Raw genomic sequence first — 243,793 nt, 5'->3', positions numbered from 1 at the left:
GTCCATGGAGTTTTCTTGGGAGGGATACTGGAGTGGCTTGCCGGTTCCTGCTCCAGGTGGATCACGTTTGGTCAAAACTCTCCACTATGATCTGTCCATCTTGGGTGGCCCAGCACGGCATAGCTCATAGCTTCTCTGAGTTATTCAAGCCGCTTCACCACGGCAAGGCAGTGGTCCATGAAGGGGTGACAGCAGTCACGAAATTAAAAGACGCCTGCTCCTTGGGAGAAAGGCGATGGCAATCCTAGACAGCATCTTAAAAAGCAGAGACATCACCTTACCAACAAAGGTCCGTATAGTTAAAGCTATGGTTTTCCCAGTAGTGATGTATGGAAGTGAGAGCTGGACCATAAAGAAGGCTGATTGCCGAAGAATTTATGCTTTTGAATTATGGTGCTGGAGGAGACTCTTGAGAGAAGATCAAACGTATCCTTTCTTAAGGAAATCAGCCCTGAGTGCTCACTGGAAGCACAGATTGTGAAGCTGAGGCTCCAAGACTTTGGCCATCTCATGAGAAGAGAAGAGAAGACTCCCTGGAAAAGACCCTGATGTTGGGAAAGATTGGGGGCACAAGGAGAAGGGGACGACAGAGGACAAGATGGTTGGACAGTGTTCTCGAAGCTACAAACATGAGTCTGACAAACTGCGGGAGGCAGTGGAAGATAGGAGTGCCTGGCGTGCTCTGGTCCATGGGGTCACGAAGAGTCGGACACGACTAAACGACTAAACAACAACACCTCTGTGTGAGACTCTGTTTATGCACACTGAAGCACAGAAGCTGATTTCTCTGAACTCTGCTATTGCTCAGAGCTTTGGAATGCAGACTGCGATGCAGAGGCCTGGCGCAGCTTTGGAAGCGGGCTGGATGCCAGGCTTATCTGGGCAAGAAATCACTCAACAGTTGTGCCATCCAGTCAAAGCCGTTTCCAGAGGTGTGGCTGCTGACAGCTTCTAGGAGCTTCTAGGAGCTACAGGTGAGAGCATGTGTGTTCCCCACCAAAGGTAATAACCCCCCCCCACACACACACCTCATACACCTTAAAGGTACAGATGCAATTATTTAGGACTATGGGGCTGTGCTACAGAGACTGAAATGGAGTGAAGGAAGATTATCAGGGCCTGACCAAGTTGTCTTTAGGTGACCCCACATTTGAACTCTTCCCTGGTCTCCTTGCTGGCCCTGGTAGGACCAACTTGGCCAGTTAGCCCTGGTATCATTTGATATTTACTGACTGGGGTTTTTTTCTCTCCCCAAAATGACCCCTGAATTTTTGAATTTTATTGACATTGATGCTGCATTTATGTTGCATTTTATGCTGTTTTTAAGTTGCATTTTAATCAATGTTTTATATTTGCTGTTAGCCGCCCTGAGCCTGGTTTTTAAACCGTGAAGGGCAGGGTATAAATAAAAATTTATTATTTTTATTATCTATATTCATCAGCCAGGGACCGCTCTTTAGCGCTCGGTCAGAAGAAATGTCAATTTAGGATCTCTGCAGATTGCCGTTCACTCTGGTTGAGCTTTAAAGAGTGGATTTTGATAGGGAAAGCTACAGAGCACTGGCTGTGCCTGGAAGGAACAGAGGAAAGGTAAGTGTGGATAAGCCCTGACTCTGAAACCTGGCAAGACTGAGGCTCTGTGAGCAGGTGCTTCCTGAAAGTAGGTGGTGCAGATAATTGCTCCATTGCTTTCTTTGCATGGTGTTGTACTACCCTTGAAATAGCAGGTTCATAGAGGTGAAGAACTTTGCTTCAGGATGAGAACAGAAATTGTGCAGCGGCGGCGCAGTGGCAGCAGGAGGACCCATTAGCTAAAGTGGTGCTTCAGGTTAAGAACAGACCTCCAAAACAAATTAAGTTCTTAACCCGAGGTACCACTGTATACTGTAGTTACTCATCTCCTTGACATCTGAAGGCAGGGCATTCCACAGGGTGGACGCCACTACCGAGAAGACCCTCTGCCTGTTTCCTGTAGCTTTACTTCCAACAGTGAGGAACCACCAGAAGGCCCTTGGAGTTGGACCTCAGTGTCCAGGCTGAACAATGTGGGTGGATATGCTCCTTCAGTGGCTAGGAGTGCTTTTTACCAGCTGGACCAGGACAGCCTGACCACTGTAATGGGGTGGGGGGAGCTGGCTGAAAAAGGGCGGGGTGGTTTGTTTTGTTGTTCTGTGTCCTGTTTAAGACACACCCAATTAGGCTGCAATCCTACACATTTATCAGGAACAAAATAAAAAAAATCATTCTAGTAGCACCTTAGAGACCAACTAAGTTTGTTATTGGTATGAGCTTTCATGTGCATGCACACTCCTGGTGTATCTGAAGAAGTGTGCATGCACACAAAAGCTCATACCAATAACAAACTTAGTTGGTCTCTCAGGTGCTACTGGAAGGAATTTTTTTATTTTGTTTCAACTATGGCAGACCAACACAGCTACCTACCTGTATCTAGACTTATCAGGAAGTAAACCTACCTACTGGGGAACCATCCAACTCTACAATACTACAGTATGATTATAAGTCGACTTGTGTAAGAACATGCAGTTACTGTGGGATAAAATCACTCCTGCCCACATAACCTTATGCAATGGTGGCACACGTATGATGGTGGTGCAGTGGCGTAGCGTGGGTTGTCAGCACCCGGGGCAAGGCAAGTAATTTGCGCCCCCTAACCCATGGATTTTAGTAGGGGCAGAGAGCTGCGAGTGCGAGCGCGCGCCCCCAGGTGTTGCGCCCGGTGCGGACGGCCCCCCCTGCACCCCCCACGCTACGCCACTGGGGTGGTGAGGATGGCAATTACAAATTAGAAGCACATCCTTAATGCGGCTGGTCTCCAAATGAGTTTACATGGGATTAAATCTTTACCCTGTTAGGAATTGTGTTTAGCACTGGGGCTCAGTTAAGTAACCGAGTTTCAACCCTAGATGGCAGAAGCAATCTAGCCTGTAGAATTCCCTTTAAAACCGTTTACAGGTGGTGAAAGAGCATATAGTAACTAACAGCACCATCCTAAGCATAATCCAAAATGGACAGATTTGCCTATTTCTACTCATGTTGATAGTGGGGCATGGGCTCGCTGTGCGTGTGTGTGTGTGTGTGTGTGTGTGTGTGTGAGAGAGAGAGAGAGAGAGAGAGAGAGAGAGAGAGAGAGAGAGAGAGAGAGAGAGATGCAGCACTCCCCCTCTTTGCTGGCCTTGACGTGGACTCCACTGAGGCAAAAGCCCAGCTTCCATCCATGTGAGTGGTAAGCAATCACTGACAGCCCTCCATCATACTTGTCATTATGTGATTGAAAAACAAAATGCAATGTAATGTTTCACCCTGAAGAAACAAAGGGAGACACACATTCTGTTCAAACTTGTCAGCAGGCAGAAGTTGATAGCAACCCATTCTCTCATAGATCCAGCAATTAAACTGGAGATAATTTATTCCACCTGAACAAATCCCCTGTGGGACAGTTTTACAGTCGTACCTTGGTCCTCGAATGCCTTGCTACTCGTATATTTTGACTCCTCAACGCTGCAAACCCGAAAGTAAGTGTTCTGGTTTGCGAACGTTTTTCGGAAGCCACTTCCGCTTAAGTACAGAAATCTCCTGCAGCCAATCGGAAGCCACGCCTTGGTTTCGGTAATCGAACAGACTACCGGAACAGATTAAGTTCAAGAACCAAGGCACCACTGTAATTAAGTTCTTCAGTAAATTGGGGGGGGGGGGGACAGCAGAGGTTGATGCATGTAAGTCCAAGTGCTATAGCATACAACTAGATAAGAGTTCTGTGCTGAGGAAAGTTCTGAAGTGCAGCATTCAAGTTGTCGCTGTTATTTATTACAATCTTTTACCCGCCCTTCACCCTGAGTTCCAAGGTTGGGTTACAACAATTAAAACTCAATATTTAGGTTAAAATGCAATATTACACAAAGTTGTTGTTGTTAATATTAATATTAATATTAATTATTATTATTATTCACCCCACCCATCAGGCTGGGTATCCCCAGAAAAACAACTTTACATTATAAAAATAAGGTGGGTTCTAAAAATATACACATCTCACGTATCAAAAACTAGGGTAAAGAGGTGGGGGGGAGTTCTACAACTTAGGGGCCACTACAATTAATGTCTTTCCTGGGCTGCCACCACCCCAAGCTTCTGAGGGCAGTGGAACAACCCATTTTTGTGGTTAGTAAACCCAGTTTTGTACTTTGTATACACCAGATGGCAGCTTGCCTTCTTCAATATTCATCGAGTAAATTATTTGCTCCTTCTTGCTACTCCTGCTATTTTCAAAAAGACTATTTCCAGAAGGAAATAGAAAATTGTGAAGAAGATTTTATGTGTAGGCTAGTACAGGACACCTGTGGTGACCTCATTACGGCCAGCTTGATCAGTTTTTTAGTTTCTTATCTGATCCATAGGAGCAGGTCAGGTCATCTGTAACATCAACAGCTTTTCCATCAACAGGAAATGAACAAGTTTAAAACCACAGTGGCTATGAGTTGTATAGGGACATAAATGATTAGAACTAGTGATGTAGCTCTAATTGCACATCAGGCTGCTAGGTGGCCACACTAGAGATGAGTTCTGGAGATCTTCCAGAGAAGAACATCTGCTTATTCAGGGGGTGGTTAGCAGAGACAAAAGCAGAGTTAAGTTTCAGGAATGGTGTTGGCCTGATGTGGGCAAAAGGAAAACCCCTCTGGGTCTGTTTGCAGCTACAAGCAAGGGAAGGGGAAGTCCCTGGTGGGCAGTGATATAAGCTAAAGGAAAATAGTTGCATTTTGCAAGCAGTTTGGCAAGCAGGCGGGGAGGGGGGGCAAAGCTACCAATGGCTGCTACCAATTTGGGATCCAACATGACAGCCAATAGGAAAGCAGGAGATTGGCTGCTGCACCTATGAGAGAAGCAAACGATCCTCTTTTAGTGTGTAATGCTGGGAACCTATCCACCGTTGGCTCAGGTTGTACATACATGAAAATAAACCATCTATCATAAAGACACCACAGTTTCTATTGTGTCTCGTTGTCTCGAAAGGGAACACAGACTCTGATAAGTGTGCCTGTAACCATCGGAATCTTGTAGTGCTCACAGAGTTTGGGGTGGCAGGTAACAGCTCATCCTTTATCAAATAATACACTCGCAGCTCAGAACACAGATCTGACCAAATAGTTTATTCAGCTAACCCCTTGCCGTCTCTAAAACACACAGGAGAACTGCAAGAAATCGGTCCCAGATACTTGTGCACAAGCAATGAATGAGGAACAATGAATATTTGCTAGGCTGGTGGTAATTCTTTTATCAACCAGTGGCATCAGAGACTGGAGAAGCACAACTGAGCAAGCCAAGAAAGAATGTGAGGATGGCGATTAAAGGAGGAGATTGCAGTAGTTGATCAGCCCCCCTAATTATTTATGTGGCTTCAGCGGGGAACAGCGCAGAGTTTGTAGGGGCGAGGACGGACCGTCAGCCCTACTATAGGCTTCCTATGGACTCCTCTCACTCCTTTTGGCAGCTGGAACCTGAATGCTCTCAGCAGGCTTGTGAAAAAGATGAAGAGCTCAATCTTTGCCATTTGCTCCCCTGGACACACCCGAGCACCTGCAGGAAAACAAAGAAGGAGGAAAGCAGGAACTGAATTATCTGCTATTCCACCTATACTCCATAGTATTTACCCAGGGCACCAATTGGCTTTGACTCTGAGAAAAGAATCTGGGTGTCTGGGCCTCATTCCACCTATGAAAGCGTCCTGCAGCAACTCCTCTTTCTACGATTCCCGAGTCCCCCGTGCCTCCCTTTCAACTTTGGGGTGTGGGGATGTCACTGAGAAAGTGGGCTTCATTCCAGGGGCTGCCAAGACCTGGCTCAGCATGAGATCAGGACTGGTTACTTATTTTATTTCAGTAATGTGTTTATTTAAATCTCCCTTTTAAGTATTGCTATGGGTTTGCGGGAGGCCAGATCTCCCCTAATTCCTGAGTCTAGTAAAAGTTGCTTTAGTTGCTTCCTCAAACTAGAGACCTCTAAGCGGCTTACAAAAGACAATCTAAAGTGTTCATTAAAAATACCAGTAAAAACAAACACGGAAAACAAGGTTCATATTGAAGGCAATATAAAGAATCAAACCAGTAATTTAAAAAGAATTATACGTACTAAAATTACATGTTTACATGTTTAAACTGTATGCTAAAATCTCTATCATTAGCTAGTAGTACTAATAGTAGTATTTAATACTTACCATTGTTTTTACGAATGATACTAGTTATTACTAATAACAATACTTATTATAACTATTTTTATTGGGTTGTATCCAATGCTAGTCCTTAGGGCGCATGTGCGCTTCTGTTCTGCCATGATGCACCAATGAAAATGGTGGGAGGGAACTGTATGTTGGAATAGCACCCCAAATTTTGCGGCTCTATTTTCCGTGCTAACAGAGCTGAGAACAGGTTGCTTTCTGGAAACAAATTGAAACAAGCACTAAACTTCCACTAGATTCCGCTACATCTCCAGAAGTGGCATTTATGTTGTGTGGAAGATCACACAGAATGTGAAAATCATCTGGTAAGAAAACATCAAGAAAATGGAATAAAGTGTTCTCTGAATGCGACAGCTGGGGCTTCTTGCACATACCTGCACCAAATGGCAGAAATGCTTCTCTGTCCACAAACTGCCCGTCCTCGTCCAAAAAATGGTTTGGGTTGAACTTTTCAGGTGTTGCCCATTCCTTAGGATCAAGAAGAACAGAGCGGAGATCTGGAACAATCACAGCCCCCTGCAGGGAAAGAAGACTTGTCTCAGGATGCATCTAAACAGAACATTGCACTTTTGCCCTTCAGTTCCTCCATTTTCCACCCGCATCGCTCAGTGAGGTCCACCTCTGAGGGCCTTCTGGCAGTTCCCTCACTGCAAGAAGTGAGGTTACAGGGAACCAGGCAGAGGGCATTCTTGGTGGTGACATCTGTCCTGTGGCATACCCTCCCACCAGATGTCAATCAAATAAACAACTATCTGACTATTAGAAGACATCTGAAGGCAACCCTGTTTAGGGAAGTTTTTAATGTTAGATGTTTTATTCTGTTTTTAATCTGTTGGGAGCCACCCAGAGTGGCTAGGGAAACCCAGCCAGATGGGCGGGGCATAAACATTATTATTATTATTATTATTATTATTATTATTATTATTATATCCACTAATCTTTACATACAAGCGTCATTCTCCTGGAACTGAAGAATTGCATTTTCTTTCTTTAATAAATTATGAATTTTCAGATTTGCACTTTCATGAATTTAAAAGTCTTGAGTGCTGATGGAAGGAGGCAAATTGTGAAGAAGCTCCGCAGAAGCGATCCTGTGCATTTCTGGGGCACTCCCACCAATGTGCCTGCGCAGATGCTATCTCCCCTGTCATCTCATCCCTCTTCCTCCCAGGAAGCAGGAGCAACTCTGCTGCTAGGAGGCTAGGTGTGCAGCTGCACCTCTGCTCACCAACCGCTCCTGCTGCGGATTACAACTCCCAACAGCCCCTGCCAACATAGATCAATGATGGGGGGTCAGAGATAATGTGAGTTGTGGTCCACATCTGGAGGACACAGCACAAGATGTCCCTGCATGAACTCCCCTCCTTTTTTTGGAAATGGAAGGAGCTACAGTTACTTTCTTCAGAATTTGCACCACAAGGGAATCTGCCTTCCCCCTGGGCTATAGAAACTGTTACAATCGTCTGTACCTTTGGAATGTGAAAACCGTGCAAGTTCACGTCCTTCACGGTTTGCCTTGGAACCCCAAATAACAAAATATATATTGAACGCTGGATCTCGTGAATCACAGCATTGGTGTAGGGCAGCTTCTTCCGATCTTGATAGCGGATTGAGTGAGACGAACCGAAAACATCTTCCATCTCCTGGTAGACTTTCTCTGAGGAAAATGGTGGAGAATTAAGCTTTGTTTCGGATGAAGCATCTCAAGTTAAACAAGTTGAGCAATCATTAAGGGGTATTTGTTCGACAGGAAAGTATTCCACCTAGACCTCCTGTGGGGGGGGGGACCTGAATAACGATTTTCAGAGGGATAGCCTCTTGCAGCAAGATCTGCAGGGATCTTCCACAGATCTGGAGCATGGTGCCGTCAGTATGCTGGTGACACACAGCTCTGTATCTCCATTCCATCTGAATCTGAGGCATCTGATCAAGATCTATATCTTAAAATAAGCTTAAAAATATATTTGCGAATGCTTGCTTCATGCCAGACATAAAGCAGCTGGCAGTTGTTTTGTTTTCCTGCACAGGGGCCCCATAGATTTGTAGCACCAGCTGGGGGCAGGTTTCTCGGAGTTATAGAAGGGAAATTACAGGCTGGGAGCAAAGGTCATACTAATTAAGAGTTGGTAAATAGTTTATCTATGGGCCTCCCATCAGCCACATTTTCCTAAGGTTAAAGGGCAAGAGCTAATAAAAATAGCAGCTGGCTGGGAAAACCGAAGAGCCTGCTCTGAAGTTGCTTTTAGAAATTACTTTTGAAACTGTTTTTACTAAGTTCTTCTCTTCTAAAAATCTATCTATGTTATATATGAAATATATTGACTTTAATGTAAGTATACAAAGGATTTAGAAAGTAAGAAATGTTAGATTCTTATATTAGATTGTTATTTCATTGATGGTGTGTGAGAAGGTGAACCCAAGATCTCTGTTTATGACAAAATTTAAAACCATGAGCCATCTGTTTTAGCCATTTGCTCCTGTTGCCAGGGGCAGAAGGGCAAAAGAGCAAAAGGGCAATAGGGCAAGGATGATCTGGTAATTAAGATGCCTTGTCGAGGCAAATGTAAGATATATGATAGAAGGAAATATAGCTCTTTGTCTCCCATAAAAGGTAATAGGAAATGGGTGTATCTTTTATTATTGGTTCTAGCAAACAGCCAATAGGAATTTCAACCAGGCTGATTGGACAGAGGCAGCCAAAGGAGGAGTAAGGAGGCTGGGCTGAGGGAATATAAGTGCTGGCCACCAGGGCTGGAGTGTGCAGAGCTTTTGGTAACCATATACCACTGTGCCAATCATTTATTTGTCTGACAAATAAATTATTATTTTAATTTCTCTATTGCTGCGTTGAATATTTCATTCCAGCTAAGTGTTAACCACAAGCAGGGTGCTACAAATCAAGTGAGGCTTTGAAGGTGTTTGCCTGGAAGTAGTAATGGGCTGGATGGGGGCCAACCTGAGAGAAATTCAGGTCCAGGATCAAGAGGTCAAAATGGCCTCTTGCTGCCATTGCACAGTTCCTTCTCACCTTGAATATCTGGATGTGTCGCCATGAGGAGCAGTGCCCATTGCAGAGAGGTAGCAGTTGTCTCTGTTCCAGCGATAAAGAGGTCAAAAATACACTGAGCCAGGTTGTCCTCATTGTAGGTAGAGTAGGGGTCATCCTTGTTCTGTTGTAAGCAATAGCGGAGGTTAGATTCGGTTCACTCACAGGCCCCAGTCGGCTAAACTAAGACCAATGGATCTTACACCAGTATAAGCCCTGGAAAATGGGCCTTCCATATAATATAACAAGTATTAATAAAAATTGCTTGGAGCGAAGTGCCTCTTTAAATGAGGGGGTGCCTTTCCTGAGATTATGCCTGCTGTGACACAGATGTGCTAAATCAGAAAAGTATACTTTTTGCCTCAAAACTATTGCTTTTTGCATTTACGTATGTAAATTTTATTGATTAATGAACATAAGTGCATACAGTTAATCAACTAAGACTTACCTCCATCAGTTTCCAGGTGACCTGCTCCTTGAGCATTCATCCTGATTTGTTTGTGAGGAGGTTAGATGCTGTTGCATCCAAGCAATTGTTACCCCACACTTCCAAATGCAATTCCCTGTCACTTTATGTATCTTGGGGGGGGGGGGAGTAGGTCATTGTTCAAAACCTCCAACAATCCTCTATAATCGTGCACCCTAAATTTGCTTGTATGCAATTGAATCCCATCCAAAAAAACAACAACAATGACAGTCTGGAAGGAAAACCCCATTCTTATTGTGAGAATCTAGTCCAACCCCCTGCAATGCAGGAATCTCAACGAGATCATGCATGGCAGGTGGCCTTCCAGTCTCTGCACATGGGTAAGCTATGGCACTCCCTCCCATGAGAGAGAGCAATTGCTACTAACCTAGATGGCTTTAAAAGAGCACTATGAACAGCTGCTAAGGGACGCGGGTGGCGCTGTGGGTTAAACCACAGAGCCTAGGACTTGCCAATCAGAAGGTCAGCGGTTCGAATCCCCATGACGGGGTGAGCTCCTGTTGCTCGGTCCCTGCTCCTGCCAACCTAGCAGCTCAAAAGCACTCAAAGGGCAAGTAGATAAATAGGTACCGCTCCGGCGGGAAGGTAAACGGCATTTCTGTGCGCTGCTCTGGTTCGCCAGAAGCAGCTTAGTCATGCTGGCCACATGACCTGGAAGCTGTACGCTGGCTCCCTCGGCCAGTAAAGCAAGATGAGCGCCGCAACCCCAGAGTCGGTCATGACTGGACCTAACGGTCAGGGTTCCCTTTACCTTTTTATGAATAGCTGCTAGCCAGGATGTCTATGCTGTGCCTCCATGGTCGGAGGCAGCAACGCTTCTGAATCCTAGTTGCTGGAAATCGCAGGAGGGGAGAGTTTCTCTTGTGCTTGAATCCTGCTTGCTAGTTTCCCACAGGCATCCTGTTGGCCACTGTGAAAGCAGGATGTCGGACTAGATACAGCAGCCATGGGCCTGATCCAGCAGCTCTTATTATGTTCCTATACCAGGCTTCCTCTACCTCGGCCCTCCAGGTGTTTTGGGCCTACAACTCCCATGATCCCTAGCTAGCAGGAATTGTAGGTCAGGGATGATGATGATGATTATTATTATTATTAATCATTATTATTATTATTATTATTATTATTAATACCTCGCCCTCCCCAGCCAGAGCCAGGCTCAGGGCGGATAACACCAGTAGAATTACAGTAAAATCATAATAGGGGGAAAAAACAATTTAAAATACAGGTTCAAATGCAATTTAAAATGCAGCCTCATTTTAAAAGGATCCCATAGATCAAAACCGTAAGGGGAGGGAAACATAAGGGTCAGACTGATTCCAAACCAAAGGCCAGGCGGAACGGCTCTGTCTTGCAGGCCCTGCGGAGAGATGTCAAGTCCCACAGGGCCCTAGTCTCTTGTGACAGAGCGTTCCACCAAGTCAGGGCCAGTACTGAAAAGACCCTGGCCCTAGTTGAGACCAACCTAACCACCTTGCGACTTGGGACCTCCGAAATGTTCTCATTTGTGGACCTTAAGGTCCTCCGCGGGGCACAGCAGGAGAGGCGGTCCCATAGGTACGTGGGTCCTCGGCCGCTTAGGGCTTTAAAGGTCAAAACCAGCTCCTTAAACCTGACCCTGTACTTCACCGGGAGTCAGTGCAGTTGGTAAAGCACCGGGTGAATGTGACCCCGCGGCAAGGACCCCGTAATGGAGCCTCCCCGCGGCATTCTGCTGCCGCTGGAGTTTCAGGGTCAGCTTCAAGGGAAGCCCCGTGCAGAGCGAGTTACAATAATCAAGCCTGGAGGTGACCGTCGCATGGATCACTGTGGCCAGATCAGGGCGAGAAAGGTAAGGTAAGGTAAGGATGATGGGAATTGTAGTCTCAAAACATCTGGAGGGTCGAGGTTGAGGAAGCCTGTCCTAGACTGTCAAGGATATGAAAATATCTACTTTCCCCAACCATTTCACTGCACGGCGGCTGACTAATAAGGGCAGGGGGGATTCCCAGTGGTCCCGCAGATGTTACTGTTCGATCGTAACAGAGAATGCAACGATTCCTTGAAGAAGAAGCATTCGCCCACAAAGCAGTTCCTTACCCTCTCCATATGAGATAGATAGAAATCAATGAAGTCTATTGGTTCATGCACGGTCTGGTCTTCCTTGTGCTTTGCTATCTCGTTCTTCACAAATGAAGAGACCACCTCCATGGAGGACAATGCGGTCTTGTGAGGCCCTGGGAGAAAATTCATGACAGATGGGAGAATTTCGTAGAGCTACAAGGAAAGAAAAGGCACATCCTATCAGCAACACAACCCACAAGTCAACTCCAACCTCATGCTTTGGCTTGTTCTTTAGGGCTAGAAATTTCACCCTGAGTGTCTGAAGGGTGAGATGGAGGAGAAATTCAGTATTGTTCACATTTATAACAATTCAGTTACAATTCAGAAATTCAGTATTGTTCACATTTATAAGTGAACTTTCTGGCCTGAACTTTCTGGAACAATACAGGAACAATACAGGAACTCACAGTGGCCAACTAATTTGAGCACAAGAACTCCTGTGGTTTCTAGCAACTGGCCTTCAGAAGTATTTGATGCCTCTGACCATGTCTGTGTGGTGAGGCTTCCTTATCAATATGTGCCACTTCCTTCCAAAATGTCCCTTCGTGGAATCTATTTTATTATGGCATTTGCAAGTGTACTGAACCTTTATTTGTTTTATTCTGACTGCAATAATGTGCTCCACACAGTTCTTGTCCTTTGCTCCCATTTTGTTTTTCTTGTTTGCAGGTTGCTGCTTTTGAAAACTCAATAAACATATATATTTTTAAAGAGAGAGAGAGAGTATACCATGGGTAGGCAAACTAAGGTCAGGGGGCCAGATCCAGCCCAATTGCCTTCTAAATCCGGCACACGGACGGTCCAGGAATCAGCGTGTTTTTACATGAGTAGAATGTGTGCTTTTATTTAAAATGCATCTCTGGGTTATTTGTGGGGCCTGCCTGGTGTTTTTACATGAGGAGAATGTGTCATTTTATTTAAAATGCGTCTCTGGGTTATTTGTGGTGCATAGGAATTCATTCATTTCCCCTCAAAAAATATAGTCTGGCCCGCCACAAGGTCTGACGGACAGTGGACTGGCCCACTGCTGGAAAAGTTTGCTGACCCCTGGTGTATACTGGCATATCCCTTGCAGCAGGGGTAACCCATGTGGTGTTGCCCAGATGATTTAGACTACAGCTCCCATCATTCCTGATCATTGGCCATGCTGCCTGGGGCCGATGGGAGTGGTAGTCCACAGCATCTGGAGTTGACATTGCTGGCTATCCCAGTTTGAACTGATGTCTACTGTAGGCAACCACAGTTCACGGGCCTCCCATCTCATGCTCTCCTCCACCCGCCCACCACCAAGCCTAACCTTCAACCTACTCACGCCATGAAAGAAGCTGGCTCCAAACTGTATGCTAATCCGAATGGCTTCCATCAGCCTCAGGAATTCTTTATCTTCAACAGAAAATCGGTATCCAAAGGACATGGCACATATCACGTTGCAGACTGAATTGATGATGTGTAAGGATGGGTCAAATGGCTGCCCTGCAGATGAAATCCTAATGAGATCCAATGCTCATATATACCCGTATTTTTCACTCTATAACACGCACCCGACCATAACACGCACGTAGTTTTTAGAGGAGGAAAATCCGTAGGCATGCCACCCGTAGGCATTCCCTCCATAAAACGCACAGACATTTCCCCTTACTTTCTAGGAGGAAAAAAGTGAGTGTTATGGTGAAAAAAAATACTGTGTGTTATACACACACACACACACACACACATCTACATATACACACACATACATACATACACACATACACAAACACACTTATTATTCTTTTGCATGCGAAATTGTGATTGGTTAACAGCTTTTCAAAATCAGTCTTTCTTGCTCCTTATCTCCATTATTATTCCAATATATGTTCTTGTTTGTTTGTTTCCAAATTGGAATCAATTAGGCATCCATTTTACAGAAGAATGGGACAGAAGAAAGAGGAGATAACTGGGCTTAGTGAGCTGGTAGGGTCTGTGGCACAGAGAAGTCCAGAATCAGAGGCAGAAGCTGAAGCAGGAGGGTGGGAAGAAAGAGACAGAGATGAGTCAGGCTGGTGAAGAGTCACTGGTGTCTGCCCCTCCCCGCTGCTCTCCCAGAACCAGAAGAGGCATGAAAAGGGCAGAGGAGAGATTGGCTGCATGTAGGCATAGTCTCCGATTGCTTGGGGGGAAACCCTGGAGAGGAGGGGACTTAGGCAGCAGTGGGAACGCAGCGACCTTCAGTCTCAGGAACTGCTCCATGCAGACAAGATCTGCCGGGGATGGGTGGCTGTGCTCATTAAACCTGACACTCCGTCAAGTCCATGCAGATCATGTTTTTGCTAATAAAGAGCTAACTCCAATTTTCACTGTGTGATTTACTGCTAGTTCACTCCACACACACACACACATACTCCAGTGCATTTCTTGCTTTCTCAACAATTTGCTCTTCAGGATCAGGGAACTCTCCTTAATGGTGAGTGATGGAGCATGGCCAGGTTGCAGCAGCAGAGAGAATCTGCAGAATCTGGGGATGAGAGCACCAAGCTCAAGTACAAGCGCCTTTCTGCTCATACAAGTCACTCCTGGATCCAGCTGAAAGTTCATTGTATGCATCACTCTAATTAGTTGCTGTCAACTGCAAATTATTGCCAGAGCCTGAGAATATATTGTATAGTGACCCAAGCCCAACCATGTTCATTAATTTCAACTTCCTTTCATTATAAACTAAATTAACACTCAATTAAACATTTTGAATTTACTGTGCTAATTGCAGCCTTCCCTGGCCATTGTCATTATAAACCATTAAGAAAGTTCCTTAGTTTAAAAAACAGTTTAACACACTTTGCCTATTTAATAAAATCAGGGTGAGACAATTGCACAATTCACAGGCAATGTAATGGTCTCAAACAACAGCAAGTCCTGTCACCTCTGCAATCCATCATTTTCCATCAATTATTATTTATTTATTTATTTATTACACCAGCAGGATGCAAACTAGGCACTGACTCTGTGCACTGCGGCTGCTAAATATTTGTATTCCCAAGCAATCCCTACCCAGTTTACACGATGCCAGTGGGCTCTTCTCTCTCAGCTTCCAAAACTGAACCCACTCTTCTGCTGTGAGTCCCAGGAAGTTGCCCCAAACCGCAGATTGTCTCAGGCAGAGTTAGCCTCATTTTCTTCTATCACATACCCTTTGCACGTGCAAAGATCTCCACAAGCTCAATGGCCTCCTCTTCTATTTGGTGCTCCATGCCTTTCTTCCCCAGCCCCAGCTTCCGCATAGTAACCACGCTGAACCGTCTCTGCTGCTTCCAGGTGTGACCGTTTGAAAGTACAATACCTAAAACCATCACAGACCAGTGAGAAATTATTGCTTACAAAATTCATATAAAAGCTATTACATCAGCAGCCTAGAAAACACCAGTGCAGTCCATGACTAGGCATTAAAGAACCTAAGAACAGGAAGACTGGTGCAGAATCAATTTTTTCGCTGTGGAGTGTTATATCTCTGATGTGGGACACCAGTGAATGTTTCAGAAAATGCATATGAGAAACAAGACCTTCATCATCACTCCCTCTATTACCAAACTCAAGCGCTGAGTGCCAACAGGATTGGAGCCAAAATGAGGCCAACAGCAGGGAGGTATCAGCATGCCCAGTGGGGTCCTAAGCTTGGCAGAATACCTGGGGCCATCAAGATTCAGAGAAAATTAGTGCATGTGAAAACTACTGTTAAAAGAATTCTTTACATTAGTTTTACTGGTTAGTACTTCTAGCTTCTTCTCTTTTTTACACTGCAGTACCAGTTCCAATATGGAACTGCGGCTCTTTAATCAATATGTACAGACTGGGAGGGAGTCACTGCCCCAAAACTTTGCAGGTACAAACAACACTGAAAGAAGAGCTTCTTTGTGGCCACTCCAAAAGCATCAAGAGCGCAAACCATCATTGAATGCACAAAGAAAGGATGTTTAAAGGGGCCCAAGCTGCTCCCTTTCCCATCAGTGCATGTCCTGTTACTTCCTGTTGAAATCCTGTAATTTCCATTATGCAAATGTTCCGGGTGGAGGGTTGTCCAGCTTTGGTTGGATAATGCAGCAACACTGGGAAAGCAGAACAACTCATAAAGCGGTGTGGATTGTCCACTATAAATCCACCACTATTCTTGCATCAATGACATGTTGCAGAAGAAGACGCCCATGGGGAAATGGTACGTCCCATATGGAAGGGTCCTTTGTTTCCTTCACTGGAGAAAAGGCTAAGAGAAAACCTCCTACTCAAACCAAGAACTTACCCCTATTTTTTGCTGTCCTTTTCACGAACGGAGTTTCTGGGCGGTCAGCAAAATCATCCGAATGATTGATTAGGGCTTCCTTGACTGCTTTGTAGCCGGACAGTATGACTGCAGGCATAGGCCCAATCCATACCGTGCAAATGTTCCCATATTGCTTTGCCACCTGCCATTCAGATAAAAAAAGAGAGAGAAGAGATTAGTTATATTCAGGTTATTTTGGAAGCTTCAAGTACTGGCTCGTAGGGGCATTTAGATTTGAATCATCCCTCAGGAAATGTTGGAGCCATAAGGTGTGTGAGAGAGATGAATGCTGCAGCCCAGGGAAGTCTTAGAACTTATAATGTAAGGCCACCCAGCTGGATGTTACCGGGAATGGACAGAACATGATCTACTATGCCATCTGCAGGTTGTGTTTCTTCTGAATCTTTTGTGGTTTCAGTTTTGCAGTGTAAACCGTCTGGGCTGGGCAAGTGTCACTCGCAATTCAGGGCTCGAGCCAGTCAGCCAGGACCACTATCAGGGTGCTTCATAACATTCCACCTCCTAACTGGTTGTCCACCTCCTCCCACCAGCAGGCTGTGTCCCAAAAAAACTTCTCAGCCCTCAATGTGACATTTTGGGGTGTGTCCTCCACACAGCCTAATGCATTTTCTAAAGGGTTTGTTGTGCACTTCTGCAAACCCTAGGGTTTTCTTGAGCCGCAGAACCACTGTCCGGTTCATGGGTGGTGCCATTTTTGGATATATAAGAAGCCATACTTGGGGGGGGGGGTGCTGCAGGGTTAGCTGAAGCTTTTGAAGTAATAATAATAATAATAATAATAATAATAATAATAATAATAATAATTTATTATTTATACCCCGCCCATCTGGCTGAGTTTACCCAGCCACTCTGGGCAACTTCCAACCGAATATTAAAAACAATACAGCATCAGACATTAAAAACTTCCCTAAACAGGGCTGCCTTCAGTTGTCTTCTGAAAAGTAAAATAGTTGTTTATTGCCTTGACATCTGGTGGGAGGGCGTTCCACAGGGTGGGTGCCACTACCGAGAAGGCCCTCTGCCTGGGACTTCCGGGTTGGCGCCTCCGGTAATGGTGGATTTCCTCTGATCTGGAGGAATCCGCTCCTTGGAATTAAGGGTCTGGACCGCCACGGCGAGGCGGAGATCCATGAAAAACCACAGGCGGGAGAAGCCTGTGGACTTGGGATTCGGTTGGCACCCTTCCTACTCGCGGGGAAACCCGGTTTTAGGGATCCGGAGCGACGTGGGGTGAGCAGCGCGGTGCTTCGAATCGATCACTTTTTTCAAGGAGCGAAGCCGCATTGCTGTTGCCGGAGAGCGTTGACTTTTTCCTGTGGACATTTGGTCTTTAAACAACTACTTGTAAGTAGAACGGAAAATTGGATTTTTAAACATCGTAATTTGGCATTGAAACGGGAAGGTTCTAAACAGGAAGTCCGCCTTCCGTTTTGTAAATAGATCAAAGCAAAGACGTCACAAGCTAAAGCCTGGGAAAAGTATTTTGTAAAGGATTAAATTTTCATCATTTAAAATATCAAACCCCCCTTGGAAGCAGGAGAAGAGGGGGAAATTCTTTTCGGACTATCTAAGCCTGCAGGAGAGAGAGCAAGGAGAAATAAATTACCACTGTTTCGAGCCTGGGATCGGGGTGTCAGTAAGATCGACGGTTGGAGAAAACTTACTGACTGTGAATAGAACACATGCTGACAGACAGCTAAATAAGAGATATACATTGTTTCCACTGTTTCCTCTGCATTTAAAAAGGAGAAAAAGTAACTTAAAATTGAAAAGCAACTTTGTTATTGGTTTTGGACTTAAAAGGACAATACAAATAGAAACTGTTTCCTCTAGAGGGAGCCTATGAAACTGTTGTAACAGTGAAGTGGAGCCAGGGAATTTTCCACTAAGAACTAAGGACCGTGTGAAATAAAAGTGACCTTGGATAAGAATGGCAAAACAAGAAGCCCTAGTGAATGTATTTTGCAAAATAAGTGCTTTGCTGGAACAACTTCATGAGAAGACAGATGTGACGGTTAATAAAATTGACAACTTGGGACAAAAAATAACTGATTTTGGACAAAAAATAACTGATTTTGGACAAAAAGTGAACATTTATACAGGAAATATTCAGGATTTGACTCAGGAACCCATCTCGAAATGGCAAGCTGTGGAGAAGACGATGGAAAAAACTGCTTTTGCATCTCAAGAAATACAAGTGGAGGTTTCGTCCCCGCAGAAACAATTTGATGGATATAAGCTGATGCCAGGGGTGATGGAGCTTGAAAGTCAGACTTGGAGAGATAGTGCCCTGCTCGGTTCGGAGAAGGAAAGTTGGACAGACTCCCCTATGAAGGGAAGCTCTGGACTTCGTGATTCGGATTTGGGCCAGGGGGAGATCGGAGATGTGGAGGCCTTCAGCCTCAAAGGGACTTTGGAGCATGTCCTGAAACATTTTTTGGACTTCAGTCCTGAATATGGAGCATGGGCTGACTCGTTGAGAAGGAATAAAGGAATTGTTAGGATGGAAACCCTTCGAGACCTACTCTTCGGCACCAAAGGAAGGAAACCAAGAACAAGCTCAGCAGAAGATAAAGGAAAGTGTAAGCATAATTTTGAAGAAGATCTGCAGAAGGGACAGGGAGAATAGTTAAGAGCCTCGGATAGAAGATCACCAGGTTGATGAGTCATATAGAACTGATAGAAAGAACTGACAGAATCTGAGACCAGGGAGAAGAGACGGTGGAAGAAGATTGGAAAAAATATATAGAAAAATCTATTTAGAAAAATATTGTATAATTAATGAATGTTAGGAAATGGTGGAAGGAAATTACATGACTTTAGTAGAAATATTATAAGGAGTTAAGTATAAATAAATTTTAAGATTTTGATGGTAAGATAAGGTTAAAATAAACTAAGATAACTAAATGATAGAAAGCAGTGAAAGACGGAAAGGATTTGCTGATATAATTAATAACTGGAATACAAAAATGAGAGGTGTGAGGAGGTCGAGAAAATAAGTTAATGAAAGATAAGGATAAAGATTGGAGGTATTTTTAATTGTTTTTGTGGTTTTTTGTGTTTTGATGTATTGTGCTTTTGTTTTTGCTTTTTTACTATGTAATTTTGTATTTTTCTCTTTTTTCTTTTTCTCTTTTTTCTTTTCTTTTTTCTTTTTTGTGTAACTTCTAAACTTTTAATAAATATTTTTTAAAAAAAAAAAAAAGGAAGGCCCTCTGCCTGGTTCCCTGTAACCTCACTTCTCACAGTGAGGGAACCGCCAGAAGGCCCTCGGCGCTGGACCTCAGTGTCCAGGCTGGATAATGGGGGCGGAGACGCTCCTTCAGGGATACAGGGCTGTTTAGGGCTTTAAAGGTCAGCACAAACACTTTGAAAAGCGCCTGGAAATGTACTGGGAGCCAATGAAGATCTTTCAGGACTGGTGTTATATGGTGTCTGCAGCCACTGCCAGTCACCAGTCTAGCTGCAGTCTCACGTAAAGCACATTGCAGTTGTCACTCCTTGAGGACAGAACACTATAGATCTCTGCCTTAGAATCATAGAGTTGGAATAGACCACAAGGGCCATTGAGTCCAACCCCCTGCCAAGCAGGAAACTGCCTTGAGACAGTAGCTTTCTAAGAAGGTGACATATCAAATTAAGATGATAAAAGGTATTTCTGCAATTAGCACATGGCCTTAAATAACTTTTTTGCACCTGCTCAGACAGGCTTCCCTTCAACCACAAGAATCTCACCTACTCCCAAAGAGTCAGGTCTCTCTCTCAAAGGCAAAAGGTTAGTATTTCTTCCACTGAGGTCTCTTTATTTGTTTCCACATCCATCGATGGGTAGAATATCACAAACTTTTATATGAGATAATGAATATGGCCATTCACCCAGTTATTTCACAATCGGTTAATTTTTATAAAAAAAGAAAGATATTTTTTGTTGGCAATGTGACCAAGCAGAAGAGAATTCTTGACTAATTGGCTGGAATTACTGGGAAAAAACCCTGAAAAACTAATTGGATTGAGAACTGCGTAACTAAATTTCTGATAGGATACACACTAACCTTTAATACGATCAGTAGTTTTGTTGGAGAGAATACCAAAAATATATTGTTTCAAGGATTTCTTCTGCACATAAATTCTTAAAAGACCCATAGATCAAGCATTCCCAGATATGGTCCATGGCCACCAAGAGTCCACAAGCTGCATTAATATGCTCCACAGCATGTCTGTGGATTTGAATATTCATTTTGATTTCTTATTGTATTTGTATTCCTTCTTTTATTTCTTACACTGTGCATTTTTTTGCATTACAATTTTAATCTTATGGAATTACATTAAAATTCAATATGTAAGAAATAAAAGAAGCAACAACAATTAAACAATTTAAACAATGCAGCACCTAACACAGCACATTGCAATTGCCACAGCAGGCAGAAAAATCTGCCAAGACGCTCAAGCCGTAGATTTCACAGGTGAATCATTATCCACAGTTCTCAAATAAAGTAAATAATTTGCAATGCCTTTTCACTCTTCCTGTTTTTCAGCTGACAAAGTATTTTGAAAGAAGTACCTTCATTAACGTATCCAGGGAGAGCATGACCCCAAACCGCCACAAGCCTCCAATGATGGGAAGTCGAAGGGGTCCAGGAGGGTTGCGCTTGCGGGACCAGGGCAGTTTCATCAAGCGCAGAATCTTACGCAGAACCAGAGTAATCAGAGATTCTGATGCTCGCAACATGGTCCGGTCTTCCTTTATTCCAGGCAGAGCCGAGTGAGAGGAATCCCCTTTTTCTGAGGGCATTTTGCGTTCATCAGAGACATCGCCACCTTTCTCATTTTCCTGGCTAGCACCTTTTTATGTACTCCACTTTTGAAAGACAAACTGGACTCATCTGACTCTCTAACTAACTAGCATTTATTATAATTATCTATTTATAGCACACCCTCATGACTGTAACTGTTATCAAGATGGCTAATTGTTTTATCCCCATTATATTATAGTCTGGGTTTCCATTGCAGTGAATCAAATGTTTCTGTCCTGTGACAGCCTTTGGGTCTTGGTTTTGTTTTCTAGTCATTCTTGCTCGCCTCCTTTCCTCTACTGTTCTGTTACAGATTCTGTTACGTCAATAGTTATTTTTATAGTATTTGTTCATTTTATACAAATTTTGTTTTTGCGCCACTTCTTGTAAACAGAAAACTGAGATATCAGAGTTAGTTTAACTAACTCTTAAGTGGGGTGAGCTGCTTGTCCCATATTAAACTAGGTCTTGCATTTTTTGTTATTATTATTGTTGTTGTTTCTGCAACATTTATTAGATTAACTTCAATATAAGAGAACCAAAACAATTCCTGGGGTTTTTCTCCTCCTGTCAACTTCCCTGTCTCCAATAGTTCTATAGCTCAGGCAAGTTTATCCCAGCATAAACATGCTGTCACAAAGATGAGCAAATTACAGTGGTACCTCGCAAGACGAATGCCTCGCAAGACGAATGCCTCGCAAGACGAAAGAGTTTTTTGTTTTTTGAGTTGCTTCGCAAGACGAATTTCCCTATGGGCTCGCTTCACAAGACGAAAACGTCTTGTGCCTTTTTCTTAAAACCGTCAATGCATTCCTATGGGAAACCGTCAATGCATTTCCTATGGGAAACCGTGCTTCGCAAGACGAAAAATTCACAAGACAAAAAAAAACTCGTGGAACAAATTAATTTCGTCTTGCGAGGCACCACTGTATCCATTTCATTTTCTCATTTTTCCATTCTTCAGTTCATTCCCCCCAGATTTCTGCCTCTGTTCTTTCTTGAAAAAAATTAAATCCTCATGAAAATTCACCAGCACTTTCCTGCAAATTTCTCCCAATATACCACACCTTTGTAATTTTGCATGCAATTTTGCACACGCTGTTAGTTAGTTACTTTGACTAATATATGCATGCTTATGCATGCATCACCCTAGCATATGCATCTTTCGGAAACATCCTCATCCCTTATCGCAACATATATATCGTTTGACATGTATCCAGTTTTGCCATTTGATTAACGAATTTCCTGTTTTGGAAGTGCCTTGGGTCACATGCAGCATTTGCTAATTTTGGAATTGCTGGTATATATCCAAACACTGAGTTACGACTCAAGTATTTGCCTGAGTTTTCTTCCAACTCTGAGCCACCTACAGTTTTGCTGCAAGTAACAGACTAACGATATTATCTTTATAGCTAAACTGTCCTACCTGTTTCCATCCACTGTTGAGCAATACGAAACAGGGGTTCAGCAGCATGTCATGATCCTTTAAGTGCTGTGTTGTTATTTCATTTTGCAGGCTACCTTCCTATTTCCAAAACTTTTTAATGGCGCCATAAGAGCCCTGCTGGCAGGACCACACCTAGGGGTTGGCCAGGTGGGCAGTTGGGCGCTCACTCCAACTTGCTTGTCTCATGCACAACTAAACATGGTAGGTACTTAGGAAGTTGAGGCCACCCTCCCCTTCATAGCTGGCTGATTGATGCTCCAGGATAGCCAATAGTGGAGCAGCAGCCTTTTCAAAGGGCAGAGAGAGAAACAGCAGGGTCCCACCACTGAGTTTGAGTAATGAGTGTGTTTTGTTTTGTTTTGTTTTGTTTTGTTTTGTTTTGTTTTGTTTGTAAGATGAAACACGTGGCAAGGCATTTGGGGAAAGGGGCTTTCTTTGTTTTGGTCCACTGCCTTTTATTTTTTTATTTACTTACTTAATTAATTAAGTTATATACCACGTTATACCCGGAGGTCTAAGAGCGGTTCATAGGACAAAATCAAAGTATAAAACCACAAAACCAATAACCCTGCCCCCCAAAAATAAAACCAAATTTTAAAAGGACATAAGATGTCAATCAAATCAACCAAAGGCCTGGTTAAAAAGGAATGTTTTTGCTTGGCGCCTAAAGGTGCATTATGAAGGCACCAGGCGAACTTCTGTTATTAGCATTTTGTCCCAGAAGCAGCAGCTCTGGTGCCTGTGAATACGAGGTGTCCTCTATTAATCCTGTCAATTAATAGTTTTTGGAAAGATGCTTCCCCCACCCCCTTGTCACACACAACTAAATGCATATTTTATGATGGCACATGCCACCTACAATTGTTAGAATTGGTTGTGTTTTTTAAAAAAAATAAAATTAGTATTTTCTTCCCCAGCACTTCTTATATCCCTCTACTGCAGACCAGCCTTGTTACCCCTTATATCACAAATGCAGGGGGAGGAAGCAGAGACTGGCAGAATCGCTAGGACTTCGTGACTTTCTTCTAGGCAAAGGCTGAAACTCCAAATGGTGACCTGCTCAGGGAAGCCATTCTGGTCTGTTTAAAGAGGCAGGACTGGCCTGGCCCAAGAATCCGGGGATTATATCTCTAGGAGAAGACTAGGGGGTCTCCAAACAAACTTGGATTCTTTGAGGGACTCCGTGACTGTTAAAGTGGTATAAGAGTGCTTTAAATGATGCTTTAATTAAGATTCCTGCGTTGCAGGGGGTTGGACTAGATGACCCCTGGGATCCCTTCCAACTCTACAATTCTGTGATTCTATGAATGCTATAGATAACAAATGGCTTTTTAAAAAAAGCCTCAAATCTGTGACAAGAAAAGATGTAACCCTAGTTGCTGGATGAACTTGTCTGACTATGGTGTGTGTGTGTGTGTGTGTGTGTGTGAATGAATTAGCATTAGCAGCTATATGGAAAGGGATGTTGGAGGCAAAGCTCTGTTAGGGAGAGAAACAGAAGTTGTTGCTATCTCCAGCTCTTTCTTTCTTTGGCCAGGTTTCTACATTTACCATCCTTTTGATAGGCAGAAATTCAGCAGGTGGGGAGGATGTGAGTCATTGCAATTAATGTGCATTGCTAGCTTACTTCCATAAATTTCATTGGGTCTACTCTATGAGCAGGGGTGCGTGTGGCGCTGTGGGTTAAACCACAGAGCCTAGGGCTTGCCGATCAGAAGGTCGGCGGTTCGAATCCCCGTCACGGGGTGAGCTCCCGTTGCTCTGTCCCTGCTCCTGCCAACCTAGCAGTTCGAAAGCACATCAAAGTGCAAGTAGATAAATAGGTACTGCTCTGGCGGGAAGGTAAACGGTGTTTCCGTGCCCTGCTCTGGTTTGCCAGAAGCGGCTTAGTCATGCTGGCCACATGACCCGGAAGCTGTACGCCGGCTCCCTCAGCCAATAAAGCGAGATGAGCGCCGCAACCCCAGAGTCAGTCACGACTGGACCTAGTGGTCAGGGGTCCCTTTACCTTTACTCTATGAGTATGACCAGCATTGGAATTGCTTTGGATTGCTTTGAAGTCATTTCATTCTGCACCAGTTAAAGTAATTTTTAGCCCTCCCCCCCCCCCCCATTTCACCACCACGCCTGGACTTCTCCCATATTTTGCCCGACCAAAGGTGTCGACCCTACTTGCATCAGATATCTGGACAGGTTTTTTAGCCTGCTAAGGGGCTTCAAATGTCAAATGGAAATGCGGGTTTATGAGAGGCTTCTTGATTCAACAAAATAATTACAGGAAAAAGCTGTGGGAAAAGAAAAAAGAAGATATCTTGGCTCAATTAGAAGAGTGTGAAAGGAAATTAATTATAAAACCTAAAGATGAACAGACTAAACAAGTAATGAAAATGCTACAAACACAATTTTCAATATTGGTAAATCTGGAAGTGGAATGGAAAATTAAATACATGAAGCAGAGATTTTTTGAATCGGCTGATAAAGTAGGGAAACTTCTCACTTGGCAATTAAGAAAAAAAACAAAAGCAGAATGTGATAAGTAAAATTAAAGTTGGAGAACATCAAAGAGAAGATCAAAGAGAAATAAAGAAGGCCTTACAGGAATCTTATAAAGACTTATATAAGAAAGAGAATAAGGAAGTAAGTAAAATGGAAAAATATCGAGAAGATTATAAAGGGAAACAAATAACAGTGGAAGAAAGAGAACAATTAAATAAACCAATAACAACAGAAGAGTTACAAAATGCGATAAAAAAAGATGAAAATAGGCAAAGCTCCGGGTCCGGATGGCCTTTCTACTAAATACTACAAAATTCTTGAAGAACAATTAACTCCGGTACTCTATAAGGTCATGAATAATATTTTACAAGGAGGGAATACACCAAACACATGGAAGGAAGCATATATAACTTTAATCCCTAAACAAGATACAGATAGACTAAACGTTAAGAATTACAGGCGAATTTCATTGTTAAATAACGACTATAAAATTTTCCCGCAACTCCCGCCGAGCTCCCAAGGCTTGCGGATATCTGCCCGAAGCCCAGGGCGTGCTGTGCAGTGCTCCCTGGGCTTCGGGCTGCAGGCTGCTATCCGCAAGCCTTCAGAGCGCGGCAGGCACTCCTGCCGTGCTCTTAAGGCTTGCGGATAGCTTCCTGAAGCCTGGAGAGCGAGAGGCGAAAGCCTGCACTGACCCCTCTCGCTCTCCAGGCTTCAGCGAAAGCCTGCATTCGCCCCATAGGACGCACACACATTTCCCCTTCATTTTTGGAGGGGGAAAAGTGCATCCTATAGAGCGAAAAATACGGTATATTATGAGGCATCTTGTTTGTGCTGGATAAAAGAAGGGATAATTTTAAAAATCATTGACTTGCTGGATCTAGAAGGATATAATAATAGATACGGATGGCACTCCTATCTGTCGCAAAACACATAAGGTTTTACCAATCATATTTTCAGGGGCGCCCTATATGATGTATGGGACAAGAATAAAAACCTGTTAGAAAGAACCACACCCTGGTGGCTATCTCCAACAGATATGTTAATAACAAAAAAATTAAATATGGAGGGAAAGAGAATAACTTATGAAGATATATTAGTGAAAACAGAGTATGGGTGGAGAATTAAACCATATGAGGAAATAAAAGATGGGCTTACAGGATGGTTACAATATCATCAGGTGAATGGTTTATTAAAAGAAGGTAAAACACTAAGGACACTAAGGATGAGATGGTCAAAGAAGTTATGATAAAGTGGGCAGTTGATTTTGGCTACAACATCGATTGTGACAAATGGGTCAAATTATGGAACGAAGGGGTGAAATTTACAGCATGCTCCACCTTAAGAGAAAATTTAGGGGAAATGATGTACCGGTGGTATATTACCCCGGTCAAATTGGCCAAAATGTATAAATTGAACAATAGAGCCTGTTGGAAATGCAAATTAAAAGATGGGGATCTCTAATACATGTGGTGGGAGTGCGAAAAGATGAAAAAGTTTTAGGACTTAATATATAATGAATTGAAAAAACTTTTTAAGTATACATTTCCAAAAAAACCTGAAATCTTTTTATTAGGGATAATAGGGAAGGAAGTAAAAAAAGATCATAAATTACTTCAATATGCTACTGCAGCAGCTAGAATACTTGTGGCCCAAAAATGGAAATTACAGGAGGCCCCAACATTAATAGAATGGCAAACCAAATTTTTTGAATATACAGAATTAGCTAAAATGACATACAGAATTCAAGACCAAAAAGGGACAAAGTTCGAAGAAGAATGGGGTAAATTTGTGTATATAAGATCTAACTGTAGAAGCTTAAAAACTACGGCAGGGTTAACATAAATCCTGTGATGTGTATCCTGTGAATAAGAAACTACAAGAGAAGACATATATTAAGAAAACCAAAACAGGGAAGGAAGGAAGTTGGGGAGTGAATATACGCAGTGTAAATAAGATGACACAAAATGTTGATTGTAAAGATTGTTTTATATGTTGTTTGTGGGAAACTTAATAAGAAGCATTAAAAAAAAAAAGGAAATGCGGGCTTATGTGGAGGTGTACAGTATTTCAAAGTGCACCAACAGTTTCTAACAAAGCAATGTCAAATCCAAAGCTCATATGTAGAAAAATACACTTTTAAATCAATATGCAAAGCTGTGTCATGCGACATCCACATTTTTCCATTTAAGAATAAATTGCTTGGCAGTGTATAGGTTCCCATTACATCCAGGTACTCTCTGTAAACAATTGTTGCAAGCCTAGTCATTTGCAGATTAAGCCAGCAGTCCTTTCTGAAGCTAGCAATTAGCATACGACTAGGTCCCTGGGTAGTGACAGAGCAAATTCTGAGGCCCCTTGAGTCAGTTTTAGATTCCTCCTGGAAGACGTCATTTTCTTAGAGTCATCATTAACATCATAAAACAACTTGGGTGTTCTGCTGAATAACAATTAGGTACAATTAGCATCAAATCCAGAGACACTGGCATAACATACAGGAATGACATACTTCCTTTTCAAACATTGTAATCAATGTGCAAGATCTTCTGCAGGAGGTGCTCCACTTTTCCAGGCCCATTGCGCAAGGACAGCATAAGAAAATCATTTGAGCTGTACAGCAAACACCGATGAGCAGGCGAAAGGACAGTGCCTTGATTGCATGCTGACATTTTAACATATGCACAGTACTGCTAAATATCGGGGAGATTCCAGCTCTCTCTCCAATTATTCGTCCAAACATAAGAAGAGAATGTTTTAGCAAAAGAGACTTAAGGCACAATTTCATAGTCCTTTGTGCAACAAGAGGTAGCTCCTTAGATAAAGGCTCCCTCGCTGTGTAGACAGTTTGCTCTGAGTAACTTCTAGGTTAGATTAACAGAAAGCAAACTGAAAAGTGTATTTCATAAGCATAACCAACTTTGGCATAACTTGTGTTCTAAACAAAATTAAGCAAAATCTGCCCTTTTTCCCTTATGGGGTATCCAAGAGACCATATAGAGTCCTTACGTAGGTTCCCTATTGGTAGGAGAAAATAACAGAGGCCAACCAGAGAATATTGAGAAGCAAAGCAGCTAGTAAGCCTGATCTTTATTGATCTGTTGCAACAGGGTGCTCCCCTCACATGCAGGAAAGGAGGAGGAACCCAGAACCAAGGTGTGCCCCTCCTTATATAGACATTTTAAATTGCCCACCCTGGAGTCCAAGACCAGCCCCAGAAGCATCATACATACATCACAGAAGGGGTGTAGCTCAAGACCACCCCCCAGACACATCATACCTACATCACAAAAAGGGCAGCAGAAATCTGAGTGTGTTGTTTATCTCCTGTCATTGTTTATCTCCTGCCTGGCGGGTTGCCTGTTAATGCTCACTTGATTGGATACCCTGGGGAGCCTGGCCAGTCACAAAAACTATCCTAGTCTTTGCTAGCTATGCTCTCCCCATCCCCTGTATGTTTTTCACCTACTCCCACTTTAGACTTCACCCCAAATGGTTGATGCAAATGTTGCACTGAACGACTAAGGCTGCTGGGGAAAGTCTTTTTGGTCTCAGAAATCTCACCAAACGTCCTGTCCAATACAAATTGCAACAAAGCCAGCACCTCCTCTCCTTCACACACACACACACACACACACACCTTCTGGCTATAAACCAACACCAGCACCCCAATGGGTTGGGCCAGCTGCCCTACTGAGAAATAAGTGGGTAAGGAAACTGCCCTGTAGGGTTGACCTGTAAATTTTAAAAAGCCACCTCCACCCGTATCTACACTATTCTACCCATCCACACACTCTTCCCTAACCTACGGCCAAATTGTGTACTGTGTACTGTGTCACAAACGGCTCACAGGACATGGCAGTAGAGGTGGCAGACAGAAATGTTCATTGTGTGTCTCACACAAGAACAGAAGAGCAACGGAAACGTAACCCAGATACAACTAAGTCCAGTGCCACCTTGTGGCTAAACTATATAATTATATTACCCACACACTATAGACCTTCTTTTAGCAACTGCACCAGGAGACAAAACTGCCCATAAGGCTAATTCATAAATTAAAATAAGCCGCCGTCTCTCAAATCTAGGTCCATTATTCCAACTGGCCACTTACTCCTCCCCGGCCCAGGGCTGACTGTAGCTCTTGCACACTCCAAACCTCCACCTCGCAGCCAGGCCAAGGTTTGTTTTGCAGGACAAAAAGTCTCAGGTCTTGTGGTCAGCTCAGGTTTTGTGCACTGCCTAGAGGTTTTATTGACAGATAAGCAGTATACAAATAAAATAGGGCTAGGAAAAGGCCTCCATAGCTCTGTTTCTCAGCAGCCTGCAAACACAGAGTCTGCAAACGCCCCCTAGAGGAATGAAATTAAACATTGTTTTTGATGTATTAAGCACACCTTTCTGAGACAGCCTGCACCATTGATATTTCACATTATGTATGCATGAGTTTTTTTAATCTATAAAATAATTTATGCACTGCCATTTATATACTGTGATATCAGAGTAAAGCAGAAAAAGCAGACCATTAAAAACAGTACAAACCTCTAAAATGACTAGCCAGTCAAGCAAGCCTCATACAGCTGCAGTGGCACAGTGTGGATTGCCAGTGCCTGGGGGCATGTGGAGGCAGGGGGTGGCCAACAATCTCCCAGTCTCAAATTTACCATTCAAAAAACATGGGGGAGAGGACGGAACCCTGAGGCACCCCACAAGTGAGAGCCTAGGGGTCTGAACACTCAATCCCCAACACCACTTTCTGGACAGGGCCCAGGAGAAAGGAGTGGAACCACTGTATAACAATGCCCCCAGCTCCCAGCCCCCCTGGACGGTCCAGAAGGATGTTATGGTCGATGGTGTCAAAGTGAGGCATCTGATCAAGGCATGTATTTTAAAATGAGCTTAAAAATATGTTTGTATGTTTCATGCCAGGCAGAAACCAGCTGGCTAAGTACTTTGGCGGTTGTTTATCCTCTTGAACAGGGCCCCCTGATTTATAATAGTACCTCAAAGTTGTAAAAGGAAATTACAGGCTAGGGAGCAAAGGTTAGATTGACCCCTACATATTACAGAATACAATCAAGCTGCAAAAACACTAATTAAGACTTGGTAAATAGTTTAACAGAAAATAGTTTACCATGTGCCTCCCATCAGCCACATTTTCCTAAGGTTAAAGGGCAAGAGCTAATAGGAACAGCAGCTGGCTGGGAAAGGGGGGTGTAAAATGAAGAGGTTTTTCTCTTTACTGAGCTTCTCAGGCAAAGGCCTTTCTTCCAAAAAATCTATCTATGTTATGTATGAAATATATTGGCTTTAATGATGCAAAGGATGTAGAATGTAAGAAATGTTAGATTCTTATGTTAGATTCTTATTTCATTGATGGTGTGTGAGAAGGTGAACTCATGATCTCTGTTTAAGATAGAATTTAAAAACCATGAGCCATCTGTTTTAGCCATTTGTCCCTGTTGCCAAAAGGGCAATAGGGCAATAGGGCAAAAGGTGATCTAGTAATTAAGGTGCCTTGTCGAGGCAAATGTAAGATATATGGCTACTTCTCTGCCATTTATGAATAGAAGGAAATATAGCTCTTTGTCTCCCATAAAAGGTAATAGGAAATGGGTGTATCTTTTATGATTGGTTCTAGCAAACAGCCAATAGGAATTTCAACCAGGCTGATTGGATAGAGGCAGCCAAAGGAGGAGCAAGGGGGCTGGGCTGAGGAAATATAAGTGCTGGCCATCAGGGCTGGGGTGTGCAGAGCTTTGGTAACCATATACCACTGTGCCTATCATTTATTTGTCTGACAAATAAATTATTATTTTAATTTCTCTATTGCTGCGTTGAATATTTCATTCCAGCTAAGCGTTAACCACAAGCAGGGTGCTACAAAAGGCCACTGAGAGATCCAGCAGAACTAGTAAACAGCTCTCACCTTTGTCCCTAGCCCGCTGGAGATCATCAACCAGCGAGACCAAGGCAGTTTCAGTCCCATGGTGAGGCCTGAATCCCAATTGGAAGGGATCCAAATGGTCTGCTTTCTCCAGGCGTGCTTGGAGTTGTTCAGCAACCACCCGCTCAATCACCTTGCCCAAGAATGGTAGATTTGAGACTGGGCGATAGTTGGCCAAAATGGCTGGGTCTAAAGATGTTTTTTTAAGAAGCGGTTTAATGACCGCCTCTTTCAGCAGGTCTGGGAAGGCTCCCTCACAGAGGGAAGCATTCACCACCCCACGGATCCCATTGCCCAGCCCTTCCCAGCTTGCTATTATCAGCCAGGATGAACAAGGATCAAGAAGACAGGTGGTTGGTTTCATTCAACCAAGCAGCCTGTCCACATCCTTGGAGGTAACAGATTGAAACTGATCCCATATAACATGACTAGACAGGACTCTAGCACTCTCCCGCCCTGGCTCTGCTCCCATGGTGGAGTCTACCTCCTTCCGAATCTGAGCGACTTTATCTGCAAAAAAAATTTGCAAAAGAATTGCAGGCAATCTTGGGGTCCTTACCGGGCCCCGATGACGAAGGTGGTTCCAATAGATTACGAACCACCTGAAAGAGTCTCCTGCTGCTGTTTTCTGTAGCTGCAATTGAAGCGGCGAATCACCCTGTGCCACCCTGGGAGCCACCCAGCCCAAATCCACCACCAAAGCAATTTGGAGGCAGGGTTAAGGGGTTTAAAAGCTGTATTTTAACATTGTAAACATATGTTCTCTGATGTGATTCCTCTTGATCTTGTGGAAGTTAGCTTTCAAGTAAAACATACTTAAAATAGTAGCCTCATTTTCATTTTCTAGTTTAGGATTCAGTTATGATTTGTACACGGAAAGTACAGTTCCTTCAAGAAATCACAAGGGACTTCTGGAACTAGCAGGTCTACGAAATACGAATGCATTTGTGTGTCTCTGGGGCATCTACTGAGGGCTCATTTTAGTTCATTTAGAAATGGGTGTCTATGTATTTTTACCAAAAAAAAAAATTGTAAGCCTTTTGCTCTTCAGGCATCCTGAGTTAGCTTTAGTACAGCCTCCTTAGTTCAATGGGCACCAAGGGCTCCAGGTTGGGAAAGGATACTCTGAAATGTTTCCACAGTGCACTCAGCTCAAATGCGGAACCCACAAGTTGTATTCCATGAGCACACCCAGCAGAATTAATATTATTGATTAATTAATTTATTTATTTATTAATGACTGGACAGATGACCATGCAATAATATTAATAATAATAATAAATTTTATTTATACCCCGCCCTCCCCAGCCAAAGCTGGGCTCAGGGCGGCTAACAACAGTCAAAACAATCCAACATTCTAAAAACTTTTCACCATAAAATCAATCAAAAACAAATTGATGGCAACCAGCAAGCAAGACCCTGTGCAGATTGCCAGAGGAGGGGGTCAGGCTGCACCCTGACCAAAGGCCTGGTGGAACAGCTCTGTCTTACAGGCCCTGCGGAAAGATGTCAAGTCCCGCAGGGCCCTAGTCTCTTGTGACAGAGCGTTCCACCAGATTGGTGCCACAGCCGAGAAAGCTCTGGCTCTAGTTGAGGCCAGCCTAACCTCTCTGAGGCCTGGGACCTTCAGGATGTTTTTATTTGCAGACCGTAGGTTTCTCTGTGGGGCATACCAGGAGAGGCGGTCCCGCAGGTACAAGGGTCCTAGGCCGTATAGGGCTTTAAAGGTTAAAACCAGCACCTTTAACCTGATCCTGTACTCCACCGGGAGCCAGTGCAGCTGGTATAGTACTGGATGAATGTGATCTCGCAGTGACGACCCCATAAGGAGTCTCGCTGCGGCATTCTGCACCCGCTGGAGTTTCTGGGTCAGTCTCAAGGGCAGCCCCACGTAGAGCGAGTTACAATAATCCAGTCTGGAGGTGACCGTCGCGTGGATCACAGTGGCTAGATCAGGGCGAGAGAGGTAAGGAGCCAACTGCTTAGCTTGGCAGAGATGAAAAAATGCCGCCTTTGTTATAGCTGTAATCTGCGCCTCCATAGAGAGGGAGGTATCGAAGATTACACCCAAACTCTTAACGGACGATGCTGGCACTAGTTGCACCCCCGCAAGAGATGGGAGTTGCCCCCTCAATCCCATATCGCCCCATCCCAGCCAGAGGACCTCTGTCTTCGAAGGATTTAACTTCAACCGGCTCCCACGTAACCATCCAGCCACAGCTTCCAGGCATCTGGTCAGTGTGTCCGGGGCCGAGTCAGGATGGCCATCCATCAACAGATAGAGTTGGGTGTCATCGGCATACTGATGGCAACCCAGCGCAAAACTCCGGACAAGCTGGGCGAGGGGGCGCATAAAGATGTTAAAAAGCATCGGAGAGAGAATCGCACCCTGAGGCACTCCACACACCAGGGAGTGGCGTGATGACAATTCCCCTCCAAGCGCCACCAAAGAACATCAGCTGTGCAACACAGTTTAATCACCTGCTGAAAAGGCTTATGCAGACAATTAAGAACACATCTTTCCACAATAGTTGCCTGATTTCTAGTTTTAACATTTTTAAAACTTTTTTATTATATGATTTTTTATACAATCTTTGTAAACTGCTCTGGTTTTTCATTTTGTTTTTAACTGACAAACGGTATATAAATGTTTTTTAGAAATAAATAAAAGAAATTGGTTTTGATGACAGCTTATTCAGACGATAAACAGTTTTAAAAGATGTACCTTCATGAAAGTATATTCTGAAAGCATGACCCCCCCCCCAACTGTCATATGCCTCCAATGATAGGAAGCCAGAAAGGCCCAGCAGGGTAAAATTCATGTGAAAAGAGCCATTTCTGAAAGTGCAAAATCAGAGTAATCAAAGATCCCATTTCGCACAACATTTCTCCGGCCTTCTCTTTCTCTCTCTTAGAATATTTCTTGAATGTTCTCTCCCTAATGCTGTTTTGCTTTCTTCAAAGAAGCTGCCACCTGCCACCTGCTGGTTTTCCTGCCACTTATGAAGGCCATATCTTTAGAGATGCCTTCTGACACTTTATTCAAGTAGCCTAGAAGTGTGGTCCTCCAGGCATGGATTACTATACAGCGGTCAGCATGGTTGATCCTGATATGTGTCCCTCAAATAATTGAGAGAAATTTGAAATCAAAGTTCACCATAGGCAAACTCTGAGGTTACCTCTCCGGGGCGCAAGCCTGGGCATTGTGTATGGAGGTCCTGGGCTGCCCAGATGACAGCCTCACTGGTGTGGTCCAAAGGAAAGCAGAACCATACATTTGGCACCAGCTTGGCTGCAGGAGTTGCCAGAGATAGGAGTTCAAGGTGCCATCCAACCATCTTAGGGACTCCACTCTGGATTTGTGTAGGTTTTATTCCTTAGCCTTAGAGGAAGGCACCCTTGGCAAATCCGCACCGTGATCAGCTCCTGCCCGGAAACCAATGTCCCCACTGTGGAAGGACATGTGGATCCAGAATTGGCCTACACAGTCACTTACGGACTCATTGTTAAAACCGTGTGTATGGAAGACAATCTTACTCAGCGACGAGTGATCGCCAAAGAAGAAGATTCCTTAGCCTTTTCTTCTGAAGATATCCCGCAAGGCAGTGGAGGTTTAGCGTCAGAGTTCTTTCTCCCAGGTGGGCTACCTTCCCTGGTTGACAAGCCCCAACTGCCTCTCACTTCCCTCTACAGCATCTGCAGAAACTGCCTTCAGGACCATTGGACCCACTCTTGGTCTCATACGCTCAATCTGCCAGAGTTTGCCTTCGCATGCTGGGGAAGTCCCTAACTCACTGAGAATTTGAGACTCATCAGCTCCCTCACTTGTGAGGAGAACCTGAGCTTACAGGGTTAAGCAGCTCATCAGCTCCCTCACCTGGTTGTGCCATCCAGTCAAAGCCGTTTCCAGAGGTGTTGCTGCTGACAGCTTCTAGGAGCTTCTAGGAGCTACAGGTGAGAGCATGTGTGTTCCCCACCAAAGGTAATAACCCCCCCCCCCACACACACACACCTCATACACCTTAAATGTACAGATGCAATTATTTGGAACTATGGGGCGGTGATACAGAGACTGAAATGGAGTGAAGGAAGATTATCAGGGCCTGACCAAGTTGCCTTTAGGTGACCCGACATTTAAACTCTTCCCTGGTCTCCTTGCTGGCCCTAGTAGGACCAACTTGACCAGTTAGCCCTGGTATCATTTGATATTTACTGACTGGGGTTTTTTTCCCTCCCCAGAATGACCCCTGAATTTTTGAATTTTATTGACACTGATGCTGCATTTATGTTGTATTTTATGCTGTTTTTAAGTCACATTTTAATCAATGTTTTATATTTGCTGTTAGCCGCCCTGAGCCCAGTTTTTAAACCGGGAAGGGCAGGGTATAAATAAAATTTTATTATTATTATTATTATCTAAATTCACCAGCCAGGGACCTCTCTTTAGCACACTCGGTCAGAGCAAATGTCAATTTAGGTTCTCTGCAGATTGCCGTTCACTCTGGTTGAGCTTTAAAGAGTGGATTTTGATAGGGAAAGCTACAGAGTACTGGCTGTGCCTGGAAGGAACAGAGGAAAGGTAAGTGTGGATAAGCCCTGACTCTGAAACCTGGCAAGACTGAGGCTCTGTGAGTAGGTGCTTCCTGAAAGTAGGTGGTCCAGATACAGTGGTACCCCGCAAGACGAATGCCTCGGAAGATGATAAACCCGCTAGACAAAAGGGTTTTTCGTTTTCTGAGGTGCTTCGCAAGACGGATTTTTCTAAGGGCTTGCTTCGCTAGACGAAACAGCCCTGCCTCTCCTGTCATGGCGACGGTCGCACGTTCGCTTCCCTGCCCTCCGGCTCCCTCCCACCTTTCTGCTGACGGCTCCTCCGGCTCCCTCCCACCTTCCGGCCGACCTTCCGACCTTTCGGCTGCCTCGCGCTGCTGCCCACCACCCTCGCGCGCTCCCCTCAGGAGCTGTTGCCACCAGCAGCCAGCGTTGCAGCCGGAGTCGCGCTCCTGAGCCCCGCCGCCCTCCAGCAGCCGCGTCGCGCGGTGTCCACAAGGCACGGGTGAGTCCAAGGACTGGCTGCGGCAGCTGCCCTGCTTCTCCCCACCCCTCCGCGCCGTGGTGCTTCGCAAGACGAAAAAACTCGCTCTACGAAAAAACTCGCAGAGCGAATTAATTTTGTCTTGCGAGGCACCACTGTAATTGCTCCATTGCCTTCTTTGCATGGTGTTGTACTACCCTTGAAATAGCAGGTTCATAGTCTACAGGTGCTCCTCGATCCATCTTCATTGCTAAATGCACAGGTTACATCTATTGTTGTTGTTGTTGTTGCTGTTGTTGTTATACCCTGCCCATATGACTGGGTTGCCCCATCCACTCTGGGCAGCTTCCAACATATATAAAAGCACAATAAAACATTACAGATTAAAAAACGGCCCATACAGGACTGCCTTCAGATGTCTTCTAAAGGTTACACAGTGGTATCTCAGGTTACATACGCTTCAGGTTACAGATTCCGCTAACCCAGAAATCTTACCTCGGGTTAAGAACTTTGCTTCAGGATGAGAACAGAAATCGTGCAGCAGTGGTGCAGTGGCAGCAGGAGGACCCATTAGCTAAAGTGGTGCTTCAGGTTAAGAACAGACCTCCAGAACGAATTAAGTTCTTAACCCGAGGTACCACTTTAGCTAATGGGTCCTCCTGCTGCCACTGCGCCGCTGCTGCACGATTTCTGTTCTCATCCTGAAGCAAATCATCTCCTTGACATCTGAAGGCAGGGCATTTCACAGGGCGGACACCACTACCGAGAAGACCCTCTGCCTGTTTCCTGTAGCTTTACTTCCAACAGCGAGGAACCACCAGAAGGCCCTTGGAGCTGGACCTCAGTGTCCAGGCTGAACAATGTGGGTGGATATGCTCCTTCAGTGGCTAGGAGTGCTTTTTACCAGCTGGTCCAGGACAGCCTGACCACTGTAATGGGGTGGGGGGAGCTGGCTGAAAAAGGGATGGGTGGTTTGTTTTGTTGTTCTGTGTCCTGTTTAAGACACACCCAATTAGGCTGCAATCCTACAAACGTATCAGGAACAAAATTAAAAATTCCTTCTAGTAGCACCTTAGAGACCAGCTAACTTTTTTATTGGTATGAGCTTTCGTGCGCATGCACACTCCTGGTGTATCTGAAGAAGTGTGCATGCACACGAAAGCTCATACCAATAACAAACTTAGTTGGTCTCTCAGGTGCTACTGGAAGGAAGTTTTTTATTTTGTTTCGACTACGGCAGTCCAACACAGCTACCTACCTGTATCTAGACTTATCAGGAAGTAAACCTACTCTACAATACTATGATTATAGGTAGACTTGTGTAAAAACATGCAGTTACTGTGGGATAAAATCACTCCTGCACACATAACCTTATGCAATGGTGGCACACGTATGAGGGTGGTGCAGTGGCGTAGCGTGGGTTGTCAGCACCCGGGGCAAGGCAAGTAATTTGCACCCCCTAACCCATGGATTTTAGTAGGGGCAGAGAGCTGTGAGTGTGAGCGTGCCCTGGTGCGGCCGGGCCCCCCTGCACCCCCCACGCTACGCCACTGGGGTGGTGAGGATGGCAATTACAAATTAGAAGCACATCCTTAATGCATCTGGTGTCCAAATGAGTTTACATGGGATTAAACCTTCACCCTGTTAGGAATTGTGTTTAGCACTGGGGCTCAGTTAAGTAACCGAGTTTCAACCCTAGATGGCAGAAGCAATCTAGCCTGTAGAATTCCCTTTAAAACCGTTTACAGGTGGTGAAAGAGCATATAGTAACTAACAGCACCATCCTAAGCATAATCCAAAATGGACAGATTTGCCTATTTCTACTCATGTTGATAGTTGGGCATGGGCGCTCTCTCTCTCTCTCTCTCTCTCTCTCTCTCTCTCTCTCTCTCTGTGTGTGTGTGTGTGTGTGTGTGTGTGTGTAAGATGCAGCACTCCCCCTCTTTGCTGGCCTTGACGTGGACACCACTGAGGCAGAAGCCCAGCTTCCATCCATGTGAGTGGTAAGCAATCACTGACAGCCCTCCATCATACTTGTCATTATGTGATTGAAAAACAAAATGCAATGTAATGTTTCACCCTGAAGAAACAAAAGGAGACACACACTCTGTTCAAACTTGTCAGCAGGCAGAAGTTGATAGCAACCCATTCTCTCATAGATCCATCAATTAAACTGGAGATAATTTATTCCACCTGAACAAATCCCCTGTGGGACAGTTTTACAGTCGTACCTTGGTTCTCGAACGCCTTGGTACTTGTATATTTCGACTCCTGAACGCCACAAACCCAGAAGTAAGTGTTCTGGTTCGCGAATGTTTTTCAGAAGCCGAACGTCCGATGTGGCTTCCGCTTGACTGCAGGAATCTCCTGCAGCCAATCGGAAGCCACGCCTTGGTTTCGGGAATCAAACGAACTATCGGAACAGATTAAGTTCAGGAACCAAGGTACCACTGTAATAAGGTTCTTCAGTAAATGGGGGGGACAGCAGAGGTTGATGCATGTAAGTCCAAGTGCTATAGCATACAACTAGATAAGAGTTCTGTGCTGAGGAAAGTTCTGAATTGCAGCATTCAAGTTGTCACTGTTATTTATTACAATCTTTTACCTGCCCTTCATCCTGCGTTCCAAAGTTGGGTTACAACAATTAAAACTCAATATTAAGGTTAAAATGCAATATTACACAATGATGATAATGATGATGATGATGATGATGATGATGATGATTTATACCCCACCCATCTGGCTGGGTTTCCCCAGAAAAACAACTTTACATCATAAAAATAAGGTGGGTTCTATAAATATACGCATCTCACGTATCAAAAACCAGGGTAAAGAGGTGGGAGGGAGTTCTACAACTTAGGGGCCGCTACAAATAATGTCTTTCCTGGGCTGCCACCACCCCAAGCTTCTGAGGGCAGTGGAACAACCCATTTTTGTGGTTAGTAAACCCAGTTTTGTACTTTGTTTACACCAGGTGGCAGCTTGCCTTCTTCAATATTCATCGAGTAAATTATTTGCTCCTTCTTGCTACTCCTGCTATTTTCAAAAGGACTATTTCCAGAAGGAAATAGAAAATTATGAAGAAGATTTTATGTGTAGGCTAGTACAGGACACCTGCGGTGACCTCATTACGGCCAGCTTGATCAGTTTTTTAGTTTCTTATCTGATCCATAGGAGCAGGTCAGGTCATCCGTAACATCAACAGCTTTTCCATCAACAGGAAATGAACGACTTTAAAACCACAGTGGCTATGTGTTCATTTCCTGTTTATAGTGTGCCTGCAACCCTTAGAATCTTGTAGCACTCACAGAGACTGGGGTGGCAGGTAACAGCTCATCCTTTATCAAATAATACACTCACAGCTCGGAACATAGATCTGACCAAATAGTTTATTCAGCTAACCCCTTGCCGTCTCTGAAACACACAGGAGAACTGCAAGAAATCGGTCCCGGATATTTGTGCACAAGCAATGAACAAGGAACAATGAATATTTGCCAGGCTGGTGGTAACTCAATAATAATAATAATAATAATAATAATAATAATAATAATAATAATAATAATACTTTATTATTATTAAAACCCCGCCCATCTGGCTGAGTTTCCCCAGCCACTCTGAGTGGCTCCCAATCAAGTATTAAAAACAATACAGCATTAAATATTAAACACTTCCCTGAACAGGGCTGCCTTCAGATGTCTTTTAAAGATAGGATAGCTACTTATTTCCTTCACATCTGAAGGGAAGGTGTTCCACAATGTGGGCGCCACTACCAAGAAGGCCCTCTGGTTCCCTGTAACCTTACTTCTCGCAATGAGGGAACCGCCAGAAGGCCCTCGGCGCTGGATCTCAGTGTCCAGGCTGAACGATGGGGGTGGAGACGCTCCTTCAGGTATACAGGACCGAGGCCGTTTAGGGCTTTAAAGGTCAGCACCAACACTTTGAATTGTGCTCGGAAATGTACTGGGAGCCAATGCAGATCTCTCAGAACCGGTGTTATGTGGTCCCGGCAGCCACTCCCAGTCACCAGTCTAGCTGCCACATTCTGGATTAATTGCAGTTTCCGGGTCACCTTCAAAGGTAGCCCCACATAGAGAGCATTGCAGTAGTCCAAGCGGAAGATAACTAGAGCATGCACCACTTTGGTGAGACAGTCCGTGGGCAGGTAGGGTCTCAGCCTGCGTACCAGGTGGAGCTGGTAGACAGCTGCCCTGGACACAGAATTAACCTGCACCTCCATGGACAGCTGTGAGTCCAGAATGACTCCCAGGCTGCGCACCTGGTCCTTCAGGGGCACAGTTACCCCAATCAGGACCATGGAGTCCCCCACACCAGCCCGCCCCCTGTCTCCCAAAAACAGTACTTCTGTCTTGTCAGGATTCAACCTCAATCTGTTAGCCCCCATGCATTCTCCAATCGCCTCCAGGCACTTACCCAGGACCTTCACCACCTTCACTGGTTCTGATTTAAAGGAGAGGTAGAGCTGGGTGTCATCTGCAACACCCATTGATCCCATGTAACATGACTAGACAGGACTCTAGCACTCTCCCGCCCCGGCCCTGCTCCCACGGTGGAGTCTACCTCCTTCTTTTTTTATATATATAATATTTTATTAGGATTTTCACCATGTAATACAAACAGAAAAAGAAAAAAGAAAAAACAATACCAGAAAAAAATAACAACAATTAAAAACAATTCCATCTTTCAAAACATATCTTGCCTTAGCTTGTTTCTTGGACTTCCCCACACCTCCCTCCTTTGTATTCCAATGCAGTTGTTTGTTCAGCAAATCCTTTCCCTCTTTATCTTTATCTTAATTTTTATCTTAATATTTTAACTTTACCTTTCCCTCTGTTTAACATTCCATTTTTCCCTAATACTTCAAACCTTGTTGCTATAAACCCCTTAACTTCAATCCAACATCATTCCATCATTCATTAATTTTACATTGTTTCTGTAAATAGTCTTTAAATTTCTTCCAATCTTCTTCCACCAGCTCTTCTCCCTGGTCTCGGATTCTGCCGGTCATTTCTGCTAATTCCATATAGTCCATCACCTTCATCTGCCATTCTTCCAGAGTGGGTAGTTCTTGTGTCTTCCAATACTTCGCGATGAGTATTCTTGCTGCTGTTGTTGCATACATAAAAAAAGTTCTGTCTTTCTTTAACACCAATTGGCCAACCATGCCCAGGAGAAAGGCCTCTGGTTTCTTCTGGAAGGTATATTTAAATACCTTTTTCATTTCATTATAGATCATCTCCCAGAAAGCCTTAATCCTTGGGCACGTCCACCGAAGGTGAAAGAATGTACCTTCAGTTTCCTTACATTTCCAACATTTATTATCGGGCAAATGATAGATTTTTGCAAGCTTGACTGGTGTCATGTACCACCTGTATATCATTTTCATAATATTCTCTCTTAAGGCATTACATGCCGTAAACTTCATACCTGTGGTCCATAACTGTTCCCAGTCAGCCATCATAATATTATGACCAACATCTTGTGCCCATTTAATCATAGCAGATTTTACCGTTTCATCCTGAGTGTTCCATTTCAACAGCAAATTATACATTGAGTCTACCTCCTTCTGAATCTGAGCGACTTTATCTGCAAAAAACTTTGCAAAAGCAGTGCAGGATATCTTGGGGTCCCTACCAGGCCCCAGTGGTATAGGTGGTTCCGATAGATTGCGAATCACCTGAAAAAGTCTCCTGCTGCTGTTTTCTGCAGATGCAATGGCGGCGGCAAAGAAGGCCCTCTCCGCCGTCGCCATTGCCACTTGGTAGGCTCGACATAGATCTCTAGCCCGTGTCCGGTCTGATTCAGAGTGAGTTTTCCGCCACCGGCGCTCTAGCCATCTCAAAGATTGTTTCATCGCCCTCAGCTCCGGGGAAAACCACGGGGCTGTCTGGGCTCCATGCAATCAGAGAGGACGCTTCGGAGCCAGTCAGTCAATAGCCCTGGTTAACTCCGCATTCCAGCGGGCCACCAGGGAATCAGCTGAGAGGCCATCAACTCGGGATAAAACATCCCCTACCGCTCTCTGGAAACCAATTGGATCCATCCGAATCGGTCCCACCTCCCTGCAGAGGGGAAGGGTCGTGGAGAAGTCCAGTTGCACCAGGAAGTGATCTGAGCATGGCACTTCTTTTGTTTCGCTTTTAGTTAGCGTCAGATCACCAACATCCGTAGAGGTAAACACCAGGTCTAAGGAATGTCTGTGGCTATGAGTTGGGCCAAACTTATTCAGGGACAGCCCCATGGAGGCCATGCTTTCCACGAAGTCCCAAGCGGCCCCTTGTAAGGTTGTGTCAGCATGGATGTTAAAATCCACCAGGACAACCAAGCTAGGTGTCTCCAGGAGCATATCCGCCACGACCTGAAGCAGCTCGGGCAGGGAATCCTTGGTGCAGCAGGGAGGTCGGTACACCAGTAGGAATCCTGTACTGCCCCTATTGCCCAACTTCCAGAACATGCACTCAGAAAACTGGGTCTTCCTAACAGGACGCCTGCTGCAGACTAATGACTTCCTAAAAATCACTGCAACCCCCCTCCCCGCCCACATGACCTGGGTTGCTGTGCTTAAGAGATACCTGGTGAGCAAGCAGCGGCAGGGACAGGCCCATCTGCTTCATCCAACCAGGTCTCTGTCACACATGCCAGATCAAATCCTCCATCCACAATCAGGTCATGGATGGCAGTGGTTTAATTCATCATTGACCTGGCATTGCACAGCAACAATTTCAGGTCATGTGGGTTTCCCTTGCTGATTCCAGTATCCTTCCTGTCAGGACCAGACCTGGAGGCAGGGATAGTCCTCAAACAAAGACTAACCCTGCCTCCTCGGTAATTACATGGTCTGGTCTTAGCATAACTCCTCCTCCGGCCCGTGATCACTGAGATCGGGTGTCCCAATACATTCCCCCCTGTGGAACCTGCCCCAGCCATTCTGTTGGCTGAGGCCTACTCCCAGGCAGCCCTGACCCTTCCCCTTAAAAAGCAAAATACAAACTGTATAATAACTTAACAGAATAATAAAAATAGAAGCAAAGCAAGAAACAATAGTGCTAAAATTAAACTACTCCCCACCCTGACTAAATACTTATCCAACCCCAAGCAGAAATAAAATTATAAAATTATAAAATATTATAAAAAACAACAACCACCATTTAAGGTGCAGCAAATTAAAAGCACTTAAAACATTTTAAACCATTTTGTCACTTGCTGCAGGGAGCTGCTCAGGCCTCTAAACTGGGGGTGAGTGCAGGCCCCTCCCCCTAGGCCAGATGGAGTTGGCAGGAAAGGGAGCGCTCTACCCAGCACTCACCAGAGAAGCAGCAGCATCACAGTGGCATCACAGATTGGAGAATCACAACTGAGCAAGCCAAGAAAGAATGTGAGGATGGCGGGAAGTGATTAAAGGAGGAGATTGCAGTAGTTGATCAGCCCCCCCTAATTGTTTATATGGCTGCAGCGGGGAACAGCACAGATTTTGAAGGGGCGAGGACGGACCGTCAGCCCTATTATAGGCTTCTTATGGACTTCTCTCACGCCTTTTGGCAGCTGAAACCTGAATGCTCTCAGTAGGCTTGTGAAAAAGATGAAGAGCTCAATCTTTGCCATTTGCTCCCCTGGACACACCCGAGCACCTGCAGGAAAATAAAGAAGGAGGAAAGCAGGAACTCAATTATCTGCTATTCCACCTATACTCCAGAGTGTGTACCCAGGGCACCGATTTGCTTTGACTCAAAGAAAAGAATCTGGGTGTCTGGGCCAAGGCCTCATTCAGTCTATGAAAGCATCCTGCAGCAACTCCTCTTTCTACGATTCCCGAGTCCCCCATGCCTCCCTTTCAACTTTGGGGTGTGGGGATGTCACTGAGAGAGTGGGCTTTATTCCAGGGGCTGCCAAGACCTGGCTCAGCATGAGATCAGGGCTGGTTACTTATTTTATTTCAGTAATGTGTTTATTTAAATCTCCCTTTTAAGTATTGTTATGGGTTTGCGGGAGGCCAGATCTCCCCTAATTCCTGAGTCTAGTAAAAGTTGCTTTAATTGCTTCCTCAAACTAAAGACCTCTAAGCGGCTTAAAAAAGATAATCTAAAGTGTTCATTAAAAATACCAGTAAAAGCAAACACGGAAAACAAGGTTCATAATGAAGGCAATATAAAGAATCAAACCAGTAATTTAAAAAGAATTATACGTACTAAAATTACATGTTTACATGTTTAAACTGTATGCTAAAATCTCTATCATTAGCTAGTAGTGCTAATTGTAGTATTTAATACTTACCATTGTTTTTATGAATGATACTAGTTATTACTAATAATAATACTTATTATAACTATTTTTATTGGGTTGTATCCAATGCTAGTCCTTAGTGCGCATGTGCGCTTCTGTTCTACCATGATGCACCAATGAAAATGGTGGGAGGGAACTGTATGTTGGAATAGCACCCCAAATTTTGCAGCTCTATTTTCCGTGCTAACAGAGCTGAGAACAGGTTGCTTCCTGGAAACAAATTGAAACGAGCACTAAACTTCCACTAGATTCCGCTACATCTCCAGAAGTGGCATTTATGTTGTGTGGAAGATCACACAGAATGTGAAAATCATCTGGTAAGAAAACATCAAGAAAATGGAGTAAAGTGTTGTCTGAATGCGACAGCTGGGGCTTCTTGCACATACCTGCACCAAATGGCAGAAATGCTTCTCTGTCCACAAACTGCCCGTCCTCGTCCAAAAAATGGTTTGGGTTGAACTTTTCAGGTGTTGCCCATTGCTTAGGATCAAGAAGAACAGAGCGGAGATCTGGAGCAATCACAGCCCCCTGCAGGGAAAGAAGACTTGTCTCAGGATGCATCTAAACAGAACATTGCACTTTTGCCCTTCCGTTCCCCCATTTTCCACCCGCATCGCTCAGTGAGGTCCACCTCTGAGGGCCTTCTAGCAGTTCCCTCACTGCAAGAAGTGAGGTTACAGGGAACCAGGCAGAGGGCATTCTCAGTGGTGACACCTGTCCTGTGGCACGCCCTCCCACCAGATGTCAATCAAATAAACAACTATCTGACTTTTAGAAGACATCTGAAGGCAACCCTGTTTAGGGAAGTTTTTAATGTTAGATGTTTTATTCTGTTTTTAATCTGTTGGGAGCCACCCAGAGTGGTTGGGGAAACCCAGCTAGATGGGCGGGGTATAAACATCATCTTTTTTTAAAAAAAATAATTATTAACAGGCCAATCACATCACATTATCCAAATCACATTAGTTCCAAATTATACAGCCAAATTTTAAATTTTGTTGGGGGTGCCCATACATCAAGCTCCGTACGAGTCCAAAACTCCGAACGAGTCCAAACATCACTTATATTACTGCTTTAATTAGACAGTTCTATCCAGTTCAATCCAGATAGTCCTTTATTACTTTCTTTCTCTTCTTGTTGTTATCGTATATTCCTTTCTTTGCGATCTCTGATAATTTTCACAAGCAGATTAGCAGGCATCCTCTGTGTGGGTTTTGTACTCTTCAAAATCATATCGCCCAGGGACAGCCTCTGTTCAACGCTTCCATAGAAAAAATTAATCTTCGGTCTGTCCTTTACTTTTCTCAGGCTTGCCAAATAAATCAAATGAGTCAGGAGGCTCTGTCAGGTCAAACTTGCGTTCCAACATTCCTTCTCTTTCGAATGATCCTGATTCTCCTCCCCCTGTCCTTCTTTCCCCGGCAAGCCTGTCTTGGCGAGACGCCATTTTTTAACTGCGTCATAAAAATTTTCCTCATTCTCACCGTTCACCAATCCTCTCTCCTGTTATAATCCATCCCACACAGTTCTTAAATTCCTGCTTGTGATTAATAAAAACGCAATGATCTTATTTCTATCTGCGGTGAAGGGTTATTAATATCACATCGTGCAAAGAAAAAAAAAGTTTTTTCCTCCACCCCCCCTTCATTCCAAACATAGTCTCCTAGTGGTGATTCATCAGAAGATTTACTTGTCCACCCGTCATTCCCGGTCACACAGATCCATAAATCAGCAGTCTTATCTGTCGAGCTTTACTTGATGTATGTGCTTCAGCTTCAATCCAATCATATGTTTCCAATTATAATTCCGAGCTGAAGCTAACCAGCACGCGCTAATTGGAATCGGCGTCAGGAAGATCTGACTTCACCAAGGGCTCGTGCCAAGTGTTCGGCACCCCCATCTCTCGGATCAGGGGGTGCATTGTGAACACCGCTGGCAAGGCAGCGCCCCCCCCATCTCCTGTGGGGGTAGGAAGACTGCATACTTCCCATAGCAGCCCCTTAATTACCTCGTATGGGTCAGAGAGATGTTATTGTCGGCCATCTTCCAACGCGCCACCTGTGCCATTATTATTATTATTATTATATCCACTAATCTTTACATACAAGCTTCATTCTCCTGGAACTGAAGAATTGCATTTTCTTTCTTTAATAAATTATGAATTTTCAGATTTGCACTTTCATGAATTTAAATGTCTTGAGTGCTGATGGAAGGATGCAAATTGTAAAGAAGCTCCGCAGAAGTGATCCTGTGCATTTCTGGGGCACTCCCACCAATGTGCCTGTGCAGATGCTGCCTCCCCTGTCATCTCATCCCTCTTCCTCCCAGGAAGCAGGAGCAACTCTGCTGCTGGGAGGCTAGGTGTGCAGCTGCACCTCTGCTCACCAATCGCTCCTGCTGCGGATTACAACTCCCAACAGCCCCTGCCAACATAGATCGATGATGGGGGTCACGGATAATGTGAGTTGTGGTCCACATCTGGAGGACACAGCACAAGATGTCCCTGCATGAACTCCCCTCCTTTTTTGGAAAAGTTACTTTCTTCAGAATTTGCACTGCAAGGGAATCTGCCTTCCCCCTGGGCTATAGAAATGCAACTGTTACAATCGTCTGTACCTTTGGAATGTGAAAACCATGCAAGTTCACATCCTTCACGGTTTGCCTTGGAACCCCAATTATAAAGATATATCTTGAACGCTGGATCTCGTGAATCACAGCATTGGTGTAGGGCAGCTTCTTCCGATCTTGAAAGCGGATTGAGTGAGACGAACCGAAAACATCTTCCATCTCCTGGTAGACTTTCTCTGAGGAAAATAGTCGAGAATTAAGTTTTGTTTCGGATGAAGAATCTCAAAGCTGAGCAATCATTAAGGGGCATTTGTTCCACAGGAAAGTATTCCACCTAGACCTCCTGTGGGGGGGACCTGAATAATGATTTTCAGGAGGGTAGCCTCTTGCACCAAGATCTACTGGGATCTTCCACAGATCTGGAGCATGGTGCCATCAGTATGCTGCTGACACACAGCTCTGTATCTCCATTCCATCTGAATCAAGAGAGGCTTTGAAGGTGTTTGCCCGGAAGTAGTAATGGGCTGGATGGGGGCCAATCTGAAAGGAATTCAGGTCCAAGATCAAGAGGTCAAAATGGCCTCTTGCTGCCATTGCACAGTTCCCTCTCACCTTGAATATCTGGATGTGTCATCATGAGGAGCAGCGCCCATTGCAGAGTGGTAGCAGTTGTCTCTGTTCCAGCAATAAAGAGGTCAAAAATACACTGAGCCAGGTTGTCCTCATTGTAGGTAGAGTAGGGGTCATCCTTGTTCTGTTGTAAGCAATAGCAGAAGTTAGATTCAGTTCACAGTGACTCACAGGCCCCAGCCAGCTAAACTAAGACCAGTGGATCTTACACCAGTATAAGCCCTGGAAAATGGGCCTTCCATATAATATAACAAGTATTAATAAAAATTGCAGGCAGCGAAGTGCCTCTTTAAATGAGGTGGTGCCTTTCCTGAGATTATACCTGCTGCGACACAGATGTGCTAAATCAGAAAAGTATACTTTTTGCTTCAAAACTATTGCTTTTTGCATTTACGTACGTAACTTTTATTGATTAATCAACATAAGTGCATACAGTTAATCGACTAAGACTTACCTCCATCAGGAACTGCGGAAGTTCCAGCTGTCTAGTGAGCAGAGGTCAAAGAGTGACTGCCACAAGGAAGACCAAGGATGAGTAGAGGAATTACCACCTGAGTAATCTGATTCCTGCCACTATCGGAACACCATGCTATTTCTCTTCTTGATACTAGCCCTTAATGTGAGGGTGTTTCCAGGTGACCTGCTCCTTGAGCATTCATCCTGATTTGTTTGTGAGGAGGTTAGATGCTGTTGCATCCAAGGAATTGTTACCCCACACTTCCAAATGCAATTCCCTGTCACTTTCTGTATCTTGGGGGGGGGGGAGTAGATCATTGTTCAAAACCTCCAACAATCCTCTATAATCGTGCACCCTAAATTTGCTTATTTGCGATTGAATCCCATCCAAAAAAACAACAATGACAGTCTGGAAGGAAAACCTCATTCTTATTGTGAGAATCTAGTCCAGCCCCCTGCAATGCAGGAATCTCAACGAGATCATGCATGGCAGGTGGCCTTCCAGCCTCTGCACATAGGTAAGCTATGGAACTCCCTCCCATGAGAGAGAGCAATTGCCATCAACCTAGATGGCTTTAGTAGTGTTTTACCTTTGTGCAATCCTACTGGGAAATGATATATAATGAATTGAAGAAAATGTTAAAAATAACTTTTTTAAAAAAAACAAAAAAACCGGAAGCCTTTTTGTTAGGTATTTTAGGTCAAGACATACCAAATAAAATGAGGACTTCATTTATGTGTGCCACTACAGCAGCAAGAATGTTGATTGCACAAAATTGGAAGACTGGAAAAATACCAACTAAAGAACAATGGCAAGAGAAGTTGATGAACTATGCAGAACTGGCAAAAATGGCAGAAAGGCTAAGAGAAAAAGACTTTGAAAAAGATTGGGAACCACTCATATTATATTTGCAGAAACAAAGAAGGTCAATAGATTTGATGGCAGGATTTAAATAAACATTCACATTATTAGCATTAGAAAATGTTTTGGAAAATAGTGAAAGATGATGGTGTATTTACTGTTATTTTTATGTCTTTACGCTTGAAGTTATGTTATTAATAACTTTTTCTGTTACGAGATATCAAAATGGGTGAAAATAGAAACAAACCAGAAGCGGAAGTTGGGGGAAGCCTTGGAGGGGAGGGAGGGAGGAATATATTGTAAATGTTAAGAATTTGAGGTGTATGTAATGAATAAAAAAAGAAAAATGAATAAAAAAACAACAACAAAAAACAACCTAGATGGCTTTTAAAGAGCGCTATGAACAGCTGCTAGCCAGGATGTCTATGCTGTGCCTCCATGGTCGGAGGCAGCAATGCTTCTGAATCACAGTTGCTGGAAACCGCAGGAGGGGAGAGTTTCTCTTGTGCTTGAATCCTGCTTGCTAGTTTCCACAGGCATCCTGTTGGCCGCTGTGAAAGCAGGATGTTGGACTAGATACAGCAGTCATTGGCCTGATCCATCCATTCTTAAGGAAATCAGCCCTGAGTGCTCACTGGAAGGACAGATTGTGAAGCTGAGGCTCCAATATTTTGGCCACCTCATGAGAAGAGAAGACTCACTGGAAAAGTCCCTGATGCTGGGAAAGATGGAGGGCACAAGGAGAAGAGGACAGAGGACGAGATGGTTAGACAGTGTTCTCGCAGCTACAAACATGAATCTGACCAAACTGCGGGAGGCAGTGGAAGACAGGAGTGCCTGGCGTGCTCTGGTCCATGGGGTCACGAAGAGTCGGACACGACTGAACGACTAAACAACAACAACAACAAGCAGCTCTTATTATGTTCCTATACCAGACTTCCTCAACCTCGGCCCTCCAGATGTTTTGGGCCTGTAACTCCCATGATAATAAAATAATAATAATAAAAATTATTTATATCCCGCTCTCCCCAGCCGAAGCCGGGCTCAGAGCGGCTAACAACAGTAAAAGTAACACAGTTTACATAAAATGACTAATAAGGGCAGGGGGGATTCCCAGCGGTCCCGCAGATGTTGTTGTTCAATCGTAACAGAGAATGCAACGATTCCTTGAAGAAGAAGCATTCGCCCACAAAGCAGTTCCTTACCCTCTCCATATGAGATAGATAGAAATCAATGAAGTCTATTGGCTCATGCACGGTCTGGTCTTCCTTGTGCCTCGCTATCTCGTTCTTCGCAAATGAAACAACCATCTCAATGGAGGACAATGCGGTTTGGTGAGGCCCCGGGAGAAATTTCATGACAAACGGGAGAATTTCGTAGAGCTACAAGGAAAGAAAAGGCAAATCCTATCAGCAACACAACCCACAAGTCAACTCCAACCTCATGCTTACGTCTGAAGGAGCGTCTCCACCCCCATCATTCTACCCGGACACTGAAGTCCAGCACCGAGGGCCTTCTGGCGGTTCCCTCACTGCGAGAAGCCAAGTTACAGGGATCCAGGCAGAGGGCCTTCTCGGTAGTGGCACCTTCCCTGTGGAACGGCCTCCCACCAGATGTCAAAGAGAACAACAACTACCAGACTTTTAGAAGACATCTGAAGGCAGCCCTGTTTAGGGAAGCTTTTAATGTTTGGTGTACTACAGTATTTTAATATTTTTTGGAAGCCGCCCAGAGTGGCTGGGGAAGCCCAGCTAGAGGGGCGGGGTATAAATTTATTATTATTATTATTATTATTATTATTATTATTATTATTATGCTTTCGCTTGTTCTTGAGGACTAGAAATTTCACCCTGAGTGTCTGAAAGGTGAGATGGAGGAGAAATTCAGTATTGTTAACATTTATAAAGTTACAGGGGTAACCCATGTGGTGTTGCCCAGATGATTTGGACTACAGCTCCCATCATTCCTGCTCATTGGCCATGCTGCCTGGGGCCGATGGGAGTGGTAGTCCACAGCATCTGGAGTTGACATTGCTGGCTATCCCAGTTTGAACTGATGTCTACTGTAGGCAACCACAGCTCACGGGCCTCCCATCTCATGCTCTCCTCCACCCGCCCACCACCAAGCCTAAGCTTCAACCTACTCACGCCATGAAAGAAGCTGCCTCCAAACTCTAAGCTAATCCGAATGGCTTCTATCAGCCTCAGGAATTCTTTATCTTCAACAGAAAATCGGTATCCAAAGGACATGGCACATATCACGTTGCAGACTGAATTGATGATGTGTAAGGATGGGTCAAATGGCTGCCCTGCAGATGAAATCATAATGAGATCCAATGCTCATATATATATATATATATATACACACACACACACATACATACATACATACACACAAATACACTTATTATTCTTTTGCTATGCAAAAGGAGAAATTGTGATTAGTTAACAGCTTTTCAAAATCAGTCTTTCTTGCTCCTTTCTTGTGGCAAATCCACACCGTGATCAGCTCCCGCCCGGAAACCAATATTCCCATTGTGGAAGGACATGTGGATCCAGAATTGGCCTCCGCAGTCACTTACGGACTCATTGTTAAAACCGTGTTTATGGAAGACAATCTTACTCAGCGATGAGTGATCGCCAAAGAAGAAAGAAACCATTAAGAAAGTTCCTTAGTTTAAAAAACAGTTTAACACACTTTGCCTACTTAATAAAATCAGGGTGAGACAATTGCACAATTCACAGACAATGTAATGGTCTCAAACAACAAGCAAGTCCTGTCACCTCTGCAATCCATCATTTTCCATCAATTATTATTTATTTATTTTTTACACCAGCAGGATGCAAACTAGGCACTGACTCTGTGCACTGCGGCTGCTAAATTTTTGTATTCCCAAGCAATCCCTACCCAGTTTACAGGATGCCGGTGGGCTCTTCTCTCTCAGCTTCCAAAACTGAACCCACTCTTCTGCTGTGAGTCCCAGGAAGATTGTCTCAGGCAGAGGTGGATAACAAACCAGCCTGAGTTAGCCTCATTTTCTTCTATCACATACCCTTTGCACGTGCAAAGATCTCCACAAGCTCAATGGCCGCCTCTTCTATTTGGTGCTCCATGCCTTTCTTCCCCAGCCCCAGCTTCCGCATAGTAACCACGCTGAACCGTCTCTGCTGCTTCCAGGTGTGACCGTTTGAAAGTACAATACCTAAAACCATCACAGACCAGTGAGAAATTATTGCTTGCAAAATTCATATAAAAGCTATTACATCAGCAGCCTAGAAAACACCAGTGCAGCCCATGCCTAGGCATTAAAGAACCTAAGAACAGGAAGACTGGTGCAGAATCATTTTTTGCCTTGTATAGTGTTATATCTCTGATGTGGGACACGAGTAACTTTCAGAAAATGCATGTGAGAAACAAGACCTTCATCATCACTCCCTCTATTACCAAACTCAAGCGCTGAGTGCCAACAGGATTGGAGCCAAAATGAGGCCAACAGCAGGGAGGTATCAGCATGCCCAGTGGGGTCCTAAGCTTGGCAGAATACCTGGGGCCATCAAGAATCAGAGAAAATTAGCGCATGCGAAAACTACTGTTAAAAGAATTCTTTACATTAGTTTTACTGGTTAGTACTTCTAGCTTCTTTTTTTACACTGCAGTACCAGTTCCATTATGGAACTGTGGCTCTTTAATCGATATGCACAGACTGGAAGTGAGTCACTGTCCCAAAACTTTGCAGGTACAAACAACACTGAAAGAAGAGAAGAAGAAGAGTTTGGATTTGGTATCCTGCTTATCACTACCCCAAGGAGTCTCAGTGCGGCTGACATTCTCCTTTCCCTTCCTCCCCCACAACAAACACTCTGTGAGGTGAGTGGGGCTGAGAGACTTCAAAGAAATGTGACTGGCCCAAGGTCACCCAGCAGCTGCAGGTGGAGGAGCGGGGAAACGAACCCGGTTCACCAGATTACGAGTCTACCACTCTTAACCGCTACACCGGCGCAAACAATCATGAATGCACAGGTCCATGCTGCTCCCTTTCCCATCATTGTATGTCCTGTTACTTCCTGCTGAAATCCTGTAATTTCCATTATGCAAATGTTCCGGGTGCAGGGTGGTCCAGCTTTGGTTGGATAATGCAGTAACACTGGGAAAGCAGAACAACTAATAAAGCGGTGTGGATTGTCCAGTATAAATCCACCACTATTCTTGCATCAATGACATGTTGCAGAAGACGCCCATGGGGAAATGGTACGTCCCATATGGAAGGGTCCTTGTTTCCTTCACTGGAGAAAAGGCTAGTAAATCCTCCTACTCAAACCAAGAACTTACCCCTATTTTTCCCTGCACTTTTCACGAACGGAGTTTCTGGGCGGTCAGCAAAATCATCCGAATGGTTGATTAGGCCTTCCTTGACTGCTTTGTAGCCGGACAGTATGACTGCAGGTATAGGCCCAATCCATATGGTGCAAATGTTCCCATATTGCTTTGCCACCTGCCATTCAGATAAAAAAGGAGAGAAGAGATTAGTTATATTCAGGTTATTTTGGAAGCTTCAAGTACTGGCTCGTAGGGGCATTTAGATTTGAATCATCCCTCAGGAAATGTTGGAGCCGTAAGGTGTGTGAGAGAGATGAATGCTGCAGCCCAGGGAAGTCTTAGAACTTATAATGTAATGCCACCCAGCTGGATGTTACCGGGAATGGACAGAACATGATCTACTATGCCGGCTGCAGGTTGTGTTTCTTCTGAATCTTTTGTGGTTTCAGTTTTGCAGTGTAAACCATCTGGGCCAGGGGTCTGCAACCCGCGGCTCCGGAGCCGCATGTGGCTCTTTTACACCTTTGCCGTGGCTCCGGGACGGATACTAGCGAGGGGAGGAGGCGCATTGTGCACCCCGACACTCCCCACTGTGGCGGGCGCTGTACTGGCTGTGACGTTGCATGGGGGCGGGGCGTGCGTTAGTCACACACCGTCCCGATGTCACCTTCCCGCCCGCCCGCTACATTATAAGGGGCATGTATGCTGGTCACTGCATTGAAAGGGGGCATGTACTGTTTTGAAGGGGAGTGAAGAACACACACACACAAAAAGGTAACTTGTTAATTTAACGTTTATTTCTATGAGGAGGAGTAATTCTGAGAGGTCAAACAAAGAAATAATAAAAAGTGACAAAAAAGTTATTTTTATAATGATGAGTTTTGCGGCTCCCAGTTTTTTTTTCCTTCGGAAACGGGTCCAAGTGGCTCTTTTTGTTTTAAAGGTTGCAGACCCCTGGTCTGGGCTGAGCAAGTGTCACTCGCAATTCAGGGCTCGAGCCAGTCAGCCAGGACCACTATCAGGGTGCTTCATAACATTCCACCTCCTAACTGGTTGTCCACCTCCTCCCACCAGCAGGCTGTGTCCCAAGTGTTTTTTGTGCACTTCTGCAAACCCAAGGATTTTCTTGAGCCTGCAGAACCACTGTCCAGTTCATGGGTGGTGCCGTTTTTGGATATATAAGAAGCCATACTTGGTGTGTGTGTGTGCTGCAGTGTTAGATGAAGCTTTTGAAGTAATAATAATAATAATAATAATAATAATAATAATAATAATAATTTATTTATACCCCACCCATCTGGCTGAGTTTCCCCAGCCACTCTGGGCGGCTTCCAACCGAATATTAAAAACAATACAGCATCAGACATTAAAAACATCCCTAAACAGGACCGCCTTCAGTTGTCTTCTGAAAAGTAAAATAGTTGTTTATTGCCTTGACATCTGCTGGGAGTGCGTTCCACAGGGTGGGTGCCACTACCGAGAAGGCCCTCTGCTTGGTTCCCTGTAACCTCACTTCTCACAGTGAGGGAACCACCAGAAGGCCCTCGGATCTGGACCTCGATGTCCGGACTGGATGATGGGGGTGGAGACGCTCCTTCAGGGATACAGGGCTGTTTAGGGCTTTAAGGGTCAGCACCAACACTTTGAATTGTGCTTGGAACCGTACTGGGAGCCAATGAAGATCTTTCAGGACCAGTGTTATATGGTGTCTGCGGCCACTGCCAGTCACCAGTCTAACTGCAGTCTCACGTAAAGCACATTGTGGTTGTCACTCCTTGAGGACAGAACACTATAGATCTCTGCCTTAGAATCATAGAGTTGGAATAGACCACAAGGGCCATCGAGTCCAACCCCCTGCCAAGCAGGAAACTGCCTTGAGACAGTAGCTTTCTAAGAAGGTGACATATCAAATTAAGATGATAAAAGGTATTTCTGCAGTTAGCACATGGCCTTAAATAACTTTTTTGCACCGGCTCAGACAGGCTTCCCTTCAACCACAAGAATCTCACCTACTCCCAAAGAGTCAGGTCTCTCTCTCAAAGGCAAAAGGTTAGTATTTGTTCCACTGAGGTCTCTTTATTTGTTTCCACATCCATCGATGGGTAGAATATCACAAACTTTTATATGAGATAATGAATATGGCCATTCACCCAGTTATTTCACAATCGGTTAATTTTTATAGAAAAAGAAAGATAATTTTCGTTGGCAATGTGACCAAGCAGAAGAGAATTCTTCACTAATTGGCTGGAATTACTGGAAAAAAACCCCTGAAAAACTAATTGGATTGAGAACTGCGTAACTAAATGTCTGATAGGATACACACTAACCTTTAATACGATCAGTAGTTTTGTTGGAGAGAATACCAAAAATATATTGTTTCAAGGATTTCTGCACATAAATTCTTAAAAGACCCATAGATCAAGCATTCCCAGATATGGTCCATGGCCACCAAGAGTCCACAAGCTGCATTAATATGCTCCACAGCATGTCTGTGGATTTGAATATTCATTTTGATTTCTTATTGTATTTGCATTCCTTCTTTTATTTCTTACACTGTGCATTTTTTTGCATTACAATTTTAATCTTATGGAATTAAAATTGTAATACATTAAAATTCAATATGTAAGAAATAAAAGAAGCAACAACAATTTAAACAATGCAGCACCTAACACAGCACATTGCAATTGCCACAGCAGGCAGAAAAATCTGCCAAGACGCTCGAGCCCTAGATTTCACAGGTGAATAATTATCTACAGTTCTCAAATAAAATAATTTGCAATGCCTTTTCGTTCTTCCTGTTTTTCAGCTGACAAAGTATTTTGAAAGAAGTACCTTCATGAAAGTATCCAGGGAGAGCACGACCCCAAACCGCCACAGGCCTCCGACGATGGGAAGTCGAAGGGGCCCAGGAGGGTAGCGCTTGCGGGACCAGGGCAGTTTCATCAAGCGCAGAATCATACGCGGAACCAGAGTAATCAGAGATTCCAATGCTCGCAACATGGTCCAGTCTTCCTTTATTCCAGGCAGAGCCGAGTGAGAGGAATCCCCTTTTTCTGAGGGCATTTTGCGTTCATCAGAGACATCGCCACCTCTCTCATTTTCCTGGCCGGCACCTATTTATGTACTCCACTTTTGAAAGACAAACTGGACTCATCTGACTCTCTAACTAACTAGCATTTATTATAATTATCTATTTATAGCACACCTTCATGACTGTATCTGTTATCAAGATGGGTAATTGTTTTATCCCCATTATATTATAGTCTAGGTTTCCATTGCAGTGAATCAAAATGTTTCTGTCCTGTGACAGCCTTTGGGTCTTGGTTTTGTTTTCCAGTCATTCTTGCTAGCCTCCTTTCCTCTACTGTTCTGTTACGGATTCTGTTACGGCAATAGTTATTTTTATAGTATTTGTTCATTTTATACGAATTTTGTTTTTGCTTCTCTTCTTGTAAACCGAAAACTGGGATATCAGGGTTGTATTTAACTAACCCTTAAGTAGGGTGAGCTGCTTGTCCCATATTAAACCTAGGTCTTGCATTTTTTGTTACTATTATTATTGTTTCTCCTGTCTACTTCCCTGTTTCCAATAGCTCTATGGCTCAGGCAAGTTTATCCCAGCATAAACATGCTGTCACAAAGATGAGCAAATTATCCATTTCATTTTCCCATTCTTCAGTTCAGTCCCTCAAATTTCTGCCTCTGTTCTTTCTTGAAAAAAATTAAATCCTAATAACAATAATAATAATAATAACAACATAATAATAAATTATTATTTAACTATGGCAAGTTCTGGGAGTGCCTGATCACCTCATCTGTCTCCTGAGAAATCTCTATGTGGGATAGGAAGCTACAGTTAGAACTGGATATGGAACAACTGATTGGTTCAAAATTGGGAAAGGAGTACGGCAAGGCTGTATATTGTCTCCCTGCTTATTTAACTTATATCCAGAATTCATCATGCGAAAGGCTGGGCTGGATGAATCCCTAGCCGGAATTAAGATTGCTGGAAGAAATATCAACAACCTCAGATATGCAGATGACACAACCTTAATGGCAGAAAGTGAGGAGGAATTAAAGAACCTTTTAATGAGGGTGAAAGAGGAGAGCGCAAAATATGGTCTGAAGCTCAACATCAAAAAAACGAAGATCATGGCCACTGGTCCCATCACCTCCTGGCAAATAGAAGGGGAAGAAATGGAGGCAGTGAGAGATTTTACTTTCTTGGGCTCCATGATCACTGCAGATGGTGACAGCAGTCATGAAATTAAAAGACGCCTGCTCCTTGGGAGAAAGGCGATGGCAAACCTAGACAGCATCTTAAAAAGCAGAGACATCACCTTGCCAACAAAGGTCCGTATCGTTAAAGCCATGGTTTTCCCAGTAGTGATGTATGGAAGTGAGAGCTGGACCATAAAGAAGGCTGATCGCCGAAGAATTGACGCTTTTGAATTATGGTGCTGGAGGAGACTCTTGAGAGTCCCATGGACTGCAAGAAGATCAAACCTCTCCATTCTTAAGGAATTCAGCCCTGAGTGCTCACTGGAAGGACAGATCCTGAAGCTGAGGCTCCAATACTTTGGCCACCTCATGAGAAGAGAAGACTCCCTGGAAAAGACCCTGATGTTGGGAAAGATTGAGGGCACAAGTAGAAGGGGACGACAGAGGACGAGATGGCTGGACAGTGTTTTCAAAGCTACAAACATGAGTCTGACCAAACTGCGGGAGACAGTGGAAGACAGAAGTGCCTGGCGTGCCCTGGTCCATGGGGTCACGAAGAGTCGGACACGACTAAACGACTAAACAACAACAACAATTTATTATTTATACCCCATCCATTCACCAGCACTTTCCTGCAATTTTCTCCCAATATACCACATCTTTGTCATTTTTGCCTAATATGCATATTTTTTGCATGCAGTTTTGCCCACACTGTATGTTACTTTGACTAATATATGCATGCTTCACCCTAGCATATACATCTTTCTGAAACATCCTCATCCCTCATCGCAACATATATATTGTTTAACATGTATCCAGTTTTGCCATTTGATTAACCAAGGAAAGGGACCCTATGAATTTCCTGTTTTGGAAGTGCCTTGGGTCACATGCAGCATTTGCTAATTTTGGAATTGCTGGTATATATCCAAACACTGAGTTACGACTCAAGTATTTGCCTGAGTTTTCTTCCAACTCTGAGCCACCTACAGTTTTGCTGCAAGTAACAGACTAACGATATTATCTTTATAGCTAAACTGTCCTACCTGTTTCCATCCACTGTTGAGCAATACGAAACAGGGGTTCAGCAGCATGTCATGATCCTTTAAGTGCTGTGTTGTTATTTCATTTTGCAGGCTACCTTCCTATTTCCAAAACTTTTTAATGGCGCCATAAGAGCCCTGCTGGCAGGACCACACCTAGGGGTTGGCCAGGTGGGCAGTTGGGCGCTCACTCCAACTTGCTTGTCTCATGCACAACTAAACATGGTAGGTACTTAGGAAGTTGAGGCCACCCTCCCCTTCATAGCTGGCTGATTGATGCTCCAGGATAGCCAATAGTGGAGCAGCAGCCTAATGAGTGTGTTTTGTTTTGTTTTGTTTTGCTTTGCTTTGCTTTGCTTTGCTTTGCTTTGCTTTGCTTTGCTTTGCTTTGCTTTGCTTTGCTTTGCTTTGTTTTGTTTTGTTTGTAAGATGAAACACGTGGCCAGGCATTTGGGGAAAGGGGTTTTCTTTGTTTTGGTCCACTGCCTTCTACTTTTTTACTTACTTACTTACTTAATTAATTAATATACAGTGGTACCTCGTGTTTCATACGCTTCAGGTTACAGACTCCGCTAACCCAGAAATAGTGCTTCAGGTTAAGAACGTTGCTTCAGGATGAGAACAGAAATTGTGTTCCGGCGGCACAGTGGCAGCAGGAGGCCCCATTAGCTAAAGTGGTGCTTCAGGTTAAGAACAGTTTCAGGTTAAGAACCGACCTCCGGAACGAATTAAGTACTTAACCCGAGGTACAACTGTACCACCCTATACCCGGAGGTCTAAGAGCGGTTCATAGAACAAAATCAAAGTATAAAACCACAAAACCAATAACCCTGCCCCCCAAAAATAAAACCACATTTTAAAAGGACATAGGATGTCAATCAAATCAATCAAAGGCCTGGTTAAAAAGGAATGTTTTTGCTTGGCGCCTAAAGGTGTATAATGAATAATAATAATAATAATAATAATAATAATAAATTTTATTTATATTCCGCCCTCCCCAGCCGAAGCCGGGCTCAGGGCGGCTAGCAACAATAAAACAGTACAAAAGTACAGCACAAACAACACTCTAAAATCATTCATTATAAAATTAATTCAAATCAAGCCACTGGCAACCATTGGGCCAGAGCTCCGCGAAGATTGCCGAGGGAGGGAGTCAGGCTGTGCCCTGGCCAAAGGCCTGGTGGAGCAGCTCTGTCTTGCAGGCCCTGAGGAAAGATGTCAAGTTCCACACCAGGGGAATTTTTATTATTAACATTTTGTCCCAGAAGCAGCAGCTCTGGTGCCTGTGAATACGAGGTGTCCTCTATTAATCCTCTATTAATAGTTTTTGGAAAGATGCTCCCCCCCCCCTTGTCACACACAGAACTAAATGCATTTTTTATGATGGCACATGCCACCTACAATTGTTAGAATTGGCTGTGGGTTTTTTAAAAAAGAAATCAGTATTTTTATCCCCAGCACTTCTTATATCCCTCTATTGCAGACCAGCCTTGTTACCCCTTATATCACAAATGCAGGGGGAGGAAGCAGAGACTGGCAGAATCGCTAGGACTTCGTGACTTTCTTCTAAGCAAAGGCTGAAACTGCAAATGGTGACCTGCTCAGGGAAGCCATTCTAGTCTGTTTAAAGAGGCAGGACTGGACTGGCCCAAGACTCCGGGGATTATATCTCTAGGAGAGGACTAGGGGGTCTCCAAACAAACTTGGATTCTTTGGGGGACTCTTTGGTATAAGAGTGCTTTAAATGATGCTTTAATTAAGATTCCTGCGTTGCAGGGGGTTGGACTAGATGACCCCCGGGGTCCCTTCCAACTCTACAATTCTGTGATTCTATGAATGCTATAGATGGCTTTTTTAAATAAAGCCTCAAATCTGTGACAAGAAAAGACGTAACCCTAGTTGTTGGATGAACTTGTCTGACTATGATGCATGTGTGTGTGTGTGTGTGTGTGTGTGAATAAATTATCATTAACAGCTATATGGAAAGGGATGTTGGAGGCAAAGCTCTGTTAATTTGTTGCTATCTCCAGCTCTTTCTTTCTTTGGCCCGGTTTATACATTTACCATTCTTCTGATAGGCAGAAATTCAGCAGGTGGGGAGGATGTGAGTCATTGCAATTAATGTGCATTGCTAGCTTAGTTCCATAAATTTCATTGGGTCTACTCAATCAGTATGACCAGCATTGGAATTGCTTTGGATTGCTTTGAAGTCATTTCATTCTGCACCAGTGAAAGTAATTTTTAGCCCTCCCCCCCCCCCATTTCACCATCACGCCTGGACTTCTCCCATATTTTGCCCGACCAAAGGTGGCAACCCTACTTGCATCAGATTTCTGGACAGGTTTTTTTAGCCTACTAAGAGGCTTCAAATGTCGAATGGAAGTGTGGGCTTATGTGGAAGTGTGTTTCAAAATGCACCAACACTCTCTAGCAAAGCAAGGTCAAATGCTAAGCTCATATGTAGAAAAATACACTTTTAAATCTATATGCAAAGATGTGTCATGCGACATCCACATTTTTCCATTTAAGAATAAATTGCTTGGCAGTGTATAGGTTCCTATTACATCCAGGTAGTCTCTGTAAACAATTGTTGCAAGCCTAGTCATTTGCAGATTAAGCCAGCAGTCCTTTCTGAAGCTAGCAATTAGCATATAACTAGGTCCCTGGGTAGTGACAGAGCAGATTCTGAGGCCCCTTGAGTCAGACGTCATTTTCTTAGAGTCATCATTAACATCATAAAACAACTTGGGTGTTCTGCTGAATAACAATTAGGTACAATTAGCATTGAATCCAGAGACACTGGCACAACATATAGGAATGACATACTTCCTTTTCAAACATCGTAATCAATGTGCAAGATCTTCTGCAGGAGGTGCTCTACTTTTCCAGGCCCATTGCGCAAGGGCTGCGTAAGAAAATCATTTGAGCTGTACGTCTTGCTGATGCATTCTGTACCAGCTGGAGTTTCTGCCCCAAGGCCAAGGGCAGCCCCACAGAAAGCACATTGCAGTAATCTAGTCTCAAGTTTACAAAAAGGACTACAAAGTGGCCACGTTATCCCAATCCAATTAATGAAGGTTCAAACATATTGTTTCACGATGCCTTCCTTTCCAAGCCACCCCCAAACACTGCGGCCACCACCTCCTCCCCCTCAGGGCTGGAAGGGGGGTCACTTTAGGTGTGTCTTGGGCGCTTGAGGGCACCGGCTGACTCTGAATGAGGCTCGGGTGTCTTCATGAGAGTGCACTGAGGGTCAGGGAGACAAAGGCCCCTGCTCCTGAAAAAACAGAAAGGATGCCCCACGTAGGATGGAATAATAACAATATTAATAATTTTATTATTTCTATCCTGCCCATCTGGCTGGGTTGCAATGGGACAGGTGTGCCTCTTCAGAGTTTGTGGTCCAGGGGGATGGGTGCTTGAGCTCTAGGCTCCTGCTTTAAGCCACTGGGTGCTTGTGATGCCGTTGAATGCAATGAGTTGTGGCCGTTGCCTGAAGATTTGTTCTGCAGGGGGAGAGTGAGGGACTTTCCCTGCGCTCTTGCTTAAAGGCTGGGTTGGGAAGCTGGTACAGTGTCTACGGCCATACTACCCTGAACACGCCCGATCTCGTCTGAGGCTTTTGCCTCCTTTTGCCGGTCAGCGGCCCGGCTTTCAACTCTGGCCCTCCACTTGCCGCCCATTTCATGCCAGGCGCTGCTGCCTGCTCTTTCGATCTTTCCTTTCATTTGCTTTCCTTCTGACCTGCCCCTTTCAAACCTGCTTGCACGTGGAAAGCATCCCGGGCCCAAAATGAGCCACTGCGCCGAGAATTGCTAGGCCAAAGGCTGACCGCCGACAAATGTGCTTTCACCGCTGGAGAGCGCCAGCTGCTGGACATCAGGTGCTCCCCAGGAGAGCTGCAAGTGGAATGCATCTGCAGGCTGCTCCGTTGAATTGCATTGAAAGACAGCCACGAAGGGACAGGAACTACGCAAGGCGAAAGCTGCGTGGGGAGAGCATCCAGGGCCTCGGGGGAGGCGCTTTCCCTGCGCTCTTGCTTAAAGGCTGGGTTGGGAGGCTGGTATAGCGTCTACGGCCATACTACCCTGAACACGCCTGATCTCGTCTGATCTCGGAAGCTAAGCAGGGTCAGGCCTGGTTAGTACTTGGATGGGAGACCGCCTGGGAATACCGGGTGCTGTAGGCTTTTGCCTCCTTTTGCCGCTTTCAGCTCTGCTCCTCCACTTGCCGCCCATTTCATGCCAGGCGTTGCTGTCTGCTCTTTCGATCTTTCTTCTAATTTGCTTTTTAAAGGTTAGAAAGGAAAGGCACGATTCCACATGCAGATTTCACGTTGCATAGTTCCTGTCCATTTGTGGCTGTCTCTGAATACAATTGAACTGACCGTCCTGCAGACGCTTTCCGCTTGCAGCTCTCCTGTGCTGCACTTCACCTCCAGCAGTTGCTTCCTCTTGATAGATTTCAGCCGAGCTGTGACTTTAAAAGCTTGCAAGCCGCCCTGAGCAGAGCAGGGGGCGGGGGCAGGGCCTTGCAAAGGAAAAGCAGGTTTGAAAGGTGCAGATCAGAAGGAAAGCAAATTAAAAGGAAGATCGAAAGAGCAGGCAGCAGCGCCTGGCGTGAAATGGGCGGCAAGGGGAGGGGCAAAAGGAGGCAAAAGCCTACAGCACCCGGTATTCCCAGGCGGTCTCCCATCCAAGTACTAACCAGGCCTGACCCTGCTTAGCTTCCGAGATCAGACGAGATCGGGCGTGTTCAGGGTAGTATGGCCGTAGACGCTGTACAAGCCTCCCAACCCAGCCTTTAAGCAAGAGCGCAGAGAAAATGCCTCCCCCTCCTCCTGCAGAACAAATCTTCAGGCAACAGCCACAACTCATTGCATTCAACCGCAGTTAGCCCTTCTCTCTCTTTCATCACAAGCACACACTTGCACCTGCCTGCCCCTTGTGACATTCTCCCCAATGCAACCAACCTGCACCAGACTCACTGGCTCACCAGTGGCCACACCCCACGCCCCTCAACCTATCTCACATGCTTCTCTCACCACGCCAAAGATGATCAAGGCGGCGCAGGGCCACCACTCCAACATCAGCCCCGGTCTAATTTATAATGTAAAAATCTGAGGACAAATTGGAATGGATGGGTGAATGAAAAGACAATGAGCATGTACCAGTGAAGCTACAGAATTCCTATTCAGTCCTTTAAAATACTCAGAAGTCATTGAAAAAGATGCTCAAATATACCTTTCCCAAAAGCGAGAAGCATTTTTGCTGGGCTTGATGGGAGAGGAAACAGCAAAGGCAGATCAAAGACCATTTATGTACGCCACAACTGCGGCGAGAACTTTATTAGCCCAAAAGTGGGAGTTACAGGAATTACCAACGATGGAGGAGTAGCAGATGAAGATGATGGACTATGCGGAACTGGCAAAACTGACCTGCAGAGTTCGAAACCACGACAAACTAAAATTCCAAAGAGACTGGAGTAAATTCATTGACTATATAAATAATAACTGTAGAAGTTTGAAGACACTAGCAGGACTGAAATAAATCCTACGACGTGGACTTTATAAAATAAGATTAAGCTGTGAGATATAGATTTGAAAAGGGAAAGCTTGTTGGCAGGATGGAAGGAAATCATAAGCTCGGCAGAGCAGTAGGGAATGAGATTGGTAGGTGTATATTGGAAATTATTTATTATTTAAAGTGAAAGTATAATAAAAATTATATTTAAAAAAAAATACTCAGAAGTCATGACTGAAAAATGCTTTTGTAAAAATATACTTTATTTTACAAGGCCACGTGCTAAATTTTACATGTGTGCAATTTTTCACATTTGATGAGAAGCGTGTGCATTTTGTCCCTGGGTATCATGAACCAGTCCTGCCAACCTAGCAGTTCGAAAGCATGTCAAAGTGCAAGTAGATAAATAGGTACCACTCCAGTGGGAAGGTAAACAGCGTTTCCATGTGCTGCTCTGGTCTGCCAGAAGCGGCTTAGTCATGCTGGCCACATGACCCACAAGCTGTACGCCGGCTCCCTCGGCCAACCACAGCCCCAGAGTCGGTCATGATGGACCTAATGGTCAGGGGTCCCTTTACCTTTTATCATGAACCAGAGTACATAAAATGTAATGCGACCATCTGCACTCAGGTGCAAATTGATTTCATTTTTCTCAGTGCTTTTACTACTCAACAGGCTAATCTGAATGTGGGTGTTAGAACAATGGCATCTGTTCAGATCACTCATTGCTACTGTTCTCAGATCCTTTCATCCAGTTCTGGCATTTATTTCTACCTGAATTCTCTCCCGAAACAATGCATGTATTACAGAATCACAGAATTATAGAGTTGGAAGGGACCGTGAGGGTCATCTAGTCCAACTCCCTGAAATGATGGAATCCTTTTGCCCAACATGGGGCTCGAACCCACAGCCTTGAGGTGAAGAATCTCTTGCTCTACGAACTGAGCAGAGCAACCAGGCTATGGAGAAGTAAAGGATAAAGCTTTGCAGTAGGAGCTGAAGAATCCCCAGTGAGCAATAAGCCACTCTAAACTCTCCAGCCTTGGTCTTCTGTGGGCTGTAGCCAATGAGGAACAGCACAGAGCTTAAATGGGCGGGGATGCACCACAGCAGCTATTACAGGTTCAGTGTTCACGTCCTTCACTCCCTCTGGCAGCCGGAAGGTAAATGCTCTCACGAGGCTGGTAAACAAAACAAAGAGTTCCACCTGTGCGATGTGCTTCCCCAAGCATGCACGGCTTCCTGCGGAAGTAATAAACAGGAGATAATAAGTATCACGTACCTGCGTCACTCATTCTCTCAAGCGCCACATAATACTCCATAATTAAGAGTGTATGGTATACATTTGCACATGGTGCGCAACCAAAGCATCTGAAGAACCTATGCAGAAGGGAAGGGAGATGGTGCACATGTCCACACAATGAGATGGAAGTCAGGACCACAATACCTCAAGGACCACCTTCCCCATATGAACCAACCCAGGACCTGCAACCATCATCTGAGACTCTTCTTCATGTGCCTCTTCTGAAAGAAGTCCAGAGGGTCGCAACACAAAAACAAGCCTATTCTGTGGTGGCTCCCCGCTTGTGGAATGCTCTCCCCAGGGAGGCTTGCCTTCCTTACATATCTTTAGGTGCCACACAAAATATTTCTCTATAACCAGGCTTTGGGCTGACTAAACCTTTTTAAAGCGGGGTGGGTGGGTGGGTATTGTTTTGTTTGCAATTACGTTGTGCATTTTTGTGTTCTTATAATGTAAACCTTTCCGTGATCCTCAGATGAAGGGTGGTAAATAATGAGGAGGAGGAGAAGAAGAAGAAGAAGTGTGCACATGGTTGACACTCAAGCTGCAATCCTGCACCTCTTTTTTGTGAGCAAGCCTAATTGATGTGGAAAGGGATAGCCTAATTTCTGTTGCCTACATTCTGGTATCCTCTAGGTTAGATTACTGAAACGCATTATATCTGGTGCTGCCTTTGGAGATAGTTCGGAAACTGCAGCTGATACAGAATTCAGAGGCCAGGTAGCTCACCGCGGCAAGACAATTTGAAGATATAGTACTAATCCTGGCCTGACTGCGCTGGCTACCAATTCGTTTCTGGACCTAGAAAGCTGTACCACTAATACAGTGGTACCTCGGGTTACAGATGCTTCAGGTTACAGGTGCTTCAGGTTACAGACTCCACTAACCCAAAAATAGTACCTCGGGTTAAGAACTTTGCTTCAGGATGAGAACAGAAATTGTGCAACGGCGGCACAGCTGCAGCGGGAGGCCCCATTAGCTAAAGTGGTGCTTCAGGTTAAGAACAGTTTCAGGTTAAGAACGGACCTCCAGAACGAATTAAGTTCTTAACCTGAGGTACCACTGTACCTCAAAAACTTCCTCTCCCCATATGAACTGACCTGAACCCTGCGATAGTCATCTGAAGCTCTATTCCATGTTTCCCCCACTATGGGAGGTCCAGAAGAGGCAACACAAGAATGGGCCTTTTTGGTGGTGACTCCCCACTTGTGGGATTCGCTCCTCAGGGAGGTTCACCTGGCACCACCATTACATATCTTCAGATGCCAGGCAAAAAGATGTATTTTCTGCTAGGTCTCTGGCTTTTATTTCCCACCACGCTGGGGAAGCCTGTACTTAGAAGAGTGTTGCCAAGACTCCTTTGTCGAAACTGCTTGGCATGTAGTGTTGCCTGAACAATGTTTAAAGGCTTGCATTTGATTGCTTCTTGGTTCCTTACTGGTCCTCTGCTAGCAAGTCCAAAAATTTAAAGGGTTACTTTCAAAAGCCTGTTATGGCTTTTCTGCATTTTCTCAGCTCCTCCTTCAAGATTTTGTCCTCAAAACAAACACTGCTGTTCAATATCGCAGGTCAAGTTTGCAGTTGTGCTTTCTAAAAGTCTGTCCATTTACCTGTCCCAAATGGGAGGAATTCATCTTTCACTATGAATTTTCCATCCTTATCTAGGAAGTGGTTAGGGTTGAACTGGTGAGGTGTCTCCCACAGCTTGGGATCAAGATTAATAGAGCACAGATCAGGAATCACCAGAGTATTCTGCAAAGAAGAGAAAAGAGGGCTTAGCTATACTTCTTAATATCTTGGTCAGATAGGTATAGGTGGAGAACTCCTACATCAGGCTTCCTCAATCTTGGCCCTCCACATGTTTTGGCCTACAACTCCCATGATCCCTAGCTAGCAGGACCAGTAGTCAGGGATGATGGGAACTGTAGTCTCAAAACATCTGGAGGGCTGAGGTTGAGGAAGCCTGTCCTACATCCAGGCCAGCAAATAGCCTATTAGGGCAAATGCTAGGACTTCTAGAGCAGTGTCATAGCATGGGTTGCCAGTGCCCGGGGCCACGCAAAGGCAGTGGGTGGGAGGGCTCATTCAACTGCCTAACGGCATCCGCATCACCCAGGAGATCACAGCCACAGAGATAAGAAAAGAAGAGGCGTTCCGTTGGCTGGAGAGGTCACTTCCTGGTTGGCATGGAGAAGCCATTTTCAACAGAGTCCAGCACATGGCTGTATTGAAGCAGCACTGAGTGTTGAAATTTTGCACCCCTAACAATTTTGCAACCAGGACAACAGTCCCTGTGGCCTGCTCCCATGCTACGGCACCGTTCCGGAAGACCCACCGTAACCAACGACACGAGGCCTCTAGGTCCCCTTTAATTTATTTTGGCCAGGCACAGAAAGGAGTGTTGGGCTCATTGCAGGGTTGTTTTAACTTCCTCACAGTGGAGACCGTGTTGTGGGAAATGACAGCCACCTGCCTCACAGCCGGATTCACCAGTGTGGTTTCCATTAAAATTTTAAATTTAATTAAAATGATTTCCCCTCCACAATGAAATGTGCATGTTCTAACACACACATATATAGAAGTTCTGCGATAATGTGGTTAGAGGGGTTGACAGAATTAAATAATAATACTGTATAATAAAATATTAAATAATAACAATATTATTAATTGCCCTGTGGAACGCCCTCCCATCAGATGTCAAGGAAACAAACAAACATTTGACTTTTAGAAGGCATCTGAAGGCAGCCCTGCATCAGAAAATTTTTAATGTGTGATGTTTTATGGTGTTCTTAATTTTTTGTTGGGAGCTGCCCAGAGAGGCTGGGGCTGCCCAGTCAGATGGGCAGCATATAAATAATAAAATTATTATTCTTAATTACCAGGTATTCACTTCCAATGGACGCCTCTGTTTGGCTGTGTTAAAGATCAGGATAGATAAATGGTCACAAATTTATTGACAGCCACCTGTATAACAATTTGTCGCAACAAGGACCCTGAGAGTGGATGATCAAAACCTTTGAAATAGCAAATACGATAAAACTGACGGATTTCTTCAGAGTAAGAGAAGGAAGCAAACTTCATAATTGCTCCACAGAACAAAGGAATATATTCTTAATGTTGCAATAAAAGCCAAATCAATATTTATACTCCTAGGAATGCTGTAAGTCAAGCATATTATTATTATTATTATTATTATTATTATTATTAATTATTTTGATTCCCCAGCCACTCTGGGCGGCTCCCAACAGAGGACTAAAAACAGAATAAAACTTCAAACATTAAAAACTTCCCTAAACAGGGCGTCTTCAGATGTCTTCTAAAAGTCAGATAGTTGTTTATTTCCTTGACACCTGATGGAAGGGTGTTCCACAGGGTGGGTGCCACTACCAAGAAGGCCCTCTGCCTGGTTCCCTGTAACCTCACTTCTCACAGGGAGGGAACCGCCAGAAATCCCTCAGAGGTGGACCTCAGTGTCTGGGCTGAACGATGGGGGTGGAGACACTCCTTGAGGTCTACTGGGCCAAGGCCATTTAGGGCTTTAAAGGTCAGCACCAACACTCTGAATCGTGCTCAGAAACAGACTGAGAGCCAATGTAGGTCTTTAAGGATATATATATTCAACATTTTCTGTCTGCTCACAAAAGAGCTCTTGCACTAGTGAATGGGAGAGTTTCAATGCCACTCAACAGAGGAATCCAACGCAACAATTGCACTAGCCAAAACTTGTTGCCAAACAATCGCTCAACCTGGGAAAGAGGAGGGTGGTGGTAGAAGTCGCTCTGTACCTTTTCAATGAAGTTGCCAAGCACGTTCATATCGTCTACACAAACTCTGGGTGCCCCAAATAGTATGACGTTGCTGAAGCGCTGCGTCTCCATAATCACAGCACTGGTATAGGGCAATCGCTTCCGATCCTCATAGCAGACCAATTTGGAGGGACTGAGAGCACTTCCTAGCTCCTTCTGGACTTGCTCTGAGGGTGGGGGGGGGGAAGGTGTTTCAATTCATAGGTGGGCAGAGGGAAGGTTGTATTTGGGAAGCACTCTTGTCTCAAGTGTCACCAGAGTTCCAGCCACTAAACAGCTGTGAAAGAGAACCCCTTGGCCCCTCCATGGCCCCTTGGCCCTTTATTGCACATTGACGATGATTTGTGCTCACATTGCTATTGGGGCGGTCACACATGATCATGCTTTCTATTATGTCTGTGCCTGCAAATGTTTTTGGGGTGGCCATGCTGCTTCATTTCCAATCAGTGCATATCCTCTAACTTCTTCCTGAAATCCCATCACTTTCTATGTGAAAGACATGATTTTCTGTCCTGCTTTTTCCCTTATTGGGGAAGCATCAGAGAACAAACTGAAGCAGAATCAATCAACCATGCTCTCAAATAATATATAGGGCTTCCCTCAATTACAACCCCAGAATTTTGTTTTAACATCTGGGCCTGCTTAATGTCATTTGGCAACCCAGCACAATATTGTCCACACCAACAGGAACAGCTTTCCAGGGTTTCAGGGATAGCTCAGCTGGTACAGCATAAGACTCTTAATCTCAGGGTTGTGGGTTCAAGCCCCACACTGGGCACAAGATTCCTGCATTGCAGGGAGTTGGACTAGACCCTTGTGGTCCCTTCCAACTCTACAATTCTGGTTCTAGACATTCCCAGCCCTAGCTAGAGATGCCAAGGACTGAACCTGGGACCTTTTGCATGCAAAACAGAGGCTCTGCCACCGAGCTACAGCCTTCGTCCCTCCCAAGCTGTTCTGTACATTTAACAGAATAAGCATCCTTCACTTGCGCCATACAGCCCCTCTCACCTTGAATATTGGGATGGGCCACCATAAAAAGCAAAGCCCAGGAGAGAGTGGCAACTAGAGTGTCTGTGCCTCCAGCAAACAGGTCAAAGATAACCTGTACCAGGTTGTCTTCATCAAACGTAGTTGTGGAGTCAATTTTCTCCTGTGGATTAGAAGCATGACATTTCAACCCAAGGTACTCAAAAGCTTGGCTGTCTCAGTTGCAACCACTCTGTTGCCTTTGCCCTGTGTGCAGTTCTTGAGACTAATTTTTACCTCCTTTGTTGGCTCCATGGAAGCTTTGCCTCATTTCCTAGCTTGCAAGAACACTTGGGGTTTTGTGATTTGGTGGCAGCAGCCAGGATGGTGAGGCTGCACCATGAAGCCCCCCTCCTGCCACTTAGGTGCACCAGAGGGAACACTAGATTCACTCTGTCGCTGGGCCTGTGTACCCACAACCTCACCTGTGTCCTGCCCCATCCAGGTAAACGGCAGCAATTTCGGTGTCAGATCCGCAGCCCTGCCCCACTGCGCCAACCGTTCCTGTGATTTGGGAGCCGGTTAAGGCAAGGATGGGAAACAAGGCCTAGGGCCACCTTACCTTGTAGACAACTTAGTGGGGACCACATGCCAGTGGTGGGTGGGGCTGGAATAAAAATGAGTGTGGCCTGGCAAATGAATGGGTATGTTGATAATGGGACTGTGCAGCTGCAGACAGCAAACAAAAGAATTGCATGACTGTATGCTCCACCTGCGTCAAAAATACCTCTGCACTCAGAAAAGCAGCATGTCAAGGGAGAAGCCAGACTAAGAACTTTCTCCCTGACAGGCTAGCTTTCTGCAGGTAGAGGATGTTGTTGTTGTTGTTGTTGTTGTTGTTGTTGTTGTTGTTGTTGTAAATCAGCATAGTAAGCCATAATTGTAAACAAAACAAGTTCAGATCCTTAATGCCTTAATTGACTTCTATCCAAAACGGTACCATATTATTCAATATACTAAACAATGTGGACTGGAATGGATGCTGCTGCTGACACACAGGGCCAATCCTTGCTTTTCTGTAAACTGCTTAGAGATTTGTATTGTGTTAATTTGGTTTGGCTTATTTAAATGCTGCTCTACCACACCGCAAGTGATATTTATCCGTGGAAGAGGCTTATTCGCCCAGCTGGAAAAGCTTGTCGGAACAAAAATGCCTACAATTATTTCCAGGAGGTGCGGATAACGGCTGCCTGTCAGATCTTGATAGGAATGCAGTTCCACAGAACTAGGGCAACCATGCTAAAAGCTCCAAGTTGCTATGGAGAGGGCCTCGAATCTCTTAGCAACCTTTAGGAAATACTCTCCCATAGACTGCAGTGACCTACTGGCTATATACAAGATAAGGCAGCCTCTCAAGTAACCTAGTCCTGAACTGTATAGGGCTCTAATAGTTCAGTACTACATACCTGCCAACTTTTCTCCAATGAAAATAGGAACACTCTATTCGTCATCGTCATCGTCATCATACCCTGCCCATCTGACTGGATTGCGCCAGCCAATCTGGGCAGCTTCCAACATATATAAATAAAATATTAAACACTAAAAATGTTCCCTATACAGGGCTGCCTTCAGATGTCTTCTAAAGGTTGTATAGTTACTTATCTCCTTAGCCAGGGGCGTTGCATAACTGCATACCTTCCAACATTTCTCTGATGAAACTAGGGACATCCTAAGGAAAAGCGGGACATTCCTGGATCAGATCAAAAACCGGGATGGCTTCTGTAAATCCAGGACTGTCCCTGGAAAATAGGGATATTTGGAGGGTCTGGTAGGAGCACCTTGAACAAGATATTTTCACCATAACAGGAAATAAACAGGCTATGCTCCGTTAGGGAAAGAAAGTCTTGTGTGAGACTGTGGCGTTTGCCCCTAGGATGCGTCAAGGAAAGGGTTAAAAAAGGGTGTGATGTGATTGGCCAGTGAGAATGTGAGGGGGGAGTAAAAGATAGAGTGGGAGGTTTTGAAAAGACAGTTGATGTCTGGGAGTTGGGAGTTGAGGGTTGAGGGTTGTCAGTTGGGAGTTGAGGCTTGGGTTGGAGAAGGAAGAGGGTGGAATACGCAGTGGGTTGGTTGAGTTGTATTGTGAGAGTGTGAGAGGAATTGTTAGGGAGTTAGACAGATGGTTGGGAATAATTCAGTTTGAAGTTGTAGTAACTAGGATTTAAGAAACTGACAAGAGAAAAATAAACCGAAACCATACGCTTATTCCTGCACTTAAAAATAAGCTTGATTAGTTGTTTATGTTAACTACTGTCTGGACTCCGTGTGTCCCCGTGAGAAGCGGGGTGGTGGCAGCGAAGAAAGCAACCGCAGTGGTGGCACAGGGTCAATAGACCGTGAAACATCCGGGGGCCCTGTGGGATCGCCACAGAGACACAATTTCTTATTGCAAAGCCACAGCTTCCCAGCCATTTGCGGGCGGCTTTTGTCTCAGTGGTTCATGAGCTGTGCCAAATTCAGGCACTCCAGCAGAAACTTACCTTGTCTATCTGAGCCAAATAAAGGTGAGTGTAGTCCTTTTGCTCCTGGGAAACCCCACCTTTCCGGCAATTTTCTACCTCCTTCCTGATAAAAGAACGCATGAATTCACAGGAGGAGAAAACCTTTTTGTGAGGCCCGGGAATGTGCCGCATCAGTGAAGGGAAAGCGTTGTATAGCTGCAGGAAATGAAAAGGAAAATGTGTGAGTGTTGCTTTGGCAATGTAATCCCTGTTTGGGCTTTTGTAATTAAGGAAGAGGCCTGGATTCAGGGAAGTCAAGGGACAGGCTTGGGAGCAGACAGAAAGCTCGGGAATGGCGGTTCAGGAGCAAGGCAAAAAGTTCAGAACTGGAAGATATTGCATATATCAGTATTTCCAGGGCTTTTTTTTCCAGCCGGAACTCACCAGAACTCAGTTCTAGCCCTTCTCAGGTTGGTCCCATTGCCATTCTAAGAGAACAAGGGAGGCATTCATGGTGAATTCTGGCACCTCTTTTTCTAGAAAAACAGTACTGCATATTGTGCAGTTTGAAACGACTCGATATAAAAATTGACTCCTTTGGGAATGAAGCATTGTTCATACTCATTAGATTGTTCAAAACTTTACTTGAAGAACTTTCTTCAAAAGCTGAACAAAAACCGATACATCCAAATAAAAAGATTAAAGTACCCCTGACTGTTAGGTCCAGTCGCGGACGACCCTGGGATTGCGTGCTCATCTCGCTCTGTAGGTCGAGGGAGCCGCCGTTTGTCCGCAGACAGCTTCCAGCTGTGGCCAGCATGACTAAGCTGTTTCTGGCAAACCAGAGCAACACACGGAAATCCCATTTATCTTCCCGGTGGAGCAGTACCTATTTATCTACTTGCACTTTGAAGTGGGCAGGAGCTGGGACTGAACAACAGGAGCTCACCCCGTCGTGGGGATTTGAACCGCCGACCTTCTAATTGGCAAGCCCTAGGCTCTGTGGTTAAAACCACAGCGCCACCCGCGTCCCTACAGTGCCAATAAACGATACATCCAAATCATTCCATACAATATCTTGTGCAAATCCAGCACAAGCTCAGCATCTTAGAAACAAAATGAACTTATAACCAGAGCTGACAAACATAGCTCTCTCTAACACACAGGCTCCATTAGCCTGCATTCCGGCTCCCTATGCTATGCAGCTCCTGAAGAGGCATCTTACTTTTACAGAGCCTGAGAACAAAGACTCAGCCACCACCCTTCCAAGAGGGCGAATTTGCAATTCAGTACCTCTCATGTGATCTAAAGTTAAAACACTATGTCAGAGCTACCAGAAAACAATAACAATAATTAATTAGCAACCTATCTAGGCAGCTCAGAGAGCTCTTCTTGCTTAGGAGACTCCAGAGGGATTTTCCATTTCAGTGTCAATTAAACAACTGTACTTAACAGAAGGAAGCAATGGAGGCTATACAAGGAAGACATCAGGAACACCTCTGTGGAGAGGGAATCTCACAGCTCAGGGGCTGCCACAGAGAATGCCCACCACCCCAAATGACTGATATGACTAGAGCTGGTAAAGAGGTCACTTGGGATAACATAAGGGCATCAGAAGAGTCAGGTCAATGGCCCATCTAGTCCAGCAACCTGTTCTCAGTGTGTTCAACAGGATGCCTACAGGAAGCCTCAAAACTGGGACTGAGTAGCCACCTTATTTTTGTGGTTGTAACCTGTTTTAAGCTGTTTTTAATGCTTTGGCCACCTCATGAGAAGAGAAGACTCCCTGGAAAAGACCCTGATGTTGGGAAAGATGGAGGGAGGGCACAAGGAGAAGGGGACGACAGAGGACGAGATGGTTGGACAGTGTTCTCGAAGCTACAAGCATGAGTTTGACTAAACTGCGGGAGGCAGTGGAAGACAGGAGTGCCGGGTGTGCTATGGTCCATGGGGTCACGAAGAGCCGGACACGACTAAACAACTAAACAGCAACAACAACAATGTTTCGTTTTAATGTTGTGACCTGCCCTGGGACCTTAGGATAAAGGGTGGGTAATTATCATCATCATCATCATACAGCAGCTCTTAGGGAAGAGCCATAGCTTAATGGCAGAATGCACCATTTGCATGCAGAATGCGGCAGGTCCCTTCTCCATCACTTCCACGGAAAAAGGACCACAGTGAGGAGGGATGAGGAAAACCTGGCCTGGCTCTGTGTGCAGATACAGCGTTGTCCTCCTCGGAGCTGGGAGAGCGAGAAGGAACAGGGGATAATTCATTACTCACTATCTCTCCAGCAGTGCCCCTAAATTTTGTAACAGTGCTGATGTGTTCAGTCAGCTCATGTAAGGCCTTCTCGTCCACGGCAACAGGATGTCCAAATGCCAGAGAACAAATCACTTTGGAGACTGAATGCATGATGGGCAGCGAAGGGTCCAGAGGCCGTCCTGCAGACAAACAGCCAAGACAATCTCATCAGCATTCATTCCACTGGCCCAGGGCTTTGGAACAGGGGTCGGCAAGGCTTACCGGGCATGGGCCGGATCACTCCCGCAGAGATCCTCCGTGGGCTGGGCCGGTGCAGCGCAATGCCGGAAATCGTGTCTGCGCATGCTCAGATGCCGGAAATCGCGCCTGCGCAGAAGTGATTTTCGGCGTCTGTGCATGCGCAGAAGTGATCTCCAGAGCTGCGGAAGAAAGTCCCCACGGCACGCAGTGCTAGTTTAGCGCAGCACGCAGGGATTCGCCGAGCGGGCGGTTTGGTTTGGGGGTGGCTCGTGGACTGGTTAAGTGGCCTCTGTGGGCCACTTCTGGCCCATGGGCCTTAGGTTGCCAACCCCTGCTTTAGAGACATTGGGAGAAAACCACAGATCTACTCCACTCTGAATGTTTCAGAGTATTGTGGCCTCAGAACCAGACATTTCAGGTGCCTCCACTCCAGTCTGTCACTATTTTGCAAAAAATGATTCAAGGGTTTACTGGAGATTCAGGTTTATGCGGTAAGTGAATTAAAATACTCTGTTAACCTATTTCAATAAACCCCACTCTTTATATTAAAAAAGAAGAAAACAACTTTTTTACACTTAGTGGGGGGTGGACAAATCATTAACAAGAAGTGTATAAACAACCCACAGGCAAATCAGGATGAATGATCATTGTCACATAACTGCCCTGCAAAAAAATCAGAATGAACACTCATTAACAACTGGCCATATTTTTATGACTGTAAGTTGTTTTTAATTGTTTATAATAGTTTTTTTTAACGTTGCAACCCACCTTGGGACCTTAGGATGAGAACGGCAGGCCATAAATAAATACCTAATGGGAAGGAGAAAAAGGGGGAAGGAAGAAGAAGAAGAAGAAGAAGAAGAAGAAGAAGAAGAAGAACTGTACAGTTTGAAGGGAATGCAGGAATATTCTGCCCAACATGAGGCTCAGACCCACCACCCTGAGATTAAGAATCTCATGCTCTACCATCTCTTTTTAAAAAAATATTAATCTTTATTGGTTTAAAATCAACACATACACACAAAGAACATTTAGGGAAAAAGCAAAGAAGAAAACAAAAATACTGTAAAACAGACAAAGAAATAGCAAAATTATACAAAATTTGCTTTTTAAAGGTTAGAAAGGAAAGGAGGATTCCACATGCGGCTTTCACGTTGCATAGTTTCTGTCCATTTGTGGCTGTCTTTCAGTGCAATTCAACGGAACAGCCTGCAGATGCATTCCACCTCCAGCTCTCCTGTGCTGCACTTCATGTCCAGCAGTTGCTGCCTCTTGATAGATTTCAGCTGAGCTGCGACTTTAAATGCTTGCAAGCCGCCCTGAGCGGTGCAGGGGGAGGGGGCAGGGCCTTGCAAAGGAAAAGCAGGTTCGAAAGGTGCGAGTCAGAAGGAAAGGAAATTAAAATAAAGATCAGAAGAGCAGGCAGCAGCGCCTGGTGTGAAATGGGCGGCAAGCTGACCGGCAAAATGAGGCAAAAGCCTACAGCACCCGGTATTCCCAGGCGGTCTCCCATCCAAGTACTAACCAGGCCTGACCCTGCTTAGCTTCCGAGATCAGACGAGATCGGGCGTGTTCAGGGTAGTATGGCCGTAGACGCTGTAACAGCCTCTGAACCCAGCCTTTAAGCAAGAGCGCAGGGAAAGTCCTTCCCCTTTCTGTAGAACAAATCTTCAGGCAATGGCTACAACTCATTGCATTCAAGGGCAGTTAGCCCTTCTCTCTCTTTCATCACAAGCACACACTTGCATTGAAAAAGTATACAATGCATCTTTTACAAGCAAAGATTTGTAACACTGCTTCACCAATACACAAAAATATTTCAACTTCCGACCTCCTTGATATGGGTCCTTGTTTCCTCAATTCCTTGCCTCTGATATTCCAACAAATTTGATCTGTACGAAATCTTGTTTGTATTCTTTTTACCTTATTTCAATTTGAGAGTTATTCGAATCATTCTAAAGCTTTTATATGGGGAGATGGTTCTTTTAGCTATTGTCTATACATCTCCCACTCCTCTCTAAACTTTTGGGTTGATCGATCTCTATTTTTTCCCATCATATATGCTAATTCCATGTATTCTAACAGTTTTACTTGCCGCTCCTCTTTTGATGGAATTTGATCTCCCTTCCACCCCTTGGCAACCAGCATCCTTGCTGCCGTTGCAGCATATAAAAAGATTATTATTTTCTTTCTTGGGATATCTGGTGCCATTATACCTACGAGGAAGGCTTCTGCTCTTTTGTTAAGTATTATCTTGAACAATTTTTAAAATTTATTACAGTGGTGCCTCGCAAGACGAAATTAATTCGTTCTGCGAGTCTCTTCGTCTAGCGGTTTTTTCGTCTTGCGAAGCAACCCTATTAGCGGATTAGCGGATTAGCGCTATTAGCGGTTTAGTGGCTATTAGCGGCTATTAAAGGCTTAAGGGATTAGCGGATTAGCTGCTAAAAGGCTATTAGCGGTTTAGTGTCTTAGAAAAGGGGGGTGGGGAGCGAAAAAAAATCTCAAGCCTCGCAAGACATTTTCGTCTTGCAAAGCAAGCCCATAGGGAAATTCGTCCTGCGAAGCGCATCAAAAAACGGAAAACCCTTTCGTCTAGCAGGTTTTCCATCTTGCGAGGCATTCGTCTTGAGGGGCACCACTGTATATATGAGGTCCCACATGTGGTATAACGTTCCCTCTAATTCTCTGCACCTGCACCTGCACCTCCAGCATAAATTCAAGTTGGTTCTATACGTTTTTGATAGTTTACTGTGGTTGTTGTACCAACTGATCTATCTCAACAGGGCTAACCACCATGTGAGCTTTGGGCAACCAAATCAGGATACAGTCATACCTCGGGTTACAGACACTTCAGGTTGAGTTTCTTCGGGTTATGGACCGCCGAAACCCAGAAGTACTGGAACGGGTTACTTCCAGGTTTCGGCAGTTGCGCATGTGCAGAAGCGCTAAATCATGCTTTGCACATGCGCAGATGTGCCGAACCGTAACCTGTGTGTGCACAGGCACACCGCTGCGGGTTGCGAATGTGCATCCCATACGGATCATGTTCGCAACCTGAGCGTCCACTGTACTCAGTAATAGGCGATCCAGAGCAGCATACAGAAACGCAGTTTACCTTCCCACCGGAGCGGTACCTATTTATCTACTTGCACTTTGACGGGCTTTTGAACTGCTAGCTTGGTAGGAGCAGGGACCAAGCAACAGGAGCTCACCCAGTCGTGGGGATTCAAACCGCCAACCTTCTGATTGGCAAGCCCTAGGCTCTGTGGTTTAGACCACAGCGCCATCCGCATCCCATTGAAGGGCTACCTCATCCCAATTAAAGATAAAGAGCCAAAAGAAAGGAGAGCTGGGGTCCTGAAATTACTCATCAGATACATCTGAACGGCAGACTAAGTAGGCATCCTGGCCACCTGGTCATAGTCTTCTCCCAATGTGTTGAGATGAGTGGTGTTTCAATTATAGACATTATTTATTGATTTGCATTTGCATATCCATTATTATATGCAGATTTTATGCAAATTGGTGTTCTTCTTTCCCTTTCTTTTTTTGGCACTGCATACCATTGTGTTCCGTTTGCATGACGCCCAACTCTCTTCTAATTCCTGGGTTTATGGATCCAGCAAGGCATAAATTTTAACCCTTGTGGATTCCATGGTTGTACTAGTCAGGCAAGTTTCTTTGACCCTTAATCTCAAGGTCATGTGTTCATGCCCCATGTTGGGCAAAAGATCCCTGCATTGCAGGGGGTTGGACTAGATGACACTTGTGGCCCCTTCCAATGCTACAGTTTTATGATTCTATGGTGGCCACAGTTGCCACCTAAGTACCATCGTTCATATAGCAAAAGAACTTGTTCTGGACTTCCAGTTGGCCGTGCGATTGATGGCGGATGAGAGCTCTTTCATCTGAAAGAGCCCTTGTGCTTTGACGATAGGGGTGATCACGAGAGCGTCGTGGAGCCCCGAAAAAACCTTGGATCGAGCGTTCTGAGGACCTGGTGTTCCCGCGGGTACCCCTTGCGACTCCCCTGCTCCCCAGTAAGCTCCAATAAGAGCCCCGAGAGCAAGCGGGGTTGGAGACGCGGGTACTGTGGAATCTACTCGCTTTCTTCATTGTGCGAAGCTCCGAAGTCCGGCAATCGTGAGCAACCACTTTCTCTGACCAAATTATACAAGATTGGACAATCGTGAGTAAAAAAGCGTTTAAATTTGTACAATTAATTAATTGGAAGTAAAGACAGGAGTGCCTGGCGTGCTCTGGTCCATGGGGTCACGAAGAGTCGGACACGACTAAACGACTGAACAACAACAACAAAAAGTGAAAGCAGTTGTTGCTGACCGAAGCCGCAATTTTAAAAGACTGTTTAAAACTTCCAAGGAAACTTTCTAAACCCCTCTTTCTGCAGGGGAAGAATTTGACTGAATTGAGAGACCCTGCATAAGATAGACAGATTGTGTGTGACCTGAGAGAGAAGCGGGCAGAAGCCAGATTGAGAGAGCCATGCTTGATTACTGCTGGAATCCTGTGACTCTCGAGGAAGCAAGTCCTTTTGGTGTGTTAATGCTCTGAGCCCCTCCGTCTTTGGCTCAGGTTTCCTATATGTGTAAATAAACCATATATCCTCAAGACACCACAGTCTCCGGTTTTCCTCATTCCAAGGAAACCAAATCCTGGATAAGCGTTTGGAACCCCTGGAATCTCTCACCAATAGGAGATTTGGGGTGGCCTGCAGCAGTACCCCAGATGAGCATCTGGCTGCCCTGTGGTCTGATGAATTAAGACTCGTCATATATTTATATATCTCAGGATTAAAATTGTAAAGCAGAGTTCCAAGCACGGGTCTTCTTCTATGAGCCTGGAAGACAGTTACCTGGTTGGAAGCATCTATTTCACTTTAAGGGCAGATCTGAGGATGTGTTCAAGCTCCATTGATGGGCTGGAATGAAGTGCCAGGAATCACCATTTCTGCAGAGCAAAATTCCTGCAGCTGTTGCATTATAATCCAGCAGGTAGGCTAGCTAGCCAGCGGCTGCAGATCAGCAAGTACAAGCGCCTAGTTTTTCAGCCATCACTTACGTACCTTTTTCCTGTGCAAAGGCCTCCACGAGTAGAGCAGCTTCCTCTTCTGTTTGATGCTCCAGACACATCTTTATTTGCCCCATCTTCTGCAGGGTAGATCGTGCAAAATGCCTCTGCTGCTTCCAGGTTTTGCCATTGGAGAACATAATACCTGCAACGACATTTTTTTATTAAAAAAAACCCAGTGTCGGGTGGTTCTTGGTTAGGTGGACCACAGCTAGAGGCGATTGAATCAATACAGTTGTACCTTGGAAGTCGAACAGAATCTGTTCCGGAAGTCTGTTCGACTTCTGAAACATTTGACTTTCAAAGCGCAGCTTCTGATTGACTGCTGTGGTGTCAGCGGTGGGGCAAGCGATCCCCTGCACACTGCGGTGTCAGCAGTGTGATTCTCCGCATGCTGCGGCAGCGGTGGCGGGGTGGATGATCTGCTGTGCACTGCCTTTTTGTCACCCCCTCAGGGATGGCACCTGGGGCACACTGCCCCCCCTTCCCCCCTTCCTACGCCTCTGCCTCCAACAGACACAGCAGCCCAGGTGCCCTGCAAGCCCAGTGCCACTCGCGGGGACAGCACAGAGGCTGGTGGACAGCCAATGCATCCCCCTCAGCTACCCTCAGCTGGAGGGCGCCTGAGAAGGACGCACTCGCTTCAGCGGAGCATGCTGCACCACTGGTAAGAGTTTCTAAATTATTTGATGGCTTGCTAAAGCCACACAGTCTAGGCTTGGAGCAACTACCCCAGACATCCTTCCTGGTAGGGTTCACATGGTGGAAAGAGAAAACAAAGAGATTGGTAACCCTTCCTCCTACGTAGCTCAGCCTGGCAGGACAGCTTACTCTATGGTCTTAACCCCTTAAAGCATTAATTAGAGTTAAGCATGTTGGTTATATGAAGCTGGATATATCCCACACTTTCCATGCTGGCTGCGGAAAAGAAAGGAAAAGACCCCTCCCCACATTCCAAATAAAAATGGCTGAGTGCGACAACTTACCCTTTTCATTGCCCAGAATTTTAAAAACAGGGAACATTGGTTGTCCAGATAATGCTTCTGGGTTGTCCGTTAGACTATTATCAACAGCCTCAAACCCAGACAATACAATCACAGGAGTATGTCCTATCCATAACGTGAAAATGTTTCCATAACTGTTTGCAAGCTGTAAGTGGAGTCAAAGCAAACAAACCAAATGTTATGCTCAGGGCCAAACTAGTTGATATGCAGATTATATAACAGCATACAATGTATTTATTATTATTTATTAAATTTATTACTACTACTATATTGCAGTTGGATCAGGACCACAGTGTATGGGGAGGGAGGTCTTTGGTTCTGAGGGAAACACCCACTTCCACTCCACTCCCATTGAAAAGCTGCAATGGCTCCTGGGATTGGTGGAGTGGAGACACTTGTGGAATTTTTAGGCGAAGTTTTGATGCCTGAAGCATGTGTTTCTGACCTGAATGTTTGTTCTGCCTATGCTCTTTGGGGCCACGGAGAAGAATTTGATGTGATTCCGTTATTGGGACAAGAACACCTAGTGTTTCTGTTGACAAAAATCTGTCCCATTAGTTAGAAACAAACAAAATAGAAAGTGTGGAGGAAGACCACAGGGACTGGTGGATATTGACACTTCCTTTCAGCATCTCTGCCATCAAATATTCACCACCCTTTGAATTTTACTGCCCTTCTGATTCTGCCACCCTACTTCGCCTCATGAGTAAACCAGCTCACACTCAAGTAGGTCTTCGCTCCTGCTTTGGCAGTTAGGCTGCTGCAGCTGCTAAAAACAGGGGAAGTCTGTAGCCTAGTGGCAGAACATCTCCCTTGCATGTAGAAGGACCCAAGCTTAATCTCCACTGACATCTCCAGGATGGGCTGGGAGAGGCCCGCTGTCTGAAACCCTGGATAATCCCTGCCGGACATTGTAGACAATATTGAGCTAGCTGGGCCAATGGTCTGGCTTGGTACAAGGCCGCTTCCTGTGTCCTTGTGTTTAACAGTGGACTTGCACTGGGGATTCTTCCTGAAAAGACCTTCCAATCTGGAATGCCTCCAGGAGCCCAAAATTCTCAGCATTTTAGGAAAACTCCTGCACCCGAAGAAAGAAAAATGTCAGCTCTGGGCTTAACCTTGCTTAAGCAGCCAGGCATAGTATAACGGTGTTATACTATGTGTGATTTGTACGAGTCCGCTGTTTTATTTGATTTGTTTTGTTCTGTGTGTTGTGTTCCAATATGGGCGTAAAGCCGAATAAACATATGATTGATTGATTGATTGATTGATTGAGCCAGGCAATGCAATCCATACTTCACCCATCCCTGTTTAAACCCTCCCGCAGGGATGGAAAGAGGCAGTTTGTTGTGAAGAGGCAAGCTGGGAGAGGGTTTAGGACCACCACCACCACCCTGCTACAATTCTGCTTCTGCATTCCAAATCAGTGTTGTAATATACAGTTACTGACTCACACAAAAGGGTTAACCTGCACCCTGAGCTCAAATCACCATGCGCGGGACTTAGCAAGCTGTCAACAGCCTTTGCTTCCTATCTCCCCCATTTTCTCTCTGCTGTTCCTTAAACAAGCAGCAGCCAAGCAATGATTCCCAGCTACAAGAAAAAAAAAGTGAAAATCTATTTAAGACGAGATTCTCATAGCCTGCAGACTGCATCTTGTCAGGAGGAGTGTTCCACACAGTGTAGGAGTTGGGTCTCTATTTCTGTGGCACCTTGGGGGACATTGCAGATTACATGGCCGATATCCCGCACCTTCTAGTGCATTTTCCCCTCACTTGCTCATCACAACATGGGTTTTGTTGCACACGATCTCGTCAATCAGGTAGCAATTGTGCAACGTGAATTTGCAGGCATGTAGCTGAACCCCATCAAAAAATAGCAAGAATCTGGAAGTACCTGTAGGTTCCTCATCCCCACCTCCACTTTTTGTATAATTGTTTAGATAATTTATACCCCACCCTCTGTCGGCAGATCTCAGAGCAAGCTATAACAACAACAAAACACCACAATCAAACAGAGGGATAGCTCAGTCGGTAGAGCATGAGACTCTTAATCTCAGAGTCGTGGTTTCATACCCCACATTGGGCAAAAGTTTCCTGCATTGCAGGGGGTTGGACTAGATGTCCCTCATGTTCCCTTCAAACTCTACAATTCACTGATTCTGTGATTCTATGACCATTTAATTATTCCCTTTTGATTCTAAGATTGATATTTCCAATGCATGCTTAACCATCCGTCGCCTGCTACTGTTTGGCATGCTCTCTTCTCAGCTCTGCCTCTTCTTTTTCTCTTTCAGCTAGTTGTATGTTTGTTTGTTTGTTTGTTTGTTTGTTTGTTTAGAACAGAAGTGGGAATAAGGTAGACTGGGATCACGTGGTAGATCTTTGAGGGATACGCACTAAAGCAGCAAGGCTTTCCGATCCCCTGCTGCTTCAAAGTAAGAAGAGCAAAATGACTTTTCCCACCCGATGGCACAATCCTAAGGAAAAATCTGCTGGGGATGAGCTGCTAGGATCCAGTAGATCTCCAGCTGAGCTAAGAGGTTTCTGGCTCAGCAGGGCTATGCCAGCTTAAATCCCCCATCCTGGTTGAGCTGCAGACGCGTCAGCCTAAGTCCTTCATCCAGGTTTAGCTGGGGCTCAGTTGGCTGAGCTGAACCCAGCAGATCTTAAGCCAGTGTCAGTCCTGGAAAGGGGGCGTTCTGGGGGAGTGCCAAGTGTGGAAACAGAACAGGTGGGGCAGGGAAACCTAGGCTGGATCCAACATATTATTATTATTATTATTATTATTATTATTATTATTATTATTAGGTGGGCCCTGTAAACATACACATCAAGGGTCAGAATCCAGGGGAAGGAGTTGCATGTTCAGCATTCTCTGAAAGCTGCATAATGAAGGTGCCAGGTACACCTCTTTGGTGGCAGGAGTACACAGCTTTGGGGCTGCCATAGAGAATGCCCTCTCCCCAGCCACCAACCACCAAGCCTCTGAGGGCCTCCTCTGCCGATCTCAGCAGCTGAGAGGGTCTGTAGGGAAGGTGGTAGCAGAGAGAAGTCCAGAATCAGAGGCAGAAGCTGAAGCAGGAGGGTGGGAGGAGAGAAGCCAAGAGGCAGAGATGAGTCCAGCTGGGGAAGAGCCACAAATGTCTCCCCTTCCTGCTGCTCCCCTCCCCCTCTGGTCTCCCAGAACCAGAAGAGGCATGAAAAGGGTGGAGAATAGGTTGGTGGCACGCAGGCAGACACAGTCTCTGATTGCTTGGGGAAAGCCCTGGAGAGGAAGAGACAGGCAGCTGTGGGGAGGCAGGGACTTTCAGTCTTGGCAGCTGACATTTAAGGAGTAAGAACTCCAGGAAGGAGCCCCTGTGGTTGTTAGGCCTGACACTCAACCAACTCTGTGGAGATCGTGTTTTTGCTCATGAAGAGTTAACTCCAGCTTTGAACTGTGTGATTATGGACCGGCACGCTCCTGTGACAACCCTATAGGATTTACACCCACATTGTAAGTCCAATTAAACACAAACCAATTTCAGTGTTGGATTAGGGCATCACCATATAGGCAGTCCACTGGGGCAAGTGGGGCACTGGTTGGCCAACCTCAGTTTGCCCTCAAGCGCCACCACCTGCCCATCTTATGTAGAACCTGTCCACTGCTTGTTGGTGGTCTCACTACAGTTGCCTTTGTGGGCAACGCAACAGGACCAGAGCAAACTGGCTTGACCTATCTGTTTATTTATTATTACCTTTATATTCCGCCTTTCTTCTCAAGGTGGTGTACCTGGTTCTCCCTTTCTCTATTTTATTAGTTCCCAATGGGCACCAGCAGCCACTGCATACGGGGCATTTTCCTGCCCTGTTAACCCACATACCTAGTGGGGGCAAGAAAAGGCCCAGCTAGATGATGTCCCATGTTGACATTGCATTACATGTTACTGGAAAGAGTTGAGACAAGGACAGGAAGGAGTAGTAACGCAATTTTTGCTGCAGTGCCCTGATTCCACCCTCGGACACACTCCCACAGCTCCCTGAAGCTCCGTGAAGGAGCCATCATCTCATTGAGGACCACCACAAAGCGAGTGGCACATTAATCAACACATGATAAAACTCGCTGTGTTGTCCTGGTCTTTCAGGATGAGTTCCCCACCCACCTCCCCAGCTATGCTGTTGTTGGTTCGGCTGCTATTATCGTTTAGAAAAATACCTTCATCAAAGTATCCTGACGAATCTTCCAGCCAACTCTCCACAGGCTTCCAATGAGAGGGAATGGAAGAGGTCCAGGGGGGAGCCGTCGGTGTTTCCAAAAGAGCTTTACAAACTGCACAGTCAGACAACAGATGACCACAGCAACCAGAACTTCACTTGGCCCCATGTTTACCTGACCGTTCTCTCTGAGTTAGATGAATGACTTTTTTCTGGGCTGACTTCCTGGTTCCTCTTAAAAGACTTGGTGCTCTTTTATACCCTACCATCATATCATAAGGAGAGATGCTGCCCAGAGATACGCTATAATTAAGCAGGGAAGAATTATACGGTCATTTCAGGCGCATTTATAGCCTAGGAATGTGGCTGTCCTCTTTTGGCACGTGAGGTGTGAATATTCAAGATGCTCAGATAAAGCAAGGAAGGTTTTAATTGTCATCAGACCCTCCATACCCACACAGTTTAAAAGGCCACCGAACATTTGATTGGCCAAAAATCTAGGACAAGAGGAAAGTTTTCGCCTGGTGCCTAAAGATATGTAATGAAGGTGCCAGGAGAGCCTCCCTGGGGAGAACATTCTGCAAATGGAGCCACCACAGAAAAGGTCCACTTCCATGTTGCCACCCTCTGGACCATACCCTCCAGCATGTTGTGGCTGAAAACCATACCTTCTTGTGTTCCCACACAAGAAATGTGACCTGTGTGAGTTAACAGAGCCCCAAAACAAACTTTTTTTTTTTACTCTGGCTCTTGGGCATTTTGACCCAAAACTTGTGTTTTTGGGGGGTGCAGCTCCTAAAAATGGGATGCCTCAATGTAATCAGGGCAGTTGAAGGGTATGCTGGACCTCTTGTTGGGTAGGCACATGAAAAAGGGCCTCAGATGGTGATCACAGGGTCTGGGTTCATTCATATGGGGAGAGGCAGTCCTTGAGATATTTTGCTCCTGAGCCCTAAACTGGATTGGAGGAAGTGGGAGAGAACCAAAGCCATGGCTTTGGATATTCTCACATAGATCAGGCTGGTCTATCTCTGCTTCAAGACAAAACACCTTCCCCTCCCACTTCTTTCTCTGCTGCACTTTGATAACATCGCCTCCAGCCAGCAGAGCGGGGCAACTACATCGTGCTTCACATATGGCTTTTGCCTTCCACAAGAGCCTATCCATGGAGAAACATCTCCTTAGCAAAAGAATGGTTGCTGACTTTTGCCAGACCTTTCATCATCACCATCATCATCATCAGTTTATTATTTATACCCCGCCCATTTGGCTGGGTTTCCCCAGCCATTCTGGGCGGCTCCCAACAGAGGACTAAAAATAGAATAAAACTTCAAACATTAAAAACTTCCCTAAACAGGGCTGCCTTCAGATGTCTTCTAAAAGTCAGATAGTTGTTTATTTCCTTGACATCTGATGGGAGGACATTCCACAGGGTGGGCACCACTACCAAGAAGGCGCTCTGCCTGGTTCCCTGTAACCTCACTTCTCACAGTGAGGCAACTGCCAGAAGGCCCTCGGCGCTGGACTTCAGTGTCTGGGCTGAACGATGAGGGTGGAGACACTCCTTGAGGTCTACTGGGCTGAGGCCATTTAGGGCTTTATAGGTCAGCACCAACACTTTGGACAGTCCGTGTCCATTCTGCTTGTTCCATCACTCTTCTGCTGACCAAAACTCAAACTTACCATCAAGAATTGCATGGCTGTAGGGGATCCCTCAGAAGACATCCAGGCTACCCCTCCAAAAAAATGTACATTCTTTAGATTTAATATATTTAACAGTGTGTAGCAGTCTTCTCTCCCAGGTATAAGTGGGGAAGTTGACCTTTTTGTGACTTACTGATGCAAGCTGAGCACACTTGGACTAATCTGCATAACTTGGTCATCCACCAGTTTTTGCATTTCCTTAATGTTCTGCAGCTCAGAAAATGCATCCAAGTACATTAAGAGATGCACATTTTGAGTGAAAATGTTGAAATATTCCAGAAGCCACGTTAGGCTAGCCAAAATGTCACAAAATAGTGTGTAAGCTTATGTGTTCTCCAGAACTCCTCATCAGGCCAGATGGTATGAATTTTTATGTGGATGAAAAATAATAATAATTGAAGATCAATGGAAAATCTTTATTGGTGAGCACATGAAAGAAAAATGGCATGGATCAGAAACATATTTAGCCTTTCAGCCTGATGTTCACTTACGTGAGAGTAAGTCCAACTTAACTCAAGTGCACTTGTTTCTTGTCTGAGTAGACCATGTTTAAGTTTGCACCGGCATTTAGCCATTCCAACCCTAAACCTTTGCATTCTTTGGCCACATACTGTATTTTTCGCTCTATAGGACACACTTTTTCCCCTCCAAAAATTAAGGGGAAATGTGTGTGCGTCCTATGGAGCGAATGCAGGCTCCTTGGCTTCAGCGATAGCAACGCGAAGCCTCCGAAGCGCAGAGGGAGCGTTATGGTGCAAAAAATACGGTATTTAAAATTTTTAAGTATGGTTTCCCATACTTGTTTGCTCCTATAGAAGTTATTCTGACACAGCATCAGGGCTAGCCAGTGAACATATTGGGGTGGGAAAGATTTGCAAACTCCTTCCCTCACCAACTCTGGAGTGAAGGCATAGCGTACAAGAAAGGGATGTCTGGGAATGGCATCTCCTTGGAGGAAATGAAGCAAGATCACGTCTCTTTCTGCACAGTTCCAGGAAAAAAATGGGATTTCCTTCCTCCTCCATCTTCATTATTCAGTTAAATTAGTTCCTTCAACACCTCCAGTTACCATTGGAGAGAGTCATAGAGGGCTGGAGCAGGAGAAAACACAACTCTCTTGATTAATCTCCCGTCCTAGGAGGTTGTCCACAGTGAGGTAAGCAGCAGCTGAGTTTTGCTGCAGCCCTTTGAAGTCCTTACAGCCCCTTGCTGGGGGAATCCTGCTACTATTAGTGCTTAACAAAGAACCAGGGCTGCTTAGGAACAGCAAGAGGGTTGGGTAGGAGCAATCCAAGTCCCTGAGTTCTCTCTGCCTCCCAGCCAAGTGAGGGTCAAGGCCTCTGGGCTGGTCCAACCCATTATTCGTTCATTTAATACAGTCTGTCCTCAATTTCCTGCCGATCAATGCTATTCCAACCCTACTGTTATGAGAAATGGAGAGAAACTTCTTTCTATCCATTTTCTCCACACAATGCAGATGTCTGTCACAGGGGCTAGAAACTGGTGTCCCTATAAATGTTACCAGGCCATTGCTCCCATCATTCCTGACATCGGCAATGATGGCTGCAGTTCAAAGGATTGTGTAGGCAAAGCACCTGAGATGAGAACATAGGTCTACAAGCCGCACCTCTGAGGAATGTAGGCAGTTGAAGAATGGAGGTGCACAAAGACTCAATAAACATTTGGCAGAGACTTTAATCTGCTCAGGACTGCAGGCAAGATATACAGTGGTACCTCAGGTTAAGTACTTAATTCGTTCCGGAGGTCCGTACTTAACCTGAAACTATTCTTAACCTGAAGCACCACTTTAGCCAATTGGGCCTCCTGGTGCTGCCGTGCCGCCAGAGTACGATTTCTGTTCTCATCCTGAAGCAAAGTTCTTAACCTGAAGCACTATTTCTGGGTTAGCGGAGTCTGTAACCTGAAGCGTATGTAACCAGAGGTACCACTGTACATGATTAAGGATTCAAAAGCACACACTCCGTATTCTTCTCTTCAGCGACTATGGAGGGATGCATGTTCCCAATCCTTGCTCTATCATATACCCTTTTTGCAGAGCAACCCTTTGCCTGTTCACTCAGAAGTACGTAAGCATCATTACTTGCCTTAGTCCCTAGTAAAGGTAAAAAGGTAAAGGACCCTGGACGGTTAACTCCAGTAGAATTCGACTATGGAGTCCGACACGCATCTCTGCTTTCAGGCCAAGGGAGCCGGCGTTTGTCCGCAGACAGCTTTCTGGGTCATGTGGCTAAACTGCTTCTGGTGCACAGAACATCATAACAAGTGCCAGAGCACACAAAAACACTGCTTATCTTCCTGCCATAGCAGTACCTATTTATCTACTTGTACTGGTATGCTTTTGAAATGCTAGGTCGGCAGGAGCTGGGACAGAGCAACGGGAGCTCACTCGGTCGCACAGATTCGAACTGCCGACCTTACAATCAGCACAGGGCCACCTGCATCCCAGGACTGCAGCCTTAGTTGCCTTTTTTCATGAGGAAAAAGCCCCAAACTCTTTGGCCTTCCTTTGTAGGGAAGGTGATCCAATCCTGTGGTTGTTTTGCTTGCTCATTTCTGAGGTGAAGTTACCAGAACACAGTGTTCCAAAAGCTGTACCATTGATTTTTACAAAAGCATTGTGATCCTAGTTTATGTTTAATCCACATCCCAAAAAATGCCAGCTAAAAACTACTATTATCCCTGCTGTTAACATTTTCATTGAGCGAAACATTTTCATTGAGTGATCCACTATAATCCAAAGATCTGTTTCTGGGATAGTTGCAGTCAGTTCAAACACCAGTGTGATAGAGATATCTGATACATATTTTTTGTCACAGTATGCATTAGCTTACACTTATATTGGCTTGGATCCAGTCTAAGTTAGTCACACTTCCGCTGTAAAAGTTACCACCCCATAAAACGACCTTTTTATCTCATGACTGCTTTGTTTACTCATGAGACATTTTCTTGACAGACTTGTTTTGAAGCGCAAATTGGATCACCCTATCAGCCTGTTTGTACACACTCTCACTGAACCTCCCAAAAGTTGATGAGACAAGTCTTCCCTTTGCAGAATACATGGTAATATTTCCTCATTAAGTCTTATTCCTCAATATATTTAAGAACTCTAACTTGCCAATTTCCAGGAAGCCAGCCCCAAAGAGAAAGTGACAAGACCCATTTATTGTCACCTGCACGTCCTAACCAAAAATGTCCCAGTGTGTTATTAAAAGCTCATATTTTAAAAGCTGATTCTTCTCCCAAATGGACTTTGGGGGGGTGGGGACTGTCCATTTAGACTAACTACCACCCAGTCCAAAATGGGTACTCACCAGCAACAATCGACCATGATGGTTGGGCATTGGTGTTTGTGGCTTGGGGTAAGAACCTGTGCAGTTGGCCTGTTAATGAGAAAATGTTGCTCATTGTCGTTCAGAGTGAGTTTTATTGGCACAGAGCTGTCCCAAGCGTGAGATGGGAATTTGATGTGATCAGATTCAATTGAGATTTACTTGAATATTTGTATTCCACTTTTCCAGCGACAATGTTGGAACTCAAAGCAGCTCACAAGAAGAACAGCATTAACAAACATTACAATCTCTATAATTATGTCCAAAACACTTCCCTGGTGGGGCAATGGCTGGTTAACTTTGACTTTCTCTGTGAGAAGAAACAGAAAGAAAAATAAAGATTTTCACACAAGGAGTTCCCTCAACCCTTTAATCATTATTGTCAACCATAAATCAGGCTTTTTGGACACCTTCATGACAAGTTACCGTATCTCTTTTTTCTTAGAGACAAAAAGTGGCTACTACAAGTTTTCCAGTTGTAGATGTTCACCAGCTGACAGATAAATCTCTCTAATTTGCCATTTTTCTTGTCCCATAAATATTTAAGAGAGGATGCAGATCTTTCTAACCACAAAGGGAGCTTACATGGTATTTGGGTGTGATATCAGCTCCTCAGCTTGCCAGCTTCCTCTAGTTCCTGTCCAAGCCCCCAGCCACAAACAGAAGAGAACAGCCTTGATCAAAGCATTTGAGGTTTCTCCCTGATCACCCTTATCTCCGGAGAGATTGAATAGTCAGGTCATTTGCCAAACTTTCATCAATCAACACATAATTATCTTTTATCAGCAGTTGTTTAGTTGTTTAGTCGTGTCCGACTCTTCGTGACCCCATGGACCAGAGCACGCCAGGCACTCCTGTCTTCCACTGCCACCCACAGTTTGGTCAGACTCATGTTTGTAGCTTCGAAGACACTATCCAACCCTCTCGTCCTCTGTCGTCCCCTTCTCCTTGTGCCCTCGATCTTTCCCAACATCAGGGTCTTTTCCAGGGAGTCTTCTCTTCTCATGAGGTGGCCAAAGTATTGGAGCCTCAGCTTCACGATCTGTCCTTCCAGTGAGCACTAGATGGTCAGTTTGCCACTTCCATTCCCAAAAGTCACATTGATTAACTATAATCAAAGCCTGAAAACAAATTCATGCCTCCACTTAAAGGCACTATGGACTGGTACCCACTAAGAGAGCATGCTACCCATCCCTCACCCTGTCAAATGTAGATTGCAACATTTCCTGACTTCTTGTCATTGGATAATACAGAAGAGGGAGGACTTTAATCTTGTGAAATGTACTTTAATTTTTATTAGAAACCCAAAGGCCGCTCATCAGAGCTTGGTGCAAAATTGTGTGAGTGTAGACGAGTCAAGTAATTATGTGCCCCATAAGCCACACACTGTATTGTTGTTGTTGTTGTTGTTGTTGTTGTTGTTGTTGTTGTTGTTGTTGTTATTAAAAAGGTCACCCAAAAATAATATTGTAGAAATAGAAAAAGTTCAGAAAAGGTCAATCAAAATGATCAAAGGGATGGAACAACTCTCCTACAAGGAAATGTTGCAGCTTTTGGGACTTTTTAGTTCAGAGAAGGTAAAAAAAAAAGAGATGACACAATATAAGTTTATACAATTCTGCACAGCATGGAGAGAACTGGAAACCGCAGGAGGAAGAGAACAATGTGCTGGGCTCCTGTTCACGTGAGAATAAGATGCTGGCCATTGGCCTGATCCAGGAGGCTGTTCCTATTTTCTTAAATACAAATTACTGCTGGGAAGAGCGCAGAGAGAAGAAACTGTCAGTTTTCATTTCTTAGTACAGAATGTATTGATCTGATGTGTAGAGATCTTTCCTATCCTGATTAGTTCAAGAGGGCTCTAGAAGGTTTCTCTTCTGTGTGAAAGGAGGTTTGTTTCTATGTGAGAGACACAGGAAGGAGGTTTTTGTTTGGGTTGTTTTCCTTCTGGGAAGCTGTGTACAGCTGATTTAAACTGGTTCCCTTATCTTTCTATAAGGTCGTGCTGACTATAATAGTAAGGCCAGGAGGAGCCTGGCTCTCACTCACTTTCTCTTTTCTGTCTCTTTGTTCTAGTCTAATGTTCTGTATGCTTGGTGTTAAAGTTTAGTCTTATCAAAAGTTTGTAAGTTTTATTGTTTTTGCTGCAACTGGGTTTTTTTATGGAGTGTGCCAATCCTGAATGTTTTGGATTTGTGAACATTTATGCTCATTTGCCTTCAGCAGAAAGTAAAAGCTCTGCTGGATGAAGTACAATTGCCTCTGGTCTATTTTTTATCACTCTACTACATGTTTAAGTTTTTTCCTCCTCCAGTGCTGGCACAACAGAAACGCCATGGTGCATCTGCAGCAGCAGAACCGGGTGCCTCCATCTGCCCCAGCTGCAACAAAACATGCCTCTCCCATATCGGTCTCTACGGCCACAGCAGGCGCTGTAACTCTCCAACAGTTTGACTTCACCCCTCCATTGTCTCCCGAGACAGATGGATGCCAACAAAAGCAAAACGTAGGAAAATGCAGAACCACATACAGTGGTACCTCGGGTTACATACGCTTCAGGTTACATATGTTTCAGGTTACAGACTCCGCTAACCCAGAAATAGTGCTTCAGGTTAAGAACTTTGCTTCAGGATGAGAACCGAAATCGTGCTCCCATGGCGCGGCAGCAGCAGGAGGCCCCATTAGCTAAAGTGGTGCTTCAGGTTAAGAACAGTTTCAGGTTAAGTACAGACCTCCGGAACGAATTAAGTACTTAACCCAAGGTACCACTGTACCCGGTTGGGACCTTTAGAAGAGCAAAATATCCACCGAAATTGAATATTATTTGCAAATTTGTCATTTCCCCAAATTCTTTGCAAAATGTGCTTTCTGATATTTGTTATATATTCATCTTACCTGTTAGCTTGTGGTACTTATTGTTTCATAATAAAATTAATAATAAAGTAAAAAGAAATTACCATATTCTAAAGAGACTCAAAAGACTAGCACAGGATGGAAGCAAGCTAGATACCTTTGCACTGAGCTCTTTTTAGCACGGTGATTACTTGAGAAGTTTCCGTTTGCTTCAGATTACAATTGCATCACACAAAGGCTGCTATGTTTGGCATTCCAGGAACTTCTGTATTCAATATAACTTCATCATACCTTGAAGCAATTTAATCTGTCAGGTGCTGCGTCGTGAATGATCTCTAGGAAACATTAGTCAAGCAACAACATGAGGCAAATGCCATACCTCCACTTATAGAAAGAAGAATATATTCTCATATTTATACTGCACACACTATCAGATGAGTTTGTTTAATGAGTGGGATATATCACTATTTATCTTTATAGTGTTGTACGCTGAAAGAATTTTTTAAAAAGAAATAATGGGAGGAAATATTTTAAAATTAAAAAGAAGATAAAATGTGGGTGGGAAATTCCTTCTGACCTTCTAGAAAATGTTGAGATTATTGTTATCATTATATTTATTTATGCAGTGGTACCTGGGTTACATACGCCTCAGGTTACAGACTCTGCTAACCCAGAAATATTACCTCGGGTTAAGAACTTTGCTTCAGGATGAGAACAGAAATCGTGTTTCGGCGGCGCGGCGGCAGCAGGAGGCCCCATTAGCTAAAGTGGTGCTTCAGGTTAAGAACAGACCTCCAGAACGGATTAAGTTCTTAACCAGAGGTACCACTGTATCCCATTTCCTGCCCACCCCCATACGGATTCAATGAAGCTTGCTGATAAACTAGAAACAGCTAAAACACAGGGGGAAATCAATCATTAAAAAACAGTTGGACATTAACAGAAGTGTGTTTATGTGCTTTATTAAAACATTACAATAAAAACATCACCACATCAGCCCATTCCTTAAAAAACAGTCAGTTCCCAGATCCTGTAAGAACAAATAAGTCTTCATCTGCCAGCTGAAAAAGCCAGTGTGATTTCTCTAGGAACTCAGAAGCTTCCCAAAGCCTATAAATTCCTATGCAAAATGGGGACCTGAGCTGCCTACCTGTTTCTCAAGGACTGGAGGTAAATGACGATTGTTCTCAGGCAATACAGGTGTGAGGCAGCCAGATTCCAGAAGTTGCCATGGACCAGCCCATAGAGAGGGCAAATGAAGATTGGCAGTGTTCATGGGAGGATTCCATAGGGCAGAAGCGGGAGCTCTGCTTGGCATGCAGAAGGAGGCCCCGATTCCTGGCATGGGGTGGGGGGAATGGGGTTGGCATTTACAGCCCAGCTCTCCATCAAGGGACTCAGTGCCCCCCAAGTCTGTCAGAGAAACATGAGTGGAGGCAGGAACCAGTAGAAATTTAAAAAGGAAGATCTTTAATTTTCTGTTGCAACAGAGTCCCCTCCGCCCTTGCAAGGATGTGAGGACCTGGACAAAGGAGAGTAATAACTTTTAAAGGCTTCAGAAATTGCCCAGCCCCTTAGCTAAAGGCCACCCAAAAGCATCGTACAAGCATCACAGAAAAAGGCGATCAACTACAGAAATTTGAGAGTGTAGCTTGTCTCCTGTCTGTCAAGATGGGTGATAATATTTGCTGATTGTCTTTCCTTGCTAGTCTGGTCCATTCCTTTGAAATAGACAGAAGATGCTCTTTCAATCGGTCTGCTTTGGCTTAAACAAATACTTGCCAGACCAGTTTTGCAGAGGTTTATCTATTAACAGGGTTTGAAGAATTTGTGAGTGAAACACCTATTGGGAGAAGTTTTCCAAAATGAGCCTAGATGGCTTGGGGATTGCTCTGTGTATTGAAATTAAGTATTTTTTTTTTCTCATGGATAGCACACACATGGAGCAGTGGCCTTCCATATGCTGTTGGACTCCCAATTCCCATCTTCCCTGACCATTAGGCAAGCTGGCTGGGGCTGATGGGAATTGGAGCCCAACAACATCAGGCAGACCACAAGTTCCCCACCTCTGCTGCAGGCCTTGGAATAATGTTGGCTTCAACAGGTTGTTTTTTAAGTGGCAAGAGTTGTGAGACTCAGTAGCAGAGAATCTGCTCTGTATGCAGAAGGCCCCAGGTACAATCTTGAGGTGACTCTAACCCTGTCCCCAAATTAGTGGGACAACACACACTCAACTTATTGCCTCTGGATGTGATTAGGTGAAAACTCAGTGGGTTCAGAAGACAAATAACACATCATCCAGGTTGTGTACCAAAATCTGGACATGTTATTCCCCACAGGACCTCCCGAATCAAGATACCTGGCAACAGAGCAGGTGAGTCCAGACCAGAGCCTGCAGTGGCTGACTGACTGATGCCATGCCAGGTCCATGTGGGTAGTGCCAAGCCAGCTAGGACTATAAACACACCTCACACAATGCTGCTCCTGTTCATGCTCTCCCCTGTACGCCCATCATGGGAGGCAAAGGACTTCTGGGCTTGAGCTTTATCTGCCAGGAGTTAACCCGGAGAGTCCTGCTGCCGTGGCGGATCAAACAGGCGTACCTCCCTTCGCTGAACTCAGTGGTGACAACTCGCAGATCCTGGCTGGGCAGCAATTCGAAGCCTGGCAGCGAGTGAGAGAGAGGCTCTCCATCTTTATACCAGCTGGAAGCGGGAAAAGGCAGGAGTCAGAAGGAGGAGACTAGCTCAGCCCCACAATTCGCATCCTCACCAAAACCACATCTGTTATGTACTGAGTTGAATAGGATCCAAAATGCAGCAGTCTGATTGGTCCTAGAACAATAGGATCCAGAATGCAGCAGTCTGATTGGTCCGCAGGAGCCACCCAATCCAGCTCCAGGTGGAAGTGACTCCGCAACCTGATTGGCCTACAGGAGAATCCGAGAATTAGCCAATCATGTGGGGCCCATTGTGTAAATAATGTATATAAAGCAGACGTTTTGGGGGAACTTCCATTCCTCGCTGAATAAATGAGCTGAATAAAGAGCATGAAATCCACACTCGACTCTGAGTATATTTCAACATCCATCTGCTCCTCTGCATTTCACATGCTAGTATGGCAAACTTCCCTACTTCAGGCTAGGGAAATGTGGGATTATCCTCCCACATGTATTCTGTCACCTAACAGTGCCTTGTTTCATTAGGGACTTATCCACATGTGATAATGTTGAGGTCTGGTGCTCATTGCAGTAACTGGTAATTGCGAGTTAAATATTGTCTCCAGTTCTTGCGGGTTGTGGCTACTCTCGTTTTCCTACATTGCTGTGTGTTCATCTATGAGCAGGCTAACAGTGTCCTGCTCTGGACCTGCAAAGTGAGTAACCTTGCCTTATATTAACCAATAACTTATTAAACAATAAGACCTTAACACTTGCCATAAGTGACAGCAAGCAAAGACCAGTTAGCTTAGTTCATGGGTAGGCAAACTAAGGCCCGGGGGCCAAATCTGGCCCAATCGCCTTCTAAATTCAGCCCGCGGACGGTCTGGGAATCAGTGTGTTTTTACATGAGTAGAATATGTGCTTTTATTTAAAATGCATCTCTGGGTTATTTGTGGGGAATAGGAATTCGTTCATTTTTCTTCTTCAAAACATAGTCCAGCCCCCCCACAAGGTCTGAGGGACAGTGGACCGGGCCTCTGCTGAAAAAGTTTGCTGACCCCTGGCTTAGTTGGTTAGAGCGTGGTTGGTTAGAGCTGATAACGCCAAGGTTGCAGGTTCGATCTTCGTACGGATTCATGTTCCAGCTCTGCAGGGGGTTGGACAAGATGATCCTTGGAGTTCCTTACAAATCTTTGATTCTATGAATCCCATCATAAAGTTTGGCAGGGGTGTGAGAGTACCATCAATTTAAATCAGGGGTGGACAACCCGTGACCCAAGAACCACACGTGGCCGTTGACAAAATTCCATGTGGTCCATGGCCTAATTCCATGCAAGTGTGGGGGGGAAGGGGATGGCAGAGAGGGGGAAGGGGGTGCCCTGGTCACTTCCTGTCTGGCCTCCTGCACTTTGGGGTTCAGTCCTGACCACTGCCAGAATGTAGCCCCAGGGGAATGCCGCCCTGGGAACAAAGTGTTATAGGGGAAAAACTGCTCCTTTTCCCTTCTGGGGTATCCAAGAGCCTATATAGAGACCTTAAGTGGGTTCCCTATTGGTGGGAGAAAATAACAGAGGCCAACCAGAGAATGTTGAGAAGCAAAGCGGCTAGTAAGCCTGTTATTAAACTGTTGCAATAGGGTCCCCATTCACCACACACAGGAGGGAGGAGGGAACCCTGAACACTGGCATGCAAGCCCTTATATAGACTTTTGAAATTGCCCACCCTGTAGCTCAAGACCACCACCCCCTAAAACATCATACATACATCACAGAAGGAGGCAGTCTACAGCAGAAATCCTGTCTGCCAGGATACCTATTAATGGTCACTGATTGCTTTACCTGGGTAGTCTGGCCATTCTTTTGTGATGGTTAATACTTTTAGTTTTTGAATACAGGTCACAAGCTTACCCTATTCATACACAAATATGCCCTTAAGACAGGATTTGTAAGCAAAAAGACAAAGGGAAGGCTTTCCCCATTTTCTCCCTCCTTGCAGAGAAACATATTGAGGACAATTTGGGAGTCAAAATGGTGTAAACAAAATAAAAAAAATCCTTCCAGTAGCACCTTAGAGACCAACTAAGTTTGTCATTGGTATAAGCTTTTGTGTTCATGCACACGTCTTCAGATACACAAAAGATCATACAAATAACAAACTTAGTTGGTCTCTAAGCTGCTACTGGAAGGAATTTTTTTATTTTGTTTTGACTACAGCAGACCAACACAGCTACCTACCTGTAATCAAAATGGTTTGGGAGAGTCAAAATGGCTTCAGGATTGCTCTAATGTACTGTTTCAGACACCGTGGTTTATATACTTACCGGTATGAATGTGCTTGCCTTGTACATTTATGAACATTTATTTTATATTTGGGACCTTAGGATTCTTATAACAAAAGGTTCCCATGCTTGCTTTAAATGTTTTGGAACATATTTTGGACTGTGCTCTTAGCATGCAGTGAAGGGAGATGTCTCTCCTATATCTTGCCTACAACCCCGCTGCCTACCACCCCAACCTCATGCCCACCATATTATCCCACTGGCCATAGAGAGAAGTTGGGTTAGGGAGGTGGGCCGGTGGCTGGATTGCTGCAGCCTTTTGGGCAGGGTGGGAGAGAAATCACAGGGTTTCTTACTGTGGCGTTTGCCCCTAGGATGCGTCAAGGAAAGAGTTAAAAATGGGTGTGATGTGATTGGCCAGTGAGAATGTGAAGGAGGTTTTGAAAAGACAGTTGAGGTCTGGGAGTTGACAGTTGAGGTTTGGGAGTTGGGAGTTGAGGGTTGAGGGTTGTCAGTTGGGAGTTGAGGCTTGGGTTGGAGGAGGAAGAGGGTGGAATACGCAGTGGGTTGGTTGAGTTGTATTGTGAGAGAGTGAGAGGAATTGTTAGGGAGTTAGAGAGATAGTTGGGAATAATTCAGTTTGAAGTTGTAGGAACTAAGATTTAAGAAACTGACAAGAGAAAAATAAACCGAAACCATACGCTTATTCCTGCATTTAAAAATAAACTTGAATATTTGTTTATGTTAACAACTGTCTGGACTCCGTGTGTCCCCGTGAGAAGCGGGGTGGTGGCAGCAAAGAAACCAGTCGCAGTGGTGGCACAGGGTCAATAGACCGTGAAACGTCCGGGGGCCCTGTGTGATCGCCACACTTACTTCTCCAGAGCTCTAAAAGAAACATGCACTGTGCTCAGGTCAGGAGGCAAATATTATTTACCGCACTGGCCAGTGTTGCAGAGTCTGCTTGAGAATACACACAGGAGTTCTCACCTGGCTTGCAAGTGCAACCTGGAAGAGTTGAGTCCACAGCGGAAGGTGATGACTTTGCCCTTGGAAATGTATCTGGTGTGAACGCGCGACGGACGAACAGGCAGGGAGGAGGCGGTGGTGGCCGCAGGGTGCTCTGTAAGAAAGAGACAGACATGACTGTTGCTATTTTGGGGTGGGATTCAAATTCAGGTTACGTAATTGAAGCTGATTTGGAGCTCTTGCACAACAAACCGTCACTCCCTCCTTCAAAAAAAAACAGAGAGCCCACTTCAGAGCAAGAGCAGCAAGCAGCTCCCAGTCTCACCAAAGCAGGCATTACAGATCCTGGGGCAGTGCTTCTTCATGAAGGCTCGCCGTCGGTGTGTGCAGAAGCCTTTTTTGGCCCACAGCTGGCACTGCCTCTTCTCATCCACACAGCCTGCAAATTGAGGAGGGGGAAATCACACGTAAAGCAGCTGTGTCTATACCCTGGTTGAAACAGATCTGGCTTCAGGGAGCAGAGGAGGTTTCAAGTTGCAAGGGTAGAGGAGCTGAATTAAAATATATGAAGAAATTCATTTCTGTCAATTCTGGCTTAAATAGCGATCACAGTTTTCCATCTCACTACAAATGTTGATTAACTCGCAGTTCTTATTTTTGCACACATTTAAGCTTTGATGAAATCCTTACATTTCATTTTCACTTGCCTTCACTGTTTGAGTTGTTTTTCTCTACACCTGTGTGTATATAACACCTGCCAGCTTTAGATAAGAAAATGAACCTTGCTTGATCAGACCAAAGGCCCATCAAGTCCTCCTGCATCCTATATAGAGTCATAGAGTCATAGAACTGTAGAGTTGGAAGGGACCCTGAGGATCATCTAGTCCAACCCTCTGCAATGCAGGAATAGGCAGCTGCCCCATACAGGGATCAAACCTGCAACCTTTGCATTATCAGCACCACGCTCAAACCAGCTGAGCTATCCTCACAGTGGCCAACCAGATGTCTCAATGCAAAAAACCTGAGCGCAACAACTCCTGACTTTAGATATCCAGCAACAGGTACTCAGAGCCTCTGACAGTGGAGAGAGAATGTAGCCATCCTGGATTGGATGAGGTGGGCTACTGTCTATAAAGCCATAAAAAACCTGTTTGGCTGTAAGGTGCCACAGCAGACTAGCATGACTGCTCCTCTGTGGTCATCCAAACTCACAAGTGCCGTCTTTTAGCTCTGGCCCAACAGGAGTTGTAGACATACTATTCAAAGCCTTCTTGAACCTAGTCCAAAACAGGCCATCAACCTGCCCAAGCCCCTTCCTGCCTCAACTGGAGCTGAAAGTCAGTCTCAGATTAAGGGCTGAGAGGAATGAAACAAGTTTGCATTTGGGCAGAAATCAAAACTGGAGTTTGGAGGTAGGCTGGGGAAGTTTGCTAAAAGGATTCTGATAACAGAAACAGCTGCATAAGACTGTGAGATGGATTGCTGACTCCCTCTGCCTCTGGCCTACAGCTGCCTGCGTGTACAATTTAACAAATCCACTACAGAGCTAATCTAGGAAGGTTATATTATTACCACCAATAACAGCTGTTGTGAATTGTCCCTGTGCTTATCCTACATATTGTATAGGATACATATTGTGAAACCAGGGGCAGCCCATCCTGTTTCAGCACCCGAGAAAAGGTGAGGCATGAGCAAAGGAGTGACAATCTCCGCACAGGACAGTTGCCCCGTAGCAGTGCAGGTGCTCCCAAGCTGAACAGGGAAGTCTACTGGTACCAGATGTTGGAGCTTACTGGTTTTGAAACCGCCTGCCAGGTGTGCTCCTCACCGTACAGCCGCTGTATGGCCCAGACGTCATCCTGGCCAATGCGCCACGTCCTACTGTAGGTGGCGTTGGGGTGCATGAGGGCGCGGGCATCCCGGGAGTGCCAGAGCCCCAGGGCATGGCCAATCTCGTGAGCTGCTACTTGCACCAGGTCATTCAGCCAGACGCCTGCCAAAGAGAGAAGGCAAGAGAAAAAGAAGAAGAGGACCAGAATTCCTCTGCCACCTTTGCCTGGCATCTCCGCAGGCCAGCTCCAAAGAAAAGCCCATGCAGAAAGTTATAGGAACCTCTGGAACAAAATCCCACCAGTCTCACTCTCTTCTGAGAGGGATGGAGAACCTTTAGGCTTCCAAATGTGTTTATTGGAAGGCATTAATATACCACTTAATATTTCAAAATAGTGGTGTTGTTAGGCTCCAGCCCTCAACCCTCCCCTCAACAGATCTGCATGGGGTCAGCGGGTGGGCTGTGTATCTGAGTGTCTGTGCAAGAGCCAGTGGCCACATTCACTGCTGGATGCAGCCCCTGTAGAGTTGACATGGGGTGAATGTGGCCCCTGCTTTGTACAGTAAGGTGCATTCAAGCCACACTAAAGTCAAGGGTTTCTACATACAGAGACTCCTTCCGTTCAGGTAAGTCAGAGGCAATATCACAGTTCAGACAGGCAAAGGCATTTGAGACAGTTGCTGAGTTGTGGTCTGCAGAGAGGGGGCGTGGCCTCCTCTCCAAGGGCCAGATAGAGAGGCCCGGGGGCCACATTTGGTTCCCCACCCCATAGCAAAAACCATCCACTCTCTTGCCCTCACCCAAACGTATAGGCGCTACTTTGTGCACAGTACCTTGCTTCCAGCTGAAGCGGGAGCGTCCCAGAATCCAAAATTCATGATTGTCGAAGTGGATCTCGCCGCGGGGAGGGAGGAAGGCATGGGCCAGCTCCCCATTGAGCCCATCGAAGCAAGGGTGCAGCGGGGAGAACCAGCAGTCGGTGTGGTTGAACGTGTAGAAACCTGCTTGACAGCAGCCAAGACGACAGAGGGATTGGTTATTGCCAGCATTTGCTCCCATAACACAGGGCACAAAGTTTCCATCATTTATCCCAACAATCCAGCAAGGTAAGATAAGGAGAGAGAGAGAGAGAGAGAGAGAGAGAGAGAACCTGGCAGAGGATTTGCCAACCTGGTGTGTTCTGAACAGCAGCTCCCAGCAGTCCTAGGCCAATCTAATGTTGTTGTTGTTTAGTCGTTTAGTCGTGTCCGGCTCTTCGTGACCCCATGGACCATAGCACACCAGGCACTCCTGTCTTCTACTGCCTCCCACAGTTTGGTCAAACTCATGCTGGTAGCTTCGAGAACACTATCCAACCATCTCGTCCTCTGTCGTCCCCTTCTCCTTGTGCCCTCCATCTTTCCCAACATCAGGGTCTTTTCCAGGGAGTCTTCTCTTCTCATGAAGTGGCCAAAGTCTTGGAGCCTCAGCTTCACGACCTGTCCTTCCAGTGAGCACTCAGGGCTGATTTCCTTAAGAATGGAGAGGTTTGATCTTCTTGCAGTCCATGGGACTCTCAAGAGTCTCCTCCAGCACCACAATTCAAAAGCATCGATTCTTTGGCGGTCAGCCTTCTTTATGGTCCAGCTCTCACTTCCATACATCACTACTGGGAAAACCATAGCTTTAACTATATGGACCTTTGTTGGCAAGATGATGTCTCTGCTTTTTAAGATGCTGTCTAGGTTTGTCATTGCTTTTCTCCCAAGAAGCAGGCGTCTTTTAATTTCGTGGCTGCTGTCACCATCTGCAGTGATCAGGCCAATCTAATATCATCTAGTAAACTGCGGAGGTGAGGACTCAAACCCATAGATTCAAGTTACAAGAAAGGAGATTCCAACTAAACATGAAGTAAGCCAGAAAACAGCTTATCTCCTGAGTTTACGCCAATAAAACTCAGAAACGAGAGGAGTTAGGAGTCCAACATTGCTTACTGCAAGGCAATAGGTTACAATGGGATAGCTCTGCTAAGGTTGTAGTCTCTCCCATTGCATTTCAATTTCCACCAGTTATATACATCATTACCTCATTTAAGTTGTTAGGCTAATCATATGCATAAGCATTGGCTGTTTCTGCTGACTAAACTCTGATTACCATCGTGCTCTGCTATGACCCTGCATGAATACATTGTGTTAGTGTGGATGTTGGGAACCTGTGTTACGTGTAGCCATTTGCATCATGTAGCAACTTATGTTCTAGCTTTATGCTGTCTCTTTGTGATTTACCGTATTTTTTGCTCTATAAGACTCACTTTTTCCCTCCTAAAAAGTAAGGGGAAATGTGTGTGCGTCTTATGGAGCGAATGCAGGCTGCGCAGCTATCCCAGAAGCCAGAACAGCAAGAGGGATTGCTGCTTTCACTGCGCAGCAATCCCTTTTGCTGTTCTGAGATTCAGAATGTTTTTTTTCTTGTTTTCCTCCTCCAAAAACTAGGTGCGTCTTGTGGTCTGGTGCGTCTTATAGAGCGAAAAATACGGTACATATTAGCTGTATTTCTGCCCCAATTGGGGGGGGGGGCAACTTGCAGAATCAGCAGTTTCTTAAAGTGACAGGCTACCATAACTTCTCTATCAGAAGCATACTCAAGGATTTACAGGGATACACATTATTGCATTGATTGTGGCCCATTGGGCCACTGCCACAAACATAGAATTTGTAGAGTTGGAAGGGACCACAAGAGCATTGCAGGAGGTTGGGCTACATGATTCTCTCACAGCCCACTGCCAAATCTCTGCTCGTCAGCAGGAGCCCTTGGTGGAAGAGACCAAATTTGCGCAGTCAGTCAGATTTTGCTTGGACTTGAGTTAGTTGTGAGTCTGCGATTGGTATCGTGGAATCCAACAGGTGGTGTTCAACTAACTTTTACTCAGAGTAGACCCACTGAAATTAACAACCCTGGCTAAGTTTGAGGCATTATTTCCAACGAGTCTATTTGGAGTAAAATGTAGTTGATTACCACCCAAGATGTGTGAGCATCTGAAGAGGACTTGGCAGACTTCTGTAACTTTTTCCTTTTCCTTCCTGCCAAAATCCTATCCATTTGATATAAGCTTTAACAGGTATTGTGCAATGTCATCCGACATTTGCATTGTAAACTGCATTGCAATGCATTTGGTGTGGGAAGTCTTCTCTCTGGTCCAGCAAAAGTTCGTTTAACTGTCACTTGGGGCCTTAACTGACAGTTGGTGTCAGAATTCTCATTATGCAAAACAAGGTTTGGGGGGACGCGTATTTTGATTGGTGGGTGCAGGTTTTGAATTTTCAGTTAGACAGTGTGATTGGCTGGAGCTGGACTAGAGGGGTATATATTGCCAGGAGCTGGGGAGCAAGGAGTTAGTTAGCTGGAGTTGTTGTTGCTTGCAGAGTCAGCCAGAAGAAAACAGCAGAGAATCAAAGGAAGCAGAGGAAGACCTGAGAGGCAGATGGAGTGCCTTAGTGGCAGAAGACTTAGAATCATAGAATTGTAGCGTGAGACAGGGGTTCTCCAAGGTCCATCTAGTCCAACCCCTTTCAGTGCAGGACTCTTTTGCCTAACTTGGGGCTCAAACTCATCACCCTGAGATTAAGAGTCTTGTGTTCTGCCAGATGAGCTATGGAGCTGGACAGAGGCTGAAGAGATGGTGGGGAAACCCGTCTGCAGCACTGGAGGGGAGGCGTGAGAAGCAGCGTGGGATGTCAGCCTCTGGCGACTGGTAGGAAGAGGACCAGAGGGAAGACTTCCAGGGCAGGGCAGCAAGGCAAACCTGAGCTTCAGTACAGGTCAGTAAACACTTGGGAAAAGAGATTTCCAGCAGAGGGCTCTGTTATCCCGCTGGTGAGGTTTAACCAGGGGGTGGAGATAATAAAGGGGTAGTTTGGCTAAAGGGTTTTTAATAGGGGGGATGAACCGCTTCCTTCAAGCTGTCCTGGGACAATAAGTAATTGCCATTTCAAGTGACAGTTACAAGTTTTTACGATTACGATATCTTTATTGTCATTGTCCCTTGCGGAACAATGAAATTGAAAAACTACATAAAACTACCACAAAACTACATAAAACTACATAAAACATTCTAAACCCCCTAAAAACTCTAAAACCCCATTTTAAAATACACTATACTACAGAGACCCCTTATGCTGCGTTTAGAACCAGAATTGCATTAGCGCAGAAACTGTTTCTCGGGCGGCTAGTCCTGGCCTTTATAACCCTATACCTTCTTGGGTTGACTCATCCAAAGAGCCAGTGCTATTTTAAAGGGACCAGATCATAGAATCATAGAATCATAGAGTTGGAAGAGACCACAAGGGCCATCGAGTCCAACCCCCTGCCAAGCAGGAAACACCATCAGAGCACTCCTGACATATGGTTGTCAAGCCTCTGCTTAAAGCCCTCCAAAGAAGGAGACTCCACTACATAAGATAAGCTTGGGCACAGAACAATCTTGTAATAAATAAATGCAAGTATTTCATTTATTCAATTTATTTATTCAAATACCTTTGTTAAATATTGTATCTGTACCTGACTGGTTTAATATTACTTCTGTACCTCACAGCTGCCAGGTTACTGGGGGAATAAGTTAAACTGAACGATGGTGGCAGAAGCAGTTTAAGAGAACCACAGAGGTAGGTGTTAGGTTTTGTTTTTGTGGGGTAAGAGAATGCCATGCTTCCCTGTTCTGCAGACCAGGAGCCAAGCAAATATGAGACATTCAGAAGTCTCCTTTTATTGAAGATTTCTGGACTGAATGTTTGCCCATACAAAAACAATTCCATTCCACCTGGCAAGCTAGCATGTCAGGCAGAAGAGTCATCTCCTTGAGATTATTTATTTTCTGTGTGCTGGAACTTTTTCTGGAGGAGCATTCAATCCTGTGATTCCCCCACCAGCAAACTGAAGTGGTACAGGCCAGAATCAGGTTTCCCTGCCTCACTGAGAACTAAGCCATAATTTAGGGGTCTCTGGGAGAAATTGTAGAACTGTAGAATCGGAATGCAGGAAGAGAGAGAAGAAAGCAACAGAAAGAACAAAAATGGTGCTTTCATTTTAATTAAAGGTCTTATATCCGTTAACACCAGAGCCTTTTCTCCTTTTAGTTTTGAGGCTCTGAAGAAGGGTCTAACAATACATGGGGTGTATGTATGTTGCAAATAAATTTCTCCAGCCTCCCTACTAGTGATTGGCAAAAGTGCAAGAAGCAGAGTCTAAACGAATACAGACGTGGTCTTTATCTTAGAGTAGGGGGTGTTCCAACATGGTCCATGCAGAGGCCATTCTTGATGCCCTTGGGGGTTCCCCTCCCCTGCTGAAATTAGGATTATTTTGTTTATTTATTAAATTTACATATCGCCCTTCATCAACCACCCCTTAGGGCGGCTCACAGAATTGAAAGAAGCATTGTACTGTAGCCAAGAGAATAGGTTGTGAGCCCCTGTCCTATGACCCGGGTGCCTTGATGCAGCAGAAAATATCTGAGAAAAGGTGTGAATCCCACAATCATAGATGGGACAAAGATGTAGCATCACCAGACTCTAAACCAGGGGTAGCCAACATTATGTATCAGACTCCCATCCGCTTCAGCCAGCATGACCAGTGGCTGGTGACCATGGGAATGGTTGCCCACAACATCTGGAAGGCAACATGTTGGCAACCTCTACAAACCATTTCGTTAAACTAAAGCAGGGCTAGGAGTCCCCAGCTTATTTAATGTCGGATATTTGTCGCTTACCAAATCTCCCTTCAGAAACACAAGACACAAGTCGTTCTCCTACAGCCCCTCTGTTTAAGTAACAATCACCCATTTAGACCAACATTTTCTCTTGTTCTCCCCCACACTCCTGCATCCAGGCGAAATAAATCCCATGCCTCTCTCCATGTGTCTTCCATTCCCTCTGCTGCCTTTTTCATCTCTGCTGAGCTCCTTTGAACTTTCTCCAACTAGCCCAGATGTAATAAATCTGCCAGGGGAAGTCTCTCTTCCGCTCTTTGGGTTACGCCAGAAGCAGTTTGGAAGAGATGTTAAAACAGTAGCAAAAGGGAGGGGAAGGAGGTAGAGAAGCACCAGGGATGGACTTTGGTTTTTCAAATTTCAGCGGTGCCCTGTGTAAGGTCAAAATTTGGTTGTGTGTCCCGTCCCGTCCCCCCCACCTCTAGCCTTCCATTCTGCACACGCCTTGTGTCATAGTTGCAAGGCCCTGCGGCACTTCCCTCAGCTCTACGCCCAGGGCAGGGGAACCAGTTGTGCTGAGCTAAATCCACGTCTGGGAGCACAAGGCAGACCAAGCCACGGCATCTGGGCACCATCACAGGCACATTCTAATATTTCCAGGGAAGTCCCAACCTTGAGCGTTTTCACATGTGGAATAAAAATCAAAATGGCACCACTACAGTCACATATGTGATATGCAGAAATAGATCTTGGAGACAAGAAGATCGCAACCCCTTCTAAGATATACCTGCCCTATCAAAAGCAGCAAGGCTCTGAATGCTAGTTGCTGTTGCCCATGGGTCCTGCCTGGGGGCTTCACATAGGCATCAGCCCGGATAGCTCACTTGGTTAGAGCATGGTGTCGATAATGCCAAGGTTGCAGGTTCGATCCATGCAGGGGACAGCTGCATATTCCTGCATTACCAGGGGTTGGACTAGATGATCCTCAGGGTCCCCCCTCCAACTCTACAGTTCTGTGATTTCTATTCAGCCACTGCAAGAGCAGGGATGCTGAACTAGACGGGCCTTTGTCTTGATGCAGCAGCTGGGAGCGCCTGAGGTTCTTACCTGCTCCTCAAAACTGTTTCTAGAAGCAACAGCTTCACTTGCCACTTGGAATATGAAAAGCAACTAGGAAACTGCTCTCTACAGTGGCAGAGGAGCTGCTGGGAAAATGACTGACAGTAAGGGAATGGGTTGATGGGCAGAATTAGGGCAGTGGCCCCTCCAGACTGGTGTGCAATGGCAGGTGCCTTGGGCAAGATATTCCTGACACAGTAATATTGCACTAGGGGTGGGTTCATTATACAGCTCCTACCTATAATGATGTCTGCCAGCTGGGTAGGGGCCAAGCGCCGGAAGCTGAGGGGTGAAACATCGCTCCACATGCGAAAGGCGCTCGCTATGGCTCGCTCGGTGTCCACCTTGTTGAGGGTGCTGGGGAACTGTACAATCCTGCAGCCAGAAAGAGGTAGAGAGAGCAAGCCAGGGGAAAAGCATAACCAGGAACATTATGAGCAGCGGAAGACTGGGGTGATTTCAAACTCTTGTGCTGGCAGGTTCTTCCACCAGGGGGTGCTGTAGGGAGGATACAATCCTCAAATGGTCAGTCTAGCCAGTATTTTTTGGGTGATGCTACTCACGTCTCTTTCTCTCTCTTTCGTGATGGCAACCTCAGCACTTTCATTGAAATATGAATACTGTCACGTTACCACCACCCCACGCGCAAAAAACCATCAGGTCTAGCCATGCATACCAGTGGCAAAATCCACAGGGAGGGTGCCAGTACCAAGAAGGCCTTCTGTCTGGTTCCCTGTAACCTCACTTTTCGCAGTGAGGGAACCACCAGAAGGCCCTTGCAGGTGGACTTCAGTGTCTGGGTTGAACAACTGGAGTGGAGATACTCCTTCAGGTATACTGGGCTGAGGCCATTTAGGGCTTTAAAGGTCAGCACCAATACTTTTGAATTATGCTCAAAAACACACTAGAAGCTACTGAAATCCTTTAGGACCGGTGTTATATGGTCCCAGCAGCCACTCCTAGTCAACAGTCTAGCTGCCGCGTTCTGGATTAATTGTAGCTTCCGAGTCACCTTCAAAGCTAGCCCCATGTAGAGCATATTGCAGTAGTCCAAGCGGGAGATAACCAGAGCATGCACCACTCTGGTGAGACAGTCTGCGGGCAGGGAGGGTCTCATCCTGTGCACCAGATGGAGCTGGTAGACAGCCGCCCTGGACACAGAATTAACCTGCGCCTCCATGGACAGCTGTGAGTCCAAAATGACTCCCAGGCTGCACACCTGGTCCTTCAGGGGCACAGTTACCCCGTTCAGGACCAGGGAGTCCCCCACACCCGCCTTCCCGCTGTCCCCCAAAAACAGTACTTCTGTCTTGTCAGGATTAAACCTCAGTCTGTTAGCTGCCATCCATCCTCCAACATACTGATGAACACCCAGCCCAAACCCCCTGATGATCTCTCCCAGCAGCTTCATAGATGTTAAAAAGAATGGGGGAGAGGATGGAGCTCTGAGGCACCCCACAAGTGAGCACCCACAAGTGAGCGCCCAAGTGAGCGCCCAGGGGTCTGAACACTCATCCCCCAACACCACTTTCTGGACATGGCCCAGGAAGAAAGAGCAGAACCACTGTATGACAGTGCCCCCAGCTCCCACCTCCTCTGGACAGTCCAGAAGGATGTCATGGTCAATGGTATCAAAGGCCGCAACGGAGCAACACAACAGCTCCCAAAAAAAATTCTTATAACAATAACTTGCCTTGTGACACTGTATTTAGTAAGCCTGCAATAACCAGGCTATGGGTTCCCCACCCCAAATAAACATGCTCACTTGTATGTCAGATTCACGTGGTCCCATTTGTAGCCTAGAGGGTTGATTGCATAGCGCCTCCTTCTGGTCAAGCCTTTGTTGGGTTGCCAAGTAGCAGAAGCCACAACAGATTGGGCTGCTTCGTCCCCCTGCAAAAAAGCAAGGGCAGGGGAGGCCATTCAGCAAATTATTGAGCCTTTCCAGCTGAAAGCCCCATTCTAGTCTTAAACTTGGAGGATCCCATGTTCTCCCCCCCCACACACACTCTCACACACACACATGCCACTCCCCTTAACCTCAAGCTATGCAAATGCTAGTCTTCCTGGCTGGCTGCCCTGTGGAGAAATTCCTCACCCACCTTTTGGGAGCCTCCAGCAAATTGAGGCTGTCAAGGAAAAGGGGTTTGTGAGAAGCTACCAGGGAGAGGGGGAGGGAGGCGTGCGCGTAAGAAAGAATTTGAAGCTGCAGCCCTGTGCACACTCACCTGGGAGTAAGCCTCACGGAACTTCTGAGTCGCAGGCATGCCTAGGATTGCCCTGCAAAGGTCTTACCTTTGACCAGTCCCCTTTGCATCCTCTCCTCCCTCCACCATGAGCTTGAGTGGAACTGTTTATTGTTTAATTTGCATCCCCTTTCCAGGGACAAATGTTTCCTCTCTGTAGAAAGCTGCTCCCATCTAACAGTGAAGAGACCCCCCTCTAAATCCCCCCCTCAATTCCTGTCCATGAGCTTCCCTTGCCAGGCACAGCCCCCCCCCCCAACTCACCTCTGCCTCCACATCTTGCAGGATCCAAGGAGCTGCGGGCAGCAGAACGAATACAACTGCTGCTCCAGCTGCTACTGCTGCCGCCCAGCCCCACTTTGACATTTTGGGGCACACAGGGGGCCTCGGAGCTGAAGGAAGTCCAGGACTCTGCATGGAGGCCACTCCTGCCAACGTCCTGGGCCTCTAGGATTCGCCCATCGCTGCTGCCTACCCCATGAAGATGTGCAGCCTTGCAAAAAGGAGCCCCGCCGCTGCAGCAAAACGGCCAGCCCCCAGCCTCGCCAGATTGGATCCATCTGTCCAAAATATACAGGAACAAAAGCAGGCGCCTGCTGGAACTTCCAGATGCAGACTCCCATCTCTTCCCTACGATCCAGAGAACCACCAACATCCCAGTCCTCGGCACCGCAACCACAAGGCGCAACGAATGTATGAAATTACACAGGAAGTTGCCACCCAGCCCAGGAGTGTTTGCTCAGACTGGCGATGGCTCTCTGTGGCTGCGGGCGGGGAATCTTTGCCAGCCCTCCCTTGAGATGTTGGGGGTTGACCCTGGGGCCTTCTGCATGCCAAGCAGATGCTTAACCACCAGACTGGGGCGACCCTGCAGTTTGCCACAGCCAGTGTGGTGACAGCCACTGATGTATTTCCTTGATAGATGCAGGCAAATTCAGAAAGGATGAACCTACCCGCAAAGCCATTTGGAACCTCTGCAGCAGACCAGATGCTTTTGAATGCCAGTTGTCAGGAACAAAAGAACAGAAAGCTGTTGGCCGTATTAGCTGAGCTTGCGAGATTCATCATGTGGCAGGTTGCAGAACTTGACGAACCTTCTGGCGGACAAAACATAGAACTCTTTATTGCCTCGCTACAGCCTTAAAGCTGCCGGCCCCTCTCATCTGTTGCTGCAATATTTTTGGTGCTGAAACACAGGAAGAGGGATAAAGAGGAGGAGGCTGTACAGCAAGGTCAGAAAGGAGGAAAGGGTTTATTATATTTTGACTATTTTGTTGGAAGCTGCCCAAAGTAGCTGGGGAAACCCAGCCATATGGGCAGAGTATAAATAAAAAATTACTACTACTAATACTACTACGGCAGCTATGGAAGGGTGAAGGTGCAAGAGGGCTGGAACAGGAGCACCACAAACAAAAGTGTTTGCAAAAAAGCAGAACATTCAATATGCAAAACTGATGTAGCTGTAACTCAGCTTACAGCCTTAATTCTGTTTCGCTTCTGAATTAAGTGTTTTGGTCACCATCCTTCATGCAAAGAGTACATCTTACCCCACCCTCCCAGGCATGAGAAGCATCTTGTCCTGCATCCCTGGTGATGCCGTCCTTAATCTTACCTGCTGCTGTTTCTGTCTGAAGGGAAAGGGAGAGTCTGGCATGGCCTATCCACCCATCCGTGTTGCCAGGCCTTCACCACTGGCAGTGCTCCAACTGTCACAAGACTCTCCAGACGTAGGTCTGGGGCTAAACCAAATGGAGTTACTGTTGGAAGACCCAGCAGTAGAGATTCAAGCATGCCAAAGAAAACATTTGAAGGGGAGGGAGAAGCAACTGTTAGCAGTTAGCAAGTATCGACGCTGCTGCAATCAGGACAGAAGGGGGCGCTGTCCTCCAGCAAACCTCAGTGGCGTGGAAGGAAAGGATTGTAGAGCTTAGTGTTAAGCTTGCAGAAGATCTCAATTGCATTGCAAGGCACCTCTAGGCAGGACTGGCAAGATTCCCAACTTGAAACCCAGAAAGCCACACTGCCAGTCAGTGTTGACGACACTGACAGATGGATGAATTCCCTGGTACAATACAGGATAGCATCCCATGTTCACATTTTTGGCCTGTGCAAGCACTTGCCACATGCAGACGTCCTCAGGGCCTCTGTGTGGGCTGCAGTTGCAAGCAGAGTACCCAGCCAGCAGCTTTTGGAGAGTGCAGCATATTCTTGGTGCAGCCCCTCTTGCTCAGCAAAAGCCTGCCGTTTCCTACTCCGAATTTGCACACTGCCTATTACTGTCCCAGAACAGCTGCCCAGGCCAGAATCAACACTACAGACAAGCGAAGACTTGTGCTGCTTTGGCCTGCATGCAAAACTCTGGTGAAATCTGCACTGAGATGGGGAGGGCATTATTTGCTATTTTTTCAAGCTCCTCTCGTTTCCTGCACTGTTTTAACCCCACCTCCTCTTCTTCCAGGCTCCTCTGTGCCTGAGAACTCATCATGGTGGAGTTAGGACCAGAGCTAAAACATAGGAGCCATGGAGGAGCTGTGATAAATTGACATGTTTTGTTTTGCTTTTTAAGGAAGGAAGGAAGGAAGGAAGGAAGGAAGGAAGGAAGGAAGGAAGGAAGGAAGGAAGGAAGGAAGGAAGTTCCATCTCCATCTGGTGCAAAAGCCCTGCCAAATTTAAAGTTCCAAGTTTGCAAAAGTGCCTAAAAGTTGTTCTCTCACTCACGAGTAGCAGGAGATCTTGCTAGTGATACTGATGCTGAGCCATGGCAGGAACTTCCCAAAAAGGACCTTCCCAAAAGCTCAACAACTTTTGCGTCTGAATTTTCACTTCTTGAAATAATGGGAACCCTACATTAACTTTCTGGTGCTGAATATTAAAAACAGGTTTTTGATGGATGAAATTAGCCTGTTACTAGTTTGGCACTTAAGAAAGTTACTAAGGGTTCACTGCAAGCAGGGGACCGAGTCTGAAGTGGTTAGTTGTACTTGTTCAACTTCTTTCTGATGCTAACAGTTAATCAGCATGAAAATGTAAATAAAGCCACTTGAGCCTGGAAGTGAGATTGCCAGAGTTTGTTGGTGATGAAGTCATTGGATTCCATTTTTATTTAATTTATATATCCTGCCTTTCCTGGAAGGAACTCAAGCCAGAATACATCAATATACTCCCCTACCCTTTTATACTTAGGTCACTAGATTGGGCTAGTTACTCTTAGTCTAACTTAGCCTACGTCAGCCTGTGAGTTTCATGGAAGTGTGGGGAGTTGAATTTGGGTCTCCCAGCATAAGGCTCTATAATAACCACTGTGAGCCTGATCTCTTGTCCTTCCATTGCTATCTGGCAGGAAATTTGGAAAAATAACCAGCTCCATCTGCCCCAAAGTGTCTAGCACCTTCCCACTTCCCCACCAAAGGTATCAACTGTGACACAGGCTCTGAATGACACCTGTCTCTTTTTGACCACTCAAACCAGTGTGCGAAAAAAAGCCCTTTAAATTTGAGTTGTTGCCTTATTACCTACTCCTCACATCAGGGCCTGTTGATTCCCTCCCTACTACTGGGGTTCATCGTCTGCCCTCAACCATCAGAACATGTCCATCTACATTATAATGCTTGTGAAGCCAGTTTTTATTAGGTCACGATAGGCAGCTTTCAGCCACAACACTCCTTTAAAAAAAAACCTGCCTTATCCCTTTGCCGCCTTCCCTTCCTTCTATTATTTATAAAACTTCCTGTACTTTGGCTACTGGGGTCTGCAGTGTGTGTTTGCCAAAATCTGGGAATCTAGTGATCTCCCATATGTCTAAGCCACTTGGGTTCATATAGGAGCATAAGATTGCAGGTGTAAAAAAACAGTAAATGCTGTGATCTCTGGGAAAGACAGGGTGCAATAGGCTGGTTCTGTGCATAGCGAGAGGGATTTGGCTGGGAAATGCAGGGTGCATTGTCTCAGGATTTTAGTATTTCCTAGGGCTCCCCTGTATTCCTTCCTATCTGGGTGAGCTAGGAGTTGAGAGGGAAGTAGAGGCAGCTATTACTAGGTGGTAAAGACACAACTGGCCTACTCTCTGAGGCAGCTGTGCAATGAAAGATAAGGAGGCTCTAGTCTACTGAGCTTTCCACTTCCACTGCAATCCACAAGCTGTCTGGACATTCATCCGGCACCTCTGACAACTAGCCAAAGGCAGCTATAGATTGTATGTAGCCTGCTAGGCATTTGACAGGGTAAGCCAGGCTGCAAAATCAAGTGGCTTATGACGGCCCCCCATAAACAGGCTGATGCATTCAGTGAGATGAATCACATTGCTTCTGTCCACTCTACCTGGCCCTGACCTGATACCCTGGATAATTATTCCCCTGTAATCTGCCAATCACCTATAATATGTCGTATACCTTTCAGGCTAGATTTGCCGTGAGAGACTAAAAGAAGCATGTGCAACCACCCACTGCTCGAACAGTGCTGGCAGGCTTCACAGAGAATAAATCCCCCTGGTGGTGAAGTTCCTTCACAGCAGCAAGATAACATTTTCAATTGGAGCCTTCTATGACGCTGCAGAATCCAGAATCCATTCACGACAGCAACATAAGGAACACCTCCACGCCACAGCCTAATGTGTAGAGTGATAGCATCCACTTGCCTGGAAAAGCAGGGGAGGTGGATTGGCTCAGTGAACTGCCACTAAACCCAAAAATACTAATAGGAAGGTTGAGCTGGTAAAGCACTAAAGCAGCTACATCAGAGCCCAAAGGGCACCAGGTTGGAGATGGCTGCCCTATAGCAAAGTTATATGAAGAGTGCCCTTTTCCAAGTGCAAAGTGACTAAAAATCCTCTTCAAGGTTTCGTTTTTTTGTAGGGTCCAGGACTGTGATGTGGCACAGTAGAATTCACTCTGGCCATCTCCCTGCAGGCTGCCTGGTTTTTATAGGCAGTTTCTACTGTCTCAACAGTTACTGACCGATTTCCATAGTGAAGCAAAAACTAACATTTGAGCATAAGTTAATGCTTCCAAGGCTGATCGTCTCCAAAAAACCTCAACATGCGCTGGAGATGACTCCCGTCAGTGTGATAATAACTGAAACACTTTACTCAAAAGACCTCTTCTCCACCTCGACCAATCACCTGGAGGGAGGGATGGGCTGCAGTGTGGCGTTCATGCTGTTCTTATGAGCTACGATAAATCCCAACAGGTCTGGCTGGTTCCCTAACGGAACTGAGAGTGCATGGCAGAACACTTCCCAGAAACCTGCACCAGGCAAGAACTCCACAGCAGTCATGTGGGGATTGTTTAGCAGAGAAACCTCAGTACTTTAACACAATGACCTTTGTTGATGTGAGTTGTGTATCAGTAACAGAAATGTGCTTTTGTGGCAGTTCTGTGGCGGCCCCGAGTGCCAATGCTGTCAAGACTTTGCTCTCCCTCCTCAATTGTAGGCAATGACTGCAAGGCTGAAAAATACAGATTGATTGCCGGATACTATAGGCCAGAGCTTTGAAACTGTGTGTCACGACACATTAGTGTGTCAGCTGCAGTGTGTAGGTGTGTCACGCTAACGCTCTCCATGCTCCTCCAGGGGCTGGAAAGGGATTAACCTCTTGCTTGCTAGTAAAACTGAATTACTGTGTCATGAAATGATACATGTCTAAAAAGTGTGTCACCAACATGAGAAGTTTGGAAAGCTCTGCAGAAGGCCAACAACTGGCAAATGCACAGGGATGCAGCTTTGGTCCCTCCCCAGTTTTTAGAGCACAGGGTAGCCACTGTCTGGTGATGGGTCCAACCCATGACTCCCCTAATAAGAGCACCACTTACAAACAAGCTGGTTCTACATACTTTTATTGGGTTTAGAACTGGACAAATCACAAGTGTACAAAATGGTAGACCACACTATCAGAAGCAGAGGACTGTGGGTTGCAGCAGCATTTCTATTGACCCAAAAGCATTTTGGGAAATGAAAGCATAAACTGATTGGGCAAAAAGAAAAAAGGGCGGGGGCAAGGGAGAGAGGAGAGAATGGAGGCAAGGAATTACGTAACTGGCCAGTTCCAAATTAAGAGGACAAAACCTGTAGATTTTGAAAGACAAGCTGACCTGTCCCCATGTGCCTGCTGGGTTTACTTTTTGGAGGAGGGTGTCGTTCTGATTGGGGGTGGGGAAGGGGAAGGTGCAGGGCCCCAAGGCTTTGAAATGTTGTGCTATGCCCACCCACCCCAGCCCAACAAGGAGCAGATGCCAACCCTCTGCCTTTTTGGTCACAAACCTTCCCAGAGCAGGGCTCCATATCAAGGACTCTACACAACAAAGGGGGAGGGGAAGTGTGAGCCCCACTCTGGCTGCACAGCAACAATCACAACAGCAATAGCAAGCACAGGAGCCAGAATCAACTCAAGGTTTGCCCAGCCTATGGTTTTCAGGCCTATTCTACAAGTACATATGCACAAGAACTTCCAAAAATACTAGGATATGATGCAAGTAGTGACACCAACAGAAGAGGAGGGTTTTATCACATGGTGGTGGATGTTCCCTAGAATGACCACAAGGGGGTGGTGGTTAGACTGGCCCTTTTATACCCTGGGACAGAAGCAAGAGGTACGCCAGCTGCAAACTCCAACAGTGACTGAAGCCAGAGCAGGCACCAGTGTTCTTTTCCCAGAGAAGCTGCAGGAGTCTAGCTTCCAGCCTCTGTACGGAGGAGGGGCCAGAGAGATGCTCTTCAATTGTACTTTGAGACCAAGGGAGGCTGGGGAAGAGGGAGCCAGCTGGCTGCTGAGGGCTAGCATCTTGTCTCGTAGATTCCACTCCTGCCAATGTACCTCACCCATTTGATCACATCGTGGTCACTGTAGTTCAGCTTTGGCTCAAAGACTTTCAGGTAGCGCACCTTCAGCCCAGATGGTGCAAATGGGACCTGTGCAAAAGGAGAGAAAGGATGGAGAACAGAAATAAGTCTACAGCCTGGATGCTGTGGGTAAAAGCTGCCCACACCAACATACAGCACTGAAGAAACTGCTCATAGCAGGAGTCTTTTTTAGTTCTCTACCACCTCAGCAATTCTGAAGATCTCCTTAAGTCAAAAGCCAAACTGCTGGCTACTCTTTAATAATTCCAGTAAGAAATCTGCAGCTGTTACCCAGAAGCACACAACTGGGAGACAGATTTAAATACACAAGTGGCTTGCAGGATCCTGTTCATTCCCCAGCAGGGACATACATAAGTAGCTAATGATTAGCTGAACCACCACCTTGAACTGTGATAGGAATGTGCAAATTTTGCTTTCAGTACAACTTGAGATCTTCCTCAACCTCCCACTTCTGTCCCATGTTCCAGAGTTACCCTGTAGTGTCCTTGTGGAATGCCAGTTAAGCAAACTACCTTGCCAATTACCGTGGCTTTTGGAAGCTAATGACTCTCTCATTCCAACTTTTCAACTCTTAGGAAGACAGTTCGATTTGCATGGGATTTCTTAAACTTGCATCATAATGGGAATCAGAATGAAAAGTCCTATAGTGATAAGCAGAAGCTTTGGGGGCATACACACAAAAGCTATGGCGAAAGATTCCTCACTGACAAATGACTTCTGTTAAACAGGGGCATACAAGAAATTAATGCCTGTGCTCACTGCACCTTTGTTTTTGCAGTAATGCTGCCCCTTCCTGGAGCTGGAATAATTCATAGGCGGCTTCAGCAGCCATCCAGGAAAAGACTCTGCCCTCGTACCTCAAAGTTCATGGAGATCGGTGGCCGAGCCCATTTCTTCTTGTCGTTGGTGGGAAGAAGTTCTATCTCTGCGCTGATCTGAGACTCCTTCATTCCAGCCATACGCTTAATTCTAAGAAACGAGAAAAGGGAATAAAGAGGAAGCTGTTCTCTAAATCAGGTAAGCCTGGAGGGGAGTATGAGAACCGCCAGTACCAATAACCTTATTAGGCTACAGTTGACTAGATCAGGAAGTGTGACAGGACTGACTTACTTCCAGACAATGGCATTCTCACTGGCCTTGTATTTTGCCTTCCCTTTCATGCAGATGACCTGAACGCCACTTGTATTAAGAGGTGTTGGGATTCGCACCTGGAAGACAGAAGTAGTTTGAATTCCATTTCAACAGAAATGTCATTTCTGTGGTCATTTCAACAGAACTTTTCCCGTTTTGTCAACGAACAGTCCAGGACACATAAGGAGCAGCTGGCTTTGCCATCTATAGTGAAATGTATGCCAAAAGGCTGTAGCCATGCTCAGCTACTAGCAGTGTGGTTCTGTTGCAGTGCAAACATATCCAGCCAAAACCTGCATCATATCCAAGGACAGTTACGGCACTCTGATCTTCAGAAAAAGCAAAGGCTTTGCAAAGGCCTGGCAGCATCTATACTCAGGCACCAAGAGGGAAAAGCAGGGACAACAGCCCCTGCCCCATCTTTCATAGGCTAACAAGTTGGAGGTGAAGTGACTCCTTCCACAGAAGCCCCCTCCCAACACCACTACAACATACTGCGGCATCTTGTGCAAACCTGATGCCCTTGTTGCACTTACCTCTATCTTCTGAGCCAAGAGGGAAGGCTTAAAGTTGGATTTGATCACAACCTTCACCTCCAGCTTGGTGCGGCCCACCTCCCGCACCAGGGGGATCACACGGAAGGGCAGGATAATGTCCTTAGTGGTTCGATACCTGAGAGTCAAGATTTAATATCCTTTAGTGGATGGAGGGGAAGGCATCCCAGTGTCTCACCACTGGATGGTGACAAGAAGAGAAACAGATATGCTTTCGCTTACAGAAACAGAGGGTGGCCATGCCACAGTTTGCAAATCCTCGCCTTGAGAGGACACTTGATCTGAAAGGACAGCCTGATGCTAAACCACTTGTTAGTTTTTGAAAGGAAAGAGGACATAATGGACAGAGCAGGTGTTAAGTACAGTTAAGTTAAAAACTGCTCTCAGTCTACTTTGCAGAACAATTAAATGAAAATGCAATTTAAAAACCTGAAAAGGCAGCCACATCTATTTCCAGCAGGCAAAAAGGTGCTGAGAACAGTGGAGCTTATGTACATTTATTGGGGAGAGGGAAACAGAGTTTTCGTTCAAAGCCCAACTGCACCGGCTGCCAATTAGTTTCTGGGCCCAATTCAAAGTGCTGGTTTTGATCTAAAAAGCCTTAGCCCGCTCAGGACCGCAATAACTCAAAGACTACCTCTCCACATATGAACCAACCCAGACCCTGCAATTGTCATCTGAGCACCTTCATGTGCCTCCTCCACAAGAGGTCCAGAGGGCGGCAACACAAGAACGAGCCTTTTCTGCAGTGGCTCCCCATTTGTGGAATGCTCTCCCCAGGGAGGTTTACCTGGCGCCTTCATTATATATCTTTAGGCACCATTTGGCCTCCAATGTCTCAAGCAGAAGTGTGTCAATCATCACCACCCCATGATCAATGTAATAGTTATAAGCTCCACCCCTTGTGCCAGTTCTGTACTCAAAAATGCAAGTGACCAAGTGAAGAATATTTAGCTGTGACTTGCAGGGAGCCCCCCCCCCCCAATGATTCCCCTATGGCGGCAGAGGCAAACCTGTGCAGCAGCCTATTCCCACCAGCCATACCTCATGAGTTCAAACTCGCCGTCGGGGGGTATGAAGCTGATGCTCCGCTCCGAGTCAAACTTGCTGAGCCTCACACACTGGTGGAAGGTGCAGTCATCAATAGCAATCGACTGCTTCCCACTACGGCACAAGAACACAAGCAGAGTCACAATCAGAAGCACTTGCTGGCATGCATCTGAGGCTGCAGCAGTACTCAGGCTATCAGCTGCAATGAGACTACTCTACGGAGCACTTTGCCATCACAGAAGGAATTATGAAGTAAACGAGGCAGAGAGGAGAGCAACTGGAGCCAACGGATTCCCTCACAGGCAGTAGGGCTGTTTGGCTATCCATCAAGACTCAAGTAATAGGCTTTCCCCCAGCAGCCCACCAGTGATCACTATACAAGGCTCACTCCTGCTCTGCCCATAACACTTCATCTGGCAGACTGGAGTCCAGTCTGCCCTGCCCAAGCCCTTTGGGTGGAAGAAGCAACATAACCCTACAAGAGGGATTTTGTTCAGACCATTAAGCAACACAAGGCGGAAGGAGCTCTTTGCCCTCCAACCTTTGCATTTCCATGTACCAGAAAGGACTTGGGGGCCAGAAAATTTCCTCTCTAGCAGGCTTAAAAGATCAGCAAAGTCACTGGAGTTTAGTGGTGACTTACAGCATCCAGTGAGGTCTCACTTTTTTGCACCTTTTGCTGAAAGAGGCAGGGGAGGCTCTCCGCAGCCACTTGTAGAAGAAAAACTCCAGGAACAATCCAACACCACCAAGATCTCATTGCAACTCTTGGCTAGTGCAAGTGTTGAATGGGAGCAAGCGAATGACACTCGAGACACAGACGTCATTCAAGGAGGGTGTGCCAGAGTACAGAAGGGTTGCTTCTGGGCCACAGGGTACAGAAGGGGGTGCCCAAGACATGGAATGGGCATAGGAAACAGCTTGCTTCATATTTATATGGTTCAGGCTTTGTTTCAAGAGGGAGCTGGCTCAACAGCCTGGCCAGTATCTTTTGCCGAAAGGGTTTGGTAAAGGCTTCACTTAGCAACTTGTCTCTTGCATTCTACTGGGAATATCTCTTTGAAATTCAGGCTCTCTCTCACACACATATGATGCAGTGTTGAAGAAAAGCAATTTTCCCATAGCCCAATGAATTTACTTCTCTGCCCTCTGTTATCACAATAAAACCATATTTAGATTCATCTTCCTATTCACACTTCTCTCATGGGTTTCCCCACCTGCTTTCGTACCTGGGAGGAGCAAGGAGTTCCTGCGCCATCTGGCTACTCTGCTAAATGCAAGAAGCCAACCACAGCCTTTGCCAGGAGTAGTAACCCCTACTATAAAGCCTTATGAAACTCGCCCAGCTTGCGCAGGACTGTCCCCAGACCAGCCTGATGGGACAGCAACACTTTGTAGTGGGCTTTGTTCCCTCGAACAGGCAAGTGGCAGCTCAGCCTTCAATCACAGGCATGACCTGTGTGGAAGTGTCTCAAGATGGTGGCACATGCACAAGTCACACAAAGCAAAAAGATGGGGAAGGGGTGAGGAGTGCGTGCACACAGCAGTAAGCAGGTTATCTACCTTCCTGTTTCACTGGAGTCAGCAGAACACAAAAAGAAAAAAAAAAAGAATTCATTAACAAAAGTGGTTATCAGGGAGTAAGGAGGGCCTCAGAGCCAGTCAGCCTGCACCACCCCAGGTGGTCCATTTGAAAACTGACAAGACCACAGACAGCTATGCTTTAGTTGAAGCTGACACGTGGAGGGAGAAGCAGACCAATGCTGGTTGTGGCATTATTCCACCCCACCACTCCCATTCATTCCACAGACTAGCTAGCCCAGCGGGAAGGGACGCAATTTCATGGCTCTTAATTTACAGGCTCATAACATATAATACACACTAGATTAGGATAGTTTGCTAATTGGCCAAGCCAACAATAGGGGGATGTTGAGTGGAATGAAAAATCAGCTTTGCTTGGTACCTCGTTAAATCAAGATTTGCTATTTATACCTTCTGCTGTTCTCACTCCCATTCAAAACATCATCAATTTGGAAGTAGCAGCAGCAAGACTAGAGAACAATCGACTAGCTTACTGGAAATGGGTTATAAACAAAAGTGGTTCTGGTCTCAGCAGGGTGTAAAACAAGAACAATCACCCTCGAGAAAGCTAGAGTGGCTTCCCAAATGAGAAGGGAGCAAGACAGGGCAGAAAGACACACAAAGTTCAGCTGTGCCAACTGGGGCCCACAGTCAGCCCCCACCCCTACCTCTTCCCTGTTTCATCCGCAGTCCCTTTGCCTTGTTTCTCAATTACAATCTTGTCATTCATGCCAAACTTGCATTCTGGCATTCCGCTCAGGTAGCTCTTCATCACCACCCTGCCAGAGACATGGGCGCTCAATACCTGACCTGGAGAGAAACGCAGAAAGAACAACTGCTAAAGCAGGAGAGAAGAAAGTGTCATCACCCTCAACCTCCTTCCTTTATTTCACTGGAATAGGAGCCCCTTTGCTGCACTTACCTTGTGGTGACATCAGTAAGTTCACACTCTCCAGCACATCCAAAAAGAGTTCATTGCGACGATATTTGATCCCTTCACGCCTCCAGCCAATTTGACCAGTTACCTGGCTAGTAATCTGAGATTGCTCTTCCTTAGTCTGAAGGACAAAGAACATACATGCTTTTAGGAGCCCAATATGTCACGGGCAAAGTCTACCAACAACAGAAGATTGCCCTGCATGACAATAAACTTGCTACAAATAGACATACCTGCAACCACTACCCATTTATTCTATGAACACCCAAGGGGCCAGTGGGCAGATCAGTGTGGAGAACATCAGTCACGTCAACTAGGAAAGGAGGTAAGTTCTTAGGTGCATCTGTTCTAAGGGTCAAGATTTCAAAGTTACACCCCCATTGGGTTTGGAAATGTTACAACTGAAAGTGCACTCTGCCCTCGTGTGTGCTCTGGAAGCAGGCACTTGCACGCCAGGAGTACGACAAGGTAACACAATTTGAATACTACAAGGAGGCTGAAGATGTAGTTGTTATGCCAGAGCAAGGGTCACTGCCCACTCCGCCCAATCAACTGGTTTTTCATCCCCAAAAGACTCTACAATCATTCATGCAGTGCAAGGCCACTGGTCAGTCCCCGTTTCAGAGCCGTCTCATAACTGGTGCCCCTTTGGAAGGACCTGGGAGGAATTGCAAATTTTCCTACCTGATGCTATAGGCAGGTCCACCAGTCACACGCAGAGTGAGAAAAACAGATGCATAGCAGCAAGCGCAGCACATACAGGGTTAGGAGCCAAGCAGGTCAGTGGGAGGGAAGGAGGAAGAGAGAAGAGTGTTATGCTCAGGACAATCTCAGGTTCTACAAAGCTGCTCATCTATTCGGTTAATAAGCCTGGCCGAGGGAGGAGTCTTCTAGTAGACCTGCCTTCTCAACTTGGTTTGAGCAGAGCTGGTAGGAGCTGCAGACCGAAACATGTGGAGGGCACCAGGTTGAGAAAGGCTGGACTAGACTAGGCTGAGAATGCCAGCAATGGGGAAGAAATAATCTAACAGGCAGGACTGCAGGGCGAGACTCAAGGCCAGATTGCCTGGATGCCTCTGCAACTCAGGTGAGCTGGAGACAGAAAATGCTGTACTAAGCTAAGTATCTGCCCCTTGAGAGAAGCATCAGAAATAGAGGATGATTTCCTCTTAAATTTACAACCTATATTTATATATATAGAGAGAGACCATTTGTCCATTCACATGTGACTTGACACATGGCAATGGATCAATTCAGACCACAGGCTAGCTTCTTCTTCTTCTTAATAATAATAATAATAATTTATTATTTATACCCCACCTATCTGATTGTGTATCCCCAGCCACTCTGGGCAGCTTCCATCAGAGTATTAAAAACAAAATAAAACTTCAAACATTAAAAACTTCCCTAAGCAGGGCTGCCTTCAGATGTCTTCTAAAAAGTAACATTGTTGCTTATTGCCTTGACATCTGATGGGAGGGTGTTCCACAGGGCGGGTGCCACTACCGAGAAGGCCCTCTGCCTGGTTTCCTCTAACTTCACTTCTCACAGTGAGGGAACTGCCAGAAAGCCCTCGGTGCTGCACCTCAGTGTCCGGGCTAAACGATGGGGGTGGACATGGCAAGTACCTACATCCTGACCCAACTCCATGCCTATATCAATACCAGAACACACTCCACCTCTCAAAACTGGCTGGCATGTTGGCCACCCATGTCTTTGACAACATCTGGTATCCAGGAGGTGGGTAACATGCCAGTGGTGGGCAAACAAGGCGGAACAGCAAATGTCAAATTTACCTTTGAAGAGCAGGCTAGTTTCTAGAGAGACTCATACACCTCTCTTTATTCTCTAGGAAGGCTAGCAAGAGGCATTACGAGAGTGTTCAAGGACACATTCTAGCCAAGTAAAAAAAAATTGAAGGCGGGTGCAAAGTAAGGCAGGTGAGGGGTGTGCCTGAGAAGGGGGTTTGTGGGGGGCAGAGTCCCTAGAAACAGACTGAGGCCAGCAGGGTTTGGCCCCCAGGCCTGAGTTTCCCCATCGCTGGCTTAATACTACATCCAAAACTGGCCACTGATTATCCCCAAGGTACCTGCTGAGCAGCAATATGAATCTGGTCTCCACTGCTCTTTCCCAGCACCAGACTGTTCATCCATATCAGCTGCCCACAATGACAACTCTTCACTAGTCCCCCTGTTCTAGGGCAGCCTTTTATCTACACATCAACCACATTCCTGTTACCTCATGACAGCATGCCAAATTACTGTCCAGGACTCATTGCATGGAGGCTGTACAGGCACCACTAGTATTAGTGCAGGTCAAATCTTTTGGCCAATTTACAAGCCCTGTTTATCTATACTTAATCTGTCCCAGATTACTTACAGCATAAAACATGCCACATTTCATGATTCCTTCCATATGCCACCTTGAACTAATTTCTGAAGCATCATTTGAATTACAGTGCTATAGTTCTGCTCCAGTCTTGTGCTTCAGACCATTTCCAACATCCTTCTCTTGCCCTCCACTCCAAAAATAGAATCATAGAATTGTAAAGTTGGAAGATACTCCCAAGGGTCATCTAGTCCACCCCCTGCAATGCAGGAAACTCAACTAAAGCATCCATGACAGATGGCCATCCAACCTCTGCTGAAAAACCAAGGAAGGAGAGAGAGTCCACCACCTCCCAAGGGAGTCCCTTCTACTGTCAAACAGCTCTTAATGTCAGAGTTTTTCCTGATGTTTAGTTGGAAACTCCTTTCTTGTAACTTGAAGCCATATCTCATTCTTATCTTTCCACCTATACTAAGAGACCAAGGGCAGAAGATCTGTCACTTTCTCACATAGGTTTATTACAACAGTGTTAGTCTTTAGTCAGCATCTCAGCTTATTTTGATACAACTGCTAACGCCAGAGAGTCATTACAATGCAGAAGCCAACACCTGAAATATTTGACTGAAAGGTTTCTGAGTAAACACACACGTGTCCAACTTTGATATTCTATACCAGCACCTACCCGGACCATGTTAGAGAACTGGAGGCAGGCAGGCAGGTTATTCTAGAACTGGCAAAGCTGAATAGGGTCCTTTAATTATGCTGTTCTTTTAAAACAGTCCGAGGATATAAGCCAAGACAGTAAGAGCACTTCAGGGATTCATACACCTTGTTTCCCGATGAGAAAAGAGAGACTCCAGAAAACCATCCATCTCCCAATAGGAGGAGCTCCGTGTTTTATTTATTTATTTGTTGAATTTATATACCGCCCTATACCCGGAGGTCTCAGGGCATTCACAAAACAAGAACATATAAAACCACAATATATATATAATCAAAATAAAAACAGCAACCAAATAACCCCCCCAAAAAAAGAACCACATTTTAAAAGGGCATAGTATTAAAAATAGCCATTTTCTGTCACAGTCATTGAGAGTCTGTGGTCACTCTAACTAATCATGTACAGAAAAGTGCACACCCCATATCCCAACTCTTCCTACCCTCTTTCCCATTTTTTACCTGGCTCTTGATTCCTTGCTGAGTTATGAAGGTTTTCAGGGCCCCCGTCTCAGAATTCTGAGGGTAACCAAAATCCAGGATTTCTACAGAAGGGGGTAAAGAGTTATCAGAGAAAAGGCAACCACCAGAAAGTTTGGTGCATCAACTGCAGCCTTTGCTCACGCTGACAAGCAACCACCCAATTCCCCACACCAACTGCAATCATGTTCGACATTGATCCCACGGAGCTGCCCTATAGTCTGCAGCAGTAAAGGTAAGACAGACAGTCCACTTAACAGGATGGAATCCAGACATCCAAGGGAACCTGCTCTGAAGCAGGATTATCCAACAGCAGCAGAATAATCTATCTTTGCAGCGTTTTCTTTAGGTTTTGATTTTCGCATGAGCATACCATAAAAATCAAAACCTAAAAAAATAACAGCAGAGTAGCAGGTGTCGCAGGGCAGGCCGACCAGCCAGGCTTGGGAAAAAGAAAACTGCCATTAGCTGCCCCCACCCAACCCCCCCCCTCTGAGCTGCCTCTCAGGATCCAGATCTGCAACACAAATAGGAAGTGACACTGCGCTTGAGGACCTGCTTCCTGCTAGACTCCAGCAAGCTGAAGATCTATAAAGCCTTCCCACTCTCTCTACCAGACAGGCTTGAATGAAGCTTTAGGAACCAGGCTCATAAATTCCAGCACACTGGTGCCATTCCTGGAATTCCACTCTCTTTGTCACATTGATACAGCAGTAATTAAACCATGACCACAGAATTTGGGAACTAAGGAAGCTTAATTACATTCTTTGGATCACAGAAAGGCCAGCATTAAGAACTAAAGTGGACATCTGCCACCTTGTAAATGAAAGTATGAACCTTTTGAGTAGTAGATAGCCTGTGGGAATAGAGTTGAACTGAAACATCTCTCAGTAGCAGCTGTTAAGAAGGTTTCTTTAAACCAAGGCTTACCAGACTGTTAAATGAGGGTCTATATTTTTTCCTGAATTAAAATTACAAGCACACTTCACTTTTCACCTGAAAAGGTTTGCTTTTCGAACACATGGTTCACTTTTTAAAGCATGTAATATGAAGAATTACCTGCCCTCGCAAACCTAATCACATCTTTCTGTATGTGAAATGTTCCACGATGTGTCTAATCTGAGGGCAGGTAGTTCTGCAGAGTCCCTGCATCAGAATGGTCAAATAATGCAGCAGGAACAGAATTAGGGGTGCCAACTGGAAGGTTGCAGTTAGAGCAGCAAATTCAGATGCAGCCAATTGTCTCCTTGATGCAAGTTAGGGACTAGTCAAGTCATGAGACTTTCATTAAAGCAGAATTTCTATAAGTACACTAGTAACAATTATGGAGTTAGTGTAAGCTAAGGCTGTTCAGCAGAGTTCTACCTCCCAAACAAGTGGTATTTGTACTACACACACCCTGCATTAAATAAAGTCTTCAGTCTGCAACTTAATTCTACAAACTCTACAAAAAAAGCACACATTATGAGTTGAAATCTTGGTTCCAAAGCTAGGATGACTGTGTCATCTCATTCACTTGATGGAAGAAGACAAGGTAACCTCCCCATCTTAAACTCTATGCAGAATTAAATACAAAGCAGAAGCAAACTACTGTACAGAGAAAATGAAGTGCTTGCGGTGGGCTACACCCAACTCAAAGTTTTACCAGCTCATTATAATTTTAGCATTTAGCATTAAATGGAAAGTTATTGCAAGGCTAATAATAACAATAATAATTTTATTATTTATACCCCGCCCATCTGGCTAAGCACTTGGGAAACCTGAATGTTTACATCAACAACATGCCCAACACCTGCTAGCCCATACTGGCAACCCCAAATTTACAGTGAAAGTTCTGGGCATCTACTGCAAACAAGCCCCCCAGCATTGAGTCAGAACGGCTCATCCTCACCATCCAGTAGCTCATAGATGAGCACGAAGTTGTTCTTTATGTTCTCTTCACTGATCTTTCCAAAATAGGCAGTCATCACATCACACATCTTGTAGAGGAACTCAAAGACCATGGCAGCATTGACATTTTGCTTGGTGACAGCAGCCAGCCAGATGTTGGAACGCTTGACATGGAAGAAACTGGTGCGGGCAATGTTGGTAACAGGTGAGCGCACTTGCTGCCGTGCATGGATGACATTGACCCGGAAGGCATCCACTGCATTCCGCCTGGAGAATTGGAATGTGGCAGGAAGACAAGAGTGAGAGACCAAAAGCACCAGGCAGACAGGATACATACTATCCCACCAAGTTGTTTACCTATATCTCTGCTGAAGAAACCAAAGTGTTGTTGACAGACATAGGCATGCTGACCTATTCCTCCAACTTCAGAAGGCATGCTTCTTAAGGATTTAATCTGGTTTACATGTATAGTCTATACCAAGTTTATTATTAAATAGATGAAAAATTTAGCTCTTAATCAGCGCTTTTCAACTAATGACACTTGAACAGCCAGGCATATGGTGAAGTACCACAAGTTGAAAAGCACTGCTCTAAGCAACACTATGGACAGAACAACAGTATATTATATCGCACATGAAGCAATTTCAGCAGTGGAACAACCTGCCCAAGAGGGCAAGGAATCTCCACCCTGAGGAGATCGTCAATCAGGAGGCTCTGCAAGCATCTATGGGAATGTTAACAACAGGGAACTTCCCAGGGAACTTACTGGGTCCCTTTCAGCTATGGTAAGAAACTTCAAAGCAGTACCTTTTAGTTACCATTTAATGCTTTCAGGTACCAAAGCACATCATTCTTCATCATCCATGCATCTGCCAATGCATACTGAATATTTGGTTGCAGTAGTGAATGAGAGTCTGTTGCAATATACATGCTCCACCAAACTCAAATCAAGTCTGTGTGGCATCATGGCTAGAGTGCCAAGTACGACCAGGGAGATCCAGGCCCAAATTCCCACTCAGAAACCAAGCTTACTGGGAGACCTGGGGACAGTCACTCCTGCTTGGCTTAGCCTACCTCACAGGACTGCAAAGATAAAATGGGAGGTGAGAGAGAGACCTTCCAAGCTACGTTGAGCACACTGGAGAAAGGGCAGGGTGTAATAAATAAAGCAAGGCAAGGATAGAGCACTATAAAATGTACAAGTTTATCTTCTCCAAAGCCTCCCGGATCTGCCTTTTGACAGGGAAGAATACTGAAGGAAAAGCCAAGAGAGGTGAAGCCAGAAAGACAGAACACCTGATTTGTTGAAACTTTGGTGCTCAGCTGCCTGCTCTACTCAGAGCTCCAAACTGCCTTTAGTGCTGCAGACAGATGTTATATGTGTCTGTTTCACTCTTAAGAGAGAGCACTTTCCAAGCTTCTTTTGCATCAACGTTACTACGTGATGAATCTGCTCAAGTAATACTAGCTCTAAGAATAATGGGAGGAGACTCAGGTGTACATAGCTTCTCAATACACCAGTTTTCTTGAGGTCAGAGAATGTGTTGTTATACAAGCAACTTAAGAGTCTGTAGGTTTCAACCTCTTAAACTGGGAGGGTGCTGAGTTGCTTTGAAATGGGCCAGACTATTTGCATTAATGTTAACATATGCTTTTGATGTAATACTACAGTGACTTTGGCCATACTATTAAATTTGCTATATCAAATCAGTTTCCCCATACTGCAGTGCCCATTACATCCTGCCATACATCTCTTACCTATTGCTACAGCAGCCAATGAGATGGGATGAACAGAAATGGCGCCAGCGAAGAAAAAGGAGGAGTGACAGCAACAAGAGAAAGGTTAGAACACACACATACACACAAAGCACAATGAATCTGAACAAAAAGAAAGAAAAGAAAGAAGAGACGACAGACAGCAACCCCCTCCCACTCCCAAGTTTCAAAGTGGTACTTAAATTCCCTAGGCAGCAGCAGCTGAAGCTCTTAAAGGGGCAGCAAAACATACACGTTTAACACTATTCATGGAGAACCCAAGGTCAAGAGACAGCTACAGATCATGGCACTTGATGCCACTGATAAAATATGGGACAAGGAAGCCAAAGCTTGAATTAGCCTTTGGCCACACTTTTAATAGCCTGCTTTGCTTTGGCTTTAACTATTTCTAGTCCTCAGCTGCAGAAACTTGAATGCCAACATTCATGCTCTAAAGATATTGAAGAGTAAATGTGACAACTCAGAATGTTTTAGAGTTTTCATTATTAGCTAGCTTTCAAGTCCATCTTACAACTTTGGAGGCCAACTCGGCTGCTTTAGGAGATGGGAAGTATCAGCCTGCCAGTTCTCAAAAGTCCTTTGAGGCACAAAACCACCAACTGAAATAAATTACTCTGTTTCTATGAGTGCAGCCTCATCCTATTTATAACAAGTACTCTTGGAACAAATACTTCGAGTTTTGAAAGTCCCTGCCAAACACTTTTCTTTGCCCTTAGCCCCAGTTGACAATTTCTACATCAACTGAAGATTCAGAGGGATGGTTCCACTTTTCAGGCCATTCTGACTCTGCTATGCAAATGCAATATGAAGAAACACAAATTTTAAAAGAATTCAAGTAGCAAGTTGTAAAGCCTCACTTCCTTTGATGTTTAAGGCAGCAACTTTACATATGCAAGTTCAAGTTAGAATATGCTCAGATTCTGTTATTACCATTTAGTGTGCTGTTGTGGGCAGAGCAGCCCATATCTAGCCTACACATCCTTTGCCACATCCTTGTCCATCTAAAAGTGGTGGCTGCAATCTGATATTTCTATGTCCTTTCCTAAAGAATACTTCATTGAATTAGTCAATGCACTGAAATATATCCTAATCTGAACAAGTGTGCTCTAACTGAGATAAACTGGTAGAAATACAAATACCTAAATGCTAGTTATGTTTTGGAACAGATTCTTGAAAGCTACTGAAGGGCCAAGTTCTCAAAATTCAGTATCTGGCAGCAATGCTAATGAGGAAATACAATGACTGATCAGTACCTAAACTTCATAGCTGCCTAATATGATTGTCTGTACTGCAATATTTTTTATTTTTTGCCAAGCCAACATGCAGCTAGAAGATCACTGCTGCACACTAGACAGACATGCTCCATGCATACTACAAACCTGACCAGAGAAGTCTTGCATGAGCAGTATAGTAATTCAGGACATTGCTTTATTGAACTGTTATATAGGCATACTAGGTCAACATTCCAAAGCCACATGGCTCTGGTAATTTGTCATCAATGCATGAAAACACATTTCATGGATAACAGAATTTATGATTTGCCCAATAAAGCTTTCCTTCTGTAAAAACTAGGAAAGGCATGGCTAGCAGCAATAGATCCTTGCATGTTCTCTGCAAGACACCAGCACAGATAAATTCTGCTCCCCACACCTGCTTGTAATACTAAAATCTGCAAGTAGAAACTTAGTAGTGGCATCACTTTTGTTTAGAACTGCAGCCAATTCTGCATCAGTGGCTTCTGGAGTGTCACTTGGGACTTGCTGTTCCAAGAATGAAAATTATATCTCAGCAAAGAGATGGAGTTATCTAACAAATCTGTTGCCAAGTGAATTACATGAGGCTTGTAACATTGTTACATTATTTTGCTGCCCTGGACAGAGTTATTAATAGTGTGGAATCTATTGGGAAATAACAACATTATCTGGACAAGTGTTATTGCAAGCATGCACATTCCTTCCCATCTCACTATCATTTGGCCCAATTGTGGCTTAGTCAGCAACCCTGCTTCCTTGCAGCTTCCGCTTTGACAAGCAGGCTGCTTAATAGCAAGATTCAATCATCTATTTTCTACTTGTAGCACTTCCATAATGCACCAGATGCACCCAAGAATAGCAGGTAGGGCTTATCTCCCATACTACATATCCTGGATTAGCTGTATTAGTTTTGTATCGATACATAATCGTGCAACGGGATCTGTGCAAATTACACCCCACTTCTCTATACATGCATAAGGGTTGTTGTTTTTTAAGTGTTAACTGTGATCTGTACAGTACAAAGCTCTCAGACAAAATCCAGAACTCTTAATTTGACTCACTAATTTTTACACTGTTTAAACCATGCGAAGTTCATGGAATTTACTTTCACATATTAGGCAGACACATGCTGTTCAATGAAAGCCAGAAGCTCCACTTGAGACTGGCCACAAGTGTTACAGGTTTTTAAAGCTCTGCCCCAATCCTTTGCAGCCAAGTGTGTTTAAAAATAGTTAAAGGGAAACATGTTTCAAAATAGTTAACTAGTTTCATATCACAGCCCTCCTATGAGAAGAGGATTGAGAGTCCTGTGATAGAAGATGGCAGCACAGATCAGCTGTAATAAGCTGTGCAGAAGTTCCAAGCTCATGCAGGCAGCTAGGCATGCTACTATTAGCCCTCTTTGTCTTTAGAAATTTGAGCTGTGACCAATCCACAGTCTACATTAGTCACCCTGATCATGTCTAGGCACCAGATAAAGGTGTCATTTGAAGCTTTATTCTGTGTGTCCATAGTGTACAGGTTTCAAACCCCTTCCCCTCCCCAAAACCAATAGTTTAATGTACCATTCAGGAGGCAGAAGAGGCACTTTGACAAGACAAAAAAAAATTTTTTTTTTTTAAATGCACCAACTTTCTGGCAAATAGGTAATAGTGAATGCTGGGCTCATCATAATAAATTTGATCCAGCTTTATCAGTCCACAAGAAGTAGGTGACCTCTTATCCCACATATACCAACAACTTTCTGCTTTAACAACTTTTGTAAGGACTCCTGGCAGGGATAAAATAGCCGCAGGTAATGGGTAAGTTGCTATTTACAAACCTGAATAGTGAGGCTTACATTATCTATACAAAAAGAGATGAGAACCAGTTTAGCATGAGCTCCTGGGGTAGAGCCATGCTTAAGTGTCAGGTGCCATGTTCCAAGCGTTAAAGCACAAATTTCCAAGGCTAGGAACAAAGTTAAGACACATTCACGCATAATGCATTATGCATTATACTGAGCTGATATGAGGAGTGATATTTTGGAGACTAGGTACAGTAGCTGAACATGCAGCTGCCCAGTAGATCCAGAATAAGACACTGCAGGCAAAATCAAAAACTCATTTGACAGTGTGGCCTTGGCTGTAAGTTATAGTTGCACTCTTTTCATTAAAAATACAGTAACTCCCTGAGGAGTTATGTAGCTGTAGAATTTGACTTTTACTTTCCCTCATCTGGTGTGTAGAATGTTTTCTATTACGTCTCATCTGCCAGCTACTGGAGTGTGGCTATACTTCACAAATCTATAACTAGTAAAGAAGTATTTACCTTTCTTCTTTCTTTTGTATGTTTTAATGTATGGTTATGGTTTTTACTTGATTTTAAGAACCGGATTTTACCTTTCCTTAAGAGGAAAAACTCATCTTTAAGACTATGATTATGCACTTAAAGGCTACAGCTTCTGCCAGAACAGTGCTTAACAGTAACAGGTTGTGAGGCCAACAGACACCAAAGGGATCCAAGGTCCTGCTGCCTAAAGCATAACAGAAAAGATCAGACACCAAACCCCATAGCAGGCCCAAGTCTGAAGCAGAGATATGGGAAACTATGCTAAACTTGTACTTCAGGGGCAGGGAACTCAGACCCCTAGGCCAAAACTGACCCACCATGCTTCCCAATTTGGCCCATGAGACCATTCTGAGGAAGCCATGCTCAGCTGCACTACACCGAGCATCATACATGCCATCAGATGTGCAGCAAGTTAGGGTGGGTCTTCAAGCGAACAATCAGGAGCTTAACATGGGCTTCAGATTCCTCCTTTGCTGGAACAAGGGCTGTAATAGGGAAGGCAAAGCAGCCCTGACAAGCAGAACAGAAAGTAGGCCACTACTCTATAGCAATTGTAAGTCTCTAAGCCCTTGGTGGGTGAAAAGTGTGGAGTTGCTCTCAGCCAGTTGTGCCCACCCAGGTATGTGGCACAACATCAAGGCAGGCTTGAGGGCTGGGCTTGGGTTGTTGTTTTTTATGATTATTTTATTATGCTGTTTACTATTATGTACTGTATTATGTTTTTAATATTATACTGTGTAAGGTATTTTCTTAATGTTGTACACACCCTGGGATCTTTGGATAAAGGGTAGTATATAGACCAAATAAATAAATAAATCTTGAAGCGCAGAATTATAGTAAATGCTTGCAAGGTTGACTCATTGGGCCAAGTTTTAGGATTCTACAAAGCATGCATCAGTTTCTTAAGCTGAAGGAAGGTAGGAGACAAAAAAGATACTAAAATCCAGTCCTGATCCAGAAGCCAGCTATACTTCTAGGGAGCTAGAATTAAACCATGCTCTAAACCCAACAGAGAAGCACTCAGGAATCTGAACCAAGACACCAAGGTGCTGCATTCAAGACAGGTCTGTGATGGTCACAGGAGTACAATGATTAAAGTGACACTGATCAGCATCTGAGCAGTTTCATAGGCTTTAAGTACTTTCCTATAGAAAATAAAGCCTATGAAACTGTTCAGACGATGATCAATGTCACATTGATGGCTGTAGCCCTGTAACCATCAGAGACCATCCTAAAGAAGTTCTCCTCATACTAGAATCAATACAGCATTTAAGGAGAGCTATTCCCAACTACGCTACCATGATGGACATTTGACTGGGAATGATTCAAGCCATGATATACCCAGAGACGTAGCAGAATAGACACAGACTGGATGCAACACATAGCACACAATCTCTACATGCATACACAGTTAAAGCAGCAGCTCAGAAGCTACAAGAACTTGGATGCGGGTGCAGAATGAAAGCAGGATGAAAATGTTGTTGAAGTACTTACCCAATGTCATCCCTGTAGACTCGAGAGATTAAAACCTCTCCCTTATGATTATAAATGAATAGGCCTCCAATCATGTTGAAATCTTAATCTTTCTTTTCCATGGTGCTTAAATCATATCTACAGATACAAGAGAGGCGATTATGATACTTACAGTACAGAGCATAGGCTTAAGACAATTTAATAGCTTTGATAAGTCGGCTAATTCACCAACTCCCATTTCACCAGATCAAGATTATTCTTGGACACTGGCCTGTTCCCATCAAGGAAGCGTATGCCTTGCACTTCTATTCCAAACAATCAGTATTTATGCATCCTAACAGAACATGCTGTCATCTTAATGCTTACATCATTTACCAACAATCCCTACTACACAGACAGTTCCATAATATGCAGTGCTCAAATTTATAAATCCAATTGCCAGAACAAGGTTCTGAGTCCTTTCAGGTTTTGGTAGAATACCAACTGACATCAGTGGACTTCTAGTCCCAAAACTACTCTTTGCCTAATAAGCAGACACCGGCTTGGAAGCTTGTCCAATTCCCCTAATTAGTCACATGGAACTGCAATATTTAAATGAGGTAGTCCAATAAGATATTTTGTTATGATCTCTGGTCAAGGCAAACTTCATATTGTGTTCCTTAGAGTCTAAGCTAGACTTATTTGCAAGATGCAGCTAAAGAGTTAAGTAGCTGCTCGTCTGTACCTGCATAGGTCTAACTTCAGTATCAGCCTTGCAAAAGCAGCTCTTGAAAGCACACTTGCAAACAGTGCAAGTTACTTCAACACTCAATAGGCTCCTAGTTACATGAATCTGCATGCAGCCTGTCCCAACACTGCAGGAGAGATTTCTAGAGCCACCTGCTGGGTGATTTCTAATTGAAGCTTTAAAGTTCTGGGCTTCCCCAGGCTCTCCATGGAAACCTAGAGCTGATGAGAGCTCTCAAGTAGGAATAAGAAGTATTGATTTCATAGGGTCCACAATTCTCATGTTTCACCAACTCTTTATGTTGATAAGTGGCATGCTTTATAGGTTGGATGATGTAATGTTAGCTATGAAAGTGCCCTGCTAAGGGCTAAGAAGGCATGCCAGCCAGCCATAACCATTTTCAGAAGCTGCATAAGAGCAAAAACATGTTACAATTTTCACTTAGTGTAGCAGTGAGCTTTATGATTGTTCACCTAAGCAGATACAAATGTGTACACTTGACTCAACTTTTTAAAACAGGAAGGTAGCATCCTTCCAGGAGCAAAGCATGAAGGAGATAGAAGCAAGAGAGTAGTAACAACTGCCTCTCCACAAGCCTTATTCTTATTTGCCAGGATGCACCTCAGCTCTTTGAGGAACTCTGGCAGATGCCTACCTCCAGCCAGAGAAACCAGGAGCTCTGGACATCTTAAGGAAAGTGGGGTAGGATAGATGCTTTTAGGTAAGAATTCAAGGATGTACCACCACAGTTCTGGGAACAACTGGGCCAGAAAACGTGTGTGCATTCAATTATATAACAGAAAGGAAGTAGCTCAGGAGTAAGTGTCATAGATAGTGCTATGAGTATTCTGAACGAATCGTGTGGCTCCTTAATTAACAGATTGGCAACTCCAAAAATGGAACAGTCTTGTAAGACACAGAACTGGCAACATTAGATTGTAGTACATTACACAGCAGGATGACTCATTGCGGAAGGTTGCCAAGATTTGTTCCACATAAAGACAAAGTCATGTTCCAAGTAACTGTCCATAGCTGTTCTTTGGAATTAGAAGAGGAAGCTTTGTTCTCAGTTCTGCCTTGAACCAACAGCTCATGATATGTAGCAGGAATGTTTATATTTTAAACAATGTAAAGTAGGCTTGGGTACTGAATCCACCATTTGTACCAAATTATGGAATAGCACGGAAGTTTTTTTTTAGTTTTTTAATGGTTTAATGTGAATGAGCAGCCAAATTCTTACTCTGCTCCTCCCCAGTGCCTACTGCTGCCATGCAGCTGGGAAACAAGACACAATCTGGTTTATCATGACATCCAAGGTAGAGGCACACAGTTTGCTTCTTTCCAAATAAACCAAAACAGTAAGCCAATAATTTATTATTTGTTTCATAAAATTTATATACCATCTGATCGTTAAAAAGAAAAAACCTCAACGTGACTTACAAAAATCTTGGCTAGTATTTATGGTTTGTTTGGAGAGACACAAACTATGAGCCCAGATTCAGATGTCACAATCAGTCACATTCTGTGTAGTTTCCCAGCAGTGCAGCTGAGTGTTTTTTGGGATGGGTGGGAGGGTTGAGTGAGAACTTTTCAGATGCATCGATACACTGGCCAGGCCTAATAAAGGTAAAGGTACCCCTGCCCGTACAGGCCAGTCTTGCCAGACTCTAGGGTTGTGCGCTCATCTCACTCTATAGGCCGGGAGCCAGCGCTGTCTGCAGACACTTCCGGGTCACGTGGCCAGCGTGACAAGCTGCATCTGGCGAGCCAGTGCAGCACACGGAACGCCATTTACCTTCCTGCTGGTAAGCGGTCCCTATTTATCTACTTGCACCCGAGGGTGCTTTTGAACTGCTAGGTTGGCAGGCACTGGGACCGAACGACGGGAGCGCACCCCGCCACGGGGATTCGAACCGCCGACCATGCAATCGGCAAGTCCTAGGCGCTGAGGTTTTACCCACAGCGCCACTCGCATCCCTGGCCAGGCCTAATAGCCATCTTCAAATATCTTAAGGGTTGTCACATGAAAGAGAAAACTTCTTTCATAAACAATAACCTTAGGCTCTATATTTGCATTTCCCCCCTCAATGTCATGCTCCAAGAGTACTAGGTGGAATAAGACACTACTGTACAGTGGTACCTCGGATTAAGAACTTAATTTGTTCTGGAGGTCCGTTCTTAACCTGAAGTTCTTAACCTGAGGTACCACTTTAGCTAATGAGGCCTCCCGCTGCCGCCACCGGAGCATGATTTCTGTTCTCATCCTGAAGCAAAGTTCTTAACCCAAGGTACTATTTCTGGGTTAGCGGAGTTTGTAACCTGAAGCGTCTGTAACCCAAGGTACCACTGTTCCTAGCTTCTTATACAATAATCCACAAGTATCAGCTTGGGCTACTAGCCAAGTCTCTACCTTTTTGGCTACTGATTCTGCAAACACAACAGGGTCTTGCTTCATTGGTTCAAGGACAAGGAAATTACAGCCATTTTCTTTTCTTATCCAAACTGCACAAGCGAACACCTGTTAGAGGCTGCTGCGAGTCGGAGGGAAAAGATAGTCTGCCCTGGCAAGCAGAATTGTGGGCATCCAAGTTGATATCAAATTGGGATTACCACTTTCACAAACTGCTCTGAGAGAAGCAAGCGGCTTTATCGTTGCTTGAAGGGTGTAGCACAAATTCGTCTTGTACACAAATCAGCACATCCATTTTTAACAACGGCTCTTATCTTAGCTTCCTAACAGTACTGTGCAAGGGAGATTATAGACAGCAGACTTGCACATATCCATTTTGAGCCGATGGCAATTACAGATCACAGCCAGCCATGCATATTTTGTTCCGTTCTCCAAATAATGCAGATAGGATCAGTACAAACTAGTATCTCTCTCAAATAACTTCATGCTCCTCAGAGCGCAATTCTTCAACCTTGCTTCCCCATCATCCTGAGCTGACATAGCCAATGGTCAGGGATGACAGGAGCTATAGCGCAACAACATGAGGGGAGACCCAAGGCTGAAGAACACTGTCTTACAGCACTGCTGCTTTTCTCAACCCTATTGGGAAGACTTCCTCTCAACACACTGGAACGCTTTCTATTCCATGTATCAAATATTATTTACACCCCAACAAATTAGAGAACTTTATGTTGCTGACTAACTTTGTCACAAGGAGTTCCACAGCTCAGCTCAAGCTAAGTAGTCAGAGCTCAAATGAGCAGAATATGAACAGGATCATCAGAAAGAGAAAATATGATAGAGATTTACAAAAGTATGCATAGAGTGGAGTGAAAGGTTCCCCCCCCCCACCTCTCATAATACTAAAGCCATTCATCATTCAATCAAAATGAGTGGTAGAACACCAAGGACAGTCAAAAGGAGCTTCTTCATACAGTGAGAAGTAAAGCTATGGAATTTGTAACAAGAAATGGCCACCAACTTAAAAGGGAATTAGCCGTACAGTGGTGCCCTGCAAGACGAATGCCTCGCAAGACGGAAAACCCGCTAGACGAAAGGGTTTTCCGTTTTGGAGGTGCTTTGCAGGACGAATTTCTCTATGGCCTTGCTTCGCAAGACGAAAATGTCTTGCGATTCCTGGGGGGTTTTTTCCGCTCCCCACCCCCTTTTTCTAAGGCACTAAGCTGCTAATAGCCTTTTAGCAGCTAATCCGCTAATCCCTTAAACCTTTAATAGCTGCTAAACCGCTAATCCGCTAATGGGCTTGCTTCGCAAGACGAAAAAACCGCTAGACGAAGAGACTCACGGAACGGATTCTTTTTGTCTTGCGAGGCACCACTGTATCCTAATCTCAAAGAAACACTTTGTTGGAAGTAGGGTTGGGTGATAGCTGGTTTTCAACAATGTGATATATCACAATGTTTCAACATTGTGATGAATCATGATGTCTGAAATAAGGATGTAGTTATGTAGAGGCATTGGCTGGCTTCAGGGTTTTTGGCAGGTCAAAAATTATGAAACCAATATCATGATATGGACTTCAAACCGGTTTGCAACAATGTATCAATATAACACCCAGCCCCAGTTGGAAAATCCTAGATTTACAGTGGTACCTCTGGTTGCCAACAGGATCCATTCCGGAGGCCCGTCTGCAACATTAAAAGCCTGCAACATGAAGTGCCGTATCTGTGCATGTGCATGGCGCAATTTGGTGCTTGTGCGCATGCGGCGAAACCCAGAAGTAACCATTTCCGGTACTTCCGGGTCGCCACAGGACACAACCTGAAAAAACGTATCATGAATCAAACGTAATATGAGGTATGACAGTATATGGCTCTCTGATCTCTGAGAGCCATCTGCTACACAGATTAATCAGCTCAAGTCACAATCACTTATAATGAATGCTGTTCCCCTTACCCAGTTAACTATAGTAGCATTTCTCAAACCTCTTAACAGAGAAGTATTTGAGATATGAAAGCAGGGAGTTAAATGGCACCTTAAACCTAGGTTATGGGCGCAACAATGGAATGTCTTGGCCTGCTATTTATATAACAATACAAAGCTGAAAATGAATGAACTGCAGCTAAAATATTATGTTCATTTTTCCATGGTCTAGTCCTTCCCCTGCCCACCCTCCTAATATTATTAAGAGGGTCTCTTCTCCTTTCCTTCCACTCTGCAGTTTCAATCTGAAATTTTGGGTGCAGTATTGTGCCCAAAGCTCAGAAACAGCTCGCACTAATCAAATTCCCTGTCACAAATTGTGCCTAGAACAATGGGAGTTTCGAACACTGAAGGCACACTTTTCAGTACTGAAAATGAGAATCCACTGGACAAAAGAAATGTGTGTTTCTGTGAGCCAAGGCATTTACAACTATGGAGGAGTCAACCATTGGCATTTCTGACTGACACTGTTCCAAGTCTGCCTCCTGTTTGGAAGCCTAGAGCAGTGACTATGCAAAAAAAGAAGAAGCTTCTCCTCAAAAAAAAAAAAGGCCAAGAGCAAGTGGCAGTGCAAAAAAGTTCTGCCACTAGCCCTCTACCTTTCCCTTAAAGGCACCCCTCTCAGCCCAGCTGCTGACAATTTACATTAGGTTCCCTATTAACTAGCAAAAACCTGAGGGGAAAGTGAAAGCCATTCCAGGAAAAAGGATGCTCTTTGAAGAGTTTGGACCTTGTCCTCCAGCAAGGATAGCTGATCTTTACTAGTGATCTCAATATAATTTTAGAACATTCAAACAGAAATGGGCAATTACACAAACACCGCAAGTCCCAGAAGGCCTCCTTGTAAACTTTTAGCTAGACTGTGAGGTGGTACTGCTACCATCAATCATTTCTAGACTATCTATGCAATTGTTATACATATATAGCCAGTTCTTTAGCAGAAACCTTTAGATTTGTCCATGAGCATTAAAGCCAAAAATAAATTGAACAACTATATGACTTTTAGATGGGACGCGGGTGGCGCTGTGGGTTAAAGCCTCAGTGCCTAGGGCTTGCCGATCGAAAGGTCGGCGGTTCTAATCCCCGCGGCGGGGTGCGCTCCCGCTGTTCGGTCCCAGCGCCTGCCAACCTAGCAGTTCGAAAGCACCCCTGGGTGCAAGTAGATAAATAGGTACCGCTTTGTAGCGGGAAGGTAAATGGCGTTTCCGTGCGCTGCGCTGGTGCTGGCTCGCCAGAGCAGCTTCATCACGCTGGCCACGTGACCCGGAAGTGTCTTTGGACAGCGCTGGCCCTTGGCCTCTTTGAGTGAGATGGGCGCACAACCCTAGAGTCTGTCAAGACTGGCCCGTACGGGCAGGGGTACCTTTACCTTTACCTTTATGACTTTTAGAAGACATCTGAAGGGATGTTTTTAATGTCTGAAGCTTTCTTGTGTTTTTAATATTTTCTTGGGTGTCGCCCAGAGTGGCTGGGGCAATCCAGGTTTAAAAAGGTAACGTATTTTTCGCTCTATAGGATGCACTTTTCCCCCTCCAAAAATTAAGGGGAAATGTGTGTGCGTCCTATGGAGCGAATGCAGGCTCCTTGGCTTCAGCGATAGCAACACGAACCCTCCGAAGCTCAGAGGGAGCGCTCCCTCCGCGCTCCGGAGGCTTCGCGTTGCTTTCACTGAAGCCTGGAGAGTGAGAGGGGTCGGTGCACACTGACCCCTCTCGCTCTCCAGGCTTCAGGGATAGCCGCCTGAAGCCTCCAGAACACAGCGGGAGGTCCCGCTGCGCTCCGAAGGCTTCAGGGATAGCTGCCAAGACCCAAGTCAAGACAGCCAGCAGGATGGATCCTGCTCGCTGTCTTGGCTTCTTTGCTCTTTGAAGCTGGGGGGGGGGGGAGCTTCCCCCAGCAGCCCCGAAAAGCTCTGGGAGAAGCAGACAGGCTACACATTGTTTTTCTTGATTTCCTCCTCTAAAAACTAGGTGCGCCTTATGGAGTGAAAAATATGGTAAATAACCCCTAGAGTGTTAAGTCCAGTCAAAAGCGACTATGGGGTGTGGCGCTCATCTCACTTCAGGACGAGGGAACCAGTGTTTGTCCACAGACAGCTTTCCAGGTCATGTGGCCAGAATGATTAAACCGCTTCTGGTGCAACCTGACACTGTGGTGGAAGCCAGAGTGCAAGGAAACACCACTTACCTCCCCTGCCACAGTGGTACCTAATTATCTATTTGCACTGGCATGCTTTTGAATTGCTAGGTTGACAGAAACTGGGACAGAGCAACGGGAGCTCACCCCGTCACACGGATTCAAACCGCTGACCTTCCAATCGGCAAGCCCAAGAGGCCCAATGGTTTAGACCACAAAGTCACCCACGTCCTTTCATCCAGGTTTACCAGACCACTGAAACAATAAAGCAGCCTTAAAATTTAATGAGTTCTGGTGACCTTTGGCCAAGTCACAATCACCCTCAAGCAGCAAGATATCAACACTACTATTATAGTCAGGATTACAGCTATACTATTATAGCGGCAGTAGGAATAGTACCACCCATGCAGTTATCATGGTCCTGTGGAATATGAAGCACTATGAAACCTGTAGAATTCATTCTTTCACCTACTTTTTAAAGAGATACTAGCACTTTAAGGCAAGAAGAGTCACAGCAGAATGCTATGCCGGCTACTAGTCCTCCCTTCCTTTCTGGAGGAAAGAAAAATAAGGTAGCCATCTGCACACTGGAAATTGGCTTAAGAGAAAAGGATTTATTGTGTATTTCAGCCAGCTATTTTTTTCAGTCACAATACTTATGTGCAACCATGGTTGGTATGATTGGTATTCCAGGCACATAGTTAATTAGCATGTCTAGAACATGACAAAAAATCACATCTTCTCAGCAATGTGATATTTCTACTGCTTTCCAAAATAAATGTGCACAGACTGCATACATCACTTGGTCCTTATAGCCTATTATATGCCGCTCTCCACCCAGAAACACTCCACAACCGAAAGAAACATACATGTTACCAACAAATGTTGGGAGGAAGGTGGGGGAGCTGAATTTTATGCTAACTCAAGCAAGTCGGCAATAACCTCCTGCACCCTCTGCCCCAACACCCGCTTCACACTTGCAGAGACATTACTGGTACAATGGTACCTCAGTTTACGAACTTAATCTGTTCTCGAAGTCCATTCTTAAACCAACACCTTTCTTTAACCGAGGCGCGCTTTCCCTAATGAGGCCTTCCGCCGCCGGCGCCCTTCCACCGTTTGGATTCTGTTCTTAGACCAACGTAAAGTTCTATTTCTGGTTTTGCAGAGTTTGTAAACCAAATTGCTCTTAAACCGGACTGTTCTTAAACCGAGGTACCACTGTATTTCCTTTGGACATAAATTACTTAAAACTTTTGTATAGAGGACTAACAGCAATTCCAGCTTCCTTCCCAAGGAAATGCCTCTTTTCACTGCCTTGGTCAACAACATGCAGCCAGCTCTGGATGAAGTCCGTTATTCCTGGCATATAGCCAATTAAACTGAATACACTTCCAAATAAAAACCCTCCCTTATTCTTGCACTTGCCACATGCCTCATTCAAATGATAAAGTTACATCTTCAAAGCTTCTTACAACGGGGTGTTCAAGACACCACACCACAGGAATTTTGGGCTAGGTTGTGGGGGCAGGGAACAAAAGAGAAGAGCTACCAAGAAGCCAAAAGTCTCCTGCCCCATAAAGAATACCACTAGCACCATCTTTGCTTGATCATGCTGACAGCATCCCCCCCTCAAATATTGAGTCACACTAATTTGGCCCCGATCCCACAAATGCTAGCCAAATTTGAAGCCCAACAATCCTGAGCTATTAAATCAACAGGACCCCAAGTTGCGGGGGGGGGGGGCAAACATTTGTAGCTTTCCAATTCTGCATTAAGAGCCTCAAACATTGGGACAGCCAGCACTGCCCTCAAAATACAATTTCTGACTTAATGCGCTCAAAAGGTAAAGGACAAAAGGCAAAGGGACTTCCTCATGGGGGAACCACGCAAGGCTCACGCTGAGGATTCGCTGCATGCCAGTTGAGTAATTTCAGAAGCATTATAAATAAGGGATGAAGAGAGTGATGAGGACGGACCCGCTGCCTTTCCCCTGACCCAAGTTGAAAAACAACAGGCCTCACACACCCTGCAGGATTGATTTATTTAAATTTAATCATTTCTTGCCATCTATAGCGCACCTTTTTCTCCAAGGACCTCAAGGCATCACACATGGATCTCCTCATTTAATCCCCAAGACAGCCCTGTGAAGTAGGTTAGGCTGAGAGGCAGTAAATAGGCCAGGTTCACCCAACGAACGGGGATTTGAACTCTGGTCTCCAAGGCCCAACTAACCACTACACCACACTGTCTCTCTGTACAGAATCTCTCCCTTCTCACCCCGCCTCTGGGCCAAAGCTAACTGGTACACAGCCTGCCTCGCGAAGCAGAAAGTCCCAGGCCAGGACCCCTGACCGCATCTCTAGAGAGGGCCAGCAAAAACCCCGGAGAGCCGCTGCCAGCCAGTGCCGCCAACACTGAGCTGGGTGGCCTCGGCATGAGGCAACTTCCTGCGCTCCGCGAGTGCCAAGCCTAATGGGAGGCTCCTCACGAGCAACGGGCTCGTCCCGATCCCACCACGAGCACTCGGAGGAGACACATCCTCACCGAGGACGTGCGGTGGTGTTTTTGGTCTGAAAAGCCGAAGCGGCCATGGGAAGCTTCACGCCAGAACAGGGAGAAGGCAGCCCCGTTATTCGCACGCCCCGTTTGCTGAAGGGCGATTCTCTCCCTCAGAAACCCGCTTCCGGCGCCACAGCAGGCCACATTAATTAATTAAGAATAAATAATAATAAAATTATTTGTACCCCGCCCATCTGACTGGGTTGCTCCAGCCACTCCTGGAGACCCCCAACATATAGAAAAACGTAATTAAACGCCATAAAGCTTCCCGGGAAAGGGCGCCCGACCACATCCCTCGAAGGGTGGAAGAGGCTTAGGAACAAGGGCGAAGAAGAAGCCCCTCAGGAGGAGGACGAGCGAGGCCCCCTTTCAGAAGAGGAGAAGGAGCCACAATGACAACCACCCTAACGACGAAAGAGCCGGCAAACGGGCCGCAAGAAGACGAAGGCGACGACCACCGCCCGGGCGGACTCACCTAGTGGCGCCGTCGCTGAGGCGGCTGCCGCTGCCGGTCCTTCCAGCTGCGCCCCCTCCGGCACCGACTGGCAAGATGGCGGCCGCTCCCCCCTCCCCTATCACTGCAGAGCCGCCGTCACTGCGCACGCGCGGGTCGCGCCCGGGCCCCAGGACGCATGCGCCGCCGCCCTCCTTAGAGAGGGCGAGGGCGAGTTCGGGATGGTGGTTAAGGACGAGCGGGTGCCGGGGAGGAGGGGCGGGGCCGCTTGCTGCTGCTGAACCCAGAATGCAACGCGCAAGATCGCGGATTCCATTCCAGGCGGAGGTGGCGTGCAGGGCACGATGGGAAGTGTAGTTTATATCCCTCCGTTCGATTACAGACACTGTTTACGGGATGATGAGGCTGCCGCCGTTGCATACTGGGGGGGGGGGGGGAGGTAGTTTGTTTTCTATTATTTTTATTCAGTGGGAAAAGTGGACGAGGCTCCTGCACTTTTAATAGGGTTGAGTTGGGGGTTGCCTTTTTTCTTTTTGTAGAGGGATTTTCAGCAGGTGGAGGTTGCAGTGGGGCAGGCAGGGACAGCTCCCCCCGCCCCACCCAACTGTGACATTTCGTAAAATTTCTTCTTCTTTGGCGATCACTTGTAGCCGAGTAAGATTGAGCCAGTGTGGTGTAGTGGTTAAGAGTGGTAGACTCCTAATCTGGGGAACCGGGTTCGTGTCTCCGCTCCTCCACATGCAGCTGCTGGGTGACCTTGGGCCAATCACACTTCTGTGAAGTCTCTCAGCCCCACTCACCTCACAGAGTGTTTGTTGTGGGGGAGGAAGGGAAAGGAGAATGTTAGCCGCTTTGAGACTCCTGAAGGGGAGTGAAAGGCGGGATATCAAATCCAAACTCTTCTTCTTCTTCCTTCCATAAACACAGTTTTAATAATGAGTCCATAAGTGACTATGGAGGCCAATTCTGGATCCACACGTCCTTCCACAGTGGGAATAATGGTTTCTGAGCAGGAGTTGATCACAGTGTGGATTTACCAAGCATGCCTTCCTCTTAGCACGTTTCTCCCTTGCGTCCTGAGTTCGAGTGTCTTCAAAGTCCATGACACCTTTGGTAAAGGCTGTTCTGCAACTGGAGCGCTCGCAGGCCAGTGTTTCCCAGTTGTCAGTGTTTATACCACATTTTTTTAGATTTGCCTTGAGACAGTTCTTAAACCTCTTTTGTTGACCACCAACATTACGCTTTCCATTTTAAAGTTCGGAATAGAGTAGTTGCTTTCGAAGACGATCATTAGGTGTGCGCACAATTTATTCACCACTTGACTGCAAATAAAAACCAACCCTCAAAGCCGTTTACAAAACAGTAAAAGAAGAATTTGCAACCCTACTTTGAACCATACAAAACATTTAACAGGGGAGAGGCTGGCTGAGCCTTTTCATGGATGCTCCTTCCAGTAATTTGTATAATTAACTTTTAGAAATGTATTATAAATTTCTAAAAACAAAACTGCTCATTTGAAATGAGCTGTGCATCAAGCTGGAAAAACTCACATTTTATTTCCTGTAATGATGGTGTTATTATTTGTGTTCTTCAGAGATTGTTTTTTTAAAAAAGGAATGACAAATTGGTTTTGTCCTATTAGGAATGCAGCGGTAATTGGCCGCAGGTGGGAGAAGGAAAAGTGTTAATTGTGTGATTCAGTAGTAAAGTAATACACATAGATGCTTAAAGGGAAGGGGGAAGGGAAGTCCCAGGCTCTAGTCTTAGATTACCTATCTGCACTACTAGTAGCTTATATGACAAGCTATACTTGCTGAAATTCCCTCTTCTTTACACCTGTTATAAAGGTAAAGGGACCCCTGACCATTAGGTCCAGTCGTGGCCGACTCTGGGGTTGCGCGCTCATCTCGCTTTATTGGCCGAGGGAGCCGGTGTACAGCTCCCGGGTCATGTGGCCAGCATGACTAAGCTGCTTCGGCGAACCATAGCAGTGCACGGAAACGCCGTTTACCTTCCCACCGGAGCGGTACCTATTTATCTACTTGCACTCTGACGTGCTTTTGAACTGCTAGGTTGGCAGGAGCAGGGACCGAGCAACGGGAGCTCATCCCGTCGCAGGGATTCAAACCGCCGACCTTCTGATCGGCAAGCCCTAGGCTCTGTGGTTTAACCCACAGCGCCACCCGCATCCCTGTTACACCTGTTAGAGATGTATAAATTCCATCTTCTATATGCCCATTAAATAACCTGTTCTCTTTTAGACCTGGCCACTGTAATTCATTAAGATGTATACCCCACAGACAGCTAACAATCATAATCTAAAGGGCATTTATCACATGTATATTTTATAGCCATGCCATACTGTCATGTCTGACTGTAAAAAGCACCAAGCAACTCAAGTAAATTGAACTTAAACAAAGGGAATTACAGGCAGCCAAAGAACACTGATCATTTTTGGGTTTCCCCCCACAAAACAAAGGCTTCTCCTGTCAGTTTTATTTTTAGAAATAGACACCTACGCTTCAAAAAGACTTGTACATTTAAAAAAAAAAGCTGACAGAGGGGTAGCAGTATTATGAAGTTTCTGCCCCCAAAATAGTGTTTAAGGAGCCACAAGACTTATTTTTGCCAACACAGCAACGACATAGCAGCTGAACAGACTGGCTCAAGAATAAAAATCTCTCTTCAAGAAAAACGATCCACTGCCTGCATTCTGAAGTGGTCCATATAGTTCCAGAAGCATGTACTACATGTTTTTCTCAACATTTGTTTGTGTGTAGTTGATGGGTGGCATTATTCCGAGTACACTAGCTGAATTTAATGAACATGGCTAAGTCCATTAATTTCAGTGGATCTGCTCTGAGTAAAACTTAGTTGAATAAGACACCCCCACACCTATATATACACTCTTTCTTGTAACTTGAATCTATTGGTACGGGTCCTACCACCCAGAGGAGAAAACAAGCTCGCTCCATCTTTCATGTGGCAGCCCTTTAGATATCTGAAGATGGAAGTGCCGGTACCGAGTGTGCTTGAGTTCCCACAGAAAAAAACCAACACTGGCTAGATCTTCTTTCAGTCTCCTCTTTCCCAGGCTAAATATCCTCAGCTCCTTCAACCATTCCTCATAAGGCTTGGTTTTCAGACCGTTGATCATCTTATTTACCTTTGTCTGCCCATGTTCCAGCTTGTCAACAGCTTTCTTAGATGGTAGCACCCTGAACTGGACACAGTATTCCAGGTGCGGTCTGAGCAAGGCAGAATAGGTTGCTGCTTTTATTCCCATTGACTTGAAGTGCACCAGTGCCTTGTTATCTTGATGTCTCGTTTGCACAGATAATTGCCTGAAAATTCTCAATTTCCCAAGCTCGCTGTACTGTCAAAATACATTGTGAGGTTACAAATGCAACTAATCTGCTATTTGCTGGTAGAGCCTGCTGCATCTTTCCCTTCCTTCCAGTTCACTCTTCTGCTGAGGGATGGAAAATTGTAGACACCACTGAGACCACCTGACACAGGTGTTGGTGAACAGCAGAAAGTGGCTTCTGTGTGCTGCTGCCGTTTTGTGCAGGGTGTTGCTCCACCTCCTCCTTCACATTTACCTGCCTTTTCAGAAGAGCCAACCCCCCTTTTTACCATCGCTTGTATTCTCCACAACCTTTTCCTTATATTTTACACATCCCTTTCTTCCATTCTTTTATTGTCCACTTGGTATTTTATTCTCTATTCCATTCCCCCTTTGTTTTTAACATCTCAGCTTTCTGGTCCTCTTTCCCCTGCTTCCTATCTGTCCCATTGCTCCCTTTTTGTACAATGGTCTTCCCTGGAAACCAGGCTTACATTTGAGCCACAGCTTTCCAAGACACTGCTCCAAAACCTCATCAAGTGCTTGGGCTCTACTCCAGAAGCAGGAGGGAGCCAAAAGGGGCATTTCCATAAGCATTAAAGTATGTGGGTGTGTAGACATTATAGCGAAATGAAAGCTGAAAATGTGAATGGGGCCGGAGCATCTCACTCAGCCGAGATGCTGAGATCCAGCGCCAGGGTCTTCTGGTGGTTCCCGAATTACAAGAGGGGAGGTTAGAGGGAACCCAGCAAAGGGGCTTTTCGGCAGTCATACCCCCCCCCCCCCCCGTGGAACGCCCTCCCAGCAGATGCCAAACTGATAAAACAATTATGTGCTTTTCGAAAGACATCTGAAGGCAGCTCTGTCCAGGGAAGTTTTTAGTGTGTGTTGTAGTATTGCGTTTTTTACTATTTTTTGTCGAGAGCCGCCCACAGTGGCTGGGGCAACCCAGTCACATGGGTAGCACATACATAATAATAATTAATAATAAAAAATACAGCCGTACCTTGGAAGTCAAACAGAATCCATTCTGGAAATCCGTTTGACTTCCAAAATGTTCGGAAACCAAAGTGCGGCTTCTGATTGGCTGCAGCCAATTGGAAGCCGCAGAAGCCCCGTTGGACATTCGGGTTCTGAAGAAAGTTCACAAACCGGAACACTCACTTTCGAATTTGCTGCGTTCAGGAGCCAAAACGTCCGAGTACCAAGGTGTTCAGGATCCAAGGTACGACTGTATATGATTATGATGGTGTCATGTGTACAAGGGGCAAGTTAAATCTTTTGGACACTGACAAAAATGAGCCACACACAGGCAAGGTGGAGTCCAATAAAACTATTTTATAAATAAAAACAAGTAGGGTGGTTTCAATTTATATAAAACCGAAGGGTGCGTGAGGGAAGGGGCAATATGTGTGACGAGAGAAAATAGCACCAAAGTGGGGGGAAAGGAGTTGAAAAGAGAGCAAGATGGCGACGTAGTACCAGGTGAGGAAGGGACTAGAGGAGGAGGAGGAGTAGGAAGAGGGAAGACGGAATGGCAATATAGCACCAGGAGGAGGAGAGAGGGAGGACTGGCAACTTGACACTTGAGATCATGGGCAATGCCCTGAAAGAGAGACTAATGGTAGGCAGAAAGGGGCCAAATGGTTCAATAGACCAAATGAGCAGAGCAGTGGCAAAGGTGTAGAAGAACTGGCATCACGGTGGTGGGCCTAGGGGACTAGCAAAAAAGGGGGAGCCAATGCTGGACTGGAGAGGAAAGCAGGAGTGAAGGAACACTTCAATCTTAAAAACAACAAACCCCACAAGACATTCCAAAAAAGGTTGATATTTGGTGCAGAAGACAACTGTTGCATGGCAGGAAGGCCAAAGCTGGTTATGGGCCGCAAGGGGACTAGAATGTACCGTCTAATAGAGGGTGCTTCTCCCAACCAGGTCCTTGGCAAGAGCACAAAAGCAGTTTAGCTAAAGGTGGGCTGTGATAAATCGTACAAATTTTTGCATCGGTGTGGGATGGTCAAGGGCTCTGGAATTCCCCACTGAACAAATCCCTGCCATAGCAAGCAGAGTTAAGTATTGCTTCACGTGTGATGAGTTTCCTACAAGAACTTCTGTACGGGAAACTGCGTGAAAATTGTGTAAAGTCACGCATGACTGTATGTGTGTGCTTTGCAGTTCAGTATAACTCCTCTATTGCAAGCCTTCCCTGCCTGCAGATGTAAGAAATTCTGCACATGGGTGGCTAAGAAGGATGGGCTAGGATTCACTGAGAAATGCAGGGAGTGGAGAGGGCAGGTATAGAAAAGACAGGGGGATTAAACAGAATCCACAAGGAAGGACACAGTGCTACACTGGGTGAAGATGTCTCTGGACTTCCTAAATCCCTTCTTCAACCATTTGTATTTTCTATGATTTAGCAAACATGGCCACTGTGCTCCCTCTGCAAGTGTGAGGGCTAGGAATGTTTTGGAAACTGACATTCTGCCATGTGCGATTCTGGAGTGTCTATGTTGCAGCACAGCAGCAAGCAATGCGGGTAAGCCAGAGGCCCTGCTTATATCCCAGACACCCAAGAAATACACAGCGTGCCCACAGAGCCGCCTGGGCTTGGTTGTGGGACTCTTTTCCCCTACCTTCAAGGCCAAACCTTGCTGCCCTTGTGTCCGAGAAGAAAAGGGAAGAAACCAGAAAGGCCTAACAGCTGCTAAGGAAAGGACGGCAAGGGAGACAAGAGTGAGCCCTTATTTTCTACACATGCCCTGCTCATTTGCTTTTCACTGGTGTGCTGGTGCTCGTTCAGAGGGTGGGGACAGCAGAACCAAGCACTCAGCTTGGAGAGTACATTTTTAAAGCCCCCTCTTCCATGCACAACAGTGAAAAGCTAGGCCTCGTTTCCAAGCATGGCTCAGCATCAGTTTGGGATAGATAGTGGCATGACAGCTGGCATAAAATGTGCTGGTCCAAGTTAAGGGTGAGGCTTCAGCTAACCTTGGGCACGTTCAGAATAAAGGTGGTCATAGTTCATTGGTAAAATTACTACGTGTCCCTCAGCTATCAAAGGGAAGAGTCCATGATTACAGATCACCACAGCAGTCTTTAAAAAGTAGCAGAGGAAAAAGCTATGGACAGACAGCCACTCCCCACTGATCCTTAGCCTGGGTGATGGCGCTACAGCAAAACAATTTGGCACTTGGGTAAATTAAGCACACCTCTAGTAGCAGCTATGGTTGAGAATAGTTATGGTTAAAAATACAGTTAAAATATTTACTGGACTTCTGCATCCAAGAGGGAGGAGGCTCAGCAATCTGTTATTTGATGGAGTACATAAAATACTTTTTTGGGGGGAGACCCTAAAAACAACCCAATAAAAATTTCAGTGTATTCTCAATGGCCAAGGAGAGATGAATGTTTGGGGGAGGAGGGAAACGGACTGTAGCATCATGGCAGAGGACAATGCTGAGTGACAGGAACAGTGAACAGGAGCACCGCATAAGTTTACTGTTTATTTTGCTGCTGGGAATCATAGTGCAGGGGTCCACTTGGGGCAACTCATCTGGCCCCTGGGACATAAGCCTAGTGCAGCAACTCTTCTGATTTTGCAGATCCACCCATGTTCACAACCATGGCGACCCCAAAAGTTGCTTTGTTAAAATCCTCATAGAATTGTAGAGTTGGAAGTTCGTCCAGTCCAAGCCCCTGCAATGCAGGAATCGCAACTAGATCATACATGACAGATGGCCTTCCAAACTCTGCTTAAAAACCTGAATCCCACAGAACTTATTTCATACTATTTGTGTTAATGAAATTATCTTTTTGATGATATTTGTCTATTTCCCTATCCCCCATCTCTTCCCCCCCCCCCATCACTTTTTCAGTTTTGGGATTGTTAAAAAGAAAAGGAAGGATGAAAGAGAGGTAGGAGACAAAGAAGAGGGGAGGTGGGCAGAGGGAATACCAAGGGATACTGCTGCCAGGGTTATGTAGTGTGGATGCACGGCATTTAAACGAAACGGAGAGCATCTAAAAACAGATGGGCTTAAGAGACAACGGACTGATGGGCACAAGAGAGACCTGGGTGTGAAAAGCTGGCAGTAAAAAAGGCTCTACTAAACAGGCCACCGGACATCAAAGAGATACAGCAAGAAGATGGCTCGCCATGAGTGCTCAGGTAGAGAAAGAAAGCATATTAGAAAGGGGGGCACTTGTACCTGTAGTACCTTCAGGAACGTGAACTATGGATACTGGGGTTGGCACACTCGCTATTAGCGCTAATCAAGACATGGGAGGCAAAGAATCAAGGAAGAGTGTGAGCCTCCTCGACGGCTTCTGGTTCTTATCACCATCTGAGAAGCTCTCAAGGGGAACTCTCACCTGCCTGGCAAGGTGGGAGCTCTCCTCTCAACCTCATGCCAATGGCCACCAAGCTGCTACATCTTATCAGATGGAAGACTGAAGGCACAGCTGGATCTGAGCCCTGCTCCCTTCCAGGGGTTAGGGTTAAGGTGGGGCACCTTCCACCAGGATGGAAAGAAGCCATCTTCAGCCCCCACATGGCCAAGTGCCTGCCTGCCTGCAGGGCTCTGCATCTTCCTCGGTTGTGGGGGAGCCAAACCACCACAGCACGCTGCGGCTCTCCCCAGCACGGGCGGCCAGCTCAGAGGAAGTCAAACACCCCGTAATTCTTGGCTGCTCGACAGAGAGGGACACAAAAAAGGGGCGAGAAGAAAGAGGGCATGTGTTTAGGGCAGGAGAAGTGAGCCGGCAGGGAAAACACAGGCGAGCAGCAGAGTCCCCAGGCAGATGCGGATTAATGGGTTAGAGAAGGGGTTATGGGGGGAGGGGTTGGCACAAGCAAGGGGGGGGGGACGCGCCTCTGCAATCAAGTCCAGGGGTGGTTCAGGCGAGGCTGCCGGGCCCTCTTGCAGGCAGGGATTAGAATCAAAAACATTTAGTTCAGTTTATTTCCGGGTTTTTTTTTCCCTTTTCATAATTGCCAAGACCAAAAAAAGAAAAGAAAAGGAATTCCCCCGCAGGCCGGGCTGTTCCTAGGAGACAAAACCAACGGGGGCAGCAGGCAGGCGGAGGGAGGGGCGGCGTTTCACATTACATCCACAAAGAACTCACTGGGGTTGCCCATGGCCATTCGGAATGACTGTCTACTGGCCGTCAGTTCAGGGGGCACAGAGGCCAGGTCTCGGCCAGGGGGAGCCCCCGGGGGTCCCAGGGCGGAAGGCGGCGGAGGCATCAGCAGCATGGGAGGGCTGTAGAGAGGCGGCAGGCCGGGAGGCCCATAGGACTGCTGGCTGTGGTGGCTGCGGATGCTGTGAGCCATCGAGTGGTGGCTGCGCTGGCTGGCCGGCACCGAGCGCTCGCTGGCCGCTCGCTCCCTCCGCATGCTGCTGCGGCTGGTGTGGTCCGACTCACTGCCGCTGCCGCCCGACTTGGACTCCCCGGCCTTGGGCTCTCGCTCCTTCCTCCTCTCGCTGCCGCTGCGGTTGGAACCGCTGCTCCGGCTTCCTGCACAAGAAATTGGGGGGGGGGGGGGGGACAAGAGAATATTTGGGTCAGGCCCATCAGAATAGGTAGGAATAACCTCACATGAGCCTTCAACTGTCACTTTGCTGGATTGGGCCCAAAGTACATGCAAGTGCAGCACAAAAGTGGGAAGCCAGGCAAATTGGGGGGGGGGGGGGAGAGAGCAGGAAGCAAAGCGGTGTTATACTAATTTTGTTGTTGTTATATGATCTCCAGTAGAAGGAAAGTGGCAATCGTATAACAAAAGGCTATGGGCATCCTCCAGTAAATGAAAACACAATAGGACATCAAACATTACAAAACTTCCCTATAAACAGCTGCCTTCAGAAATAAAGAAAGCCCACCAGGCAGCATTAAAACACGGCCAGGGCAAGAGCCAAACAGATCTCCCAGGATATAATAATAATAATAATAATAATAATAATAATAATACTCCGCCAATCTGTCTGGGTTTCTCCAGCCACTCTGGGCAGCTCCCAACATCATAATAATAATAATAATAATAATAATAATAATAATAATAATGCGATAAAACATCAAACATTTAAAACTTCTCTAAACAGGGCTTCCTTCAGGTGTCTTCTAAAAGTCAGATAGTTGTTTATTTCCTTGACAACTGATGGGAGGGCGTTCCAAACTGCAGGCACCACTACCGAGAAGGCCCTTTGGGTATCATTTGGGTGCTGCTACAGAGAAGGCTCTGAATATTTTCAGCAGATCTCTCTGCCCTAAATGAAATTCCCCCCCAAAGGTCTACGCCAGTGGTTCCTAACCTTTTTTTGGCCATGCCCCACCTAAGCATCTCTAAAATCCTGATGGCACACACACACACACACACACACACACACACCGCCGTGACATATATTCTTATTATTCAAAAAGTGAACTCCTATTCATGTGGAGGAAGCCTAAAAGGCCATTCACTGTTAATAACTCATTCCCAAATTGCCCCCCTTAAAAATCAACACCACCCCCCCGTGGGGCATGTGCCCCACGTTGGGAACCACAGGGTCTCTAAGCAGATCTCACAACCTTGTGATCAGCCACTAAACCTCCTGACTTGGACAAAGAGATGCCAAAAGAGGTCCACAACTGAGCAAATTCAGGCTCTGGGACACTCACAAGAACTTGACCCTAGCAAACACCTGCAATCCAAAGGAACGAATCCCCCCTCCCCAACCCACTTGGCCCATTTATCTCTGGGCAGAAGCGAGGTTGCTCCTCAAAAGGAAGCCCAGCTGTTCAGACTTAACAAGCCAAGTGCTTGCATGTGATACGATCTTTATGCCATGGGAGGAATTCCGCCCATGTCCCACACGGCTCACATTTACCTTCGCTGTGCTGGCTGCCCGCGCTTCCGCCTCCATAGCTGTAGCCTGGGTCAGGAAATCCAGGGTGGGGGTTGTATGGATGGGGTGGCGGGTACTGGTAGGGGAAGGCCATGGGCCATGGGGCAGCTCCTGGGTGAGGCAAAGGAGCCAATGTGTCCTGATCGGAGGCGCCGCTGGACCCATCGTGGTCATGCAAGGACAGGCTGGCCATGTCTGTGAAATAGGGACAGAGAAAGGGCAACGGTTACACCAGGAGCAAGGGCATAAGTGAGCTTATCCTCATTTCTTACCTATGAAATTCAGGTTGTAGTGCAAAGAGGGAAAGAGCGGCATGGAAGGATGCTTATCTCCTGGTGGGGAGTTTTTGATTGAAAGCTAAAGATCCCCACAGAGAGGTGACTAGTCTGACTCCAAAATACAGGACAAAGGGGAAAGGACAATGCCAGGTTCAGCAATAAAGGAGACTCCAACTGAACTGTAGGAAGAACTTTCTGATGATAAGAGCTGTTTTGACAGTGGAGCAGACTCCCTCGGGAGGTGGTGGACTCTCCTTCACTGCAGATTTTAAAGCAGTTTGTTCTTTTTTTATTATTATTGATTTCAATTCATTATACAACACCAAACATTTAGGCAACAGAAAAGACAAACCAAACACCAAAAAAGAAGAAAAAGAGAGACAAACAACGAAAAAAAAAGAAACATCACATAACCCTAACAAATTAAACTTACAGTAACATATAACAACTAACTAGATCACACAACATTGAATGACTTCCCTTCGTCTCGGCTTCGGAATGTGCTGCAATGGATTTTCTATCTGCAGTTTCATTTTCATAGAACTCTTTACGTCGCAAGCGTTATATCGAGCCTACTGTGATTTTTAAGTTTTTTACGTCTGTTTCAATGTATGTCATAAATTTATTCCATTCATTATTAAACTTTGTGTCTTTTTGGTTTCTTATTTTCTGTGTCATTTTTGCCAATTCTATATAATCAAATAGTTTAACTTGCCACTCATTAATAGTTGGGATTTTTGAAGTTTTCCAATTTTGTGCTATTAATGTTCTGGCAGCCACTGTTGCATATTGGAAGAGAGTTTGGTCTTCCTTTTTGATCTCTTCTCCAATTATCCCTAGAAGGAAGGCCTTGGGTTTTTTTGTGAAGGTATATTTGAAGATTTTTTTTTAATTCATTATAAATGGCTTCCCAAAACTTCCTAATAACCTCGCAAGACCACCACATATGGTGAAAATTGCCTTCCCTTATTTTAAAGCAGAGTTTGGGTGACTATCTGTTGTGGATTCTTCAGCTGTGATTCCCGCATTGTAGCGGGCTGGACTAGAGGAGCTCGGGTTCCCTTCCAACTCTACAGTTCTATGATTCTGTAAAGCCACATGGACTTGCTTTGAGGGCTCTCCTACTTCTGCTCTCCCAGGAAACAGATGGCCACGTTGAGAGCCTGCCAGAACCACCCACTACCTGTTCTTGCTCCCCCACCCCCTGCACAGTGCAAAGAAGGAGTCTTACTGCCGCAGAGGTCGCCAAAGATGTAGTAGCACTGCTCCGAGAACGTGATCTTGTTGACAGTGTGTCGGATGTAACCGGCCTTCAGGAGGTTGCTGGCATACTTGCGGGATTCTCGCCTGTCTGTGAAGCCTTCGACATGGTGGTAGAGCCAATCTACCACATCGGATCCTGCCAAGAGACAGCAGCAAAGAGGGACTCAGCAAGGATGGAAGCAGACAGCACCCTGTTCTGCTCTGAGGAGAGGAAGGTGCTTGGAGGGAAGCTGGCTCCAGCCTTCTTTTGCTGCCTTAGTCCAGCTTACTGGGCTGTAAAGAAGATGATGTCATGATGGAGTCACACTGTACCTAGATGCTCCTCCTGACATGCTCAATAACATCTTGCCAACCTCTGTGCTCGATCTGGTGCAGCACAGTGGCACAGACGTTTCTGACCCCTGAACTCAATTCTCACCCCTGAACTCAATTCAGGCAAGCTATTATGCTCTAAGCCTCAAGGACACCCCAGCCCCACTTCTGAAACAGGCATAGTAAGACCCATCTTACAGGACACATAAAACACTTAAGTGCACTGTGTAAATGCTAAGTATCCTCTTTGTTCTGCTGATCTTGAGGGCTAGAGAGTGAAAGCTGAGACTCTAAGGAATCCAATTCTGCAGCAGATGCCATGTATAATCCTGTTTTTAAGAGACACTTCTCTTGCAAACAGGTTAGTATGTTTTCCCTCTGATACACATCTAACCTGTCCTCCTTATGAAGCTCCCATCGCTTATCTCAAATAGGGGCTTGGGACCGTTATCTGCTTGGGAGAGGCAAACAGCAAGTGGTTCTCCCGTGGCCCTTCACCCATTTGCCCTATGGAGGGCCTGCGTCTTACCAATGAAGGCATTGGGGATGGTGATCTTCAGCCACATGCGGTCGCGCACCTCCAAGCCCGACTCTGGCGAAGCCATGGCTTTGACAATCGTGGCCATGTCGCTGTGGATGGACAGGTGAAAGTCATCGAGACCTGCGGGTCGGACGGAGGGAAGGGAGGCAGAGATGAGAGGGGATGGAAAGGCAGAGGAGCACATGAAGGTGCCACACACAGGAGGGTAGGGCAAGGGAACAATACATCACAGGCACACCCTAAGCTTCTGCAATCCTTCTTGGGTCAGGATTCTCCCTAAGAACCACTGAAGGTGCAAAAAAAGACAACAGCAGGCCTCATACTTAGCTGTTCTTTGCCTTTTTCCTAGAAACAGTCAACTGCAGTCTTACCACAATGCCCTGAGCACACGCAGCCCAAGCAGGACAAATGGCCAGTGGTTTAATCCCTTACTGACAAAGCACAAACTTACAGTTGCCCCAGAGGTGCACTAAACACACACACACACACTTCTGGTGACTAGGCAGCCAGCGCACCTCCCCGGGTTTATGCTCCGAGCTGGACTGCTGGCGCAATGGGTGGCCGCCCCAAACTTAAGTACCCTCATCTGACAGCCTGTGAGTCCTTCGACACGGAAGTTGTAGCTGTGCCTGCCTCTTCAAGCTGCCCCTAGTCCTGGGAGACAGTGGGGAGGGTATTCAGACACCACATCTCCCTCCTCTCCTAGCACATCCTGTCCTTCCTCCCCCATCTCTGGCTGCTGCCTCGCAGGAGGCACAAAACCCCATAAATCATGACCCTCTTCCCCCAGGTCAGCTTCCGGCCTGCTACACCTTCCATCTGCTCTGCAGAGCCCTGCCAGTCCCTGGCACGCAACCTCCATTACTACCCAGACTGTTTTATCCTTCAACAACAGCTTTTTTAAGAAAGCTCAGAGCAGCTTAAACACCTGATCAGGTACACATCTGCTTAGTTTCAGTAACGCTGCAGCACCAGGCCTTGCCAGTCTTTTCAACGGGCCAACTTCATAGCCTCTGGCCAAAACCCACTCAGAGGCCAGCTGTCCCAAACGCACCTCTTTGCTGCACAATTCCTAACACATCCACCTTTCCTCTCTTGAGCTCCCTTTTGGAAGAGAGGGTAAGTTCTCCTGTGCTCAGCATCACATCTTCCAACTTCCTCACCATTTGCCTAACAGGAAGCCAGCACTGCGTCCACCTGAATAACCCATGTTCCCTGAAGTTGTTCTGGGACTGTTCAGGGTTTTCAGCTGGCGACTGCTTAACTTCAATCCATTTACAAGCGACTCTGCAGTGTTTAAGCCCCAAACATAGCCATTTATCTCAAGCAATTAAGTCAACGCTGCTTCGCTGAGAAGGATATTGCTCCACCAGAAAAATCGCTGCACACTGGTACTTGTTTATGTGATGTCTTTTGTTATTTTTATTTTCACCGTGTAAGTCGCTTTGAGGCATGGATGTAAAAATGCTACCAATACATACAATAAATAAAAATAGATGGCCTGTAAAGTTCTCAGGGTTCTCCTCCCTCCTTTTTGCAACCCTCTTGATTCTCCCACCGAACACAAACAAACAGGAACTGCTCATTATCCTAGAAGAAGCAACTAAGTGAAGAAATCTGTGGCCTTCTGTTTCACCTAGCCTCACAGAGGTCCCTCATCCTGCTCATCCTCCAATCTTTGGTTTAAAATATTTAGCTTCTAAAAGCATCCCTGTTGCTTTAGCAAAAGATGGAGCAAACACCTCTTTCCATGCAGCTCAAGATCTATTGAGGGAAACCATCCTCTTTCCAAGCCTCAAATCTGGGTTTTGCCCCTGTGCATGTATTGCTCCTATCAGGTTACGGCGTGCAGGTGACCAGAAGCCGAGCAGGGGTGGGGGACACACAGGCACGAGGACTTACGTTCGGTTTCTGGGATGGAGCTGGTGATGGAGGAGCTGGTGGAAGTGATTGTGCTCATGGATGGGCTCATACCGTACGCTGGGTAGGTGCCGGTCATCGCTGCGGTGTGGGAAACCCAGGCTGCTGGGTCAATGGGCCTGATGGGCTCACCTAAAGGGAACACACAGGGCGCGTGAGGAGGGCCCTCCTCAAGAGTCATCCCCTCTCGCCAAACCTGCCACCTCGGAGCAAACCCTGTCCTCCCCCAGCGTCAGCCGGGACTCACCCGGATCGGAGCATGGAGAGTCTGGCCCAGCCCAGATCCGCTGGGGAGCAACTGGGGGAGAAAGAAGAAAGGGAGGATCAACATGAGGGGTGCGGGGGGGGGAGCTCCTCCTAGGCAGAGCCAGGCAGGGGGCAGGGGGGCGGTATGCGGGGCATGGGCTGCATGCAGGGAATTGGCCTGCTAACTTGGTAGCTTGTCTTGGGTGTGATGTGGAATAGGGGACTGATTAGGCATGGGGTGATGGAGAGGGGAGGGAGAGAGGCAGATAGAGAGAGCGCAGCACAGAGGGCCAGAAAAAAGGGTTCGAAACCTCCATCGCACCCTTAGGGCCGATTTATACATTCAACAGAAAGAAGCAGTCAGGTGTTTCCAAGATAGCCAGATGGGTTGTGTATAAGTAATACATCATCAGCATCATTATTATTATTATTGATGCAGGTGAGGGATCACGCCTACAAAATATTTATTTGTTGTTACATTTTTATGCCACCTTTCTCCAAGGTACTCAAGGTGGCAAACATGCTTCTCCCCCCCCCCCCCCGTTTTGCCCTCCCAACAACCATGTGCTGTAAGTTAGGCTGAGACACAGTGTGACTGGCACCCCAGGTCTCCCAGGGTGCTTCATGGCTGAGTGGGGATTTGAACCCCGGCCCCGCAAATCCCAGTCCAGCACTCTAACCGCTAGACCACACTGGGTCTCACGTATGTAAAATCTCCCTGTGTGTAGTAAAACTAGCAGGGTGAAGGGCCTAGCTTTCTCTCCCATACGCTGTTTTTCTGGGTACAAGGAGCCCCCACTCCGTCCCAGTAAAGGAGCATTCAAACATGCAACTCCCTTGGCCGCTTGCATCCTGCAACAAGGCAATATTGGGGTGGGGCACGTTATTAACTGTTGGTTCTATAGAACACCAGTCCTCATGCACACTACTAAGCAAACCAAGAAATGAAGCAAAAACCACTTACTCCTGGGTAGCGAGAAGCAGCCCCTGGGGCTGGGATCCCAGCACTTGGCAACAGTCAGAGTGATGGGCCTGGAAGAGAAACATAATGGCTGTCACTGCTACCAGATCTGGTCAGCTCAGTTCGCAGAAAAGCCACCCACATACACACATCTAGACATGCAGAAGAAACAAGAATAAATCTTCCCCTATAAACTGAGTGGGTGAGTTTTACATCCCTAAAGCTCAGTACTGGGGCATTATGATGGAACAAGACAGGGAAACATGTGAGAAGCTCTCACTTGCTTTGAACACTGGCCCCCTGACACTTTGTTTTCCTCTTTCTGCTATATCAAAGTAAATAACATAATATAATAGAAAGGGGAAAACAAAGCGTCAGGGGCCAGAAAGGCTGTCCTTTTGCCTAAACAGAATTCCACTGCCACCAAACCCAAATGCAGCAACTAGAATAGATGAAGGCTGGTGCCACTATCTTTGTCTTTTGCTCACACACAATGAACCTGTAAGCCTTGGGCTATCTTTCCTTGAAAATTTTTATTTTTGCTGATCTGCGGGACTTAACTGTCCTCTAGGCTCACTTGGAACAGTCAGCAGTCCAAGATGGCCACGGATCTTCTGCAGGGCACCAGGGGGCACTGCTAGAAACTGAGCGCCAGCCTTGCATTACCAGACGCCACCAAGCCCACACTCCCAAGAACAGTTGTAGGTTTGGAGAGTGAGCTGCCTTGGAGCTGCAGGGGGAGAAAAGGCTACCTACCCTGGCTTGTGCACAATCTCCCTCAGCACTCGCACAGCGTCGTCGTTGCTCATGTTTTCAAAATTGATATCATTTACCTGCAGAGAAAGATGAAAATGTAAGAGCCCCACAAAAGTGTATGGATCTTAAATGGACATGTGGAGATGCCCAACAGCAGTACTGGGATAGATCAGGGATCCCCAAACTAAGGCCTGCGGGCTGGATAAGGCCTAAGGGACTCATTTATCCAGCCCACAGCGACCCCCACTGCTGCCGCCCGCTCTTACCGGCACTGCACTGCGCGGCTGCCCACTTCCGAAGCACTGGAAATAGTTTGTGCACATGTGCAAGCGTTATTTGCGCATGTGCAAGTTATTTCCAGTGCACATCCAGGTCAGAGGAGGCCCGTGCACATGTGCACAAGCTATTTACGATGCTCCTCTGACCCGGAAGTGCGCGGGAAATAGCGTGTGTGCACACACATATGGGCACGCGCTCCCCCGCCCTCCAGCCCACTGCACGATTGGCGCTGGAGACACCACCCCGAGGTGCAGTAAGTCTGCTGACCCCTGGGATAGATGGCTCAATCTGGTCGCCATCAGGTAGAAGTATTTCCCAGCCCCACCACCTTTTCTAGGAGAGGGCAGTGGCTGCTCCACATCAGATAGGCTTCTAAGAAACTGATTGCCTTGACCCTTTCCAGTCTGGGTTCAGTCCTGTGCTTCAGGCTGAAACAGCCTTGGTTCCCCTGACTGAGGACCTGTATCAGGAGCACGACAGCAGGAGTGTGACTGTTGCTTCTCCTTATCTCTTGGTGGCTTTAGATGCCATTGACCAAGGCATCTTCCTGGACCAGCTCCGTGGGTTAGGAAGCCTACAGTGATCTGGCGGTTCCACTACTACCTGCAGGGCCAGTTTCAGAAGGGAGCTATTGCTCAACCTTGTGGCACACTTTGTGCTGCGGGGATTTGCAAGGTTCCATTGTATTCCTCGTGCTATTTAGCATCATGGAGCAAAGTGGCACCCAGCCATGTTTCTCCTTCCCATCTGAATCAGGTGAGGCTTTACACGTCTTGGAACAACACCTAAACACAGTGGTGGACTGGAGGAGGGTCACAAAACTGAAACCAAACTAGACAGAGGAGCTGTGCACGGGCTGTTATCAGATCTGAGAAGTAGATTGCTGGCCTGTTCCAAGTGGGGTTGCCCTTTCCTTGGACAATGAGATGGCTAGCATGGAGCACCTTCTGTCAGCTATGGCTGGTTCATCAGGTAAAGCAGTTCCTGATTACAGTGACCAATGAAGTGGTGACTTCCCAGCTGGACTATTATAATGTGCTGGGGGGGAGGTGCTACCCTTGATGAAGATCCAGAAGCTGCAGCGAGTGCAGAATGTGACAGCTAGGCTTCTAAGTGGCTTAACCCATTGGGGGCATGGAACGCCTACCCTGAAAGATTTCCATTTGCTCAGAATATGCTGTTTGGGCAAAATTCAAGGGGCTAGGGGTGATTTATGAAGCCCTGCAGAACATGGGGCCTAAATACTTGAAAAATCTGCCCATATATATGAAACTGCCTCTGCATTAAGATCAGCAGGGCAGACTTTCCCGGCTGTGCTGCAGGCATTTGAGATCTGCTATGCAGTTATCTCAGTGGTGGTCCCCTGGTGCCAATTCCTCTGAGACAGAAAACTCTCTATCTGAAACAGAATTCACTTAGCAGTTTCTGCCACCACCTGAAGACCTATTTTTCACCCAAGCATTTGTGGGGTATGGTTGCGTTGATATATTATCGGCTCTAGTGTTTGTACTGCGGAATACTCATTGCTTTTTTGTTCTCTGCCCTGGGGCTCCTTGTCAGTGAAGGGCTGACTAAAGAGGTTTTAAACAAATGCTATGGACTGTGCTTTGGGCTTGTACATGCAAAGTGTGTGCTCTGCCCCCCACCTATGGCCTCTTTCCCGGATCTGACGGTTCTTGCCTAGTAACAGGCAGGTTTTAAACTCTCAAAGCCTTAGGTACACAGCCCAGGGGGTTTATCATGGCCCCAGGGTTCCCTTGAGATAAGAACCACATCATTTACACAAACAAGACATTCCAAATCAGCCATCCTGATTTTATCTCTGTCCTGGGTCTCTACGGAGATGTGAACTCCACCTTCCACAGATAGCAAGTACACTCTCTGGTATAGAATCACAGAATTATAGAGTTGGAAGGGACCAGGAGGATCATCTAAGCCCAACCCCCTTTTGCCCAATGTGTGACTTGAACCCACAACCCTGAGATTAAAAGTCTCATGCTCTGCCAACCGAGCCATAAGTCAAATCCCTGTAGTGATCACAGGATAACAGAATCTGTAGAAAGAGGCCTGGTTCTCACGTCATGCTCAGCCAAACCCTAGGCTCACTGTTCAACTGTGTGGGCTCCTGGACAGAAACCTGCAGCTGCTTTGCTCCTCCCCAGCCCTTTGCGCGTCGCATCGCATTGAGCTTCGCGTATTGTGAGTATAGCATGAAACCAAGGCCTCTTGGACATTTTGCTCTCAACGTTTTAAAAAAATTAAAAAGCACCTGCAGCAGCATGTCTCCGGGCTCAATTCTTCCATCGGCTGCCACAGCCCCTCCCTTCATGATGGAGCCAATGTAGATGCCGCCGTCACCACGCTCGTTGCTCTGCCCGACGATGGAGATGCCCAGGAAGTTGTACTTCTCTGTACAAACATAGAATCATAGAGTTGGAAGGGACCCGAAGGGGAGGTATTTGTGCCGTCAGAACAGCACACAACCAATGGACAGCATTTCATTAATCCAATCAGGCCATTAACCAGCTACAAGGAATGCCTGTTAGGTATTTTTAAACAACAGAAAATGGAGACAGGCTGAAAATGTTTTTTTTAGGGGGGGGGGATTGGATGACCAAATCTAAATCATCTTGTTTTATTGGTAAGCAAAAAAGGAAACTGCTTTTTTAAAAAAAGAAAAAAGGGGGGAAAGGAGGGGAACACACAGAGATCGGCATTACCTGTGTGGTAGCACATACTAGAGACAGTGGACAAATGGAAAACGATATAAACATGTAGCACTTAGCAAAAAATAAATAAATGGCACAGGTCATTTAGCATTACATTATGAAATAACATTTTGTCTATGGTAGAAGAAATCCAGTACAGTGGTACCTCGGAAGTCAAATGAAATCCATTCTAGAAGTCTATTCGACTTCCAAAACGTTCAGAAACCAAGGCGCAGCTTGAAATTGGCTACAGGAAGCTCCTGCGGCCAATTGGAAGCTGCGTCGGACGTTTGGGTTCCAAAGAACGTTCGCAAACTGGAACACTCACTTCCGGGTTTGCAGCATTCAGGAGCCAAAAACGTTCGACTTGCAAGGTGTTTGGGATCCAAAGCACGACTGTAGTTTGCTCTTCAGCAATTAGGCCTGAGATAGGGATGTCTGACCTGAGGCACAATATTTTGAGGAGGACTAACACAACCTGCATTGTATTCAGTAGAGAAAATTGGACCCTTTGGAAGGGGGGTGAGCACGATAATTGCCCCAGCAATTACACTACACTACAAATAAAACGTTCTAGGACAGGAGTCCGCAACCTAAGGCCCATGGGCCACAAGCAACCCACGGGGGTTGTTTAACCGGCCCCCAAGCCGCCCCCAAACTGAGCCGCCCACTGCGCTAAACTGGCGCAGCGCAGCGTGGGGACTCGCTTCCGTGGTGCCGGAAATCGCGTCTGCACAGACGCCGGAAATCGCAGGCACGCGCACCCGCAATCCAGCCAACAGAGGGATGTCCGCTGGAGTGAACCGGCCCAGGCGAGGTAAACCTTGCCAACCCATTCCAGGAGGAATGGAGCAAAAACACTTCAGCAGCATACACCAGCACACTGCATGTTCACATTAAGCTATGGTTTGTTTTTAACTACGGTTTGGAGCAGTGAATGAACTCCACCACAGTGACAGTATTTATTCTAAATTATATAATTTTTTCTATTGCATGGATTACTCTGATATTTCTCTCTCTTTTATATAAAAAGGTGGGGACAACTACTTGCAACAGCATAGATCTGCTTTTATTTAATAATGATAAAATAACATTCCTATGTTGGGAAGTGATAACACTAATGTAATACACGTAAGATTACTATAAACAGGGATTTAAAAAAAGAAATTTATACGCGTCCCTGATCATGTGAACCACTTTGCCACAGAAGGAGGTGCACAGGGAATTTGTGGAATTCCATCTGGAGAGGGATGGGGATCAGTGAGCAATGCTCAGAAAGTAAAGAAATCTTGCTTTGATTATTTTGACGCATGATTCACCTGATTGTTGGATTGTAAAACCTCTAAAGACCCTTCCTTTCTGACCTCCAGCTTTATGCAAAATATCCGTTTGCCCACTTCCTTCCCGCCATCCCAGTCTGGGTTATGTGGGCCAAATGGCTTCAAGCAACTACCTGTACTCACCCATGTTGAGGGTAACTGTGATAATGTTCAACGACATGGTAGAATCTGTGATGCTGCTGAAGGATGAGGACTACAACAGAAAGGAAGAGGATGAGACCCAAAACGTAACCTACATGCCACTTACAAGACCTGTGGAGAGGGTGGGGTAACAATGCCCTCAGAGGTTCTCTCCCTTTTTTCCTTAATTTTTAAATTGTGCCCAACCACTCGTGAGGTCACTTGCAGCACTTCCCCTACTCCCAGACACCCTCCCCAGGCACCTCACCCGTTCAATGCGTGGCACTTTCTGCTTCCGCCTGCGTCGCTTGTGCCTTCTCATCAGCCGGGAGGCGCTACTCTGCTCTGTTGAGCTGCTGAACCTACAGTTATGGAGGCAAAGGCAAGGCTCACAAGCTGGCCACTAGGAAAACCACAGAAAAAGGGAGCAAGGAGGCAAACCACCCCCCACCCCCCCGGGTAACTAGGAACATAATTAGAAGATATCAGGGAGCCACCTTGGCCAATCCCTTGCACAAGAGAGCACCTCCTCTTCCATCCATTTCTTGTCCCCAAGCACACACAAAAACAAAGCAGCAAATGAACAGACACACCACAAAAATGTCTTCCAAGAGATTAGAACAGGCTAGGCCACATGCTGCAGAGGCACTCTGTACCAGGCTTTGCCAACATGTTGCCCTTCAGATTTGGACCACAACTCCCATCAGCCTCCGCAAGCACAGCTGTGGCTGATGGAAGTTGTCATTCAAAACACCTGGGGGCCACCAGTTCAGCAAAGACTAATTTACACTGTGGAAGAAATATGACTCCATGGGGAACCTGGCGAACAATTAAAAAGTTTCATTTATTGCTTCTTGCATAAAGCAGGGAGGGGGAGCCTGTGTTGTTGGACTACAACTCCCATCTTCCGTGACCACTGGCTGGGGCAGACAGGCGTTGGGAGTCCCAACAACATCTGGACCATACGTATCCCGTTCCTGGTGTTAAGGGAACTGGGGAGGAACTGGAATACACACTGTCCTCCTTGGAACATGTTTGGTGGGCGACTTTCTAACAAAAGCCGGTGGTGAACAAAACATACCTACAGAGTATTTTGGGGGCAGGGGAGGTGTTCACATCACTCAACCGTCTGTTTCTGGTTGCAGCTGTTCCTAACTGTGGCAGAACAATGTTCAGGACAGAGGGACAACTTCCTAAATCAGCTTGGCAATGTGAGCAATTGGAAGATGAAAGATATCCTGCACTCAGTCTACCAAACTCCGGGCTAATACTGATGCTATGGTTGTTCTTTAGAAGAAAAACGATGCACAGGCAAATACTGCAGTGTGTGCAAATAAGACAAGCACAGTTGAACAAAGTGCCTCCTACATGTACAGTCAAGAGAGTCAGGGTCAGGTCCCTGGCAAGTCCACACATTTTTGCAAACCCTGGCTGACTGCCACAATGTGAAGAAAGGCCAAATCTCTGGAACTCAAATCAGTTCTTTGCTTCCGCAACTGTTCCAGGGAGACTAGAATCTGGAGGAAGAAATGACGGGGGCGAGTCAAGGGAGAAGCGTTAGATTGGAAAGAGGAACTGAGGAGTTTTTATTTGGGATCCTTCACCAGACTCCAGTCATAGCAGGTCATTTTCTCCCAAGCCATGAATATCCCTTTACCTGCTTGTAGAATCATCTTCATCTGAGTCGAAGAAGCTGGTGGTTTCAAGTTCACTGCTCATGAGGGTGGAGGAGCTTTCATAGCCCCCTAGTTCCCGACGCCGTTCTGCCTTGGCTGTCCCGTTCACCCTGGGGGCTGGAGTAAAAGGAGGAGAGGGTCAACGGCCATGGGGAGCAATTCAGAAGAGAGCCAAACAAATATATATCCCACCTGGGAAAGGATCGTCAGTTGCCTTTCTAGCAATGGGGAAGCGAAAATATAAGGGGGCCTACAAATAATGGTGCCTTCATAACACACTGTGCAAACTAGGAAATCCTACAGAACAACAACCCTGAAGGAGGTTGACAGGGTTGAGTGGGAGAGGGTTATATCAACATAGCATCCCTCGTTGGCAAACTCTTTCCATTGGCAGAAAACTAAAAATCTGAACCCAGTTTTCACGTTGTGAGAAGGAGCAGTATGGGAAGGGGAAGGCCTTCCTGAGTCCCAAGCAATCTTTGAGCAGGCTTCCTCTCCCCACAACTTGTCAGATCATTTTTTTCTTCTCTGTTTTAAAGTCTGCCCATTTGGTCAGATGGGCAGCTGGGTCCATGGAGGAGCCAGGCCCATAGTGGGTACAGGACTGCTGGGGCCCTGAATTGCAAGGGAATTTCAAAAATTGTTGGCTTGGGATGGCAGCAGAGAAGGTGGACCTCCCAAGGCCCCAAGGATGGGGAAGAACCTGACCCAGCAGCAGAGTCAAGGGCACAGCCTGCAGAGCAGACTTTGATAGAGGTGGGGTGGGGACTACTACTATAGCCAGTTGAACTCCAGGAAATAAACTTCACCATGTTCAGGTCCATCTTTCCTGCGTGGCCTTTCCCTCTGTATCGATACCACTGAGTCAGTCTCCGTCTCATTATCCAGGTTCTCTCGACTTCCTCCAGTATTGGGGCTGCAGAGTGAAAAAAAACAAAAAACACACATATAGTAGAAAACTCTGCACAGAAGCACCTCCTCCAAATTTGCTCACAGAAGTGTGAGGCTTAAAAGAAAAGGCTGAGGGCAGAACTTAAAACATGCAGAAGGTGTGCTGTGCAATCCTTTCTCGACTGAACCATGTCAGATGGCAGGATGGGGGCCTGAATATTTGCCATTCCCTGTATGATCATTATTTTTTTAAAAAAACAAATGCACACTCTTCTTTCTATATGTAAAAAATCCTAGCATATCAAAGAGAAATGTGATCAGGCTTCTTCTTCCTGCTAGTTTCACATGTGCCAGGAAAACATCTAAACACATGGCTCCTTGAAGTAGTACACTCCAGAAAAGGCTTCACTAGATACTTTTTCTGGTCAGGGGCGGACGCCAGCAGTTTTCTGGAGTGCCAACGCTCCCAGTGTGCTCAGGCTGCACCTACAGACCTTACATGATGCTGCCAAGAATCCCACTTGCTCCCCACACCCCAGAATACTTCAACAGCTTCACGGGCATCTAATTAAGCAATTGCACACAGATTCCTCAACAGTTTCCCATAATTTATACTGCTTTCAGCATCTTACATACAGAATCTGCAATATATCTATGTTTAACAAAACCAACTTGATCTGCATGGATTATACCAGGCAACATATTTGCCAATCTATTAGCTAAAATACCAGTAAATATTTTAGCACCCTGCCCAATGAGTGAAATGGGCCTATATGATTCTGAAGCCTCTGAATCTTTACCTGGCTTCACTATTACCACTATTCTAGACTCTTTCCAGGATCCTGGGACCATCGTTCCTGTTAAAATGCTGTCAAACAACCTGCCCATGTGTGTGGGGGGGGGATCGAGGTTTCTGAATTTTTAAAATAAAAGTTACCTGTCAGACCGTCAGAACGCTTCAACAAGGACACAAGAAAGAAACACTCCCCAGCTGCACCAACCTCACATACTCCATCAATAATACAATTGTTTTCTGGTAGTAGGAGTGCTGTGAGGGGCAACTGCAAATGTGCCCCTATTCCTCTAGGGTAGCTCTGAGGCTTTTCCAATGTGAAGGTAGCCATGTACAGCAAAAGCAGTGTGTGAAGGCACCTTACCCCAAGGCCAAGCATCAATTCATCAGGCCTGCTACTGTTTACTCTGAGCAAGAGCAACTTTCCAAGGTCTTTCCGAGGTCAGGGTATTTCCCAGCAATCTGTGATCCTTTTCAGCAGGAGCTACTGGGGATTAACACTCAGCTATGGACACTCCTACATACGGCAGGGGTGGGTGTCAGAGCAGCGTCCATAAGCCACTGTGTCAAGTTTACGTGTCAAAAGAGGAAAGAAGCCCAGTAGGTTCAACAGTGGTCTCAGTTTCCTTTGCAGATCCCATGCTGAGAGCATTACAGGCACATGGCTGGGCATGAGGCCACCATGCTCAGGAATTGGGTCTCCCTAGTGTTAACTTTTATCCCTGCCGCTTGAAACAGGCAGAGACTAAGCTTCCCGTTCGCCAGAAGAGAATGGAACCTTGAACGCAGATTCTCCTGCAGAGAAACTACTCAACTTTCTCCCTGCTCAAGGTAAGGCTGCTCCTTAGACACATACACAGACACACAACTTACTGAAAAGAAGGAGGCCTGGAGTCTCCTATCCCTCCAGTACGCTCAATGGAGGGCGGCAGCTCCGGCTGATTGTCGGCGCAGACAGACCCGGCGTCCGAATGAGACCCCTCAGCAGACACCAGCTGAAAGGAGAAAACAAGCTCAAGGTAAGCCAGCCTAGGCAGATAAAAATATTCTTCCATTTGAAGGGTAGGTTCAAAGTATTGCAATATAACAAAGCAGCCTATTGGTCTAGTTACGTACATCTGTTTAGTGACACTATAAGAAATAAGGATGTCACTCTGAGGTTATGCAGCTGGGATGGGAGCCAAGATCTAACTTCTAACTGCAGGGATAAAGGGCAAACCACAGCACTTACAGAGGCACCTGCAAAAAGTGGCTTCAGAGGAAGACTAAAAATCAGCTTTGCAGACTAAAAATAATAATACTAACAAAGCTACAAAAGATGGGGAGGGGACACCCTAAGGTAAAAAAAGTAAAGCACCCCAGATAATTAAGTCCAGTCAAAGGCAACTATGGGGTTGCAGCACTCATCTTGCTTTCAGGCCAAGGGAGCCGGCATTTATCCACAGACAGCTTTCCGGGTCATGCAGCCAGCATGACTAAACCGCTTCTGGAGCAACGGGACACCACGACAGAAGCCAGAGCACACAGAAATGCCATTTACCTTCCCACCAGAGTGGTACCTATTTATCTACTTGCACTGGTGTGCTTTCAAATTGCTAGGTTGGCAGGAGCTAGGACAGAGCAAGGGGAGCTCACCCTGTCATGGGGATTTGAACTGCCGACCTTTCGATCAGCAAGCCCAAGAGGCTCAGTGGTTTACACCACAGCGCCACCCATGTGCCTAACAGTTTACTGACATTAATACAGAGATAGCCCACTGAGTATTTGATGTTCTTTAATTGTTGGTGCTGCTGCAACCATTTCCCCTGCATTAAGTACTTCCTAAATGTACTAAACCACCACTTAATAGTGACTCCCTTTTGCAAAAATCAATGCATATGTTTAAAGAAACCTGTGTAGAGAAGAAGGATGCGGGTGGCGCTATGGTTGGCGGTTCGAATTTCTGCGACGGGGTGAGCTCCCGTTGTTCAGTCCCAGCTCCTGCCTACCTAGCAGTTCAAAAGCACATCAAAGTGCAAGTAGATAAATAGGTACCGCTCCAGCTGAAAGGTAAACGGCGTTTCCGTGCGCTGCGTTGGTTCGCCAGAAGCAGCTTAGTCATGCTGGCCACATGACCCAAAAGCTGTCTGCAGACAAACGCCGGCTCCCTCGGCCTATATAGCGAGATGAGCGCCGCAACCCCAGAGTCGTCCACGACTGGACCTAACGGTCAGGGTACCTTTACCTTTATGTAGAGAAGAGCCTTGAGAGCCAACTTGGCAGCTACAGGAAGTTGGTGGATTCTTTCTCCCAGGAGCAACAGGCTGGGAATCCGTCTACCAACATGCCTGAAGACAGGATTCCTTGGATGAACAATCCTGCCTAATCCCTGGCCTCTTGAGCTGTCTGGACGGACTCTGGCTGAACTCCCCCACCCCATCTTCCTAAAATTAGAGTCACACTCCTGAAATAGCTCCTCAGTGTCTGGACCCAGCAACACACACACACCCTCACCCCACCCCACAGTCATGGGGGAGATGAGAGCAGGAGGCGACAGGCACAATGCACAAAGGAAGAGGCCACTCTTCACTCAAAGGGCCCAGCTGTCCTGCTAGGAAACAGATGGCATACAAAGCCAAAAGGCTGTGCCTTGAAATCTCAAAATTCTGGGCCCGGAATAAACCCTGCCAGTTAGGAAATCTGATTATTCTAATTGGATAATATTCAGGGGTTGCAGAAGGTGGGATCTTTTGCAATGATCCCTGGAAGGAAGATAGTGGGGGGAGGCGTGCCAGGACCTTGCCAAGAGACAGGTAAATAAATGCAGAGATCTCACACCTGGCTATTCAAAAGTCCTATAACTGTCTAGCACAGATTGTTAAAACAGTAATAGGTTTAGAGTATTTCCCGATTTGCAGGTAAATGGGCTAGAAGCTTCGTTTATTCTTCAAAATGAAGTTTTCAAGATTGTGTGCTAGAAGCCATATTTGTGGAATAATAATGACTATTCTGGTCCATGGGGTCACGAAGAGTTGGACACGACTAAACGACTAAACAACAACAATGACTATTCTAGGACTGAGTGCTACAAAGAATTGGTAATCTATATAGTTCAGCAGGATATTCTACAGCAAATAGCTGTTTCTGAGGTCATCTATTTCTAAAAGGGGGCAAGTTTTGCCCCTCACCTCTCCGCTGCCCCAACCTTCCCAGCTGCTGCTCTGTCAATGTCTCCCATGGCGACTGACTGCAGCCACTGACATCTATCAGAGGGGAGGGGGAAGGGGCTGAAGTGTCAGCTGCAACTAACTTTTGGTCGATTATATCTATGAGACTTGCTTCTTCCCAACCTCAGTTTCTGTTTCTGACTGCCCCTCAACTTTTATCCAAACAGAAACGCAGCTGATGCTGTGGAAATACGGTGTCTCTCCACCCCCTCCCAAATCCCAGGTAAGTGATAACTGATACCAATGTCAGATAATCAAGACAAGTTGTCCTCCCCATCAAACATCTTCCTACTGCAGCCTCATTCATTTTTCGTTACAGGTCAATGAGGACTACTGGTTTCTATGAGAAAGAGAAGACGGGCCAAAATCTGTAATGGAGGGTGGTGGAGTAGGGATGGGGGGGTAGCGAGGCAGCAGGGAGGACAGATGTCTGCTCATAGTGTGTATATATCTCCTCCTCTTCCATCCTCTGGATTCCTCCTGCGTGTGGGTGGGTGGCCCCCTTCCAGAGGTGGGTGACACAGTGCAACGGAAGGAGGTAGCAGTGGCTCTGCATGATGTATAAACACGTACATTATCACTGTCCCTGCATTACAGGAATAGGACTGAGCCCCAAAGAAGGCCTTGCTAAAGTTCAACCATTTACAACAGCCTTTCCCAACTGGTGCCTTCCAGATGTTTTGGAATACAATTCCCATCACCACCAGCCAGCACAGCAATTTTTGGAGCAACTGGCAATATTAATATGGCAGCAGCAGTTCTGTGACTGACTGCCCAGAGAGAGAAGCTAAGGAGGACTTTTTCCACAGTAAAGCGACCGTGCAAACTGTTGCACCCTAGAACAGGCCAGCACAATGTGTCACCCATAAAACCAACACCTTGCACCAGTCATGAGTTGCGGGCTTTCAGTGGTAAACCACCCCTTGGTTTTTCCAGCCTCGGGCAGGCACCCAAAACATGAGGTCTACTCAACCTGGTAGGGCACAACTTGTGCAGGATTTCCTTAAAATCATAGGGACAAGAGCAGTCTTGATATTATTCATGTCATAAAAGGGGCAACCGATGGCAAAGCATTCAGAATCCAAATCTAGCGTAAGCAGCAACCTAAATCCGGGCCTCTAAGCTCACAGAGCTAACACTCCACTGGGACCTGTGGAATTAGAAGACGACATCTGGCTTGCACAGCCAGTACTGGGCTAAGACATTTGCTTCCTGAAGCAAAACACACTATGGCAGCCCAGCCCATTCTATGGCTGCTGTAGAAGCAAGCTCACAGAAGATATCTGGATGTGTCTGAAAATAAATACAAAAAGACGCTGCTAAAGACACTGCTTCATTACACAGCACAGTTTCACAGTGTATCCAACAGTCAGAAATCAGTTTTACACATTTACTCCTACTGAACCTACCAAGCAGCCTGTGACTTTGGAGGTTTTAATTTAGAATGTCTTGATTTGTTTAGCAGATTGCTAGTTTAGCATTAGACCTAACTAGGATAGATGTTTACATTCCACTGGCAAACACTGAAAGAGAATTTAAAGGAGCTGGAAGCTTAGCTGTGGTATGAGATCTTTCCCATTATGAAAACGTGTACAGGCCTAGTTTCAGCATTTTTATCTACGTTAGTGTTGGTTAACGAACCAGGAAAATTAGCCAGGATCCTTTCTTCTAATGGTTTATAAAATGAGGAACGATTGTCTGAACCAAGGTTTCCCAAACTTGGATCTGCAGTTGTTTTTGGACTACAGTTCCCATCATCCCTGAGCACTATTCCCGCTAGCTAGGGATGATGGGAGTTGTAGTCCAACAACAGCTAGAAACCCAAGTTTGGGAAACACTGGTCTGAACCATGCTGCACTTACATATTACTAAGGTCTTGATTAATTTTAATTCAAATTGATTGAAGCATGTCCCCAAACACAATAACTTGCCCAACTTTTCTATCAGTGGCATACAACTGAATTGTTTTGATGACTAAATACCAAAGACCCATCTACTTTCAGCAACAATCAGTTAATTCATGAGGATGCACTGGAGCTTATCCAATATCCAGCCATGGAAGGAAAAGAAGAGGTTGCTACTTGCCAATGAGTCTCTCCCTGCTTCCTTCCTCTTTCATGCCAAGGCTGCCATCTCATGCGCCCTTGCTTCAGTGTATGTTCCACTCAACAGAAGGGGACTTACCTTTGAGTAGACATACGTAAGAAAGTTTTACATTGCTAGGTTCTTACCCACTGGGTTAAGAGTCCAAAGGAATCCAAAAATGGGTTTTATGGATTGCGTCCTGCTTGATGAAGTGCTCCAGAGACTAGAATGTGATCCCCAACCCTCCTTACTCTGGGGTGGTCCACCTGGTTTCAACTGAACATGTGCAAAATTAAGGCATTCACTGGAAGGAAGTACCTTGCAAAAACCTTTTAAGGGATAAAGTGGGGATGGGTGCGGAGGAGATAAAAAGCCCTGGCTCCTCTCACACCAAAGTCTAAGCAGAGCAAGTGAAGACAGAACAGGGAATTGCTTCAGCTTAGGATTACTGGGAAGACTTGCACATGCACACAGCCGCTAACTCTCACATTCTTTCACCTTCCAAGTTTTAAGGCTTCTGCTGCCTTCCTCTCCAATGGTTGAGCTGAGCTCCTAGCCCAGTGTGGTACAAAGTGCTCAAACCAGCATGCCAGCCTGCCAGCTGACCGGCAAGTAGACAAGCTGTGTTTGCCTTTCTTTTTCCTAGGCAAGGCTGCTGCTGCTGCTTCTTTGTGGCCAGTCGGGCAAGGTGGAATAGAGCATGCTCAGTTTTAAATGGAAAAGGAGAAGGTGCTGGGTGGGTAGAGGCCAGAGAACCAAAGATGAGGAGGCCACACAGGCACAGTAAACCTGAGAATTAGGCACTGCAGTTACAGGTCCTGTGAGGAGGGGGCACTTCAGCTAATTGGATTCCAATATGTCACTTGAAGCGGCTGCTTAACCTGCCCACATGGTAAAGCCACTCCTGTACACGGCTGCCTGGAAAAAGAAACCCAGTCAAGAATCCAGCTTACCCAAGACACCACGCGGCCGTTGAAACAGGGAAGCTTTGCATTGTCGTCTGAGATTTCTTCCTTCACAACGCTGCAAAAAGAAGAGAGAGACAGATGGTCAAAGTACAGGCCAGCACATGAGGTCAAAAAAATAACAGAGCTGCCAGCCTGATTCTAGGGCAAAAAACCCCAGAAGAACTTGGATTGCCACGAAAATAAAACCTGAGGATGTTTCTTAAGAGGCAGAGATTGGGTATGATACATCAGTGCATCTCAATTCCACATCCTAAGCCCTACCTAGCCAACCAAGACAGCTCAAATCCAACCAGAAACATCTGTACTTCCTAATCTGCTTATTTCTCAGGTCATATTTGTGGATCTGTCAACTTGCAGCTAAGCCCTCTCCAATTTCTGCTTCTTATTTATGATTTCTATAAAAGGAAGTGTGTGTGTTTAACAGTTCATTTGTCCCTTAGAGAGCCCTGTGAAGCGAAGCAAGATTGAGATGTAGAGACGTGTCTAGGCTGCCCGGAAAACTACATGACTAAGCAAGTATCTGCATGGGAATCCTTCTTAAAAGAAAGATAGGGGGGAGAACAAGGCTGTTTTGCACAATGACAGGTGAAAACATTGTTCACTTTAAAATGATAAATCAAAGTAAGCCACATTATCCTGTCTGGTCTCAATATTCCAATTGATGTTTTATTCTGAGGAAGAGAACTGATCCCCTTTCTATTGCTGGCTCTAAGACTACACACAACATCTTACCACAAGGGTATTTTAAGGTATGAAAGGCAGACTATAACGTAACATATCCAGAAGACAGAAGTCAAAGGGGACATGGTGGGATGGTCCCAATCCTGTACAAAGGAAAACTGGGTTCTGTAACCTGCATAAGCTATGGGGAGCCTATATTATATTGAATTGCCAAGACTAATGTTTCCTTTAAAAAAAAATAGCAGAGATTCCTTAGGACGCAAGCCTACTTGGAGCAAATGATATGAAAGAAAATCTATAGTTGCTGGCTAAATGGAGTGAACCTATAGATTAGGGGTCAGTAAAGTTTTTCAGCAGGGGGCTGGTCCACTGTCTCTCAGATCTTGTGGGGGGCCCGACTATATTTTGGCGGGGGGGGGCGGAAATGATGCAAGAGTACTACGAGCCCCGGTGGCTGCTTACCTGTGTCTTGTGAGTGGCAGGGGCTGGTGGCAGCGGTGGAGGGACAATGAGCAGCATGCGAAAGGGCTGCGGAGAGGGCTGCTTAAAATGGCGGCCGCTCTAGCGCTGCTGCTGCTGGCACCAACAAAGCCCAGCCCCCTTCCTTCTCTAGGCAGGGCGGGGAGAAGCCAGGAGGAGGGAGGGAGGAGGCGCAGCCACCATGTGAGGGAGAGGGAAAGAATGTGCACTTGCTGGCGATCCACGTGGCGATTCCCAGATCATCTGCAGGCCGGATCCAGAAGGCAACTGGGCCTGATCCGGCCCATAGGCCTTAGTTTGCTGAGCCATGCTACAGATGCAACATTTGTGAACAAGAAGGGACTGTTGTCTTCTGTTCTGCAAGTGTATCAATGCCTCCAGATCAGAGCGGCAGGGATTCTGGGACGCTCAGCTCTCAGAGGCCCCTTTGAGGACAGAAGGGAACAGGTGTGAGCAACATCTGGCCTTGAATCTGGCAGGCAGCAAAAGGTCTTTGGCCAGGCATAACTTAAAGACAAGGAGCCTGGCCAATCTCCTGTTGCCTGGCCAACAGAGTGGAGCTGTCTGATTGCTGCCCTCTTGCCCTCCTTTAGTCCTCCAGCAACTGGCCTCAGGCATCCTTGGCTGGTGAAGATGATTTAGAGGCACATGGGCTTAACCTTCCCCTGGCACACAGCAAAACAAGAGCTATTTGACAAAAGGCCTTTAAAAGCTTAAGATTGAAATCTTTAGCTGACTCTTATTTAAATCGCTTTATTTCCATCCCAGCAAAGAACATGTAGCAACATGTTTGAGCATCCTGGGGCATAAGACAAGACACAAATATGGCCTTTTCTCCTCAATTTACACAGAGCCTAAGCTCCATAAATGAAAGCAATTGTGCGTGTAGGCTGAACAGAGGCTGAGATATCCCCACCGCGAAACCCTCCTCACTTATGGAAGGCCATATGTTCCTGCCAAAATGAGACAGACTTTGAAGTCGCTTCACCAGATGGAACCATGCAAGAAAGTACAATCGTTTGGGTCAACGCCTTGGCGGGCTGGAGGGTGCAGAGAAGGCAGCCCACATGGTTCAGTTCAGACGCTGTGTTACTGTTAGGAGAGGCCCCATCTTTTTAAAAAGGGGAGTCAATCACTTTCATATTTGGAAATCCTATGTTCTTCAGGCAAAATACCTCTAAATGTGCCATGATCAACCAAGCCCGCTTCTGCTGAGAGAAACGTATTCACTCCCAACAAAATCCTCAGAAGCTCAGCTTTCTGAATGTTGGGTTTCTAGTCCTCACGGTTGCCTAAAAGGCTGAGAAACTTGAATGAGGCACAATGTGGTTTCTACTAGTTGGGGTGGTGACTAGTTCCACCCTTCATAAATCCACTGGCTATTCTGGTCACACAAGAATCCTTGGCTTTCTGGCCTGACCTTGAGTTCTGTAAAAAAACGGACTCAAGTAACTTCATGCACAAGATGAAGAAAATCTGTAAAGCACAAAGATTATTTGAAAAATGGCCACCTATTTGGAGAAGCTCTCATTCATCTTCAACTTTCCCGGTGCTCCAGAGAACCATACATTAAAATGGGTTTGGAAAATGTGAAAGCTGAGCTTTAAAGGCCCGTCAGCCTACAGCGCCGGAGGGAAGGAGGGTTAGAAATTACGCTGGGACACAGAGTAAGTCTGGACAGGCTATTACCATCATATAACTATAGTGTTTAAAAGCAAGAAGATGAGGCCAAGGAATAAACCCTACACAAATCCAAAGTGGGGCCCCTAAGATGGTTGAATGGCGCCTAGTACACTGTCTCCTTCCAGCAACACCTGCAGCCAAGCTGGTGCCAAACGTATTGCTTTCCTCTCCTTTGGACCAAATCAGTGAGCCCGTGTGTATTTGTGTTGTCGTTCTGGCAGCCTAGGGCCTCCATACACTCTGCCCAGACTTGCATCCCAGGGAGGTCACTTTGGTTCTCCCAGTGCAGCCGTTTGGCTTCACCCCCACAAGCACACTCCATTGTCTCTCGAGGTAGACAGGTGCCAACAACAACTAGTTCCTACTGAGCCAAATTCAAGGTTCTTGTATTAATTTACAAGGCCCTTAACGACTTGGGTTCAAGGATACCTTAGGGACTGATGGATGCCTTATATCTCTGCCCAATCACAGAGCTCTTGAGAGGAATTACTGTGAGTAGTCTTACACGACTCAGATCCACCAGGAGTGTTCAATATTGTGGGCTCAATTCAGTGTCACTCAGTCCCAGCTGAGATCAGACAGGCCCCTTTCAGGCACTTGGTGAAGACATGTTTGTTTCGGCAGGCGTGTTAAGTACGTTTTCTCATTTTATGACTAGCTTTGGAGGTGCACCCCTCTTGCATGCCTCCTGTATCCGCTTAGGAACTGGGATAATAAGATGAAGTCAGAAACTCCTGGTGCTTCTTCCAGTTGTGGAACTCCTCTGCAGGCAGGATTTTTCTGCCCGTTTCAAAACATGGACAGAAAATTGCAGGAGGCAAATAGGGTTTTCCATCCTAATTAACTCTGCCCCACCCAGACGACGCCTTCTGTCCCTACTTTATACATCAAAGGAACCTGCTCCTTGAAGCCCTGAAGGCTCAGATGCACTCATTTAATCTGAATGGAGTCTTCTAAAGTGACACCATTTCCCACATCTTCTGCACCAACCAACCAGCTACCTGTGTCTTACTGAGATGCAGGGAGAAGAGGTTTAAAGAGCTCCAGAAGGCTCTGTGCCAAGAAACTGAATTGCAAGCCAGTGGGCCAACCCCTTACTCACAAAACCAGGAGTGCAATCTGCAGAGCACCAAGGGACCACCTTGACACAGGATCATAACTCTAGGTGAAAGAGGCTTATGGATGCTCAGGTTTTTTAAATTTATCACCTGCCTGCAGGTCCTTTTGTGGAAAGGGTCATAGCTCAGTGGTACAGCACCTGCTATGCTTGCAGAACATCTCAGGTGCAATCACCAGTATCCCCAGGTAGGCTGGGAAGACCCCCTGCGTGACACCCAGGAGGGCTGCTGCCAGTCAGTAAAGTCAATACTGAACGAGACAGACTAACAGTCTGACTCAGTATACATTTTGGTGGCAGGCACTGTGTCAACAGAGTCAGAACAGAACCTACTGAAGAACCTGGCAACCCAAGGATTGTCATTTTCATTTGCAGGGGGATCTAGTCCTCATGGATGGGGGGAAATGGAATAAAAACATGTGGGTTATATCTGTCAAACTGCAATGCATGAACTGCTTAATTTTTAGTCCCATTATGTTGCTTCTACAACATTAACTGCAATTCAGGGAAGCATTCCGGATGCTCAGGTTTTTTTCGTTTCTTTCTCCCACACACTTGGATCACATGCACCCAGACTCAGAGCACCCTCACTGTGTTCAATGGGATCTACTTGAAGGTTAAATATACATATGGCCTGCGACTTACATTTTTCAAGAGAGATGTATCAATGCTGGAAGCCCTTCCCATCTGTCATGAGTCCCCTGGAAGAGTGGTCAGACCCCAAGGAAAAATGGGAGTTAGACCTGGAGGAGAGTCCCAGGGGGGCGGGGTAACAGATTCCAACCCCCCAAAAGATGTCTGATCCCAGGGAGGGTTCCAGGAGGTTGGGGGGTGGAGACCCCCCCCCCAAAGTAGGTTCAGGAAAATTCTGAGAAGTGCTTCCCATCACCTGCCTTCCAGATATGCCTCTCTCAACTTCTCCAGCCAAGGAACCATCCTGTTACACAGGAGCCCTTCCCCTTTAACGGTGGGAGCTGAGAGTAAATCTGATGCCAACGCTGGCATCCACTCCACTTCTGACACCCAGGACACAGAGGCTGCAATGCACACAAACCTTGACCCGGCAGCATACTGGAAGGGATTCCAGGCGCTTGTTGAGCCAAATGCTGTGCCCATCCCACCCTGAATGTTGTTAGCTATTAGAAATTATTACTGGTTATATTTCAAGAGCAGTGCCTATAATAGGACAGGCAGCTTAACACACACCAGGATTATCAAACCTGTGTTTGTCATAAGCGGTTTCTCACTGGGAACGCCATCCCAATGAGCAACGGCAAAATTTCACAGGAACGGCAAATTGCACAAGATGAATTTGCTACTTTGACTGAATCTAGCGATGTGTCCTCTGTTCGTATAACACAATCTACACCACTGTCAACACAAGTCACTTGATGCTGTGCTGCCAGCTACAAAAGTCTGTTATTTTGTTTGCTGTATCCTAGCTTGGCAGTAAATCCACAGAAATGGCTAACCTCCAAATACTCTTACTTGTCTGCACACACACACCTAACTATATCTAATTACTTGTAGCCTGTAAGAAAAAACAAATAATGGGGAGGAGAACAACCTTTTGTAAAACTTGACTGCCTAGAAGTGTGTTTTACTCACACTGAAAGCTGAAATTGCTCTCAGGATAATAAGAGGCTACAATGACCATTAGGGAACACATTAGTGACATGTTTTCTACCTCTGCATGTAGTAATTAAGATAGTTAAAATGTTGTGACTAGACATGATTATATTGTGGCTGCAATAAGCCTTTCACCACCCTCTGTATCTTACCCCACAAATATGGCTGCAAAGTGAACCCTTGTTCAAATCCAGCCCCAGAAAATGGCCTGAAGGTGCTTGCTGTCGTTCCATCACAGATGCTAAGCAGATCTGAGGCTGGCCTATAACAGAGTGGGAGACCAGGAGTTCATTACCTTTACACTGAGATCCATAAAGGGAAAAAGGGCAATGCAGGAATGCAATAAATCTGTGGGTGGGTGTTGGTGCTTTAACTAAGCCCTGCACACACTCAGTTTCTTTCCATGTAAATGCTGACAGCTCTGACTGGCTGGCTAAAGATGAGGGGAGCCAATGGGTCTCAAACCCTCAGCGAATTAGGGACTTTCCCTGCATGCAAAAACAGGCTCTGATGGATTGAACAGATGAGACCAGTAGTGGGTCCAACGGACAAGAAGGCAGTTTCTACACGTGGTCTAGAGGGATATGGGGGCAGATGGGGCTTGTGTACCTAGGAGAAGGAAAACTCTGATCCTAAACCTCTGCTACCTTGCAGGATTTCTTCGGGAGAAGAAAAGTCTAAAGTGTAAACCCCTACACAAATCCAGAGTCCCTAAGATGGTGGGACGGCGCCTTGTATGCCTCCTTCCGACAACGCCTGCAGCCAAGCTGGTGCCAAAGGTATTGCTCTACTTTCGTTTGGATCACACCAGCGAGGCCAAGAGGGGGGTCTTGCCTTCCAGGCAGCCCAGAATTTACATACACACTGCCCAGGCCTGCACCCTGGGGAAGACATTTCAGTGCTGCTAACACAGATTTGACTTCACCACTGGAGACGTACTCCATTGTCTCTTGAGACAGACGTATGCCAACAAAGTTCAATTAATTCACAGGAGACGGTGTAGTAAAAGGGATTTCAGACTGTCCCATGCAAGTCTGTCTGGCCAGAATGCGGGGCGGGGGGGGGGGAGGGTAGTAGCCGTGTGCTCCTCAGACACCGAGGGCTTAGCAGGTATCAAGGCAGAACCAACCCTCAAGCAGGCAGCTAAATAGAGCACCTCTGCACCCCTCTCTTTGCTTTGCACCCCTCTAGCCCCAGCCTTAGAAAAAGGGTTGACAAGTTGGGCCTGGCTCTGGTTTAATAGCAGGCAAATGCTCTTGCCAAAAAGGAACTGAGGCTGTGGAATGTGCTTTGTGAGCAAAACTGCTCATTCCTGGAAAAGCCTCAACTCAGCAGGAGGGCAGGAAGGGCCGAGGAGGAGAGAGAAAAGAGAAAAGAACAGAGTTGAGCTTCTTCAACCCCACACCTAGAAGCATTATCACAAAAAGCTGCCTAACCACTAGCCCCATAATGCCAACAATACTGCAATTTCAGAAGAAGGAAAAATAGAAACAACCGGTTTAGAAATAACATTCAACTGGTTATCAGCAAATGGGGTGGTTTTTAAGTTTTATTCAAAGCAGACTCATCAAAACATAGCTAAGTTAGGTCCATTATTTTCAGTAAGTCTACTTTGAGTAAAACTTTGAATACCACCAACTTGCTTATTTCCATTGTTTCTCCAGAGCGCAAAACTCAGACTTTCTTCATGCAAAACGGCACAGACAATAATTCCTTTAATGTGGCAGCCCCAGCGTTCTGGAATTCCCTATCCACTAGCACTAGGCAGATGACATCCTAACACTGTGACGCCTGCTGAAACTTTTCTGATTCAGTGGGCATATCCAGACACATGATTTAGTCATATCTCTTTTAACATTTGTTTAATGCTTTGCTATGTTTACTGTATTTAAATGTTCCAAACATGATTTTATTTTTAATGGTAATGTTCTATCACAGATTTAGGAGGAATGGTAGGATATGACTTTAACAAATAAAACAAAGCAAAAGATAGAGCACGAGACTCTTAATCTCAGGGTCATGGGTTTGAGCCCCACATTGGGTGTAAGGTTTCTGCATTACAGGGGGTGGACTAGATAGGTGACCATTGTGGTCCCTTCCAACTCTACAATTCGATGATTCTAGCAGGTATCAACTTGCCAGAAAGATGTTGGCTGGCCTTGGTTATCCGCTGCGACCAGCTTCAAAGCCTCATTCCTGGATCTTGCCAAGTGTTTTTGTGAAAAGACATCAAGAGTTTTCAGCCCCAGCCTAAGAATTCCACTCCAGATCTCCCTTGACCATTCAGCTACAGCTTTGTTTCCTCTTTGTCTTACAAAGTCATTTATTTCACTGGTCAATGAGTAACAGCTGCACCGTCCTTGCCTCCATCAACAACAAACTGCAATGACATCCACACCAGTTGCATCTTTCAGTGGATGCTCTCCCCCAAAAAGCTGCTGCAGCTGTGTGCCACATCATGTGGTCCTTGAACTATTCCCCACTCCCCTTTAGCTCCCATCACAGGGCCAAGCCACAGAACATCAAAAGCTTGTGCACTGGCCATCTTGGTTACAGGATGCCAACAGAATGGTAAAACAGAAAAACAGGTCCATATATATATTTAACTCACAAAGACATGTGTCCCAACCCTTCAAGGAGGACCTCCCTTTGCAGCCTATGAGGATATGCAGCCAAATGTACACTGTACTACACATCTGGCTTGATGGGTGTCCCTGATCCATTCAAAGAGAAGCATGTCCCTACCTAGGCCAACCACCATATGCAATATAAAGCACAATTCAAGCTAATGAAGGGCTGTTATGCTGAAATGTATATATTACTTCAATGAATTTAAACAGTTCTGTTAATATGCTAACCTATCCAAATGTATTTGTATTTATAACTGATGATTTTTAATACAAGGCAACTGGTTAAAAGTATTCTAGCCATTTGCCAGCCAATGGTACTTGACAGACCGCTGTGGTGTTGCTGCTCACAGGCACATGGTTATCAAACCTGAAGGTGAAAGGTTCCATCAACTGAAAGTGACATCTTCTGTATCAAACCTCATCTCTCAAGTTGTTAGGCTCCTACTAAATCTCAATTCTTTCAGGCCAGGGCAAGCAATCAATGACACAGGCATGCCCCTCTACCAAACTGCTAGTATCCACTTCTAAATGGATCTTCTAAGCCAACTATCAAGCAACAAAAAGAAGCAACAGGTAGGAGAAGCCAATGAGGCCAAGAAGCTCATCGGACAGATGGATGGTCGTCTGTCAAGTAAGATCTAGTTGAGATTCCTGCATTGCAGGGGGCTGCACTAGATGACCCTCAGGGACTCTTCCAACTCTACGATTCTATGAGTCCATGAAATCCTCCTCTGAAGAACAAGGTATGTTTCAGCAAAGAAACAAAGGCAAGCTAAAATAGGACAGAGAAGTTTCCCAGCACAGGCAATATGGCCTTCTGGCAGCTATCCTCTCTCTGCAACGGGATTTTTCTTGCGTGGTACCTTGGCCTATCAAGCTCATCCCAAAGCCTGCAAGGACCACATAAGCCCTCTCCCTGCTACAACTAGAAAAGTGACAACAGCTACGGGCTAAAAACTGCCCTGAAATTCCCCAATAAAAGATATTAAATTTTCTCCTTTTCTTGGGGGCTGCCTCTCTACTTGAACTGGGGCTTCACTGAAGCCTGAGGTGCAACTGGAAAAAGGTGCTGCTCTGTTGACCAGACCAGGACAGAAAGATCCTACCATTTATACACATTCCGACCCAATCTGAATGCTTTATCCTGCCTGCTAATAGCAGAGGGTCATGTTGCATACGGCCATTCCCTTCTGCTCCTGAATAGGGCTCTGAGGACTGAGTATACACACACAGCCTTATTATCTCCCTCCCTACTACATCTCATCCAACTTCACAGTCAGAGGCTCCCAGCTCTTGTTCTGACACACACACACACACACACACCCTCAAGAAATAGGGTGTTGCCCTTCTTCCTCTCCAAAATATTGAACCAGCTAGAAGTTGAAATCAACCCTGAATCATAGAAATGCAAGCTGACAAAAGCATAGAATACACAGCATTCGCTTGGACTCTTTTTTCCCTCTAAAGATTTTTTTGGACGAGAAGTTGGCCACATTTCAGCTTTCAGAAGGGTAGATGTTTCTTACAAAGTCAATAAGCAGCAGCTAGTTTGGAGGCTCCCAACCCCACAGGACAGCATAGTGCCAGATCAAGAATGTGAAATGAATTTGCAGGCGTCTCAAAATAGTAACTGCAGCTCGAGAGTAAAAACTGACAAGTTATGAGTGAAAACTCTTTTGCCAAATGTGCGTGCCCTGGTGTGCTACATTGCTTGGGGCTTTGCCACTCCAAATATAGGCCCCACACATGACATTCAAATTTCATTGCCGAGTGCAGTGTGGATGAAGTTTGCCTATGAAGTGGGTAGGACCCACCGGGGCTACACAGAATATTTAATTTTTAGACAGACCCACTTAATTTTGATGCCAAGCCCTATCTACACTGCTCAAAGGGGACCTACAGCAGCAAAGGCTAGGATAAAGTGTCAGAAGTAAATTCTGAGAAGCTAGTTATCATCGCACACCCCTCCCCTGCCCAGCTACTTAGCTCCCTGGGCTGGGGCGTGTGGCTTAAGACAACTGGCAATTAGTCTTAAGGCCTCAAGCCAAGCTCTTGCAATTGCCAAAGTGACTTGCTGCTCACAAGCAGCCAGTGGGGTTTTTCCATATGTTGCTACAGCTCCATCACACATCTGGACTCAATTTAAGGGGGAAAGCTGTGGCTTAATGCAAGGCCAACATGTTGCTTCTCTGCTAAGGCTTGCACAGATCATTGTCAAAAGGGCAATGCACTCATCCTATCTCCTGTAGGCACAACAGCCTGAATACATGAAGTAATGGAAGTTAATATCTAGGCTCTTATGTATATGGACTTGTAGAACCATGATATATGAAAAAACTAAAATTTCACACACATCAAGAGAAACTTGCCTTCTGCTTGTTAATTTATTACAATGCCTCCCTTTTGTTCAGCAGTTGGTACTGAGCCTACGTGCATTTGGGGCACTGCAGGCATGCTGCCATCATGTGGACAGTGTGGCAGTAGAGCTGCCAGGGGGCACAACAACAGGGGCAGCAAGTGAAGGGGGACCCCCCCCCATTCACTCTTAATTGCAGGAGTGAGTAATGACTATAGGGGTTTAAAGAGAACATATGATATGCCAACTACAGGGTTTTGAAGGAAGTAGACGAGTAAGTTCAGGAAAACAAATTTGAAAAGAACTTTTGGCCAGAAATTGACATGGTAGAGAGTAAAGTGCTCCGTGCTACAGATACCTAAAAATGAAGGCAAGTCCAGACTCCATTGAAAGCTTTAAAGGTAAAGGTAAAGGGGCCCCTGACCCTTAGGTCCAGTTGTGGACGACTCTGGGGTTGTGGCGCTCATCTCGCTTTATTGGCCGAGGGAGCCGGCCGGTCATGTGGCCAGCATGACTAAGCCACTTCTGGTGAACCAGAGCAGCACACAGAAACGCCGTTTACCTTCCCGCCTGGAGCAGTACCTATTTATCTACTTGCACTTTGACGTGCTTTCGAACTGCTAGTTTGGCAGGAGCAGGGACTGAGCAACAGGAGCTCACCCCGTCACAGGGATTCGAACCGCCAACCTTCTGATTGGCAAGTCCTAGACTCTGTGGTTTAACCCACAGTGCTACCTGCGTCCCCATTGAAAGCTTTAAAAAGGTAAAGGTAAAGGTACCCCTGCCCATACGGGCCAGTCTTGACAGACTCTAGGGTTGTGTGCCCATCTCACTCAAGAGGCCGGGGGCCAGTGCTGTCCGGAGACACTTCCGGGTCACGTGGCCAGCGTGACATCGCTGCTCTGGCGAGCCAGAGCCGCACACGGAAACGCCGTTTACCTTCCTGCTAGTAAGCGGTCCCTATTTATCTACTTGCACCTGGAGGTGCTTTCGAACTGCTAGGTTGGCAGGCGCTGGGACCGAACCGCGGGAGCGCACCCCGCCGCGGGGATTTGAACCGCCGACCTTTCGATCGGCAAGCCCTAGGCGCTGAGGCTTTTACCCACAGCGCCACCCGCGTCCCAATTGAAAGCTTTAGGGATGGGCAAATAGCACTACCTGGAGTAGCATCATCCCAAGCATCAGAAGTGAGCGGAAGTTGGCAGAAACTGGTAAATGTGGGAATGCTTTAGCATGCAGACAGTGCTCTGTGAATATGGGGTCACTCTGCATGCTTAACCTAAAAGACAATCTGCAAACGGAGCCAGAGGCCAGGTAGCCAGACCATGCTTCTCACAACTAGATTATCTAGTACACAGGACTTGCAAGCAGCTAGCAAGATCTGAGGGCCGTGTAAAGTCACACCTCGAAGACTGTGGGAGTTAAACACTGGAATCTAAGGGGTGTTACCTAGCCTAGCCAGGCTTTTCCCTTGCTTGTGGGAGAAGATGCTGCTATCAGAGGTAAGCAACAGGCAGGATGAGTCAGCTGACACACAATGACAAACACTCAATTCAACATGCTTTTTCTGCCCCCACCCCAGTCCAAGTGATGATCTCACCCAGCACAAAGGAAGCACCGTGTGCTGCATCATTTTGCGCATTGTCAGCTATTTCCTTAATTACGAGGGAATTAGGCCGTGAACAGCAATGGGGCAGCTCAGAAGCTGCCTTGAATCACAGGGTCCATTGTGCGGAAGACACAGCAGACATATTGTTGGCTGAGGAGAGAACAGTTTGATGCTGCACAGCTGCAGGACTTTAGTCTTTGGTCAGCAATCGCCCAAGGGACGCGGGTGGCGCTGTGGGTAAAACCTCAGTGCCTAGGACTTGCTGATCGTATGGTCAGCGGTTCGAATCCCCGCGGCGGGGTGAGCTCCCGTCTTTCGGTCCCAGCTCCTGCCCACCTAGCTGTTCGAAAGCACCCCTAAGTGCAAGTAGATAAATAGGTACCGCGTTATAGCGGGAAGGTAAACGGCGTTTCCGTGTGCGGCTCTGGCTCACCAGAGCAGCTTCGTCATGCTGGCCACGTGACCCAGAAGTGTCTCCAGGCAGCGCTGGCCCCCGGCCTCTTAAGTGAGATGGGCGCACAACCCTAGAGTCGGACACGACGGGCCCGTACGGGCAGGGGTACCTTTACCTTTACCTTTACAGCAATCGCCCAGGCACCGGAAATATTCTGAGAAAAAGCAGGAGTACTGTAATAGGTTTAAGGAAAAGGAAACCTTTGGTAAGATATGTTGAAGAAGAGAGGTGGCAGAGGAAGGACTTGCCAGAAAGAAGTACATCCATATACAAGTTTGATTAGAAAACTCAAAAGGATGGATTCACAACCCAAGCCATGGTTTGAACATCCAATAGTTCAGAGATGCTCGCATGCTTTCTTTTTCCATCAGCTCAGCACTCGAGGCAATTGCCTTAACTACTGTTCATCAACTCAGACATCACACCAACTCTTAGTTTACAGGAATACTTTAAACCATGATTCCTAGTTTCGGTTTCTTGGCCAGTCACAAAGCTTATCGGCAGTTAAACTCAATTGTCTCATTATGAGAAAAATCCAATCCTTGTGTATTATACTTCAATAAAGCTCTTTGAATAAGGTTACCAGATTTTTTTCAGTAAGTCTGGGGACACTATAAATAAATATATTTTTTAAAATAAAAAAGAGGGGAGAAGTTATTAAAAAAAGAAAGACGTAATCTCTTCTGTGGTCTCCTCTGTTGCACAGCCTTCCTCTGGGTCCCGGCCTTTCTTGGAGAACTAGCCATGCTTCCCCCCTCCCTCCCTCTCCCTCCTTGAACTGCGATCCCCTACAGGCTTACTCAGGAGTAAGCGTAAGCGGAAACCCCCTCCTCCTGCTGCTGCCCTGCCCCTCTGTCTGGGCGTCTCCTGCTCAGGAATCGTCCGGCGGCCGCCTACCTGCGCCACGGCATGCCCAGTTAGCAGGTCCGGGGCAGAGCCGGCAAGGAGCGAGCGGAAGGAGGGGCGCTTGGGCCGGATCAGCTCATCGCCTGCTCGCCTCTTGTCCGCAATGGCCAAGGATGAGCTGGCCAACAAGCTGAGCCGCCGCTTGCAAGTCGAGGAGCACAATGGCGAAGCCGAGCAGCAGCCGCAGCTGCCCAAGCACCACCCGAAGGCCGAGTTGGAGCCCAAGCTGCTGGTCTTGGACAGTGGCACCGACAGCGAGCTGAGCACCAAGTCACAGTGGCGCACCTAGATCAACAACCCCGAGCAGCTCTTGCCCGCTGGTGGTGCCCAGCACCGCATCTTCAGCCCCTACACGAGTCCCCATATGATGTGTCTTGTGCGCAACACATCATATGGGGACTTCCAGCAAGGCAAAATGGCGGGCGCCCTGGCAGCTGGCAGCTCCTGAAGCCAGCCAGAGCCAACTGAGCTACCAGGCTGGTCCGGGCTACTGAGACTGCCGCTGCTGCTGCCACGTTTCCCGGGGACATTCAATGAAATCCGGGGACATTCCAGGGATGGAATTTGTCCGGGGACAAATTTGCAAATCCAGGGACTGTCCCCGGGAAACGGGGACATCTGGTGACCCTATCTTTGACACAATAATGCTGACAGAGAAGCCCTCTCAGCAGTGAATAACAGAGGCCCTCAAAGAGGTGCCAGATGTGTCCTTCTGGGAAGCTGAAATTTACTCTCCATTTGCAGCAGGTGTTCGCATTCTAAATGGCAACCGGATCTGAACAAAGTCCTAAGAAATAAATCTTAAAAGATGCATCAGCAGATCAAACAAATTGCTGCTATAGCTTTGTTAGCCTAAGACAGGCGAGTTCAGGCTAAACCAGAAAACCACGCAAGTCCTCTTCTCCAAGTAGCCAGAGGGGGAGGATGACTCACTGTTTTAACAAGACCTGACCTGGCACGGGGTCTTCTGGCAATTCTTCATAGGTTAAGATGCTGCCAAGTGTGCAGATTTGGTCTAGATGGTTCCCTCAAAAACCACCAAAATGTACAGAATCTGAGGCCATTCTTTTCAGAAATGGAAAATGCCCTGCATCAATAAAACACAGTAAAGCACTGTGCTCCTCAAGTTAAACGTGAATGTCCGTTATTCAGGGAACAGCCATTACATTGCATCACAGAGACCTCTGAGCGACTTTGCAGCTCACTAGTTTTTTAACCTGGTGTTAAGTGTTGCACTGAAAGCGGCATTAAAAAAAAAACATTAAAACAACCTTCCACTACTCTCTTCCATAAGAGCTTTACAAGTCTTGCACAGTCCATGCATTTAAATAATAATAAAGCAGCAACGGCAACGAGCTATCTACCAGTTTACAGAAACCTATCTAAACAAGAGGTGTGTTATAAGCCTATGGTGCTGAAATAGGTATGAAAAGAAGGAGAACGAGCTTTTGATAGTGGAACTCTAGGAAGTGTACTACAAAATGGTCCAGGGAAACTTGGGGACTGTGTTGACTTATTTGCAATGGCTGCAAAAATTTCCCCCAAAAAACTATAGGCTTCCTTTCCCCCAAGTAAAGGTAGATGAATTCTTTCAGGTATTACTTGCCATCAAGTCCCACGGGGTGGGGATCAGTAGTTATTTACACAGTGCCAAAGTTCACCCCATTTCATAAGCAAAACAGCAGGTCCTTGCTCCAAGGAAGCTACACACTAATTTTGTTGGGGGCAGGGGTTGAGACCACAGAAGGGAGAGGCAAGGGTAACAATGGACAAATGTGCACATAAGGTAAAGGTAAAGGTACCCCTGACCATTAGGTCCAGTCGTGACTAACTCTGGGGTTGTGGTGCTCATCTCGCTTTATTGGCCGAGGGAGCCGGTGTACAGCTTCTGGGTCATGTGGCCAGAATGACTAAGCCGCTTCTGGTGAACCAGAGCAGTGCACGGAAATGCCGTTTACCTTCCCGCCAGAGTAATACCTATTTATCTACTTGCACTTTGATGTGCTTTCGAACTGCTAGGTTGGCAGGAGCAGGGACCGAGCAATGGGAGCTCACCCCGTCGCAGGGATTCGAACCGCCGAACTTCTGATCGGCAAGTCCTTGGCTCTGTGGTTTAACCCACAGCACCACATACTCAGGGTTAAATTCAGTTGGGAGGACAAAATGGTTTTAGGGAGAAAGTGGAGTTGTGGGAATATTTTGAAAGGACAGAGAAAAAACATGGTATCACATCATTCTGCACCAAAAGAACAGCAAAATGCGCCTCAGTGGACAATAGGCGAACCAAGGTAATTCAAGGGCAGAACATTCCCGGCTCTTTTAAGGAGCCAGACGACAATATCTGGGTGGAGCCAGCAAGTCAGTGCCTGGAGCTCAGAAGCAAGGCAGCCCTGCCACTCAACCAGATGAGCAACAATGGAAATTAATAAAGCAAACAAGCCACACAGCACATCCAAAGCTTGCAAATAGTGTCCTCACATTCTCTCTTGGCCCTCCACAAAACCCACTTCAAGTGACAGAGGCAGTCATCATCAGCCAGCGGCATGACACAGCCAAGGGGCTCCTGCAAACTGTCAACAATAGCAAGAAATGTCAACTTGGGATACAAATGGCTAGCAGTTCACAAGGCAGGGGAAGGTGGAACATCATTGGAGGACTGCAATTTATTAGGAGAGCCATCCTCTATTTGGAAAATGTCTCTGCTAGGAGGACAGGGGTTCCTGGCACTGATTTCAAACAGGACATACAATAAAAATAAATCAATTTGCTGCTCTGCCCATGTCAACACATTTCCCCCATGAACATGTGTGCGAGAGGAGGCTGCCAAATACCAGCAGCGTCTGGCTGACACACTGGGAATTCCAGCAGCGCTTTCTTTGTTCTCTCCTCTGCGAAGTCCCGCAAAGCTCAGCCTTGAACCCATCCCGGGAAAGATGGGTGATAATTAAGCAGCCCTGGCTTAGTCATCAGACCAGCAATTACTTGGGATACTAATTTTCACTCACCAGCTGAGACCAGGGAATCTCTCGGAACTTAAAATTGGAAACACCAGCTGCAAAAAGAGGCGCAAGAATCAGGAGGGGAAAGCAGCTATCTCGTGGCTGTGTCACACTAACAGAAAGACCGCTTGCTTCTCTGTTAGGGGAAGGATTGCAGCTAGCAGTAGAGTGTTTACTTTGCAAATAAATCCCTAGCCAGGCATTCTCAAATAGGAGTAAAGGGGGGGGGCAGTTAGGGCCATACCTGTTTTAGACCTGAGATGGTGAGCTTGCAACACAGGGTTCCTGTTGTCCTCTAACTGGAGCCAGGTGTGCAGCAGTTAGAAGGTGCTGCTTTGTTGAACAGGTACAGGCAAGAAGGCCAGGCTCCTGGCATTTATACCAGGCCTAGCGACCCAGAGGCTTCAGACTGCCTGCCAGCTGCCAGGCTGATGTTTACTTTATAAAATAGCAGTGGCACAATGTTGTTCTTTCATTTTTCCCATCCTTCCGCCACATAGTGTTCCCTCTGCTCCCACATTTTATTCTCATTTTATGGTAGAGACAGTGATGGTCCCAAATGAGTTCAGCGAGCCTCAGGGCTCAATGGAGACAAACCCAAGCCTTCCTGGTTGAAATTTCATACTCTGGCTGTTACAACTCACTCTACTCCTATCCTTAATTCACAAGGTTCCTCTTCAAACTCCAGAGTCCTCATCTTTTTTGATCTGGGCATCATGATGGGAGTAGAGCACAGACAGAGAGCAGGGGTGACTGAGGGGGCCCCCAATGGAGTACTATTGCTGGGCGGTAAGGGAGATGGACCCTGAACAACCAAGTCTGGGGTGAAGTGGGTATCAACTATGGCCCCTCATACAAGTTGATGGAAAGAATCCTACACCATTTACTTTCATGGAGAAGACAAATGGTCTCCATCCTAATGCCTTACCTGGCATCCCAAGGCAATGTGTTCATAAGTGATGGCCACATTCAGCACACACATCTACCTGGAGAACTGGAATTCCAAGATGATCTCTCCAGGTTAGATTAATGTGCAACATCACATCAAGTAAGTCAACAGGAAGACTTTGGGCTGAGTGGATGTTTCCCCTCTGAAGATGATGGTGAATTGTTATTTATTGTATTTCTATACAACCCTTCATCCGAGGATCACAGGGTGGTTTACAGTATAAAACCACAAACATACATAATATAATAACAAGCAACTCCTGTTTTTCTGTTGCTGTGATTTTCTTTAGCATTGTGGTTATAATGTATGGTTTCAATGAATTGAACATTCTTTTAAAATGTGACTGCTTATGTAACCCTCTCTGGGACCATAAAGTGAGGGGCAGGTTATATTTATAAACACTTTGAGGTGTTTTCTTGCAATCAAGCGGTATACTGCATAAATTTTAATAAATAAATTCAAGAAATAAATGAAGTGGCATACATTGGAGTGGTGAAATTCTAACTTCTAACTATGTAATTCCCATCAAAAATATTTTCCAGCAACAAGTCAGGCTGCCATAGCTAGAAGGCAGGATAAGCAAGGAATCCAAATCTGCCTGTGAGTTGACCTACCCAAGATGATATCTGAATGGCTACCTTTATTATCCTGATCTCTCACATTCGTATCTCTCACATTCGTAGTCTCCTCACCACTGCACACAAAAGTATCTGTCCACTCTCCACCCATCACTTGCCACAGACTCCAAAATTTATCCAGAAAAATGGCCAAAAGCAATCAAATTTCGTAATTCTGGTGTGGGTGTAAAGTGTCTAACTAGATGCAACCGTCAGCAGAGCAAGATATTGCAAGCTTGGTATTCAGGAATCTGATGGCTTGGGGGAAGCTGTCCAACACCTAGGAAGAAAAAACCCTTTTGCTTTCACAGGATAGGGCAATGCTAGAACCCTTGCTTTGCAGCAGCTGAGTACAGGCCTACAGCTGTCCCGACCTTGCACCGCCTGCCAGCTGTCAGGATAATGAACATGTTCCCCTGCCTGGAGACCTTCAACAGCTTAAGGGAGTGTCACTATCTCTCTATTAACACATACCTTCTGCTCCAATCGCCAAATTGATAGGTTTTGAGCAGGGCTTCACACCCTTGTGATGCAAAATTATAGATTTTAACCCTACAGGACCTCAACATACCTTCCAATTGACACCGTGCACGGCCATCTCTCAAAGGCAAATTAAGCTCAACCCTGCACTAACTGAAATTGTAAAGCCTCTCTCACACCTAGAGGAAAAGCTTTCGGAGAAATTGGAGGAACCGTTTTGGCACAGCACTACTACTAACCTACTGCTGAACTTCAGGCACAACCTTGTCACCACTAGCCAATCACCCTAGAGCTGCGATACATTAACATGCTTCCTGAACTTCTATATAGGGGATACTCAGTCGGTAGAGCATGAGACTCTTAATCTCAGGACTGTGGGTTCAAGCCCCATGTTGGGCAAGAGATTCCTGCACTGCTGGGGGTTGGACCAGATGACCCTCGTGGTCCCTTCCAACTCTACAGTTCTATGATTCTATGAAAACTGCCACAATTTCCTAGTAATGAAGAGGGGGTGTCATACTAAACCCAAAGGTCTGTGGTAAAGCGCCGTATGCTTGGCACAGGCAACCAGAGTGCCAAACACAGAAATGTTATGTAGGAAAGACCAGAAGGATCAGCTTCTGTTGGTAATCATGCTCTTCATCAACGGCCACAACAGAAACTTCTGTTTGATGGAAAGAGTGAGAATGCAAACTTGACCAAAGAGATTGAGATCAAATCAGCAACACACTGGGAGACTGTCACAGTATGAATCCGCAGACCAGTAAAATATGTATTGGAGTATATTATTTCTGGAGGCTTGCCTAAAGGTAAAGGTAAAGGTACCCCTGCCCGTACGGGCCAGTCTTGACAGACTCTAGGGTTGTGCGCCCATCTCACTCAAGAGGCCGGGGGCCAGCGCTGTCCGGAGACACTTCCGGGTCACGTGGCCAGCGTGACATCGCTGCTCTGGCGAGCCAGAGCCGCACACGGAAACGCCGTTTACCTTCCCGCTAGTAAGCGGTCCCTATTTATCTACTTGCACCCGGGACTGCTTTCGAACTGTAAGGTTGGCAGGCGCTGGGACCGAACAACGGGAGCGCACCCTGCCGCGGGGATTCGAACCGCCGACCTTTCGATCGGCAAGCCCTAGGCGCTGAGGCTTTAACCCACAGCGCCACCCGCGTCCATGGAGGCTTGTCTAGTACTGTTGTATTTTCTGCACCAGGGGAAGGCTCACTGCCCAGGCGTTTAGTATGTTTTACCTTTACTGATAGTTTTATCTATCTGTTATGTGCAGTTAGGAAGAAAGCAGTTAGGAAGACACCTGCTGGACTTCTGACGCCTAGAAACAGTGCTGTGCAAAACAGGACAGAACCACAAGAACAAGCAGAGTAACAACTGTACAAAACACTAATTGGCATTAAAAAAAAAAAAAACCTGGAGAAGCCAGTCATCATAACAAGATAACAAGATGCCAACATGCCATTCATGTCCCTGTGTGAGTGAGTGAGGAATGTAGTGGAAGGGCTTTAAAAAAACCATATAAAAGGTGACCGCCATTCACTTTAACCCAAGCACACAGCAGTTACAAGACACCACACAACCTGAAGCAAAAGGCAAATTGTCTGGAACAGTGAGAAGGCAGTTAAAGACAGTACTTCAGCTCACAACGAAATGCATGTTGCTGAACAAACAGGACCTTAGAACAAACAGGAGGTGGAAAACTCTTCACAGAAGATTGGCAGCCAATCCATCACTCAGGGATCCAATACAAAATGGTTCACTCTTGCCCACAGTCTGGCATGCATGCTTCCAACTGTAGGTGTTCTTTGGGGTCAGTAGTTTGTTTTTTATTCTCTCCATCAAGGGGGCTTCCTTGCCATCTCTGCACTCATCCATCACATCAGTGTCACACCCTTCCCTCATGGAACTCGGGATTCTATATGTTAGAGGTGGCTGGCCTGTGGCCCTCCAGATGTTGTTGGACTACAATTCCCATCTTCCCTGACTGCCGGCCATGCTGGCTGGGGCAGATGGGAGTTTGAGTCCAACAACACCCGGAGCACCACAGGCAAACCACCCCTGCTCTAGCCTCTCCCCACCATCACATTCCACTTCTTGTGAGAGGAGCAAATAATACTTGCAAAGACTAGGAATCTTCATTTGTAAAACAGGAATATTGTTGACTTGCAGGATTAATGCAACTATAAAAGAGGGAAGCGAAAACAGCTGCCCACCCCTGAGCCTTTGGGAAAATTCAATGCATTTACAGAGTTGCAGCTTCCCCCCTCCCAAACTGCCCTCTGTCTTTATGCTAATCTCAAGTAGACACATCAGTAAGCTCTTCTCCAAATTAGCAGTTCTTCATTCCTCTTGTTTGAGAAGCCTAGGGCTGAGCACAACAACATTCCAGGCCTGGTGTCCCTATTGTCTTGCAGAGAAAGAGATTCTCTTCTGAATAGAAGTGGGGCCCAGGCCCAGGCAGACTGGGCCACATTACATAACTGCCCATTAGTACACACACAGTGGCTTTTATTAAGTTGACATCTTGTAAAATTTGCATTGCTTTGCAAGCAACCCAGTTCTCAAGAGGATGAGGGTGTAGGATGAATTTCCTCCACAGCTGTTTTAGCTGCTTTGGGGCCCAAGTGAGTCAAGGTTTACTGCCCATTCCTGAGCATTCCGCATTTGTTCTTTCAGCCCTTGCTGGGATCTAAAAGACATCCCATTTGTGACCTGCGAGATTAAACCCTGCCCTTCTCTCTCTGTGGAACCATTTATGAAACCAAGGCAACTGCTCCTAACACAAACCACTCTCCAAAATTCACTACTGTCTACCATTTATATAGGACCTTTTCCATTTGAACCTTAGAACCTTTGCTTAAATAACATTAGTGATACCTGAACAGCAAAACATATGGAAATTTGCAAAAAAAACTTGATTTGCTTACTGATGTAACTCAATATTCCCACCGTTAAAAGAAAAACATCTGTAGCAAGAACAGCAAAGAGTCTTGTGGCACCTTAAAGGCTAACAAATGTATTACCGCATGAGCTTTTGTGGACTCAAGCCCACTTTGTTAGGTGTAACAAGAACTTGTGAAAGAGAGTTGGCCTTGGAACTGGGGGAGCTGGGCTCCAAAGACAGATCTGTCACAGATTCCTGGCAAGGCCATGAGCAAGTCATCTCCTCAATCTGCAAATCTGGGAATAATACAGGCTTACCTCACAGCAGTTTTCAAAAGTTAAAGGTAAAAAAGGCATGAAGTGCTTCACAAATTACAGTACATGTTTTAATGAAGCTATTGAGATGTCGGCTCTGTTCCCACATGCTGACTAACTATGTCTACTAAGTTAACCCCACTGTTTTCTAGAGCCTTCACAGTTTAGTGACACAATTCTTTGTCATGCCTATTGCAGCAGTTGTTGATACAATGATAATGGCTTCTATAATGGTTTCCTATGGAAGTCTTTCAAGTAAAGTAACAAAATTAATGGAAATGATATCCAACATTCAACTGTTTTATTTCTTAAATGATATATTTGTTATATTTCTCCAGTACTGTTTAAATTTTAGAACATGCTCACGCGAAGTGGAAATCTTCATTATGTAAAAATGTACACTGGGAAAGGATTTGGGAGCTGTGTAATCCACTTTCGGCTGCAATCCTAGGCCATTTAACTAGGAAGCCCCACTGAACTCAACAGGACTTAATTCTAAGTACGCTTATATAGGAATGCACTTCTCAAGTTATTTTGAGGAATCTTTTGTTCCATTACTATATATTCACATGGCCCTTAAATGCAAAATGTATGATGATCTCTGCCAACAGTTTCTAGACTATCTGTGTATTCCAATGAGGAAACCAGAGATTGAGGTCATGCACTTCTTATTACAAGGGAGAGACCAGGAGCTCACCAAGACAGTAGCTAAGTTCCTCTATCTGATTTTTTGTTGCCGAAGTTTGCTACAGGATCCTGCCCTTGCTGGAAACCCACAGAGATGAGGCGGATTGCTCGCCTCTTCTGCCCTTTGGCGGGTGACTGTGCCGTTGGGGTGGCAACGAGATCGCACTGGCCTATCTATTCTGAATGTATTCTGAATGTTCTTATGTGATGCCAATAAAGGTTATTTGACTTGACTATATAGATATAAAAGGGACGCGGGTGGCGCTGTGGGTTAAAGCCTCAGTGCCTAGGGCTTGTCGATCGAAAGGTCGGCGGTTCAAATCCCCGCGGCGGGGTGCGCTCCCGTCGTTCGGTCCCAGCGCCTGCCAACCTAGCAGTTCGAAAGCACTCCCGGGTGCAAGTAGATAAATAGGGACCGCTTACTAGCGGGAAGGTAAACGGCGTTTCCGTGTGCATCTCTGGCTCGCCAGAGCAGCGATGTCACGCTGGCCACGTGACCCGGAAGTGTCTCCGGACAGCGCTGGCCCCCGGCCTCTTGAGTGAGATGAGCGCACAACCCTAGAGTCTGTCAAGACTGGCCCGTACGGGCAGGGGTACCTTTACCTTACCTTTTTATATAGATATAAATGTCCTTATTTATCTCCTAGTCCTGTTTTCATTTACTCTTAAACATCCTATCTCCTTTTTGCTTATTAAAGAAAACTGGCCCTGTCCACACATCCTGTTAGCCAAGGGTAGAAACTTGTAGCCTGCCAGGTGATGTTGAACTTCAACTCCCATCAGTCCCAGCCAGTATGACCTATGGTCAGGGATGATGGGAGCCGTAATCCGACAACCTCTGGAGGTCCAGAGGTGTCCCACCCCTGCATTAACCCATAGCTTAAAGCAAGCTATGAATTAATGTGATTGAGCAGTGTGTCCGTGAACACTGCTCAAGATTTTCCCACAAAGCACTTCCCCAACTCCTACTTTTGCCGTGCTGCAGATGACGAAAGCCAGAGTCTCTGCTGTGTTTTGTCCAACTCAGGCCCATGGTTGGCTTCTTTAGCACTAAGCCAAGAGTAAACCCTGGTTCCTGATTGCGGTTTGTTTTGAGGAGCCCAGGTTCAGATAACGTGACAAGCCGAACTCCAGCTTTCTTGTCTCTGGCCTGGCAACAGCAGGAACAGGAAAGGAGCACCCTAGGAACTTTTGAGCAGCATGGACGCATTGAACCATAGTATGTTTAAACTTTAGTTTAACATGCAAACCAGGCCACTGAGTAATATTTTGCTAGGAGCCCTTTTTTCCTCTTTTACTCACAACGTATCCTTGCAAAGGTAGTACTTAAATGCAGAACTAAGGCCTGGCTTAACATGCTATCCACACTGTTTATCTAAAAAAAAAAAGCAGGCGTTTTGCAAATGTGCAATACACAAACTGAGCTGATGTACACCTTTACATACTCTTGCCGAAAACCAGTGTTCTTAACTCCCATTGTCCTAGGCGCGTTTTGTGACAGAGAATTTCATTAATGCGAGCAGTTCCTGAGCTCTGGGTGCAGTACGGCGCCTAAGATTTCAGATTAAAACTGCCACTGCTGGAAAGAAAGACAGACCTTTTTCTGCCTCCCCACTTCCAGCCACTCTTAAGACTGGAGAAGGAGCCCTCATAAGACTATTAGGGAGGGTAGGCAGGGGAAGTATGGGGTGTTGTTTTTTCAGTCTTCAGACGAAAACTAGATTCAGGTAGGTAGCCGTGTTGGTCTGATATCTGAAGAAGTGTGCATGCACATGAAAGCTCATACCAAGATGAAAACCATGTGAAAAATGAACATAAGATTGTAGCTGCAGTTCATTCATTTGCAGCTTTGGATTCTTGTTGTAAAAAACGCCTAGACACTCTGTTGTGGCACCCATAACCTAGGTTTAATGTGCCATTTAGTTCCTAGCTTCCACATCTTAGTTTCTAACATTGCCGATAACCATTGCTTGTGTGAGATGACCTTCCCATCCGATGTCTCCTCCCTACCACCTTCAACCCTCTGGGGGAAAAGTCAAGTGGGGTTGCAGGCAGAATCTATTTCGCCAGTGATGTCCATTTGACTGGTGGACAGGCACTGTGGTGTTCACCCTATTTATTTAAAGAGTTTCTTCTGCATAAATAATTTGAATCTTTGTCACCAAATAAAGTATTTTATCATTGTGTCACATTTTTTATCCCACCAATCCTCTGAGAAATTAGGGGGGTGCGCGCGCGCGGTATTCTTATTTTATCCTCACAAAAACCCTATAAAGCAGCTTAAACTGAGCTATTGATACTGGCCAAGCAAAAATTCAAACGCAAGTCTCCATGGTAAAGTTCTGATCCACTAGTCACTATCCTACCAAAGTGCTGGATATGAATAGCCTGACTTTTCCCATATGTTTCATTTACAACTATACAATTTCATCCCATATGGCAAGATTGCAACAGACCTGCACCAATTATTTTCCAGTGTAAGATTTCAAAGATCCTAATGTGCTGGTTTATAAACATTATATCCACAGCATTTCCTCCACCAAGGAAAGGGCAGGCCCTCTCTGCCTGGGAGGCAACAGCTGTTTAGCAACACACAGCAGACTCAGCTAAAATATTAGGGCTTAGGGACCAAGATACAATATACTGAAATCAAGAATGACAAACACAGAGCCAGCAAATATGTGAGCCAAAAAAACTCAACATCCCTGGAACTTTTCATATGCCAGGAAAACCAGCAAATCATGGCCTGTGCTTTATATGGGGGGAAATGCCTCCTATTGATTTACTCCCTACATTTTCCACAAGCTTTGTGCAGGCTTCTGAGCCAAACATGCATTGTTAGGTCAAAACCAGCCTTTGCAGTCATCTGCAAATTCAGGAGGACTGGGGTGGGAAGAGCTATGGGACTGTACTATATCAGAATGCAGTTGGGGAAAGTCACAGAATCAAATGTGCCACACATTAAATGCTTCCTACCCATGGAAAGAGAGATTCTACCTTAGCTTTCTTGCTGAAATGTTTTGTGTATGGGGGAGCATGCACACAAATACCGATTTCTATTGTGAATTGCTACAGTACGAAAAAGGCTGGTCCATATACTTGTGCTGCACTTGTAGATCAGCTTTTATAACAAGAGCTCTGAGAAGGATACAACCCCAGGGTAGGTGGCCACAAGCAGAATGTCTTTGTAGGACTACAAAGCTCTAACAAAACTTGCTGTCCAGTTCTCACAAGCAAACACCAAAGGAACACTTCAATCTTGTGAATGCTACTGGAACCCTAGGAGCAGCAGGAAACCAGGGAAGATTCAGAGAGATAGGATGTTAAAGACAGCAAGGTGTGAAGTGTGTGTGTATGTATTTGCAAGAGACAGAAAGATCCTGCGAAGAAGGAGAGAGAGTGTCACAGAAATATAAGGAGGGAGAAAGGAGCAGCAGCCGTACATAGCCAATTCCTTAAAGAGGAATTTCTTTGTGTCTTAGGACATACAATCAGAGTCTGGAAAATTACACGGCCTTCAGAGGATTGTGGGAGAGGCTCACAAACCAGAGCAGAACACAATCAGAGCAGAGGGCAGGGTTTTACAAGGAATAGGTTTTGGGAAGCTAAGCCAGCCCAAAAGAAAACAACCTCTCCTGCATTTCACTCAGAGGCACCACCTTGTCCTGCAAAAGGAAGCATCAAAAAAGGGAGGGGGGCACAGTGACAGGAGAGAGACCATGGTTAATTTCCCTTGGGATGTCAGTGTCCCCAACACACTAAAGATTTGGGTGTTGGGGAGCGCTACAGGGTGAAAGAGCAGTAGCTGCTTCTTCTGGACAGTTTTAGATAGGCCTTTCAGGGGTCTGCACTGCACAAGCTAAGAAGTGCACTGCAGAGGATGCCGGGGAAAGAAAGGGTAACTATTGAACCCATCCTCTTGACCCGGCAAGGGATTCTTGGGGCACATCTCTTACAACCACCAGCGGCCCTATTCTCTCCTCGCTTGGGCTGCATGCCGGCAGTAAGGCTGGTACTGGAAGACTCCTCCGTTCCCACAAACAACAGAAGGAAGAATGAAATTTATCAGGAGTGGGAACTTATGAAGTGCCTTGCTCTAATGTATTTGAGGGAAGAGAGCCTGCAAGGGAGGTCTGGGGAATTAGGGAATGCTGGAACCCAGCTCCCAGCCTCCCTGGCTATGTTAGCTGGGTGTGATGGGGGGGGAGGTTTCCAGCAACATCTGGAGGGCCACAAGTCCTCCATCCCCAATGCAAAGAACTCCCAACGTGACAGGGGGAGAATTGTGTGTGAGAGGCAGCCAGAAAGAGACACAGACCTCGATTCTGGCACTGGTTGGCCATTGGAAGATCTTCCTAGCAGAGAAGAGCATTTAAGGTTCCCTCCACATTTAACCTCTTTGGGGTGAACGGGGCTTTGCTCAGGTGGGTTTATGTCTCCCCAAGCCCCTTCTTTCCCCTTCCCTCGGCTCTTCTGCAAAGGCTTGAGAATCTATCAGCTTGAGAAGGAAATGGGACAACCACGGGAGGTGGGGGGCTCCCGCTTCTTTGGAGGTTTTTAAGCAAAACACGGGTGGCCATCTGCCAGGGATGCTTGTGTTGAGATCCCTGCATTGCGGGGGGGGGGGGGTTGGAGTACATGACCCTGGGGGGACGGGGTCCCCTCCTATGAAAGGAGAAGCTCTTGCCTGCCTGTTGGGGGTCCCACTAGAGATGAGCCAGGGCAGGGGGCTGTGCTCGCCCCGCACTACTCGCGAGGAGGAGAGGGAAAGGAGGTCAGCAACACAGGACGGGCCAAGGGGGCCATTCATTGCGGCAGAATCCCGAGCTGCTGCTGCAGACGTGTCCGTGGCGAGGCGTTGATTTTGAAAGGGGGGGAGAGAAGATAAAGGAAGGAGGGAAGGAGGGAGAGGAGGAGAGCGGGGCCTCCGTCTCACCCGAAATCATCGTCCATAGACTTGAAGTAGAACTTGTAGTTGGGCCGGTTGAGCAGCGCCTTGAAGTCGCCCAGCGTCACCCGCTCGGCCGGGATGGGCAGCTTCACCAGGTACGGCGTCTCCTGGTCGTCCAGGTGGTAGATGATCTTGGTCTCCGCCGCCGCCATGGCCGCCGCCGCTCCTCCTCGCCGGGACCTCTGGAGCAAAGCCAGGCGCGGCCTAGTAGTAGCCCAAGCCGAGCGTCCCGCCGGCCGCGGCGGCCTCTCCAGAAGCCGGAGGGGGGGGGGGCGGCTTGGGCGGGCCACGCAGGCCTCGCGCTCTCCGGGCCGGGTCCCCTCGGCCGCCGCCTCACCGCGCAAACTCCCGCCTCCGCCTCAGCGCCTCCTGTGGCTGCGGCGGCGGCGGCTCCTCCCCTCCGCGGCCGCCGGGCCTCGCCAGCGCCGCCTCTCCAGCCCCGCCTCACGCGGACGCCGGCCTCGGCCCCGTCCCCACCCTCGCCTCGTCCTCGGGGCTGCCCTCCGGGGAATATCAGCAGAATGGAGCGTCCATGGCCAGGGGCAGCCGCGCCTCAGGGAGAAGCTTCTTCGCAGGGGGAGGGTCGCCAAGGGGAAGGCCGGGTATTTGGGGGGGGGGTCTTCATTTATTTATTTTGCCCCGAGGAAGGTGGTACCCAGACCGCTTTAAGGACTCCTAAGCGCGCCACATAGAAGTAGAAAACAGGTACTAAAATATTGCCATAATAGAAATTCATGACATCATGGGGGGCAGCCAAAGATGTTGAGCTTTTGGGGGGAAATCATGGGTGTATGTACACACACACCACCAAAAAGCAAGTCATTTTGGGGGGCGGGGAACAGAACCTCAGTTGAGTACTTCCAATGCTTTTTAGTATTTTTTATGCGCATGGCATTATGCACAGCTTGCGGAGAAGTTGAAAGACAGAAGCTTCTCTTCCATAAAACTGGAAGTCATGGCTGAATACTGGAAGATTCAGGACAGATAAGCAGAGTTAAACTATGGAACTCCCTCCCACAGGAGACAGGGACGGCCACCAGCTTGGATGGCTTTAAGAGAGCAGCTGTTCCTCTTTATTGAATTTCTGCCCCACCTTTCATCCGAAGATCACGGGGCGGTTTGGAATACAAAAATACATGCCATAATAACAAATGGAAACAAGTCCGCCCCGCACAGTATTCTTTTGATCTCCTAGCAGGAAAAGGGAAGATATAAATTCAGTTTTGTGTAATAAACTGATCATTCATTCCTCTGGTATGTGCAAAGTGTATATGGGTTAAGGACAGAAACAAAATACCACAATTCATGGAGGAGAGGGCTATCCTGCTCAGTTGGTTATAGAGTGTGGTGCTGATAATGCCAAGGTTGCAGGTTCAGTCCCCATACGGGACAGCTGCATATTCCTGCATTGCAGGGGGTTGGAATAGATGACCCTTGGGGTCCCTTCCAACACTCTGATTCTATACTTCCGCGGATGGAGGCAGCAATGCTTCTTGCTGGAAACTACAGTAAGAGAGAAGGGCCTTGTGCTCACGTCTTGCTGAAGGGTTTCCCACACGCATCTGGTCGGCCACTGTAAGAACAGGATGCTGGACTAGATGGGCCATGGCCTGACCTCTTTTTGTTCGTAAGATGTTTCAGGGCTAAACTTGCAGCATGAGGGGAAGTATACAGCACCAGAAAACATTCCCTAGGAAGCCCAGGCCAAGCCCCGTTAAAACAAAAACAAGCACATATGCACAAACGTATTACTATCTCTCTTTGGCTCAGAAGCAAAAATGTTCACTTAGGCTTGTTTTGTTGTTTTCAAAGACAGGTATGCATTGTTGGGACTAGCCAGCAGGCCCTGCTTCCTTGGAGCTAGTGGTTTCCCATCTCTCTTGCAGGTACCATATGCACAGGAGTGGAGGCAGAGCGTCTGTTGACTTAAAAATAAATTGTGGTTGCTCAAGTCGCTACAGACAATAAAGCTACTTTAAGTAAGCATTAGATCACTGATAAGCTTTAAATTAATTGGTGATGCAGTGAATGAAGGGTGCTTAATGTTTTTCTGTTATAGCCATGTTGGTTCTGGAGCTTAAATACAGTCTGAGAACTGATAAAAAGGCAGTTTTAAAGCAACCACATTCCAATTGTTAATTCTGCTGCAGCAGAAGCTACAAGGAATCCTAAGGCACCTTAGAAACTAGCACATTTATTTTGGAGATAGCTCTTGTGGGGGGCAGAGCATGACGTCAAGCTGCTGGGTCGGAATTTATATGGAGTCGGTCCTATTGGAGTTGGGCTGAATAGAGACTGGGAGTAGCTAGTTCTGAATGGACACCAGTGTCCATGCACACTGTTGAGTCTTTGCCACTTCTTTTCCAGATGGTAGGTTGCAACCATCCTGATTTGATTTTTCACCCTGACCTTGTTTATATTTACGCAATAGCGGCAGAACAGGGCCAGCCCAAAACATTTTGGCACCTGAAGCAAACTGCAAAATGGTGCCTCCCACACCAGAGAAGGGGTGAGTGAAAATCTACATCAAGAACAAGGAAGATCAGGATCTGCTGCCCCTGTGGATCCTGCCGCCTGAAGCGATCCCCTCACTCTGCCTTATGGGTGGGCCGGCCCTGTAGCAGATGCTACTTCCTAATAACATTTCCCCTCTCCTTTTGTGAGGTGGGAAGCTAAATCTTATGTCAGCTATTAGGTAGGTGATTATTCTGAAGTAGGTAGCACAATGTTCAATAAGCCTAGTGGTTGTTCATGGTTGCCGCCTTAACCTTTCAGGTGGCAATGGCCTCTTACCTAGGTGCCCCTCTGGAATGCCTGAGACCAATTCTCTCACATGAAGACTTGTCAGACTGCTTCTGCTTCTCCTTTCGTTTGCAGAAGGGCTTACACTTGTACCTGATCCTGTCAACAGCTAGGGGCTTGCTGATTGCCTAGTGATCGGATCTTAATGTGAACTGATTTCTATCTATACAGGAACTCCAAAATCCATTGTTGAACAACCAAAATATGCAAATGCTTGAGCCTCCCAAAACACTTAATCAGGAAAGATGGTACGCAGATAAGGCTGGTTTTTAGACTTCATTCCAAGGTGGAAGTTGCAGACTGAATAAGTTTGTGCTAGGTGTTACACATATAAGGTTACAAAGCAAGGATAAAGAAGCAATAGCTGCACCCTCTTTTTGAAAATGGGGCAATCTGAATGCTGACTGTATGGCTACAACAAATAGTTTTGCACTTCCCTCCAGTTCCTACCTTTTAGAACCTCATATTCTGGATAACTTGAAAGCTTGCAACAGTTTGTGACATTTTGATTGGTCCCAGTAAGAGGTATCATCTAACTACGGATTTTGGAATTTTATTTTAATGGATCAAATTGCCACCTTCACTTTTTAATATATTTATTTTAATGGATCAAATTGCCACCAGGCAGTTTAAACAGATCACCTGGCAAAACAGATGCAGTGTACAACACTATGTACTGCTTGGTTTACTGTGGAAAAGCAGCATACAAAAAACCCCAAATGTTTTATTTTTATTGTTATTTCCCCTTCTCAAGTGATGTGTGTTAAAGACATTTCTTTTTTCTAAGCTGTCTTGCATTTATTTATACAGAATTTATAGAGATTTAAAATAAAAAAACACAAAATAAATTAAAATGATGCAGCAAGGAAAGGCAAGTTCTGGAGCCTTTTTAATTATGCAAATTAGGTACAGTTGCATAATTTCTTCTGAATTATTCATTCTGCCTCTATTAGTCATGGAAAGGGCCAAAAAGATATGCAAGTCTTAAGCCCCACCTCTTCCTTGAACAAATCTTACTTAGCAATCCCTGTGGCTAAGGTTTCTTCAGCCTTTGCATGAGCTTTCAAGCATATCTTCACACCCGTGAAGGCTAAACATTATTTTAAAGCAATGATTTTCAGGAATGCAGAATTCAGTGCCCAATGCCACTCTCACAATTCCTTCTCCGAACTTGTGTGGAATTGGCTTGCACATAGCCTCAAGCACAGGGGTGGTTGTGTTTTGCACTGTGGTTTGTTATTCCCATTGCTGCACTCAGGCTAGTTTCCCACCCTCTCAAGTGGAACCGTGCCAATCCAAACAGGCAGGATTCTACCCCCTAGTCCAAATTCCATTGTTGACCAAAGAGATTTATCAGCAACTAGCCCAACACTGTCTTTCTGTTTGTACCTTGGCAACTGCATGAGCAGCATCAGAGAAGCAGGCCACATCCTCTCCATTTCATATAAAAGGTTATGCTGATGGACATTTAAAGATTGTGATATATTCTACGGAGTGATTTGCATCCAACATTATTCATTTTTATACCAGCAAAATGCTTGATAGGCCCCAGCACATAATTATTTCAGGGGATCGTGTAACTGCTCAACACAAACCACATGCATAAAGGCTAGGCCTAGGTTGGGGGGAAGCTGTTTCTTTTCCTCTTATCAAGTAGGAATATATAAAGGGTTGTTCAGCTACAATTGAGAGTCTACCTTGAAATCAGGTTTTCAGGCTTGGCTACTCTTCAAAAGAAAGGTTCTTAAAAGTAGCATCACTGGACATCATCTAGAACACAAGTTTCCCAAACTTTGGGTCTCCAGCTGTTTTTAGACTACAATTCCCATCACCCCTGACCACTGGTCCTGCTAGCTAGGGATGATGGGAATTATAGTCGAAAAACACCTGGAGACCCAAGTTTGGAAAACCTTGGTCTGGACGGTGCAAATGTTTTTCAGATGGTTGCTTCCGATATATCATTTGTAACAGCTTCATTTTCATACTCTCAAGCCTGCTGCCTAAAACACACTTTGGGTGTAAATCCCAGTGAGCCTAGTAGGATTTTCCCCCCTCCAAACAGACTAGCATAGGATGGCACTGCTGGATTCTTTCGTTCAACAAATCTAGAGAATGCTCCAATCCCAGTATGACTGAATCAATGCACACAATAAAAATTGGTACTTTCACAGCACAGGATTTGAGCAGAACATAGATTTGTTACGTGGCACAAAGTATTCTCTGCCTCTAGTCAAAAAAAAACCCATCAGATATGGAATTACAAGGCAAACCCATTTTAAAGCCACCTTTGAACTGTTAAAAGAGAAAACCTCAGGCATCCAGCAAGATTTTTAAATGTCTGCATTTTATACAGCTTGTAAACACTTGGAGAGCTCATAGTAGGCTAGAGCATGTGGAGTGTTATATCTGCAATCATAAACAGTTATAGTGTGCAGGGCGGGGGAGTTAAGGAAGGCTTCATATGCAGAATTTATCACTGCAGGAAGAGCAAAATTTTTACAAAGTCTCAAATAGGGACTCTTTTCAATTTAATGCTCCATAAAACCAGACACATTTCCAAGAGCCAAGAGAGGAGATTAAAAAAACAACAAATTCTTCCCTGACTTCAAAATTGCCAGACATTACCCTCCATTTCTCAAGGGACCAGGTTAATATTAAAAAAGAGAGGTAAATTTTACCCATAGCAAAAGTAAGTAAGATGTGTGCATCGCATGACACCAGGATTGAAAGAAACACATTCTGCTACGATTTACTATCTCAGGAAATAAGTAGTGAAATCACTGGATTACAGTTCATCAGGGAAGTGCAATCCTATCACTTGTGAACTGGGACAAAGGTGTTGTTTTTTAAATCACATGTGAATTGGATTACCAATGCTGGAGTGCCCATTTTCAGCTGTGTGTGTGTGTGTGACTGGTTACCGTAAATACATTATCACCACCAACTTCCCAATCCTGCCAACCTTGCCGTGGTTCAGGTCAGAAGCTCACCCAGGAGTCGTTTTCCATTGCTGATTGCGTTATAGCCACCCCATCAGTCACATTACCCAAAACAGGACAGCTACTAGTATTTCTCTCTCTGATTTTTCAGAATGGCATGTATCTCTTAATTGAAAAAGTTACCGGTCCCATTAATCCACTTAAAATCCCTACTAAGTCACTCAATGGAATCCAGTCACGACAAGGATTTTGGAACTCCTGTTCAGCACATAAAACAAGGAATGGACCTTAAGCTCCCCATTCAACATGCCTTTAATTGCTACATTTGCCACTACCTCTGGTTGTTCGTTCCCCTCCATGCAGATATGGAGAGGCAGAACGGCTTCCGCTCACCTAGTCTGGCTTCCTAACAGATTTGCAAACCATGCATTAGTGGCGGGCCTCCCAAGGATCCAGACATCATTTGTGCGGTTTGTAAACATAACAAGAAAATGAACCACACAGGCAGAACTCATTCCAGGTACACATATTGCTGTGGCAACCACACCAATTGAGCAACATGTAAATGGGATTTAAGAGCCTTGGGCCAATGAGGCCTACCCAAGACTTTTGCTCGAATACCAACATATTACAGAACAGAAAGCCCATTCTTTGCGGAAGGGACGTTTAATTACTCCCCAAATTAAATATTGGCAGACACAGAAAAAGCACATCTTCTTTCCCGACATTTACAAGAGGATGTAGCGACAAGAAGAGCCCAACACCACTGCCAATGTTCAAGAGCTTCCATCCCAGCAGGCAATGCTCCCCCAGAGGCTTCTGGCAGTCCACATGTGCCAGCATGGCACAGCAGCACCAATGGTTACAGCCACCTCCAGACTGGCAAAGCTCGGGTTCCCTTCCTCTAGATAAGACTGCAGCCCTTTCCCGGAAGGAACAAGATCAACAAGTCAGACTGACTGATAGACGCAGGCAACTGCCTGCTGTACCTCATGTTCCCTTTTAGCAGAAGGATGCATGCTGACCTGCAACTCAAGAGAAGGTGGCTGCTTGAGGACTCTGTGAATTATGAGAATGGTGCCAGGGCAGGGAGAACGTGCTACCACACACTCCTAGGCCAAACCCAGAACCACAGGCCTTCTGATGTCAGTATTTAAGAGGAAACATAAGTGTTTCTTATATAAAACAGGGCTAGCCAATGCATTCCTCTCCAGATGCTGCTTTGACTACAACTCCCATCATCCTTGATCACTGGTCACAGTGGCTGGGGTGATGGGAGTTCTAGTCCCACAACATCTAGAAGGAACCATCTTGGTTAGGCCCTATACAAAGCATGGCTGGAAAATCTCTAGAATTATGTGGAGCATGTGTGATTGACCTAACTTGCATCTATGCTGTGTGAGTGTCCCCAAGGGCCAAAATAGAACTCCCAAAGGGTTCTGAAGCAACCTCTGTCAAATGCTGCAGAGGACAGACTCCAGCAGCGTCTTGGTAAGATACCAAGAACATCTGTTCTGCTGCAGCTGGGTGTGGATCTGTTGTTCCACATCCAAAGGGTTAAGACTGGTCAGTAAGCAGGCTTGACGCAGACAAAAGACTCCCACCATCAGGGGCGTAAGAACAACACTTGCTCGCTACAGATTTTTCATTTATGAATGAACTCCTGGTGAGGTAGGTGAACGTTTCCCCGTTTTGTATGAACAGAAGTTGAAACAGAAAAGGCTCTGTGATTCTGGCAAAGGCTGCATTGCCAAGTGGACCTCCAAGCTGAAACGGAAGCTAAGCCACCTCTCTTCTGAATCTCTCCGGATCCAGGAACAACTCCACCTCCACCTGCAGCAGAGGCTTCGGGTATCGGCCCTGACTTTGGGCTGCTGAACTCTCTTCCTGCCTCATGTTGCTTTACCAGCTGTTCCCTTCAATGAAACTGGGGGGACACCCACTGCACGTGCAGCACTACAGGAAAGGCAGGGGCTCCTGGGGCATCTGGTCTTACAGGACTGTCTTCTACACAAATGGCATGAAAATCGGTCTGGATCTGCCTCTGTCACCACCTCCAGCAGCAGCAAAGCCCCCGTCCCAGTGGACAGCTTCCTTATACAGCACCATAGATGTTTGTGTGTATACACATACATGTTTGTGTGTTTGTATACACACATACATACACGCACCCTCACACATACATGTCTCAGAAAAATCTTTTAACATTACACATGTCTCTGGCTTTTCCTTCCGACTGCTCTCTCACTGTCCTGCGTGCGGTGCCTTTTCAGGGGAAGATGCTAAGTACATAAACAGCAATGGGATTGTCAGTCAGCTTTGATTTTCAGGTCCCCCACGTACACGCCATGCACCGGGTCTCGCTCTTGCTCGCTCCGCCGCTTCGCCAGGCAAAGTCTGGCACTGCGGCCCTCTCCCTCTTGGAAGCAGGGAGAGGGGGCATCTCTTTCTGAGAGAGGCTGCCAGGTCAGTTCTGCTCCCCTTCGGACGACTCCTCTTCGGCCTCCTCTAGCCACTGGATAAACTTCTGAAGCTGAGGAAGAAAAGAAGAAGCTGTAACAGGACGTGACAAAATCGGCAAAGGCAACTCCCCAGTGGAACACCAACAGCTTCAGACATTTTCGCGACCAACAACTGAGCTCACTTGTATAGGCTGATCCACACATACACAGAAGCTTGCTCGCTTCATCCTTGGTTTACCACACACTGTGTGGGGCTTACAGGTACAGAATGAGGTGGCAGAATGGCCTGTACCATTTCAGGCTCCAGCAGGGGTGTGTCGGCACATTATTGAATGTTACCCTGCTTAATTAGGCTGGAGCTCAGCAGTAGAGCACCTGTAATGTACGCAGAATGTCCTTGGTTCATTCCCCCATCCCCAGGTAGGGCTGGCAGTTCCCTCAGCCTGAAACCCTGGAGAGAGACTGCCAAAAGGTGCCATGTGTGCACTTGCTCGTCTCAACAGAAAGTGTCAACACAGCTGCCGATAAAGGCTTCCTCTCACCCTGGAGACTCACCCGCTGGTTTTTACGAAGCTGCCTGCCTTTATCTGATGTGTCCCGTTGAGAAAACCAGGAAAGAATCATCTCTTCTGCCAAGATTTCCAGCTGGTAGAAAGTCATCAACACCTGCAACAAGAGCCCTGGGCACTTAAGATGAAGTGGGCAGTTTATTCTGGATCAGGTGCTCACTTGGGGGTCAAAAGGGCACAACAAACCAATGTCAGAAGCTTGGTTAGTTGGTAGGAGAGGCCCTGGGATGCAAGATGGAGGCGGCTGAGGACAGGGAACTGTGCAGAGCAGGCAAGGCCCACACAGCCCTCTTTCAGTTCCTGAGGCTTCATAGAAATGCCAGCACTTTTAAATAAAAACCTTCTCTTCCTGAGGCTTGCATGGAAAACAGCTGGTGACAAAAGTCAAACCTGTACAATGCAGCCCCACCACACTGCCAAACCCCAGTTATGTCTGCCTGGCACCTTCATTATATATATTTAGGCACCAGGCAAAAATGTTCCTTCATCACAAGATCTCAGGGTGGCTCACAGAATAAAATACAAGATAGTTAAAACAAAGACACCAAAACTATTAACACCCGCCTTCCCACAAACACATTTAAAATGCTGTGGAATATTAATCAGCTGAAGGCCTGGTTGAAGAGGAACGTTTGGCAAAGAGGCACACACGCCCTCCAAGGTCCCTGGCAGTCTCAGCAGCGCAGGTGATGCAGGAGACTTCTATGCCTCCACCAGCTCAGGGGAGAAGAAAAACTTCTGCAATTCAGGAGCCGGAGCAAAATCTCAGAGGTCTCCATTTTCACTTAACACCCCTCCTTCAAACACAACAATGCTACAGAGGAAAAGTCTGAAAAGGTGGCATCTTTTGCCAAAAACAGAAGATTTTGTGCGGACCCCTGTGGTTTGAGTAGCTTAGGCTTCTGAGCCTTTGCAAAACTTGCTTTCCAAACTGGGATCTGATCCGAGGGTTCGCGTCTTCTCGCTACATAGCAGGCATTTGGAGTTTGTGCGTCTTGGACATTTGCCTTTAACAAGGGGCACACAGCAGTGTGTTCTGCGCCAACCGTGTTGGCTGCACAAACAAGTCCCTTTCAACGATCGGAAAGCAGCTTCTTAATCAACTCCTGCTGACAGGCACATGAACCCTTCCCTTCCTGATAAGAGACAACTCTAAGTGCTGGTGCAGAAAACAAGGCATAATTCAAGCAGACACGTTGGAAAGAACAAGCTCTTTCTCTCTCACACATACACACCCTTCCCATTGGCATAAAAACTCACTTTGGCCATGGACATGCATAGGTTTTCGTGCTCCAGGAAGAACTCCTCGATGGCGTGCAAGGCATCCAAGTGATCTGACGCCCGCTTTATGTAGTTCTTGAAGACTGGAGCCCAGTTCTTCAGCAACTGTTAAGAGGGGTAAAGTGGGCAGAAGAAAGACAAAGAGGTGACCACTTAGAGGTATCATATACAGACGTGCCATTACATCAGTCTTTCCCAAACTTGGGTCTCCAGCTGTTGTTGTTTTTTACTACAATTCCCATCATCCCTAGCTAGCAAGACAAGTTTTGAGAAACACTGCAGTACGTTATACAAATATAGGCAACAGAAAGAGTTGGCAACATAACGACAGGATGCTTTATTAGCACCTGTAGCAACATCTGCATGTGATACTAATTAAAACTTGTGCAATTGGAGATGGTGCATTGTCCCTGCTTGGCAGTTCAGGATGGATGAGGGCCTTACAACACAGCTCCATCACATACACTGCAGCATGGTGGGAATTTATTACAGCTTACAAATAAACAAGAATCGCTTGTACTTGAGGCTTAGCCCTTCTGTTGATTTTGCTCCACAACAACCGGTTACAGGTTGCAGATTTGGGCGAAGCCGAAATAAATTAAACTCCTTTCACATTATCCATTATAACTATGTGCATTGTCTGTGCACCATCAAAGGCCACCCAGAAGTTCTTGGACTACAGCTCCCATCAGCCCCAGCCAGAATGGCCAATGGTCAAAGAATATGGGAGCTGGGGAGCCAAAAACTTGCTCTAAATGCAGTCAGCATTCCCACTAATACAGTGGTACCTCGGGTTAAGAACTTAATTCGTTCTGGAGGTCCGCTCTTAACCTGAAACTATTCTTAACCTGAGGTACCACTTTAGCTAATGGGGCCTCCCACTGCTGCCTTACTGCCACTGTGCGATTTCTGTTCTCATCCTGAAGCAAAGTTCTTAACCCGAGGTACTATTTCTGGGTTAGCAGAGTCTGTAACCTGAAGCATCTATAACCTGAAGCGTCTGTAACCCGAGATACCACTGTAGTTCACATTCTCACAAGGACCAGAGCTGCTTGCTTATTAACAGAGAGCTTGTAAAAAAAAACCAGGAAATTTCCATTTGTTCTGAAGATTAGGTTGATTTTTTTTTTAACTATCTTGATAATGTAGCGGATTATTATTTATTCCATAAATTAAAATAAAGATGCAAGGGGCGGGGGCTGTATATACTGTGTGTGTGTGTGTGTGTGTGTGTGGAGTTAATTTTGCGGGCAGCTTGCATGGCATGGAAACTCAGAATTAATTTGCAAGCTTTGTTTACAGTCAAGAGGACGTGAGTGACATCCTGGCAGAGCCCTCCGCATAACAGGAATGAACGGCAAGTTTTGCATGTACCATGAAAAAGGCATTTAAAAAAAAAGAATTTATTTACTCATGTTTCACCTTTTGTAAGCACCCAAGGCAACACACAAGGAGTAAAACAAAACCAGTTAAATATGGAAAACATTTAGCCGAAAGAAAAAAAACCCTGAAATATTCATTATGAAAAGCACTGGATTGGATCCAGCAGGGTCTGTCTGCGGACGGAAGGCTCTCTAATCCAGCAGAGGCTTCTGTCTGTGGGACAGGGAAGGAGGTAGTTTCTGCCCAGTTTCCCCTCCCTTTTGCAGCCACCCTCACACCTTCCCCAGATTAGCTCCAGAGAACTGGAGAAAAGGGAGGGTGGTGCAGGAGGAGAGGAGAGCCTTCAATGGAAGGGACAAGATTCCAACCCAAAACAATGTATCAGCCTAGAACCCTGGTCTTCACCTGGTGGGCTGTGACCTGATCCAAGGTGAGTCTCAACAGGAGCACTGCCACCATGCAAACATATGGTGAAAGGTTAAGAAATGAGTCCCTGTTGCATTAAAAGTGGGTTCTGGGTCTGGAAAGGGTAGAGGTTCCTGGTTTAGAGAAATCAACACGGGGTGGGGGAGAATGGAGAGGGGATTCCAATCAAAAGAACTCTTCCAGTTCTTTTGCCTGGCTGCCATATGCCCTTCAGTTGTGTTAATGCTTGGATGGAGAGAGATGCCTCTATAGAAAACACCGATTTTTGCACGGATGACCTATAGCCCACTACACAAAGAGCCACATCCATTGCCCTACCTGCAACATGCAGGTGGCCCCAGGAAGGTTGACCATGAGCAAATACGGCCCTCATGATGAAAAACAAACAAACAAGCCCACTAAGAACACGGAACCATAGAATTGTAGAGTTGGAAGGGACCCCAGGGGTCATCTAGTCCAACCCCCTGCAATGCAGGAATCTCAGCTAAAACTTCCATGACAGGTGGCCTTGGTGGATCAGGCCAATGGCCCATCTAGTCCAGCATCCTGTTCTCACACACAGGCCAACCAGATGTCTGTGGAAAACCCGTGAGCAGGATGTGAGAACAGCAGCCCTCTCCCCTCCTGTGGTTTCCAGCAACTGGTACTCAGCAGCATTGCTGCTTTCAAAAATGTGGAGGCAGAGCGCAGCCATTATGGCTGTTGTTGTTGTTGTTGTTTAGTCGTTCAGTCGTGTCCGACTCTTCGTGACCCCATGGACCAGAGCACGCCAGGCACTCCTGTCTTCCACTGCCACCCACAGTTTGGTCAGATCCATGTTTGTAGCTTCGAGAACACTGTCCAACCATCTCGTCCTCTGTCGTCCCCTTCTCCTTGTGCCCTCCATCTTTCCCAACATCAGGGTCTTTTCCAGTGAGTCTTCTCTTCTCATGAGGTGGCCAAAGTATTGGAGCCTCAGCTTCACGATCTGTCCTTCCAGTGAGCACTCAGGGCTGATTTCCTTAAGAATGGATGCGTTTGATCTTCTTGCAGTCCATGGGACTCTCAAGAGTTTTCTCCAGCACCACAATTCAAAAGCGTCAATTCTTCGGCGATCAGCCTTCTTTATGGTCCAGCTCTCACTTCCATACATCACTACTGGGAAAACCATAGCTTTTACTATACGGACCTTTGTTGGCAAGGTCATGTCTCTACTTTTTTAAGTACTTTTTAAAAGTACTTTTAAGTACTTTTTTTAAGTACTTTTTTTTCTCTACTAGCCATTATGTCTAGTAGCCACCAAAAGCCCCCTCCTCCATGAATTTGTCCAATCCTCTTTTTAAAAGGTTTCCCACTTCTGGTGTAGACAATTCTGAGCAAGAGTGCACCAGGCAGTTTCCTGTGACACAACAGCAGGAGTGGAAGAAAGGAGCAATTAAGTTCGGCTCTAGTGGAGCCCCCCATGTATCCTCTGGGGGAGGCTAGTTGTCGAATGCACCCCTTGCTTAAGAAGCCTTCCTGAAGCTCCGTTTGCGCTCGCCCGAGACAAGTCAGGGCACTGCAAGGATTATCAGCACAGACTGCCAGGAACAGGAGAAAGGATGAAAGACAGGAAGCCCTTTGCATTCCTGGCCAATCCTCTCCTGCACCGTTTAATTAGCACTCTGGAAGCAGCAAGACAGCCCCACTAAGTATAGCACTTCGGCCAGAGCCTGTTAACAGCTTCTTACTATTTTATACTTACAGGAAAGAGGAGTTACGAAAGAAAACTATTAAAGCATTTAAGAGGCAGCGGCACCATGACAGAGGAAAGGGGTAGGGGGAAGCAAGAACGAAAAGATGCAGCTACGTTAGGGATTTTGACTTGATGGATTTTCTTATGCTTGCTTTGTTGGCTTTTAATATATGCTGTGTGAATTGATCCTATTTACACTTTCGTATGCTGCCCTTTTGGTGAAGGGTGCATAAGAAGTACTTTTTTAAAAAGAAAAGATAGATAGATAGATAGATGGATAGATAGATAGATAATAAGCTTTTCAGACCACAGATGAGCAGGAAATTGCAAACACAGCGAGCACTTTCTCTGCAGATAATGCTTTTACAGTTCACAAAATCCAACACGGGAAACAATGGCCCAGGGAGCATCCAGCAGTATCTCATCGGAGGCATCGGAGGAGAGACCTGTGTCTCTGGAACAGCAAATATTGCCCTTTCTCCAGAGGGGAGTTCCTGAAGAAGTAAAGACAGACACTGCATCCAGTGAGAGAGCAGGGAAACTCACAGGGACTACCAGCATGCAGTAATGTTGAGGGTCCTTTTCCGCATTTAGCTGCTGCAGTGGGAACTCCAGAACCACTTTGCTGAGCACCTCCATCACCTCTTTCAGGCCAATATTATAAGCATATCTGAATGGGGAAGAGAGAGATAGCAAGGTATTATGGGACATGGATGGGGAACTCATCATTCTCCCCTATCTGATCTGCTACCCACTATCAATATGCACAGCTTAAAGAAAATGCACAATGCTTTCAACAACACTCTGTAATTGCTAGTGTAGAATTGCACGGTGGGTTGGCTCAAATGAGTAAGGAAGAATATCCAAAATAAATTAAGTAATTTGAAAGAGTTTCCTGCTGTGATCCTTTGTCTGACATTTTTAAAACAATGGCGGAAGTCTGACCATGTGGTTTTCATTTACAACTAAGTAGGGTGGTTTTTTTGTTCTTTGTTTGTTTACACTTTTTCATTCCAACCAGACCTGGCACCTCTGCATATTTTACATGCTTCCATTTTTTACTTACAAAGACAACATCTTTGAAATATTGCCTTATAGTCTCTTTCTTACAGCCAGCACTCATGGTAGTTTTTGAAGTTAAAGCTGCACACTGGAAAAATTTACATTTTCTTCTCCTCCCCTCTTCTCAGGGCTTCTCCTTTCTGCCTTTGCCTATCCCTGCCTTCCCCTCACAAAAACAAATTAGCAGGCAAAAATGAAATTCCCATGACTGGAGGGTGGAAGCAAGGTCAAAGAGCTACTGGAGAGACTTGAACAACTTACTTTCATCAGGAGAAAATGAAATGCCTCGTGTTTGGTAGGCAGACTATCAGCACTTCTCCCATAACTCATTTATCTTTGGTAGAGGCACTGATCTAGTTTAGAGATTCACTTTGCGGCTATCATGCTTATATTAAGATTCTGTGTTAACAAAGCTGTCATTTGGAAAAAACATTCTATTCACTACTTTGTTTTTAACAATCTTGATCTGCTCTGTGCTACTGCATGCTCAGCCACAGTCCCCAGTGTCCAGACCCTGCCCTAAATATTTAAGAGTGCCAGCAAAGCCTATGACCAGAACTTTACTGCCACAAAAATAATCTTATATAAATAGCATGCTGAGAAAAGTAACATGCCGATTTGACAAGAAGTTCACAGATTATGTTCTCAGTTGATTTATTACTACTACTACTACGCCTACTATTAGCAGTGAAGAAACTCACACTACAAATGTTAATAATCATAGAATCACAGTTAGAAGGGTCCAACCCCCTGCAATGCAAGAATCTTTCACCCTTTGTGGGGCTTGAACCCACAACCCTAAGATTAAAGTCTCTTGCTCTACCCACTGAGCTATCGCAGAGGCACCTGGGAGTTTGGCCCTGCAGCTCAGCAGTAGAGCCCATGCGCTTGTTCACAGAAGACCCCAGAGGAGAACATGAAGATGTGTCAGATTATTTGCTTCAGTGGTTCTCAAACAGTGGGCAGCTCTTGAACATCGATGTTAGAGGAGCCTGGACCAGGTCAATGATCCACCTGCTCCAGCATCCATCTCTGCATCCTTCCTGCAGTTCCCATCAGCTGGTGCTCAAAGGCATCCTGCCTCTAACTGTGGAGGCAGAGCATAGCCTTATCCTCCGTGGGCGTAAGGTTACAGAGTGGGGAAAGATCCTGTAGCAGACAAACCTAGAGCAGGGGTGGATGTTGTTGGTCTCCAAGCCTCACTAGCCCCAGGCAGCGTGGTCAATGGTCAGGGATGACTGGAAAGAGAGTCCAACAACACCTGGAGCACCAAAACCCAGCCCAGAGAAGTTTCCTAACTGAGAGGTTTAGCACTGCAACCACCCAAAATGTCTCTGCTATCGTGGAAGAGGTGGAGAGACAGGGAACATACAGACACGCCTGGTCAGAGCATCCTCTTCCTCCTCCTGCCCGCTTCTGTGACTGGCTTTAGAAGTAAGCCAGAGATGCAAGAGGAACAGAACAGGGAATTGACCTGAATTCTGCTTTATCTCCTGCTGTTCAAAAATCAAATTGACTCAAAATAGAGCTTTGTACATGTAACTGTGGGCCTCACACGTGCAATTGCGGCTCTGCATAATGCTTGTCTCTGGACTGACCACCCTCAAACAACAACCTCCTGCAAGTTCAGAACATCGGGGGGGGGGGACATTGTCATACTTGAGAGAGTTGATCTCCAGAACCAGGTTGTCACAGGAGATGTTTTCCTCTTCGCCCCTCTGCAGGGTACCCAGCACCTCATTCTGGAAAACTGCAAGCCAAGGAAACAGCAGATTGTTAGATCAGAAGCAACAAACACCAGCACTCCCTGGGAAAGAGCCAATAGCAGGAGGCATCAGTTCCCAAATCTGTGCAGCGGCCAAACTTGGATTCTTTTTATTGCACAAGTGGTTTTCTACACAGTACACAACAGGGAAGAGGATGCACACAGAGCTAACTCCTTACAGTGGTGCCTCCCAAGACGAAAAGAATCCGTTCCACGGGTCTTTTCGTCTTGCGGTTTTTTTGTCTTGCGAAGCAAGCCCATTGACGGAGTAGCGCTATTAGCGCTATTGGCTAAAAAAGGGCTAAAAACTGCTTTTTAAGGGGGGGGGGATTAGCGGTTTTGCTGCTAAAATGCTTTTAGCAGCTTAGCAATTCAAAATAAGGGGTTTTGGAGCCAAAAAAAACCCCGAAAATTTTCGTCATTTTTCGTCTTGCAAAGCAAGCCCATAGGGAAATTCGTCTTGCGAAGCGCCTCTGCAGACGGAAAACCCTTTCGTCTTGCGGGTTTTCCATCTTGCGAGGCATTCGTCTTGCGGGGCACCACTGTACCTTGAAAGCCAAATGGCTCTTACCTTTGATATCATCCAACAGAGGAGAAGCTGTCCGGCTGTCTGCTCCTTCAGACCCCAGACTCATATCACTTTCTGACTCGCTTTCTTCTTCTGCATTTAAAATGGGACCTATTGAAGATGGAAAGAGAAAGTGACCGGCTGCGGAAGTTCCCCCCAAAATCAATTTGGCCAAGCACCCCTTCGTCATTTCTACACCCCAGCCCAGAGGATATTCCACCTGCTGGGTGTTTATGCAAAGCTATGATGCCACTCAAGAATGGCTTTCTAAAGGGCAGGGTTCGCCTAACCAGCCCCTTGAGCACAAACCCTGAGCAAGGACCCCTCCCTCCACACCCCTGAAATTGGCTCTGGGGGCATCCAGAGAACCTCAGTAACAGCGCATGTGGGGGGGATCATTCCATCTGGCAAGCTGAAATGCTTGTGGAGATGAACAATTGGAAGCACGCAGTGCTGAACCCCACCCTTGCTCAGTCTTCCAAGGACTATGTACTGCAAGATGCTCTCAGCTGATCTCTGGACACCACAGCAAGCATTAGGAAAGGAAACTGTCACCCGGGAGTGCAGGATCCTGCCTATGGAAGGCATCAGCATGGCCTCCCAAGTAGGACATGTTCCTAGGAGGCCTTCTCGGTGGCTGCCCCCAGCCTTTGGAACTCCCTCCCTAGAGAAACTAGACTGGCTTCCTCCTTGTTGTTCTTCCACCAGCAGGTGAAGACTTTTCTGTTCCCACTGGCTTTTGGGAACTGACTGCTTTAAATTAAAGGGCTGGTGCCATGCTGTTTTATTGTGATTATTTGTACGGTTTTAATAGATTTTATATGTTTATATAGTTTTAAATGCATCAATGTTTAGGAGCTCCTTAATAATAGTCCCCCCCCCTATATTTTTAGCAGTTCTTATTTTTCTCTCTAAAATAAGATACCCCTGCCTTGATTCCCATCATGGGAAAAGGTGTATAAATATATATATAACTATAAATAAAATAGTAAGTATAAGAATCCTGTATCTGGCTGCTGGCTGTGCCACACGGAGGAAGCCTGAACACGGAACAAGTCAATCATTTGCAAGGCTAAGGGAACCTGCTGCCTCTTCTGCCTTCTTGCCCAGCTCCTGATCATTCCAAGGGCATCTGTATGGGACAAGCAGCTGGTGGGCAGGGCCCATAATCAACAGCCCTCTCTTCTGTGGCTGTGACATTCCACCAACAGGCGCCTGTTCAAACCCACTTTGCCCCAATGCCATTTGTTCTTACCCCAAAGACTCTGCCTTTGCTCCACTTGGTCTACGTCATTCTCATCATCTGCTTTCCAGAGATAGCCTCTCCCCTCTGAGCCAACGTCCGCTATATTGAAGCCTAGAGTAGGGGGAAAGGAAGCAACGTTGGCTTGATTTCAACCACTTCTCAAGAAACAGGCTGGGTTAAGAAAAGGAGGCGGCCAGCATGACCCCCCCCCCAATAGATGTGACCCAAACAGTGCGTGATGACTTGTAAATCAAGGCTGGCAGCCTGTGTTCAATATTGAAAATGGTACTGTACGTGTTTAACATGGTATTTCCCTGTCTGTATCTCTTCCCTGGACAGTCATCTTTCTTTTCAAATCATTCTCTAAAACACAGCATCAGATTATTTCCATGTTATCAAAAACCAACCAACCAACAACAACGCAGAGTTAACAGTGGGCTCTCCCTTTTAAGAAGGTTCAAGCTATTGCTTCTTTATGTAGCTCACAGTTAAACCTATGGAACCTAGCCCACAGGAGGCAGTGATGGTTACCAACTTGGGTGGATTTAAAAGATTAGGTGCATTCATGAAGGATAAGGCTATCTGTGGCTACTAGCCATGTTGGCTACACTCTGCCTCCATGGTCAGAGGCAGTAACGCTTCTGAATACCAGTTGCTGGAAGCCACAGGAGGGGAGACAGCTCTTGTGCTTGGGTCCTGCTTGGTCCAGCAGTTTCTTCTTACGTTCTCCAGCAGTTAAGCCCCAATTGCAATTTCCAAGATGCAGAAATTAAGGCTGGCAAAACCATGGCTGAGCTTGGATTTGAACCTAAGAGCAGCTTGATATGCTGAACGCTGCACCACCTAACAGGAGGAGCTGAAGTCTCTGTCCTCTCCTGCATCTCCTCCCTACTGCTCCCCTAGGGACAGGTCCCTCGGCTACTTGCTTAACCACCAATACCTGCACATATATCTAATTTTCCAAATTGAACAAGCACAAGGCTCTGTAAAAGTCACCATGAATACAAGGCATTGGGTGGGGGGAGGTAGGAGACCCCACACTTTGTTTGCCAGCAATTCCAGACAGAATTGCTCACACACCTTTTAGCTTCACGTTGCTCTCTTCTTTGTTCACACCCGAATCATCACTGAACTGGTCGTCATCCTCCTCCTCTTCATCCGTGGGATGCAGAGAGATGACGGTGCCTTCTTTGAGGACCATGTCAGGTCCCACCACCACCTGGAAATGAAGCAATGTTTCCATCTATGCCAGGAACACCTGGTGCTTTGACTCCTCCGGGAGGAAAAAGCACCTGCAAACCCCAGTCCCAGAATTCCAGAGCGTTCACGCAGGCAGATAGTCCGAATAACAAATCCAAGCGACTGCGGAAGCGTTAGTAGTCAAGGCTGCCAGCAATTCTCATCTTGGCCATCACACTCTTGCTTTAAAACAAAGCTGATAGCTGCTCAAAATGCCTTGCAATCTTTACGTCGCAAGGACCCCCCTAGAGCAGGTCATCATTATCCCCATTTCACAGATTGGCAGCAGAGGCTGGGTCAGTGACTAGCCTAGGGCATTCATCAAGCCATCCAGTGTAGCTGGGGCAACCCTAGTCAAATGGGCAGGGTACAAATAATAAAATGTTGTTGTTGTTGTTGAGCAAGTCTTCAGCCAGAATTTTAATTCTGAAACGGCATCTTGGGGACAAAGGGCCAGAAATTTGTCCACTGACGTATCACAAGTCCAAGGGCAGAGCAGCAGCTCTTTGAACTCACCTGGGAAGTGAGGACGCAGCGAGGATTCAAGGTTACCCCCTTCTTCACTTCGGCTTCGTCGCAAACTATAGACTGTTGGATTCGTACATGGTCCCCTACATGGACGCCGTTCCACAGGAACGCCCTGTCCAAAATGACCTCATCCCCTGCCAATCACAAACAAAAGGACGTGAAACAGAACACAGTTACCCATCATGCAGCAGAAACACCCAATGCTGCTAGCTAACCCTAGAGACGCTCCATGCAAGAACCTGAGATGGCCAATATATACCCTGACTCATCCTAGTCCTCCCTTTACCTGCTTCTCCCTTGTCACAGCTTCCCCAATTTCCTACCTCTCCTGCTCACTTCTCTTGCAGATGGTAAGATGTGCCACCTTCCATGTTCTGAGCAGAACCTAGCATGCTGTGACAGCTCTGAGCCTGTTCCCAGTGTTGGGAAGCTGGTGCTCAAAGATGAGAGGTAGCAGCAGGTCTTTTATGTAGGGCAAATGCAAGGAGCAAACGAAGACTCAAGCATAACCCAATGGGTCAACCCCATGAAGTCTGTGCCTGAACCAGCCCAGGCCCTGCAATGCACTCCAACCCAGCTGTGACAGCTTGCAATCCAGTACAGATTGTCAAAGCCTATGCTACACTGTCTGAGTAGCAGAACCAATTCCCGGAGACACAGATAGATAATTCTGTCCCTTCCGACGTAACTTCACCTCCCCCATTTGTCTCTTGGTGGCTATTTATCATTTCTTCTATCAGAACTCCTGCTCCTTCAGCCACAAAACGGTGCAGACTTCTCCACCAACCCACGCACCCTTGCCTAGGGAAGAACTTGCCTATTTTGCAGTTGGGGCCAATAACGCTGTTGGTTATGGAGCATTTCTTGCCAACGGATGTTCCCTGCCCGATGAGGACGTTCTCTTCCAAGATGCTGCCATGGCCCAGGCTCACCCCCGCCCCCCGGTAGATGTTGTGCCGCGAATGCGTGCAACTCTGCGTCTTGTCGTCGGTGAAGTTCATCTCCGGAGTCAACGGGTAAACCCAGCGCTGCAGGACGTCAAAGGACACAGACTCGTACATCAGCAAGTTGGACACAGGGGCGCCATACTCTTCAGATGTCACATGCATATGGATCTGGTTGCCCAGGACCTGGAGAAGGGAGAATCACAGAATTGTAGAGTTGAAAGGGGCGCCCAAAGGTCATCTAATCCAACCCGCTGCATTGCAGGAATCTCAACTAAAGCGTCCAGGAGAGAGGCACTGTTCAGAGATGCTATTCAAAAAGCCAAAACAGCAAGGACAGGCCATGGTCCCCAATTCCCAAGCAAAGCAGCTGATAGTTTGACTCCTTTGCGTGAGGAAGCTGGAATTTGACTCGGATTTTGGATTCTCGAAGACTTCAGCTGCTTGTTGGATTTCTACCCTTCCAGGGGTTTCATTGCACACAGCTATGGCACCCCTGCAAAGCTACTTTCATAGGTCACTCAGTAATTAGGCCACATACCAAGCAGAGCATAAGACAACACGTACGTTAAAAAGAGATAAATAAAAGGTCAGAGATTGACCTGTGAGCCCTGGAAGACCTGCTCCCTGCCTTGCAGGCCTTTTCCACTTAGTCTGGGAGGGCCCTAACTGACTCCAGCTACAAAGCTGAGGCTGCCAAACAGACTCCTGAGCTGGGCTGTTGTTGGGGAATTTTTGTTGGAGGATGTGGTTACTGTTGGCTTTTTTGTATCTTTATTTTAGATTTTGTTGTGATTCATATGGAAACATTTCAGTTTGGTTTTGTATTTTTAAATGCTTTATGTATTGTTTAGAACTACTTTTGCTATGTCCATATATATTTTTCTCATGTTGTTAAGCCACCTTCAGCGTGGTGGCATATGAAAAGGTGGCATATAAATAAAATTATGTATGTATGCATTTATGTCTGAATAGGCTTGTGCAAAGAAAAACATTTTAAGTGGCTGCCGAAAAGAATACAGTGAAGGTGTGTTCCTGATGTCAAAATGCAGTGGATGTGCCTCAGCAACCGGCCTGGGACAACCATCTGCCACATTCAGCCAAAACATTGCTCAAATATGACACTAAAGATTGAGGCCCCCAGCTCCCTGTACTTCCTCCACCCACAAACCCCTTCATCAGTCCTTGACGTTAGCACTGTGCAGCCTCTGGCTCTTCATCCTCTCAGAGCAGCCTCCCATCACACAAACTTACTTCTTCGTTCACTAGAAGCCCACGCACCAAGTCATCCCGAGTTTGATAATCAAAGTTATCCGTGAATAACTCTGCGACCTGCAAGAAGAGAAGAAGCGCGACATAAGGGTAAACAAGCCAGAACAGGAAGTCACAGTTCCACATAATCCTCTTAAGAAAGCTTTGCATCAAGATGAAGAAAATGCAGTGAATTTCTAACACACACACACACACACACACCCATTATGTGTAACACAAAAGAGATTTAATGCATCCAAGTAGCCACTGATAGCCTTAACCTCCATAGCCTTATGATTACAACCCTTGGGGGATTTGCAGTTTAGAGAAAAGGCAAGTAAGAGGGGGCATGACAAAAGTCGTATAAAATCATGCACTGTGTGGAAAGAGCACAGAGAAATGTTTTTCTCACTCTCCCATAATACTCAGGGCCATGCAACGACGGATGGAAGATTCAGTTTGTTTCACTGCAAAGCAGTCGTTCCTCTAGGATGAAGAAGTCCTTCTGCATAAACTATTTCCCTAATCAGCAGACACCGGCCAGACCTCAGCGTCCAGCTAACACATTGTGCCTTAACGTTGCTAAACACAAATCAACACTTGAGAGGGAGGCCTCTCCAGCGGCAACACTGAGTCTGCTTCTGACACCCACCTGTGGAGAGCAGATGCTGATGTGGCAGTCCAACAAATCATGTCGTATTTGTACTTCTTCAACGTTGCCCTGGAACAGGCTCTAAAAAGGTAAGGACACAGCAAAGGCCTAGTGAGCCTCGCAAAACAAATTCGATACCAACATCTCTGCTTGCTAACCTAGAGAATCGACAGCAAGAATCTGGCAGGAGGAGTATCTTGAATGGACCACGTGTGTATGGTGTCACATGAACCAAGCCCAACAACCAGCTCAGACTAAACCACCTGCAGCAGAAACATTTAGTGCCTGCAGAAACAGTACACAGAATTGAAATCAGGAGCAAACTCCAATACGTTTTCAGCATTTAATACTTTAATCAATGCATGTTTGAATGTTAATGGCATAACCGTTACCTGCTTTTCTTCTAAGTTTCCTGGTAAAGAATGCTAACATTTCTTTTAAAATCAGTGGTTTTCTGTTTGTGAATGGCCTGTGTGTTTTTCACAACGCTACACAGGGAATCTAGAGAGCTCTGCAACGCTCCCCTGCGACCCCACTGGTAGGGTGAAATGAGATGCAGAACAATAAGCTTCCCAGTGTTTCCAGACAGTATCAAAAGTTAGGTGGAGGTGCTCACAAAGGAAAACACATCCTCTACACAAACATATGAAATTGCTTCACACCAAGAGAGCCCAATTTTGTCTGCTCCAAAAGCCAGCCGCTCTGAAGGTTTCAGGCAGAGGTGTCTTTTCAAATTTTATCAGAGCCCAAGATCCTTTGACTTGAAACACCACTGACTCAGGCTAGGACGAGTCCCACCAAAGCTAGGGACGAACATGTTTTCCTCGGTTATATGAGCTTGCCTAGAATTTGAACTGAAAGTGAGGATCATGCACCTAGTTTAAGACTTCCCACACTTTTAAGGCAACATGTGGGGTTCCCTCACAGCAGGAAGTGTAGAACTGAATCTAGGGTGCAGCAAGTTGCCCTTTGCTACAGGGGGAGATGCTCAACTTCCTCACTCATGTCCCCACAATGAGCTCAGGAAGAAGAAGAGTTTGGATTTGTCATCCCGCTTTATCACTACCCGAAGGAGTCCCAAAGCGGCTAACATTCTCCTTTCCCTTCCTCCCCCACAACAAACACTCTGTGAGGTGAGTGGGGCTGAGAGACTTCAGAGAAGTGTGACTAGCCCAAAGTCACCCAGCAGCTGCATGTGGAGGAGCGGGGACGCAAACCCGGTTCCCCAGATTACGACTCCACCGCTCTTAACCACTACACCACACTGGCTCTCAAGAGGCTGCACTATTGAATGACACTTGCATATCTGCCCACACTTGTGCATAAAACATGAAGCTGCCCCAAGGTGTTAGAGGGAGTGCCAGAAACGAGTGGAACGAAAATGGCATCAATTCACAAGCATCCACAGCATTCAATTAATAATAATAATAATCATCATCATCATCATCTAAACTTCTCCTTCTCTTATCTCTCTTCTGTCCTCTCCATCCCCCCTTCTTTCTCCCATTATCTGAATGCAACAGCACTCTACCCAACCGTGATTCCCAACCGTCTGAACTGGTAATCCAAGACACACTGCTTTGGACCATGGAGGCAGAGCCTCATTGTTACTTTGAGAGGGAGAACCCAAAGGCTCTGTGGGTTGCAGCCAGGCGCAAGGTTCCCTACTTCTGTTTCAGGCATGCATACAACATTTTCTTATTCAACCATCAACCAACCCTGCAAGATAAGACGGGAGGTACACTGAACTGTCTGTGCTCAAAAGCAAGCCCGAACCCGAGCCTGGATTATCAGGAGAAGAACATAACTGGATGAGGAATTCAATGTCACATTATTAGGACTGTTCCATCACTGAAAGCAATTCTCTCCTCTCCTCCCCCATATGAATTCCCAACACCTCAAAGCTAGCTGGGAAGGGAGACCCCTGTTGCACCAACAGGACTCGCTGTGCTGGCTCCCACTCGCGCAACTGTTTAGTACAATCTGATCCTCAGGTTCCTGACAGTTGCTCCCCTATTAACACACCGTAGGAAACCGGAAGCGTTTCAGCCCTTGAGTTCTCTGGTAGTGCAGCACTTGCTTCGTCGCACTGTCCATGGCAAGGATGACGTCGTCCTCTTGGCACCTGGAACGGTGGCCTGGTGTAGATTCCTTGAAAATCATTGTCATCACAGACACGTTCTTCTCCAGCTTCCGCCGTAGCCTGTAAAGAGGTGGTCAGGGTGTGGTGAAGGAAGAGAGATTTTAATTTAAGTGACACACACCAGGAGAAAACAGTCAGAGGAGAGACTTCCGGGTTGAGCGCCATCGATCATGGCGGCCCCCTGCTGAGCACCGGAGGGGGAAGCTCCGAAAAAAACAGGGTTCTACCGCCACGGCGACGCGGGGGACCCTTGGAAACGTGGACGGAGGAGGTCTACGTCCGTGGGACTCGGCGGGCACCAACAGCACTCTCCCAAAACGTCTCCGGGGCTCAGTAAGAGCTCCGGAGCGTGGCGGGGGTTGAAGCGGTGCTGAGAGTCAATCGCTTCTTTTTCGGAGTGACGTCGCGCAGCTGTGATCGGAGCAGCGCTCAACTTTTTCCTGTGCAATTGGGACTAAAAAGAAGGATCCGTGAGTAGGAAAAATACAAATACTTTAAAGGATCTGATGAAATTAAGCAAGAATTGAGAAGTAATTGGATTTAAATTGGACTTAAATTAACAACGTAATATGATACCGAAGCGGAAAGGTTTAAACAGGGAGTCAGCCTTCCGCCTGTAAATATTGGAAAGCAAAGACGTGAGGACTAAAAACCCTACAAAAATAAAGTTCGAAAGGGTTGAAATCTGAAGTCTTTGGAGAGAAATCCCCCCCCCTCGGGAAGCAGGGAAAGAGGGGGGGGAGTTTAAAAAAAAATTTTTTTTATTGCCTGCATTGAAAGAAGTTTACTATAAAGTTCACTGCCTGGACTCCTGGTCCTGATCTGTCAAATCTGAAAGTTAAGCCATATGGACTGTGGAAGTGCTTAAAGGGATTTTTTACAAGGACTGGAGTAATGGATATGGAGTTGTGAGTTGTGGATATTGAGAGGGAACATTACTGATACAAGTTTGCTGTGAAAGGAGAGTGGGAGACATATTATCCCTTCAGCTGCAACATCTGCTAGGTCCCCCTGGTGGCTACTGGAATTGTTACAGAGCTACAAAATAACTGAGAAAAATTTCCACTGTTTACTTTGGAGTAGATAACAAGTTACAGCTGCAGAGTAACCTTGAAACAGTCGGCTTATGGCAGAGGAAAGAGGGAAAGTACAGCAATTTCAAGACAAAACAACAAGATCTGGCAAATCTTTTCACACGGGAAGGAGGGGATCCTTCCCAGAACCTACAGGAAGTGCCTCTGTTACACCTAAAGTTAAAGTAATGTCGGGGACAGAAGACCTTATTACGGCAGGATTTGCAAGGGTACAGGGATCCTTAGACAAACTGACAGAGGAACTGGCAGACACTAAAAGACAAGTTACGGAATTAAAAAGCCAGGTCGCAGAAACAAATAAAGGAGTAACAGAGGCCTTCCAAAAAATAGAACAAAATTCTGCAAGTATAAAGCAAAATACAGCTTCAATTAAGGAATTATTGGAAGCATCGGCCGAGACAAGAAAAATTGCTGAGGAGGCAAGGGAAGTTGCAGTTGCCACAGAGGAGAAATTACCACCGATGAATAAGCAACTAGAGGAATATAGAGCAAGATTTTCTATGCTGGACCTGAAAGAGAGACAAACGAATCTGAGAATTAGAAATATACCAGAAATTGAGGAAGGAAGCCTGCGGGACCTTCTTACACAAGAATTTGAGAAATTTTGGAACTTGGAACCCGAGAAAGAGGAATTTAAGATCTTGAGTGCCTTTCGATTGGGAAGAACAAGTAAAAGGATCAAAATTAGAGACTGTTTGATTACGTTTCGAACCAAAGAAGAAAGAGACAAGGTTCTTGGACTACATTTTCAAAAACCCTTGGTAATTAATCAATCCAAAGTTGAGATTTTTAAAGATATTCCAAAATTTCTTTTGGACCTTAGGTCAAACTACAAGGACCTGGTTACCCAACTAAGAAAAAACAATATCATCTTCAGGTGGGAATTCCCGGAAGGAATTTCTTTCAGTATCAAGGGAAGAAAGATAAAGATAAAATCAGTGGAGGATAAGAATATATTCCTAGAAACCTACGAGGAGGACCTACAGAAGGGAATTTTAAAAGTAACAGACCCATCGGAATCATCAGAGGAAGGGAGTGAAGGCGTGACAGGAGCAAAACCAAAGAGGACTCGGAAGAAAAAGACACCACCGGATTCGACAGATAAGGATAAGACGTTGGGAGCAACTGGAGGAACATAATAGAATAAATTCACCATGTCTCTGCAAATTTTAAGTTGGAACTGCAATGGTCTTAACTCGATTCGAAGGAGGAAATCGATCTTTCATATCTTAAAAAAGGAACAATTGGACTTAATTTGCTTACAAGAAACACATGTGACAAGGCTCCATAGGAAAATTTTAATTAATAAAAGACTGGGCCAAGAATTTATCTCATCTGACAAAGTTAAAAAAAGAGGGGTTGTAATATATGCTAAAGAGAGCCTCTCACCAAAGTTTATGTTCAAAGATGAACAAGGGAGATATTTGGCAATTGAAATCCAATATCATGGACAAAAATATCTGATAGTAGGTGTGTATGCACCTAATGATGGAAAATCCGAGTTTTTCAAGAAGTTGCATGAGACATTGATGGATTATTTGGAGTACAATGTGATGTTGATGGGTGACATGAATGGAGTAGTTTCGACAAATATGGACAAGGCACAACGACAGGTAGTCACCAAAGATGGGAGACTACCAAAAACCTTTTTTGAATTGACTGATAACCTGGATTTGGTGGACATTTGGAGAACTAAAAACCCCCTAGGAAAAGAGGGTACTTTCTTCTCTGAAGCCAAAATGACCTGGACAAGAATCGACCAGATATGGATTACGAGAGGACTGGCACCGAAGACAAAAAAAGCGGTAATCTGCCCAAAGACTTGTTCCGACCATAATGCTGTTAAGATGGTAATGAACTTAATACCAACTGGCTCCTTTAGATGGAGGATGAATGACGCTCTGTTTAGAGACGAGGAAATAACCAAGAAGGCCCAGAAAACCCTGAAGGACTATTTTGAGATAAATTTAAACACTACGGTGGAGAAAAGAACTGTATGGGACGCAAGTAAAGCTGTTATGAGGGGGTTTCTGATTCAACAGAACACGTTTAAGAAGAGACTACAAAAGGAAAAAAGAGAAAAGATCTTAGAGAAAATCAATGAGGGAGAAAAGAGACTAAGAGTAAAACCAAAATCACAGGAAATTTTAAGAGAAATTAAGTTATATCAAGTTGAATATATGCAAATGATAAATCAAGAAATTGAATGGAAAATAAGGCAAATGAGACAACGGACTTTTGAATCAGCAAACAAATGTCGAAAGTTATTGGCATGGCAAATAAAGAAGAGACAAAAACAGAACACGATAACAAATTTGGAAGTGGAAGGAAGCAATATACAGAACCCAGTGGAAATAAGGACTGCCTTTCAAAAATACTTTAAACAGCTTTACTTTCAGCAACCCCAGAATGAAGCAGATATAGAGGAATTTTTGAAAGAGAACGGGCTATCGAAAATATCTCAAGAAAGCAGATTGAAACTGAGCGATAGGATAACAGATCAAGAAATTCAGAGTGCCATTCAGAATATGCAACTAGGCAAGTCTCCAGGACCGGACGGACTGACTGCCAAATACTACAAAGTATTGAAGGACTGGTTAATTCAGCCGTTGAAAGATGTTTGTAATGAAATACTTCAGGGGGAAAAAGCACCAGAAACGTGGAAAGAAGCTTTTGTCACGCTTATACCGAAGACAGAGACTGAAAAACATCAACTTAAAAACTACCGCCCAATATCGCTACTGAATGTGGATTATAAAATCTTTGCAGATATTTTGGCTAGAAGATTCAAGAAAGTATCAATAGAGGAGATTCATAAAGATCAAGCAGGTTTTCTCCCAGGAAGACATCTATCTGACAATGTGAGGAATATAATAGATATATTGGAATTTTTGGAGGAAAAAATAAATACAAAAGCAGTTCTGATATTTGTAGATGCGGAGAAGGCCTTCGACAATATTTCTTGGAGCTTTTTGAAGAAGAATCTCCAAGGTATGGGGGTAGGCCAAGAATTTGAAAATGGTATAAGTGCAATCTATTCTGAACAAAAAGCTAAACTAATTGTAAATAATGTAATAACTGAGGAGTTCAGAATAGAGAAAGGTACACGACAAGGTTGCCCAATTTCCCCTTTACTTTTTATATCAGTCCTGGAGGTGTTGCTGAATATGATTAGAAAGGACCAATTGGTTAGAGGGATACAGGTCGGATCTAAACAATACAAATTAAGAGCATTTGCAGATGATTTAGTTTTGACATTGCAGGAGCCAGAATCCAGTGTAAAAAGAGTCTTAGAATTGATTCAAGAGTTTGGTCGATTGGCAGGGTTCAAATTAAACAAAGTCAAAACCAAGGTTTTGACAAAGAACTTAACAGAAATTGAGAAAGAAAGGTTTCAGAATGAGACAGGATTGACAGTAGTGAAAAAAGTGAAATACTTGGGAATTACCATGTCTGCTAAAAATGGGAACTTATATAAAGATAACTATGATAAATGTTGGTCGGAGATAAAGAAAGATCTAGAAACATGGTCTAATTTGAAATTCTCGCTAATGGGTCGCATTGCTGTGATAAAGATGAATGTACTGCCAAGAATGTTGTTTCTATTTCAGACGTTGCAGATTATAGACAAAACTGACTGTTTCAGGAAGTGGCAAAAGGATATATCTAGATTTGTCTGGCAGGGCAAAAAGCCAAGGATAAAATTTAAAATATTAACTGATGTTAAGGAAAGAGGGGGCTTTGCCCTGCCAGATCTGAAACTTTACTATGAAGCAGCAGCTTTTTGCTGGCTAAAAGAATGGCTACTTCTTGAAAACACCGACATGTTGGACTTGGAAGGATTTAATAATGTTTTTGGTTGGCATGCATATTTATGGTATGACAAGGTCAAAGTGCATAAAATGTTTAAAATCCACATTGTCAGAAATGCATTGTTTAAAGTTTGGATGAGGTATAAAGATTTGCTTGAAAATAAGACTCCAAGGTGGTTGTCTCCAATGGAAGCAAAAGCACTAAAAAAACTCAATATGGAGGCCAATTGGCCAAAATATTGGGAGATTTTAGAGCAAGATGGTGATAGAGTGAAATTACAGAGTTATGACAAATTAAAAAGTAAGGTTCGAGATTGGCTTCATTATCATCAAATAATGGAGGCTTTCAAAATGGATAGAAAAATTGGTTTCCAGGTGGAAAAATCAAAATTGGAAACAGAACTGTTAGAACCCAAAACTAAGACTCTGTCAAGAATGTATAACTTGCTGTTGAAATGGAATACACAAGATGAGGAAGTGAAATGAGTGATGGTTAAGTGGGCCCAAGATTTGGGTCATAACATAATGTTTGCTGACTGGGAAAGGTTATGGACCACTGGTATGAAATTTACAGCATCTAATGCCTTAAGAGAGAATATTATGAAAATGATATACAGGTGGTACATGACACCAGTCAAGCTTGCAAAAATCTATCACTTACCTGACAATAAATGTTGGAAATGTCAAGAGGTTGAAGGTACATTCTTTCACCTTTGGTGGACATGCCCAAGGATAAAGACATTCTGGGAGATGATTTATAACGAGCTGAAAAAAGTCTTTAAATACACATTCTCGAAGAAACCAGAGGCCTTTCTCCTGGGTATGGTTAGCCAACAGGTGCACAAGAAGGATAGGACATTTTTCATGTATGCTACAGCAGCAGCAAGGATACTCATCGCACAGTATTGGAAGACTCAACAGCTACCCACACTGGAAGAATGGCAGATGAAAGTTATTGACTATATGGAATTGGCAGAAATGACCGGCAGAATCAGAGACCAGGGTGAAGAGACGGTGAAGGAAGACTGGAGGAAATTTAAGGACTACTTACAGAAACATTATAAGATAACGAACGTTTGATGACATCGGATTGAGGGTGAATGGGTATTTGGGAAAAAGTGATCAGAGAAAGATTTAATATTTTGTCAGACTTAAGGAAATGCAACTATCTACTAGTCTTTAAGAGTATTAGAAAATCAAAATATGATAGAGGAAAAGAATTTGCAGACAGAATATTTGACTTGGAATACAGAGAAGGAAGGTCTGGGGAAGTCGGAGAAATAAGTTAATGTAAAGAATATAAGGAGACAAAAATTGTTTTTAATATGTTTATTTTCTTTGATGTATTTTGCTGTTTTGTGTTTGTGTGTTGTAGTACCTATTTTTCTGTTTTTTCCCTTTCTTTTTCTTTCTGTTGCTGTTCTGAGGTTGTTTGTTTATTGTTGTTTTAAGTTTTTGTTGTAAAACTCAATAAAATATTATTTAAAAAAAAAAAGAGAAAACAGTCAGAGACTCAAGAAAGGCTGCTTCATCTTCCTCCCAGATACCCACCTGTGCTCCTGCAAAGCTGTGGAAATGTTAATATTGGACACCACATCTCCAGAGACAAGGATGAAGTCGGAGCGAACGAGTGACTTGGCATCAACATCCCTGAGCACATCACCAAGTGAGCGGTAGAGGTCTGAAGTCACAAACCGTACAGTATTTGGAGAGGCTGGACGGCACCACTTAGATTTCCTGGCAAAGAAGGCAGATAGAATGGAATTATAGGGGACATATGCACACTGTGTACAGTAGATGATGACTCCATGATGTTTTTTTCTGGCATTAGAAGAAACAAAAACCATATTACAAATCAGATGGCTTGAAGTGTCTTGAGGGAGCAACAAGGAAATAACCCTAACCCCCCCTCCCCCATTGGTTTTAATGAAAATAAGCTTTTCTTTCTCGCCACTTTTGTTTTTGTTTTCTGTAAAGATGCCTTGAGCAGCATGTGGCAAGAGAAGGCATCTAATAAATTTAATTAATAATAAAAATGCAGAGGATCGGGCTAAAAGATTTCTCCATGCATGGGGGAGCTTTCAAAGAAACACAGAGTACTAAAATGCTTCTAGTCATTCTAAGCATTCAGAATAAGGAGTGATATAAATCCAAAGACATGCATACTTTTAAAAAAACCCAAAACCAGCATTATAAACCGAAACAACCAAATGAGTCCAACCGAGCAGGGCATAAAGCTACAAGACTGCTTAGCCCACATTTATTATTCTTTATTAGCACTGCTATAAATTTGAAGATCAGGAGCTATTCCAAATTATCCTGGAAAACAGAGATATTGCCTTGTGTGTGAAGTATAAAAGGCGCCATCTACAGGAAACCTCTCATATGTGGGTCTCACCTAACAAAAGAAAGCTGGAAAGAATGAGTTGATTTTTAGGTATCTTTGATATCTTAACTATTCTGTCACCCTACTGTTTGTATAAAGAGTGTGCACTACAGACTTTGAGGAAAGCAGGGGCTGGTTTAAAATCCCATTTTCTCTCTTGCTAACATTCCCTCTCCCCCCAACCTCTCTCTCTGCCTCAGTTCCACCACTTAGCACACTCATACATGGCGCCCAATTCCTAGCAAAGCACAGCATCATCTTGTAGCATATCTGCCCTTGGATGCCACAAACCTATATGCCACTTGAAGCATGAGGTTATGGGGGCTGACCACTTCCGGCCTACAAAAGCCATCAGCAGGAATAGCTGACCTGAGATAAAACTAAGGAGGACCAAAAGCAACAAAAAATGTGTCTGCTCTTACAGTAAATGTTCCTTGATCTCTGCTGACTTCCAGCAGCAGAAGACGAAGGTTTCCTCCACTCCAGTTGCAGTTAGGAATTCCAGGGTGTAGTCTATCATGGCTACATTTGCCAATGGAATCAGAGCCTACAGGATAAAGAAAAGTCAGTGTCTCCACAAAAAAAGTTATAATACATTATATTCTATAATTCTGCTAGCAGGAACACATCCTAGCATCTTGTTCAATGTGTGACTGTATTTAATGAAACAGTTTGTGTGGTGTTGTTTTTAAATAGCAGCCATTGGGGGGGGGGGGATAGGATCAGGACCACAGCAAGGAGGGTTAAGCCCTGCCCTCCCACAGCACACCTGAGAAAAGTCAGCCCCCAAGCTGCTGGTGGTGCTAACAGTGTCTTCTCCCCAATGGCAAACTTCAAGGGGTGATATTCATCTGGACAGAGATGTCCAGCAGAGAGATACTCTCTGCATGGTCCCAATCCACAGCCACTAGGTTTAAAAAAAAAACAACCAGACATATTGAATGCAATCATGCATTTAGCATAGTGTGTAATTTGACCTTGAAATTAACAACCCCATACCTTGGGTTTATAGAATTCGTGCCCCTGAAACTTGTTAGAATAACGTTTTGATCCTCTTTAACAGCACTGCCGAGTTTGAAAGTTTTATGTTCTTTGGGGGCTTAGTCCTGCACGCCATTCCATCTTCCTTCTAGCATTAGCCAATTAAATTTTTAAATTGTGTATGTTACCAAATCTCACTACAAGTGGCCTTCTGAAGATATTAAAACAACAAGCTAAGTTAACAATGAGTTGCAGCTTTTATCAATGGGCCATCTTAATATTTTCATGCCTTGGTCCAGCAATACAACAGAGCCAGCATGACATCCAAATGAGCACATCTTCCATCTCATGTAAAAGGAAGGTGACACACATCACAGCATAGCAACAGAGCTATATTAAACCAGGCACTGGGGTACATCTTCACCCATTGCCTCTAATTTTCCATTCTTTTTCAGTCTCAGCTTCACTAATTTAACCCGCCTTAGTTGGTTGGTCTATCAAAGAAATTAAGGCAGCAATCCTATGCACATTTTCCTGGAAGTAAGCCCCAATTAAGGGACGCGGGTGGCGCTGTGGGTTAAAGCCTCAGTGCCTAGGGCTTGCCGATCGAAAGGTCGGTGGTTCGAATCCCCGCGGCGGGGTGCGCTCCCGCTGTTCGGTCCCAGCGCCTGCCAACCTAGCAGTTCAAAAGCACCCCTGGGTGCAAGTAGATAAATAGGGACCGCTTACTAGCGGGAAGGTAAACGGCGTTTCCGTGTGCGGCTCTGGCTCGCCAGAGCAGCGATGTCACGCTGGCCACGTGACCTGGAAGTGTCTCCGGACAGCGCTGGCCCCCGGCCTCTCGAGTGAGATGGGCGCACAACCCTAGAGTCTGTCAAGACTGGCCCGTACGGGCAGGGGTACCTTTACCTTTTAAGCCCCAATTAACACAATGGGACAATTAATACAAGTACTCATGCATAGGATTGCTCTGTAAGGCTGCAAATCTAGGCACATTCCCACGTAACTTGGTGGGAATTGGACCCAAGCAGAAATGCAAAGGACTGCATCACAAAGCATGCTCTCCTACTTTGAAGTTCCACAAGCTTTTATCTCTGCACGCAGGCTCCATTTAACCTGACTCTTCAACAAAACATACTAACGGCCAATAATACATGGCCTGGTATGAATTCCTGCTGTGTCATGCTCTCCTATCTCCTATTGCTGATGCAGCAGCCAGCAAATTACATCCTTTTATCTCCTGGTCAATCTTAAGACCAAGCTGCTCGTGATAAATTTAGGGACAGTTCTGTCCTGAACCAGTCTCTCAAAATAAGTGGCAAGATGATGATTGTATTTATATGCTGCCCATCTAACTTGGGTTGCTCCAGCCACTCTTGGCAGCTCCCAATAGAATATTAAAAACACAATAAAACATCAAAGGTTAAAAACATTGCCTGTCCAGTTGCCAAGGTCATCATTTATTTATATACTGCCATTTATCTACTAAAGTATCAGGGTGGTATACAAAGATAAAATGGGAAACAGCAGTGCAAAACAATGATTGAAACAACTGGCCACTCAAAAAACAAAAAACCTTCAAGTTGCTACATAGGCCTGTTCGCATGGAAAAGTCTTCAAAAGTGAGGGTGCCTAATGAATTTCTGCTGGAAAAGTGTTCCAAGGCATGGGACCACTGACACTAAAGGTCTGACTTCTGTTTGAGACCAGTAAGGTCTCTGTAGCAGTGGGTACAATGAACAGCGTTCCTCCAGATTATCCCAGTGAACATGCTGGGATATAAGGATTTGGGCGATCCTTATGGTACCCTGGACCCAAGTTGTTCATCGGACAACACTAAAGCTACACATCCTCCCAGGCTGCGACAACCTCAAATTTTAGGTAGTAAAAGTACTCTTCTTACAAGACTGGCTGGCTAATTCAATGCAAGGAAGCAATGCAGTTTTGTGTGGTTTTGCCTCTTTAGCCTCCAGCAAAGCGGCACATTACGACAGCAGCTTCCACGTCAGCAAGGTAAAAAGCAAAGCACCCTCTAAAATACTTGCTGGAGTTCCTTTTCCACTATCCACAGACCAGGTATGTGTTTTATTTTTCCTCACCGTAAAACCTGTTTGAATCATTTCTGCGTATAAACCAATTAACAAGTCAAAAAACAAAAACAAAAAACCCACAAGACAGCCTTCTCACACATTCCCTGCCTCGTGGCTTCATTCCACACAGTCTAGACAGGCGAACCAACAGAACTTTTGCTAGAAACCTCTGCCTGTAATTTCGTTTCAGCCCAAATTCAGTCTTTCATTCACAGGAAGTACAGGAAACGAGATAGCACAGCCATACTTCAGCTGTTATAATCTCTGATCCCTCCTATTTCCCTTCCCCCCTGGCTGTTACCTAGTGGTGGGAGGGTTCTTGACATATGGCCACATCCTCAAATTTCAGGGAATAAAAGTGCTCTCTTATCACACTGATCAGCCATCTTTCCTTTCTTACACAATGGCACACATTGTTTCCAGGCACACATGACAACAGTAGCTCCAACAGCCAGAACGTTAAACATCATTCAGGCTGCTGGTGCAGATTGTTTCCTAATTAACCACAGCATGGATTTGTAGTTTATTTTTCTTCACTGTAAACTAGTGACTGATGGGAAGTTCTCACATTAAAGTTTTAAGACCTAAGGGGACCTGCATGTCTGAGGTCTACACAAGTGCCTATACATTAGGTGTCTGGCTTGTGCATTTTGCCGAAAGCCAGCTAACTCAATGAACCATACAGCTTCCAGGAAAACTTCAAAGTGCTAATTGTTAAAACCCTTAATCGTCTGGACTCAGTAACTTATAGAAATGCATCTGCCCAACACTCTCCCTTTAAATCAAAGATTGCAGGGGGGGGGGGGAATCCTTCTCCTGCTTCTCAAGTTAAGACAAGTTAAGACATATTTAACTGGGCCTTCTCAGTTGTGGCACCCTTCTGTCCATTCCTGCTCATAGCCTACAAGTTCATCTATGAGAGTTTCTTAAGAGCAATGCTATTGTCTCCATCAGCCCTTGCAAAAAAATTAGCTCAGTTCCCTTCCCCCCATCGTGCCACAAAAACTTGGCAGAAACTTGAGTCTAATCAATTCACTCCAGCTTGCTGCATATGGTATTCTTCACTTAAAGTTTCTTGTTGGAAATGAGTCCCAAGTTCTCTTTGTGTGTTCTTTAACATGCACTCTGCTGAAACTGTTGCATGTGTTCATTCCAAAACAAGCATGCAATCAAGTAAGTGCTGCACGTAACTCCTCAGATGACTGCAGGTGCCTCAAAATTGGATAATATTTTTATCAACCACTGTGGACTCCTCTTGCAAAAAAACATGATGAATTCTCCAGCCTACCAAGGAATCTGCTCAAGAGCTGACTGCTTCTCTTTTCTTGAACTATGACAGGGCTCAGCTGCTATTTTCACAATAATAGGTGTCTCTTTTTAATAAGTTTTGCCAGCTGTAAACTGAAAAATCTCACCAGTAATCAACTCTGTGCAGGCAAGCTGGCTGCTACAAAAACTATCCAGCAAAGCCTGCTTAACAACCCGCAATGACACAGATTACAAGGGCTTCCTAAATACTGGATTCCCCCCCCCCCTTTTAAAGGCAAGATCAAAGGATGACACATCTTCCACAACAACTGGTAATTTCAGTGGAAGCCATGCTGTTGTTCGTGGATCACATGAATTATCCCAGAGAAGTTACCTTCTCCATCAACTGACAATATCTAGAAAGGCTTAAGTCTTAGTACTAACCCTTCTATTGCACTGAATATAAGGGATCATGACTTCCCTTACTTTAAAAGATACAAGCTAATGTTCTGACAGGTGGAAAGATGACTTAATCTGGCTCACTTTCACATCTTTCCAGCCCTCAGAAATCATCCCAAAAACATCCCAACACAGAGATTTTTCATTGGCATTTGTGTGTACACAAAATGCTTGCAGTGATGGGTGCAGGGCTCAGAGGCTGGAGGTGAACATCTTAAATATGTCCCTACGACGAGATTCTTGGAACTATCAGTTAAGAAAGGAGTGTACTATGAATGGAGTCTAAAGATACAATGGAAGTCATCTCTCCAAGAATGGAAGACACAAAGGGTGGAATTCAACATAGCACTAAAGGAAATGTTGTGTCAGTGCTAGGATTTCTCCTTGCACAATGAAACATTCTCTCCATACACCCCCTAAATCTTTTATGAAGTTCCCCCAACGTTCTGCAGCACATTTAGGGACAATGGGGTGTGTGCATGGGGGCGAGGAGAAAACAAAAAGTCCATTGCACAAGGGGCTCATTCGGCTTGTGCAATTGTTTACTTGAAGGTCAGCCATTCTTTTTTATAAGAAAAGAAATAATTGCTGCTGCTTTAACAGCCAACTCATGCAACAGGAGAGGTGAAGCTATTTCCAAAGATGAACAAAGATCAGTGTTGGGAGGAAGGGGAATGAATTTCAAACTCTGAATGACAGCACAATCCAAACTGTGACCAACCACAGGGAAGCTTTATTGAATCTAATGGGGCTTACTCATAGGGTACACATAGGAAGCTGCCTTATACCAAGTCAGACTATTGGTCCATCTAGCTCAGTATTGTCTGCAGTGACTGGTGGTGGATCTCTAGGGTTTCAAAAAGGGAACCTCTCCAAACCCTACCTGGAGATACCTCCAGGGATCAGACCTGGGACCTTCTGCTTGCAAGGCCGACACTTTAACTCTCTGGGCTGTGGCTCTTCCCCAAAATGAGCCAGACAACTGGAGTCCACCCAGCTCAATACTTCCTACACTGGCCAGCAGCAGCTCTCCAGGATTTCAGTCAGGAGTCTCTCTCAACTCAGCTGGAGATGACACTGAAGACTGAACCAGGCCAACGCAGAAGCAAGCTGCAGCCCTTCCACAAACAACACAGGAAGCTGCCTTAGGCCCAGCCAGACCTCAAGGCACTGCAATCATCTGCAAGGGATTCCCACACAGCAGGGCTGATGTTGCTATCCTTCACGTAACGTTTGCAGACATCTTTGTAACACGGAGCTGAGTCGGCTTCAAGGACCAAGGCCGCAGGCAGACCAATTCTGCGTTATGAAGATGTCTACATTCGTGACATGAAGGCTGGCAACATCAACCCCGCTGTGTGGGAATCCCTTGCAAATGGTCGCAGTGCCTGGAGACTGTCAGTCAGGCAATGCATCCGCAGCAGTGACCAGTGGAGGAACAAGAGGAGGAGGAGCGCAGAGAGAAGAAATGCTACGGTGAACCTGCATCAGCACAACCAGACGCCTTCATCCACCCCAGCTGCACCAAAACATGTCTCTCCCGCTTCGGTCTCTACAGCCGCCGCGGCCGCTGCAACCTTCCTGAGACGGACGCCACCAGCGCTTTCCCAACCTCCCTGGCTGCTGGCTAGAAGTGCCGGCAGCTGTAGTCCGGAGATCTCCTTCCTTGGCGGTTTTAATGTGGAGGTCGGGGGGCCATCTGTCAGGGATCCTTTAGCCAGGATCCGTGCCTTGCAAGGGGTTGGAGTAGATGACCCTCGGGTCCCTTCCAACTCTACGGCTCTAAAACACCTGGGCACCCAAGGCTGGTCCACTCAGCTCAGAATTACCAGCGCTGACCAGCCAGCGAGTCTCTCCCAGACCTGCCCGGAGATGCCTCTGAGGGTCGAACCTGGGACACGCCCCCCCCCACCGACCCTCAGGCAAAGGCAGAAGCTCCGGGCGCTTCGCTCCGTGAGGGAGGCAAGGCCACGCCGCCGCCCCCCCTGGCCGCCTCACCCGGGGCCGGTCCTTGGAGACGGGGCAGAAGCGGCGGTTGAAGCTGTCGGCGACCAGCACGGCCTGGAGAGGCGGCGGCGGCTCTTCTTGAGGTTCAGCTCCCCGGGAGCCGCCGGACCCGGCTCCACGCTTCCCGGAGGAGGACCCGCCGACGCGGGCAGCCATCACGCCTCACTCTCGCTCGCGGCCTCCGTCGGCCCGCCTCTTCCGCTTCCGGAAAGGGGGGGGTAGGGGTAGGTGGACGGTGCCTCAGAGTGGACAAAACACCGAGAGCGAAGACTCGCGCGAGAGGGTGGTGAAGCGAGGAGTGAGGGACCAGCGCCGCACATGCGCACGCTCGACTTCGTGTGGCTCCGGCGCCTTTTCTTCTTTAGCGGCTTGTTCTATGCACAGAAGTTGGGAAGCGATCCTGCACCCAAATAAAATGGTTGCTGAGTTCAGAGTAAAATAAAATAGTTATAATTTGTATTCATAATTTTCATTATTTTTACAGCACTATTATTATTATTCCCCACCCGTCTTTCTACCACGCTGGGCGACTTCCAACACATATAAAAACATAATAAAGCATCAATCCTTAAAAACGTCCCGACACAGGGCTGCCTTCAGATGCCTTCCGAAAGTTAAGTAGTTCTTTATCTCCTTGACATCTGATGGGAAGGCATTCCCCAGGGAACACCACACACAATTTTTATTTTTATTCTTTTAAATAAGGATAAATGCATAAAATTTTGCCTGCTTGCCTCTCCTCAGACTTGGAGCAGGTCCTGCGAGAGTGCTTTGGTTTGCTGTAACTTATATGCAGAATTCACCATGCAAAAGGCTGGACTGGATGAATCCCAAGCCTGAATTAAGATCGCCGGAAGAAATATCAACAACCTCAGATATGCAGATGACACAACCTCGACGGCAGAAAGTGAGGAGGAATTAAAGAACCTTTTAATGAGGGTGAAAGAGGAGAGCGCAAAATATGGTCTGAAGCTCAACATCAAAAAAACGAAGATCGTGGCCACTGGTCCCATCACCTCATGGCAAATAGAAGGGGAGGAAATTGAGGCAGTAAGAGATTTTACTTTCTTGGGTTCCATGATCACTACAGATGGTGACAGCAGTCACAAAATTAAAAGACGCCTTCTTCTTGGGAGAAAAGCAATGACAAACCTAGACAGCATCTTAAAAAGCAAAGACATCACCTTGCCAACAAAGATCCGTATAGTAAAAGCTATGGTTTTCCCAGTAGTGATGTATGGAAGTGAGAGCTGGACCATAAAGAAGGCTGAACACCGAAGAATTGATGCTTTTGAATTATGGTGCTGGAGGAGACTCTTGAGAGTCCCATGGACTGCAAGAAGATCAAACCGATCCATCCTTAAGGAAATCAGCCCTGGGTGCTCACTGGAAGGACAGATCCTGAAGCTGAGGCTCCAATACTTAGGCCACCTCATGAGATGAGAAGACTCCCTGGAAAAGACCCTGATGTTGGGAAAGATTGAAGGCACAAGGAGAAGGGGACAACAGAGGACGAGATGGTTGGACAGTGTTCTCAAAGCTACCAGCATGAGTTTGACCAAACTGCGGGTGGCAGTGGAAGACAGGAGTGCCTGGCGTGCTCTGGTCCATGGGGTCACGAAGAGTCGGACACGACTAAACAACTAAACAACAACAATGCCTCTCTCAGGGTGTAGGACAGTCCTGAGCCCACTTCTCGCAGGGAGGGAACCGCCAGAAGGCCCTCGGAGCTGGACCTCAGTGTCTGGGCTGAACGGTGCGGGTGGAGACACTGCTTCAGGTATACAGGACCAAGGCCATACCAGTACCCCTGGATCTGTAGTAATCTAGGAAAAGACAGCATATTTGCAACCTGATGCGAAATATAAACAAGATCTTGACCCATTTATCTTTTTTTTCAAGGCGGGGGGAAGCTAATGAGTGTATTATTTGGATAATAGGCTTGGCAAGGATTTTTAAAAGTTTGCGGCATCACTGAAGGCAAGGCTGTGTTTGAAGAGGAGAAACTGTGCTGGTTGGCAGGAATAAAGCAGCTAGATTAGACTTCTGCTGAGAAACAGATGCTGGATCAGAGACCAGCTGCCCTGGGGAAATAAAACAGCCCAAAATGGAGGGAGAGGATTAGTTGGCATGTCAGCGCAAGAGAGCATCTGCCTGAGATAAAGGACGCTGCGTCAGCAAAGGAGCTCCTCTTTGTACAAACGGTGCTGCCGGCAAT

At 45.8% G+C, this 243,793-nt stretch overlaps 6 protein-coding genes and 2 long non-coding RNA genes across 17 annotated transcripts; 2 read left to right on the top strand and 6 right to left on the bottom strand.

Annotated features, from left to right (window-relative positions):
• Window positions 1-5,147: 5,147 nt before the first annotated feature.
• On the bottom strand, window positions 5,148-56,187 carry LOC310678360 (cytochrome P450 2J2-like). Of its 3 annotated transcripts, none has more exons than XM_083442254.1 (9): window positions 55,868-56,187; window positions 53,048-53,210; window positions 51,771-51,920; window positions 50,866-51,026; window positions 49,924-50,100; window positions 47,383-47,524; window positions 7,720-7,907; window positions 6,625-6,766; window positions 5,148-5,592 (listed from the first exon to the last, which is right to left on the bottom strand). In XM_083442254.1, the coding sequence occupies exons 1-9, from the start codon at window positions 56,096-56,098 to the stop codon at window positions 5,414-5,416; spliced, it is 1,533 nt and encodes a 510-aa protein (XP_083298380.1). In that variant the 5' UTR covers window positions 56,099-56,187; the 3' UTR covers window positions 5,148-5,413. The 3 variants fall into 3 exon arrangements, with proteins under 3 accessions (XP_083298380.1, XP_083298381.1, XP_083298379.1); XM_083442255.1 differs by lacking the exons at window positions 47,383-47,524; window positions 49,924-50,100; window positions 50,866-51,026; ... (1 more) ...; window positions 53,048-53,210; window positions 55,868-56,187 and adding exons at window positions 9,279-9,420; window positions 11,860-12,036; window positions 13,196-13,356; ... (1 more) ...; window positions 16,151-16,313; window positions 20,754-21,093; XM_083442253.1 differs by lacking the exons at window positions 5,148-5,592; window positions 6,625-6,766; window positions 7,720-7,907 and adding exons at window positions 42,518-43,550; window positions 44,589-44,730; window positions 46,819-47,006.
• A 7,873-nt stretch (window positions 56,188-64,060) lies between these two features.
• LOC310678368 (cytochrome P450 2J5-like) lies at window positions 64,061-86,108 on the bottom strand. 4 transcript variants are annotated; one of them, XM_083442272.1, is made up of 9 exons: window positions 85,198-86,106; window positions 80,983-81,145; window positions 79,992-80,141; window positions 74,684-74,844; window positions 72,437-72,613; window positions 69,939-70,080; window positions 68,907-69,094; window positions 66,732-66,873; window positions 64,061-65,060 (listed from the first exon to the last, which is right to left on the bottom strand). In XM_083442272.1, exons 1-9 carry the CDS (start codon window positions 85,363-85,365, stop codon window positions 64,846-64,848), a joined length of 1,506 nt encoding a protein of 501 aa, XP_083298398.1. In that variant the 5' UTR covers window positions 85,366-86,106; the 3' UTR covers window positions 64,061-64,845. The 4 variants fall into 4 exon arrangements, with proteins under 4 accessions (XP_083298398.1, XP_083298399.1, XP_083298401.1 ...); XM_083442273.1 differs by lacking the exon at window positions 85,198-86,106 and adding an exon at window positions 82,491-82,587; XM_083442275.1 differs by lacking the exon at window positions 85,198-86,106 and adding an exon at window positions 82,455-82,552.
• LOC310678530 lies at window positions 82,586-91,033 on the top strand. Its single transcript, XR_014511819.1, has 3 exons — window positions 82,586-83,131; window positions 83,346-84,498; window positions 89,875-91,033. It is a non-coding gene; the product is annotated as an uncharacterized lncRNA (long non-coding RNA).
• Window positions 91,034-94,032: 2,999 nt separating this feature from the next.
• LOC310678409 (matrix metalloproteinase-23-like) lies at window positions 94,033-112,440 on the bottom strand. 3 transcript variants are annotated; one of them, XM_083442354.1, is made up of 9 exons: window positions 110,156-112,440; window positions 109,411-109,538; window positions 107,884-108,020; window positions 101,677-101,844; window positions 100,841-101,005; window positions 99,338-99,451; window positions 99,034-99,166; window positions 95,571-95,808; window positions 94,033-94,909 (listed from the first exon to the last, which is right to left on the bottom strand). In XM_083442354.1, exons 1-8 carry the CDS (start codon window positions 110,306-110,308, stop codon window positions 95,592-95,594), a joined length of 1,215 nt encoding a protein of 404 aa, XP_083298480.1. In that variant the 5' UTR covers window positions 110,309-112,440; the 3' UTR covers window positions 94,033-94,909; window positions 95,571-95,591. The 3 variants fall into 3 exon arrangements, with proteins under 3 accessions (XP_083298480.1, XP_083298479.1, XP_083298478.1); XM_083442353.1 differs by having other exon boundaries at window positions 94,033-95,808; window positions 110,156-111,077; window positions 111,504-112,440; XM_083442352.1 differs by having other exon boundaries at window positions 94,033-95,808.
• Window positions 104,189-116,108, top strand: LOC310678513. The gene is made up of 2 exons (XR_014511799.1): window positions 104,189-104,640; window positions 114,287-116,108. It is a non-coding gene; the product is annotated as an uncharacterized lncRNA (long non-coding RNA).
• On the bottom strand, window positions 115,707-144,809 carry AP2M1 (adaptor related protein complex 2 subunit mu 1). Its single transcript, XM_083442331.1, has 11 exons — window positions 144,541-144,809; window positions 134,269-134,385; window positions 127,416-127,681; window positions 125,507-125,589; window positions 121,985-122,120; window positions 121,731-121,872; window positions 119,476-119,595; window positions 118,414-118,549; window positions 117,857-117,954; window positions 117,604-117,715; window positions 115,707-116,794 (listed from the first exon to the last, which is right to left on the bottom strand). Exons 2-11 carry the CDS (start codon window positions 134,340-134,342, stop codon window positions 116,660-116,662), a joined length of 1,302 nt encoding a protein of 433 aa, XP_083298457.1. The 5' UTR covers window positions 134,343-134,385; window positions 144,541-144,809; the 3' UTR covers window positions 115,707-116,659.
• Window positions 144,810-149,183: 4,374 nt separating this feature from the next.
• On the bottom strand, window positions 149,184-202,918 carry DVL3 (dishevelled segment polarity protein 3). 3 transcript variants are annotated; one of them, XM_083442104.1, is made up of 17 exons: window positions 202,510-202,918; window positions 175,078-175,147; window positions 169,707-169,828; window positions 167,959-168,065; window positions 167,131-167,266; window positions 165,742-165,835; window positions 165,477-165,546; window positions 163,575-163,714; window positions 161,027-161,103; window positions 160,274-160,341; window positions 159,311-159,361; window positions 159,046-159,195; window positions 157,132-157,263; window positions 156,259-156,426; window positions 154,732-154,944; window positions 152,990-153,382; window positions 149,184-152,551 (listed from the first exon to the last, which is right to left on the bottom strand). In XM_083442104.1, exons 1-17 carry the CDS (start codon window positions 202,674-202,676, stop codon window positions 152,520-152,522), a joined length of 2,190 nt encoding a protein of 729 aa, XP_083298230.1. In that variant the 5' UTR covers window positions 202,677-202,918; the 3' UTR covers window positions 149,184-152,519. The 3 variants fall into 3 exon arrangements, with proteins under 3 accessions (XP_083298230.1, XP_083298231.1, XP_083298232.1); XM_083442105.1 differs by lacking the exon at window positions 159,311-159,361 and having other exon boundaries at window positions 202,510-202,900; XM_083442106.1 differs by lacking the exon at window positions 159,311-159,361 and having other exon boundaries at window positions 149,184-153,382; window positions 202,510-202,900.
• Window positions 202,919-208,915: 5,997 nt separating this feature from the next.
• On the bottom strand, window positions 208,916-241,846 carry EIF2B5 (eukaryotic translation initiation factor 2B subunit epsilon). The gene is made up of 16 exons (XM_083442117.1): window positions 241,567-241,846; window positions 235,213-235,337; window positions 233,956-234,141; window positions 227,381-227,558; window positions 225,356-225,436; window positions 224,707-224,784; window positions 223,326-223,638; window positions 222,497-222,642; window positions 221,822-221,960; window positions 220,751-220,852; window positions 219,499-219,606; window positions 218,822-218,912; window positions 216,647-216,770; window positions 212,557-212,682; window positions 211,283-211,393; window positions 208,916-210,798 (listed from the first exon to the last, which is right to left on the bottom strand). The coding sequence occupies exons 1-16, from the start codon at window positions 241,729-241,731 to the stop codon at window positions 210,733-210,735; spliced, it is 2,139 nt and encodes a 712-aa protein (XP_083298243.1). The 5' UTR covers window positions 241,732-241,846; the 3' UTR covers window positions 208,916-210,732.
• Between the last annotated feature and the right edge of the window lie 1,947 nt (window positions 241,847-243,793).

Source organism: Podarcis tiliguerta (genome assembly GCF_965153285.1).
Source record: "Podarcis tiliguerta genome assembly, chromosome: 5".
Taxonomy (NCBI): Eukaryota; Metazoa; Chordata; class Lepidosauria; order Squamata; family Lacertidae; genus Podarcis; species Podarcis tiliguerta.
This window is presented reverse-complemented; position numbering and strand designations above follow the sequence as displayed.

Coding starts and splice junctions, on each gene's coding strand:
- LOC310678360 (XM_083442253.1), bottom strand. CDS start 56,098: ATGCCCTCAGAAAAAGGGGATTCCTCTCACTCGGCTCTGCCTGGAATA. Junction 53,211..55,867: donor CCCTGGATACTTTCATGAAG/GTACTTCTTTCA, acceptor TCTGAATGGCAG/GTGGCAAAGCAATATGGGAA. Junction 43,551..44,588: donor ATTTCTGCCATTTGGTGCAG/GTATGTGCAAGA, acceptor ATTTTCCTGCAG/GTGCTCGGGTGTGTCCAGGG.
- LOC310678368 (XM_083442272.1), bottom strand. CDS start 85,365: ATGGGGCCAAGTGAAGTTCTGGTTGCTGTGGTCATCTGTTGTCTGACT. Junction 72,614..74,683: donor GGGGCACTGCTGGAGAGATA/GTGAGTAATGAA, acceptor CATTTCCTGCAG/CTATACAACGCTTTCCCTTC. Junction 69,095..69,938: donor GGCCCATCCCAATATTCAAG/GTGAGAGGGGCT, acceptor CCCCACCCTCAG/AGCAAGTCCAGAAGGAGCTA.
- LOC310678409 (XM_083442352.1), bottom strand. CDS start 110,308: ATGCAGAGTCCTGGACTTCCTTCAGCTCCGAGGCCCCCTGTGTGCCCC. Junction 108,021..109,410: donor CACGTGAATCTGACATACAA/GTGAGCATGTTT, acceptor TTCTGGCTGCAG/GATTGTACAGTTCCCCAGCA. Junction 101,845..107,883: donor GCTGGCAGACATCATTATAG/GTAGGAGCTGTA, acceptor GCTGTCAAGCAG/GTTTCTACACGTTCAACCAC.
- AP2M1 (XM_083442331.1), bottom strand. CDS start 134,342: ATGATTGGAGGCCTATTCATTTATAATCATAAGGGAGAGGTTTTAATC. Junction 122,121..125,506: donor AGCAAGGAATCAAGAGCCAG/GTAAAAAATGGG, acceptor TTTGTCCTTCAG/ACTAAGGAAGAGCAATCTCA. Junction 117,955..118,413: donor TCTTGGCTCAGAAGATAGAG/GTAAGTGCAACA, acceptor TCTGTCTTCCAG/GTGCGAATCCCAACACCTCT.
- DVL3 (XM_083442104.1), bottom strand. CDS start 202,676: ATGGCGGCGGCGGAGACCAAGATCATCTACCACCTGGACGACCAGGAG. Junction 165,836..167,130: donor GAAGATGATTCTACAAGCAG/GTAAAGGGATAT, acceptor CCATAACTGTAG/GTTCAGCAGCTCAACAGAGC. Junction 159,362..160,273: donor CTGCTTCTCGCTACCCAGGA/GTAAGTGGTTTT, acceptor TTTCTCCCCCAG/TTGCTCCCCAGCGGATCTGG.
- EIF2B5 (XM_083442117.1), bottom strand. CDS start 241,731: ATGGCTGCCCGCGTCGGCGGGTCCTCCTCCGGGAAGCGTGGAGCCGGG. Junction 234,142..235,212: donor GAGATCAAGGAACATTTACT/GTAAGAGCAGAC, acceptor CTTCTTTGCCAG/GAAATCTAAGTGGTGCCGTC. Junction 212,683..216,646: donor ACTGCATGCTGGTAGTCCCT/GTGAGTTTCCCT, acceptor CCCTCTTAACAG/TTGCTGAAGAACTGGGCTCC.